At 45.8% G+C, this 283,925-nt stretch overlaps 7 protein-coding genes across 17 annotated transcripts; 2 read left to right on the top strand and 5 right to left on the bottom strand.

Moving 5' to 3' along the window:
* Positions 1 to 23,799: 23,799 nt before the first annotated feature.
* On the top strand, positions 23,800 to 26,651 carry AVP (arginine vasopressin). The gene is made up of 3 exons (XM_003277950.3): positions 23,800 to 24,651; positions 26,031 to 26,232; positions 26,404 to 26,651. Exons 1-3 carry the CDS (start codon positions 24,532 to 24,534, stop codon positions 26,574 to 26,576), a joined length of 495 nt encoding a protein of 164 aa, XP_003277998.2. The 5' UTR covers positions 23,800 to 24,531; the 3' UTR covers positions 26,577 to 26,651.
* An 11,006-nt stretch (positions 26,652 to 37,657) lies between these two features.
* Positions 37,658 to 38,825, bottom strand: OXT (oxytocin/neurophysin I prepropeptide). Its single transcript, XM_003277949.3, has 3 exons — positions 38,401 to 38,825; positions 37,897 to 38,098; positions 37,658 to 37,812 (listed from the first exon to the last, which is right to left on the bottom strand). The coding sequence occupies exons 1-3, from the start codon at positions 38,518 to 38,520 to the stop codon at positions 37,757 to 37,759; spliced, it is 378 nt and encodes a 125-aa protein (XP_003277997.2). The 5' UTR covers positions 38,521 to 38,825; the 3' UTR covers positions 37,658 to 37,756.
* Positions 38,826 to 60,891: 22,066 nt separating this feature from the next.
* Positions 60,892 to 63,128, bottom strand: MRPS26 (mitochondrial ribosomal protein S26). The gene is made up of 4 exons (XM_003277948.4): positions 62,862 to 63,128; positions 62,623 to 62,769; positions 62,410 to 62,533; positions 60,892 to 61,408 (listed from the first exon to the last, which is right to left on the bottom strand). The coding sequence occupies exons 1-4, from the start codon at positions 63,071 to 63,073 to the stop codon at positions 61,274 to 61,276; spliced, it is 618 nt and encodes a 205-aa protein (XP_003277996.1). The 5' UTR covers positions 63,074 to 63,128; the 3' UTR covers positions 60,892 to 61,273.
* A 216-nt stretch (positions 63,129 to 63,344) lies between these two features.
* LOC100594202 (progonadoliberin-2) lies at positions 63,345 to 65,765 on the bottom strand. Its single transcript, XM_030826763.1, is given in 3 exon segments — positions 63,345 to 63,461; positions 64,315 to 64,484; positions 64,577 to 65,765. Coding segments are annotated over 3 exon segments (513 nt in total). The 5' UTR covers positions 64,803 to 65,765.
* Positions 65,766 to 70,498: 4,733 nt separating this feature from the next.
* PTPRA (protein tyrosine phosphatase receptor type A) lies at positions 70,499 to 243,688 on the bottom strand. 7 transcript variants are annotated; one of them, XM_030826509.1, is made up of 24 exons: positions 243,354 to 243,688; positions 196,463 to 196,541; positions 151,092 to 151,181; positions 142,385 to 142,463; positions 141,528 to 141,869; positions 131,628 to 131,654; positions 120,051 to 120,135; positions 118,803 to 118,876; positions 118,432 to 118,568; positions 101,763 to 101,853; positions 99,481 to 99,557; positions 91,322 to 91,358; positions 89,323 to 89,420; positions 87,708 to 87,827; positions 86,907 to 87,073; positions 86,281 to 86,416; positions 84,451 to 84,600; positions 82,313 to 82,406; positions 81,891 to 81,967; positions 81,245 to 81,379; positions 73,545 to 73,670; positions 73,314 to 73,465; positions 71,902 to 72,037; positions 70,499 to 71,114 (listed from the first exon to the last, which is right to left on the bottom strand). In XM_030826509.1, exons 2-24 carry the CDS (start codon positions 196,487 to 196,489, stop codon positions 71,040 to 71,042), a joined length of 2,532 nt encoding a protein of 843 aa, XP_030682369.1. In that variant the 5' UTR covers positions 196,490 to 196,541; positions 243,354 to 243,688; the 3' UTR covers positions 70,499 to 71,039. The 7 variants fall into 7 exon arrangements, with proteins under 7 accessions (XP_030682369.1, XP_030682370.1, XP_030682373.1 ...); XM_030826510.1 differs by lacking the exon at positions 243,354 to 243,688 and adding an exon at positions 214,228 to 214,332; XM_030826513.1 differs by lacking the exons at positions 196,463 to 196,541; positions 243,354 to 243,688 and adding exons at positions 150,625 to 150,696; positions 158,970 to 159,030.
* A 6,132-nt stretch (positions 243,689 to 249,820) lies between these two features.
* Positions 249,821 to 276,113, bottom strand: VPS16 (VPS16 core subunit of CORVET and HOPS complexes). Of its 4 annotated transcripts, XM_030826502.1 has the most exons (24): positions 275,988 to 276,113; positions 257,009 to 257,097; positions 256,664 to 256,761; positions 256,448 to 256,576; positions 256,222 to 256,366; positions 255,952 to 256,067; positions 255,723 to 255,845; positions 255,534 to 255,589; positions 255,114 to 255,203; positions 254,919 to 255,013; positions 254,688 to 254,764; positions 254,114 to 254,245; positions 253,890 to 254,017; positions 253,724 to 253,759; positions 253,426 to 253,534; positions 252,756 to 252,890; positions 252,552 to 252,660; positions 252,377 to 252,474; positions 252,185 to 252,292; positions 251,793 to 251,870; positions 251,531 to 251,700; positions 251,353 to 251,449; positions 250,537 to 250,640; positions 250,119 to 250,422 (listed from the first exon to the last, which is right to left on the bottom strand). In XM_030826502.1, the coding sequence occupies exons 1-24, from the start codon at positions 276,038 to 276,040 to the stop codon at positions 250,278 to 250,280; spliced, it is 2,520 nt and encodes an 839-aa protein (XP_030682362.1). In that variant the 5' UTR covers positions 276,041 to 276,113; the 3' UTR covers positions 250,119 to 250,277. The 4 variants fall into 4 exon arrangements, with proteins under 4 accessions (XP_030682363.1, XP_030682364.1, XP_030682362.1 ...); XM_030826501.1 differs by having other exon boundaries at positions 253,890 to 254,245; XM_030826503.1 differs by lacking the exon at positions 256,664 to 256,761 and having other exon boundaries at positions 249,821 to 250,422; positions 253,890 to 254,245; positions 275,988 to 276,074.
* Positions 276,114 to 276,117: 4 nt separating this feature from the next.
* PCED1A (PC-esterase domain containing 1A) lies at positions 276,118 to 281,529 on the top strand. 2 transcript variants are annotated; one of them, XM_030826505.1, is made up of 8 exons: positions 276,118 to 276,611; positions 276,888 to 277,032; positions 277,551 to 277,630; positions 277,893 to 277,978; positions 278,076 to 278,226; positions 278,344 to 278,590; positions 280,529 to 280,804; positions 281,134 to 281,529. In XM_030826505.1, the coding sequence occupies exons 2-8, from the start codon at positions 276,909 to 276,911 to the stop codon at positions 281,379 to 281,381; spliced, it is 1,212 nt and encodes a 403-aa protein (XP_030682365.1). In that variant the 5' UTR covers positions 276,118 to 276,611; positions 276,888 to 276,908; the 3' UTR covers positions 281,382 to 281,529. The 2 variants fall into 2 exon arrangements, with proteins under 2 accessions (XP_030682365.1, XP_030682366.1); XM_030826506.1 differs by having other exon boundaries at positions 276,477 to 276,611; positions 277,740 to 277,978.
* Positions 281,530 to 283,925: the final 2,396 nt, after the last annotated feature.

Genomic DNA, 283,925 nt, shown 5'->3' with positions numbered 1-283,925 from the left:
GGATTGCAGGCGTGAGCCCCTTCGCCTAGCCAAGCCTGCATTTTTTTGAGTTCCTACGTCATTTGTCCACAAAGATGGCTTCAGAGAGGTGGTCACATGCTTCGCTCTGCTTCCCATTGGCACTGACTTTGATGCAGCCCTCACATGAGATTTGAGGGTCCGCATGGATGGCCTGTGCCGCCCTCGCTGGCGAGGCTCCAGTGTGCCCCTGGCTTTCTGGGTCTGTGCCTCTCCAGAATCTTGCCTTACCCTCCGGTGTGCTTGTGTTTTTAGAAAAGCCCCAGCATGGCTGGGCATGGTGGCTTATGCCTATAATCCCAGCACTCTGGGAGGCCAAGGTGGGTGGATCACTTGAGGTCAGGAGTTCGAGACCAGCCTGGCCAACATGGCAAAACCCCATCTCTACTAAAAATACAAAAATTAGCTGGGCATGGTGGTGTGTGCCTGTAATCCCAGCTACTCAGGAGGCTGAGGCACGAGAATCGCTTGAACCGGGGAGGCAGAGGTTGCAGTGAGCTGAGATCGCACCACTGTACTCCAGCCTGGGTGACGGAGCGAGACTCCCTCTCAAAAAGAGAAAAGAAAAAAGCCCCAGCATGCAGCAAAAGCATTTCTTGGTGAGTGTGGGGGCTGGTGATTCCCACCTTCAACCTGTCATGGTCTCGGGGAACAGCCTACTTCCCACCAGCAGCTTGACACCCACAGTGTGCTCTGGCTGCTGGGAGCACATCTCTCTGGGAGAAATCCTGTCCACCCAACCCCAAAAGCCCTAGCGTGCGGTCAGCGTCAGCACAGCACTCCCAGATGAGGGCTGGGCTGCCTCCCCTTAAGCAGCTGTGTTAGAGGTGCTGCCCAGACCGCCTGCAGGTCCCTGGGGATCTGCATTTCTAACAGGCTCCTGCCCCCAAGACTGCTCTGGCGGAAAATCCAGCCTGGGAGCCCCTGGAGTGGCAGGCCCTGTCCTAGGTACAGGTGGAGCCATGCCCAGGAGTTGCGTTCATTTTTCTTAATTGAAAGACTTCCCGCAGAAGGAAGTGGTCTTTTCACTACCCTTGCCAGAAACATGCCAAGCACCAGTGGGCTCTGTTTCTGTCCCCTAGAAAATGGGAATAAAATTTCTTTTGCTGTCACCTGGCTCTGAAGGCACTTTATTTCTCACTAGAGCCTGGACCCAGGCACAGAACAGCTGTAAACACGCAGAGTTTAAGTCCATGGACGGAGAAGACTCAGGACTTCAGAGCCTTGCTGTGGCTCTGCTGCCCTCCAGAGACCTTCCGCCCCCTCCATGACCACAGGGTCTGCGGGCACATGTCTCTTCCCCTTCCTGTGACATTGACTCGGCCCTCTGAACGCAGGTCAGGGCCGTGGTACCCCTGCGGTTTGGTGGGGGCAAAGGGGCCCAGACAGCACCATTCTCCAAATCTCTCCTCCCAAGGTGCGAAGGTCTACCCTGTGGCTCTGCCTTTGGCCATTCTCTGTCCTCACCTGCAGGGGCTCGTAGGTGGAAGAGAGGTTGGCATCAGAAAAGAAGTAGATGAACCAAATGGCCAGGAAGAAGAACAGCTGCTCACAATGTTCCATTTCCCTGCAGCTGGGCTGCGAGGCCCCGGAGCACCTGGGGCGTGGGGCTTAGTAGCTTCTCCCAGCCCCACACCTGCCCGGCTTCCCCCGTAGCTGTCCAGCTTGGGGCCTCCCAGTGGCTGGGTACTTTTCCATTCCCCAGGAGATGGGCCTTCTGACGCTCGGTGGCTGTAAGTAGGTCTGCAGACAAAGAGTCCTGCCCTGGAGGAAACCGCTTTGCCTGCCCGGCCTCCTGCCTGTGGTATTGTGACATTGTGAGGCTGGGCTGGCTGCCATTGTGATGGCCACTGGGGTGGGAAGCTGCTTCAGGCTGGTTTCTCCCCCAGGGCTCCTGTGGGCCTTCATTGAGCAGGTCCTGGCTTCAGAGCTGGCCCCGCGGGCTAGGCCTGCTGTCACCTCACCTGGCTGCTCAGCGTGCTTGCCAGTGCAGGCTCTTTCCTTCCAGTTCTGGATTGGAAGGGGCATGGCTGGGTTGGGAATTAGTGAAAACGGCACTGTCCAGTAGAGTAGCCACTAGCCACAGTGGCTATTTAATTAAAAGTAAATGAATTTTTAAACTCGGTTCATTACACCACCCACATTTAAAGTGCTTGATAGTCACATGGGGTTAGTGGCTACTGGGTTTCGGCCATAATCCCAAAAGACACAGTCCCAAAGGCCATAACCCCGAATGTTGAAATCCCTAAAGATCAAAATCCCTAAAGTCTAAAATCCCTGATGTCTAATTGAATCCCCAAACCATAAATGACAGATTCAAAATTAGGTACAATCAAGTCTTCTTAAATTTGGACTTTTGAGATTGTGATTTTTAGGATTTCAGACTTCAGGGATTTTGATATTTCGGGATTTCAACATTTAGGATTATGGCGATTGGGATCCTATTTTGGGAGTTATGATCAGCACAGGTGGGTCCTATATTGGACAGCACAGATAGAGACCATTTCCACCATCACCGAAAGTTCTCCTGGACAGTGCTGGGCCAAAATAAGAGCTTGTTGCCCTTCCCTCTTATGAACGGTCACCTGGGAGAAGAGGAAAGCCCCCCCCCGCCGCCCATGGGGGCAGGAGAGCAGAACAATGGTGTACAAAATCAGACAGGCTTAAACCCCACCTGCCTTCCTCCCCCACTGGGCAGAAGCGGTACACCCAGGCTCCACCCGGCTGTAATGCACTTCCTCCCTTGCAGAGAGGTGCCTGAAATGGCTCTGTCTGTGCCAAGGGGAGTGACAAGATCTCCAGAGTGGCACAGGACTAAGGTGAGGACAAAGGAGGAAGACTTGGGATGGTCAAGTTTATTCCCTCAGGGTTTTCACCAATAATAGGATAATGCTACCCTTAACCTGGCTATCAAGTGACCACCACACAAACATCTTGATGTTTTCCCTTTCAATGTTTTTCTGTAAAGAAAAAAGTATTTATAGGTATATAGTGTGTGGGTCTGTTGCCTGCTATTTCTAACACTATCTCATGGACATTTGCCTTTGTCCTTAGATACTCTTCTTGCAAAGCTCATTTGTAGGCCAGGCGCGGTGGCTTATGCCTGTAATCCCAGCACTTTGGGAGGCCAAGGTAGGCGGATCACCTGAGGTCAAGAGTTTGAGACCTGGCCAACATGGTGAAACCCTGTCTCTACTAAAAAGACAAAAAATTAGCCGGGTGTGGTGGCACACGTCTGTAATCCCAACTACTCAGGAGGCTGAGGCAGGAGAATCCCTTGAACCCAGGGGGCGGAGGTTCAAGCGATCTCAGTAGCCAAGACCGCGCCACAGTACTCCAGCCTGGGCAACAAGAGCAAAACTCCATCTCAAAAAAAATAAAAATAAAAATAAAGCTCATTTGTAAGAACAAGTCAAAGTAGCCAGGAAAACTCTGAAAAAGAACAGTTTGGGTTGTGGGTGGGGAGAACTAACCCACGAATACACAGGCAGATGAACAAAACAGAATGAAAAACCCATAGGCAGGCCCAGCTACACATGGAAATTTTGTGTACTGCAAGGCAGGAATGGGGGAAAACTGACCTTTCCACAGGGGGCGCTGCAGTCACTGGGCGAATGAAACCGTGGAAGAACTAGAGATAAATGGAAAACGAGAGAACTCCTTCGCAACCTGGGAGTGAGGAAAACTGTCCTAATTCAAAATCCAGGCCAGATGTGGTGGCTCATGCCTGTAATCCCAGCACTTTGGGTGGCTGAGGTGGGCAGATCACCTGAGGTCAGGAGTTCGAGACCAGCTTGGCCAACATGATGAAACCCCGTCTCTACTAAAAATACAAAAATTAGGTGGCGTGGTGGCGGGCGCCTGTAATCCCAGCTACTCAGGAGCTGACATGGGAGAATCACTTGAACCCAGGAGGCAGAGGTTGCAGTGCGCCGAGATGGCACCACTGTACTCCAGCCTGGGCGACAGAGCAAAACTCCATCTAAAACAAACAAACAAACAAAATTCAGATTCAGTAAGGAAAAAGACTGATAGATTTGACTGCCTTAATAAACAAAATTAAACCAAAAAAAAAAACAGCTGGGCGTGGTGGCTCATGCCTGTACTTCCAGCTCTTTGGGAGGCCAAGGAGGGAGGATCATTTGAGCCCAGGAGTTTGAGACCAGCCTGGGCAACACAGGGAGACCCTGTCTCTACAAAAAATACAAAAATTAGCCGGGCATGGTGGTGCGTGCCTGTAGTCCCAGCTACTCAGGAGGCCAAGGCAGGAGAATCACTTGAGCTCAGGAAGCAGAGGTTGCAGTGAGCCGAGATCGAGCCACTGTAATCCCAGCATTTTGGGTGGCCAAGGTGGGTGGATCACCTGAGGTCAGGAGTTTGAGACCAGCCTGGCTAACATGATGACACCCCATCTCTACCTGTGCGACAGAGGGAGACCCTGTCTCAAAACAAACCAAAAAACCTCTTATATGGCAAAATTCATTAGCAAGTAAAAATGAAAATTACAAGCTGGGAAAATATATTTGCAACCTGTACTAAATGGTTAATATCCATAACATATAGCTTCTAAAAATAACAGATTCACAAAGAAATACAAATGGCTTTTAAACATGTAAACAGTGTTCAGCCTCACTCATAATATGATGAAATAAAGAGGACCATGAAAAACCCCTTCTTGCTTAGCAGATTGGCAAAAATCTCCATGTTTGGTCACAATCTGTAGGTGAGACTTCGGGTTAACAGGAGCTGTCATATACTAATGCTGAGAATACAAAGGGTACAATCTTTGGCGGGGAATGTGGCAATATCTGGCTAAGTCACGTATGCATATACCCTTCTACCCAGCCATCCTACATCTAGGATTCTAGTCCAAAGATCCCCTGAAAAAATATGAAAAGAATTCCAGCCCCACCAGCAGGCAGCCTGGGCACCCAGAGACGATCTTTGCAGGGCTGAGGAGCCATGTCACCCTCTGTGGAGGGGTCAGCTGTGTCCAGCCTATGGGCCCAGAAGCAAGTGCTTTACACATGCATGATTTTGTCAAGGAGATTATGGAGAACTTGGAGGCCATCCATGCATGTTAAAAACCTTTGCATTCAAAAGTTTTAATAAAAGTTTATATATTGAATAAACAATGTCCTAGGCATTGCACCAAATGCCTACGTATTATCTTATTTAATCCCCACTTGGAGTTAGGATGAAACAGAGGCTCAGACCACAAAGAGCCCCTCTGATTGCCTACATGACCTACAGAAGTGTCTTCACTTGGTTCCAAATCCACTGTGCAATCCAGAACCAGAGGCACAACGGAGTCTAATTATGGAATAACAACCTCATGATCAGGCTCCAGCACAGCCTTTGAAATTCAGTATTACACCTCTAGGCACAAAAATAAAAGATGCACCCCCCATAAAGGCTCAGCAGAGTTAGTCTCTTGGAAATAGATGAATCTCCTGGTTGAAATGTGAATGGAAAAGTACTCGTCGTGTGCAGTTCCTGGGAGAGGAGGGTGTGGGGAGGAGGACGCACAGATGGGCTCAAGAATGGCCCTATCTGCAACCCAGGGCTCTGGGTACTAGGATCCTACCGAGGTGCGCTGCCTCTCTCCAGAGACCCCAGTGTGGGATACATGTGGCCAAAGAAGATCCAATTTGAAAGAGAAACTAAACTGGGTGTTGGGAAACCTTGTGAGAGTCGGTAACCAAAGGAGGCCTGCGTGGTCCTGGTGGAGTGGGAAGGTGTGAAGGGCAGACAGTGGAACAGGCCCAAGAAGGTCAGTAAGCAGAGGCAGGAGTCGGGAGCAAAGCTGGGCCGAGGCCTACAATGTCCTCTAAACTGCTGGAGAGAACTAGGCTTGAAAAGGGAGGGGACAGGGAATCAGCATGGGGAGACAGAGGCACAGGCTGGCCTCCCCCTCCCATGATTCTTGATACCCTTCCCTTGGGCGCAGGGCCCAGACACCAGCTCTGACTCAGCGGATGAAATGCAACCCCATGGCTCATTAATTAGGAAGCCTGTAATTAGCCTGTCTCAGAAACCAGGAGCCTCCAGAGAGAGCCCCTCTCACCTGCCTTCCTCCCTCCCACCCAAAGGATGACATCAAGCTGGGGAGGTCTGGCTCCTGGGACTGAGGAGGGGAAAGCAGAGTGTGAGCAATAGGGGGAATGAGATACCAGGCACGCGTTGTCTGCATGCGACAGCCTCGGCGAATTGACCTTCAATCATGAGATGATGGAAATGATGCTAAGTGGCCTAAACCCTAAATGTTTCCTCTACTGAAGAAACCCTGGGGCAGGCTTGGGCGTGGCCCAGGTGGGTCTACAACACCTGCAAAGCTGCGAGCCCCTGCAACTCAGTCTGAGAGTGAAACCGCTTCCGTGGCCAGAATGTGGTTGGCACTGGGTGTGTGGTTGGCACTGTGGAGTGACTCGGCAGTGCTGCTTAGACGGCTGCTTTTAGCTGCCTCCTTCACGGCTTCCCTGCAGCTGCTTTTCCACCTTTCTCTTCAACCTTGGATTTTTCCACCTTGAAAAAATCTGTTCCAAAGCTTAGTCTCCTTTCCTCCTGGCTTCATTCCACTGTGATTATTTTAAATTATTGGCTGCCAATTATTTGGCCCACTTTCCCAGCCAAAAGTGGGCTCTGTTCCTTCTCTTGACCTTGGACAGGCTTGTGGCTGCTTCAACCCATAAAGCATGGCAACACTGACCTTCTGTGATTTCTGAGGCTATCATAAAATGCCACGTCACTCTGCCCTTGTTTTCTGGAGATTCACTCTTCATCAAAGCCCTGAGCCACCATTCAATGGCTTCAAGAGTGAATCCAAGCTGGGCGCAGTGGCTCACGCCTGTAATCCCAACACTTTGGGAGGCCAAGACGGGTGGATCACCTGAGGTCAGGAGTTTGAGACCAGCCTATCCAACATAGGGAAACCCCATCTCTACTAAAAATACAAAAATTAGCTGGGTGAGGTGGCGGGTGCCTAATCCCAGCTACTTAGTAGGCCGAGGCAGGAGAATTGCTTGAACCTGGGAGGTGGAGGTTGCAGTGAGCTGAGATCTTGCCACTGCACTCCAGCAAGACCCTGTCTCAAAAAAAAAAAAAAAAAAAAAAGTTGAATCCAACTCACAGGAAAGCAGGCAGTCCAGGCAACAGCGCCCCAACTGAGCTGAGCCTTCGGGCAACTCCCGCCCAAGTGCCCAGGCATGTGAGTGAAGAAGGCCCAGGTGATTTCAGCTTGTAGCCCGCCCCTCCTTCCTGTGGAGGCCCCAGACATTGTGGAACAGATAAAAGGTGTTCACTGTGACCTTCAGAACCGGTGAGCATAATAAAATGGCGGTGGGTTGATACCACTGCATTTTGAGTGGTTTGTTACACAGCAACAGTAACAGAAACCACCACAGAATCCTAGATGATTGCTACAGCGGGGCTAGGAAAGGACGGAGAAACCAGGAGGCAAAGCCGGGATCCCCCTTAGCTGAGAGGGACTGCAAATGCCCCTGTGCTGATAATTCGTGCCCTTCACTGCTGCTGGGCCTGGGCAGGCAGAGGACACACCAACTCGACTGGTCATTTACCCAAGACCCAGGGTTGGGTTGGGTCCATGGCAGGTCCGGGGGACGTAGTGACCAAAAGGACCACTCTCTAGTAGTGCAGAAAGACAGGGAAACACGTGAATAAAGCATGTCTAGAGCTCCACGTTGACCTGAAGGAGGAGGAGGAGGTTGGTTTAGCTAAGGTTAGGCGTGGGGGCAGGAAAGATGAGACTCAGGTTCCAATATCAGAAAATATCTCAGTGGGCTGGGTGTGGTAGCTCACGCCTGTAATCCCAGCACTTTGGGAGGCCAAAGTGAGAGGATCGTTTGAGCCCAGGAGTTCAAGACCAGCCTGGGTAACGTAATTAGCTGGGCATGGTGGCACACGTCTGTAGTCCCAGCTACTCAGGACGCTGAGATGGGAGGATCGCTTGAGCCCAGGAGGTAAAGGCTGCAGTGAGCTGTGTTTGTGCCACTGCCCTCCAGCCTGGGCAACAGAGTGAGACCCTCTCTAAAAGAAAAGAAAAGATCTCAGTGGATTTGTGGGGGTGAGGAGTACTTAGCTTTACAACATTTATTTCCCTTCCTACTGTCATCCTGAGTTCCTCTCAAGGCACTACCCTTTCTCCATTGCATTCACTCTGAGGGAGCTTTATTCAGACACTTGAGGATGGGCATCATCCAACCTAATCCAAAAAGCCAGCCCCTCCCTGGAGTAGGCACCTGAGCAGAGGGATCAGGAGGAAGCCTACAGCAGACCCTGTGGATGCCACTCCCAGGCTCCGTTCTCTTGACTCCTGGGCGTGTCTGTCCCTCAGATGCCGCACGTTGGGGTCAGTGGTTTGCAGCTGGCCTTCCGCTGGACACGTGCCCTCCGCCAGTGGTAGCCACTTCACCAAGAGAGACTCCCTCCCTGCAGCCCCCTTAGTCAATGACTAATACACAAATATTAAAAACTTGACCCTCAGGCCAGGCACCATGGCTGTAATCCCAGCATTTTGGGAGGCTGAGGTGGGCGGATCACCTGAGGTTGAGAGTTTGAGACCAGCTTGACCAACATGGAGAAACCCCGTCTGTACTAAAAGTACAAAAATATTACCCGGGCATGGTGGTGCATCCCTGTTATCCCAGCTACTCGGGAAGCTGAGGCAGGAGAATCACTTGAACCTGGGAGGCGGAGGTTGCAGTGATCCAAGATCATGCCATTGCACTCCAGCCTGGGCAACAAGAGTGAAACTCCATCTCAAAAAAAAAAAAAAATTAGCTTGTGTTGTGGCACACACCTATGGTCCCAGCTACTTGGGAGGCTGAGGCAGGAGGATCACTTGAGCCCAGGAAAGAGGTCGAGGCTGCAGTGAGCTGTGATTGCCCCACTGTGCTCCAGCCCAGGTGACAAAGCAAGATCTCGTCTCAGAAAAAAGAAAAGACCTGGCTCAGTGGCTCACACCTGTAATCCCAGCACTTTGGGAGCCTGAGGTGGGCAGATCACCTGAGGTCAGGAGTTTGAGACCAGCCTGGCCAACTTGGTAAAACCCCATCTCTACTGAAAATACAAAAATTAGCCTGGCGTGGCGGCACGTGCCTGCAATCCCAGCTACTTGGGAGGCTGAGGCAGGAGAATCACTTGAACCCAGAGCAGAGGTTGCAGTGAGCCAAGACCGTGCCATTGCACTCCAGCCTGGGCAACAGATCGAAACTCTGTCTCAAGAAAGAAAAGAAAAAAACCCATCAAAAACACTAAACATATTTTGTGATATATTTGTTTTTGAGGCAGAGTTTCACTCCCGTTGCCCAGGCTGGAGTGCAGTGGTGTGATCTTGGCTCACTGCAACCTCCGTTTCCTGGGCTCAAGCAATTCTCCTCTCTCAGCCTCCCAAATACCTGGGACTACAGGGATCTGGCTAATTTTTTTATTTATTCGTTTTTTTTGAGATGGAGTCTCGCTCTGTCACCTGGGCTGGAGTACAGTGGCACGATCTCAGCTCACTGGAACCTCCACCTCTGGGTTCAAGCGATTCTCCTGCTTCAGCCTCCCGAGTAGCTGAGACTACAGGTGCATGCCACCATGCCCGGCTAATTTTTTGTACTTTCAGTAGAGACGGGGTTTCACCATGTTAGCCAGGATAGTCTCGATCTCCTGACCTCATGATCTGCCTGCCTTGGCCTCCCAAAGTGCTGGGATTACAGACGTGAGTCCCCGTGCCTGGCCTAATTTTTATATTTTTAGTAGAGATGGGGTTTCGCCATGTTGGCCAGGCTGGTCTCGAACTCCTGAACCCAAGTGATCTGCCCATGTCAGCCTCCCTAAGTGCTGGGATTACAAGTGTGAGCCCATGCCTTCATGATATTGTTATGTGGCTTATAATGTACATGCCAAGAACACATTATCAGCATACAATAAACATTAGCTATTCTACATTATCCCTATTTATACACTTTTCCTCTTTAGTGCAGGGAAATGAATAGAGCTTGGAAAATGAGAGAGGATTTTTCTAAATTTAGCCTGGGGGTATCTAATGGAGGCCAGTTCCAAATATAGTCTTCCCCCTGCAGTAAATCTGCACAGCCCTTGGGTTTTGTATGCAGTTATTGATCTGGGGAATTTTTTTTTTATTTTTCTATCAGGAGGTACAGACTATCTAGATGTCAAAGGAAGGGTGAGTGGAGTTTTAATCAATATTAATAATAACAGCAATGAGTACTGAGAAGTCTTAAAAACAAGGTGAAACTAAAACATTAACTACAATAAAATAAATGATTAAAGGAATTCCTTTTCATTTTTTATTTTATTTTATTATTTTTGGAGTCAGAATCCTGCTCTGTCACCCAGATTAGAGTACAGTAGTGCGATCTTGGCTCACTGCAACCTCCAACTCCTAGGTTCAAGCGATTCTCCTGCCTCAGCCTCCTCAGTAGCTGGGACTATAGGTGTGCACGACTACACCCGGCTAGTTTTTGTATTTTTAGTAGAGACAGGGTTTTGTCATGTTGGCCAGGCTGGTCTCGAACTCCTGGCCTCAAGTGATCCGCCTGCCTCGGCCTCCCAAAGTGTTAGGATTACAGGTGTGAGCCACCGCACTGGGAAGGAAATTCTTTTTGAAACATTCTAAGGAACCCAGCTTATTTGGAGGAGAATAAAGATATGGATTAATCTTAAATATTGCTTAAACTACTGAAATAATAGAAATAAGATTTAAAAATAATCCATTGTAAGACAAGAAAGCAGGAAAAAGAAGTGAAAGGGTGTCATGGTAAATGGAAAACAGAAGCAATGAAACCAGAAGTTTGAGACCAGCCTGGGCAACATATGAGACTGTGTCTCTACAAAAAATTTTTTTTTAAAATTAGCTGGTGGCGGCCGGGCGTGGTGGCTCACGCTTGTAATCCCAGCACTTTGGGAGGCCGAGGCGGGCGGATCATGAGGTCAGGAGATCAAGACCACGGTGAAACCCCGTCTCTACTAAAAATACAAAAAATTAGCCGGGCGTGGTGGCGGGCGCCTGTAGTCCCAGCTACTCGGAGAGGCTGAGGGAGGAGAATGGCGTGAACCCGGGAGGCGGAGCTTGCAGTGAGCCGAGATTGCGCCACTGCACTCCAGCCTGGGCGACAGAGCGAGACTCCGTCTCAAAAAAAAAAAAAAAAATTAGCTGGTGGCAGGCTGGGCGCGGTGGCTCACCCCTATAATCCCAGCACTTTGGGAGGCCAAGGCAGGCAGATCACGAGGTCAGAAGATTGAGACCATCCTGGCTAACACAATGAAACCCCGTCTCTAATAAAAATACAAAAAATTAGCTGGGCATGGTGGCTGGCGCCTGTAGTCCCAGCTACTCGGGAGGCTGAGGCAGGAGAATGGCGTGAACCCGGGAGGCAGAGCTTGCAGTGAGCTGAGATCGCACCACTGCACTCCAGCCTGGGCGATAGAGTGAGACTCTATCTCAAAAAAAGAAAAAAAAAAAAATTAGCTGGTGGCCGGAGGCGGTGGCTCATGTACTTTGGGAAGCTGAGGTGGGCAGATCATGAGGTCAGGAGTTCAAGACCAGCTTGGCCAATATGGAGAAACCCCATCTCTACTAAAACTACAAAAATTAGCCAGGCGTGGTGGTAGGCACCTGCAGTCCCAGCTACTCGGGAGGCTGAGGCACGAGAATTGCTTTAGCCCGGGAGGCGGAGGTTGCAGTGAGCCAAGATTGCACCACTGCACTCCAGCCTGGGCAACAGGGCAAGACTCTGTCTCAAAAAAAAAAAAAAAAAAAAGCTGGCATGGGCCAGGCGTGGTGGCTCATGCCTGTAATCCCAGCACTTAGGGAGGCTGAGGCGGGTAGATCACCTGATGTCAGTTCGGCCTGACCAATATGGAGAAACCCTGTCTCTACTAAAAATACAAAATTAGCCAGGTGTGGTGGCACATGCCTGTAATCCCGCTACTTGGGAGGCTGAGGCAGGAGAATCGCTTGAACCCGGGAGGCGGAGGTTGCGGTGAGCCGAGATCGTGCCATTACACTCCAGCCTGGGCAACAAGAGAAAAGTCTGTCTCAAAAAAAAAAAAAAAAAATTGGCTGGCATGGTGGGTTGGGCTTGTAGTCCCAGCTACTTGGGAATCTGAGGTAGGAGGATAGTTTGATGACCGCACCACTGCACTCCAGCCTGAGTGACAGAGCTAGACCCTGTCTCAACAATAGCAAAAAGAAAACAGAAGCTAAATGTTTGCAAATGAATCCAAGTAGATGGGCAACCACCATCAATGTTAACAGATTAAATTTGCCTTGTTAAAACAGAAGCTCTCAGGTTGAATAAAAAATAAAATCTTTGCCGGGCATGGTGGCTTACATGTGTAATTCCAGCACTTGGAGAGGCCAACACTGGAGAATTCCTTGAGGCTAGGAATTCGAGACTAGCCTGAGCAACATAATAAGATCCCATCTCTACAAAAGCATAAAAAATAAAAATTAGCTGGTCGTGGTGGTCGGTACCTATAGTCCCAGCTACTTGGGAGGCCGAGGCAAGAGGATCAATTGAACCCAGAAGTTTGAGGCTGCAGTGAGCTATGATTGCACCACTGCACTCCAGCCTGGGCAACAGAGCAAGACCCTATCTCTAAAAAAACACACACTTACGCCTGTAATCCCAGCACTTTAGGAGCCGAGGTGGGTGGATCACTTGAGGTCAGGAGTTCAAGACCAGCCTGGCCAACATGGTGAACATGGCCATCTCTACTAAAAATACAAACATTAGCTGGGTGCATTGGCAGGTGCCTGTAATCCCAGCTACTTGAGAGGCTGAGACAGGAGAATTGCTTGAACCTGGGAGGCAGAGGCTGCAGTGAGCTGAAAAACGCACTACTGCCCTCCATCCTTGGCAATAGAGCGAGAGTTGTCTCAAAAAAAAAAAAAAAAAAAAAAAAGAAAGAAAGAAGATAAAATGTAATAAAGGTATAAATCAATGAAACAAACACTATGGAGATTCAACACAACCAGAGGTTGGTTCTATAAAACAATCACATAAAAGGAGTCGGGTGAAGTGGCTCATGCCTGTAATCCTAGCACTTTGGGAGACTGAGACAGGTGGATCATTTGAGGTCGGGAGTTCGATACCAGCCTAGCGGACATGGTGAAACCCCATCTCTACTAAAAATAAAAAAATTAACCGGGCAGTAGTGGCACATGCCTGCAATGCCAGCTATTCCGGAGGCTGAGGCAGGAGAATCACTTCAACCCAGGAGGCAGAAGTTGCGTGAGCTGAGATCACACCACTGTACTCCAGTCTGAGCAACGGAGTGAGACCCTGTCTCAAAAGAAAAAAAAAAATCACATAAAAGGCACCAACAGAGAAGACCCGGCAGCACTGCCTGGAATTGGCTTACCCTTGGGGGCTGGGGACAACAGTGTGGCACTCGGGGGAGTGGACAAAGGTGAGAGTTAGCAGGGCCAGACCTGCAGGCCTGTTGGACATGTCTGGGCATTGTCCAGAGGGCAGTGGGGAGCCATGGACAGGTTTTGAGCGGGAAGTGGCATGGTCAGTCAGGGAGGCAGGGTGGGATGGCTCTGAAGATAACCTGGGGCCGAGCCCAGGCATGTGAGGCAGGCCAAGGCGCTGGGAGGCCAGGGGCAGGCTGGGGCAGGGAGCTTAGGAACCGGGGCTGATAGGCTCCTTGCTCAGTAGCTCTGCCCGGCTTAGCTGTGTGGTCCCGGACAAGCCACGGGGTCTCTCTGTGCCATAGGGTCCTCACAAGTGAAGTGATCTGTACAAGTCTACAAATGCCTTCCAGCCTGGGGCTGGGGACAAATACCCCAGTTACTGACTCAGCAGCCAGTCCCGTCCCTCCCCTTCCTCACCAACAGGACCCCATTTTGTCAGGGGCCTGTGAGCACACCTACTCTTACGGGTGAGCTTTGGCTGGCCTAACCCAAAGAAGGCAGCAGGCTGGTGGTGCTTGCCCAGCCTGGAGGGATTTAGGGGTGGGGACTCTGGGCAGGTTTCTCCTCCCTAAGAGCGCAGAGGCTCAGAAGAAGGAACCCATTTTGTGGCTGTCCCCTTGCCACGAGGAGGGACACTCAGACATGTGGAGGGTACCAGACAGGAGTGAGGAAGCCCTAGATGCCATCCCTGAACTTTCAGCCAGGCCTGGGACCACCCACTTCCCAACTTGAATTATAGTAAATTACAAATGTCCTTGGGGTTTAGTCACTGCTATTTTATTTTATTTATTTTATATTTTATGATTATTATTTTTTATAAGACAGGGTCTGACTGTGTCACCAGGCTGAAGTGCAGTGGTACGATCATAGCTCATTTCAGCCTCCGGTTCCTGGGCTCAAGCGATCATCCTGCCTCTGCCTTGCTAGTAATTGGGACCACCGGCATGCAACCCCATGCTCAATCTTTTTTTTTTTCCCCCTTCAAAGATGGGTTCTGGCTATGTCACCCAGCCTGGAGTGCAGTGGCTATTCACAGGCGGGATCCCACTACTGATTAGCACAGGATTTCCACCTGCTCCATTTCTGATCTGATTTGGTTCACCCCTCCTTAGGCAACCTGGTAGTCCCCTTGCACCTGGGAGGTCACCATGCTGATGCTGAACTTAGTGCAGACTCCAGCTAGACATAGCCCACGACAGCCCAGGCAGGAGTGCAGTGGCGTGATCATGGCTCACTGCAGCCTCTACCTCCTGGGCTCAAGCATCCTCCTGCCTCAGCCTCAGGAGTAGCTGGGACTCCAGGCGCGTGCCCCAGCACCCGGCTCTGCTAGGGTCTTGAAGCAGTAGCGTGGTGAAGGGCACAGACGCTGGAGCCTGAGTTTGAATCCCAGGTCTGCTGTTTATTATTTGTTCGTCCTTGGGCAAGTTATTCAACCTCTCTGTTCCTCAGTTTCCTGTCTGCAAATAGAGATAAAAATACTTCCTCCTTCACAGGGTTTATGTGATTCAAGGAGGAAAATATACGTAAAAGGCTTAAAACAGTGCTGGCACACACTCCTTTTTTCTTTTTCTTTTTTTTTTTTTTTTGAGACAAGAGTTTCACTCTTGTTGCCCAGGCTGGAGTGCAGTGGCGCAATCTCGGCTCACTGCAACCGCCGCCTCCCCGGCTCAAGCGATTCTCCTGCCTCAGCCTCCCGAGTAGCTGGGATTACAGGCGCCCGCCACCACGGCCAGCTAATTTTTGTATTTTTAGTGGAGATGGGGTTTCACCATATTGGCCAGGCTGGTCTTGAACTCCTGATCTGAGGTGATCCACCCGCCTTGGCCTCCCAAAGTGCTGGGATCACAGGCGTGAGCCACCGCTCCTGGCCCCACACTCTGTGTTTTTATTGCCTGTGGTTTAGCATGTTCATAGGCCGCGAACACAGCTGGGTTCTCTCTTTCACATCCCTGCACTAGCTGTTTAGCCCGCCAGGTGTGTCCTCCCCGTCTCCTTTTCCGGGGAATTTCAATCCCCAGCCACAGGCAACGAGTACACCCCGGAGAAGCCTTCCCTGCGCGGCGGCCTATCCTTTCCACTCGCCCCAGGACCCCTCCGCCGGCCCGCGTGCCCCAGGTTGGAGGGGTGAGGTGGGGTGTCTCTGGGCGGAGGTGGAACTCTCAATTGGCAGCCTAGGGCGAGGCTCACACGTGGCCCCCCGGACCGCCACGCGCCTGGCAGCGGGGCCTTTCTACGTTAGTTTCCTTCACCCGCGAGCGGCGCCGCTGGGCCTGGGGCTCGGGTCCTGGGGCTCGGGGCCTGGGGCTCGGGGCCTGGGGCTCGAGGCCTGGGGCACAGACTGGGCCCTGCCGGGCAGGCGGAAGAGCTAGCGCGCAAGCCGGGGCCGCCTCCGCTGCAGCCCCCTCCGCTGCAGCCCCCTCCGCTGCCGCCTGGATCGGCCGCTTCCTCCGCCCAGCCGCCCGGCTGATGGCGCTAAGTGATTCCGGGCACCGCGCTCCGGGGTGGCGCCGACCCGCAGGGCCCTGGGGGCCGCCGGAGCCGCGCTCATGCTGCTCTTAGCAGTCTGCGCACAGCGCGCCTCATTAGGGGCTGCCGGGCCGACAGGGGCGTGCGCCCAGCGCTGCGCCTCCCAATTTGTGCTCGACCCCGGCCCCCGAGCTTCCGCGCCCTCGGGTCCCCGAGGCCCGCGCTGTTTCCTGTCTCTCCTGGTGACTTCACTCTTCATCTCAGCACCCGCGGGTGTCTGGCTGCGTGGGGGCTGGGAGTGCGGACAGGCCTAGCTCTTCCCTAAGTCTAGCAACGGGAATGTCTGTGGGACCCCAGGGCCGCAGTCATTGTCCCCAGCGGGTGCGACAGGCCACGTCACTTGGAACACGGAGCTAGGGTTGAGCGTCTCTAGATGCGAATCTACAGGTCTTGCTGCCGTACGGGTTTTCCATATAGAAACGAGTTTGTCAAAAGTATTTTTCTTCGTTTATTTTGCCTTTTACTTAGGTTATTTTTGCAAGTAAGAATTTTTATTGTCTTTTCATTTCTGATTTCTTTTAAGCTTAATGTAACCCCCCTCTAGAGATATGATAAATATTCAGATCTGGCTTCCAGCATCCCCTCCCCGCAGCTCCCCGGCCCTTGTCAGCTGATTTTTTTTTTGAGACGGAGTCTCACTCTGTCGCCCAGGCTGGAGTGCAGTGGCGCGATCTTGGCTCACTGCAACCTCTGCCTCCCGGGTTCAAGTGATTCTCCTGCCTCAGCCTCCCAAGCAGCTAAGACTACAGGCGCGCGCCACCATGCCCAGCTCATTTTTTTGTATTTTTGGTGGAGACGGGGTTTCACCATGTTGGCCAGGATGGTCTTGAACTCCTGACCTCGTGATCTGCCCGCCTTGGCCTCCCAAAGTGCTGGGATTACAGGCGCGAGCCACCGCGCCTGGCTTGTCAGCTGATTTTATTCTGTTTAGCTCTTCAATCCAGCTGAGATGTGCCTTGGTCTGGAAAGAGCAGAAGGTGTGCCCCGCCCTCCTTTTTCACTTGGTCCTGCAGTGGATCCATTTCAGTTCCATACCTGTCCGCCTCAGGCCCAGCATTTTTCTCAGAGGTTTCTCATCCCTGCTCAATGTATCCTCTTTGATTCAATTCAGTAAGCAGGTCTTGGGCTCCTACAACATCTTTTGTTTGCTCTTGTTTCCCTCTTCATAGTTTACAGAGCATTTGTGTGGGTCCTCAAAAATACTACTGGAGGCTGGGCACAGTGGCTCACACCTGTAATCCCAGCACTTTGGGAGGCGGAGGTAGGCGGATCACTTGAGGTCAGGAGTTCGAGACCAGCCTGGCCAACATGGTGAAACTCCATTTCTACTAAAAATACAAAAATTAGCCGGGCATGGTGGTGAGCATCTGTAATCCCAGCTACTAAGGAGGCCGAGGCACGAGAATTGCTTGAACCCAGGAGGCAGCGGCTGCAGTGAGCCAACAGGTGAAAAGAGAGAAAGCTGGACTTACTGCTACCAGCAGTGTTCTTTTGAAAATGAGGCCAGCTAGGCATGGTGGCTCATGCCTGTAATCCTGGCACTTTGGGAGGTCAAGGTGGGCACATCACTTGGGCTTGGGAGTTTGAGACCAGCCTGGGGAAAATGGTGAAATCCTGTCTCCAGAAAAACAAAAATTAGCTGGGCATGGTGCTGTGGTCCCAGCTACTCGGGAGGCTGAGGTGGGAGGATCACTCTTAAGCCCAGGAGGTAGAGGTTGCAGTGAGCCATGATTGCACCACTGCACTCCAACCTGGGCGACAGAGTGAGACACTGTCTCAAAAAAAAAGAAAAGAAAAAGAACATGAAGCCAATGGCCAGGCACAGTGGCTCACGCCTGTAATCCCAGCACTTTGGGAGGCCAAGGTGGGAGGATTACTTGGGACCAGGAGTTTGAGACTAGCTTGGGCAACACAGTGAGACCCTCATCTCTACAAAAAAAAAATTAAAAAAGAAAAAAGATAGAAAGAAAATGAGGCTGTGCCCTCTCTGGCAGTAGTAGAGACGTTCTACGGTATATACAGCAGGGGAATAAGAAACAGAAGGTGTGGGCAGGGCAGATGCTCTGCTAAGATTAGTTAACTGTTACTTCTTCTCAGAAAAGGTGGTCTAAGGGTAAGGAAGTACTTTATAGAACATTCTGACATCTGGGGTTTAATCTGGAGGCTTGCAACGTTTTATTATGTAAGGATTGCAGAAATCTTAACCCTTTATAGCACCCTTATCTGATTCCCTTAAGACCTCAGTGGGGCAGGAAATGGGGTTAGTACTTCAAGTAAATAACCTTGGGAACAGGTGTGACTTGCCCTGGGTCACACAGGTCTCCTTGGAGAGCTGAAGCTGGTACCCAGAGCTTCCCTTCCTTCTTTCCATAATTTATTGAATATCCTCTACCTGGAGTGGGGTTATCGTACTGAGCATGAAAGGTAGAGTCCTTCCTTTCTGCCCTGGTGTTTCATTTTAAAGGGGTTACAGGTATACACACACAAAAAGATAGACACACAAAAAATGAATTGTGAATTGCAGTAGGTGCTATGAAATTCATCAACATAGTCCCAGACAGAAGATAATAGAGATGGGGGATGCTCTAGATAGGGCAGTCAGGGAAGCCTCCTCTTAAAAGATGCCATTTAAGCCAATCAAATGAATCCTGAGGAGGGTGCGGGTAGAGGAATCTTCCAGGACATGGAAACAGCAGGATCTCAGATCCCAAAGCAGCAGTTGGAGTCGAGACTGATTTTAGAGGTAGAACTAAGAAGAGTGAGGGAAAGAGAAGACCCAGGGTGAGTCTCAGGTTCTGGGAGGAGCAGCTGGTTAGATGGTGGTGCGATCACAGAGGTGGGAACCCTGGAAGATCAGGGAAACAGCTGAGAATCTGGAGTTGCGTGTTGACCTTGTTAAGTTGGAGAAGCCTATTGGATATCCAAGGGGAGGTGTCACTGGGCAGTTGAAACTATAAGTCTGGCTCTTTGGGGAGAGGCCCAGGATGGAAATACCAATTTGGGAATTATTAGCTTGTAGTAAGTATATAAAATTGTGGGATCACCCAGGAAGAGAAGGGACACAGGACTGATTCCTGGGATGCTCCAACGTTTAGAAGTCAAGGTCAAAGAGGAGGAGCCAGAAAAGGAGACTGAGAGAGAACATCCAGTATAACAGAACGAAAACCAAGAGAGTGTAGCATCAGTGGAACCAAACAAAGTGTATTTCAGAAAAGGTTAAGTGTGGCCGGGCATGGTGGCTCATGCCTGTAATTCCAGCACTTTGGGAGTCCGAGGCAGGCGGATCACAAGGTGAGGAGATTGAGACCATTCTGGCTAACACGGTGAAACCCCGTCTCTACTAAAAATACAAAAAATTAGCTGGGCGCGGTGGTGGGCACCTGTAGTCCCAGCTACTCGGAAGGCTGAGGCAGGAGAATGGCGTGAACCCGGGAGGTGGAGCTTGCAGTGAGCAGAGATCACGCCACTGCACTCCAGCCTGGGCGACAGAGCAAGACTCTGTCTCAGAAAAAAAAAAAAAAAAGAAAAGGATAAGTGTTCACCCATGTCAAATGCTGCTAGATCATGTGAAATAAGGACATAGACATGACCACCACATTTTTCGTTTTTTTTTTTTTTTGAGACGGAGTCTTGCTCTGTTGCCCAGGCTGGAGTGCAGTGGTGTGATCTTGGCTCACTGCAACCTACGCCTCCTGGGTTCAGGTGATTCTCCTGTCTCAGCCTCCTGAGTAGCTGGGATTACAGGCAGGCGCCACCATGCCTGACTAATTTTTCTATTTTTAGTAGAGACAAGGTTTTACCAGCTGGCTAGGCTGGTCTCGAACACCTGACCTCGTGATCCATCGGCCTCGGCCTCCCAAAGTGCTGGGATTACAGGCGTGAGCCACCGTGCCCGGCCCACCACCACATTTTTCAATATGGAGGTAGTTTAAGACCTTGACAACAGGAGTTTCAATGGGCTGGTTTGGGCAGAAGCCCAGGTGGAGGGAGTTGAAGAATAAATGTTGACTTCTGGATAAATGGCAGGTGGAGTGAGACCCCATCTCTAAAAACAAAAACAAAAACAAAAAAAGGGCAGATGGACTACAAATGAAAAACCAAGACAACCACTAACTCCAAGGAATACAAAAAGTTGTTCACAGATAGAAAGATCATCATAATATACTATGTGGCTTAGCTCAGAGGGCATAATTGCAATCTAACTTGTAATACTGATCTATCATGACGTCATCATATCTAGAAAATAGTGCATGAAGGGTATACATCAAGGGAGCGGGGAGGAACTGGTGAAGGAGCTGACTCCTTTCTTTCAAAAGGATGAATGAATCAGGATCATGAGCTGAGATGTAGGAGATAAAAGGACCGAGAAGATGTAAAAAGTAGATTGGGAAAGGAAACCTGTAAGGGATGTGTAGAAGGTGTGCAGTGTCTGGGGGGGTCCATGTGACATATGGGGTGATGTGTTGGAAATGCAGCCAGTCAGCACAGTATAGAGACTTTTCCCAGTCAGTCAAGATTCTGAGAAGGTAGGTCCTGGGAGAAAGGGGCCTTGATGTGGGAGGCCGGTCTTAGAATGAAGATCCTGGTAGACAGATCTGGTCAGCACAGAGGTCCTGGCTGTCCCATGGCTTGGGCCCTTCAGTCAGTCTGGCCTCATCCGTTTTCAGTTGTTGACTCAACCCCCTGCGGTGAAGAAGGGGTAAGGTGCTGGGCCAAGGCACCTTAGCCAGGCCTCCAGCCTCCCTCCTCAGCTAGCCTCACAACCCACGGAGTCTCAATGGCGCAACGGCCTCAGACCAAGCTTGTTTCCAGGCCATGAGTAGAATGAAAATGTCCCTCCTAGACTAATCCAGGAAGCTGCTCTCTCTGGAAAAATCTCCTAGCTCTTAACAAGAATAATGGCATTGGCCAGGCATGGTGGTTCATGCCTGTAATCCCAGCACTTTGGGAGGCTGAGTGGGGTGGATTACCTGAGGCCAGGAGTTTGAGATCAGCCTGGCCAACATGGTGAAACCCCATCTCTACTAAAAATACAAAAATTAGCTGGACGTGGAGATGGGCGCCTGTAATCTCAGCTTCTCAGGAGGCTGAGGCAGGAGAATCGCTTGAACCCAGGAGGCAGAGGTTGCAGTGAGCTAAGATCGCATCACTGCACTCCAGCCTGGGCAACAAGAGCAAAACTCCATCTCAAACAAAACAAAACAAAACAAAACAAAACAAAAGAGTAATGGCATTACTAATGCAATACTACTGTTCATCAACTTTACAATGGTGCAGCCACTTTTTTTTTTTTTTTGAGATGGAGTCTCACTCTGTTGCCCAGGCTGGAGTGCAGTGGTGCGAACTCGGCTCACTGCAAGCTCTGCCTCCTGGGTCCACGCCATTCTCCTGCCTCAGCCTCCTGAGTAGCTGGGACTACAGGCGCCCGCCACCATGCCCAGCTAATTTTTTTTTTTTTTGTATTTTTAGAAGAGACGGGGTTTCACCATGTTAGCCAGGATGGTCTCGATCTCCTGACCTCGTGATCCACCTGCCTCGGACTCCCAAAGTGCTGGGATTACAGGCATGAGCCACCGCGCCCGGCCACGTGCAGGCACTTTTCTAAAGCTACTTTTTCTTTTGAAACAGGGTCTCACTCTCACCCAAGCTGGAGTGCAGCGGCTCAGGTATGGCTCACTGCAGCCTGGGCTCAAGCGATTCTCCCACCTCAGCCTCCCGAGTAGCTGGGACCACAGGCATGCGCTACCACACCTGGCCAATTTTTAAATTATCTGTAGTGATAAGGTCTCTCTATGTTGCCCAGGCTGGTCTCGAACTCCTGGCCTCAAGTGATCCTTCTGCCTTTGCCGCTCAAAGTGTTGGGATTACAGGCGTGAGCCACCGTGCCCAGTCTTAAAGCTATTTTTTTAATTAAAAATGTATTTATAGGCCGGGCATGGCGGCTCACACCTGTAATCCCAGCACTTTGGGAGGCCAAGGCAGGAGGATCACAAGGTCAGGTTCGAGACCAGCCTGGCCAACATGGCAAAACCCCATCTTTAGTAAAAATACAAAAAATTAGCAAGGCGTGGTGGTGGGCGCCTGTAATCCCAGCTATTTGGGAGGCCGAGGCAAGAGAATCACTTCAACCCGGGAGTCAGAAGTTGCAGTGAGCTGAGATCATGCCACTGCACTCCAGTCTGGGCAACAGAACGGGACTCTGTCTCAAAAAAAAAAAAAAAAAAAAAAAAAGTATTTATTTATTTATTTATTTTTTGAGACGGAGTCTCGCTCTGTCACCCAGGCTGGAGTGCAGTGGCGCGATCTCGGCTCACTGCAAGCTCCGCCTCCCGGGTTCACGCCACTCTCCTGCCTCAGCCTCTCCAAGTAGCTGGGACTACAGGCGCCCGCCACCACGCCCAGCTAATTTTTTTGTATTTTTAGTAGAGACGGGGTTTCACCGTGGTCTCGATCTCCTGACCTCGTGATCCGCCCACCTTGGCCTCCCAAAGTGCTGGGATTACAAGCGTGAGCCACCGTGCCCGGCCTATTTATTTATTTAAAATTAGAGATGGGGCCGAGCACAGTGGCTCATGCCTATAATCCCAGCACTTTGGGAGGCCGAGGCGGATGGATCACTTGAAGCCAGGAGTTCAAGACCAGACTGGCAAATATGGTGAAACCCCGTTTCTACTAAAAATACAAAAATTAACCTGGCTTGATGATGCGTGCCTGTAATCCCAGCTACTTGGGAGGCTAAGGCAGGAGGATCGCTTGAACCCGGGAGGTGGAGGTTGTACTGAGCTGAGATTGTGCCACTGCACACCAGCCTGGGTTGACAGAGTGAGACTCTGCCTCAAAAAAAAAAAAAAAAAAAAATTAGAGATGGGGTCTTGCTGTGTTGCCGAGACTGGTCTCTACCTCCTGTCTGGGTCTCCCAAGTAGCTGGGATTACAGGCATAAGCTGCCATGCCTGGCTCTAAAGCTTTTGTATAATAAATTATTTATTTCAGTCCTCACATTGACCCTAGGAGGTGGGTACCATGATTTTCCTTACTTCACACTGGCAGAAAGTAAGGCGCGGAGAAGTCCAGTGAGCTGCCCAAGCCATGAAGTTTCAAGCAACAGAGGCCAGACCCTGAGCCAGGCTACTGGGAGCCAGTGTTCCTGCAATAACAACTGCCCAGTGTTGCCTCTCAAAGGATCCTTGCAGTCCCTGAGGGGTCATTCCTGAAAAGGCCGATGCCATGGCCTGAGTGTAGGAGGCCACTCCTGGGTTGCTGGCCCCTCACTGCCCTTGATGGAGACAGGGCTGCTGTGTCCCCTGGAATTTCCTCGCAGCACCCGTGTGCACCCTGGAGAGGAGGCCAAGAGCCTGTGGGAACTGCGAGAGCTGGAGACTGCACACAGCTTGAGAAGCAGGGGGTACCCGGCCTGAACCCCAGACCAGCAGGGCACTCTGGTGGCCCAGGGAGAGAGGCCATGTCCTCTTTAGACCTGCCACCTTGGGATTAGGGACCAAAAGTGGCTTTCTCGGGCTGGGTCCATTTAGGTATGGCTCCTTCTGCACCTTCCCCCAGGCCCAGACACCCCCCCGCTCTCCCACCCCAGGCCTGAGATATACCTGCCCTGGTTGCCACATACTAAGGTCCTGGTGGGCGTAGGAATTGGGACAAACAGTTGTCAGGTTTCCTGGGGCTCCCCCCACCTTTGAACCTTACTTGGCATGGAGTTCTTGTTCCCCATAGTAACTCCCCACACTCATGTTTCTACCTGGGAGGGGGTGATGGGTTATGTGCCAAATGTGTCCCCAAGGCCCCCAGTTTCAGGGCCTGAGTCCCCATTCCCTGCTCTATGGGGGTACGGGGGTGTCATGTCTTGCACTTTCCCCAGCAGCCTGCCACCCCCCTACCCTATGAGAACAAGCCCCTCTCATTCTGTGTCCCTTGACTCCACGACCGCGGCTGCCTTGTCCACGAGGCAGGGATTCCCGTCTCTGGTGCAGCCCCTGTCCTCACCACTCTGGGCTTGTGCTGTTCTTGGTCCCTTATCTTGTTGTCACAGGTCTGACCCTCCCCACACACCTGGCTGTCCCCTGCCCCACAGCTCCTAGGCCAGGGCCTGTCCCTGCCCCTAACACCCAGCCCCTCGGTTCCTCTTACCCTCTTCTTGGACCCTAAGCCATTTCTGGGTAATCAGAAAGCTCAGAGACGGTCTCCAGGTGACCCCGCAGTCTGTCCCTCTCCCTGAATCCAGAACGCTGCAGTCACAGTAGAGGCAATTGCTGTCATTCCGCGGCCCACGACAGCCTGGTGGCCCGTACCCCTCCCCCATGATCCCCTGTACAGACAGGCCCACGTGTGTCCCCAGATGCCTGAATCACTGCTGACGGCTGGGGACCTGGGGGCCGTGGGCTCCTGGGGAGCCACTGGGGAGGGGGTGGCGGCCGTGTCTTGCCTCCAAGGGAACACCTGCGGACATAAATAGGCAGCCAGCAGAGGCAGCAGCACAGAACCAGCAAGCAGCGCTGCATACGGGGTCCACCTGTGTGCACCAGGATGCCCGACACCATGCTGCCCGCCTGCTTCCTCGGCCTACTGGCCTTCTCCTCTGCGTGCTACTTCCAGAACTGCCCGAGGGGCGGCAAGAGGGCCATGTCCGACCTGGAGCTGAGACAGGTACTTCCCACTGTGGGCCATCTCAGGGCTGCCATAGTGGGCAGTGCTGACACCCTGGGTCAGGGGCTAGGAAAGAGGGAAGTCATGGGTGGTGGTAGCCTTTAGGGGAGGTGCGGCGGAGGAAGAGGGAGGCACAGCATGGCTGGGCAGAGGAGCCAATGGGGTGGGCCAGAGGGGACCAGGCTTTGGAGGAGGCTGGGAGAGGCTGAAGGGGCTCCTGGTCACTGTTGCCATCCAGGCAGGGATGCAGGGAAATGAGGGATGCTTCCCCGGTGACTGGGCTTGGGGCTAGATAGGGAGAACGGGGCATCATGGCCTCCCCTGTGCCCATGGCGTTCTTGCATCTGGACTGGCTGGGGCAGCAGAGGCTCCATCCTACCTAGCATTGGAGGCTTTCCTCATCCATCCCCAGCCTCCCAGCCACAGGCACCCAGGCCCCCACACAGAAGATGGCCGCTGGTCTGAGCGCACTTGAGTGGGGCATCCTGTGGGGAAGTTCTGCTGGGAACCTGGCCTAATTCTGTAGTGCTGGACGTTTCCTCCATTTCCAGCAGAGCTGAAGGAAATCCAGTCACGATGTGCATGCAATTCTGTCCAGGCTCAATGATGAGCCGTTGAGCAAATTACACCACACCAGGCTCAGCTAGAAGTCTAATGCGCTATCCATTGCGCCAGAGAACCGGCTGTTGAGCAGATGAGAGTGGCCGGGTCGGCAACCCCCGCAGCCTTTCTTCCTCCTGCTGGGCTCCTTTAGGGTCCTGAGGCACCTGGGTGTCCGTGCTCTCCTCTAGGGCTCAGGCCCCTGCCACCCACCTGATAGGTCATAGGTGGCTGAGCAGGGGTCAGGGCTCCAGCTGAGGCCGACAAGCTTGGCGGGGGCCAGGGGCAAGGCAAGAGAGGAGACAGGAAATGGGAGGAAGGGCCGGGGTTCTGGATGGGCAGGGCCTCTCTGCATGGTGTAATGGGGAAGGGGGTGGGCCCGGGCTCAAGCCGCAGCAGTGCGAGGAGGGAGGAAGGGTCTGGAATGGGGGAGGGTGGGGCAGCTGCAAGAGTGGCGCCCACCAGCGATGGCCCCGAGGCTCGAGGAAGGGCTCCCCATGCTGTAGTCCACGGGAGACCCGTCCCTAGCTGAGGGTGAGGACGCTGAGGGCTATCACTGAGAGGTCATCCAAGAAACCAAGGTGCTGAGCAGATTCGGACGCCCCGCCCGTGACCGCGGTCGAGGCCCAGATGGCGCCCGAGCGCGCCTGCAGCTGCAGCCCCCAGTGTCCCGCCCGCACTCCGAGCCCCGGACCCCAGCATCCCTGCATCGCGGGGTTCCCCTCTAACCCCTCGACTCCCACCTCCCCTCCTCCCGCTCATCCCGCCCGTCCCCGCAGTGCCTCCCCTGCGGCCCCGGGGACAAAGGCCGCTGCTTCGGGCCCAGCATCTGCTGCGCGGACGAGCTGGGCTGCTTTGTGGGCACGGCTGAGGCGCTGCGCTGCCAGGAGGAGAACTACCTGCCGTCGCCCTGCCAGTCCGGCCAGAAGGCGTGCGGGAGCGGGGGCCGCTGCGCCGCCTTCGGCGTCTGCTGCAACGACGGTGCGCGGCAGGGGCGGGCCTGGGGCTGGGGCGGGGGCAGACCGTTTGAGTCGGGGGACGCGGGCCTGCGGCGGGGTGGGGGCGGGTCGGGCCCGGCAGGGAGGCTGTGGGCCCCTGCATCCCGACCTGCGCCCACCCCAGGGCGCCCGTGCTCACACGTCCTCCCCGCAGAGAGCTGCATGACCGAGCCCGAGTGCCGCGAGGGCTTTCACCGCCGCGCCCGCGCCAGCGACCGGAGCAACGCCACGCAGCTGGACGGGCCGGCTGGGGCCTTGCTGCTGCGGCTGGTGCAGCTGGCCGGGGCGCCCGAGCCCTTCGAGCCCGCCCAGCCCGACGTCTACTGAGCCCCCCGCTAGCCCCACCGGCGCGCTCTTTGCGCCCGCCCCTGCAGCACGGACAATAAACCTCTGCCAATGCACGGCCTCGCGTCTGTCTCAGTCTCTGGCGGGAAGAGGGAAGGGGAGAGAGGTGGGGGCGCGGACCCCCGCCACCACGCCGACCGGCCAGTCGCCGGACCTGAGGTCAGGGGCAGATCCACCCCAGAGAAGCGACAGGTCCCGTAGAGGAAGCGATCTGGGACCCGCAGAGGTGTCGCTAGACCGAGGGACAGGGCGAATTGGGAGGCAGGGGAGGGGGAGACCAGAGGCCGATAGTGGCCTTGGAGGGGGTGGGTTGGGGATCCTCCGGCAGAGGGAAAGAAGTAAAGGCAGAGAGGGGAAAGGCCTGGAGGACAAGACAGCAAGAGACCCAGAGACAAGAGACAGCAGAATATTGGAGAGAGATGCAGAGACATTGACAGAGACGGAGAGAAGAGTGAGAGAGGCAGAGGGGACAGGCCAAGGGGTGACCATTCTGTTCCCATTTTCATCCCAGGAGACACTGAAACACACACAGCTCAGGGACCCACCCTGGTCCCGGGATTCCCAGTGCAATGTCTGTTTCACCCAAGGCAGTGCTCGTGTGTAGTGGCGGTGGGGACATCACTGTCTGTCCAGTGCACCCACCATTAGGGCCCCTCAGCCAGAGTGGGGGACCCCTAACAGATACAGCCCCACACAACCCCAAACACACTTGGACAGAAACACAGACAAGAAAATAACTGCTAAGAACGTGTCCGCAACCCTTGACCACAACCACAGAGACCCTGAGCCCCACATTCAGAGCCACAGACACACCCAGAGAAACACAGACACACCCGACACGAGGATGGGCAGGAGCATGTACATACAGGCTCACGCAAGCAGGAGTGCACTCACATTAGCTCCCGGACACAAAGACCTTCCGCCCTTTGACATGAGCCCCTTTGGCGAAAAGACATCCAGCAGCGCTCCACCTCTTCCTCTACATCCCTTGGGTTCTCTCACCCCCTTCTTGAACCCGAGGCCTTTTTGATCCCATTTGCCCCTTTCTCTCCTTTGTCTCTCACTCTGCTCTCGCCTCCCTGTTCTGCCAGCTCCCGGGCCCCCTCTTGCCTCTCTCCTTGGCCCCTCCACCCCTCTCCTTCTGTCCCCTCATCCCCTCCGCCACCTCCCATCCTTCTCTCTCTTGGCCTCCTCTTTACTCTGCATCCTCTCCTCGGGCTTCCTTGCTCCAGGTCTTGGAGCCACAAGAGGCTGCATCTGCTTCGGGATCCTCCGCAAACTCTGAGGCCAGAAGGGAGTGCAGGAGAAGGGAAGTCCGCCTGGGCCTGACCCCAACGCCCAGGCTTATGGCCAAGCCTGGTGACTCAAGCAGCCCAGCCTCAGCAGCCCTGGGCAGAGTCCAGGCACATGCCAAGGTCAGGCTCTTTTCCACACTCCCAGGGCTCCCCTTGGCTCTCACCCCTGACCTGGTTCTGGACTCCTCTGCCAGGCAGTGCCCGGCACAACTGGGTCTAGCCAGCGGGGACAGGGACCATGCAGGCTTGGGTCACTACCATGACCCCCTGCTCCTGTTTCATGTGGTCCACTCAGGGCCAGCCCCCATCTGGCTGGGGCTAGAGCAGGACCTAACCTAATAGGAATTTATTAACTCTTCCAGACTGGGAAGTAGGAAGAGGCAGGTGGCTTGGCTGCACTGAATTCAATCCAAAGTGTTAGTGTCTGGACTTGGAGACAGTTTCAGAATGAGGTCCAGGAACTTCCTCTTCCCAAATACAGATTCAGAGACTCCTTTCCCTCCACTTGTCTTCAAAACAATCGGGCTACTACTTCTGGGAAGGGGTGAGGAATGTCTGCCCACCCACAATTTGCCCAAATGTCCACCTCCCTGAATAGTCTTTCACTCTTTCTCCCTCTCCTTGAGTCCCCTGACCCAGCTACAGAGCCATTTAGGTGGGAGAGGTCTGCCCTTGTCTGCTCAGTCTCTACAGGGCAAACTGGCTGCGGGAAACCCACCACAAGGGTCAAAGCAGTGTCCAAGCCTCCACATCTGCTGTTTCATAAAAATGGTAACATCGGCAGTGCCTCTTTTTATTTTTATTTTTATTTATTTATTTTTCAGCATCTACATTAAGGACACAGCAGTGTCTCTTGTTAAAGAACTGCTTGGCCGGGCGCTGTGGCTCACGCCTGTAATCCCAGCTCTTTGGGAGGCTGAGGCGGGCGGATCACGAGGTCAGATCGAGACCATCCTGGCTAACATGGTGAAATCCCATCTCTACTAAAAATACAAAAAACTAGCCGGGCGCGGTGGCAGGCACCTGTAGTCCCAGCTACTCGGAAGGCTGAGGCAGGAGAATGGCGTGAACCCGGGAGGCGGAGCTTGCAGTGAGCTGAGATTGCGCCACTGCACTCCAGCCAGGGCGACAGAGCAAGACTCCGTCTCAAAAAAAAAAAAAAAAAAAAAAAAAGAACTTCTTGGCCAGGTGTGGTTCACACCTGTAATTCCAGCACTTTGGGAGGCCGAGGCAGGTAGATCGACTGAGTTCAGGAGTTCAAAACCCCGTCTCTACTAAAAATACAAAAATTAGCTGGGCATGGTGGCATGTGCTTGTAGTCCCAGCTACTCGGGAGGCTGAGACAGGAGAATTGCTTGAACCCGGGAGGCTGAGGTTGCAGTGAGCTGAGATAGTGCCATATATATGTGAGTCTATTTCTGGACTCTCCAATCTGTTCCACTGATCTTTTTTTTTTTTTTTAGACAGAGTCTCACTCTGTTGCACAGTCTGGAGTGCAGTGGCGTGATCTCAACAGCTGTGTTGTCCAGGCTGGTTTCGAACTCCTGATCTCAGGTGATCTGCCTGCTTTGGCCTCCCAAAGTGCTGGGATTACAGGCATGAGCCACCGCACCCGGCCTAGATCTATCCTTTCTATAATATTACACTGTTTTGAATATGATAACTTTATCAGGTTGTGTGGCTTTTCCAACTTTGTTCTTTTTCAAAATTGTTTTGGCTATTCTAGTTCCTTTGGCATTCTGTATAAATTTTAGGGTTGATTAACTTAATGATTTCTACAAAAAAATCCTATTGGGAGTTTAATTAGAATTGTGTTGGATCTTTCAATCAATTTGGGGAGAACTGACATCTTTACTCTGATGAGTCTTCCAAATCAATAAACAAAATACATCTCTCCAGTTATTCAGGTCTTCTATTTCTTCCATCAGCATTTTATCGTTCAGCATATGGAATTTGTATATATATATTGTAAGATTTCTATCCAAAAGATTTCATATTTTTCACACTATTTTAAATAGTACTGTGTTTCAAAATTTAATTTCCAAGTAGTTATTGTTAGTATATAGAATTATGAATTACTGTTGACTTTGTATCCTGTGATCTTGCTAAATGTGCTTATTAGATCTAATAACTTTTTTGAAGATTCTTTGGGATTTTCTACATAGACAGTAATTTCTTTCTTTTTTTTTCACTGAGGAGTTTTGCAAATTCTTTCCATGCCTCCCCAGTCAGTGTGATAGCCATGCTCTGCTCAGACTCCGTCTTGTTGCATCATGGTCAGGACATTGTTCCCAGCAGAATCCTGGGGTAATCATGGGGTTCACCTTCTGAATTTCCTACTGTCTATTGTGCCAGAAAATAGTTGCTTTCTATATTTCATCCAGTTTCGCAGCTGCTTATGGTGGGAGGCCTAGTCAGTTACCAGTTACCCTGTGGACAGAAGCAAAAGTCCTACCTTAATATTAAAGGAGAAATGATTGACCCTTCTGCTTTCATCTTGCCTGGGTCAGACATAATGCTCAAAGAACAAGTAATAGGAGGCTGGGCGCCGTGGCTCACGCCTGTAATCCCAGCACTTTGGGAGGCCGAGGCGGGTGGATCATGAGGTGAGGAGATCAAGACCATCCTGGCTAACACGGTGAAACCCCGTCTCTACTAAAAGTACAAAAAAATTAGCCGGGCGTGGTGGCGGGCACCTGTAGTCCCAGCTACTCGGGAGGCTGAGGCAGGAGAATGGCGTGAACCCAGGAGGTGGAGCTTGCAGTGAGCCAAGATGGCGCCACTGCCCTCCAACCTGGGTGACAGAGAGAGACTCTGCCTCAAAAAAAAAAAAAAAAAAAAAGAAGAACAAGTAATAGTTTTGTGACATGAGGACAAAAGGTATACACTAAGGCTGACACAGCAGGAAGGCAGAACGGGTTGGGTTGTGAAGGCACTGTGGAATGGTTATACTACTAGTCCTAAAATGCTGCTCTCTAGCCTGCAAGTTGCATGAACAAACTGTTCATTCAAGGTGCTGTCTGCTGGGTTTTCTCTTACTTACTGTAGGTAGGTGCAAAAGTAATGGCAACAACCTATTATGTTGCACCAAGCTAATAATAAATTCAGTCCTAACTGATATAAAATTATAGCCCAGAGAAAAGGTTTATAACAGTCTAATTTATGGCTTAGATTCAAACATCCAAAAAATAATATTAGTAAATCAACTGCAGAAGACTAAATTGAAGAGTACATCATAAGCAAATAGGATTTCTCAATGAATGGAAAGATGGCTCAACAATGGGAAATTTGTTCATATAATTCTCAAAAGAAGATAAACACTGTCATTGCTAGGAGTTCAGAGTATCCAGTTACCTAATACTCTGGCTGAGAATGCTAGCTGTTCATCAAAATCTCTTCTCCCTCCATATCATGTATCTATTGCCACAGTTACGCTGGGTAACAAACTGCTCCCAAAATGAGGTGGCTTAAACACACCAATTATTATTTCCCATCACTCTGTGGGTTGTCTGAATGGTTCTGGGGAAGCTGGCTGGATTTGGCTGGTCTTGACTGAACTTAGTCATACATCTATTAGCAGCTGATAGCTCAGCTGAGGACTGACTCTGCTCCACGTGGTCTCTCATCCTCCTGTAGAGTAGCTAGCCTGAGCTTGTTCTTGTGGTGAGACAGAGGAGCAAAAGAACAAACAAGGTGTACAAGACTTCTTGGGGTCTAGGCTCAGCTTAGATCTGCCATTCGTTACTTCTGCCATATTCCTTTGGCCACAATGTGACAAACCACCATGGAGACATTTCAAAGTAGGTGGATGAGAACTGATTCAAGGAGTAGAGAAATAGACTTCTCTTGATTGGAGAAATTGCAAAGTCATATTGTGGATGTGGCTACAGGGAGAGGTGGAGAATTGCGGCAATTTTTTTGCTATCTACCACAGCTTCTTTCATAGTCATGAAATTGTTGCTGGGCGCAGTGGCTCACGCCTGTAATCCCAGCATTTTGGGAGGCCAAGGTGGGCGGATCACCTGAAGTCAGAAATTCAAGACCAGCCTGGCCAACATGGCGAAACCCTGTGTCTACTAAAAATACAAAAAAATTATCCGGGCATGGTGTCGCGTGCCTGTAGTCCCAGCTATGTGCCTGTAGTTCCAGCTACGTGCCTGTAGTCCCAGCTACTCGGGAGGCTGAGGCACCAGAATCGCTTGAACCCCGGAGGCAGAGGTTGCAGTGAGCCAAGATCGCGCCACTGCACTCCAGCCTGGGTGACAGAGTGAGACTCCGTGTCAAAAAAAAAAAAAAAAAAAAAAAAAAAAGGAAATCGTAGCTATATTTCCCCGCCTCCTTTGCAGTAAAGTAGGCCGCATGACCATGCTTTTGTTACTAAAACCTGAGTAAAAGGAAAAGTGGCACTTGAAATCTTTTTTTTTCTTAGAGACAGAGTCTCACTCTTGTCGCCCAGGCTGGAGTGTAATGGCACGATCTAGGCTCACTGCAACCTCCGCCTCCGGGGTTCCAGTGATTCTCCTGCCTCAGCCTTCCAAGTATCTGAGATCACAGGTGTAAGCCACTGCGCCTGGCTGGCACTTGAAATCTTAAGACAGTGGGTGCACCTCTTCCCTTCCACACTCTTTCTCTTTCCACCAGGTGGCATCCACAGCCCTCCAGCCTGAAGCATGCAGGCAGTGACAAGGCCTAGGGGATGACGTAACTATACGATGGAAGAAAACTGGGTCCTAAATGGCAGGGTGGAACAGAACCAGGAATGTTCGTGTCAGGCTGATAGAAAAGAGAGGGAAATAAACATCTATCTTCCTTAAGCCCACAATGTCTCTTTACCATTTGAGTGTTTTTATTACAGCAGCCTAACCTTACCTTAACTATAACCCTCAAATTCTGAAACAATTGAAAAATAAAACAAAAGAATATGGCTTACGGAGGCCAGAATACTACCTTTATTATTATTATTTTAGAGATGGGGTCTTCTTCTGTTGCCCGGACTGGAATGCAGTGGTGTGATCTTGGCTCATTGCAACCTCCGCCTCCTGGGTTCAAGCAATTCAAGCAATAATCCTCCTGAGTAGCTGGGGCTACAGGTGCACACCACCATGCCCGGCTAATTTTTGTATTTTTTTTTAGTAGAGACAGGGTTTCGCCATGATGGCCAGGCTGGTCTTGAACTCCTGACCTTATGTGATCCATCCCCGCCTCAGCCTCCCAAAGTGCTGGGATTATAGGCATGAGCCACCTTGCCCAGCCAGCCCTCTGTGTTTTAAGGCTGCAGAAGAAAACACTGCAGGTGTTGGATCCCAGGGAAAGAATGGCCCAGTGGGTGGTTGCCTAAGGGGGTGAGGGGGCCCTGAAGTCTCTCCCAAGGTGGGGAAAGCTGGGCTGACACCCCTCTGCTCTGTGTCAGAGCCACTGGGGTGGGAGGGAATGCGAGGCACTCAGAGGAAGGAGTGGGGTCCCAGTGGGAGGCCCAGACGTCCCGCAAATGTGGCAGGTGGACAGGCAGCTTGGAAAGCACAAATCCGTAGGCTCGTGCCCATAGGAGTGGAGGTCGGGGGTCCCTCAGGTGCTTCATGGGCAGATGCTCCCCTCTCCCTCTGGGTGGTTTCTGAGGGGCCACAGAACTTTGACCACTTTCCTCAAATACCCCTTTCTGTGTATTAAATTGTTCTGAACAATTTGAAAAGAAGTCCACGTTCTCCGCTTTGAGTCAATCTCTTGTTCCTTTGCATGACAAATCCCCCCCTCCTCACCCCCAGATGTAAGGTCAAAAGAGGGGCGTCCCCTCACAGCCCCAGCAAAAACCATTCCACTGTGCCGTAGGCCACTGGGGCTTTCAAAAGCCTCACTGCGGCTGGGTGCAGTGGCTCACGTCTGTAATCCCAGCACTTTGAAAGGCTGAGGTGCCGGACCATCCACTCTAGTTGGGAGTTCGAGACCAGCCTGACCAAAATGGTGAAACCCCATCTTTACCAAAAATACAAAAAAATTAGCCAGTTGTGGTGGGGGGCACCTGTAATCCCAGCTACTTGGGAGGCTGAGGCAGGAGAATTGCTTGAACCTAGGAGGCAGAGATTGCAGCGAGCTGAGATTGGGCCACTGCACTCCAGCAGGGACGACAGAATGAGACTCCATCTCAAAAACAAACAAACAAAATTAATACAATGTAAATGCCATGTCAATTGTTGTTATACTGTATTGTTGAGGGAATAATGAGAAGACAAAAATGTCTGGACATGCTCAGTACAGAGACTATTTTTTTTCATAAATTTACAATCCCAGATTGGTTGATTCCACTGGTGTACATCTCACAGACAGGAAGGGCCAACTGTTCAATTACAAACAAAAGTGAACCAATCCCATGTATACAGTTTAATGCATTTTCATAGACTGAGCACACCTGTTTCACCAGCTCCCAGGCCAAGAAACAGAATCTGGGTAGCACCCAGGAAGCCCCTGACACCCTTTCCAGCCACTGCCCACCCAAACCTCGAGGCCTATATAGCTTTTTGGCCTGTTTTGTACCACCTGTAAAGGAAATCTTACGGTGCTCTTCAGTAAATTTTTTCAGTCTTGCACCTGTGGGTTCATTCTCCCTGCCCTGCCCTGTTGCTCCCGAGTGTGGGGAAGCCACAGGAATGGCCTGTTCCTGTTTTCTTTGGAGTGAGAGAGTGAGCGTGGGCCTTCTGAAGTGCACTGCCCAGTGACATGGGCAGGGGGATGGGGGCGTGTTCTGGGGACTAGGCTTTCATCTGATTCCCAGGGTCTAGATGCAGGGATAGATGTGGGAAAGGAAAATTAATAAATTTCAAATTGCAAGACTCCAAAATCACTAAGTCAAAGGGAAAAGTCAAACTGGGAACTGAGTCAGGCAAAGCTGCCTCCTATTTTATTCCTTTATTAAGAAACTACAAAGAGCTACATACTTCCTTCACAATTTACCCACAGGGAAATTGCTTGTGAGCCTCATTTCACCCTGGCAATGTAAATTGATAGCTTATCTTCACAGGTGCGGGACAAAGGCCAGAACTCAAAGTCATTCCTCTGCTCACCTGAGACAAGTGCATACCTGATTTCTCCTTCTGCCGTATTGTTTATGTAAAAATGCAGATTCAATGAGCCAGACTAAGGCATAAGTGACTATTCCTCTACCCCACTCTCAGATGTAAATTGCGTATTCAGTGAAAGGCTGAACAAAGATTCAAAAGAAGACAACCTTTTGTCTCTTATCTACCTAAGACCTGGGACCCCCACAACCCCCTTTCGAGTCGTCCTGCCTTTCCAGAGCAAACCAATGTTCATCTCACATGTATTAATCAATGTCTCATGTCTCCCTAAAATGTATGAAACCAGGCTGGGCATGGTGGCTCATGCCTGTAATCCCAGCACTTTGGTTGGCTGAAGCGGGCGGATCATGAAGTCAGGAGTTCGAGACCAGCCTGACCAACATGGTGAAACCCTGTCTCTACTAAAAATACAAAAATTAGCCGAGCGTGGTGGTGCGCACCTGTAATCCCAGCTACTCAGGAGGCTAAGGCAGGAGAATTGCTTGAACCCGGGAGGCAGAGGTTGCAGTGAGCCAAGATCATGCTATTGCACTCCAGCCTGGGCAACAGAGCCAGAGAGTGAGACTCCATCTCAAAAACAAAACAAAACAAAACAGAACAACAACAGGCCGGGCGCGGTGGCTCACGCTTGTAATCCCAGCACTTTGGGAGGCCGAGGCGGGTGGATCACGAGGTCAGGAGATCGAGACCACAGTGAAACCCCGTCTCTACTAAAAATACAAAAAATTGGCCGGGCGTGGTGGCGGGCGCCTGTAGTCCCAGCTACTCAGAGAGGCTGAGACAGGAGAATGGCGTGAACCTGGGAGGTGGAGCTTGCAGTGAGCCGAGATTGTGCCACTGCACTCCAGCCTGGGCGACAGAGCCAGACTCCGTCTCAAAAAAAAAAAAAAAAAAAAAAAAAAAAACAGAACAACAACAAAAAACCAGGCTTGGACACATGTCCTCAGGGGACCTCCTGAGGTGTGTCCTTAATCAGCTTTCTTTTTTTTTTTTTTTTTTTTTTGAGATGGAGTCTTGCTCTTTTGCCCAGGACAGAGTGAAGTGGCATGATATCGGTTCACTGCAATCTCTGCCCCTGCCAGGTTCAAATGATTTTTCTGCCTCAGCCTCCCAAGTAGCTGGGATTGTAGGCACCTGCCACCACCCCCGGCTAATTTTTGTATTTTCAGTAGAGTCGGGGTTTCGCCATGTTGGCCAGGCTGGTCTTGAACTCCTGACCTCAGGTCATCAACCTGCCTAGGCCTCCCAAAGTGCTAGGATTACAGGCATGAGCCACTGTGCCTGGCCCTTAATCAGCTTTCTAAATTGATTGAAACCTTGAGCCGGGCGCGGTGGCTCACGCTTGTAATCCCAGCACTTTGGGAGGCCGAGGCGGGCGGATCACGAGGTCAGGAGATCGAGACCACGGTGAAACCCCGTCTCTACTAAAAATACAAAAAATTAGCCGGGCATGGTGGCGGGCGCCTGTAGTCCCAGCTACTCGGAGAGGCTGAGGCAGGAGAATGGCGTGAACCCGGGAGGCGGAGCTTGCAGTGAGCCGAGATTGTGCCACTACACTCCAGCCTGGGTGACAGAGCGAGACTCCGTCTCAAAAAAAAAAAAAAAAAAAAAAGAAACCTTGGCTGGGCACGGTGGCTCACACCTATCATCCCAGCACTTTGGGAGGCCGAGGTGAGTGGATGACCTGACGTCAGGAGTTTGAGACCAGCCTGGTCTACATGGTGAAACCCCATCTCTACTGAAAATACAAAAATTAGCAAGATGTGGTGTTGGGTGCCTGTAGTCCCAGCCACTCAGGTGGCTGAGGCAGGTGAATCGCTTGAACCCAGGAGGCAGAGGTTGCAGTGAGGTGAGATTGCATCATTGTACTCCAGCCTGGGCAACAAGAGCGAAACTTGGTCTCAAAAAAAAAAAAAAAAAAAAAAAATTAAGTTGATTGAGACCTGTCTCAGATACTTTTGCTTCACTGATAGGAGATAGAGGTTAAGAGATTCTCTTTGTTCATGTCATTTCTGTGGCCCTGGACTCTCAAGATCCCCTGTCTGCTTGTGGGGTCCCCAGCCCTGACGTGTTTTATTGCACAGGCAGGAGTAGGGCTGCCGGGTCAGACCTAGCCCTGGGGACACCAGGGACAGTCATGCTGGCATTCAAGCCCAGTCCCCACAGCTTGGGCTCCTCTTCTGAGCGTGCCAGTGGCCTCCTGGGGGCCAGCTCCTTGGAAACATGGTGGCCCTTCAGCTGCTCCCCACGGCCCCCTCCCCCCAGGCCCGCTTTGCTCCCTCAACTTCTAAGTGTGGCTCAAACCTCCTTTCAGGGGTCAGGAAGCCATTCAGTGTGCACTGACCGCTTCCTGTGTTCATCCCGCTCAGACCCTTGTCTGTATTTGCTCCCTCATCCTCGTCGTTTTCGATTTTGGAAGATCCCTTGAGGTGCAGCCTGCTGTAGGCCTCAGCCCAGGCTGGTAGCGGGAAGCTGGGGCTGTTTCCCCGTCCTCAGAGCCTTTGTGCCCCTCCCTCTTCCAGCCCCTCCAGGATGGTGGCAGCCAGAACGGCACCCACTCTGTCCCCTCGGGCAGCCAGGACACGTCTTCCTGGGCCAGCTTTGAGCGCAACAAGCCACAGGTCCAAAGGGGGCGATCTTCCAGTCCCGCAATGCCCCCCTCCCCATTCCATTTCTGGCACTTAGACACGAGTCGAGGTAGAGGAGAAAAATCTGCTTTATTTTATTTTCACCATTTCTGGGGTGGCTATGGGGGAAGTGAGTGGCGCGCTTCGAAGGTGTTCGGAGCCATCAGGTTTCAGTGCTGGGAGAAGGTAGCTTCCATGTCGCAGGCAGGGTCGGTGTGGCAGCCGTCTGGAGGAAGAGGTGGGGTCAGGGGAATCCCGGCCGCGCCCCCGCCCGCCTCCCCCTGGCCCCGGCGCGCCTCGCCCTGCTCACCCGGGCTGCAGCAGAGGCCGAAGACTGCGCAGCGGCCCCCGCTCCCGCACGCCTTCTGGCCGGACTGGCAGGGCGACGGCAGGTAGTTCTCCTCCTGGCAGCGCAGCGCCTCGGCGGTGCCCACGAAGCAGCCCAGCTCTTCCGCGCAGCAGATATTGGGCCCGAAGCAGCGGCCTTTGCCCCCGGGGCCGCAGGGGAGGCACTGCGGGGACGGGCGGGGTGAGCGGGAGCCGGGGTGGTGCGGGGGACTCACTCGGAGGACCCTGCGAGGCCGGGCGGGGTGCGCCGGGCTAGGATGCTGGGGTCCGGGGTTCGGAGTTCGGGCGGGACAGCGGGGCTGCAGGCGCGCTGGGGCGCCGTCTGGGCCTCGACCACGGTCAAGGGCGGGGCGTGAAAATCCGCTCAGCTCCTGGGGTTCTCAGGCGAGGCCGGAGCGGGGCGCGCTCCTGTGGCTGCGGGTCCCTCCCGCCCCGGAGCGCCGTGGGACCAGGGCTGGGGACTCACCTTGCGCACGTCGAGGTCCGGCGCGGCCCTCTTGCCTCCCAGGGGGCAGTTCTGGATGTAGCAGGCTGAGGTCAGCGCCAGGAGGCCGAGCAGACAGCAGGCGAGGCTGGGGCCGGCCATGGTGCGGGTGCTCTGGGTCCAGGGTCCGTGACTGGTGGCGGTCTCTCCGGCCTGGCCTTTTTATGCTTGGGCATTGCGTCAGTGGAGCTCTGTTTAAGAGGTTGGTAGTATGATTGGTCACAGAAGGTCGCCGTGGGTCAGGCCGAGTGCGTACGGGCTTTCCTTTTCATTAGCAGGGCCTGGGCCGGGGTCAGGGTCACTGCGTTGGGTAATGGTCTGGGCACAGAAGGTGAGGTGCCTTGCGGAAGGGAGCAGGCCAGGGTGGCCTGGGCCACTAGGGTGGGACAGGGAGAATTTGGGGTGGGGTGTGGCCCAGCCGAGGACTTTATCCAGCCTCCCAGTACCTCGAGGAGGTGGGCTGGGGCAGGAAGGTGGACACTGGGACCCCTCCAGGTGGGAGGAGGCTCCGGCAGGATCCGCCCACCCTCTTGGCCCACCACGCATGTGGATCCTTGTCCCCTCTTTTAGGAACATTTCCTCTTCCTAAACCCAAATTTCCTGAAAACCTCTTCACTCTCACCACACAGCAACACCCACTTCCCTGCACCTGGAACTTAGATAGGAAGAGATCACATCTGTCTCTAATCTGTAACTGATATTCCACCTTTCCTTCCACTATAAATTAGGCAACAAACCACAGCAGAATTAGCAATACCTGTGGCTTTGTCACAAATCAAAATAACACATAACTTCCTATCACAGCTGTCACAAATGCCTCTATATACTGTTTAGATTCATTATATCTTCAAAATTATCACAGTTATTGGGCCACCACCAGATCTTGCTATCTAATGGTTAAATAAAGAAGCACATTTGCTGGGCGCGGTGGCTCACGCTTGTAATCCCAGCACTTTGGGAGGCCGAGGCGGGCGGATCACGAGGTCAGGAGATCGAGACCACGGTGAAACCCTGTCTCTACTAAAAATACAAAAAATTAGCCAGGCGTGGTGGCGGGCGCCTGTAGTCCCAGCTACTCGGAGAGGCTGAGGCAGGAGAATGGCGTGAACCCGGGAGGCGGAGCTTGCAGTGAGCCGAGATTGTGCCACTGCACTCCAGCCTGGGCGACAGAGCCAGACTCCGTCTCAAAAAAAAAAAAAAAAAAAGCACGTTTACGACACCACCAAAATGTGTTTTGGCTGGGCGCCGTGGCTCACACCTGCAATCCCAATACTTTGGGAGTCTGAGGTGGGCAGATCACTTGAGACCAGAAGTTCAAGACCAGCCTAGGCAACATAGTGAGAACCCCCAACTCTACAAAAAATACAAAAATTAGCTGGGTGTGTTGGTGTGCTGCTGTAGTCGCAGCTACTTGGGAGGCTGAGGCAGGAGTACCGCTTAAGCCTGGGAATTCAAGACTGCAGTGAGCTGTGATCATACCACTGCACTCCAGCCGGAGTGACAGAGCAAGAGCGAGACCCTGTCTCAAAAAAAAAGTGTTTTAACATTTTGATATCTGAATATAAATATAATTTTTTTTTCTTGAGACAGAGTCTTGCTCTGTCGCCCAGGCTGGAGTGCAATGGTGGGTGCCATCTTGGCTCACTGCAACATCCGCCTCCTGGTTTCAAGCGATTCTCCTGCCTCAGCCTCCCAAGTAGCTGGGATTACAGACATGCATCACCATGCCTGGCTAATTTGTGTATTTTTAGTAGAGACGGGGGTTTCACCATGTTGACCAGGCTGGTCTCGAACTCCTGACCTCAGGTGATCCACCCGCCTCAGCCTCCCAAAGTGCTAGGATTACAGGCGTGAGCTGCTGCGCCTGGCCCTATAATTGGTTTCTTTTGTAATTCTATTTCTCTCGTTTTCTACATTAAAATTTTTTTTTAATGGGCGTGGTGGTTGACCAACCTGGCCAACATGGTGAAATCCCATCTCTACTAAAAATACAAAAATACAAAATACAAAAATACAAAAATTAGCTGGGCATGAAGCAGCCACCTGTAGGAGAATCAATTGAACCCAGGAGGCGGAGGTTGCAGTGAGCCAATATCATGCCACTGCACTCCAGCCTAGACGACAGAGTGAGACTCCGTCTTAAAAAAATAAATTTTTTTTGCATTTTTAATATATCTCAAAAGGAAAATAATTAAAAGAAGAGATGGATTACCCCAGTGGGAGAAGTATTGGTAGATATTATGAACAAGAAAGGAAAGGAGCTGCTCAACTCTCCCTTTGTGAAAGCACCTGCCACCCAGCTGCTGGGAGTGCCCTCTGCAGGTGGCCCTCAGGGGTAGCTCCTCTAGGGCCTGCTTCAGCTGCAGAGCGCTGCCTGGCCCAGGGTCACACCCTTCCCAGGTGGCCCACATCCAATGACTGGTCCATTTTGGCCCAAATGCAGGATAAATCTAAAGGAGCATTTTGGCTCCAGAGCTCCCTATGGGGTCAGCTATGGTCTGCATAGCAGTTCTCCCTCTGCCCACTCCTATTTTTGATCCCTCCCTCCCTCCCTCCCTCCCTCCCTCCCAAAGGTGTGGGTCCCCAGGGCCTTCTGTAATAAAAACCCTCTTTGTGAAACCATCTCCGTCTGCTCCCTAGGGAACCCAACCTGTAGGGAACCCAACCTGAGGCAGAGTGGAAGAAATGAGAAGCACTGTGAGAGACCAGCCTCAGTGGTGGGCCAGTCCCCGACCCCTGGGAGAGGAGAAAGGGACAGCTCCAGACTCTCCTGCCATCTTCTTGAGGAAGGTGAAGAGGCCAATGGGGCCAAGCAGGTCACAGAGCCCATCTGACCCTAGTCACTGGCATGAGTTGTCCAGCACCCAGGAGCTGGTCAGGCTGACTTGCATTACAAATCAGCAGCCAGTGCTCTCTCACCCAGATTAGCTTATTGGCATTCCGGGCCTAGAAGTCCAAGGGCCTGACCCAGCAGTGGCCCAGAGAGGTCTCTCACCTGCTCTGTGGGCACGATGACCTCACTTAAGCTAACACATGTGCATAAATTACCATAGTATTATGTCCCCCTGATGGCTGCATCCCTTCACCTGTTCAACAACCTCTCTTCTGAAGATGCTCCGGGTCCCATTACAAATGCCTGGAAACAGCAGCGACAAAACACAAAAACCTCTGCCCTCATGGGGCTTATATTCTAGTGGAGGAAGAGAGATGTTAAACAATAAACACATTTCAGTAGATTAGTAAGTGCTACAGAGATAAAAGGGAGGCCTGCTGCGATTTCACCGAGGGTAGTCAGTGTAGACTTCTTTGTGAATAAGAGAAAATAAGCCATGCAGATATCCGAGGGGACATTAGTTTTCTGTTGCTGTGTAACAAATTACCACAGGCCAGGCATGGTGGCTTATGCCTGTAATCCCAGCACTTTGGGAGTCTGAAGCAAGAGAATCACTTAAGCCCAGGAATTAGAGACCAGCCGGGGCAACTTAGGGAGACCCAGACTCTATAAAATGTTTTTAAAAAATTAGCTGGGTTTGTTGGCATGCACCTGCAGTCCCAGCTACTTGGGAGGCTGAGACAGGAAGATCACTTGAGCCCAGGATTTCGAGCTGCAGTGAACTAGGATGATGCCACTGCACTCCAGCCTGGGCGACGGAGTGTGACTCTGTCTCAAAATGAAAACAAAAACACAAAAGCTGTCACAAATTTGACAGTTTAAAACAACATTTGCTTATTACATTGGGCCAGGCATGGCTTAGCTGGGTCTTTTGCCCTGGGACTACGATCAGGGTGTCAGCCAGGCTGCATTCCTTTCCAGAGCCCAGGTGATTGTTAGCAGAATTCATTTCCTTGCAGCTGTCAAACTCATGCTGGCCTGCTTCTTCAAGGTCAGGAACAGAGAGAGTCTCTGCTGCTTCAAGTCTAAGCACACAGGGAGTCCTTTTCTAAGGGGCACCTGACCTGATTAGGTCAGACCCACCTGGATCACCACCCTTTTAACTCAAATTGATTAGGTGTCTTCATTACATCTGCAAAATCCCCTCACCTTTGTCATATTTTTTTAATGTTTAGAAGAAAGTTGGCTGGGCACAGTGGCTCACGCCTGTTTTTGTTTTTGTTTTGAGACTGAATCACGCTCCGTTGTCCAGGCTGGAGTGCGGTTGGCTGGGCGCGGTGGCTCCCAGCACTTTGGGAGGCCAAGGTGGGTGGATCACTTGAGGTCAGGAGTTTGAGACCAGTCTGGCCAAAAGGGTGAAACCCTGTATCTATTTAAAAAAATAGAAACAAATTTAGCCGGGTGCAGTGGTGGAAGCCTTTAGTCCCGTCTACTCGGGAGGTGGAGGAACCCAGGAGGTGGAGGTTGCAGTGAGCCGAGATCACGCCACTGCACTTCAGCCTGGGTGACAGAGTGAGACTGTCCATCTCAAAAAAAAAAAAAAAAAAAAGTTATGGGTTCTACCCACATGAAGCCAGAAAAGATTACACAAAGGTAATCATTGTGTAATCCACAGAAAGATAGCAGGGGGTGAGAATTTCAGTGATCCACTTTAGCATTCTGCCTACAATGGAGGGGTGGAAATGACAAGTGCCGAGGTCCTGAGGCAGGAATGTGCCTGGCATGTTCAAGGAGCAAGAAGGCCAGTAGTCCTGGAGCAGAGTGACTGAACTCCTGAGATCAGAAAGGTAACGTGGGACTGCACCTCACAGGGCCTGGGCTTTTCCTCCAAATGAAATGGGGGAATGAGAGGGAGTTCTGAGCCAGCTTACGATAACTTTGGATATAGTGCTGTGAAAAGACTGGGGAGCCAGGCACGGTGGCTCACGCCTTTATCCCCGTACTTTGGGAGGCCGAGGTGGGCGGATCATGAGGTCAGGAGATCAAGACCATCCTGGCTAACATGGTGAAACTCCATCTCTACTGAAAATACAAAAAAAATTATCTGGGTGTGGTGGTGGGTGCCTGTAGTCCCAGCTATTCAGGAGGCTGAGGCAGGAGAATTGCTTGAACCCGGGAGGTGGAGGTTGCAGTGAGCCAAGATCGTGCCACTGCACTCCAGCCTGGGTGACAGAGCGAGACTCCTTCTAAAAAAAAATAAAAAAAAAAGATTGTGGGGAAACTAGGGAGGAGGCTATGCAGCAATCCCTGTGAGTAATGGGAGTGCATTGTGCGTGTCGAGAAGTGACCTGATTCTTGGTGCATTTTAAAGGAGATACCAACTGCAGTTTGCTGATGGATTGGATGTGAGTGGGAGAAAAAAAGAGGAGTTGAAGATGACTTCAATATTTCTGGTCCGGGCCGAGTGGGATGGCTCATGCCTGTATTCCCAGCTACTTGGGAGGCTGAGACAGGAGAATCACTTGAACCCGGGACGTGGAGGTTGCAGTGAACTGAGATAGCACCATTGCATTCCAGCCTGGGTGACACAGTGACTCTGTCTCAAAAAGAAAAAAAAGATTTCTGGGCCGGGAGCTGTGGCTCATGCCTGTAATCCCAGTACTTTGGGAGGCCAAGGTTGGGGGATCACCTGAGGTCAGGAGTTTGAGACCAGCCTGGGCAACATGGCGAAACCTTGTCTCCACTAAAAAATACAAAAATTAGCCAGGCATGATGGCGTGTGCGTGTAGTCCCAGCTACTAAGGAGGCTGAGGCAGGAGAATCACTTGAACCCAGGAGGCAGAGCTTGCAGTGAGCCGAGATGGTGCCACTGTACTCCAGCCTGGGTGACAGAGCGAGCCTCTGTCTCATAAACAAAAACAAAAAACAAGATTTCTGGCTTGAGCAATGGGAAGGATGAAGGTGCCATCAGCTGGCATGGGAACATGAGGGTGGCACTGATTTGAGTTGGGAAGAGCAGGGACTCAGTGCTGACCTGTCATGTTTGGGGTGCCCGCTAAACATCCAAGAAGAACCTGAGCAGGCATTTGGAGGTGTGTCTGGAGTTCAGGAGAGAGGTCTAGGCTGAAGCAATGGTCAGCACCAATATTTATTTATTTTATTTATTTATTGAGACAGAGTTTTGCTCTTGTTGCCCAGGCTGGAGTGCAATGGCACAATCTCGGCTCACTGCAGCCTCTGCCTCCTGGGTTCAAGCGATTCTCCTGCCTCCCTCCCAAGTAGCTGGGGTTACAGGCATGCGCCACCATGCCCAGCTAATTTTGTATTTATAGTAGAGACAGGGTTTCTCCATGTTGGTCAGGCTGGTCTCGAACTCCCGACCTCAGGTGGTCTGCCTGCTTTGGCCTCCCAAACTGCTGGGGTTACAGGCGTGAGCCACCGTGCCCGGCCAGTACCAATATTTAAAGGCCCCACCAGAGTGACATCACCCTGGGGCAGGACAGATGGAGAAGAGGACCAAGGATCCCACTCTAAGCAAGGTAGGAGGTAACAAGCAAGAGTCTGAGGACAGGGTTTCACAGAGGAAGAAGTGTGCCAGATGCCAAAGGACATGTAAGGGAGGGACTGAAACTTGAACTTCTTTATTTAAAAAACTCCAGTGAAGTGCAATTTACAGATTGTAATTTGTACCCACTCTAAGCATACTGTTGGGTGATTTCTGGTAAATTCAAACAGTTGTCCAGCCACTCCCACAATCCAGTTTTAGAATACTCTATCCCCATGTAAAGTTCCCCCATGCCCATTTGCCTGACTGCTGGCGCCCACCCCAGCCCCAGGAAACCACTGACAGAGATTTGCCTTTTCTGGAAATGTCACCTAAATGGAACAATACAGTACTTGATCATTTATGTCTGGCGTTCTGAGGTTCATCCAAGTTATTTTGTGTATCAGTAGTGAAACTACCAATGCAAAATTGTAACTGAGACAGTGAAAGAGATCTGACCTAGCCAATTCCATCTTACTTTAACCTCCAAGCTGCCCTTGTTCATTCCTGGGCGTAGACCGAACTTACTTTGGGATGAACTTAGTATACAGTTTATATTTTAAAACAAAGGCAATAACAGCCCTTTCCCAAACCAAACCTCCTTCTTGCCTGGGGACTAGACTGCCTTGGTAGAATTAACATATTAGCCACAAGATTAGAAATTATGGTTTAGGGGTCATGCGGCTGGAGGCTACAAGATTCTGACCCTCTCCAAATTGCTCCTGGGGATAGCATCACTATTGTAAAACCTAAGATCATTGCTTGAGATATTTTGCAGACCCTGCACTCTATGGATCAGTTAGCACCACCCAGATCAATAAACTGGCTCATCTGATATTGTGGCCTCCACCCAGGAACTCACTCAACGCAAGAGGACAGCTTCTTCTCCACCCCAGCCAATAAACACTCCTGACTCAATGGCTGCCCTGCCACCCAGCACATTATTCTTAAAAACTGATTCCTGAATGCTCAGGGAGACTGCTTTGGGTAATAATGAAACTTCTGTCTCCTGCCCAGCTGGCTCTGTGTGAATTACTCTTTATTGCAATTCCCCTGTCCTGATAAATTGGCTGTCTAGGCAGTGGGTAAGGTGAACCTGTTGGGCGGTTACAGTAGTTCATTCCTGTTTATTGTTTTTCTTTTTTTTTCTTTTCACTTTGTTGCCCAGGCTGGAGTACAGTGGTGCAATCTCAGCTCACTGCAGCCTTGACCACCCAGGCTCAAGCGATCCTCACCTTTCAGCCTCCAGAGTAGCTGGGACTACATGTGCACACCACCGTGCCTGGCTTATTTTTGTATTTTTTGTAGAGGGTTGCACTTTGTCACCCAGGCTGGAGTGCAGTGGCATGATCTCAGCTCACTGCAACCTCTGCCTCCCGGGTTCAAGTGATTCTCGTGCCTCAGCCCCCAAAGTAGCTGTGATTACAGGTGTGAGCCACCATGCCTGGCTAATTTTTGCATTTTTTGTAGAGATGGGGGTTTCACTGTGTTGCCCAGGCTGGTCTTGAACTCCTGAGCTCAAGCAATCCACTTGCCTTGGCCTCCCAAAGTGCTAGGATTACAGGCATGAGCCACTGTGCCTGGCCTCATTGTCATTTTGATTTGCATTTTTCTGATGATTAATAATGTTGAGCAATTTTTTCATATACCTGTTGGCCATTTGTATGTCTTTTTTTTTTCTTTTTTCTTTTATTTTTTAGAGACAGAGTCTCACTTTGTTGCCCAGGCTGGAGTACAGTGGTGCGATCATAGCTCACTATAACCTCCAACTTGTAGGCTCAAGCATGCATGTCTTCTTTTGAGATATCTATTCAGATCCTTTGCCCACTTTTTTTTTTTTTTTGAGACAGAGTTTCACTCTGTCACCCAGGCTGGAGTGCAATGGTGTGATCTTGGCTCACTGCAACCTGTGCCTCCCAGGTTCAAGCAATTCTCCTGCCTCAGCCTCCCGAGTAGCTGGGATTACAAGCGCACACCCACCACGCCCGGCTACTTTTTTGTATTTTTAGTAGAGACCGGGTTTCACCCTATTGGCCAGGCTGGTCTGAAACTCTTGACCTTATGATCTGCCCACCTCGGTCTCCCAAAGTGCGGGGATTACAGGCGTGAGCCACCGCGCCTAGCCCTTTGCCCACTTTTCACTAGGATTATTTTTTTTGCTGCTGAGTTGTTTGAATTCCTTGTATATTCTGAATATTAGCCCCTTGTCAGATGAATGGTTTGTAAAGATTTTCTCCCATTCTACAGGTTGTTTCTGTTGATTGCTTCCTTTGCTGTGCAGAGGCTTTTTAGTTTACTGTATTCCCATTTGTCTATTTTGTTGTTGTTGTTGACTGTGCTTTTGAAGTCTTAGCCATAAAATCTTTACCTGAACCAATGTCCTAAAGTGTTTTCCCTATGTTTTCTTCTAGTAGATTTATAGTTTCCGGTCTTATGTTTGTCTTTAAGCCATTTTGAGTTGAGTTTTGTACATTGTGAGAGATAGGGGTCTAGTTTTATTCTTCTACCTATGGATATCCTGTTTTCCCAGCATCATTTATTACAGAGGATGTTCTTTCCCCAATGTTTGTTCATGATGCCTTTGTCAAAAATCAGTTGACTGTAAACACATGGATTTATTTCTGGATTCTCCAGTCTGTTCTATTGGTCTGTGTCTATTTTTTGTACCAATAACCTGCTGTTTTGATTACTATACCTTTGTAGTAAATTTTGAAGTCAGGTGGTGTGATGCCTCTAAGCTTTGTTCTCTTTGCTCATTATTGCTTTGGCTGTTAGGTATCTTTTGTGGTTCCATACAAATTTTCGGATTGTTTTTTCTATTTCTGTGAAGAATGTTATTGGTATTTTGATAGGGATTGCACCGAATCTGTGGATTGCTTTGAGTAGTACAGTCATTTTAACAATATTAATTCTTCCAATCCATGAGCATGGGATGCCTTTCCATTTGTTTGTATCCTTTTCAATTTTTTTATCAGTGTCTTATAGTTTTCATTGTAAAGGCCTTTCACTTAACTATTGGTAATTAAGTTTTGGGGGAGTCAAAAGTTATATGTGAATTTTCTAGTGTGCAGGGTTTTGGCATCCATAACCTCCACATTCTTCAAGGATCAACTGTATTTTGTTGAGGATTTTTGCATCTATGTTTATCAGGTATATTGGCCTGTAGTTTTCTTTTTTTGTTGTGTGTGTCCTAGTCTGGTTTTGGTATCTATATAATGCTGGCCTCATAGAATGGGTTAGAAAAAAATTCTCTTCAATTGTTGGGAATAGTTTGAGAAGAATGGGTGTTAGTACTTTATAAATTGGTAGAATCCCGCAGTAAAGCCATCTGGTCCTGAGCTTTTCTCTGTTGAGAGACTTTTAATTATTGATTCAATATGGTTACTCATCATTGATCTCTTCAGGTTTTCTATTTTTTTCCTGGTTCAATCTTGGTAGGTTGTTTGTGTCCAGGAATTCATAGATATCCTCTAGGGTTTCCAGTTTGTTAGTGTATAGTTGTTCATAATAGTTTCTAATGATCCCTTGTATTTCTGTGATATCAGTTGTATGTCTCCTTTCTCATTTCTAATTTTATTTGGGTCTTCTCTCTTTTTTTCTTTGTTAGTCCTGGTAGTGGCTTATGGATTTTTTTTTCTCACACACCAAGCACAGGTTTATGGATTTTGTTTATCTTTTTTAAAAAACAACTTTTTATTTCATTGACCCTTTGTGTCCCTTTTTTAGTCTCTATTCTATTTAGTTCTGCTCTGATCTTTATATTTCTTTGGGTTTGGTTTATTCTTGCTTTTCCAGCTCCTTGAGGAGCATCATGAGGTTGTTTACTTGAAGTCTTCCCACCTTTTTGATGTAGGCATTTGTTGTTATATAGTAGGCTATAAATGACTGTTCCAATAATTTTGGCTTCCAAATGATTGGAAACTGAAAACATGCAAGGCCAGTGTGGTGGCTCACACCTGTAATCCCAGCACTTTGAGAGGCAGAAGCAGGAGGATCACCTGAGGTCAGGAGTTCAAGTACAGCCTGGCCAACGTGGTGAAGCCCTGTCTCTACTAAAAATACAAAAATTAGCTGGGCGTGGTGGTGGGTGCCTGTAATCCCGGGAGGCAGAGGTTGCAGTAAGCCAAGATCGCACCATTGCACTCCAGCTTGGGCAACAAGAACGAAACTCCGTCTCAAAAAATAACTAACTAACTAAGTAACTAAATAAATAAAAGCATGCAGGAGTATCAGTCACTTACAACAGTCATTTTTTCCCCCAATTTTATGGAATTGCATAGAATATTTTTTTCCATCTGTTCACTTTTAGTCTATGTGTGTCTTTACAGGTGAAGTGAATTTCTGATAGGCAGCATACAATTGGGTCTTTTTTTTTTTGGACAGGGTGGTGGTGACAGCAATCTGTTTGGGCCGGTCCCCAGGCCCCTGGGTGGCGTGCTGGTACTGGCAGCAGCAGGTTGGGTGGGCCAGTGCCTGGGCCTCTGGGAGATGCACACAGGAAGCAGTGGTAGGCAGGGTGGACTTGTCCTTGGGCTCCTGGACAGTGTGCATGTGTGGCATGCATACCAGTGGCAGTGAAGCGGGTGGATCAATCCCTAGGTCTCTGGACAGTGCACATGGACAGCAGCAGTAGGTGGGGTGAGCCCGTCCTCGGTCCCTGGAAGGAGTACATGTGTGCTGACAGTGCAGGTCAACCCCCAGACCCCCCGATGACATGCATGGGTGCTAGCATTGACATCAGTAGGTAGGGTGGGACCCTTAGGCCCCTGGATGGTGCACATGGGTGGTGATGGTGGTGTGCTGGGCAGATTGAATCTCAGGCCCCTGGATGCTGTGCACAGGTGCTGGCAGCAATGGTGGTGGTGAAGGGCAGGGCAGGCCTGTTTTCAGCCCCCCAGATGGTGTGCATGGGCAATGGCAGTGGCAGGCAGGATGGATTGATCCTCAGGCCCCGGAAGGCATGCTCGGGCACCAGTGGCAATGGTGGTGGGCAGGGCGAGCCTGTCCTCAGATGTCCTCTGCACCTGCAATCAATGTGTGGGCTATCTCCACACAGCCAGTGGAGTGGGAGAGAATGGTAGCCCCAACAAAGAAAAATAATTCATGAATAGTATTTTTTCAGTTTTTTTCCCCAGCTTTATTGAGGTATAATTGACAAATAAAAATAGAGTATACTCAGCCAGGCACGGTGGCCCACGCCTGTAATCCCAGCACTTTGGGAGGCCAAGGTGGGCGGATCACTTGAGGTCAGGAGTTCAAGGCTAGCCTGGCCAACATGTTGAAACCCTGTCTCCACTAAAAATACAAAAATTAGCTGGGCGTGGTGGTGGGCGCCTGTAATCCCAGCTACTTGGGAGGCTGAGGCAGGAGAATTGCTTGAACCTAGGAGATGGAGGTTGCAGTGAGCCAAGATCATGTCACTGCACTCCAGCCTGGGTGACAAGAGCAAAACTCTGTCTCAAACAAACAAAAAAAGTATATGTTTTCTCACACTTGTAATCCCAGCACTTTGGGAGGCCGAGGTGGGAGGATCACCTGAGGTCAGGAGTTCGAGACTAGCCTGGCCAACATGGTGAAACCCCATCTCTACTAAAAATACAAAAATTAGCCAGGTGTGGTTGTGCACACCTGTAGTCCCAGCTACTCAGGAGGCTGAGGCAGGAGAATCGCTTGAGCCTGGGAGGTGGAGGTTGCAGTGAGCGGAGATCACCCCACTGCACTCCAGCCTTGGTGACAGAATGAGACTCTGTCTCAACATAAAAAAGGAAAACAAACAACAACAACAACAACAACAACAACAAAACAAAAAACAAACCCAAGGGACTTCTGATGTGAGTATCCACTGAAGCTTACCACAGGTCCACATAGCATTCTGGTTAACTGTGGACATCTTGAGTACCAGTTCTACTGGATCTACTGGATCATAAGGCCCAAAGTACAGAGTTGCCTGCCTTGCAACTGGACTCCTAAGCTGTCCTCTCTTGCCCTAAATGCCCCTCAAAGCTGGCAGCACTTCTAGTCCTGATGAGCAGAACATTCAAATGTGGCCAATGTTGACTCCAAAATTCAGAGGTTCACCGTGCAACATGTCTCCTTTTTAGAGATAAAGAATGCAAGGTACAGCAACTTGTCCATCATTTTTTTTGGTGAAAAGACAATCTGCCTGGCTCAGTGGCTCATGCCTATAATCCCAGCACTTTGGGAGGCCAACGTGGGCAGATCACTTGAGCCCAGGAGTTTGAGACCTGCCTGGGCAACATGGTGAAACCCTGTCTCTACAAAAAAATATAAAATTAGCCAGGAGTGGTGGCATGCGCCTGTGGTCCCAGCTACACAGGAGGCTGAGGTGGGAGGATTGCTTGAGCCTGGGAGGTCTACGCTGCAGTGAGCTGAGATTGCACCACTGTACTCCAGTCTGGGTGACAGAGCAAGACTCAGTCTCAAAAAAAAAAAAGAAAAAAAAAAAAGACAAACTGTTTTGGTATTACTATAAGAACAACACACATATTTACTTAAGACCAGGCATTCGTATGATGCCCTTTCTACCATCGTGGCCAACAAATTTATGCAGTCACACTTCACTGTGTCATCTTCTCCTTGGGAAATATTTCTCCTTCACTTTTCTTGAGTAAAATTTTCGTAAAGTGTACAAATCTTTTTTTTTTCTTTCCCTGAGACAGAATCTTGCTTGTTGCCCGGGCTGGAGCGCAGTGGCACAATTTTGGCTCACTGCAACCGCCGCCTCCTGGGTTCCAGCGATTCTGCTGCTTCAGCCTCCCAAGTAGCTGGGATTACAGGCATGCACCACCACACCCAGCTTTTTTTTTTTTTTTTTTTTTTTTTTTGTATTTTATTGGTTTTTTTTTTAGAAGAAGTCTCACTCTGTCACCAGGCTGGAGTGCAGTGGCTCAATCTTGGCTCACTGCAACCTCTGCCTCCAGGGTTCAAGCGATTCTCCTGCCTCAGCCACCCCAGTAACTGGGATTACAGCTGTGTGCCACCATGCTTGGCTTATTTTATTTTTTATTTTTTATTTTTTATTTTTGAGACAGAGTTTCGCTGTTGTTGCCCAGGCTGGAGTGCAATGGTGTGATCTTAGCTCACTGCAACCGCCGCCTCCTGGGTTCCAGTGATTCTCCTGCTTCAGCGTCTGGAGTAGCTGGAATTATAGGCGCCTGCCACCACGCCCAGCTAATTTTTGTAGTAGAGATGGGGTTTCCCCATGTTGGCCAGGCTGGTCTTGAACTCCTGACCTCAGGTGATCTGCCTGCCTCAGCCTCCCAAAGTGCTAAGATTACATGTGTGAGCCACTGACTGTGCCTGGCCAATTTTTTTGTATTTTTAGTAGAGATGGGGTTTTGCCATGTTGGCCAGGCTGGTCTTGAACTCTTGAGCTCTAGCATTCCGCCTGCCTTGGCCTCTCAAAGTGCAGGGATTATAGGCGTGATCCTCCACAACGGGCCATGAAGATAGTCTATTTGAAAATACATAATGAGCGGAGAAAAAGGAATGAAAAAGAATGAGGATCACCTACAAGATGTAGAAAACTACCTCAATAGACCAAATCTAAGAATTATTGGGGTTCAAGAGGGAGCTGAGCAAGAGCAAGGGGTAGCAGAAAGCTTATTCAAAGAAGTAATAACAGGCTGGTATGGTAGCTCATGCCAGTAGTTCCAATGCTTTGGGAGGCCGAGGCAGGAGGATTGCTTGAGGCCAGGAATTCACGACCAGCCTGGGCAACATAGTGAGACCTTGTCTCTACAAAAAATAAGATAAAAAATTAGGCAGGCATTGCAGGTGGTGCACACCTGTAATCCCAGCTACTTGGGGGCTGAGGCAGGGAGGATCACTTGAGTTCAAGAGTTTACAGCTACAGTGAGCTGTTATTGTGCTACTGCACTACGGCGTGGGCAACAGAGTGAGACCGTTTCTCCAAAAAAAGAATAATAATAACAGAAGACTTTCCCAAACTTGAGAAAGATATAAATATCCAGTTACAGGAAGGCCAAAGAACAGATTTGACCCTCTCCTCTTCCCAAAAAACACTTGAAAGTATAAAACCTATTGGTAAAATTAAGTACACAAACCTATTTAATATCCTAATATTGTAGCTGTGGAATGCAGTCCACTCATAACTCTAGTATGAAGCCCAAAAGACAAATCTATCAAAACAATAATAGCCATAGCAATTTGTTAAGAGATACATAATAAAAAAATATGTAAATTGGCCGGGCACAGTGGCTCACGCCTGTAATCCCAACACTTTGGGAGGCCGAGGCAGGTGGATCAACTGAGATCAGGAGTTTGAGACCAGCCTGGCCAACACGGTGAAACCCCATCTCTACTAAAAATACAAAAATTACCCAGGCGTGGTGGCAGGTGCCTGTAACCCCAGCTGCTTGGGAGGCTGAGGCAGGGGAATCGCTTGAACCCAGGAGGCAGAGGCTGCAGTGAGCCGAGATCGTGCCACTGCACTCCAGCCTGGGCAACAAGGCAAAACTCTGTCTCAAAAAAACAAAAACAAAAAAACACACATTCTTTTCAAAAGCACATGGAAGAGAAAAAAGCACATGGAACACATTCACTAAGATACTATATTGTGGGTCGTAAAACAACATCTAATTGATAAAACAATTTCACATTCTTAAAATTCCAGCAGAAATTTTTATAAACAAACTGATTCTAAAATTTATATGGAAAGATGGCTGGGCCCGGTGGCTCACACCTGTAATCCCAGCACTTTGGGAGGCTGAAGTGGGTGGATCACTTGAGGTCTTGAGTTTGAGACCAGATCAGCCCGGCTAACATGGTGAAACCCCGTCTCTACTAAAAAAAATACAAAAACTAGTCGGGTGTGGTGGTGAGTGCCCATAATCCCAGCTACTCCAGAGGTTGAGGCAGGAGAATTGCTTGAACCCAGGAGACAGAGGTCGCAAGTGAGTCGAGATCGTGCCACTGCACTCCAGCCTGGGTGACAGAGCAAGAATCTGTAAAAAACAAAAACAAAAACAAAAAACCCAGAAAATAACAAGTGTTGACAAGGATGTGAAGATATTGAAACCCCCCTGTGCACTGTTGGTGAGAATTTAAAATGTTGCAGCTACCATGGAAAAACAGTATGGTTGTTCCTTAAAAATTTAAAATAAAATTATATGATCCAGAAATTCCATTTCTGTGTATATATCCAAAAGAATTGAAAGCAGGGGCTTGAGGAGGTATTTGCACACCCTTGTTTGTAGTAGCACTATTCACAATAAGCAACAGGCGGAAGCAACAGGTGGAAGAAACCAAACGTTCATGAATGGATGAATGGATAAATGTGGCATGTACATACTATGAAATATTACTCAGCCTTAAAAAGGAAGGAGGCTGGGCGTGGTGGCTCATGCCTGTAATCTCAACACTTTGGGAGGCCACAGTGGTAGGATCATTTGAGCCTAGGAGTTTGAGACCAGCCTGGGCAACAGAGCAAGACCCAATCTCTATTTCTAAAAAAAAAAAAAAAAAAGTAAAGTGGTAGCTCCTAAGGGCTGGGGAAGGGGGAGCAATGGAGAGTTTTTGTTTGATTTCTTGGGTAGATAATAGCACTATGCTTATGTTGAAAATGACTTTGTTCTGAAGAAATATATGCTTAAGTATTTAGAGATGAAGTGTCTTGATGTCTGCAACTTCCTTTTTTTTTTTTTTTTGAGACGGAATCTCACTCTGTTGCCCAGGCTGGAGTGCAATGGCGCCATCTCGGCTCACCACAACCTCCGCCTCCCAGGTTCAAGCAATTCTCCTGCTTCAGCCTTCCAAGTGGCTGGGATTACAGGTGCATGCCACCACACCCGGCTAATTTTTTTGTATTTTTAGTAGAGACGTGGTTTCGCCATGTTGGCCAGGCTGGTCTCCAACTCCTGACCTCAGTTGATCCGCCCACCTCGGCCTCCCAAAATGCTGGGATTACAGGCATGAGCCATTGCACCCGGCCTGTTTAGTTTATTTCTTAAATAATGTAATTGGGCTGGGCGCGGTGGCTCATGCCTGTAATCCTAGCACTTTGGGAGGCCGAGGCGGGTGGATCACCTGAGGTCGGGAGTTTGAGACCAGCCTGACCAAAATGGAGAAACCCCATCTCTACTAAAAATACAAAATTAGCCAGGCGTGGTGGCGCATGCCTGTAATCCCAGCTGCTGGGGAGGCTGAGGCAGAAGAATTGCTTGAACCTGGGAGGCGGGGGTTGGGGTGAGCCGAGATCGAGCCATTGCACTCCAGCCTGGGCAACAATAGCGAGACTCTGTCTCAAAAGGAAAAAAAAAAGTCAAGTCACCAATCTTATCCTTTCCATTTTTGAGGGCCCTGTCACTATCTTGATGCGTCTGCCCTCTGCTGGAGATAAGGGGAGCTGCAGGGCAGGTCTTGGTCTCCTCCAGCAATTTATTCCCTGCGTGACTGTGTTATTTGGCAGTTAATTCTTCTCAGTCTATGATGTGAGTTTAAGACTATTCTCTGGTTTCCCTAAAATAATAGTAATAATAATAATAACATGTGGATGGGCGCGGTGTCTCACGCCTGTAATCCCAGCACTTTGGGAAGCCAAGGTGGGCGGATCACCTGAGGTTAGGAGTTCGAGATCAGCTTGACCAACATGGTGAAACCCTGTCTCTACTAAAAATACAAAAATATTAGCTGGCGCATGCCTGTAATCCTAGCTACTTGGGAGGCTGAGGCTGGAGAATTGCTTGAACCCGGGAGGCGGAGGTTGCAGTGAGCCAAGATTGAGCCGTTGCACTCCAGCCTGGGCAACAAGAGCAAAACTCCATCTCAAAATAAATAAAATAATAATAATAACATGTAACATCTATTAAGCACAAACTGTGTTGCAGTCAGTGAGCTTAGCTTTACATCAGTTTCTCATTTAATTGCCACAATACCTTATAGGTAGATACTAGTATTGTTTAATCCCTATTTTACTTTTGAGGAAACTGAGGCACAGAGGGACTAAGGAATGTTCTCAAAGATATGCAAATAGTAAGAGGGAGAAGTTGGGATTCAAATTCAAACCCAAGCAGGTTGCACCAGGCTTATTACCATAAATCTATTTTTTTGATTTATTTATATGGATTTCTGGGTAGAAGCAGTAAATGGGGCAACTATTTAAATACTCTCCCATCTCTCTTGGGGATTTTTTTTATAAAGTCTTATTTTATTTCTATTATAAACTCACAAAAGGGCCCAGAGAGCCCAGAAGTGTGACTCAATCAGCTCAAGTTGCCGAAGCAGCTTTCCCCTTAACAGTAGTTAATATATTTGCAAAGATCATCCAAAAACAAACACACCCTTAAATATCACCAGGTCAGGAAGTAACTGAAATACTGAACATTTGTTAACTTTTTTTCTTTTCCTCTTTTTTTTGAAGATAGGGTCTTGCTGTGTTGCCTAGGCTGGAGTCCAGTGGTGTGATCATGGCTCACTGCAGTCTCAACCTACCAGGCACAAGCCATCCTCCCACCTCAGCCTCCCAAGTAGCTAGGACCACAGGTGTACACCACCATGCCCAGCTAATTTTTAATTTTTTTTTAAAATAGAGATGGGTTTCCCTATGTTTCCCAGACTGGTCTCAAACTTCTGGGCTCAAGTGATCCTCCCACCTCAGCCTCCCAAAGTGTTGGGATTACAGGTGTGAGCCACTGCACCTGGCCTAACATTTTTTTCTAAGGGCTAAATGTCACAGTAGTAACATATTCAGAGGGAAAAAACCCAAATGTCTCACACAAGAAAATGACAGTCCTGATAAACAATGCTAAGAGGGATGTAGAATATCTGTTTATAAACTGCTGTTTTCTTTCTTTCTTTTTTTTTTTTGGCGGGGGGATAGAGTCTCTCTCCGTTGCCCAGGCTGGAGTGCACCTCCGCCTCCCGGGTTCAAGCGATTCTCCTGCCTCAGCCTCCCGAGTAGCTGGGACTATGGGCACCCACCACCACACCCAGCTAATTTTTGTATTTTTAGTAGAGACAGTTTCACTATGTTGGCCAGGCTGGTCTCGAACTCCTGACTTCAAGTGATCCACCTGCTTCAGCCTCCCAAATTGCTAGGATTACAGGCATGAGCCACTGCGCCTGGCCTGGGGAAAGATTTTTTTTGAGATGGAGTTTTGCTCTGTCGCCCGGGCTGGCATGCAATGGCATGATCTTGGCTCACTGCAACCTCCGCCTCTTGGGTTCAAGCGATTCTCCTGCCTCAGCCTCCTGAGTAGCTGGGATTACAGGCACCGGCTATCATGCCTGGCTAATTCTTGTATTTTTGTAGAGACAGGGTTTCACCATGTTGGCCAGGCTGATCTTGAACTCTTGACCTCAGGTGCTCCACCCACCTCAGCCTCCCTAAATGCTGAGATTACAGGCATGAGCCACTGTGCCTGGCCTGGGGAAAGATTTTTAAGGCCAGAGGAAGGGCAAATTCACTTTTCTCGCTTCTGGGGCATTTCTGGCAGCTGTAGTGGGCACCTGCATTCCTGCAGTTCCCACAGCAGCAGCAGCAGCAGCAGGGGTGCCAGCAGTAGCACCTGGGGGCACTGACTGGTAGTGACAGAAGGCTGTGTAGTAGGCATGGTTGAAGTTTGTATCTGTTTCAGATTTCCCAGCCACACAGCCTCACTCCCAGACCATTTCTCTCCCTCAGTAGCCAGCATTTAAAAAACAAACAAACAAAGACCTGTAACACAACTTCCCAGAGAACTTCAACCTCACACCTGTGTTTTTACTCTCAGTGAGGGGAAATTCATTTGGGGAGGATTATTGTGACCCACAGAGCCACTGTGGAGTACTGTGTAAGACTGGGGCTTATGCAGCTCTGACTTTTTTTTTTTTTTTACTGTCGCCTGGCCTGGTGTGCAGTGGTGCGATCTGGGCTCACTGCAATCTCCACCTCCCAGGTTCAAGTGATTCTCCTGCCTCAGCCTCCCAGCTGGGATTCCAGGCGTCCGCCACCATGCCCAGCTAATTTTTTATATTTTTAGTAGAGGCAGTTTTACCATGTTGGCCAGGCTGGTCTCGAACTCCTGACATGATTCACCCGCCTCTGCCTCCCAAAGTGTTGGGATTACAGGCATGAGCCACCGCGCCTGGCCACAGCTCTGACCTTTTAATGTCACTTTCCTGGGCCCTTTTGTGGCACTATGGTGGGATTCTTCAAGTTCTTGACTTTGAGGTCCTGTAACCATGAGGCTGACTCTGGCAGTGTTCCCTTTATAAAAACATCACGTATGTTGTTTATGCACCTACCTGCGCTAAGGAAATATTCACTAAAGCACCCGATGGGAAATGACAGCATCATGGCTAGGCCTGCCTGTCTCAGGTTTTTGGGATTGCAATATTACTCTTGACTTCCTATTTGGGAAGGAAAAATAATTCCAAACTTAACCCTTTCTGCCAAAGTTGCTCTTATTTCAGCAGTCAACTGGCCTTCCTTCCTAGTTGTCCATTTCAACCCTGTACTTGTCAGATTTGAGGAAATAACCACAGGGTAAGTGCAGGAGGTAACATTTCCCAAAGATTTCAGGGAATACTGGATAACTGTGATTGTTCCATGCGGAAAATTTGGAGTATGCTGGAAAAACATGAGGAATGACTTTAGGTGTAATGACGTCTAGGGTGGACTCCTTCATGGAACAGATTAATTGGGCAAATGTATTATTCATTATTATTTTATTTTTGAGACGGAGTCTCGCTCTGTCACCCAGGCTGGAGTGCAGTGGCGCGATCTCGGCTCACTGCAAGCTCCGCCTCCCGGGTTCACGCCATTCTCCTGCCTCAGCCTCTCCGAGTAGCTGGGACTACAGGCGCCCGCCACCACGCCTGGCTAATTTTTTGTATTTTTAGTAGAGACGGGGTTTCACCGTGGTCTCGATCTCCTGACCTCGTGATCCACCCGCCTCGGCCTCCCAAAGTGCTGGGATTACAAGATTATTCATTATTCTCTTGTCCTACCCACCTGGATCACTATAAGCAGCTTGCCTTCACCTGGTAGCAGCACACCTTCACAATTCAGCCTGAGAGATGAACAACTCTACAGTTTTGCATAACCAGATCCTCAAGACCTACACCATCCATCCCCAGGACAGCATGCGGGGGCCACTCATTGACATCATGCTTATTCTAGACAACTGGAAGGGGCAAGAATCCCGTTTCGTGGTAAAGCATCTATACTTGATTGGGTCCTTCGGGAAAAACTTGCCACTCACAAATTGCTGGTCCATCCTGTCTATCCCACAAAGCCTGGTGGGCCTCCTCCCATCTTAGTGAAAGCACTTACATTTGGGTGTTCTGCTCCAAATGCATTTACCAGGTAGACCCCAAATCTACCACCCACAAGTGGAGCCTTGAGCAAGACATTCTCTTGGTGGTCCAGGCTGCAGCATGATTCTGGCAACTCTGCCCCTTAAAACCCTGCAGAGCTCATTGTCTGTAGCAGATCCAAGCCCTACTAGGAACTTGAGGTAAGGATCTGAAGAGATCCTGGTGTTTTGAGCAAGGTCATGCCCAACAGATTAACTATCCAGGGTTCTGTGGAGATCAGGCATTCTACTCTGAGGCATCACATGACTCTGCAACCTGGACTGGATTGGATCTGAGAGGCTACCTGTGCATCTGGCTGCACTCTATGTTCCATTAGAAGCAGGTACAGATGGCACTGGGTTTCAGTTAACCCTGAAGGTACCAGTAAGCTGCCTAGTGGTGCCTACATCAGCAAGGTGGCTGTAGGTAGAAAATAAAAACGTGACACTTGGTTTCCAGGTGGTTCTGCCTGACATAACAGCATCAGCAGTGAATGCTGAGTTCCAGCCCCATGCTGGACAGCAGAGCTTCAAGGTCAGTGTGTCCTCTCTCTGAACAGACAGATGGCTTACGTCTGGATCCCGGTACAGAGGCCTTGGAAAGAATAAAACTGGAAGATGGAGACAAGGAGGTCCAGGGAGGAGTATGTTACATAAAACTGGACTTCCTAACACAGGCCTATGTGCCACATCACCAAAGGCTTCCAATGCAGGGGGCCAGATGGCCCACTCTTCACCATGACGAAGCCCGAGGCCATGGAAGACATCATCAAACCACTGCCCATGTGTGCCCATCAGGTCTCACTCCAGATGCCTCACACCTAAAAGCAGGGATGCCACTGTGCTCTGGCCAGAGTTGGTGCCAGGGGAGAAGAGCTATTACTGGCCTGAGGGAGGCCAAGGTTCTCAGGAGTGCAGTGCTCTGAGGAGGGCTGGGTGCCAGGCACCACCTCTGCTTGCACCTTATTACCTGCTTTCTCACCTGCAATAAGAGTGGCCCATACACCCTAAAAGATTTTCATTTCTTGGGGGTCCCTAGGCCTTCCCTGCAAGGTGGGAGTCATGGAGAGAAGCTGGAGTTCATGTGCACGGCAGCAAACGGAAGCTGCTCTGGTTGAGAAACATTCCTCTAGCTCATCCCAGACACTGCTTGAGGGCCTGCATCTGAACAGGGACTATGGATCTATATACCCTCTTCATCATCACAGGTAGTCCCAGTACCCACAGAGTTTGGTCCAAGTGCTTGCTAAGCCACAATAACCTCATAAAATCTTGGTCAACCAGGTCTCCCCTGCCAGCAGCCATCTGCTGGGTGGCCCAAGGGCGCTGGCAATGCCAGGGCAAATGTAGGTCACTGAGGCCATGGGTGGAGAGACCCACTCCCAATGGTCTCCCTGCTTTTAAGTCGCACACCTGCTAATCCTAGCCTGGAATATTTAATTCTTCATGGCTTCATTACCTGTAAGGCAAAATACAACCTCTTTGTGGAACCCAGAAGAAATGGGGTCTCCTCTTTGCCTTCTGGGTCTTGGATACACCAGACTCTGGCCAGCAAAGCACAGTATAGAGCAGAGGCAGGCCCCTGGCCAATGGTTAGCTTGTGGCTCAGGTCCTGGGTGACATCTGCTCCAGGCTAGAGTCCTAAAGCTCCAGATGAAAGATCACTACACTTTTCCTGTAAAAAGTTAAATATTTTAGGCTTTGCAATTCATATGGTCTCTGTTGCAACTACTCATCTTTGCCACTGTAGTAAAAAGAAGTCAGTGAATGGGTGGGGCTGTGTTCCAACAAAACTTTATTTACAAAAACAGGAAGCAGGCATGTTTGGCCCTCAGACTGTAATTTTCCCATCACTACTCTTAATGATACTCAGATGACTTGGCTGCCTGAGGGGGCTGTGGCCCTGTCTGATTCTCTGTGAGATGGAAACCACTCTAGGGTCTCCTGGTGTGCTGAGGCTGTACACACAGGCAGAACAGAGCACCGTGTTTGGAAGTTTCTGACCAAGTGGTGACAGCAGAGGGCAAAACGTGAAGGCTGTGCTGGATAAGGCTGAACCTTCCTTATAAGCAGCACCAACTGCTTTATTCCAGGTCAGGGCCAACTCTTCCGCCACGATACATACATGGTCCCTGGGCGGGCACTGTCCTTACTGGGCTCCTAGGAGTCCCTGCGTTGTGACCTGACCACCAGCCCCTCTCTGGTGATGGCCCAGTTGTAGTTCTTCGGGGAGTCCAATGCTGCTTCCACCCGTGCCTCCAGATTCTCTCGGGTGATGAAGTTTTTCACCTCTTCCTATCGGGAGAGAAAAGCCCACCTGAACAGGAGCCCTGGGCACATGCCAGCCCGTCCACCCAGCCTGCTGGCCTCTCACCCCACTGAGAAAGCAGCTCCTGCTCTCCCTGGGGAAGCATGCCTGGAGCCCAGGTCCTATTTGAGAGCCCCTCTGGCCTCCCAGTGGAGTGATATCACGTTGCTTTGCCTCGTTCCTCTTTTCTCAGACACTTCAGCCATAGCCCCGAGTGCCAGCTATGAAAATCTCACGTCCTGGTAGGTGAAATCTGTCCCTCAGTCGTCCCCTCTGAAGCACTCTAACTCATCCTTCCCCCCATTACTTTATTTTATTTAATTTTTTTGAGACGGAGTCTCACTGTCGCCCAGGATGGAGTGCAGTGGTGCCCTCTCGGCTCACTGCAACCTCTGCCTCCTGGGTTCAAGCGATTCTCATGCCTAAGCCTCCCGAGTAGCTGGGATTACTGGCGCACACCACGCCCAGCTAATTTTTGTATTTTTAGGAGAGACGGGGCTTCACCATGTTGGCCAGGCTGGACTCGAACTCCTGACCTCAAGTGATACGTCCGCTTCGGCCTCCCACAGTACTGGGATTACAGGCGTGAACCACCGCTCCCTGCCACCTTTCTGTTACTTTAAATCAAGCCTCATCCATTCTCACTGCATTACTCCTAAGTGGTCTCCCTGCTTTTAAGTCGCACACCTGCTAATCCTAGCCTGAAATATTTAACCCTTCATGGCTTCATCACCTGTTATGCAAAATACAACCTCTTTGTGGAACGCAGGGTCCCTCCCACAGACCTGCTAGGTACCTGAACACTGTCCAATTACTCCGCTGACCTCCAGGTCTTTGCGCCTGACTGGCACTCCCCTCTCCCAAATCCGGACCTGCCAACGCTAAGTCTCTGCACATAGCCAGCGCCCGCGTCGCGGTGCCCAGAATTCCCAGTGCCCCGCAAGCCGCGTCCCCGACTGGAGGCCCACCCTCCGGAGACGTTGCCCACCTGCAGCTGCAGCACTTCCCGCTCCTTGCGCTGCGCCCAGGCCTGCACCTCTTCGGCCTTGCGGGCTTGCTCCAACGCCTGCCGCTGCTCCTGCTCCCGCTCCTCCTGCCGCAGCCTCGCTATCCTGTGAGGGTCAAGGGGCTGAGGCTGAGCGTGGCCCGGGCTTCTCCCAGGCCAGCCAGGCCGCCCCGCCCCGCCTCCCGCCCCACGCACCGCAGCTCGTGCAGCCGCCGGTTTTCCGCCTGGTTCCAGGCCATCAGCTCGCGGTGCTCGGCGGCGTCCTTCCGGGCCTTGCGCTCCGCCAGAACCCCGGCTCGGGCCTCGTGCACCTTCTTCCGCACCTCGGACACGAACTCCATCCTGGGTGCAGACGCGCCAGGAATCAGCACCCTCTCCGCCCGCTCCCACCGTCACCAGCGCGCGCGGACGGCCACCTCCCCCCGGCCGCACACCTGAGGGCGCGCACGGTCTGGCGGTAGTGCTGGTAACGCTCCATCAGCACGAAAAACTCCGCAGGGTCCACCGCGGGCGGCATGTTCACACGCTCGATCTTGGATTTGGCCAGCGGGTCGTGGCGGGTCTTGCGGCCGCGCGCTGGCAGCACCACAGGGGCCCGGGGCCTGCACGGGGTTCCCGCGCCCAAGCGGCTCAGCGCGCGTAGCATGGCCGAGTCTCCTCACTGCGGCCGCGGTGCCGAGTCGCCACCGTGCCCCGGAAGCGGCGCGGGGAACCTTGGGACCTGTAGTCCTCGGGCTGTCCCTCACGCCCCGCCCGGCTTTGTGGCCTCTGGAACCCAAGCGGCGACCATGCGGACGTCCGCACCCCGTCCCCAGGCTTTGGCCCGGCCCTCCCGCCAGGGCTCGGGGCCATCCCTTCGTTCCTCCCGCCCGCGGGGCCGGACCCGCGTCCCTCCAGCCCCCGCGCAGGGAAGGGTCTCAGCGGGGAAGACAGGGAGGAGACGAAGGACAGAACTCGAGGCAACAGCTTCGGAGAACCTCACACTTTATTGGAGGACGGCGGGGCGGGGCGGGGCGGGGCTCTCGGGCTGCGGTCTGCGGAGGGAGAGGTGGCGGTCATGCCTCAGGACACTGGTCTCGTGACCGCCGAGCCGCCACCTTCCCCGTCCTCTCCCCTCTCGTCCCCTCCAGTCCCCACCTGGCCTCCCACAGCAGGACGCAACCCCGCCTCCCCTAGAAGCCTGAGGATCCAGCAAGTGTGGGGATCTCCAGCTCCCTTGGGCATGCCCTCTTGTCCACCCTAAACAAGCCTGACGCGTAGAAACCTGAGGACATAACACACAACTCAGGCGGTAAGACTTTGCCTCGTAGGAACTAACCACTTTCTTCTTTAGTTACCGTGCTCTCCTGATGCACTTTAAATGTGTTTGATTTGCAAAAGAGTAACAAACCATTTCCCTACGCCTGTCTTCTGCTATGGTCTTAGGGAGCTCTACAGTCCCTGAGATGTTCTTAGTGCACATGTCAGTCACCACCTGGTCCTCTTGGCTCTGTTGGCTGTTTGCGTGAGGTTGCATCCCTCACCTCTTTCCACTGGCCCGGGGTCTGTCCACCTCAAGACAGTCATTGGCTTGTCAGGATGCCTGTGGGACCCCATGGCCACCACTGTCTTATAGAATAATTATCTCCTTCTACTCTACTAGTGACTTTGGTTTTTAACCTAAGTGTTTTATAAATTGTCTAGAATCCTCCTGGGAAATAGGAAGGATAGCAGACAGCACCCTGCTGTGTGCAGTAGGGGCACTGAGAAATGGCTGGGGGTGCTGTGGCAGGGGGCATCTCAGTGGTGTTTCATTCTCCCCACCCTCCCAGCACCCAACCCTAACCCACAATGGCCACTGATGACCAGTGGCTGGTCTTGATGCTGGAGACCTCTCACCCCACTCACCAGCAGTGTTCCTGCCAGGTGTCGCTTCCTGCGAAGGGACCACCAGGCTGCGGTCCTGCCCTCCCAGGGCATGCTGTCTTCCAGGGGAGCCAGGGCATCACTTGGGAGGCCATGGGCAGTCTGGGCTGGGCTGCCTGCTGCAGTGTGCAGGGCCTTTCCTTAGAAGGGAACTGATGCTGTCTTCCCTACCCCGACCTCAGGCTCCAGGTGGGTGCGGGAGCCCCTGGCCATCACTTTCTTCCTTCCAATCAGGCTGGGAGACACCCAACTGGGGGACTAAAGGCATTCTGGGGATCCTGGGCTGAGCTGAGGGCTCGCTTTCCTCCAGGGTACCAGCCATGGGACCAGTGCTGAGCCTCTGAGGGTCCAGGGTGGGCAGTCAGCAGCAGCAGGAGCAGGAGGAGGCCTCGCCTGGAGCTGGCCATGGCTGCTCTAATGGACAGGGTACAGCATTCAAGGAGACTTACCTCACCCCCACATCCCCCCATTTCCTCCAGGGCCACCTTGGAAAACTGGCATCTCAGGGGCAGCTTTGGTATCTCCTTATGCCCTTCCCTCTCTGCCACCGCTTCTCATCCCAAGCATACAGGGGTTCAGATCCTGGGGGATCCTGGCCCAATAGGGGACGATGCCCCTGGGTATGAGCCTTCTCCCTGAGCCCGGGGCACAGAGGCTACCCGCCTTGCCAGCTCTGAGGGCCCTTCCACTTGTCCAAGCCCATCCATCTTTCCTTCAAGGAGTTTCCAGAAGTGGAAGAAAGCTGGAGGGGAACAGAGACCTGAATTCAGGCCAATGGATGGGCGGGTAGATGGATGGTCAGGGGAGTTCTAAATGTACGGGCGTTTGGAGCACCAGTGCTAGGGAACCAGAGTGGCAGGCCTTCCGCCCTTTTCTCTGTGGCCTGCTGTATCTCTTCCATAGTAGCTGGGGATGTGGAATGGATGTGTGGTGTTGATGGGGGCAAGTGCTTCTACCCCTTATCCCTCCCATGCCAAGGGCCGCAAGCACAAGAATAGATGGTAGAGCTGTTGGGGAGAGGAGAGGAAAAGGGGACTTCTCTGGCATGGTTCAGGGGTGGAGGCGCTTGGGAATGGGGAAGAGGAGCAGCACACCATACACCCAGTATGAAACTTGATCCAGGTGTCCTAGCCCTTAGGGAAGGCTCCCCACTCACTGAGGAAGAGCTGTGGATGAGATGGCTCCTTCAGGCAGCTGCAGGACCCTAGCCTGATGGCCCCAGGATTTACAGACCAGGCAGCTCCACCCCCAGATTCGAGGGGAGAAACTCACCACCCAACCCCCTTCCCAGAGCATCCACTCCATGAACATTCACCAGGCAGCTGCTGCCCTGAGGCCACTGACACATACTCCCTCCCCATCACCTTCCCAGGAGCCTCCAGGCCCAGGACTCTTGCTTTAGGCTGGCCTATGTCCTGGTCTCACCTTCCCACTTCCCAGGCTGCATCTTCAAGCTCCTGATCTTGAGACCTAGAAAGCCCTCACAGCCCTCCCTCCCTGACCCCAAAAGAGAATTGTGTCCTGGGCAGGGGCAATGCCTGGGGGTTCCCCAACTCCCAGCTCAGGGCTTTCCCTGGTGGACAGTGGAGGCCTAAGAGTAGGGAGCCTGGCAGGCTGTTCAGAGGTACAGGGGAGGCTGTGACCACTCTCCCAGAGGCTTCTGTTTGCTCACTGTAGAGTGGGTTGGGTGGGACAATTCACTTCCACACACCTGGGAACCAGGGCTGGGTCACTCCAGATGGCTGGGTTTGGGTGGGGCAGTACCTACCCAGGAGTGGCTTCTCTCCTGGCGAAGCAGGCCCAGGACGGGGCCCAGCTGTTGGGCCAGTGCAGCCTCCCTAGGGCCATCAGCAGCCGGTAGAATAATTTAGTCCCTCAAGGCTCTAACCCCTCCCCAGTCATGGATTTGGACACAGCTAGCCTGGGCTGCTGGAAGTGGGCTCTTGCTTCCCAGTCTGCATTAGCAGCTCAGCTTTCCTTGGCGAGCCATCAGCCACTGGGGGTCAGAGGCCTGTTTGCAGGGTTAATAGCCAATCTCCACACTTGGGCTGAACAGCAAATGGGAGGGCCAGGGTCAGGCTTGGCATTGTGGTGGCCAGAGTCATTTGGAGAGTTGGTGCGTCAAATCCTGTGACAAAGATGGGCGAGGGGAGGCATAATGGGCATCAGTCAGCCCTAGACACCTGGACTTCAGCAGCCAAGGCAGGATGGGCACACCTGTGTATTTCCAGACTGACTTATTAGCAGGGACCTGAAATGAATGTGTGGCCCGTATGTTCAGTTACATTGTTTTGGCTTAAATACACAGACTTTGTTAACCAGGTGATTTTTAGGAAAACATTTGCTTTGTGGTTTAGTGAAAATGAATCTAAGTTCAATGTACTAGTTTAGTTCTGGCTGGGGTTTACAGAATGCTTTATTCACAGCTGCACCACAGCTGGTGTTCATTTAAAAGGGGGATGGGTGCCTTTATTTATTCTGTAATTTGATTCTGTTTTTTCCTGAAAAATCTAAACCAGAGCTAAGCTTCCTGGGGAAAGCTCTGCTCCCTTTTTTCCCAGCAACATACTTAGCTTTTTAGAAATGTCTGGTCCTTTCCAGACTAGAACTCTGGAACTCTTGTATCCCTCTCGTTAGAACATAGAAAGCCATCTGTTCACCACGGAGCTCCAGTCCTCAGGATATGAAGTCACTGCAGCCAGGAGCTACGCGTACTCAGGTGGGAAAGCAGAGGTTCAGAGGTGAATAAACACTCAGGTGCTGCAGGAGCACAGAGGGGCACAAACCTTGAGCAGGCAGCCTGGGTGAAGGATAGAGACGAGTGAGCTGGAGTCATGGATGCAGGGAGTGGCAGCAGAGGGGTGCAGCCTAAGGAACAAAATGGAGAAGGGCCAGCAGGAACTGCTGCGGATCCATGGAGCCAGAGAATATGGGAGGGTTACTGGAAAGGAGGGTGGGCCCCTGGGTGTGGGCAGTGGGAGGCAGGCATCTCTGGACCACCCTGACATGCGACCAGGATGTGGGGGACTTGGGATTGGAGGAGAGCTGAGGGTCCACAGAGACAGACCCAGAATCCTGACCTCTGAGAGAGGAGACAGTGGAGGAGCAGCTAAAGGGTGAGGATAAGAGGCAGAGGACAGCCTGTGACACAAAGGGGAAGAGACCATGGATCCCCGGCTTTTAGCACCAAGGTGACCTTAGTGCGCAGGGATGAAAAAGAAATGTGTGGGAATGAAGTGAGGAAGAGGGAAGAGTGAGAGTACAGGCTTTTTCAAGTAGTCTCTCATAAAGAGGGAAGAACTTAGGCCTGGGGTGGGAGACATGCTCTTTAATTAATTAATTAATTAATTAATTTTCTTTTTCCTTTTTTTTTTTTTTGAGATGGAGTCTCGCTCTGTCATCCAGGCTGGAGTGCAGTGGCGTGATCTCGGTTCACTGCAGTTTCTGCCTCCCAGGTTCCAGCGATTCTCTTGCCTCAGCCTCCCCGGTAGCTGGGGTTACAGGCACGTACCACCACGCCCGACTAATTTTTGTATTTTTAGTAGAGATGGTTTCACCATGTTGGCCAGGCCAGTGTCGAACTCCTAACCTCAGATGATCTATCCGCCTTGGCCTCCCAAAGTGCTAGGATTATAGGCATTAGCCACTGTGCCCAGCCTATTTATTTTCTTGAGACAGGGTCTCACTCTTTGACCCAGGCTGGACTGCAGTGGCATGATCACACCTCACTGTAGACTCCACCTCATGGGCTCAGGTGATCCTTCCACCTCAGCCTCCCAAGTAGCTGGGACTACAGGCATGTGCCACCATGCCCGGCTGATTTTTGTTATTTTTTGTAGAGACAGGGTCTTGTCATGTTGCCCAGGTTGGTCTCGAATCCTGGGCTCAAGTGATCCACCCGCCTTGGCCTCCCAAAGTGTGGTATTACAGGTGTGAGCCACTGCACCTGGCCTGCTCTTTATTTTTAATGAAAGAGATTTGAGTATTTGGGACAGGTGAGCAATGAAGGAAACTGCAACCCAGGAGGGACCTGCCCAAATGAAGTGAGGTCTGAGTGTGGCAGGATGTAGGGCTTTGGGTGTGTGGTGGGTGCAGGCTGTTACTCTTCCCCTATGGAGAAACACTCCTACCCTAAGCCCCTTGGGTCACAACTGACTGGCTGTGGGAAGGGCACTGGATGAAGCAGTCACCCCTGCCTTTTCCACACGACTGTGCTGTGTGAGCCTCAGCACATTTTCCTTTTGGCCTATACTAGTTTCTGTTGGGTTCACCTCTCTTGTAAACATGCAAGCCCTGAGTAGAAAGTAAAAGAGGAGTGAAGAGGGAGGCATGAAGGGATGAGGGACACATCTACAGGCTGAGCAGGACAGGGAGCAAACAGCTGAGGTCATTCCTACCTGGAGACACTGGTTTTGCACCCAGATGATGCCTATCCACTGGCCAAATCAGCATGGACTTCAGCAGAAAACCACTCAGGCCACGGTGGCACACCCTGCTGAAGGCCAGCCTTGGCAATGGCAGGCAGCCTGCTGGGAGGCACACAAGCGCCTGTAAACGGCCTCACCTGCACATTCACTGAGCGGCTTGCTGACCCAGTGCCTGCCCTCCTGCATCGACTTGGACTTGGTCACACAGAGCACTGAAGGGTAGCTTGCAAGGAGCCAGGGGCTGCTCCCCAAACTTGGCACCCCTCACTAGAAATTCCTCAGAATCTGTCTTTGCCTAATTTATCCATACTTATCGAGACTACTGAGTTTTAAGTTTACTGCCTCTTGGGAGTTCCTCAGTTCCTACAGAACTGAATGTCTCTAATGACTTACACTCACCTCCTGTAAACTTCCAGAGGGGGTCTGTTGCAGCCCTTGCCTCCTGCAGGCCTCCTGGGTCCCTTCTGCGCATCTCCTTCCTTCCCACAAACATCCTGGATATGTGGTGCACAGACAGGCTTCCCTCCTGGAGCCACTACATGTTAACTGCTTTATCTGGACTCTGAGGCCCTCTGTAATGTGGCTCCACTTCGCCTTTCCTCCTTTTCACTCATCTAAATTTCCAGCATCCCGTGGGTCCAGTTCAAGTCCCACCTCCTCCAAGAAGCACAGTAGTGCTGACCCCTGAACATGCCTCCATGGACCAGGCTGAGGTGCCATCTCTCACTCCAGAAGCCTCTGAGGAGCCCAGGCCTGCACTGGCTCTTCAAGAAAGGCCCTGCCTGACAGCCACAGCCACCAGTTCACTTTCCTGCTCCTGTGGTGAGCTGCTCATGAGGCTGGGAGGCAGTGGACAGACCCACTCCCAGTGTGCCTCCAACAAAAGATCACACTTCCCCAGCACCCCCTGTAGTTAGGCATAGCTATGACCAGGTGAAAACCTACTTGTGAAGCTGATGAGTGAAATATGGGGTGGGGTATGAGTGGAAATGAAAAGTGCAGATTTGGCTTCCTGTCCTTGGAAATGAAGCTGCTGGCTCTCCATGCTCTTTCCTCAGGGTGGAATATGGACATGGCAGTGACCCAGCTTAAACCATGAGGATGAGAACAATATCTTAAGGATACTGGGTCTCTGGACAGGACAGACTGTTACGGGAGACATAAATGAACATCCAGCTTCTTTAAGAAACAAAAGTTTAACACTTTTGTCTAACATGTCACTCAAAACCAAGTTGGGATCTAAGACTCCCACCATCCTGACTTCTAGATCTGAGAAACATTCACACTGTCCCAGAAATGAGGACACGTATGAAAGAAAATGGAAGCAATTCAACAGAATACATGTGGACATAAAGACTTATCCTGGACAGGGTGACACAATCCAGACAGCTTTGTAGCAAAGCACCACAGACTGGAGAGGTCAGACTGGCCTCAGCCCAAAGCTGAGCCAGCTCGTCTCCCCCGTGCCCCTGTCCTTAAGGAGACTCAGTGAGGACCTGGCCACCTTCCATAGGGAGGGAGGCTGGCCAGGACCACTAAACCAAAGATGTGCTGGGAATGAAAGGAGGGTCCTGGAGATCACCTAAGAACTGGAAGGGCTGTGTTTGGTGGATAGGAGGAGCTGGGGGACTGTGGCCTCTCTCAGATAGCTCAGAGAGAACAGCAACAGGAGGGCCATGAACAGCCGAGGAGAGCCCCAGCCTGTATGGCTGCCCCACCCCCAGACAAAGGGAGAGACATTTCCTCAGGGAGTCAAAGCTTTTATTACCTGATAGTCCCTAGTGTGGTGCCAGAGATACTGCTCTGGTCCTATTACTCCCCATGATATAGGTGGTGGGGATGGGGGAGGGGACCAGGGAGAGAGGGGAGGGATATTTACAGTGCATGGTGGTATGGGGACAACCACTTTCCTCGAGAGCTCTGAGAACTTTGTGCTTTTTTTCTTAGTTGGTGCCGAGCTACCTGGAATGGATTTTGTGTTTATCTTCTTTAGGGAAACATGTATTAACCAAAGCACAATCCAGCCCAATTTCCCGGCTGAGGATTTCACGATATCAATCCAAACATCACACTATTTAATTCCCCAATAAAACATTGGAAAAAGGACTATCAGTGCTAACACATTTACATATAAAATTTCCACCTAATAGGTAATAGAAGCCTATGTACCAATTTCTAAAACAGTTATAAGATATATACACAATTTGGGGTATATTAACAAAACAGAATATTACAAAATATTAAAGGCAATCCTCCTGGTCCACGGACCCTTGTTGCCGCTTACTTGAAGTTGGCATAATCTGAGAATGCATCAATATATTCCTGCACCACCTTGTAGCAGAACTCATACTGTTCCTGGAGAGTGAAAGGTAGGGAAAAAGCCAGGGTTACTGAAGAACACTCAGTACCTGTAATTCCTAACAGACTCATTTTTTTTTTGAAGATGGAAAATCAAGAGGAACTGAATGTTTTTGAACTTTCACCTGAGCTCTGATCTGCCTGCCAGAGTTCTGACAGCATTCCCCTTCTGGGCTGAATGCAGCAGACCTTCTACAAGCAGAGCTGACCAGAGCTGACCCAGGCCCCACAGAAGTCAGACAGGCATGTGCTGGGCTGGGAGACAGTGCAGCTGAGCATGGCCCACGCTTACCATGGCTGCCAGGCTAGCATGCACCCTGGCTCTCAGAACCTCATCTCCCAAACCTCCTAATGTTCACTTTTCTTTACGCCACAAACATTTCTAGCTCCATGGGATTCAGGAAAACCTCTGTGGATGTGCAGCTTATTAAAAGTCAGACCTCTTAACAGGGAGCCCAAGCCCAAAGGCAGGTACTCCTCATGGATCTTCCTTACCCAAGACCCACAGAGAAGTGCAGATGAGCCCTGTGGGGCACCCAGACACCCCCTTCTAACCTGGCCCATCCTCTGGCAACATGGGCTATGCTCCCATTGCTGCCATCCTGCTGCCTCCCAATGCTTCCTGTGTATTTGGGGCACCTTGGGAGGGGAAGGGCAGGTCTGTGTTTAGACAGTCTTCTGACTACTGGGTGGGCCCCTCTGAAGAGCCTCCTCCCTGAGCTGGCCCTGACAGAGAAGGGCTGTAGGTGGTGTGGTGGCAGGGACAAATATGTGGGCAGCATACCAGTGTCTGGACCATGTGTGGCCTCTGTAGCCGCAGGCTCTTGACAGTCTGGAAGACATCCAAAATCCCCTCTGCCTTCACACGCTCCAGGACGGTGCTCAGGGCACAGAAGGTCCCCGTCCTTCCTGCCCCAGCGCTGCAACAGAGCAGACACATTTACCACACCTGTGATGGCCCTCTGTGTAAGGGGGTGAGTGACAGTGGTGAGTGGCAGACAAAGAGGTGGGGGCAGGCAGCCAGTGTTTGCCTTTGCCCTGTGGACCACCCCCAGCCTGGAGGGGTTCTGGGTTGGGAGGCAGTGTACCCTGTGCCCTTCCTGCATGGCCCCATGTGCTGTGGAGGGACTCACCTGTTGGACCATGGAGGATGACTTTCACTCATACCCCACCAGCATGGAGCCATTGCTGTCCACCTGCACATGCTGGCCTAGGCTGTTCTGACCTGCTGTTCGCTCAGTTAGAACTAGCTCTAGTCCTGTCTTTCCCTTTTTCTGACAAACCCCACTCCCTACACTGGTGTGTATCTGCTGATTCCTTTCCATGTCTCTCACTTTCTTCCTAAATCCAAGGAATCCAGACTCTGACCTTGACAATATCCCCCTATTCAATGTCATCAGCTGATTCACTCACCAGACACTGAGTGCCTACTCTGAGGCAGGGACTGTGGGGTTTAGCAATGTCCCCAGACAAGAAGATGTGTGGTAAGGGAAGGAAAAAGAGGAGTGGGAGTTCTAGGCAGGGTACTCAGGGAAGGCTTGGGCAAAGCCCTGTGGCTGCCTGGGAAACTGGCATCTCAGGCCCACAGCAGGAGTGTGCCCAGGGTGCTGAAGGCCATGCAGTTCATGAAGGAAGAAAGGAGAGTGGTGGGGGTGGGGCCAGAGCCAGCCCGTGGTGCACACCATCCTCTCCCGGCCCTGGCCAGGGAGCCCTCAGAACATATTGGGCCTTGTAAGCTGTTGTTAGGATTCTAAGTGAAGGAGTGCATTTTTTCTAAAATGCAATCTCCAGCAACATGCCCCATACAAAATTCAACTTTTCCTCTCAAACAAGCCTCTTTCCTGTCTTTCTTCTGCTGGTCATACCAACCTAGGCTCAAACCTGGGAGACACCCTTGACTCCTCTTCTTTCACCCTCTGTTCCATAGCACAATCGGGGTCTCCACTGCCAGTCTCCCCTGCTGCTCTCCTGCCCACTATCTGAACATTAGTCCTCTAGCACTTATTGTGCCAAGTTCAAGCTCCAAGGTCCTCTCTCTTAGCATCCAATCCTGTCTTGGCATCAATCTCAACTACCGTGTGCTCACCAATATCTTGCTCTTGTATGGCTTTCTTCAGTCTGACCCATGGTCATCAGCTTCCCCTGTTTGCCCCTCTTCGCTTTCTTTCTCCCGCTGAGGGCAAGGGTGAGCCATACCTGCAGTGCACGGTGATGGGGTGGTTCCCTGACTGCTGCTGCTGCTTCTGCACGGCGGCGATGATGCTGATCATGCCCTTTCCGTCACTGGGGATGCCCACTTCAGGCCAGCCATGGAAGTGGAACTGCCGGATCTGCCGGCTCTTATTCTCCTTTGGAAAAAAGGGGATCAGGGAGGCAGGGGTAACCCTGCTTTTCCCGTGGGCAGAGTCCACCCACCACCCATCTTACCCTGGTGTTGGTGACCAGGAGGTCTCGGACGGTGTAGCTCTCACATTCCTCCTCCTTCTTCAGTTCCACTGTAATATCTCCATAGGACACCAGTCCATCAGATGGCCAGTACTGGGCACACTTCTCCTGGAGGGACAAGTTGGAGAGGTGAGGAGCTCAGAGTACCACATGTGTAGAAGCAGCACTGCCCACGAGCAGCCTGACCCTTCTCAGTACAGCCACCTCTTACGCTGATACACTTCATCCTCAAGGTATTGAAAACTTGCAGGATCATTATATCACATCATTCCAATTAACCTCTGATCCTCACCAGAGACCATCTGAAACACTGACGGGGTCTGTAAAGAACTCTGACTACAGGCTCACAGGGTATCCAATACTTGGTGGCTGGAGGGAGAGGAGGAGGAGTGAAAATCTCTGTTCCAATTCCTTTCTTTTTCTCCCATGGGGTGTTTTCATAGTTAATGCTGCTTACATCCGCCAGACTGCTAATTCAGAAAATCAGAACCAATTCACATTCCCACACAGCCATGGGCTTCACCACCGCCCAGGCCACAGTATCCTTTCTCCCTTTTACCTATATCTCTTTGATCTGCAAGGTACCTTCAAGTTGCTAGCACTCGCCTTTCTGTCCTTGCTAGTGAGCAGGAGGTGGTCTACTGTCTGTCTTTGCTTGCACCTGGCTTACTTCCCTCTACAGCTCCTTGTGGGAGTGGCTGCGTCTCTTTTCATCTCTGTATTCCCCACACCTTGCACAATGCCTGGCACATGGTAGGCTCTCAGTATCTGGTAAATGAATTTGTTCAATGTCTGCAGAACAAGCCAAGGCATAAATACATAAATATAACATCACACAGTTATGCTGCCCATTTCTTCAGAGAATTTGGGGATAAGATCTGAGATTCTTCACTACTGGCAATTGAAAAATTCTCAACCATACATATAATGTCATTGAAAGATTTGGAAAAAAATTAAGTAGAAAAAGAAATTGTGAATAGTCTCACAGTCCAAATAAAATCATGATTATTAAAGTGGTGAATCAAGGACATGCCCTGGACTAGTGCTTTTCCACCCATGTTCTCTAGGAGCCCTGGGGATGCCTCAGGGATCGGTGCTCTGGGCCTCTCTTCAACCAGAACAGCCAAAAAAAAAAAAAAAAAAAAAAAAAATTCTCATTAAGGCTCACCTCAATCAGGCATTATATTAGTTTTTATGGCACTGGTGGGTGGAATGGATTTTGCTACTACAGTGCCTTCTCAACACTGCTTTACACAGTGTGTCAGCTGGGATGAAGCCTGGGCCTTTAAAACCATCAGAACCATGAGGTCCCCTTGGGTGTGAGAGCCACAGTGTGTGTGTGCTGGAGGAATTGAGCATGATCTCTAAGATAGAAATACATATCAAGTCTAGGGACTAGGTGTCAACACTAAAAGTCTCATTTTTTTTTTTTATTTTTTGAGAGAGTCTTGCTCTGTCGCCCAGGAGGGAGTGCAGTGGCATGATCTTGACTTACTGCAATCTCAGCCTCCCAGTTTCAAGTGATCCTCCCACCCCAGACTCCCAAGTAGCTGGGACTACAAGTGTGCGCCCACCATGCCTAGCTAATTTTTGTATTTTTAGTAGAGACAGGGTTTCACCATGTTGGCCAGGCTGGTCTCAAACTCTTGACCTCAGGTGATCCACCTGCCTCAGCCTCCCAAAGTGGTAGGATTACAGGTGTGAGCCACCACATCTGATCAAAAGCCTCTAAATTTTGTATACATGGGTGGATTTTCTCTCAAGATCTCTAGAAGACCAAAGAGGATTTAGTAGAGACGGGTTTCTCCATGTTGGTCAGGCTGGTCTCGAACTCCCCATCTCAGGTGATCCACCCACCTCGCCCTCCCAAAGTGCTGGGATTACAGGCGTGAGCTGCCGCACTCAGCTTCAAAGAGGATTTTTAAGACAAGGAGTGACAATGATTTACATTTTCAAAATGACCAGCAGCTGCCATTTGAAAAACTAAAAGTGGGTTAGGATAAGAGCAGGAGGACCAGTCGCCAGACCACTGCAGACGAGGCTGAGCATATGAGTCATGCCCACAGTCCCACGGGCAAGCAGTGAGAGACGAGGGCTTGTTCAGATGATAGCAGTTACGCTGGAGAAAAGTGGGGAGGCTCTGCCTGTATCAGGACTCAGTGGCAGACTGGATGTGAGGGGTGAGGAGAGGGGAGTAAGGAAGGTAACTCCCGAATTTTAGACATGAGCAACTGGGCAGAAGGTGGTACTATTTATTTAGATGGCTAAGAGTGGGGTGGACTGGTGTCAGGGGAAGGAGGAAACCAGGAGCCCACATTGGGAAGGGGGACAGGTGACTGGGTTAGAGAAGCAGATTGAGGATCCCTGGCATGTGGGTTGTACTTAAAGCCATAGGACTGGCTGAGATCCTGAAGGGCTACTGTGTCAAAAGAAAACAGAGTGGGCTAGTGCCTGAGTCTAGTATACTCCAATGTTTTAGAGGAGGAGGTCACAAAGAAATAACAAAGGAGCTGCCAGGTTAGTGAGTGGGGTGATGCTATGGAAGTAAGTGTTCTGAGGAAGAGGAGGGAGGCACTGACTCTTTCAAATGCTGCTGTAAGGACAAAAAAAAAAAAAATCAGAAAAGAGAAATGACCTTTGGATTTGGCAAGAGGACAGTCACTGGTGATCTTGCCTAAAGCAGTCCCAGTGGGGCCAAGCCTGGAAGGAACAGAGCGAAGAGAGAACTTGCAGGGAGAAAGCCAACTCTTTTTTTTTTTTTTTTTTTGAGATGGAGTCTCACTCCTTCACCAGGCTGGAATGCAGTGGCGCGATCTCGGCTCACTGCAACCTCCAACTCCCTGGTTCAAGCGATTCTCCTGCCTCAGCCTCCCGAGTAGCTGGGATCACAGGCATGTGCCATCACGCCCAGCTAATTTTTGTATTTTTAGTAGAGATGGGGTTCTGCTATGTTGGCCAGCATAGTCTCGATCTCCTGACCTTGTGATCTGCCTACCTTGGCCTCCCAAAGTGCTGGGATTACAGGTGTGAGCCACCACACCTGGCCGAAAGCCAACTCTTTAAAGGAGTTTTGCTGGGAAGGGGTGCAGAGAAATAGGATAGTAAGTGGAAGGGAAAGTGGGATTAACAGATTTTTTGTTTTTAAAAGATAGGAAATGTAACATGTATAGGCTGATGAGAGTAGTGGTTAGAGAGGGGAACTGCTGATGGAGGTGGGAGAGAAGATGGTTATAGCAGCAACATCCCTGAGCAGGCAGGAGGGAATGGGGCCAAGAGCACAGTGGACAGCCGGATTGAGAGATGCAGAAACCCTTTTCCACTGTAACAAGAGAGAAGAGAGTTGGTACAGATTTGAAGAGGCTGGCTGTCTGGGGGTGGGAGGATGACAGTGTTCTTGTCTGATTTCTTGGAGGAGAATGAGGCCAGGTTACAAGCTAAGGTGTGAGTATGATGGGACAGGCAAGAGCAGATGCTGGAGGTTTCAGGAAGAAAAGAAAGAGCAATAGCATTGCTAGGTGGCACCAATTACCTCTATGAGATTTGTGGTCATGAGTTCAATGTGAGAGCATTTGGCACTGTTTTGTGTTTTTGCCCTGTGATGTTTGCTATATCAGATAGAGGCATATAACTGGGTTTTACTAGACAGCTTGCCAGGAAAGTAAGAAAGCATGAGGGAATAAGGAAAGGTAATAATGACATACCACAAAAACTCAAATCAGAAAACTCAAACGCTCAAAAACAAAACTCAAAACACAAAAACAGAGTTAAGGAGGAAGGTGAGGACATGTTCGAGGTGACTGATGTTGAGAAAGTGGAGGCATCAATGGCTCTAAGGACTTGATGAAGACAAAAATGACTGGAATAAAAGAGAATACCGAGGTGGGAGGAAGGAGGCAGTAAACAGGGCGGATGCCTTGTTGACATTCCAAGGGCGGTGCAGATACAGGGCAGATCGTGACTTGACCACAGGATGAGGTGGCTCAGGAAGGTGAGAAATAGAAAGACTGAGGATAGATGGATCATCCACATGGTGACTGATGCCTCCAGATGCAGAGTCAGGAACAGGGGCTCAAAAGGAGCAGTAAGCCAGGTGTTACCAAGTCATCAGTGGGTGAGGGACAGAAGATGGGGAATGGGGGTTCAAGACCAGTAGAAGAAAAGCTGGGGACTGGAGTTTCATCTCAGATTCGTGTGTTCAGGTTACCGCCTCTAGATAATAGCATCTCAAAGAAGTGAAACAGGGAAGGTTTTCTGTCTTTTCTCCTACTTTGTCTTTCCACCAGACAGCATGAAGTCTCTTATGTCTTATGTCTCTTATGAGGTCTAAGGCTGACATAGTGATGGGGACACACAGCTTTGTGGAGACTAATGCTATCATGTTTCACTATGCTTTAGAGAAGCAGGATGAAGCCTAGGGTTGGGCTGACCCAGCATGGGAGTTCCTGGCACTGCTCTATCTGCCCAGGCTGATGATGGTCCAAGCTGCAGCTGCTGCGGGAACCCAGGCATCCTGGTGGACCTTTTTGATTAAAATAGAGCAGAAGGAGGCCAGGCGCAATGGCTCATGCCTGTAATCTTAGCACTCTGGGAGGCTAAGGCGGGCGGATCACTTGGGGTCAGGAGTTTGACACCAGCATGGCCAACGTGATGAAACCCTGTTTCTACAATGAAAATTAGCTGGGCACGGTAGTGCATGCCTGTAATCCCAGCTACTCGGGAGGATGAGGTGGGAGAATCACTTGAACCCTGGAGGCGGAGGTTGCAGCGAGCTGAGATTGTGCCACTGCACTCCAGTCTGGCGGACAGAGTGAGACTCCATCTCAAAAAAAAAAAAAAGCAGAAGGAGATAATATTAATTTTTAATTCCTTCGAGATTTTAATTTGTAAGTACAGAATTTATATTTTGGGATTGGATTTTTTTCTCTGGGAACTTAATATTGTAGGTGAGGATGGTAGTGTCACTGTATAAATGTAGGCACCTTTCATTGCATCATTTAGGCTTATTGCATTAATTATCTCTGGGAGCTACACTTGACAACATGAATGGAACAGAAAGCGAACTTGGGGGCCAGTGAGGCCTTGTAAAGAACATCACTAATATCCTGTTCCAGTCCACTCAGAAGCTTCTGAGGGCAAGCACTACTGTCTGCTTCACTGGCCCTAGGAAGACAGAGCACAAGGTACAGCGGAAGGTAGAGGGAGAGGCCTCACTCAACAGGTAGGAGAATTTGTGTGCGCACGACTCTTCTCCCCACTGCCACACACATGAAATGCTTCCTGCCCCCCTGCCCTTTATTCTCACTAGGTCCTTTCCAAGGATGGAAGAGCCTGCATCTGACTGGACAGAGGCGGAGATGTTCAGTGGGCCACATTTTATCACAGGGCAGTGGGCCGAGATGGTCCTTGTGCTCGTGGTTCCAGCTCTTCGGCCTGCTCTTTGGTCCTGCCCATCACAGATCTGGAGGGCAGGGGTGCAGAAGGAACCACAGGTAGGGCCCTGGTCTGATCTGCAGGTTCCATCACAACTGATCAGAGAGGGCAGGGAACAGGCACCTAGCTCCTGAGAACACACTGGCTCATTTCCTAAACGGCTTTTGTTACTCAGGTGTGTGCTTCCTTGAGTGCAAAGCCAAGCACCTTAACCAAACCTCCCACCTCATCAGTATTGTTATTAATGATGATGAAGACGCTGGGCGTGGTGGCTCACGCCTGTAATCCCAGCACTTTGGGAGGCTGAGTCAGGCAGATAACCTGAGATCAGGAGTTTGAGACAAGCCTGGCCAACATGGTGAAACCCCGTGCCTACAAAAATTAGCCGGGCATGATGGTGGGTGTCTTTAATCCCAGCTACTAGGGAGGCTGTGGCAGGAGAATTGCCAGAACCTGGGAGGCAGAAGTTGCAATGAGCCCGTATTGTGCCACTGCACTCCAGCCTGTGTGACAGAGTGAGAATCCGTCTCAAAAAAAAAAAAAAAAAAAAAAAAATGATGATGAAGACCTACAAAGTATGTATGTCTGTTGATTAGGTACATGATACAAGTCTAGGAAGAATAGCTAATGAGTTAAATGACTGATTAAAATTGAAAAAAATGTCAGGCACGGTGGCTCAAACCTGTAATCCTAGCACTTTGGGTCAACTAGGTGGGTGGATCAGTTGAGCCCAGGAGTTCAAGACCAACCTGGGCAACATGGTGAAACCCTGTCTCTACAAAAAAATACAAAAACTAGCCGGGCGTGGTGGCACGTGCCTTTAGTCCTAGCTACTTGGAGGGCTATGTTGGAGGATCACTTGAACCTGGGAGGTTGAGGCTGCAGTGAGCCAAGATCGTGCCACTGCACTCCAGCCTGGGTGACAAAGTGAGACCCTCTCTCAAACAAACAAACAAACAAACAAACCAAACCAAGAAAAAACCCTGATGTAATGAAACATCAGGGTGAGCAAATATGTGTAAAGCCTTGTACCAAAGTTAACTCAAGTACAGATGGGGAACAACTAGTGACTTGGGACAACTAATGTAAAACATACTTCGTATTTTAAATGTTTGACTATAAATTCAATGAGTCATGAGTGGGTGCCATCCTTAATTCCTCCTCACTTCACCCTCTCTGGGACAGCACCCTCTCACGACCCGAGTCCAGGCCACCAGCATTACTGCCACAGCTTCTGCATTTCTAGTGAGTCCTTCTCACTGCTGCCAGAGGGATTTTTTAAAAAACACAAATGGGATGTTGTCAAGGGCTCTTCAATTGCTTTAGGAAGACCAAACTCTTCACTGTGGCTTAGAAGGAATTTTCTCACCAGGCCTTGCTAGCTTCTCTCCAGGCCCATTCTCTAGATTCTCATCCCTGCTAAGTGACACTCCAGACATAATGAACCGCTCATTTGCTGCAATGTGCAATCTCAACAGAAATAATTTTTAAAAGAATAAGCATTGTCAGAACACAGACTGGGTCCCCCCGTAATGTGGGGGGTGAGGGACATATCCCTGAGATTGAATGTGCTTAGTAGAGGCCGTATGATTCTGACTCAGGAACAGTATTAGGAGGTTTCCTGTACTGAGAGGAAGTTGACCTAGGCGGCTGCTAGGGTCCCTTTTTAGTATGAGTTTCTGGACAACTCTGCTTTTTAATAGACCCGAGGGCTTTTTTCTTTAAAAGATTTCCTTATTACTAAATATTAGACTATAAGTTTCTTGTTTGTGTAATTTCTCAAATTCTACTGCTTTATTTTATGTAGTCAGCAATGAGGCAATCCCTTCTTAGGGACACTCATATTGGGTCCACCTCAGAACCCTGACTTAGCTGCCCTGCCTGGGGCACTGGGAAGGAGAGGGTGCCCCACCTGGGGCACTGTGCAAAGGCTAGGCTAGGGGGACTGTATTCAGGAGAAAGTGAAAGGGTGTGAGCTGTCTGGGAATAACATGGAGGCTCAGATCACATTGCTTTTCTAGTCTTGGGAGAAGCTAATGACTGCTTAGACACCAACTGGCTGGGCAATCCTGGAAATGCATATGTATTTATATACCTTTAAGTATTTACTTACACTATGCAAATGTACTCTTTGGACCGTATAAATCAAAGACAAGGTCCAAACACCTTCTTGCCTTCCCAATGTCCCCATTTACACACACACCTTTTCATGCTGTCTCTGTCTCTCACTGCCCAGGACCTTTTGAGCTCACCTGGCCTCTCTCCTCCAGTTCTGTTAGCATCACGATAGAGCAGGATTTCCACTCCCAGATCATTCGCCAGAAGTCCTCAATTGTGTGGAGAAGAGGGCCCTGGCTGGCGATATAGGAGTCCTTCTGCCGGTAGCCCTGCACAGGCCAGGTTAATTGCAAGGGTGAGATGGTTTAATCAGAGAGGGACTAGTGGAGAAGGTAGGCCACTAGGAAGGGAATGGGGACTGCTTGGAGGCAAACTCAGCCCATACAGAGCTCCCCTGTAACCAAGGATGAAACCCTATCTGACAAGCTGGTTGCTTTCTATAAGAGACAGGGAAGTGGAACAGGGATTAGAGCTAGGATGAAGAGGGCAGGAATGGGAAAGATCAGAGGGCAGCCAGGTTCCTCTTGGCTGTGGTCTGCTCTGTGAACTTTTTCTTCCAGGTTATTACACTGCTGCATGCCATATGTTTTCCCCCTCCTTCTGCTCTATGGAGCTGGACAGACCTAATGCACAGGGTGAGTGGGTGGGTGAGTATCAATTCACTATTTGTTGACTGATTCAAACATGATCCTCCCCAACAGGTATGGGAGGGAGGCACTGCAAGTGCTGGCTGAATCTCCATGGGGTGTTGGGGGCTCAGGGGTCACACCCACCACTTACATCAATAAAGGATGCGTTCACATAGTCTGTATTCTCTTCGCCCCGCTTAACTGGAATGATCACTCTGTTGAATTCATCTGTAAGAAAGACAGCGGCTCATGGCTAGCCAATATCATTTGTCCTCTCCCTCTCCTTGCACTGCTCCCACCTCAGGCCCTGGGCAGACAGAATCCCAGCTGGGCAAGGACATGTCTATTCCTAGCTCATTAGGGAGAAAGCCTTTGGCTTTTATGTTCTTTTATTTCCAGAAGCCACTAAGGTGCAACAAGAGGCAACGCCATGTTGTTAACTGGGTGCAACAAGAGGCAACGCCATGGTTCTTGTCTACACGCCAATCGTTAACTAGTATCTCAGAAGTGGAAGGGGTGGAGGGAATTGAGGGATGGGGCAATAAGGCTTTGGAGTGGAGGGAGGGCTCTTACATGGAATGATCTGTAAAACACGGTTCTTCTTCATGTTGGCTGGAAGGTTTCCAGTCCGCATCTTGTCATTCTGGATTTTGATTGATGTTAACTTCTGAATTGGGAAGGGGAGGAGAAACACTACTGATCCCAGTAACTGAACTTGACAAGATTATGCCTGTCACTTGGCCTGCACCTCCAGGCCACTCTGGCTCCCTACTGCTCTTCTTACCAGGGCCCTGTTCCCACATGTTCTTGTTGGAACCCTGAAGCCAAGAGACTGTTTGGGAAATGCTACCTTCCAGGCTCCTGTGGACTCTCTTGAGATTCTCCTGGCCTGGAATTTTGTGATCCCGGAGCAAGGGATTCCAGCATCGTAGGAGGGAGTGTATCCACTCTGCAGTTCCACCCCCAGAGGCTGCCTAAGGCTCTTCAAAAAAACTTATTCAGAATTGCATCCTCCCTTCCCGATTGAGGCTCCTTCTTGACATTTGCTTCTCAAAGTGTAGCCCATACACCAGCAGCATTGGCTTCATCTTATTAGAAATGCAGAATCTCCAGCCGGGCATGGTGGCTCATGCCTGTAATCAGCACTTTGGGAGGCCAAGGTGGGTGATCAACTGAGTTTAGGAGTTTGAGACCCGCATGGCCAACGTGGTGAAACCCTGCCTCTACTAAAAATTAGCCGGGGGTAGTGGCACGTGCCTGTAGACCCAGCTACTTAGGAGGCTGAGACAGAAGAATCCCTTGAACCTGGGAGGCAGAGGTCGCAGTGAGCCGAGATCGCGCCATTGCACCTCAGCCCGCGTGACAAGAGTGAAACTCCATCTCCAAAAAAAAAAGAAAAAAAGAAATGCAGAATCTCAAGTTCTAACTTGTACCTGCTGAATCAGAACCTATATATATATATATATTTTTTTTTTTTGAGACAGAGTCTTGCTCTGTCACCCAGGCTGGAGTGCAGTGGCGCAATCTCAGCTCACTGCAATCTCTGCCTCCTGGGTTCAAGTGATTCTGCTGCCTCAGCCTCCCAAGTAGCTGGGATTACAGGCATGTGCCACCATGCCTGGCTAATTTTTGTACTTTTAGTAGTGATGGGGTTTCACTATGTTGGCCAGGCTGGTCTTGAACTCCTGACCTCAGGTGATCTGCCTGACTTGGCTTCCCAAAGTGCTGGGATTACAGGCATGAGCCACCGTGCCTGGCAGAACTCATATCTTGACAGGATCCCAAAGAAATCTGTGCACATGCTATATTTGAGAAGAACTTCTCTAAGTGGTCCTCCCCACCCCAACCCAGAATCTCCTGCTTCTGAGAAAGCACTTTTTTTTCTTTGAGATGGAGTCTCACTCTGTTGCCCAGCCTGGAGTGCAGTGGCATGATTTTAGCTCACTGCAACGTCTGCCTTCCGGGTTCAAGCAATTCTCTCGCCTCAGCCTCCTGAGTAGCTGAGACTACAGGCATGTGCCATCATGCCTGGCTACTTTTTGTATTTTTAGTAGAGACAGGGTTTCAACATATTGGCCAGGCTGGTCTCGAACTCCTGACCTCATGATCCACCTGTCTCAGCCTCCCAAAGTGCTGGGATTACAGGCGTGAGCCACTGTGCCCAGCCTGGGAGAGCACTTTTACTGATGACAGTGTGACATATGCCTTAGATGTTTTGAGAACCATTGTCTAGTGGCATATAGGAGCTATCAATGATCTAAGGTCCAGAGGCCAAATCTGGCCTGCTGCCTGCAAATAAAGTTTTATAAAACAGCCAAACTCATTATGTTTACCTATTGGTTATGGCTGCCTTTGTGTTACAAAGACAGCACTAAGTAGCTGGATAGAAACCATGTGGCTTGCAAAGCCTAAAATATTTATTATCTGGCTCTTACGGAAAAAACTGCTCTTGCTGTATATCATAATCACCTCGGAGGGCTGGGGGCCTTAAAATACTGTTGCCTGTTTCTCCCTACTCAAACACAACCGAAGTGATTCCAACGTGCAGGATGAGTTGAGAATTACTAGAGTACGTGGAAAGGACCACCTCCTTAACCACTGGCATGCCTCACAAGGGGATTCACTGTTGGCAAATGCACAGTCAGGCGTCCCATGTTCCCCAGATTACAAGGATCCTTTAATCTGAAGGAGGTTATCCAGCTCCAACTCACCTTAAACTCCTCCTCTAATCCATTGTTGCTGGTCCCTGGGATTTTGTTGTAAATTTTCTGCAGGTGGGTTTCTAGAGAGGTCACTTCCAGTTCTGTATCTCCATAGAGATAATGCTCCAGAAGGGCTTGGTATATGAAGACATACTGCATCTGAAACATGAATGACACACAAGTCCTTGGTTACATACAACATAGTTTTCATGCCAGATCACCCACTCCCACCCCCACTTCACTCCAGTCCATTTCTCCTTTGATCCTAGCAGGAATAAAAGGACTCTCTCTTATTATCCCAATTTAGTGAAGTAGGACTTCAAATGCAGAAGTCCCTGTGGGGGTGCTTTACTTGGGAAGAAGGGTCTAGGTCTACCTTGGGGGTGGTGGACGCTTGCAGAGAAGGACAAACTCAATTCCCGCTCATTCTGAGAGTGCAGATTTAATAGTCTGAAGGGGCTGTCAGAAACTGGAGACACCCAAAGCCCGTGATAGTCTGGTCCCTGCCTCCCTCCTGGTGCTATGCCCCAACTACAGAGCAAATCTCACTGCTGCTCCCAGATGTGGCCAAGCTTCATCATGTCTCTGGGCACTGGCTCTTTGAGCTGCCTGTTCCCTAATCCTTGAAGTCCAGTAACCTGTCATCTGCCTTCCTGACTCTCCCAGGCATGAAACCACAACCTCCTCTGTGCTCAATTTCTTTGAATACATAATTTATAAGAGCCCTTCATCACATGAAAGGGGCTAGCCCCTCCACACCTGTGGGTGTTTCTCGTCAGGTGGGATGAGAGACTGAGGAAAGAAAGACACAGAGACAAAGTATAGAGAAAGAACAGTGGGCCAGGGGACCGGTGCTCAGCATACGGAGGACCTGCACTAGCACTGGTCTCTGAGTTCCCTCAGTATTTATTGATCACTATCTCTATCATCTTGGCGAAGGGTGTGTGGCAGGACTATAGAGTAATGGTGGGCAGAGGGTCAGCAGAAAAACATGTGAGCAAAGGACTGTGTCATAAATAAGTTTAAGGAAAGCTGCTGTGCCTTGATGTGCACGTAGGCCAGATTTATGTCTGACTTTACACAAACATCTCAGTGCAGTAAAGAGCAGTATTGCCGCCAGCATGTTTCACCTCCAGCCATAAGGCGGTTTTCTCCTATCTCATCTCAGTAAATAGAATGTACGATTGGGTTTTACACCAAGACATTCCATTCCCAGGGATGAGCAGGAGACAGATGCCTTCCTCTTATCTTAACTGCAAAGAGGCCTTCCTCTTTCACTAATCCTCCTCAGTACAGACCCTTTATGGGTGTCGGGCTGGGGGACGGTCAGGTCTTTCCCTTCCCATGAGGCCATATCTCAGGCTGTCTCAGTGGGGAGAAACCGTGGACAACACACAGGCTTTCTTGGGCAGAGGTCCCTGCTGCCTTCCGCAGTGCATTGTGTCCCTGGGTGCTCGAGACTGGAGAATGGCGATGACTTTTACCAAGCATACTGCCTGCAAACACATTTTTAACAAAGCACGTCCTGCACAGCCCTAAATCCATTAAACCTTGAGTCAATACAGCACGTTTCTACGAGCACAGAGTTGGGGCTAGGGTTACAGATTAACAGCATCTCAAGGCAGAAGAATTTTTCTTAGTACAGAACAAAATAGAGTTTCTTGTGTCTTCCTTTTTCTACATAGACACAGTTAACAGTGTGATCTATCTTTCTTTCCCCCACAATCACACTCTATAGTAATCATTTACAATAACCTGCGAGACTGAGTGAATCCTCAATGTGGGCAGATGTTTTAGTCCTGAAACCCCCCACCCTCACCTGACCCACAGATCACTCACATCCGTTTGCACCATCTGGCAGCGCTGTGCCCGGATCCGGCTCACAAAGCCATACACGTCCACCTTCCGTTCTGTATGCATCATGTCCAGCATGGCATCAATGACGACAAAGGTACCTGTACGCCCTACACCTGCACTGTAGCCAGAGAGCAGGGGGTTATAGGGATGGCCGGCCTGCCTTGTGGGAGCAGACAGGGAGGGGCAACACAGGTGGGGGCTCTTCCTTCAGGGTCTAAATCCTAATTCTCAATGGGGTAGAAGTGGGACTCTCCAGGAGCCAACAACTCCAGTATGTCCTGAATCCTGACCTCCAGCTATTAGGACCAAGCATTCTGATACTTAGAAGGGTCCAAAGGCTGCAAATATACATGGCCAGCACTTGACCCAGTCTTTTGGCTTCATAGCAGGGTCTCCCAACTCCTAATCTTGGAGGACTGCCCTACCCTCCTTCAAGTCATATTCTCCACCCTGCACTAGAACTTGGAGTCTCTGGCTGTTGTGCTGTTGCTCCAGTAGGTCATCTACTCTGCGCCAGCCTCCTCAGCAAGGGCCCTTGTGCTGTTCCCCTGCTCTGGCCATGGGGGCAAAATGTGGGGGTGGGGGGACAAGGGTCAGGCCACACTGACCTGCAGTGGACCACGATGGCCCCTGCATACTGAGGGTTACAGGCCTTCACCTTCTTGAGGAACTTGAGCATGCCGATCGGGGTAAAAGGCACCCCAAAGTCTGGCCAGCTGGTAAAGTGGAACTGAGTGATGAGGCGCTGTGGCTTTCTGTTGGTCATGTCGCCCACCTGTGAAGTGAGGAGATCCTGTGTGTTGGCCCTGATACCCAAGGGTGGGCAGTACCAGGGGAGGGAAGGTGACAGCTGTGGTTGTCAGTGACAATGGAAAAGTGAGTGTACCCAGGGGAGTTAGTTAACCACAGACACAATGTCCCACAACTAGTCAGTGGCAGGGTCAGAACTAAAATGCAGTGCTCCCAGCTAAGTCCTCTTTTTGCAGTACCACACTGCCCCTTGGCTGAAGGTGACCTTTGCTCAGGTATCCAGGGTCGCCTGGAGGGCCAGGGGCAGGCGCATCACATCCTTGACGTCAGGAGTCTTTGGAGTAGGAAAGGAGGAGAAAGGTGAGTCAAGCACCTAGGAGACTGCACTGCCTCCTCATGCTCCCTTTCCACAGTGCTTGGTCATATCTAAATGATCAGACTTCATCTCAACAGGTAATTTTTCACCAGTCATGAAAATACTGCTCCTTTAGCTTTGACAGACAAGTTCCCCTGAGCCCAGATCTCTGGTTTCAGAATTCACTGAATACTGCATACTCAACTCCTGACCACCCTGAGTACAGGGGGATGATCCAGCCTGTTCCCTCTTAGTGGTCAGCAGATCCAACATAAGAACAGAGAAAGGACAGAGGAGACAGTACCTGCTGGATGCAGAACTTCCGTACTGTGTAGTCCACCAGGACAGTCACATCCTCTACAGACACCCGAATATTCCCATAGGTCCAGCAGCCTTGGTCTGGCCAGTACTGGGCACACTTGCACTGGAAAGAAAAAGACATACATTCCCTGACTTTAGACCTCCTGCCCATGGCAGATGCAAAGGGCCTGGAAGGAAGAGCCCACAAAGCCCAGATTAAAGTCCCCCAGAAGGCCCTTTGACCTATTCTCTATCTCAGTCAGCTGCACACTTACTTATTCAAATTTGCCCTTTTCTTAAATTCCTTAGCTGCCATCCTATTGAGCACAGTCTCCTAACTTACACACAGCCCTAGCCCCATACTTCTCAATGTTTCCCACTCACACTCCCTTGGTTCAGGGCGAATCTGAAGCCATCTTACCTACAAAATCTGCACTTTCACAACATTTCAGGTCATGCTCTAGGAGAAAGCCTGTTTGAACCCCTCGAACCAGCAGCCTGCTATGAGGGGGCCACCAGGGTGGACTGATGCAGACTGTAAACCTGCCATGGGAGGCGTAGAGCTTTTTCTGTTGCCTGAGCTTTGGATAGCTTCCAAGAGCAAGAGGTTTGGTCGGAGGAAACTAACCTAAAGCCCAGCCCTAGCACTGTCTTCCCATGCCACTGTGGAGCTGTTGATCATGACACCCGATATCCTAGGATCAAGGTGACTCAAGGGCCATCCTTGAGAAAGACGGTAACAAATAGGTATTCCTCTCTAGGGCTCGACCCCAGGACTCAGGATTGGCTCTGGCTGTGGCCCAGTGATGGAGCTGATTAGGCCAGGCATGCACTTGGTAGCCACAAAAGGAAAAGGACCAGTTAGGAGGCTGCCTCCAGGATCAGGCCAAGGCCTCAAATTCCCTTTGGCTTGCAGGGTCTCAGTTCATAAAGCTCCCCCTGCTGATCCAGGATACACCAAAGGCCTCAGCAGGTGGGGCAGAAAACCACGGAAATAAGGGACTAGAGAAGCCAGGGGAAAAAAGCCCTTCCGAGGGCCGGGCGCGGTGGCTCATGCCTATAATCCCAGCATTCTGGGAGGCCGAGGTGGGTGGGTCACGAGGTCAGGAGATCGAAACCACCCTGCCTAACACAGTGAAACCCCGTCTCTACTAAAAAAATACAAAAAATTAGCTGGGCGTGGTGGCGGGCGGTACTCGGGAGGCTGAGGCAGGAGAATGGCGTGAACCCGGGAGGCGGAGCTTGCAGTGAGCCGAGACAGCACCACCACCCTTCAGCCTGGGCGACAGAGAGAGACTCCATCTCAAAAAACAAAACAACAACAACAAAAAAACCCCTCTGTGGCTTTTCCTTAGCTGATGGCCCAAGTCAGTCTCTTTCAGGCTGTTCTGGAACCAGGGTGAGTTGTTTGACTACTAAATACAGGGAATGTGCTTTAGGCACACACCTGAGGTTCATCTGGGGCTTCCAGGCCATAGCAAAGTCTGGTAGACTTCAGCCTGTGTCTTTCTGGATGAACTACTGGTAGAGCACCCACAAAGGGTAGACAGCCAGGCTTAAACTCAGAGCTTATATGCAGAGTGATCCCTCTGCTGTTCACACCCAATTTCTCCACTTACCTCCTTTCTCTCCTTCAGGTTGGTAACCATGACGATGGTGGCTGTGTTTTGTTCCCAGATCATCCGCCAGAAATCATTCACCGTTTCTTCTTTTGGTCCTAAAGTAGCCAACAGCAAAAATGATGAGAATATACACCAAGAAGAAAGATTCTGGGAGGCTGGGAACATCCATTCCTCACTTTTGGAAGCTTGTGCCCAAATGTCCCCAGCTAAATATCTAACCCATGTATCCATCCACCCCGTTACTAATTGAGTATTTTCCATGTTTCTACCATGTATGTGCCAGGCACTTCACTAGGATGGGGCTGGGTGGAAGGCAGTCAAAATATAAACAGAACACGAATGATGTCTCCTAAGGATATTACAGTTGGGAATTAGAAATCATGACTGCTCACAGAATACCTACATTATGGACCTGACAGTGAGCTAAGTGCTTCATATGGCATTTACTCCTTCCTATTATGCTCTGAGGTGGGTGTCATCAGTCCCAGAAAGGTTGGATGACTCGTTCAGGCTACCTCCCATATAACCTTTTTCAGAAAGTCACTAGAAAATTCTAAACAAAATGAGAGGCAAACAGAGGAAAACAAATGAGATCCAACACAGCAGAGAGGCTAATGGAATCCCCAGGGTACTGGTCTTAGAATGATAACTCTGCCAGAGGATAGAGTGCAACCAATCCACAGTGCAACTGAAGAAAGAAGATTCTAGAAGGATCCCAAGATACAAAAATTAAACCTCATGTATCTAAAGGTACTGAGAGAAGATATATACTTCTGGTAAAGAGTTTGGGAGGAAAATCAGTGGTAGGTATATAAAAAACACAATGACTAAAAAAAAGGGGAAAAAACTATACAAAACATAATACTGTGTGTTTCGGCTGTGAATATTTGTAAACTCATAATAAATATTACCTGAACCCCAAATTGTGATTTGACTCTTCTGGGAGAATGGGGAGGATATGTGGGTAAATGTCTGTCTGACTGAGGGGGAGGTGCTCTGTAAGGGGATCAGATGATGTCATCTACCATAAGAAGCCAATAGATAAAAATGGTTGCCCCAGGGGCATTAGACGAAAAAAGTGAAAAGAAAAGGGAGAACTTTGTTTTTGTAAATCTTGTAGTCCCTAATGACTCTTTTTCTTGAGACAAAGTCTCACTCTGTCACCCAGGCTGGAGTATAGTAGTGCGATCTCGGCTCACTGAAACCTCTGGCTCCTGGGTTCCAGTGATTCTTGTGCCTCAGCCTCCCAAGCAGTTGTGATCACAGGTGCGAGCCACCATGCCTGGATAATTTTTAGTAGAGATGGGGTTTCACTATGTTGCCCAGGCTGATCTTGGAACTCCTGGGCTCAAACGATCCTCCTGTCTTGGCCTCCCAAAGTGTTAGGATTACAGGCATGAGCCACCCTGCCCGGCCTCAATTACTTTTTAATGCTGCAAACATCCAGATATTTTTGCTAGGGTTCAAAGAGTGAAGACACTTGTTAGAACAGCAGGCCTGGAGATGTGTGTAGAACATATAAAGGACACGGTGCTGGGTCCCTGATCTGAGGGTTCCTAGAACACCTATCTGTGAATAATGGTGAGGTTCAGGCCCATGAGCTGGGGGAGAACCAGCCTGGACCCCGTGAGGTGGCTGATCCTCTCTGGAAACTGATTCCTAATTCAAACTCTGAGCAGCCTGGCTGGAACCTAAGGTTAACTAGCCCCAAGGACAGAGGGCCTCATTAGACTATGTTTTGTGTACATAGCCTTTTCCAGTCTTTTTAATATACATATACAAAAAGACTTCTTTTAATGGATCCTTGGATACTGTCATCAAGATGAAGGCTGTTAGCTGTAAACCTGTATGATGGATTACAATTCTTTCAGGTGGTAAAAATTACAGAAAAGCTATACAGCATTCTGGTTAATCCACTCAGCATTTGGGAGAAAAAACCCAAACCCATTATGGGATCATGGTTAAATCTAAGAGTAAAAAGTTGTCATTACTTTACCTTGTGCAGCAATGAATTTGTTCTTTTCTTGGTAGCCCTGGGGTGTGGGGAAGGAAAGAAAAAGAAAGAGAAAACCAAAAATGAATAGAAATGAAATTCTCCAGTCTGATTCTAACCAGTTAACAAAACCTGAAAAGGTGCAGGTACTTAACGAGGATTTCCAGTCTAGATATTCACAAGGGATTAGCTTTAGAGCTAGGAATTAGAGATCACAAAACTCAAATAGTCTAGGTAGTCTTCTCAAATTGAATTATTAATAAATACTAGAATAAGAAATCCAGGCCAGGCATGGTAGCTCACACCTGTAATCCCAGAACTTTGGGAAGCCGAGGTGGGCGGATCATCTGAGGTCAGGAGTTCGAAAGCAGCCTGGCCAACATGGTGAAACCCTGTCTCTACTAAAATACAAAAATTAGCCGGGTGTGGTGGTGCACTCCTGTAATTCCAGCTACTAGGGTGGCTGAGGCAAGAGAATTGCTTGAACCTGGGAGGCGGAGGTTGCACTGAGCCAAGATTGCGCCACTGCACTCCAGCTTTGGTGACAGAGCAAGACTCCATCTCAAAAAAAAAAAAAAGTAAGAAAAAAGAAATCCAAATACTGACTCCTAGATTAGACTATGTTTCTGATGCTTTATCAGCAGCTAACAATGTAGATTTCAGTGTTAACAGGTTAAGGACCCACCAGGGGAAAAGCATATGTGGTGGTTCCAGGGATGAAGCTGGGTTCACTCTGGGAAAGACAACAGGTTATTTTCTCAAGGATGCTTTACCCAGGTGCGAAATCTTTCTGGGAATAGCCTGTGAGTGTGGTGAAGTAGCTCCCAGTGTTTAACAAGAGGCTTGTCCATCACAGGCAGTGGGAGACAAAAGCAAGGGAGCCTGGGGAGCCGCTCAACAGATAAGGAGCCTCGGAAAAACTAACAACTGGCCGCAGCTTTCTTTTTCAGTCTTTATTGCTCTAGTTATACATCTTTTCAACGTCATTGTTTAAATGTATGTTCAATTCAGAAGTTCTAGGTAACAGAAAGCCACATGATTTAAGGATTGTGAATCACCCATTTCCTTTCTCAGACAGCAATAAGGTGAGTAACAAGGGAGGCAGCTTCAGGGATGGGACACCATGTCACACCAACACCAGCGTGGCAATGTGAAGTACAAGGCTGCAAGGCAGTGGCCAAATATAAGAAGGGGCCTAAATCTGAGGAGCCACTTTCTTTTTTTTTTTTGAGACGGAGTCTTGCTCTGTCACCCAGGCTGGAGTGCAGTGGTGCGATCTTGGCTCACGGCAACTTCCCGCTCCCGGGTTCAAGTGATTCTCCTGCCTCAGCTTCCCAAGGAGCTGGGATCACAAGCATGAGCCATCACGGCCGGCTAATTTTTGTATTTTTACACAAATTAGAGACGGTGTTTCACCATGTTGGCCAGGCTGATCTTGAATTCCTGACCTCAGATGATCCGCCCACCTTGGCTTCCCAAAGTGCTGGGATTACAGGTGTTGGCTACCATGCCTGGCCTGAGGAGCCACTTTCAATTTCAGTTCAAACAAGGGCAGGGCAGGGTTGCTGCCCAACACAGAAGGAGAAAGCTTTAGGCCTCAGAGATGGATATGTTTAGTCAGCAACAAAAGACTTGTTAAAGTTTTCCTTGAGAAGAGCAATTTAAGTTTCAACAAATGTTTTTATTTATTAGAGAATGGAAATGGAAATAGCCTTAATTCTGGATGTTAAATTCTGCTTATAGTACTAAACTAAACTAAACTTATAATTAAAACCGAGAAGTCCTTAAGAATATGTTAAGTGCATCATATTCCTGCTCCACGAGGAGTCACTGCTAAATTCTCATTGCAGCATGTGGGCCCTGAACAGCCCGAACACCTGGTCGGAAGGCCCAGCCCCAAAGTGCTTCCTGCCCCGTCTTACCAGGAGTGCGCCATATGCCTTCCTGAAAACATGTCTGTACAGTGATGTGGCAGCACTGCTTAACTAACACAGAGTAATGAGAACGAGGCAAAGCCACTGATCTTGTGTTCTGTTCAAGGGAAAGATGAAATGTGGCTCCCTGGCTCCTGAGATGTCTCTAGATTCTGAAAGCTGAATCTCAGTGGGCTCTAGGTGGTAGCTACATTCCTACCAGTAAAAAGAAACACGTCTAAAGATCCTATATATTCTAGGCTGGGCGCGGTGGCTCAATGCCTCTAATCCCAACACTTTGGGAGGTCGACGTGGGCAGATCACCTGAGGTAGGGAGTTTGAGGCCAGCATGACCAACATGGAGAAACCCCATCTCTACTAAAAATACAAAATTAGCAGGGTGCGGTGGTGCATGCCTGTAATCTCAGCTACTCGGGAGGCTGAGGCAGGAGAATTGCTTGAACCCCAGATGCAGAGGTTGCAGTGAGATCGTGCCATTGCACTCCAGCCTGGGCAACAAGAGTGAAATTCCTCTCAAAAAAAAAAAAATCCTATATATTCTTAGACATCTAAAAATGAGTAAGGAAACTGGTTTCTCCTAAGGCTCTAGGCTGGAATCCCAACTGCCAACTGTGCCATTGCCTCTGTTTCACCTCCTCCTGTGAACAGTGTTAGGTTAGCTGACCTATGTGTTTCCCAAACTACAGACCCCACTTTCCTATGCCTTTCACCACTACTCCATGGTGCCTAGTTCCCTTCAAGATCCATGTGTGTAGTCTTAGTTCTCTATGCAAAAAGTTAAGTGATGGCCAGGGGGGTGAGAATGGAGATTAATTGTATTTAGACACTGAAGTTCTTTTTGGGGTGAGCAATGTGTTCTAAAACTAAGGGGGCAACAGCTAGAGTGTAAGGTTCTTCTTTTGAGGGGATGACAATGTTCTAAAATTGGTGATGGGCTGCATTTATCTGTGAATATACAAAAAAAACACTGAATTGTAAACTCTGAGTGAAATACATGGTATTTGAATTACATCTCAATAAAGTTGTTAGAAAATGTTCTAAGACATTTATGGTGATGGCTGCATAACTTGGTAAATTTACCAAAAAATCACTGAATTCTCACTTAAAATGCGTGAATTTTATGTTATATATATTATACATCAATAAAGTTAGGGAAAAAAAGGGTTTGATAAGTGTTAACTAACAGCCCACAAAAAGGATGCAACAAATGGCCTCTGAATTTGCTTCAGCAAAGGATGCTGCCCTATACACTAAGTCCAAAGAAAATCTGTTCCTCTTTCTCACTGATCTCTAATCTGCACATAACTCTCTTCACTGCCAAACCCTTCCTGAGCCATGCTTTACTCTTTGCCTTCTCAGATGCTCTCTTCTCTTGGTCTCCTTCCATCTCACCCATGGGCACCTGTTCAATGTGCCTGGCAGGGGCTGTGGGTCCAAGGGCTCTGTTCTTGGCCCACTCCTTTCTTTATTACTTCCAAGTCCACAGCTCTAGATATGACCAACTGTATGCTGGATACATCTACATGGATATATCACCCTCCACTCTCTCATATATAAATCAACCACCAATTCCTGCTAAATTCTACCTCTACGTAGTTTTCACTTTGTTGCCGCTTCCTCATCAACCCTCATCATTTGTGACCTACCTGCTACTGCAAAAGCCCCCAATTGGCCCCTCCTAAATCCATGGTGTACATGATAGCCCCAGTGATCAATATGTAAATGTGGCCACACTACTCCTTGCCTTGAACACTTTTCAATGGTACCCCACGGCCTAGATAAATTCATCAAAACCCCTCAGCTGTACTGAAAACTGGCAGACACTATAAGGTGGTTCACTTAGTACCCACTCCTGCTCCCTTCTAGCTTGACTATCTTACAGCTAAATTTCCCAGACTCCCTAGCAGCTCAGCAATCCACGGGACCTAGCTTCTTCTTAGCAGATGCTCCCACACAAGACTTGGGGTAGAAATGAGCAACATGAGATAACGACTGTGCTAGAAATCTGGTCTTTGGGCAAGCATGGTAGTAGAAGCATCCAGTTCTTCTGCAGCACTGTGCAGAGGTTTCACTACGACAGTCACATGCTGCATACATCTATAGCTGCTCTGCTCTTTGCTGAGCAGCATCTGAGTTTGGCTCACTGGCCCTTCCACAGGTTTTGTTAAGGTACCCAGTATCTTATAATAAACTCTTTTCTGCTTAAAAGAGTGGATGAAAAGTACACTCTGTAGTCTGCAAGTAAGAACCCCAATGGACACACTTGACATCCACTACCTTTCAAGATCAAGTTTCATCTCCCACCACTTCCCATCTTATACCTTATAACCTAAGACTGCTGTTTCTAGTCTCTGTGACTTTGCTCATGTTTCTCCTTTGCTTTGAAGTTTCTGCCCAACTTTCTTCTCCTGAACTTTGACTCACTCTTTAATAATGAGCTCTACTGGGTTACCAGGCTGGGCTGAATGTTTTTTCTTTTTTCTCTGAACTCCACAGAACCTGGCAATACCTCTTTTGCACACGTAGCACATTACAGGAAACAACCTAACTACCTGTGTAGTATATGAGGGATTACATCTTACCTCTGTAACCTTTAAGCCTATCCACAGTGCTTGGCACACAGCAGGTGCTCAAAAAATGTTGACTGAGTTTAATAAACTGTGAAAGCCAAATCTTTAATCCCTGCTTCCCACTTATGGTTAACCACAGGTTTTTCCCTGCTTTTGTTTCTTCACTGAGTTCATAAGGTCCCCCATTTAACCCTCTTCATCTAAACTCTGCCTACTAATAACTGTCTAATAACCATCAAGGCATTATGGAATGCCCTAGTGTAAGCTCTAAATCAACATGGTCAAGGGATAAGGCTGTTTCTTTCTACTGTGCCATTACCATGAAGAGATCCCCATCTCAGCTGCTTAACAGCCTTAACATACAATTAGTTTTTGTCAGTTTTCACCTTCAATGTGGGAAGGGACCAAACTGGTTATGGTGGCAGATGCTGCTGGTTACTAACTCAAAGCCATTCCTCCCTTTCTTCTCTGCAATTAGAGCCACAATTCTGTTTGGACATTAATCTTTCACTGGCTTGGAAGGTGCCCATTCCCCAGGCTCAGATGGGTAAATCATGATCATTCTCAATGTCCTAGCCAGTGATTAGAGAGGGATGTGAACATGTGATCCAATCCTGGCCTGCTGGTCCTGAGGACAGGGTGATGGGGAGGATTCTGTGAAAAGCCTTCCTCCCTAACAGAGAGAAAAGCATAGGCAGACATGTTCCTTTTCTGTGCTGGATGCTGTGTTTATAAGGAATGCTTGGGACTGCTGCAGCCATCTTGTGACCATGAGACTGCTGACAGGGCTAAGGATAACTGAGTAGAAAGATGGAAGCACCTGGGTTTGTAAGGATGTCACTGACCCATGGAATCAGCCAACTCAAGAACTGGTCTCCATTTGCTTTCATATTATATGAGACAAATAAATGTTCCCAGCGGGGCACGGTGGCTCACGCCTGTAATCCCAGCAATTTGGGAGGCAGAGGCAGGTGGATCACTTGAGGCTCAGAGTTCAAGACCAGCCTGGCCAACATAGCGAAACACCATCTCTACTAAAAATACAAAAAATTAGCTGGGCACATGTCTGTAATCCTGGCTACTCGGGAGGCTAAGGCATGAGAATCGCTTGAGCCCGGGTGGCAGAGGTCATAGTAAGCCAAGATCGTACCAGTGCAATCCAGCCTGGGTGTCGGGGTGAGACTGTCTCCAGAAAAAAAAAAAATGTTCCCATCTAGACAACTTTTAGTTGAGTATTCTCTTACCTGCAGCTGGACACACTAACTGATCTTGCTCTACTCTTCTGCATAACATTAAAGTCAACGTATTCCACCTAATCTCTTCATCATGATCTTTGATGTAAGTTCTAGGAATTCCTGCTGATTACTAGCCTTTCTCCATTTTCCTTATCGACTGCAACAATTATTTGTCTAGTCAGGGTCCCTTTCCTTAAAACTACAAACATGTAACCATTAACGTTAAACATACATACAGGAACTTCAGCAAATTCACTCCAGTGAGAATGCCCGGACTGCCCCATTTTTGAAGTCCATCTAATAGCCTATTTTTTGGATACAACCTCCTGTTCTTTCATCTTTTTCCTTTTCTTATGCTGTTCTTTCACTTTCTCAAGATCTCCAGTTCCTCAATCCTACCACCTTAGGAATAGTTGTTTATTCCTAACAACTTCCTAACGCTTTTCTTTTCTACTGAAACTGGAGCCCTTGGCTGACTACTTGAACCAGCCACTGACCTTCCCTTTTGTCTGAGTACCACATGTTCTCTACATTTACCACCAATCCCAGGGTGCAGATGAAGAAAAAAAAAGAAAAAAAAAAATCACACAACTCAGCACCCCCCACCCCCATCAATGACATCCCACTAGACATGCCCTTCGCTTTCTCTCTTTGATACCCTTTTCTCAGGGACCTCAGAAGCTGTTCTAAACTTTCACAGCTCTCATGTCACAGTCCCATCCCATTTGTTCAGTAGACAACCATAACACAGGTGAGTTGCCCCAACTTGCTTTACCCACACCTACGAGTCGTCTCTATCCATTCTGTCCTCTCCTTTATCTTCCCTCTCAGAGGAAGAAACAGCCCTTCTTACATTCACACTAATCTCTCCATCAGTGTTCTTTTTTTTTCTTGTGGTAAAATACAACATAAAATTTACGATTTTAGCCATTTTGACTCTTTTCTTTTTTTTGAGACAGTCTCGCCCTGTCGCCCAGGCTGGAGTGCAGTGGCGCCATCTCGGCTCACTGCAATCTCTGCCTCCCAAGTTCAAGCAATTCTCTGCCTCAGTCTCCTGAGTAGCTGGGATTACAGGTGCCTGCCACAATGCCCAGCTAATTTTTGTATTTTTTTTTTTTTTTTTTAGTAGAGACGGGGTTTCACCATCTTGGCCAGGCTGGTCTCAAACTTCTGACCTCAAGTGATCCATCCACATCGGCCTCCCAAAGTGCTGAGATTACAGGTGTGAGCCACTGTGCCCGGCTGATTTTAGCCATTTTAAGTGTACAGTTCTGTAGCATTAAGCATATTCACACTGTCGTGCACCCATCATCACCATCCATCTACAGAACTTTTTCATCTTCCCCAGTTGAAACTCTGTACCCACTCCTCATTCCTCCCTCCCCCAGCAACCACTATTCTACTTTCTGTCCTTATGAATTTGACTACTCTACATATGTATATATAGTTCTATATTCTATACATAGAATCATATAATATTTGTCCTTTTGTGACTGGCTTATTTCACTTAGCATGATGTCTTCCAGGTTCATCCATGTATGTAGCATGTATTAGAATTTCCTTCCTTTTATCTTAAAGGCTGAATAACATTCCACTGTATGCATGTACCACATTTAATTTATTCACTCATCCGTCAATGGACACTTGGGAGTGCTTCCACCTGGCTTTTATGGCTAATGCTGCTATAAACATGCAAGTGGAAATTTTATCCGGTCTTCTCATGCATCTTGCATCAGGAGTCAGACTTGCTTTTGCCAGCTTTCCCTCTCTCTTCTTTCTGTTCAAATTCACCCTCTCTACAGGATGCTTCCCCCAAATCTATAAAACATATTCTTAACTCTTTATGTGTTTTTTCAGGCTACTGGCAAAGAAAAAACCAACCAAACAAAAACCTCAAATCTCTCATACAGACTGTTCTATAAACATTCTCTAAATCATCTTTAAAAACCTCCTCTTAGTATCAGCTCTTCCCTCAGGCCTTGGTTCATATATGGCTAACCAGATAGTCATACACACACACACACACACCACACACACACACACACACACACACACAATATAGCTGGCGTCATGTCAGGTATTCTTGTCCTGTTCTCCCTTATTTTTACTGTTGAGAGCAAGGCCTGCTTTTGTTTGTAATTAGAATCAGCTCAATAAAGGATTCACTGACTCTTACCATAAAATACATATTTAGACACAGATTTCTACATGGGAAACCTTAGGGAATGACGACAGGGTAAATATAGAAAATGATTAAAACTATTTGACTGACCTTAAAAAAAATTCAGTCACTTAAAAAAAACAGACTTGTCAGGGAAAACATGAAATGACAAATATTTCTCCTAACACACAGCTGGTGAGGAGCCAAGAGATAGTGGCAATGGTCAGGCAGGGAAGTGATGGGGAAAGCACCCGATCCTTACATTGATGAATGAAGCATTGATGTAATCAGAATCTGGAACCCCTTCAACTGGTGTCAGGTGGACTCTAGAGTGGTCATCTAGGAAACAAACCAACAATATTTCAGTAAAATCAAAATTTATTTCTCACAGAACCTGATGCAACCAGGACAGTTGAGACATCTGTGCCTATGGGCACAGACTCACGCTTGTATAAAGATGCCACTCCAACAATGTAACTCCAACAGTATAACAGCAAAAAATTGGGAATGCCTTAAGTATCATTAGGGGACTAGTTAAATAAATTAAGATACATCTACAATGTGGAATACTAAGTAGTTGAGAAAAAAGAAAGTTTCTTGACAGATGAACTGACAATATATACTATTAAAAGAGAGAAATGTGTACAGTATACCAATCATATTAAAAAATGTTATGTATTATATATACACATACCCACACCCACACACATACACACATCCCCCTCCTCCAACAAATGCACATAAATAAGAAGACAAGGCCGAGCACGGTGGGTCACGCCTATAATCCCAGCACTTCAGGAGGCAGAGGCGGTGCATCACTTGAGGTCAGGAGTTCCAGACCAGCCTGGCCAACATGGTGAAACTCCGTCTCTACTAAAAATACAAAATTAGCTGGGTGTGGTGGCATGTGCCTGTAGGGAGTCCCAGCTACTTGGGAGGCTGAGGCAGGAAAATGGCTTAAACCCAGGAGGGTTTAAGCCTGCAGTGAGCCAAGATTGTGCCACTGCACTCCAGCCTGGGTGACAGAGCGAGAAAGAAAAAAGAAAAAGACAAAAGTATCTGTAAATGCATAGTGTAGTGGTCCTAATTTTTTGGTTCCATACTTCACTTATAAAAATATGAGCAGGCATCTCTAATATATGCTCATTTATTGATAAATTATGCACATTTGCTAATGTATGATGTACCCTGAAATATAAAATTTTCAGGGTCTGGGTGTGGTGGCCCATGCACCTAATCCCAATTCTTTGGGAGGTCAAAGTGGGAGGATTGCTTGAGGCCAAGAGTTTGAGACCAGGCTGGGCAATACAGCAAGACCCTGTGTCTAAAAAAAATTTAGCCAGGCATGGTAGATGAACCTGTAGTTCTAGTTACTCAGCAGGCTGTGGCAGGAGGATTACTTGAGCCCAGGAATTCGAGGATACATATCTATGATCACATCATTGCACCCCAGCTTGGGTGGCCCTGTCTCTAAAAAAATAAATGAAATAAAAAATTTAAAAGGATGAATTTTTAAAAAGCAAATACACTGGCTGGGCTCACTGGCTCATGCTTGTAATCCCAACACTTTGGGAGACCAAGGCAGGACTGTTTGAGGCCAGGAGTTTGAGACCAGCCAAGGCAACACAGCAAGACCATCTCTACAAAAAATAAAAAAAATAAAACATACACAGGTTCTGAGGATTAGGAATTTTTTTTTTTAAAAGCAAATATAAAAATCAAGTGAGGTTCAAACATCTTCCTCTCATATCTCATTAAATTATGCATATCCCATTCTGGATACCAATGGACTAGAAAAATGTCTGTTAGCTTATGGATCAACTGATTAGCAATGGCTAACTCTGGGAAGGGTTTATACAGAGAACTCTGCATTCGAATTTTTTTGAATGAATACCAGAAAAAACCATCTCTACCACTACCATCATCCCCTGCTTCTCGCCTGATCCTAGTGAAGCTGTTCTCCAGGACCTCCTAAAAACTTGAGGCCTGACACAAAAATCCTCCTGAGTTATCCTAATTGACTCTGAGTATGTGGGATCCATAAAGGCTCTTTCAGCCCAAAGTCTTCAATCTACTCTTACTTATTTATTTTTTATTTTATTAATTATTCTTTATTTCATTTATTTTACTTTATTTTTTTGAGTCAGGGTCTTGCCCTGTCACCCAGGCTAGAATGCACTGACACGATCTTGGGTCACTGCAACCTCTGCCCCCCTGGGCTCAAGGGATCCTCCTACCTCAGCCTCCTGAGTAGCTGGGACCACAGACACACAACACCATGCCTGGCTAATTTTTTAAGGTTTTTGTAGAGATGAGGTCTCACTATATTGCCCAGGCTAGTTTCAAATTCGTGGGTTCAAGTGATTCTCCCACCTTGGCCTTCCAAAGTTCTGGGATTACAGGTATGAGCAACTGAGTCCTGCCATGAACACACTCTCGTTATCCACCCTGCTGTGCCCAATTGCAAGATTCTTTCCATCTTCGGAAAATCCCTCTAGAGATGTAATTTCAGGTTACATCCCAAGAAACACTAAAGACACTCACAAGGCAAGATGTTTACATATCGATTTTTTTCCTTGTTTTCCTCCTTGGAAGCAGCCTCACAGGTGGCCTGGATAGGACATGCAGGGAGAGCCTGAAAGGTTAAGAGAAATTAGAGGAATTATTAGCAGGGATAAACATCAAACATGCAAACTGCTGCAGCAAACCCTGACCTGGTAGCACGTTCTACCTTTTCCTGGGGGGAAAAACATGGGCCCAAGTGAATACCTGCAGCCTACCACAGAGAATGCCCCTCTCCCCCTAAACAGCCACAAGCTCCTTAGAGTTCAACACAAGAATCCTCAGGGGGCAGAATGCCCTTTCTGTTATGTAAGTATAGCATGCTCTTTACATGATTACTACGTGGTTAGGAGCCTGTTGTTAGGATGCTGGGCCAAAATGGCCTACTCTTGTAAATTGGAATGGGGACATACCTGAAGGAATGGGCCATTTATCCTCTTGCTAATTACCACCACACAAAGATGACATGCATCTCAGAGTGAACCACACAGGAGGGTTCTGGATGGCCAGCTGATTTAATCTCTTTCTAGGGATCTAAGGGGACATGACACCCCAGCCTCTAGCATCATGTGGCAAGGAAGCAAGGACTGGTGGGTGGGTGGGAGGGCATTCATATAGATGCAGCAGTTAAGAAGCAGAAGATTTGGGTGAGGTGACATTAAATTTGCAGCAGTTTTGGAGCAAATGTAAATTAGTTAGTGCAGGGAGGTTATCACACAATGATTTGACATGAGATAGTCTGTGTTTGTATGAACTTGAGCACATCTGTTAAACTTTCTAGGTCCAGTCTTCTCATCTGTAAAATTGGGGCTGGGTGGCTCACGCCTGTAATCCCAGCACTTTGGGAGGCTGAGGCGGGTGGATCACGTGAGGTCAGGAGTTCGAGACCAGCCTGGCTAACAAGGTGAAACCCTGTCTCTACTAAAAAGACAACAATTAGCTGGGCATGGTGGTGCACACCTGTAACCCCAGCTACTCAGGAGGCTGAGGCAGGAGAATCACTTGAACCCGGGAGGCGGAGGTTGCAGTGAGCCGAGATCACGCCACTGTACTCCAGCCTAGGCAATAGAGCGAGACTTGGTCTCAAAAATAAATAATAAATAAATACATAAAATTGGAACAACAACATCTGCCACATAAGGAAATAATCTCATGTGTGGCAAAGAGTAAGTATTCAAATAAATGAGTTTTATGAGAGTGGGAAACTAAATTTTATTATTTGCTCTGTTCTCCTCTTTTATGTTTCATATATTCAAAATTAAGGATGAAAAAAGGAGCTGGGTGTGGTGGTTCATGCCTGTAATCCCAACACTTTGGGAGATAGAGGTGGGAGGACTACTTGAGGCCAGAAGTTTGAGACCAGCCTGGGCAACACAGCGAGATCTCGTCTCTACATTTAAAAAAAAAAAAAAAAATTAGCCAGGTATGGTGGTGCATGCCTGTAGTCCCAGCTACTCAGAAGGCTGAGGTGGGAGGAACACTTCAGCCCAGGAGTTCAAGGCCATGATCACACCACTGCACTCCAGCCTGGGTGACACAGTGAGACTCTGACACTATAAAAACAAACAAGAAAGCAAAAAGGGAGGCAGTTTAAAATTCCAACACTAATTCTGAGTAAGTGACTTGGAAATACATTTTATGAGCCTTAAAAAAACTTTCCGAAAATATTTTTTGGCCTAGCAACTTCAATTTTGAGAATATACCCTAAGGAAATAAAAATCTTTATGTTCTAATTATTTACTTCATCATTATTTAGAATGACCCAAAACTGAGAACAACCGTAGTATTCAGCAGTAGAGGAACAATTCATGCATTACTTTTCATTCATTCTTTCAACAAATATATATTTTGTATCTACCAGGCACTGGGCTAGGTACAGAGCAAAGAGTGGGAAATCAAATATAAGTGCAGTTCTCGCTCTCAAGGACAATATAAACTTGTGGGTGAAAAGCAGACATTAAACAAATAAAACAAATACATATATAATTATATACCATGATGAATGCAATCAAAGAACAGAATGCTACTAGAGATGAAGTATCAGAAAGCACCAAATTTGGATTACAGGTGGGTCTCTCTGAGGAAGGATAAGTATAGAAAATAGTATTCCAGACACAGAGAACAGCATCTGTGGTAACCCAGAGGTGGGAGAAGGCTTGGTTGTGTGAGGAACCGAAAATCAGTGCAGGTATCACGCAGAAGGTGAGTTTGATGGGGATGGCAGGAGGAAGAAGGAAGAGATGAGCCTGGCAAAGTCAGATCATCCATTGCCAGGTAGGTCCTTGAATAGGGAGTTCAAATTTTATGTTAAGTGCATGAGGAAATCATTGAAGGTTTTTAAAGTGTAATCCATTTTCCATGTTAAAGAATTACTTGTTATTATATGAAAAATGGACTAGAAAGGGGCAAGAACAGAAGCATGGAAAAACGATGATACAAGGAAATGGATGCATTTGAGACATATTCTGGAATTAGAATTACTACATTTGGGCCAGGCGCAGTGGCTCACGCCTGTAATCCCAGCACTTTGGGACGCCGAGGCGGGTGGATCACTTGAGGTCTGGTGTTCGAGACCAGCTGACCAACATGGTGAAACCCCATCTTTACTAAAAATACAAAAAATTAGCCGGGTATGGTTGCACATGCCTGTAACCCCAGCTACTTGGGAGGTTGAGGTAGGAGAATTGCTTGAACCCGGGAGGTGGAGGTTGCAGTGAGCCAAGACTATGCCATTGCACTCCAGCCTGGGCAGAAAGAGCAAAACTCCGTCTAAAAAAAAAAAAAAAAAAAATTACTACATTTGGAGATGGAATGAAGGCAAAGTGGACTGGGAAGAGCAAGAGGCAGAAATGAAGAATGAAGGTTTCTATCTTTGATAATAATTAAAAAAAAAGATTGAATAAAGGAAATGCCAGCCCAAAGGGAACCAATTTTTGTCAGATGGAAGCAAGAGTTTTTTGTTTTTGTTTTTTTGGAGACAGGGTCTCGCTCTGTCACCCAGGCTGGAGTGCAGTGGCGCCATCATAGCTCATTGCAGCCTTGAACTCCTGGGCTGGAGGTATCTTACTGCCTCAGCCTCCTGAGTAACTGGGACTACAGGCACAGCACCACCATGCCTGGCTAATTTTTTAATTTTAATTTTTGTAGAGGTGGATCTTGCTATGTTGCCCAGGCTGGGAAGCAAGAGCTTTAAGAAAGGAGCAAATATATTTACCGGAAACCAGCATGACAGTGATAGGACAAATTAAAGTGAAAGACCCAAAGATAGGGAAATTAGGACCTCAAAATCCATCTGCCCTCACCTACTCAAGAGATTCCTTTCAGATTAAAACCCTGGAGGTTCTGCATGTTATTTTACTAACAGAGGCAATTACCCCGACCCTATGCTGTGAATACATAAAAGGAAGAAAAGAGTTTCCTGGGCTGGACTCTTACACACGCAGTAGAGACCATTATTTTAGATCAGAATTTCTCAGTTCACCCACAGTTTGCATTCTCTTTCTTCACATAGATTTCCACAGGTTTCCACCCAAGTGCAGGGCAGGATGAGATGTCAGTTTTTTAAGCCCTGATGGCTAATCCAGAAGCACTACTTTTCCTGCACATCTCTTCTCTAAAATGTAGAACAGACGTAGGGACAGCAAGACTCTTGAAAACAGTCTTCAATACAAAAATGTCAGGAATAACAAAGACTACATCTCACAGCCCTATCAGCATCCCTAGCTCCCTCAGTCATGATAAAGAAAAACTAGGTCTCCTGGTGGACTAAGGCTCCTAGAAAGAGTCAGGAAGAAACAGGAGCCATTGTTTAACAAGAGAGAAGAAAGGGCTTGCCCTGGAGAACACAGCGCTAGATGCAAAGGTTCAGAATGAAGAGCCTACGTCAGGGATGAGAACAAGGTGAATTCTACTCCTTTTGGTTTCTACTCTGAAAAACCTAGCTCACAGAGCTAGGAAGCAGCAGCTAGAGCAGAAGTCTATAAAACGTTAAACTCTCTAGAAACACTAGGTGGCATCGAAGACCGTTTCACCTCTTGCTTAAGCCTTAACTGGAACCAAGGCTAAGTACTCATTCATTTTTTAAAGACATGTCAGTTAAAAAAATTTTTTTTTTCGAATTTGTTGACATTTATTTTTTAAAAAGTATCCATCACATAATTTAACTTAGAAGCTCTCTTTGGGCTCCTCTCCTTATATCCTCTTCCTTCCCCTCTCACTGGTAAACCTGAAGTTTTATATTTATCATTACATTGCTTTATTTGTATCTCATATTTTTTGCTCCAAAACAATGTATTATTATTGCTAGTCTAGTTTTTGAGGAAAATGGAATCATGATTAAGTGGTGAGTTGCTTTTTTCTTTGGCTCAACATTACGTTCCTAAGATTCATCCTGGATGTTTACTTACTTCAGCTACTTCGTAGTGCTCCATTTGAGACCCTGTTAAAATTTACTTATCCATTCTACTACTGATGAATATTTGGGTTGTTTACAGTTAAAGGTCCTGCTTTGAGACAAATTTTTATATCTTTCTTGTGCGTGTGTGCAAGAATTTCAGGTATAGGTATCTTTAACCTTACCAGATAAGGCCAAATTGTTTTTCAAAGTAGCTGTACTAATTTATACTCCCACCAGCAATGTACAGTGTTCCAGTTCTGTATCCTTATCAACATTTGCTACTGTCAGACTTTGTATTAACTGATTTAAATTTCTCTGATTATTAATGAGGTTCATCATCTTTCCATAGCATACTGGTCAAAAGAGCTTCCTCTTCCGTGAAGTACCTAGTCAAGTGTTTTCCCCGTTGTCTTACTGGATTATTATTATTTTCAAAATGGAGTCTTGTTCTGTCACCCAGACTGGAGTGCAGTGGCACGATCTTGGCTCACTGCAGCCTCCAACTCCTGTGTTCAAGCAATTCTCCTTCCTCAGCCTCCCCCGTAGCTGGGATTACAGGCGCCCGCCACCACAATTGGCTAATTTTTTTTGTATTTTTTGTAGAGACGGGGTTTCACCATGTTGGCCAGGCTGGTCTCGAACTCCTGACCTTGTGATCTGCCTACCTCAGCCTCCCAAAGTGCTGGGATTACAGGCATGAACCACTGCACCCAGCCTACTTATTTTCTCAATAGTTTGTAGAAGTTCTTTATATATTCTGGATACTCTTCCTTTATCAGTTACCTGTGTTATCTTTTACCAAGGTTGTGGCCTTCCCTTTCATCTTCTTTATGGTATCATTTATGAAGAGGTTTTGCATTTTCATGTAAATTCATCAATCTTCCCTTTCATCAACATTTTAAGTCTTAAGAAATCCTTTCCTACTGTGAGATCAGAAGTATATTTTACTACATTATGATCTCTACATTTTATCATTTTTGTCCTTTAAATTTCAGTGTTTACAGGAACTGGAATTGGTTTTTGTGTTTGGTATGTGACAAGCATTCAATTTCATTTATTCCCACAGGGTTACCCATGGTCCCAGGCACTATTTATTGTGAAGACCATCTTTTCCCCACCCAAACTGCAAGAGCATTTCTGTCATAAACAGGTTTCCACTTACACATGGATCTGCTTCTGGGCTCTTTATTTCATTCCATTGGTCGATCTGTCTATCCCAGTGCCAATACAGAACTGTCTTAATTACTAAAATTTTATAATCTCTTTGTATCTGGTAAGGCAGGTCTCCTCACCTTGTTCTTCTTCTTCAGGAATGTCTTGGCTATTCTTGAATCTTTTCTCCTCCATATAAATTTTAGAATCAGCTTGTCAAGTTCCACAAAAAAACCTGTGGGGATTTTTATTGGAATTGCATTGAATCTATATATCTTGGGGGAGAATTGACATCTTTACAAAATTGAGCCTCCTAATCCATTGATCCTATCTCTTCACTAATTTAAGCTATTTTCCTTTAATGTCTTCAAACATTTTAATAATTTTCTCTAAATTGTTAAATCCATTCCTAGGTACTTTACATTTGGATGCTATTGTAATTGGCACCTTTTAAAAGGTATTATTAGGTTTTCTGTTTGTGGCCCATGTATAGAAATGCATTAAATTTTTATGCTGCTTCTGTATCTAGCAACCTTGCTAAAATAACTTATTAATTCTATAATATGTCTGATGAATCTGTGGGTTTTTCTGAAGACAATATTTGGTCTGTGAAAAATTTATATTTTGTCCCTTCCTTTGCAATCCTTATACCTTTCTTTTCTTGCCTAAATCTCCAGTACAGGTCTGAATCTCATTCACTTTTAAGTTTGAATCTCCTTTCAATATTCTCACCCAATAGTCACCAGTGCCTGAACACTAGAGTGATGGGAAATTTACTACCTTCCAAGGTAGGTCTTGGAACAGTTCTGTTTAAAACGACCCAACACCCAGACACACAATTTCTTTTGCATTTCCCTTATACTAAGCAATGTAAAACCCAGATGTCAGCGGGCATCTTCTCTGCCCCTTGCAAAGCCCAAACTCCCAACTCTCTGGACAGTGGAATTCTAAAGCACTTGTCACAGTTCCTGCTAATTCCCATAGGACTTTGACTCTGATTCACTTATTTTGGGACAACTCATCAATGTAGAGGCAATTTCACCCATCTCAACTCAGATGTCACACTCAGTCCCATCACTAGATGATACACACATGCCTTCTTCACCTGGTAATCTAAGAGATGTGAGGTCCTGAGGAAGGTCACATCTCACATTGCACAGATTCTGACTATTTCACTGGTTTCACCTCTTTCCCTCTTTCTTTCTCTCCTATCCCATTCCTCTCAGCAGCTAAGCCTTTTTTTTTTTTTTTTTTTTTTTTGAGACAGAGACTCACTCTGGTAGCCAGGAGGCTGGAGGGCAGTGCGGTGATCACTGTAGCTCACTGTAGCTCCTGTAGCTCTATAAAGTTAGCACTATAGCTCACACTGTAGCCTCCAAGTGTTGGGCTCAAATGATTCTCCCACCTCAGCTCCCTAAGTAGCTAGAACTACAGGCATGTGCCATCACGCCTGGCTACTTAAAAAAATTTTTTTTGTAGAGATAAGGTCTTGCTACATTGCCTTGGCTGGTCTTAAACTCCTGGCCTCAATCTTCCCGCATTGGCTTCCCAAAGTGCTGGGAGATTACAGGCATGAACAACTGCACCCAGCCAGGAGCTAACCCAATTTTATCTTTTTGTTTCTTTTTAAACCTTGATAATGCCTTAAAGACCTCAATTTTCCCTGAAAATGGGAGCTTCTGAGTGGTTTTTCAAAGTATTTCTTTTGAATAAATTCAATGATTCCTAGAAAGACAAATGCTGGTGAACAAAAAAGCTCCAGCTTGTAATTAGGATGAAAGCCACCGCCTAGAATTTCTCATCAGGTGGGCATTCACAGAAATGCTACAGTCTCCTTTTAGCCTGTCACATATCTGAAAACAGTTGTCATGTCCTATGCGTGTTGTTCCTTTAGTTATTCACCCCCATGGTCCAGTTTCTCTCCAGAACAACATCCAATTTGGTGATATTCCTTTTTATAGAGACCTGACCACAAGACTCCTGACACAGTTCAAACTAGGCACAGCAACTTCTTTATTCTAGATGTTATATATCCATCGAAGCAAACTAAGTCCATTAGATTTATTTCCCATATTTAAAAAATTCTGCTTTAAAAATATTACAAAAAGAATATGCTTGTTTTAAGTCAAATAATTTAGTAGAAAACAAAGTTCCCTATTATGTCTCTCCTCTTTACCAGCCCCCTTGTAGGCAGCCACTGTTGACAATTTGTAGTCTTTCAGACTTAAAAAAAAAAAAGCATCAACATACCCAGACACAGATATACATATTTTTGAAAACAAAAATGAAATTATCCCACGTTTTCTCACATAACAATATGACTTAGAGATCTACGTAAACACATTTATTTTAATGATAGTATAGAATATCATAATGGATATAAGAAATCATCTGGCCATTCTATTTGAGAGATATTTGCTTTTTTATCTTCTTTGCTATTATAAATAATGCTGTCATAAACATCCTTGTACAAATATGTATTTGTATAATGAGGGTTTTTCTGTTAAGAATCTCAGAAGCTTGGTCAGAAAACTCAAATATTTAAATACTGATTGGTACTGCCAAAATCATCCCTCCAATGCAATACCAATTTAAACTCCCCCACCTGTAAGTCTCTGCAGCCCCATATTTTTGTCCACATTTGATATATATCTTTTTAAATTTTCAAATCTGATAGGTCCAAAATAATGGTTAGCTTTTATCTGTATTTCCCTGATTACTAGATATAGTTGATCTTCTTTTCATATCTTTATAGACCATTTGTATTTCTTCTGTAAATTGCCAATTTCTTGACTGGATTGTTTACCTTTTACTCACAGGTTTGTATATTCTGGAACATTCTTTATCTACCTATGGCAAATAGATTCTCCCAGTTGGCCACTTTTTTATGACATCATTTGTCACAAAGATGTTTCACATTTTAATACACTTACTATCTTTCAAACTTTTCCATTCTGGCATCTAAATCTTGTAAGTAGCTTAGAAAGGCCTTCCCCATCTGATGGTTATTAAAAATATTATTCTATGACAGCAGACACAAATTGGTTTGTTTGCACTATGTGCTATTTCTCCTCTTCCCTCCCCGGGCTGACTGATCCAAGCACAGTCATACCTGACTCATACTGAGCCAATCATCTTCTCTCCCAGGATTTTGAAAACTAGGAACAAGCAGGGGCTTTCCTAGAAGGGCCCCAAAGCCACCAAGATCGGCTCTACCTGAGACTTGGTACTCCAACTTACCTTCTGATTCTGCCCGCTCCTCCAGCGTCTTCCCAAATCAATAGTTCTGTTTGTTTTTGCTTAATTTAGTTGAGTTGATTTCTCTTGCTTTTAACTAGAGGACCTTAACTGATTTAGCAATTACTATCAGAGTGGGTTGTAGTTGAGAGACTGCTAGGGGAAACGTGGGTGATGTTACTGGGTTCAGATGGAAGGAAAGAAACTGACAACCAATTGCCAGGATGGGAAAGAGCAAGCTGCTCACAGTTCATAGCTGCACAACTACTATTTTAGTTATTGCTTGCAATTACCTGTGATGTGTTCAAGCTGGTGGTAAAAGAGTAGGGGTGTCCCAATTAAAAGGAGAGAGGAAATGTTGAAACCAAGGAGTAGGATTACTTCTGACAATATTAGAGAACAAAACAAGAAATATCCCAGCTCCAATATCAAATGCTCACCTTGAAATGAAAACCCAAGACTTGGGGCCTTTACATTACTATGTATGTATTTTGCTAAACGAAATGTTAAGATTTCCAAATTTTGCTAGTTGCTGAATTTTAATGCCACAGAATTCACATCTTTCCTGGGTTGCTCATGAGAAAGATAAGGCTTTAAGTGAGACAACAGAAATGATGATAAAAGAGAGGACCTGAAGAAAGCTAATTTCCAAAAATCTCTATTATGCTCTCTACTGCATCTTGCTGTCATGATGAAAACTGCCCCACAACCCAGGCTGCATTGCTCACACATTACCAGAATGCAAGCATAACATGACCTGAGGGTAAAATACATAAATAAGGTAGAAAAGTAAAATGCTGGACAGGCACAGTAGCTCATGCCTGTAATCCCAGCACTCTGGGAGACCAAGGTGGGAGGACTGCTTGAGATCAGGAGTTCAAGACTAGCCTGGGCAACACAGCAAGACCCCCGTCTCTACAGGGGGAAAAAAAAGTAAAGAGCTAATAAATAATCAGAAGAAACTACAGGAATTCACTAAGCTGAATCATTACAAATGACAGGAACAATTGTTGATATAGATTTTGGAGATGTTATAACAAAGAAGGGAGAGTATGACTTTTGGTTAAAGCCGAATTTCTTTTCTTTTTTGAGATGGAGTCTCGTTCTGTCCCCCAGGCTGGAGAGCAGTGGTGCAATCTTGGCTCACTGCAACCTCCGCCTCCCGGGTTCAAGCGATTCTCCTGCCTCAGCCTCCCGAGTAGCTGGGATTACAGGCACTCCTCACCACGCCTGGCTAATTTTTGTATTTTTAGTAGAGACAGGGTTTTAGCATGTTGGTCAGGCTGGTCTCAAACTCCTGACCTCAAGTGATCTGCCTGCCTCAGCCTCCCAAAGTTCTGGGATTACGGGCATGAGCCATTGTGCCCAGCCTGGATAAAGCCAAATTTCTAATTAGGTATGGTCAAAAGAACTTCTGCAGGTAGTGTAACAGCTCAGGTAACTGGCCATGGTTTTAATGTTGAGCTAGGCTCGCCAGTGGAAACCTGGACTGAATGCTGGATTTAGTGAGGTGATAATGAAAAGCCAGAAAAACCTGGGCACAAAGTAGAGGAGACCAGAGTGGCATATGGACTCTAAAGGCTCAGCCTTCTACTGACACCTTCAGTATGCCCTTGATGGGATCCACAACACATGCCTTGCTGAGGCTATACACTGGTGAGGAAAGCACTGGAATCTTTCAGAAGTGCTTTCCTGGCTGTCCTCAGCAGAGTGAGATGCTAGTGGAAGGGACTGCTTCAAAATGGGATTCTTGATCTAAGTGGGCTAGAAAGACTGTTGGAGACCATGATCAGATGTTTATGGCTGTGAATAATTCACTGTGAAGCTCCCAGTAATGGAAATGGAAAGTAGCTTTCCATGTCAGTTTAGGCAGCCTACTAGACTACCATGCTAGAGAGAGGGCCCCCTCATCCAACTCGTAGGCCTGGGTCATTTCAGACCCAGAACCCTTCAATAACCGGGAGGTCAGGCATCTGTAAGGAGGAACCCTGCCACAGCACATTAACACACATAAATTATAAACTTCCCTCCTCATCTTTTCTTAATAACCTGCAGATATTTACCATGGAAACTGTACTAGGTAAAGGGAAATGCATCTTTTGGGGTCTGCTAGGTTCTGGCCTTGAGGTAACTAATTGCTAGGAACTCAGAATGTCGCTAAGATATGCTAGTTAGAACGGAGCCTTTGCAGGCCAGCTGATGGACGGAATTTTGGCCTGAGGTGGCTTCACATTAGGACCTATTAATCTATCTAATCTATCTTATCTGTCTATCTGTCTGTCTGCCTGTCTGTCCGTCTGTCAGGGCCTCCAAAAGGGCGGGAAAGAAACTAGATGCTCCCGGCTCTGTGAAGTTGGCTAGACCTCCCTCTGTGCCACCTTGATTTTCAATAACATTGGCCATTAGGTGATGCCCAAAGACACACAGATTCCCTAGCCCACTGGATAAGAACCATCACAGAAAGAGCAAATGTAAGCTCCCAGAGCAGTGATCTCTTTAGCAAAAGGCAAAGTCTCCATGTGAACCGCAGGATCTTAAGTGCTACAGAAGACTTTGCAGATTTGCGGTTACTTTTCCAGACATACTCTACTTCCTGCAGATTAACATATAACTCCTGGTACCCAGACTACTGCTAGGGGTAAGCGTGTGTTCTTTTTGTGTGGACTACTTGAAGCAGTTTTTCTTGCTCATGGCAAGAGCAGCCTCAGTGATAGATCATCTTGACTTTTCTGTGTCGTGATCTGGTTCATCAAGATTTTGTCTGTTTCACAGGACATTACCTTGACAACTACGCTAATGACATCAATGTGAGACATGAAGAGCAGGAAGTTATGTATCTTAGATGTACATGTTAGACATAAAAATACAGTGGCCTGCCACCTCAGCCAAATTTTCTGAAAGTCAAAGGCCTGCAGCACGTCAGGGTATCTCCTCCAGCATAAAGGACAACTTGTTGCCCCTTGCCCCACCACCCTTCTCCTGCTAATAAAGAGGAGCAATGCTTGCGGGGCCATTTTGAGTTTTGGAGACAGCAAATACCTTATCCTTGCATCCAACTCTGATCTCTCAATTTAATCCATCTAATCCATCTAATCAATCTACCTACCTACCTACCTACCTAGAGACAAGATCTCGCTCTGTCACACAGGCTGCAGTGCAGTGGTGCAATCACAGCTCACTGCAGCCTCAAACTCCTAGGCTCAAGCAATACCCCACCTCAGCCTCCCCAGTAGCTGGAATTACGGGTGCACACCACCATGGCCAGCTAATTTTTTGAAGAGGCAGGCTTTCGCCATGTTGCCCAGGCTGGTCTTGAGCTCCTGGACTCAAAGCAATCTGCCTGCCTCATCTCCCAAAGTGCTAGGATTAAAGGCATGAGCCACTGTGCCCAGCCTCTGACCAATTTATTGAGTGATCTGAAAAGAGAAGGTGCTCCTGCTGGTCCAGGCCACAGAGAAATAAGCTCTGGTAGATTGTATGGAGCTCTAAAGTGTTTGTAATAAGGTAAACAGAAGAATCGTAATGAAAAACCCTAAAATATGGATATAAGACCATGATCCTATTGGCAAGACCATGCTCCTAGCCTAGTACTGGGCTCTAGGGTAGAGACTGTAAGCCTGATCACAGACAGGTATCCAAATGACTTCAACTCCCCGTCGTAAACTAGGGTTTTTGTTGTGCGTATGTTTTTTTTTTGAGACAGAGTTTCGCTCTTGTCGCCCAGGCTAGAGTGCAATGGTGTGGTCTCGGCTCAATGCAACCTCTGCCTCCTGGGTTCAAGCGATTCTCCTGCCTCAACCTCCCGAGTAGCTGGGATTACAGGCATTTGCCACCACGCCAAGCTAATTTTTGTATTTTTAGTAGAGACGGGGTTTCACCATGTTGGCCAGGCTGGTCTTGAACTTCTGACCTCAGGTGATCCACCCAACTCAGCCTCTCAAAGTGCAGGGATTACAGGCATGAGCCACCGGGCTTGTCTCGTAAGCTAGGTATTATGTGATCCAATTAGCCATAGATTTGGACATGCCCAGCAGAATCCCATTATCAGCTAGAAGTGATCTCTATAAAATGCTTACCACACAACCCACTGCCTCAATAGATACTTCTGAGTTCCTACTGACATCAACAGTTAACAGAAGAAAAAGTCCAGCCTGGTATATAAACTGCTTGGTGAGACATGCTGGCCCATGCTGGGCTGGAAGTAGACTGCTATGGGGTATACTACTTAAGTGATGGCTTTGAATGTGTATAAAAGAGAAATTCTCCTAGTGAAGAGAAACTTTAAGCAAATTATCACACCACTTATCTCACTGGAGGTCAGGATCTAAACCAATCGCTGGGTAGTGGATAACTAGAACAAGAAAAGAAATATTTATGTTCCATGTGAATGCTCACAAGATGGCACTCATTGCTAGAAACCCAGGTGATGATGGTCAGCCCTTTCCCTCACTACCCTAGTGCTGGCCCAATGAGCTTGTGAACACGGTTGCCATGGTAGCACAGCAAATGGCTCTCACCACAATCTCTATCTGAATTTACCTATCATGCCTCCAGGAATACCATCAACATCCAGGGATTTACTGAAATACCTTATCATGGAGTCTCAGGGAATATTGTCTCCAAACAAATAATTCGCTTCATGCTTATGTAAATTTAATGTTATGGAAAAAGAAAAGAACTAATTTGACAGAAAAAAAGTATAGTAATGGGATCACATACCCGATCACACAGAAGCAGTTGGTATTATAGATTACAAAACAGTATAATGCCTAGCACAGATCCAGCTATGGTACTGAGGCTGGAGTGCTGTCTTGTGAGATGTGGTAAATTTTTTTTTTTTTTTTTGAGACGGAGTTTCACTCTTGTCGCCCAGGCTGGAGTGCAATGGCACAATCTTGGCTCACTGCAACCTCCGCCTCCCGGGTTCAAGCAATTCTCCTGCCTCAGTCTCAGCCTTCCAAGTAGCTGGGATTACAGGCACGTGCCACCACGCCTGGCTAATTTTTGTATTTTTAGTAGAGATGGGATTGCGCCATGTTAGCCAGGCTGGTCTTGAACTCCTGGCTTCAGATGATCTGCCCGCCTTGGCCTCCCAAAGTGCTGGGATTACAGGTGTGAGCCACTGTGCCCGGCAGGATGTGGTAAATCTTATCAATCAATAATGAACATTAAATGGTGCTATTTTTCCAATAGCCCCCAAAAAGGGTCCAAGCTACTCTGTTAACTCTTGCCTGGTAAATGGTCTCCCACTTCAACTCTTACCTCTCCCTTTTATCTATTCTCTATATTGTAGTTAGTTATTTTCTCAAAATGCAAATCTGACATCACTCACCACTCCCCCTAAGCCCTTCTGTCATGGAGCAGATATGAATGGTGACCCACTGACCCAATAACCATTCTTCCTTTACCAGACCTCCTATTCTGTGAGGTTATCCATCCATATCCCACATGAATATCTAAAAAAAATTTTTTCTTGAGACACGGTCTGGCTCTGTTGTCCAGGCTGGGGTGCAGTCAGTGGAGTGAATCTGACTCACTGCAACCTCCACCTCCTGGGCTCAAGCGATACTCCCACCTCATCTCCCAAGTAGCTGAGACTGCAGGCATATACCACTATGCTCAGTTAATTTTTGTATTTTGTTGTTGTTGTAGAGATGGGGTTTCACCATGTTGCCCAGGCTGGTTTCGAACTCCTGTGCTCAAGGCAATCTGCCTGCCTCAGCCTCTCAACGTGTTGGGATTATAGGTGTGAGCCAGCATGCCTGGCCTTGACCCAGGAGTAATCTGGATTAGTCTCAGCCAACCACAGTAACCTTATTTTCTCCCTTGCTCACGACTGGTTTAAGAAGGAGCATGTGACGAGAGAAGTCTCCATAAGCTTTTGGGAAAATTTTTCCCACTGATAAAAAAGGAGCCAGCCTATAAGGCAAAGCTGACACATGGCTTAGTGGAAAGTTGTGAAGGAAACTGATGGTTTAGCAATGCCCCAGCTGATTTATTTACCAACTCTGGAACTGCTCCTCTGTGTCCTTAAATCCATCCCCCATTTCCTAGTCATGACCACATTAGGTCAATCTACTAGCACTTCTGATATTAAACCTGTAACCCCTAACTGTATTCCCCGCAACTACTCTGGTCTGTCCATGGGCTGTTCTCCTTACAGAAGCCAGAATCATTTTTTCTTTTTTTTGAGATGGAGTCCCCCTCTGTTGCCCAGGCTGCAGTGCAGTGGCGCAATCTCGGCTCACTGCAACCGCCGCCTCCTGGGTTCTGGCCATTCTCCTGCCTCAGCCTCCTGAGTAGCTGGGACTACAGGTGCCCACCATCACGCCCAGCTAATTTTTTGTATTTTTTTTTTTTTTTTTTGAGACAGAGTCTCGCTGTCTCCCAGGCTGGAGTGCAGTGGCGCGGTCTCGGCTCACTGCAGGCTCCGCCCCCCGGGGGTTCCCGCCATTCTCCTGCCTCAGCCTCCGAATTTTTTGTATTTTTAGTAGAGACAGGGTTTCACCATGTTAGCCAGGATGGTCTCGATCTCCTGACCTTGTGATCCGCCCGCCTTGGCCTCCCAAAGTGCTGGGATTACAGGCGTGAGCCACCGTGCCCAGCCGAGTCATTTTTTCAAGATGTAAATCTGGCTGCTCTATGGCTTGCCACTTCTCTCATGACTATCTGCAAGGTCTGTGGTCTGGCCAGACTAGTTTCACCTCTTATCCTCCTTTGAAGTTCTGCTCTTCAGCTGCACAAAGCCCTGTCATGTTCTGGATGTGCCCTCCTTCAGCACACTCACTCCTGACAATTCTCCTGCTATTTCCAGTGCCTGGAAGGCTCCCCACTCCCCTTTCCCCACCACCCTTGCCTATGATTAGGTATCAATTAAAATATCATTTATTCGAGGAAGCTCTTCTTTTGTTTTTTTTGTCTCGCTCTGTCGCCAGGCCAGAGTGCAGTGGCGTGACCTTGGCTCACTGCAACCTCCGCCTCCTGGGTTCAAGCAATTCTCCTGCCTCGGCCTCCTGAGTAGCTGGGACTACAGGCACATGCCACCACACCCAGCTAATTTTTTTATTTTTAGTAGAGACAGGGTTTCACCAAGTCGGCCAGGATGGTCTCGATCTCTTGACCTCGTGATCTGCCCGCCTCAGCCTCCCAAAGTGCTGGGATTACAGGCGTGAGTCACCATGCTGGCCAGAAGCTCTTCTGATCTGGGATCAGAACTGGTAGGCTAGGATCACCAACTGGTGGTTTACAAACATATTCTGCTTCCTTGTGGGAATTATAAAAAATATGAATCTAAATACTCAAGATAAGACCTGTGCTCTGCAGTCTCCCATGGACGTCATTTCCCACACTGATCTATCCCACTGTCTACTTTAAACACTGACACCCCTGCTCTAGACTCAAAAAGGCAACCTCTTAATATGGATGCCTACAAATATGCACCAGTCCTTCACTTGCTGTACTGCTGTTTGAACTTACACAGTTATATTTGTTCTTGTTTGTGGGGTTTCCCTCCTGGACAGTGAGTTCCTTGAGAATAGGGATTGGATCTGTTTCTGCTCCTCATCATATCACTGGCAACTAGAATACTACCTGACAAATATTAGATGCTTGCTAAGTATTTATTAAACAAAAGAAGTAAGAGATGGGATGATGACTGAATGGATGGGTAGATTAGGGAGGTGAGGCAAATCTCACTTCATTTCCTATCCATGATCATACAGGGAGTCAGATAAACTTGGTAAAACATTTCTCACCTCTTAAACATTAAAAGCCCATTTTTTACTTCATGACTCCAAAGGTCTGAAAGGTCTGACTTTACGTCTGCCTTCTTCCCTGCTGATACACCAGCCTCAGCAAAGTACTCACGTTGAATTCCTCCCTGAAGAGCTTATTGTCGTCTGCCATTCTCCGGTTAATTTCCTCTTCCAGCTTGTCCACGGGCAGGGGTGGGTACTTCCTGTTGGTGCTTGGGGATCTGGCCAGAAGTGGCACACTCTGGGGCTCTGCAGTACATAAGGGAGAAGGTCAGTCAGGTGCCCTGAGGACCTAGCCCCTTTTCTGGAGGCTAAACTGGGGGTTCTACCTCATGGACCAAGCCTGTAAGAACTAGGACTGTTTTCTTCAAAAATCTTTTTTCCTCTTTTTATTGTCTTATTCTTTTAAAAGGATGGAGACACTCCTAATTTCTTGATTTCCTTCCTTGTGAAGGTTCCCTATGACATTAAGGAATGCCTTACCCACATCCTCAGTGCGGCCGTTGGATAAGCGGAAAGAATTGGAATGGCTCCCAGCTTGCTTGTATTTCTTAAACCTAATAAGAAAATGATCACAGTGAAGAATGAAACACAGAGGTGGGAGAGGCAAATCACAACTCTGTATTCCTGCTCATCAATTCAGCCTTTCTAAATCTCCTTTAAAAATAATCGGGCTTTTTTAGAGACAGGTCATGCACACCCTGAGGCAGCAGCATGCTGGGGTGACCGAGTACCTCGGGATACTCCTGTTTACCCTCAGTACACTGGAATCCAACCAGGGAACCCCAACAGTATATTCAGGTGCATGTGGCTCACTGGAGAGCACAGCCACACCAGGTGGAGAGAGGGTGAGTGGGTGGAATACAGTTGGGGGAGACAGACAATATATATCAAACAAAAATCTTGGTATTTCCTCAGTGTAGCCTGGGAGACCCAGGGAGAAGCCCAGAGCTTTGGATTGGGTGGACACAGTTCTGGCCACAAGTCTCCTGCAGAATGATGGAGACACATGACAAATTATAGGGGGCACACGATTCCCCTCTCTTTATCCCTGCAGAAGAACAGAGGGAGCACAGAACAGGTTAGGCCAAAGATAAGGTGGGGCTAAGCCCAATTAGTCAGGGCAGTAGCTTTAGCAGGAAGAGAATAAATGCACCACCCTCTTCTCTCCCTTGAGTTCCCGTTCCTTGCTTCTGCTTGAGTGGTAATGTCTAGAGGACCCAGAAAGAAGGTTAGAAAGAGGGATTCTGTAACTCACAACTCACATGGCTCAGCTCAGCATGCCAGGGCCAGGGGTCCCAAAAGGGTTTGGGGACAAAGCCCCAATCAGAAATAAAGTAGGCTTTTGTTGAGCATGTAATCTTACTGGGGCCCTTTCAGGGGTTGCTTCAACAGGGCTAGACCTAAAGATCCTGTAACACCTGTCACTAATAACAAACTGTGGTTTCTTACCTCAACCTCCAACCACCATTCTGGGCTTTAGCTTGCATTGGAGTTGGGAGACTGGGCTTGGACAGATGGAAGAAAGAGGGAGGGCTTAGGACTTAAGGAAGACTATGTAGAGCTTTTAAATTATTTCTAAGTAGAACTTCAATTAGCACCATTATGGGTCATTCCCCCTCTATCCTATTCATTGTGTATATCCTACTGTCTACTGGACTGTGTGGGTTCATTGGGACACTGGGATACTGAAACAGAGTCTAAGAGAACGTGAAGTGTTAGTAGGCTCACCTTAACATGTACAAAACTATGATAATAAACACGATCACTAGCAGAGAGGACAGGGCCACCATCACCGCAATAATCGGTGTCTCATCTGAAATCAAGAGAACAGAACAAGTCATTAATGTGTTGTGCAATGGAGGGCTTAAGTCAGCCATTCAGGGGAACAACCTGAAGAGGAAGAGCTCATTCAGTCCTTCTGCAGATGCCAGGAAATGGAAACAGAGAAGAAAGTATGAGTGTGCACCTCTCACTGCCATGCCAGGGCTATTGAGGTGAAGTGGGGAGAGAGCATGGGGCCCAGGATGACATGTTCACCCCATCTCTGACTATCATACATTTATTTACTCTGTCTCCCTGCATTAGAATAAAAGCTGTTTAAAGGCAGACACTTTGTTTTACTCACTGCTATACCCTTTGAGCCTAAAAAGTACTGGAATAGCACATAAAAAGTACTGGAATATTTGGAGGCATGAACACATCCAATTCTGATGGCAAGCTAGGTATGCAGGGCCAACACTGTATACTCTCTCAGCCTCAGTGGGCTCCATCTAGAGGAAGATGGGAGAGGAAGGGAAAAAGACAGTTTTCCTATTATAAACCCAAATGGTTTCTGGGCACAGAGAATACTGTTCCTAATTAAAACAAGGAGACAAGTAGGGCACAATGGCTCACGCCTGTAATCCTAGCATTTTAGGAGGACAAAGCGGGTGGATTGCTTGAGCCAAGGTATTCGAGACCAGCCTGGGCAACAGGGTAAAACTCCATCTCTACTGAAAATTAAAAAAATAGCCGATGTGGTGATGTGCGCCTATAGTCCTAGCTACTGAGGAGGCTGAGGTAGGAGGATCACTTGAGCCCAGGAGATGGAGGTTACAGTGAGCTGGGACTGTGACACCACACTCCAGCCTGGGCAACAGAGCAAGACCCTGTCTCAAAACAAACAAACAAACAAACAAACAAACAAACAAACAAACAAGGAGACAGCTGGGTGTGGTGGCTCATGCCTATCCCAGCACTTTGGGAGGCTGAGGTGGAAGGATTGCTTGAGGCCAGGAATTCGAGACCAGCCAAATAAAAATAAAATAAAACAAGGAGACATTATTAGATCCTCAGCCACCATATAACAAAACTGCCGGGTGCTTCTTTTTTCCTCTTTCCACACCCTGCTCCCTTAAGTCACCTTTTGCCAGGACCCCAACCATGGCAACATCTAGTTTGAAGACATGGCAATCCCACCTCATTCCACAGTGCCTGGCTCCCTTTCACCCAATACCTAGCCTTGTTTCTCACGCAGCTGGCCAGGCGCTGACTCATGCACCTCCACTCTCACCCCCCACCCCACTCCATGAACTACACCATCAGAGTGGCTTGGTAACTATCTTCACCATTTTCCTACCTGCTAAAGGGGAAGACAAGTCCCTCCCACCCTGTCATGTGTGTTCCGGATTACATCCACTGCTGTCAACTCAAAGACTTGTCTTCTTGACCTCATTTACCCTCCCCCAGCCACCACCAGCCTCACGTCTCTCTTCTCGACTGACTTTCTGAAACACAGTTGTCTAATTTGTCTTGTCTAATTCCTTACCTCCAGGTTCTCCTTAATCTATTTGCTCTGACTCCCACCCTCAGTGCTCTGTTTAAACTGCTCAGCCAGAACACCAACAAATGGCATATTGCCAAATCCAATAGGAACATTCCCATCCTCATCTGATTCAACCTTTTAGCAGCATTCATTCAAATATTTGTGGACCAGCAATTGCATGCCATTGTTTGAGACACTAGGAACAGAGAAGTGTTCAAGGAGACAAGTGATAGAAAGCTTACATTCTGTGGGGAGGAAGGAGGACACTGTTTATAAACAAGTCAATACTTAATTTCAGACAGGGACAAGTGCTATGAGGAATAAAAAGCAGGGTGGGGAGAGAGAAAGTGACAGGTTGGGGAGCAGTGATAGAGTGGTCTGAGAAGGTCTCTCTGAGGAAGTAATATACAAGCAGAGCTCTAAATAACGTGAAGAGAACCATGCAAAGATCTGGGTGAAGAGCTTTCTAGACGCAGCGAACAGCAAGCATGGTAGCTCTCAAGAGCTTGGCAGGTTCAAGAAACAGCACAAAGGCCAGTTCAATATAAGATGCCAGAGAGATGGGCAAAAGCCAGCAGACTTAGGACTTGGCAGTCCATTGTAATGATTGTGGATTTAATTCTGAGTGTGATGAGAAACACTATGTCATCGGAGAGCTTTGAACAGAGGAGATATATAACTGGCTTTACATTCTCTTAAAAGCTAAACTGACCCATAAGCAGTAGCCATGAGGTGAGAGGTTAATCTAAGAATGTAGTGTCATAGAAGCCAAGAGTAGAGTTTTTCAAGGAGGGAGCAATCAATCCAATCAAATACTGCCTACAGACTTAAGAAGGATGACACAGAGAAGTGAAACCAGATTTGACAAGACGGTGGCTACTGGTGACCTTTCCAAGAGTATTTTCAGTTGAATATGGGTGAGAAAGCCTAAATGGAGTGAAATAAAGATAGAAAAAGGACAGTGAGACACTGGGTCCCTTCGTGGGGACTTTTAACATTAAGGGATGCAGAGGAAAGGAGTGACAGATGGAGGGAGATGTGAGGTGGACAGATAGGTTTTGTTTGTTTTTAGAGAGATGTTTGTTTTTAGAGAGACAGAAGACATTACACGACGCTTCTTTGTTAATGGTAAGTTTCAAACATACTGTGGTACGTGGCTCTCATCTTAAAATGAGTGTTCAGACTGGCTGATCACTCCTTCCTCTCTGAAGCACTTTCCTCTCTTAGCTTTCCACAACGAAGCACTCCTCTGATTTTCCTTCTATCTCTTGTCTGCTCCATCTCAGTTTCCCTCACTATCTGTTCCTCTTCCAACACCAGATCTCTAAATGTGGGAATTCCTCAGGGCTCTGTCCTTGGCACTCTTCTCTATATCTAGTTAATCTGATCAGAGAGATGACTGTAAATATAAATGCCATGCTAGCAATTCCTACAGTTGCTTTGCTTGGTCAGACCTCTTTTCTGAGTTCCAGATTCTCAACTGCCTATTTGCCACCTCCACTTTAAATTTCATAGGCAACACAAGCTTTCTGTGTTTAAAACCCTTCCCTCACCATTCAGTAGCTAGTACTCTAACCCACCCTGTTGCTCAAGTAAGAAATGTGAAAACCCCTTGATGTCTTTCTCACACTTATCTTGTATATCTAGCACAGCTGCAAGTAATATATTTTAGAGATGTATATAAAACTTCAAATCTGTCTGCCTTTTTTTTTTTTTTTTTTTTTTTTTTGCATTTTTTTATTGCCACCAGTGTAGTCCCAACCTCCATCCTCTCTCACCTGGATCACAGTAAGCCTCTGCCCCTGCCAATCCATTCTCCACAAAGCAGAGTGATCTCTAGGAAAGCAACTCAGGTTGTGTCCCACTCTTAGGTAAAACCCTCCAACAGTTTCTCATGCCTCAGAATGAAATCTAATCTCCTTATCCTGGACTCTTAACAACTCCCTCGATTTAGCCCCTACCTGCCCTATCTCTTGCACTCTTTCCTTGCTCACTCAATTTCAGCCATTGGTGTCCTTCCATGCTTTCATTCATTCATCCTCAGGCCTTTGAACATGTTATTCCTTCTGCTTTACACAGCCTCTCTCTGTTCTTTGCCTGGTTATCTCCTACTTGTCTGGTTCTCTGTGTGTCACTTTTCCCACACAGGTCTTCTCTGACTTCCTAATACCAAATTAGGATCATAAGTCTCAGTTTCCTTATTTCTGAAATAAGTTATTCTGCATATTAAATGAGATCTTTCATGTGAAGTTATTGGCACAGTAACTAGCACACAGTATGTACTTAATTTTAGCTGTTATGGCTGGGCACAGTGGCTCACACCTGCAATCCCAGCACTTTGGGAGGTGGGCAGATCATGGGGTCAAGAATTGGAGACCAGCTTGGCCAACATGGTGAAACTCCATCTCTACTAAAAATACAAAAAAAAATTAGCCAGGAGTGGTGGCACGTGCCTGTAATCTCAGCTACTTAGGAGGCTGAGGCAGGAGAATCGCTTGAACCTGGGGGGCGGAGGTTGTAGTGAGCCGAGATTGTGCCACTGCCCTCCAGCCTGAGCGAAAGAGCGAGACTCCATCTCAAAAAAAAAATTAGCTGTTATTTCCTATACTATTTTTGTAAGGCAAGGACCTTATTATTTTCCTTGATAATACCTCTCACACTTTGTAATTACATATTTAACTGTTGTTGATTAATGAATATCCCTCCTTTATAGCATAAATTCCACAAGAGCAAGGATTACATGTCTGCTTCATTCTCACTGTACACCTAAAACCTAGCACAGGGTCTCACACATAACAGGCACAAAATAAACAATGGATTACGTTGAGCCAAAGAACAAAAAAAAAATTTATCACTAAATGTCTTTGTTAAATTCCAGCTACAGGGGGTAGTATATCAGGTATTATAGGAAAGTAATCAGGCACATCCCAGCACTTTGGGAGGCCAAGGCGGGTGGATCACAAGGTCAGGAGTTCAAGCCCAGCCTGGCCAATATGGTGAAACCCCGTCTCTACTAAGAATACAAAATTAGCCGGGTGTGGTGGCACACCCCTGTGGTCCCAGCTACTCAGGAGGCTGAGGCAGGAGAATCGCTTGTACCCGGGAGGCGGAGGTTGCAGTGAGCCGAGATCATGCCACTGCACTCCAGCCTGGGTGACCGAGCGAGATTCTGCCTCAAAAAAAAAAAAAAAAAAAAGAAAGTAATTAGGCACATTTGGCTTAAGACACTGGGCTAAATCCATAAATTTACTTCTTCATCTTCCCCCAAAGCACATTGACATGGTAGAAGAAACATAAAAATACTAACGAATCAACAGCATATCTGAAAGGCAGCAAACGGTGGCATATGTAGATCAGAAACTTTGAGAGATTTCTGGAAGACAAAACAGACGAGACTCGACTGTCCAAGAGATCAAACAGAGCCAAAGAGCCTCCAGCTGAAAACTAAGTACTAGTTCTACCAGTTTGGGCCTGGAAACACCTCAAGCTCAGAGGGAATTGGGACTGGGGTTGAAAGGGACCTTGAGGTACCAGGATGGTACTCAAGCAAAGGCCTGCCAACCCAGCGCCAGTACACTCACAGGCCAAATGACAAGCGGGGCTTCCCATCTAGACTCAGCTGGAAAAACAGTGCTCTACACAGAGTAGAGAGTTTGTCACAGAGACTGGTAAGGGCTTCTTTTTTACAAAATATATGCTGCATATATATTTTCTCAACGTCACACTAATGACATTTTGGGCTATACAATTCTCTGTTATGTGGGTCTGTCATGTGCACTGTAGGACATTTAACAATATCCCTAGCCTCTAATTATTAGATGTTAGTAGCAGACTCCCAATTTTGATGACAAAAGTATCTCCAAGCATTGCTAAATGCCTTTGTGGGGGAAATAGCCCCCAGTAAGGAACCACTGGTCTATACCCACTCCATTCTAACTGAATTCTTTAAAGGCAAATCTGAGACCTATCATTTCAAATGCAATTACTTAGGTATGTATCACCAAGAGATAAAGATTCTTAACATAAACATAATACTATTATCCAATTTAAAAAGTAACACTAATTCCTTGGTATCATCTAATATTATTCAGTTACTGCTTGAATTTCCCTGAGTGTCTCATAAATGCTTTTTTTTGGTTTGGTTAGAATTGGCACCAGAGCAGGTCTACACTGCATATGATTGTTAAGTATACTGGGTCCACAGAAGGTTTCCTGGGGCCTGCAGACAGAAAAAAACCATAGTAGTGCCCAAGCTAATTCTAGGCAACCACAAGAGAGGAAAGGAAAAAGAAAACGGCAGCTCGCCTAGAGGATAACTGCACCCTGTCCCGATTTTCCTGAGCCATCACTGAACCCTTCCCTGGTTTAGGACATATGTCCATGTTCGTCTTCTGAAGGGATGAAGGGACACCTATTGTGAGCACAGTCTAGGCCACTCAGTGGTCCAGGACATAGCTCAAACAGAGCAATAGTAGCCCTGGGAAATGCAGGTGACAAAAGAAAAACAGAATAAATCTTTTAAAATATACTGCAATTTGTGCAACAGGATGCTGTATTGATTTAAAAAATTTTTTTTTCTTAAATTTTTTGTAGAGATGGGAGGGGGGGGGTCTTGTTGCCCAGGCTAGTCTTGAAGTCTTGGTCTCAAGTGATCTTCCTGCCTTGGCCTCCCAAAATGCTACGATTACAGGCGTGAGCCACTGCTGCATTGCCTTTTTTTTTTCTTTTCTTGAGACGGAGTCTCACTCCGTCACCCAGGCTGAAGTGCAGTGGCGTGATCTCGGTTCACTGCAACAGCCTCCCGGTTCGAGCGATCCTCCCACCACGCCTGGCTAAGTTTTGTATTTTTAGTAGAGACAGGGTTTCACTATGTTGGCCAGCCTGGTCTTGAACTCCTGACCTCAGGTGATCAGCCTGCCTCAGCCTCCCAAAGTGCTGGGATTATAGGTGTGAGCCACTGTGCCCAGCCTACATTGATATTTTTTAAAAGCCACTATTTAAAAAGGAGTAATCTGAGTAGTAAGAAAGAGTTCTTTAAAAACTGGCCGGGCATGGTGGCTCACGCCTGTAATCCCAGCACTTTGGGAGGCCGAGGCAGGCAGATCACCTGAGGTTGGGAGTTTGAGACCAGCCTGACCAACATAGAGAAACTCTATCTCTACTAAAAATACAAAATTAGCCAGGCGTGGTGGCACATGCCTGTAATCCCAGCTACTCGGGGGGCTGAGGCAGGAGAATCGCTTGAACCTGGGAGGCAGAGGTTGCAGTGAACCGAGATCGTGTCATTGCACACCAGCTTGGGCAACAAGAGTGAAACTCCGTCTCAAAACAAAACAAAACAAAAACGAAAACAAACAAACAAAAAAACACCAACATGATTAGGAGGAAAAAAATCTACATAGAAAGACTGAACAGGGCCGGGCACGGTGGCTCATGCCTGTAAGCCCAACACTTTGGGAGGCCAGGGTGGGAGGACTGCTTGAGGCCAGGAGTTTGAGACCAGCCTGGGCAACTTAGCGAGACTCTGGTAGTCTGTCTCTGCCAAACAAACAAACACCCGATTAGCTGGGCATGGTGGCGTATGCCTATAGTCCCAGCTACCTGGGAGGCTGAGGCTGGAGGATCCCTTGAGTCCCAGAAGTCAAGGCTGCAGTGAGCTGTGATCAGGCCACTGCACTCCAGCCTGGGCGACAGAGCATGAGTGCCCCAGCCCTGCCTCCAAAAAAAGAAAGGCTAAATAGCAGAACTGATATAACTGAAAACCAAATTAGTTGTGTGAAAGAGCAACTGTCCTGGAAGCTCCCAGAACATAGAGCAGTAACAGATGAAAAATATGAGAGCATAGAAAAGAAAGGAGCTGGATAGGTCCAGGAGATCCAACACCTGTGCAACAGCAAAGTCCAAAGAAGAAACCAGTAAGAAGGGAGAGAAATAATACAAGAAAGTTCCTGAGTTATCAGGCCAAAAGAAATAATCTAGTTTGTGGAGTAATATTGACAAAAAAACTTTACACCTAGATGTATTCTGAAAAAATTCTTAAATTCTAGTTGAAATCAACCAACGAACCACAGGACAGCCTTAGAAAACCATTTCCAGGGCATGGGGTTTTAGGGTCCGACAGACCTGAAGTTCAAATTCCTACTATCCTAACTTACTAGTAGTGTGATAATCTCTTAGAACAATATATGAAATGGAAGCATAATAGCACCCTCCACCTTTTAGAGTTAATGGGAGATCTAAAAGAGGTAACATTTGCAAAGTGTCTGACATGAAGGGAAGAGATTGGCTTTGGCATCCACAAGTTCACACACTAGCAAAGAACCTCAGCCCAGCTTCCTAGGCTCAGGCAGTTCTTTGCCTAGAACAGGGGTCAGCAAACTACAGCCCAAATTTAGCCCACTGCCTGTTTTTGTAAATAAAATGCTATCAGAACATGGCCATGTTCATTCATTTACATACCATCTATGGCTGCTTTTACATTACAAAGGCACAGCTGAGTAGATGAGACAGAGACAGTATGGTTACAAACCGAAATTGTTTCAACCCCAACTTCATTCTAGCAAAGTTTTACTTTCTGGAGTCAGGCCAGGGAACAAGCATGAAAATGAAAACCACTAAAATGGTGTTCCGGGACAACAGATACCTACTTGCTATAACTTCTTTCCTTGAAAACAAAGGGCCGTATTAATTGAAGGGCTCACCTGTAAACAGGTGAGTGACTTAAGGACTTCAGACACACACTGGTCAACTACAAACTAGTCAGTAAAGGAACAGCCATAGTCCTATAGCCCCAGTTCCTATGGCCCATTTACCTACTACCACACTTTTTGGTACAAGTATTTATCAGCTCTCAAAGGCAAGGTTGTAATGTTGTTTTAAATGTTTCCTATTGGCTCTAAAAACAGCAATATTCATTGGATTGCCTCTAGAATCTAATCACTGGGCTGAGCCCAATCACCATTGTTTTGAGCCAAATTATTCAGAAACCTAAATTTCTATTGTCTATCTATCTCCCCTAAGTCCTCTGGAATATCTTTCTAAAACCAAAATCTGACTATGTTACTTCCTTACTCACCATCATCTTCAGGAGATGCTCCAACTCCTGAACTCAGTGGACCACCACACCCACTCTGTTGAGGCCACCTCCGACCACTCCCCGCACCTCATACATGTCAACTGCGCACAGATCCTCAAACATATGACTTACTCTTTCATGTCTCTTTGCTTGTGCCCTGTCTGGTGTGTCTTCATTTTCCCCATTTGCTATTTTAATTTAAACTTCCCAAAGCACATCTCTGTGCCTCCTTCCCACTCCCCAGATATAATGAGTCTTCTGAGTTCCCTCAGCACTTTGTGTGATATATCCAATGGCATGTAACTGAGTAGACTTCGGTTCCTGATGTTCACGTATTTCCTTCCTGAGACAGGGAAGCATATGCATATATATATATATATATTTATATATAAAATATTTTTTTTCTGGACTCCTTGATGCTTAATAGGCACTGAATCAATGCTGAATGTAAAAGGTGCTTAGAGAAAGCCATCATAAACTCATAATAATAATGGCACTATGATAATCCCCACCCTTTTTTTTTTTTTGAGACAGAGTCTCACTCTGTTGCCCAGGCTAGAGTACAGTCATGCAATCTTAGCTCGCTGTGACCTCCATTTGCTGGGCTCAGGTGATCCTCCCACCTCAGCGTCCCAAGTGGCTGGGACTACAGGTACGTACCACATGCCTGGCTAACTTTTGTATTTTTAGTAGAGACAAGGTTTCCCCATATTGCTCAGGCTGGTCTGGAACTCCTGGGCTCAAGTGATCCACCTGCCTCAGCCTCCCAAAGTGCCCTAACACTCTTAAAACAAGAATGTCAACTCTTTCTAGACTTAAGTAGTAGCTCAAGGGACTATTTCTTTACAAATATTAAGATGCTGATTTTTTTTTTTTTTTTTGAGAGAGTCTTGCTCTGTCACCCAGGCTGGAGTGCAGTCTGGATCGCAGCCAAGAGTGCGATCTTGGCTTACTACAACCTCTGTCTCCCAGGTTCAACCAATTCTCCTGCCTCAGCTTCCTGAGTAGTTGGGATTACAGGCGCACACCACCACACCCGGCTAATTTTTGTATTTTTAGTAGAGACGGGGTTTCACCATATTGGTCAGGCTGGTCTTAAACTCCTGACCTTGTGATCCACCCGCCTCGGCCTCCCAAAGTGCTGGGATTACAGGCGTGAGCCACTGCACCTGGCTGGAATATATTTTAAAATAATATGCATGAGAAAATAACCAGTTTCCTGGACTTCAGAAGAGGAAGAAAAGTTGCCCTCCCTCTCATTTCTTTTTGCTTTGACAATTAAAACATCAGACACTACTGTTCAAAAGCACCCCAAAGACCAGTGCATAAAAACGTGTAGCCCCTAATTCATCTGCATAAGACATAACTGCTTATCAAACCCATTATAATACAAACATTTCCAAACAGCTGGCTTATTTCTCAAAAAGCATTTGGCTTAAAATTAGAATGTGATATCCAAATTTATAGCAATACTTCTAAAGATCTGCTCTGGTAAAATTGTCATTAGATTTTGGGACTTTAGAGACTGCTGAGAATACCTATGCCTTTTCAGTTTCCTGTTTGGAATTACACAAAATTATTTTTTGACTTAAGAAAGGAGATTTATTACATTAATAGACTTTACATATGTCACAATTAGCAATAATCTAGGTAATTAAGGTAATTTTGTTTTTTTAATCACAACATGGAAACTACTTAAATATTGGATAGGTAAAATAGGTATGATGTCTGGGGCAAGAAAAGGCTGAATATTATGAAAATATATACTAAATAGAGGAAGGAGTCAACAGATCTTATGTTTCATCTTGAAGCCTACCACTGACTTTTGACTTTATTGTAAGGCTGGTTAAAAGAGCAGTTTTAGGGAGCAAATAAATATCCATCACAATAAAACCTATTTAAGTCTACATTTGATAAAATCTGGCAAGTGAATCTGAAGAGCAAAGACACTGTATTAATCCAACGTTTAGTTCCCAAGTTTAGGAAAGTGAGAGCTGGAAAAGTGAGGGAAATCTGTACACAGTATGGTAACACCTCACTATTCCTTACCAAATACAATGGCAGACGGACATCACATAAAGGATCAGAGTATCCACTTTTCTGACTCAAATGCTCCCTACTTAGTGGGACTTCATATGCCTCCAAGTGTTCCACTACTTAATTACACAGGGAAAATTGTGTATGGTTAAATAACAGAATCAGAAAAAAACTCAAGTCTGATTTGATAGAATAGAAAATTATGATAAAAACACTGCTTCAAATAGCAACATTTTAAAAACTCAAATGCAATAGTCACTTCTTAGAATGTTAGATGATCTCTTTCTCTTTCTCTCATGCTCTTTGATAGCAGCCTTACTGTCATTCTAGGCAAAATGTGCCACACTTCTGCAGACAAATACCCATGTCCCCCTACTCTCTAGTGACCAGGGACTCAGAAGTCCAGCTTAAACCACAGACACAACATCTCAGGCCATAGAGACTTTACATTTAAGGGCTGAAAATCCATAAAATCCATATAAAGCCACAAAGGGTTGACATTTTATAGACTAGGGGAAAAACAACACAAAGAATATTTAAAGGGAACTGTGGCCTAGAAATCAGAAGTAACTCACGGTATAGAAATTATGACCTAATATCACTAAAAAGTAATGTTAACAAGGTGACATGTCAAAGTAAGATATATTTTGTTACTTGTTAAAATACATCATAGCTGTTAGAATCCATAGTCTATATTAAAAAACATACTGAATACAGTACTTGTTTCTATTGCTCTTCTCCATGAGATTAACATGGAAATAACTTAAGGGAAAGTAAACAAACAACACAGCCACAGATGCACATGGTTACCACAGACTGTGAGCAGAGGAAATAGATGAATACTGTACACTGTGTAAAAGGAACAACAGATATAAGGTGAGCAGCTCACCTCTTCTGTCCTTCGAGTCAGAATTACCTGTGTAATAAGTAAAAAATAGAAACATTCATTCAGGTTAAAGAAACACATTACAATTCAATTTAGAGTACAACAAAACAAGCTCCAGGATTAGGAATGCTTTCCTCCATGAGGCATCCTCCAACAACTGGGAAACAAGACTGCCCAGATTCACTAAACTTTGGACAGTGGTCTGACCTTCTCCCTGGGTACACAAATAGTGCAGCATCAATATTCACAAAAAGTACAAGAATGCAAAGAGAACACATGTTATTAGAGGCTTTTATGTCTTTTGCTCCATTAAAATTCAAGAGGGCAAAATTAAGTAAGGATACAAAAGACCAAAATGATAAGTAATAAAATCTAATTGGTACATACCAAACTGTACACACTAACAGAGAAAACCTTCTTTTCAAAGGCGAGTGGAAATATCCACAGCCCTTATAAATCCCTACAGTAGAAACAGTATATTATTTTGTCCCAATGCAATAAAATTAGAAATTGACGAAGTAAGAAAACATTTGAAAATAAAAATCAAAACCAAAATGAGGCCGGGTGCAGTGGATCACCGGAGGTCAGGAGTTCAAGACCAGCCTGGCCAACATGGTAAAACCCCGTCTTTACTAAAAATACAAAACAAATTAGCTGGGCGTGGTGGCGGGTGCCTATAATCCCAGGTACTTGGGAGGCTGAGGCACGAGAATCACTTGAACCCAGGAGGGGGAGGTTGCAGTGAGCCAAGATCATGCCACTGCACTCCAGCCTAGGTGACAGAGCGAGACTCTATTTCAAAGAAAAAAAAAAAAAAAATCAAAACCAAAATGGGCCAGGCACAGTGGCTCACGTCTTTAATCCCAGCACTTTGGGAGGCTGAGGCATGAGAATTGCTTAAACCTGGGAGGTAGAGGTTGCAGTGACCCGAGATCACACCACTGTACTCCAGAAGGGGGGCAGAGTGAGACTCCATATCAAAAATCAAACAGACGGCCGGGCGCGGTGGCTCACGCCTGTAATCCCAGCACTTTGGGAGGCCGAAGCGGGCAGATCACAAGGTCAGGAGAATGAGACCATCCTGGGTAACACAGTGAAACCCTGTCTCTAACAAAAATACAAAAAAAATTAGCCGAGCGTGGTGGTGTGCGCCTGTAGTCCCAGCTACTTGGGAGGCTGAGGCAGGAGAATGGCGTGAACCCAGGAGGCAGAGCTTGCAGTGAGCAGAGATCGCGCCACTGCACTCCAGCCTGGGCAACAGAGCGCGACTCCATCTCAAAAAAAAAAAAAAAAAAAATCAGACAAAAAACCCAAAATGGAAAAATACCTTAAAAATAACAATGATGAGAAGTTTTGTGACAGAACCTGCCAACTCTCTTCCCCTCAGATCAGTTTCTTTGTCTTGTTGCCTTGACACAGAACCTTTGTTTTTTAGCTGAGCACCAAGCTCTCCTGCCAGACTATATTTCAGACTCCTTTGTGCTAGGTGTAGTCATGTGATGAATTCTAGCCAATGGGATGTGAGCTAAAGCAATGTGAGTAACTTCCAGGTCACATCTTTTGGAAGAGAAATGGCCCCTATTCCCTTTGTTCTTCCTTTCCAGTGGTTGGAACTAGAACCCAATGGTGAGAACTATCTCTAACCAAACAGATAAGGGCAATATTGTTAGGATGGCAGGGCCACAAAAGGAAAGGAATTTGGTCCCTACTGAGACGAAGCCTCTGCCTACCTTTGGAATGTAACTGGGGAGAGAAAGACACTTCAGTCTTATTTAAATGTCACTGAATTTTAGTATCTTTGTCAGAGCAGCTTATAGCGCATCCTAATACAACTACCTATAGAAACACCTATGGGATGTGGCTAAAGCTGTGCTTGCGCAAAATTCACAGCACTAAATATGTTAATTAACTGGAAAGAATGAAATTAAAGCACACTCAATTCAAGGAGATAGAAAAAGCACAAAATAAATCTAAAGAAGGTAGAAAGAAAGTAAAAATCAATGAAATAGAAAACGTAAACATAAAAGGACTATAAATGCACAATAGCAAGTTCTTTGGAAGATAAAAGGCAACAAACCTATGAAATAAATGGTTATTCAGCCTAAACAAAAAAAAAAAGGAGACATAAAATAAAATTTAAAAATTAATAGCTCTGTAGGCTATTATAATAAATAATCACAAAGGAGAACTTTTCCTCATTCAAATACATTTGAAAACAGGAATGAAATGGCCAGATGTGGTGGCTCACACCTGTAATCCTAGCACTTTGGGAGGCTAAGACAGGAGGATCGCGTAAGCCCAGGAGTTCGAGACCAGCCTGGGCAACATGGCGAAACTCCATCTCTACAAAAAAATACAAAAAATTAGCTGGGCGTGGTGGAACACGCCTGTAATCCCAGCTACTCGGGAGGCTGAGGTGAAAGGATCACCTGAGCCCAGGGTGCAGGCCGCAATGAGCCGAGATCATGCCACTGCACTCCAGCACTGGGCAACAGTGAGAGCCTGTCTTAAAAAAAAAAAGCATATTTTTTAGTGTAAACTTTCAAATCCTTTCCATCTAGCAAAACAAAACACTAAAAACTAAAACTTATCAAAAAGAATACAAACACAAAGGAAAAACATAGATCAATCTCATTTAGAGATAATTTGAGAATATCTAGACAGAGAAAATTCTAAATGAAAAAAAAAAAAGAAATAATATCAAACAGACTGCAACAGGTTGTTACAGGAATGATAAAATATGTTTGGGCGGCCTTGGCTCACGCCTATAATCCCAGTGCTTTGGGAGGCTAAGGCTGAGGATTGCTTGATGCCAGGAGTTCATCACCAGTCTGGGCAACACAGTGAGTCCCTGTTTCTGAGAAAATTTAAAAATTAGCTGGGCGTGGTGACATGCACCTATAGTCCTTAGCTACTCAGAAGTCTGAGGTGGGGTTTGCTTAAGTCCGGGAGTTCGAGGTTACAGTGAGCCATGATCGTGCCACTGTACTTCAGCCTGGATGACTCAAAGGAAAAGACTTAAAGCAAAGCAAAGCAAAGGTCAACAGAAAAGAAAAATTAAGAAGATTAAAGAATTAATTCAGAGCAAGACCCTGTCTCTAAAAAATGAATAAATAAAAACGGGCAGGGCGCAGTGGGTCGCACCTATAATCCCAGCACTTTGGGAGGCCGAGGCAGGATCACGGGGTCAGGAGTTTGAGACCAGGTTGGCCAACATGGTGAAACCCCGTCTCTACTAAAATACAAAAAATTAGCTGGGCATGGTGGCACGTGCCTGTAGTCCCAGCTACTCAGGAGGCTGAGGCAGGGGAATCACTTGAACCCGTGAGGTGGAGGTTGCAGTGAGCTGAGATGGCGCCACTGCACTCCAGCCTGGCAACAGACTCCATCTCAAAATAAATAAACAAACAAACAAACCTAGGAATAGAATCCACCATAGAAACAGACCAAAAGAGAAAAAAATCATTCAGATCTTTCTCATTGATCCTGAACAGGCAACTGGCAAAATTTAACACCCATTCCTAACATAAACATTCATTAAATCCTGAACACAGTAAAATATGTTTATCTCAACTCAAGTCAGTACTATGTATAATGAAAAACCACTGCAAGTGTCCTCCTTAGTGTCAGATACAAGAGAATGCTGTCTGCATTTACCAGCTGCTTAACTTTGTTCTGGAGGTATTCATCAATGCAATTAAACAGAAGAAAAAGTTCTAAAAATTTGGAAGATATATGCAGATGAGAAGACTTGAAGCTGTAATAATTAATGAAGAAAATTACTTCCAACACTAAGAGAGTTTAAGGTGGCCAGTACAAAATGTCTCTACAAAAATCAGTAGCCTTCATATCCCCAACAGCAGCCAGTTAGAAGATCTGATGGAAGAAAATACTCCATTTATAATAACAAAATCAGAAGATTTAAAAAAAACAAAGACTTCAGAAAATGGAATATATTGCATTCTTGGATAGTTAGACTCAACATCTTTAAGATGCCATTTTCTCTGTTAATCTACACATTTAACATGATCAATACAAACTTTTTTTCCTGCTAGACAAGTTGATTCTAATGTTTATAATAAGAATTGCTAACAAAATTCTGAAAAATAAAATTAACAAGGAATGACTCATTTTACCAGATATTAAATACTTTACAAAGTTACAATTATTGAGACAGTGGGGCTTTGCACATGGACAGAGAAAAAGATTAATAGGAAATAAAATGAATGTTCCTAAATACTCAAATACATATGAAGAGGTAAATAAGTATCTGAATTCAATATATAAGATAGGTGGCATTTCAAATCAATGAGGAAAAATAAATTATTAAGGGGTATTGGGACAAGTTAGATAGGGAAAAACAGATCCACAGCTCACTCTGCATCAGAATAAATTCGAGATAGACCTAAGTGTGTGTACACACACACACACACACACACACACTCACACACGAAACCACAGAAGTCCAGAAGAAAATTATTTTTATAATCTTGGAGTAAGGAAAGCCTTCCTAGATATGACCCAATTCCTAGAAAACTTAAAATAAACTGAGAAATATTTAAATTAAAAAAATTAAAAACAGCTAATGATATCTTCTGCAATGCAGAAAATCTAGATGACCACCTAGGGAACAATATTTGCAGTTTTACCATAGGCAAAGGACTCATTTACCAAATGTACAAAAAGCATCTACAAACGAGTCAGGAAAACCCTGACACCCTAATAAAAATGGGTAAAGAGAATGCTCAAAAAATAAATGATCTTTTAAATTACACAAAATTGCTCAATCTCAGCAAAATGCAAATTAAAGTTACACTGAGATATTATTTTTCACCTGTCAGATTGGCAGAGATCCCCAAGTTTAATAATTCACCACACTGAAGAGAGTTTAGAAAAACAGGCACTTCGACATATTGTTAATAGGAATAGACTTCCTAGCAGAAGGAAGTGTGGCAATATCCATAAATTTATAAATGCACACTTAAAATAATTCATCCTACTAATATTCTCATATGTGTCTGAAACGACAAACTATTGTTTATGAGTACTCTGAAAACAATCTTAACGTCCACTGATAGGGGAAACTGGATAAATATATTAAGGTATATCCTTCAATACAGCAGCTCTTTACTAAAACAAAGAACAAGTATGATAGGGTAACTGAAAAAGCAATATGCAGAAATCAACTCGGCATATTTATTATTTGTATTATAAATGGAAAAAATGAATATATATGCTTTTTAAAAAGGAGTTTATTATTTATTTATTTGTTTGTTTGTTTGTTTGTTTGTTTTGAGGCAGAGTCTTGCTCTGTCGCCCAGGCTGGAGTGCAGTGGCGCAATCTCGGCTCACTGCAAGCTCCACCTCCCAGGTTCATGCCATTCTCCTGCCTCAGCCTCCCAAGTAACTGGAACTACAGGTACCCGCCACCACGCCCAGCTAATTGTTTTTGTATTTTTTAGTAGAGACAGGGTTTCACTGTGTTAGCCAGGATGGTCTCGATCTCCTGACCTGGTGATCTGCCCACCTCGGCCTCCCAAAGTGCTGGGATTACAGGCGTGAGCCACCGCGCCCGGCCTATTTATTTATTTTTAAAAGGTATTCTAGGCTGGGCACAGTGGCTCTTGCCTGTAATACCAGCACTTTGGGAGGCCGAGGCGGGCGGATCATGAGGTCAGGAGTTCAAGACCAGCGTGGCCAACATGGTGAAACCTGTCTCTACTAAAAATACAAAAAATAGCTGGGTGTGGTGGTGGGCATCTGTAATCCCAGCTACTCAGGAGGCTGAGGCAGGAGAATTGTTTGAACCCTGCAGGCAGAGTTTGCAGTGTGCCAAGACTGCGCCATTGCACTCCAGCCTGGGCGACAGGGTGAGACTGTCTCAAAGAAAAAAAAAAAAAAGGTATTCTATCTTTTTACTTGTCACTGATTTTTTTTTTTTTTTTTTTTTTTTTGAGATAGAGTCTCAAGTCTCACTCTGTTCTCCAGGCTATAGTAAAGGGACTTGACTCACTGCAACCTCCACCTCCCAGGTTCAAGCAATTCTCATGTCTCAGCCTCCCAAGCAGCTGGGATTACAAGTATATGCCAACACATCTGACTAATTTTTTTTATTTTTAGTAGGTAGACAGAGGGTTTTGCCAGGTTGGCTAGGCTGGTCTTGAGCTCCTGGCTTCATGTGATCCACCCGCCTTGGCCTCCCAAAGTGCTGGGATTACAGGAGTGAGCCACCACACCCGGCCTATTTATTTTTGAGATGAGGTCTCCCTCTGTTGCCCAGACTGGAGTACGGTGGTGCGATCACGGCTCACTGCAGCCTCAACTGCCAGGCCTCAAGTAATCCTCCTGCCTCAGCCCTGAGTAGCTGGGACCACAGGCATGAGTCATTAGGCCCTGCTAATTTCTAAATCATTTGTAGAGATGAGGTTTTGCTATGATGCTTAGGCTGGTCTCAAACTCCTGGGCTTAAGCGATCCTCCTGCTTCAGCCTCCCAAAGTGCTGGAATTACAGGTGTAAGCCACTGTGCCTAGCTGGCCTTTGTTTATTTTTAAAAGGAGAAAAAGATTCAAAGCAAAGATCAACAGGAAGGAAAAATTTTAAAGATTAAAGAATTAATTCAGGATACATCCAATATCCAAATAATAAGAATTTGAGAACAAAAAAAAAAAAAAAAAAAAAAGGAAGTGGGGGAGAAGGTTTCAAAGAAATGGGAGAAAATTTTCAGAAATGCAAGATCAAGGCTCTAAAGGGCCTATTAAGTATCCATAATAATGAACCAAAAAGACCCACATCAAGATACATCTCTGTGAAATTTCAGGACACCAATGATAAAGAGAAGATCCTAGAAAGCATACAAATAATTAGGAATTAAGATAGCAGTAAAATCCTCCAAACCTGGTAAGCAGGTGTCAGGGCAATACTTTAAAAATTCTGGGGGAAAAATATTCCTCAAATTCTACGCACAGCCCTAAAGATATTTTTAGACAGGTGAGGTCTCATGCAATTTGCCTCCCATGGACCCCTTTTCTCAGGAATCTACCGAATGATGAGAGAAGACAAAAAGGAAGACAATACGGAAGTCAGGAAGCAGCAGCAAGGGGAATTCCCAGAATGACATAGAAGGGAAATCTCAGGCTGATATATCTGTGTAGTAGCCCTAGAGATCAACAAGCCTAGACTGGAATAAGACAATGGAGGGCTCAGGAGGAATTTCTAGAGGTAAAAAACAAACAGATTATCTAACAGATCTCACTTTGTAGACAGCTGTTTTGAGAGGCTCTGGAGAGCATGGTAAGAATTGAGTAGCGATAACTTTTTTGAGACATGGTCTCGCTTTGTCACCCAGGCTGGAGTGCAGTGGTATGAACACAGCTCACTGCAGCCTCAACCTCCTGGGCTTAAGCAATCCTCCCACCTCAGCCTCCTGAGTAGCTGGGACTACAAGCACATGCACCCATGCCCAGCTAATTTTTGTATTTTTTGTAGAGATGGGGTTTCACCATGTTCCCCAGGCTGGTCTCAAACTCTTGAGCTCAAGTGATCTGTCCACCTTGGCCTCCCAAAGTGCTGGAATTACAGGTGTTAGCCAGTGTGCCTGGCCTGACTAAATAGAAAACTAAATAAACAAAAAATAAGGCAAGTATTAAATCCAGAAAAAAAATGTACAAGAAAGAAAAACAATCCATTTATACTTATAGCTCAGCAATGAATATTTCATAATTACAATAATATACATCAAATACTGATTTAATAAAAAATTGTAACTGTTACAGGAGGACTGGTAAATGGTGGTGATAAGTGGGATGTGGGGTTTAAGACTATGAAATTCCCATGTGCAACAATGGTTTTCTTGTGTTTTACTCATCTTGAATAAATGCCACTAGAGAAACATAGTCTCAGTCTCCTATGACATGAAATGTGTAAAATGTACAATAACTAGATTTTTAGCTGTGGCACAATTTGGACCTAAGTCAGTTTATGGAAAACTAAGTTCCCTACAAGCAGAGTGGAAAGACCGCAAAAGTGAGAAATAGGCCTAACTTGTCAGCCTTGAGATCTAAAGCAAATCATTTAACCTCTATATACAGTCTGAAATTAAGCATCTATTAAAAGGAGATGATTATCCATGGTCATGTCACAGAACTGTTAAATGAAAGACAGTACACGATAGAACATGGGCTGTTCAGTCAGTCAGGCCTGTGTTACAGTCTCCACCTTTTCCATTCACTCATTCAGTTTGTACAAGTTATTCTGCCTTTCTCCCTAACCAATGGCCACAACCCAACATTTTATGTTGTTACTAAAATTTCAAAAAATTGTATGTAACATTAAAAGAATAAACATGGAACTTGATCATCCATTAAAATAAAACAAAACAAACAACTAGTGGTGGCCTGCTAAAGTGATTTCATGAATTGTGTCATGACCTGTACATTGAAAAACATTCCACAAATTACGGTTTCATCATTGTAAAATACTTTCACCTACAAAACATAAAATAGAACTTACCTCATAGGATTATTCTAGAAAACTTTAGTATGATGCCTAGCACACAATAATAACTATGACAAAACTACATTAACTCTAAAGCACAAAGCAAGTATCAGACATTATTTGTCTGCAGTCCCCTATCTCATCAAGAATAGTGGGATGCCATCTGCATTAAAGGTACCTTCATCTATTTTACTGGTAACTATCAGAGCAATAATCACAGCAATACTAACAGCTCACACTTAAAAACAGTGCTTACCATATGTAGGCATCTTTATAAGTGCTCTACCCATATTAACTTGTTTAATCCTAATACCTCCTCTATGAGGTAAGAACTATTACTATCACTCATTCTTGTTTCACAGACGAACAAACTGAGGTAGAGAGATAAAGTAAGCTAGCTACGCCATAAACATGGCTGGTTTATGGAAGAGCTGGGATTCAAACTCAGTGTGGCACTGAAGACTGTGCTCTTAACTGAAAATGCTGTCTTGTCTTTATGGTAGAAAATATGGGGAAAAGCTGGCAGGTGAAGGGTCTGAGTTATAAGGCACAGTAAAAGATATCATCTGTAGTAACAAATGAGAATCAACTGAGCAAACAGTTCCTGAATGTTCCGCATGAGCGAGATGTGATTCTGCTTAGGGGCACTCACCATCTAACTGGGAAGAAATCAGAGCCAAAGGGCTGGGGAACACTGAAGAGGAAAGAGTGATTTTTGCTACAAAAAGGATGACAGTTACATAGCAATCAGGTAATGATTATTTCCTTTACTCCTCACTGAAGCCCTTTGAGGGTATCTCTAATCCTCTTTTACAGACAAGGTACCTAAGGTTCAAAGAGGTCAGAAACTTGTCTTACCTGTCCTGGTCTCAGATCCATGTCTCTGATTTTACCCTTGGGACTACTCCTTCAACCTGAGGCCCTGGACAACTGGCACTGCAATGTAACCATTTCCCAGAGCCTAATGCCACCCCTGGCCACTGGCCTCTCACTCCATATCTAACTGTCATGGACATCAATATCCATTCTCCTTTCCATGGTCTCCATGGATCACTCCCTTTCCAAACCTAATCTTATTACTTATTCTCTGTATCTTTTCATCTTCAGTCTCTTGCATTGTCAATGAGCTCCTCTATTTCTCGTCCTTTTAAGCCTTCTTCTCTACCTTTAAACACATTTAAGTCCTCTCAATCTAACCAGGATCCCACCTAGCAGAATGATATTCTCCAGAATCTTTCTTCTTTCCTCTTCACTCATGCTAACCCAAAAATTCCACATATAGGTTTCATTACTTCACTTGAGCAATTTTACTTATTTGAAGAAATTTTAAGGCTAGAAAACACAAACAAGATAATAAAAGGATGACTAAACTCAAAGAGCAAAAGAACAAACAGAATAATCTCTAGTACCTGAAGGAGGGAAAGTTTCTGGAGTGGTTGCTGCGGTGCTGGAATTCCCCTCCCAGGGTTCTGTTCTGGCATCCGTGAACTGGTTATCTGGAAGCCACGTTCCATTTGGTGAAATTGTAATGCCTATAGAATTGGTGCTTGCTGTTCTTGTGGTCCCATTGTCAGAGTCTGAAGAATTGACAGTGGTTAAATAGGTGGGTCCCAGAGTTGTATTTGGGCTGAATGTTGGTGCCACAGAAAGAGAAGTTAGTGAAGAAGTTGGATTTGAAGTTTTGGCCTCTTCTTTAACTGGTTCTGCCGTTGATGAGTTAATCAATCTCGTAATTCCTACAGAAGGTGCAACTACAAACACCAAAAAACAAGGAAATATCACATGAAGAATGTGAGGCTAAAAAGTTGTGAGACACAAAGCAGCAAGCCTTAATAAACTCTCAAACATATGGAGACCAAGCAAAGACCAACCCCCCGCAACACCCACCCATCCCCTATGTTTTTATCTAATGCTGGACCTTTCCTACCTCCTCCAAAGGACTACAGTTTAAGGGAGAAAGAACACAAGATTCTTCACTTAGTTCCTCAGAAACCATATATAGAGTTGTAAATGTCAACAGTTTATTTTACTTTTCAGGAAAGAACACATAATCTCTTTGATTTATTTAAAGCAGTTATATTTATGAAAAACAATGCTGAGCATTCAATACAATTCCAAGATTTCTGAAGACACCTATTTTACCATCACTTTGAATAAAATTTTTATATTCCTTTCTTCAAATACCATCTTGGTTTTCAAATTTGGCTCATTAAACGTGAAAGCAAAATTTCGTTTCAAATAGCAGCCTTATCAAATGACAATTTACCTGTGGTAGCATTGCTGGCACTGACACGTACCAGACCACTGCCAAGCAGAACAAGAATGAACCAGGAATCCATGCTTATCTGGAAAATAGGGAGTCATGTTAGATGAGGTCCTATATTATCATGACTATGTCTGAGCTGGTCACCAGAAGAGTATTCTGGATTTCCAAGCTATTAAAATGTGTGCCTAAACCAATGATCTTTTGGGAGCCTGATATGCATGCTTCCTCAGATATCTAATAACTAACTGAGTCTTTATAAAGACTGACTATCCCTTATCTAAAACGGTTGAGGACTAGCAGTGTTTCAAATTTTTTTTTTTAAGAGATAGGGTCTTGCTCTGTTGTCCAGGATGGAGACAGTGGTATGATCATAGCCCAGTGCAGCCTCTACCTCCTGGACTCAAGTGATTCTTCTGTCTCAGCCTTCTGAGTAGCTGGGACTATAGGCATGTACTACCATGCCTGGCTAATTTTTAGAATCTTCTGTAGAGATGGCATCTCACTATGTTGTCTAGGCTGCTCTCAAACTCTGGGGTTCAAATGATCCTCTTGCCTCAACCTCCCAAAGTGCTATGATTACAGGTGTGGGCCCCCACACCTAGTCCCTAATCCAAATTTTGAAATCCAAAATGTCCCAGTGAGCATTTTTTTTGAGCATCATGTCTGCCCTCAAAAAGTTTCAAATTTTGGAGCATTTCAGATTTTGGGATTAGAGATATCCAACCTGTAAAAATAAAAATAAGTCTTAATAGGACTCCTTCTTTATTTTTTTTTTTTTTGAGACAGAGTCTTGCACTGTCGCCCAGGCTGGAGTGCAATGGTGTGATCTTGGCTCACCACAACCTCCGCCTCCCGGGTTCAAGCAATTCTTCTGCCTCAGCCTCCCGAGTAGCTGAGATTAGAGGCATGTGCCACCATGCCTGGCAAATTTTTTTGTATTTTTAGTAGAGATGGGGTTTCTCCATGTTGGTCACGCTGGTCTCAAACTCCTGACCTCAGGTGACCTCCCTGCCTCAGCCTCCCAAAGTGCTGGGATTACAGGCGTGAGTCATCATATCTGGACCAAAAAACTTTTTAAAAAAAGTCACCTGTGCTAGACTACAGCTTTGTGGATGAGAGCTAGGAAGCAGTCCCTTTTAACGCTCCCAAGTTGATTGCCAGGTGCAGCTTTACAGTTTTCAGAGTGAGAAGTATGGAGAAGGTAGGCTGATTGCACTGATGTACTGCTGCCCTTCAAGGAACACATTATATAGCTGTTCTCAACCTTTATTCCACCTCAAACCATGTAAGATAATAGCAAGTTCCCACCAGTAATAGTGGTTTGTTCATCCATTCAGATTTTTATGCCCTATACTGAGCTAGTGCTAGAGAAACAACTGGGGAGCAATACACTCACGAGCCCCATCTTCACAGGACTCACAGTCTAAAGTGTTCAGTGTGGTAGTGACTCTCCAAGGGAAGTAGGACACACATCCTTAAGGGACACATGAAAATCTCAGGGGTAGAGGGGAAGAGAGGGAGATGTAGGTGGTTCATATATACTCCAGGAATTTGCCCCTGGTACCAGCAGCCGTGCCTAGCAGGGAAATGGGTGCAGCAGTGGTCTTCTGGTGCATCCACATAAGATTTTGACAATTTCCCCATTCTTCCTAGGCTGTGATCATTAAACCAGTGATATACTGTTAGATTTCATAAAACTTACATCTTATAACTCTGTCTGGATAGTGAATTAACATGGATCTCTGGCAGAACCCAGCTCAATTACTACCTGAGCCTAATCCAAAATTGGAAACTCACACAATTTCCCTCACAAGGGTCAAAAAAACAAGTGGAAGGCTATTATATATGTATATGTATACATGTCTATTCTTGCTAAATCAATAGAAAATGGTTTTGGGAAAAATAACTACATATTTGAGGAGAGGGAGTTAGACTACCACCTCATTCCATATACCAAAATAAATTCCACATAGGTTTAAAAATTCAATGCTTGAAAAACACATTTTAAAAGAAAATAAATGAATATGTGAGCTCAGGATGAGGAAAAACTTCCTAAGCATAAAAGGCAGTGTAAGAAATCATAAAGGTAGAAGTGGAATATCTGACAGAAAAAACAAAAGCTCCTAAACATAAAGAAGCCCATCATAAACAATCTTTATGGACAGGAAGACTCAATATTGTCAAGATGTCAGTTTTTCCCAAATAAGCCTACAGATTCAATGCAATCTCAATCATAATCTCAGCAAGTTATTTCGTGAATATAAAAATGCTGATTCTAAAGTTTACATGGAGAGACATTAAGATTCTAAAGGGGCAACTCAATATTAAAGAAGAGTCAAAGATTAATGCTATTGGACTTCAAGACTTACTGTTAGATTTCATAAAACTTACATCTTATAACTCTGTCTGGATAGTGAATTAACATGGATGGTAATTAAGACAGTGTGGTATTAGCAAAAGAAAAGGCAAATAGATCAATGGAACAGAACAGAGATCATAAACAGACCCACATAAATATAGTCAACTGACAACGGAGCAAAGGCAATAAAATGTAGCAAGATAGTCTTTTCAACAAATGACACTGGAATGAGACAGCTACATATAGAAAAATTAATCCATATCAGACCTTATATCTTTCACAAAAATTTGACTAAAAATGAATCATAGACCTAAATATCAATCATAAAACTATAAAATGCCAAGAAGATAACAGGAGAAAATCTAGATGACTTTGGGTATGGCGAGAACTTTTTAGATATAACAGCAAAGGCATGATCCATGAGAACATAATTGATAGTCTGGACTTCATTAAAATATAAAATGTCTACTCTGTGAAAGACAACGCCAAGAGAATGAGAGGATAAGCCACAGACTAGGAGAAAATATTTGCAAAAGATACATCTGACAAAGGATAGAGAATTCTTAACTCAACAAGAAAACTAACAACTAGATTAAAAATGGGCAAAAGACCTGAACAGACACCTCACCAAAGAAGATAAACAGTACGGCAAATAAGCATCTGAAAACACACAGAACATCAAGTCATTAGGTAATTGCAAATTAAAACGGGATACCACTACACATCTATTAAAATGGATTTTGGTTTTAAAATCCAAAACATTTGACAATACATGTTTGTAAGAATATGGAGCAGTAGGAACTCTCATTCACTGCTGGTGGGAATGCAAAATGGTACATCCACTTTGGAAGGCAGCTTGGTAGTCTCTCAAAAAAATAAATATGCTCTTACCATATGATCCAGCAATTGTGCTCCTTGGTATTTAACCAAATGAGATGAAAACTTATGCCACTAAAAAAACCCTGCACATGGATGTTTACAGCAACTTTATTTATAATTGCCACAACTGGGAGCAATCAAGATATCCTTCAGTAGGCGAATGGATAAATAAGTGATGGCACATCCAGACAATGAAATATTACTCACTGCTAAAAAGAAATAAGCTAAAAACATGAAAATAGATAGAAGAAACTTAAACATAGATTACTAAGCGACAGAAGCCAATGTGAAAAACCATGGAGACAGTAAAAGATCACTGGTTTAAAAAAAAAAGAAAAAAAAAGGTCAGGTGTGGTGACTCATGCCTGTAATCCCAACACCTTGAGAGGCCAAGGCAGGCAAATTGCTTGAGCTCAGGAGTTCAAGATCAGCCTGGGCAACGCAGCAAGACCAAATTTCTATAAAAAATACAAAAAGTAGCTGGGCATGGTGGTGTGTGTGTGTAGTCTCAGCTACTTAGGAGGCTGAGGTGGGAGGATCACGTGAGCCTGGGAGGTCGACGCTTCAATGAGGAGTGATCATCACTGCACTCAGGCCTGGGTGACAGAGCAAGACCTTGTTTTAAAAAAAAAAAGGTCAGGCACGGTGGCTCATGCCTGTAATCCCAGCACTTTGGGAGGCCAAGGTGGGCGGATCACGAGGTCAGAAGATCGAGACCATCCTTGCTAACATGGTGAAACCCCGTCTCTACTAAAAATACAAAAAATTAGCCGGGCATGGTGGCGGGCGCCTGTAGTCCCAGCTACTCTGGAGGCTGAGACAGGAGAATGGTGTGAACCCGGGAGGTGGAGCTTGCAGTGACCCAAGATGGCACCACTGCACTCCGGCCTGGGGGACAGAGCAAGACTCCATCTGAAAAAAAAAAGAAAAAAATCAGTGGTTGTGCGGTTAGGAAAAGGGAGAGAGGAGTAAGCAGGTGGAGCAGAGGACTGTCAGGGCAGTCAAACTCTTCTGTATGATACTACAATGGTAGACACACGTCATTATACATTTGTCCAAATCTACAGCATGTACAACACCAAAGCTTGGGTGATAATGAGGAGTCAATGTTGGTCCATCAATTGCAACAAAGGTACCACAGTGGTGTAGGACGTGGATAAGGAGGAGGCTGTGCAGGTTTTGGGGGCAGGGAGTATTTAGGAATGCTCTATATTTTCCTTCTTTCTTTTTTTAGGACGGAGTCTCACTCTGTTGCCCAGGCTGGAGTGCAGGGGCATGATTGTGGCTCACTGCAACCTTCACCTCCCAGGTTCAAGCGATTGTTCTGCCTCAGCCTCCTGAGTAGGTACAGTTACAGGTGTGCACCACCACACCCAGCTGATTTGTGTACTGTTAGTAGACATGGGGTTTCATCATATTGGCCAGGCTGGTCTTAAACTCCTGACCTCAAGTGATCCGCCCGCCTGGCCTCCCAAAGTGCTGGGATTACAGGCGTGAGCCACCGCACCTGGCCGGAACTCTCTACTTTTTGATAAATTTTGCTGTGAACCTGAAACTCTAAAACATAAAGTCTATTTTAATTTTTTCTTATTTCTCTAAGAAAAAAAGTCTATTTTAAAAAGGAAAATGAACTCTCATAAATAATTGAAACAAGAACTCATAACAATACTGAAAACGTAAGAGTCCAATTTTGAAAAATCTGAAGGACCTAAACAGATTATTTACAGACGAGAAAAACAAACAGCTAAGAAAATACACAAAACAGTGTTGACTGTCCCCACTAATCAAATGAATATAATGAGGTTACATTTTTATTTTCCAAATCAGAAGAGACCAATCATATGAAATATCCAGTGGTCAAATATTGGTGGGAATAACAATTAGCCTACAATAAAAATTCCTTTCCAGAAAGGTAATACAAGAACAAGAGAAAAGAACAAATGCATGGTGATGGAAGCTGTGGAGAGAATTGGTATGCATACACTAGGGAGGAAAAGACACATCAGAATTTAAGAAGATCCATGTCACTAATAGGTACTATAACCACAGACCACGACCAGGAAAATCACAGTGAAAACCTCATCCTTCCCCGAGAAAGGCTTTGAGGCAAAATCCTGTGACCTTCCGACTCCCCATATACAATACATTTGCAACAACACTATCCTTACTTCTCTCTCTGGTTTCCAAATTTCTACTCCAAGCATCTCAGAGCTCCATTTCTGGAAGCTGGGTTGAGGTCCTCACTCCTCAAGAATGCCATATGCAAAGCATTTCTTCTGGAGCCTGCTCTAACAGTCCCTGTTCTTTTTTTTTTTTTTGACAGAGTCTCGCTCTGTTGCCCAGGCTGGAATGCAGTGGTGTGATCTAGGCTCACTGCCACCTCCGCCTCCTGGATTCAAGCAATTCTCCTGCCTCAGCCTCCTAAGTAGCTGGGATTACAGGCGTGTGCCACCATGCCTGGATAATTTTTGTATTTTTTTTTTTTTTTTAAGTAGAGATGGGGTTTCACCATGTTGGCCAGGCTAGTCTTGAACTCCTGACCGCAAGTGATCCATCCGCCTTGGCCTCCCAAAATGCTAGGATTATAGGTGTGAGCCACTGTACCGGCTTAACAGTCCTTGTTCTTGAAAGCTTTTTGCCTTGTGCTTTCCTATCACTGAAGACACTGTAAGTGGCTCAGTTTCCTTCCTGTCCCCCAGGCCTGCTATTCTCCTGGATGACTTCAATATCCTCATGGATGACAACGAAAATCCACATCTAGACCAGCCTCTCAGTTCCTTAACTTCCTTAACTCCAACAACCCTGTATCTCTACTACACTTGGGCCACTCACAACAATGGCTGTACTCCAGATTCTGTCATCACCCAGAAAAGCCCCCATACTGAATAAATCTTTCCTTCCCACTCTCCAACCACACTTTCTATCCTTGTAGTTCTCTGTTATGTCTATTACACCTGCTCTCTGACCTCACCCAGGCCTTCAGTCTCTTGAACCCCTCTCTAACTCTTTTCAGTGTCTCTGCTCTATCTTTATTTCCTTCTCTACCAAATCAAGAAAACTTGGTGTCAGTTCAATCATTCTTTTGTCCTAAATTCCTTTGCTACACTGTTCTTCTTTTATGCCAACATGGAAAGAAAAATCCCTAACTGTCAGCCCTATACTTGGACTGCCAGATGCTGCTTAAAAAAAAAAAAAAAAAAAAAAAAAAAAAATCAAACAACTCATAAGGGTTGTATCACTACAAATCACTATTTCCGCTTCAGTGGAACCCTAAGTACTTTCTGCAGTCTTTCTGTCTTTCCTTAGCTCTCTCCAATTCTCCATAGAGGTGACTTCAAACCTCCTCTCCCCTCTAACCATCTCCTCCCACACATTTGGCTGTTGGCCTTGCCTACACTTCCAAGAAAATAAAAGCCATTGTACTGGACACCCTTAACTCCCCAGTCACTATATCCAGAAATTTTCCCCTTCCCTGAAATTCCATCCAGGAATCTCAGTCCTTTAGGAACCCTGCATTTTTTTCTACCACCATCTTTAGCTTTAACCCCTCCTTTTCATACCAGTTTTTAACACAATTAAGTTTTCAAAGAAGATGAAAAATTTCTTTGCATCTACATCAATCCTTCAGCTATCATTGTCTCTACTCTGCTTCATAGTCAAATCTCTAGAAAGGGTTGTCTCCATGGCAATCTGGCTTCTTGTTCCACCATTCCACTAAAACAGCTGCTTCCAGTCTAAAAGAAAAATGGGTAAACGATATGAAACATAACTCACAAAAAACCATACAGTTATCTTAAATATATGAAAAGATGCTCAACCTCACTGATGATCAGAGAAGGCAATGCTGAGATACCATCTTTTTTTTTTTTTTTTTTTTTTTTTTTTTTTGAGATGGAGTCTCGCTCTGTCGCCCAGGCTCTAGTGTTGAGTGTTGAGTGTTGTGGCGCGATCTCGGCTCACTGCAAGCTCCACCTCCCGGGTTCACGCCATTCTCCTGCCTCAGCCTTCCGAGTAGCTGGGACTACAGGCACCCGCTACCATACCCAGATAATTTTTTTTGTATTTTTAGTAGAGACGGGGTTTCACTGTATTAGCCAGGATGTTCTTGATCTCCTGACCCTTTGATCCACCCGCCTTGGCCTCCCAAAGTGCTGGGATTACAGGCGTGAGCCACTATGTCCGGCTGAGATACCATTTTTTATCTACCACACTGGCAAACATAAAACACTCTGACAATGCTGCATTGGCAAGAGTTTGAGTAAACAGGTATTCTCATATAATCTATAAATATTCATCAGAATTACAAATGCACAACCCCTCTGACACAATTCCACTTCTGGAAACTTATTCCACAGATACATATCCATACTTTCAAAGTGACCCATGTACAAGGTTATTCAATATAGCATTGTTTTCAAGAGAAGAAAACTGGAAATACCCTTAACGTTTATCAATGGGGGAGAGAGACATGATTAAATAAATTATGGCTGATTTATTTATTTATTTATTTATTTTTATTTACTGAGACAGGGTCTTGCTCTCTCACTCTGGTTGGAATGCAGTGGGACAATCATTGAACTTGGAAGGATAAAGAGTAATTGGCCAAGACAAGGGTCAGACATAGTCTTTCAAACTGAGATGACTTGGAAGCTTGAAAAAGCCTGTCTGGTCCTGGGAACAAGACCTAGGTAACGACATCATGCAGGACTTCAATAAATATCTGTTAAATGAATGTAAAAATGGCAGGCATGAAAGACTAGGGTGGGTGAGGAAAGGGTGGGGCAGGGAAATGCATACAATGAGGCTGGAGGAGGCAGTGATCATATCCTGAAGGGGTCTGTGCATCACAGTGAAAGTTTTAGCTTACCGCTGAACACACTGAAGAACTACCAAAGGTTTTATCACAGCAAGGTTACATGGAACAATTTAGATTTTAGAAATAATGACTGATGGCGGAGTGAAAGATCAACTGGTGGGGTTTGAAGTAAGGAGGGTCACTTACTGAAGCTTTCAGAAGTAATCTAGCCAATAAACCAGACGGATCTCACAGCAGGGCAGGAATATCTAAAGGAGACTGAGAAGAGGATTTATAGGGGTAGAATCGAAGGCTAATGAGATGTTGGAGGTAAGCAAGGCCCAGACGTCTAACTTCAGTGAACTGCAATGCTATAAGCTGGAGGATGACCAGTTTTGGGGAATGTGGTGGGGAAAGTGATGAGGTTAGTTTGAACATGGAGAATGTGTGGTATTAGAGCACATGTTGTATCTGTGGGGGGTGGTGGGAAAAAGGACAGAATGGCAGACAGGCAATGACAGAGCAGCTGCCCTGGAAGTCAGGCAGAAAGCCAAAAAAGGGAAGACAGCTCTAAGAGTGACAAAAGCAGCAATGAGCTAGCCAGGCAGCAGACATCTGAGAAACACAGTAGGCAGGAGTAGGTGGGTGCTGATGAGTAGAAAACTGATACATACCACCAGGGGAGGGTGGAGTAGGAACAGCACTCTGAAGAGCTGCCAGTGAGAGAAATCAGCTTGAAAAACTGGCAAGCTTCTGAAGAAGTCCTAGAAAACCAGATATCAACTTTCATTATAGGTCTTCTCTTGAGAAAGGCAATGTGATAGAGAAGTCCAAAACAAAGAGACCTTCCCCAATATTAGTGAAACTAAGGCACTAGAGAGCAGCTCACTTGCACAGACAACATTATATAGAGAATGAAACTAGACTACTAAGGCTGTGAAACAGATTCTTAAGTTCTACTGCTTCTAAGTTCCACCTAAAACAAGATTCAGTTGGGGACCTTGAAAGAGATGAGTCTGGAGGCAAGAAAGTCAGTCAGATTACTACAACAAACAAACACGCAAAATAGAATTTGGTACAGGTTTATATTGCAGATTAACACAAAGAACAATATGAAAATTTATTTGTTCTGCTTAAAGCACAAATTGAAACAAACTACTTGATACACGAAACCAAAGTATAGTACAGATTATCTGCATAAAGTAAAAAATAAAAACAAACCAGTGACAATTTTGAAAAAGAACCAAAAAATGGGAGAAATCTATATACTCAGTGTTAAGGCTTACTATATAGCTACCATATTTAAGACAGTATTAGCAGAGGAATAGACACATAGATCAATAGAGTAAAATATAGAACCAGTAACAGACTCACATAAATATGCCCAAATGAAAGTTGCAAAAGCAATTCAACGGACAGCCTTTTCATCAAATGGTACTCAGAAAACTGTACATCTACATGTGAAACAATAACGCTGGAGCCTTCCCTTATACCACATGCAAAAATTAAAAATGGGTCGAAAACCTAAATTTAAGTCCTAAAACTATAAAACTCAGAAGGAAACAGAGGGCAAAGCTTCATGACACTGGATTTGGCAACAATTTCTTGGATATAACACCAAAAGCACAAGCAACAAAACAAAACACAGATTAAGTAGGACCTCATCGATATTAAAAACTTCTGTGAATCAAGGATACTATAACAGAATGAAAAAGCAATCCACGGATGGAAAAAAATGTGTGCTAATCACATATCCAATAAGGAACCGAAATGCAGAATATACAAAGAGCTCCTACAACTCAACAACAACAAAAACAACCTAATTTTTAAAATGGGCAAAGGGGCCAGGTGTGGTGGCTCATGACTGTAATCCCAGCACTTTGGGAGGCCGAGGTGGGAGAATGACTTGAGCTCAGAAGTTCAAGACCAGCCTGGCCAACACAGTGAGACCTCATCTCTACAAAATACATTTAAAAGTTAGCTAGGGGCCAGGTGTGGTGGCGCACGCCTGTAATCCCAGCACTTTGGGAGGTCGAGGTGGGTGCATCACCTGAGGTCAGGAGTTCGAGCCCAGCTTGGCCAACATGGTGAAACCCCATCTCTACTAAAAATACAAAAAAATAGCCAGGCGTGGTGGCAGGCGCCTGTAATCGCAGGTACTCAGGAGGCCGAGGCAGGAGAATCACCTGAACCCAGGAAGAGGAGGTTGCAGTGAGCCAAGATCATGCCATTGCACTCCAGCCTGGGCAACAAGAGCAAAACACTGTCTGAAAAAAAAAAAAAAAAAGTTAGCTGGGTATGGTGGCATGTGCCGGTAGACCTAGCTACATGGAAGGCTGAGGCAGGAGGATTGCTTGGGTCCAGGAGTTTGAGGTTACAGTGAGATATGACTGGTGCCACTGCACTACAGCTTGGGAGACAGCTTGTCTCTAAAAAAGAAAAAAAAAAAGTAAAAAAAAAAAAAAAAACAATCCTGGCAGTGCATGCTGGCTCACCCCTGTAATCCCAACACTTTGGGAGGTCGAGGTGGATGGATCATGGACCAGCCTGGCCAACACAGTGAAACCCTATCTCTACTAAAAATACAAAAACCAGCTGGGTGTGGTGGTGGGCACCTGTAGTCCCAGCTACTTGGGAGTCTGAGGCAGGAGAAGTGCTTGAACCCAGGAGGCGGAGGTTGCAGTGAGCCGAGATCACGCCACTACACCCCAGCCAGTGCGACACCGCAAGATTCTGTCTCAAAAAAAAAAACAAAAAAACACACCAAAAATCCTATTTCATACCCACTAGGATGGCTATTGTTTAAAAATAAAAAATGGCCGGGCATAGTGGCTCATGCCTGTAATCCCAGCACTTTGGGAGGCTGAGGCGGGTGAATCACAAGGTCTGGAGATCGAGACCATCCTGATTAACACAGTGAAATCCCACCTCTACCAAAAATACAAAAAATTAGCCAGGCGTGGTAACGCACGCCTGTAGTCCCAGCTACTCGGGAGGCTGAGGCAGGAGAATCGCTTGAACCCGGGAGGCAGAGGTTGCAGTGAGCTGAGATCGCGCCACTACACTTCAGCCTGGGTGACAGAGTGAGACTCTGCCTCAAAAAAATAAATAAATAAAATAAAAAACCCCAAAATAAAAAAAAATCCAGAAAACAATAAGGGTTGGTGACAATGTTAACAAACTGGAACCCTGAACACTGCTGGTTGGAATGTAAATGGTACCACTACTATAGAAATCAGTATGGCAGTTCCTCAAAAAACTAAATATAGTATTAACATATGACCCAGCAATTCTACCTTTGGGAACATACCCAAAAGAATTGAAAGCAGGAACTTGAACAGATATTTATACACCAACATTCATAGCAGCATTATTCACAACAGCCAAAAGGCGGAAGTAACTTAAGTGTCCATCAACAGATGAATGGAAAAATAAAATGTGGTATATACATACGATGGAATGTTAGCCTTAAAAAGGAAGGAAATTCTGACACATGTTACCACATGGATGAAACTTGAAGACATTATACTAATAAGCCAGTCACAAAATGAAAATATTGTATGACTCCACTTATATGAAGTACTTAGAGCAGTCAAACTCATAGAGAAGGAAAACAGAATGATGGTTGCCAGGGGCTGGGGTAAGGGGGAATGAGAAGTTAGTGTTTAAATGGGTACAGAATTTCAGTTAGGGAGGATGAAAAAGTTCCAGAGATGGATGGCGGTGATGGTTGCACAACAATATGACTATGCTTAATACCACAAAACTGTATACTTAAAAAGAGTTAAAATGTTAAATTTTGTATTATGTGTATATTTAACTACAATTTTTTTTTAAAAGACAGGAGAATAAAAAGGCAAATCACAGGCTGGGAGAAAATTTTGCAAAAAATATATCTGACAAAGGATTTGTATCCAGATATATAAATAACTCTCAAAGCTCAACAGTAAGAAAATAAGTATTCCAACAAAATAATGGGCAAAATATTTGAACAGATATTTTTATCAAAGAAGATATATGGAAGGGAAATAAGCACATGAAAGATGCTGCAAACTATTAATCATTAGGGAAATAAAAAGTAAAACATAAAATACCAGTATATGCCCACTAAAGTGACTAAAATTAAAAGATCAGCTATACCAAGTGCTGTCAAGGATATGGAGCAATCAGTACCCTCAGACATTGCTGTTGCAAATATAAAATGGTACATCCACTTTGGAATATCATTTGATAGTTTTTTTTTTCTTTTTTTTGAGATGGAGTCTTGCTCTGTCACCAGGCTGGAGTGCCGTGGTGCGATCTCGGCTCACCGCAACCTCTGCCTCCTGGGTTCAAGAGACTCCCTGCCTCAGTCTCCTGAGTACCTGGGATTATACGCACGCACCACCATGCCCAGCTAATTTTTGTACTTTTAGTAGAGAGGGGGTTTCACCATGATGGCCAGGATGGTCTCGATCTCTTGACCTCATGATCCGCCTGCCTTGGCCTCCCAAAGTGCTAGGATTACAGGCGTGAGCCACCGTGCCCGGCCTTAAAACATAGATTTTATTGTTATTCAAGTATGATGAAGCCAACAGATCAGGAGATGACTGCCGCTGACAAGATAGCTACTCGCAGTTCGGAAGAGGAAGGTGCACACCATGCCATGCAGGGGCCACATGAGGAAGCACTAGGGTCAGTAAGGAGGTCAATGGAACGGGATGAAAACATGGGCAAGAGCCTTTATGTGGTTTCAGCAGAAGGAACGGGCAAGGCAGGGTAAGCATGTTTAGGACTGGCTAGTTTGAGTAATTTCAGTGAGTTTTGCAGCATAGGGATGTCCCGAGTTTCCTGGTACCTGATCTTGAAATGAACAGGGCAGGTGGATTGTAGCAGAGAGGTGTCAAAGTCCTATGAGAGCCACATAAAGGAGGCAGCTAGATTATGAGTGAGTTATTCACTGTCTCTAGGAATTGGCTAGCCCTGACAAAGGATCAGAAACACATAGTTGCTGGGCGCAGTGGCTCATGCCTGTAATCCCGCATTTTGGGAGGCTGAGGTGGGCGGATCACGAGGTCAGGAGATCGAGACCATCCTGGCTAACATGGTGAAACCGCGTCTCTACTAAAAATACAAAAATTAGCTGGGCGTGGTGGCGGGTGTGCCTGGAGTCCCGGCTACTTGGGAGGCAGAGGTAGGATAATGGTGTGAACCCGGGAGGCGGAGCTGGCAGTAAGCAGAGATCGCCCCACTGCACTTTAGCCTGGGCAACAGAGCGAGACTCCATCAGAAAGAAAGAAAGAAAAGAAAAAGAAGAAAGAAAGAAAGAAAGAAAGAAAGAAAGAAAGAAAGAAAGAAAGAAAGAAAGAAAGAAAGAAGGAGGGAGGGAGGGAGGGAGGGAGGGAGGGAGGGAAGGAAGGAAGGAAGGAAGGAAGGAAAGAAAGAAAAGAAAGAAGGAAAGAAAGAAAGAAAGAAAAAGAAAGAAAGAAAGAAAGACATGGTTAATCCTATACTATATGATTTCACTTGTATAAAACTCTAGAAAATACAATCTAATCTATAGTGGCAGAAAACAGACCAATGGTTGCTTGGGGATGAAGGAGTGGGCAGGGGCAAGAGGCAGTGATTATAAAAGACACAAGAAAACTTTGGGGAGAGATTATATGTTCACACTCTTGTTGTGGTGATATTTCCCTGCTGTATACATGGATCAACATGTAATAAATTTTACACTTTAAATGTGTACAGGTTATTGTCACATCAATTATAAAGTTGTTTAAGAATTATAGGAATAATCAATGAAAAGAAATACAGTGAAAAGAATTTCATGTTTATTGTATAATAAAAATGAAACAAAGCCAAAAGTAGTTATTTGATAAATTAACAAACAGGTAAAAAGAGAAGACACAAGTTAATTTTTTTTTTTGAGACAGAGTCTCGCTCTGTCGCCCAGGCTGGAGTGCAGTGGTGCGATCTCGGCTCACTGCAACCTCCACCTCCTGGGTTCACGCCATTCTCCTGCCTCAGCCTTCTGAGTAGTTGGGACTACAGGTGCCTGCCACCATGCCCGGCTGATTTTTGTGTGTGTGTGTGTGTGTGTGTGTGTGTGTGTGTGTGTGTGTGTGTGTGTGTGTTTTTAGTAGAGACGGGGTTTCACCATGATGGCCAGGATGGTCTCGATCTCTTGACCTCGTGATCCGCCCGCCTCGGCCTCCCAAAGTGCTGGGATTGCAGGTGTGAGCCACGACATCCAGCCCACAAATTAGTATTATAAATAAAAAGTGGAAATAATTACAGAAGTAGCAGATAAAAAACAGATTATCTACAATTATAGGCAAATAAAACTAAGAGAAATGAACGAATCTCTAGAAAAAGAATAAAAAACTAGCCCAGGAAGAACAAAAGACCTGAACATTCCTACAATTAAAGAGGTTGACCACAAGTTCAAATTTGTCCCACATAAAAAACACTGGATCCAGATGGTATGAGAAAACAAGAGTGACTAGTTCCCAGCTCATTCTAAGGAGAGAGCAAAACCAGGCACCAAAACTGGACAAAAACATTACAAGAAAGAAAATCACAGGCTCACTTTTACACAATAATATATATTCAAAAATCATCACAAAGTATCAACAAATTGAATCTAGCATATAAAAAAGATAAATCATGATCCAGTTGAGTTTATCCAAGATATACAAGGACATTTTAACATAAAATCTATAAACATAATTCACCCATATTAAAAAAGTTCATACAACCATTTCAATTGATGTAGAAAATGCACTAGATAAAAACATATGAATTCAAGATTTTTAAAAATCCTTAAATAGAAATAGAAGAAACCTTCCTTAACCTGATAAAAGTTACTATTTTTAAAAAAAATGCAATTATCTTCAACAGAGAGAAACAGAAAGCATTCCTTTGAAAATCAGAAATAAAGTAATCTACTATCACTTCTATTCAATATTGTATGAAAAGTCTGCCTTTGCAACAAGAAAAGAAATTTGGCCAGGCACAGTGGCTCATGCCACTGTAATGGCACTTTGAGAGGCTGAGATGGGAGGATTGCTTGAGCCCAGGAGTTCAAGACCAGGCTGGACAACATAGCAAAACCTTGTCTCTACAAAAAATTTTAAAAAGAAAAAGAAATTAAAATTATAACAATTAGAAAGGAGACTAATACTTGCAGAAAATATGATTGTTTACATAGAAAAAGTACGAGAATTTAGGCCAGGCATGGTGACAAAGCGAGAAAACATCTGAAAATAAAAAAAAAAAAAAAAAGAAAATCTATAAGAATCCATAGGAGGTAAGTTATTGGAAATAACAGGGTAACTTTGTCAAGGTGACTAGATAGTTAATTTTTATACCCTAGCAAAAACAGCCACTAATTTGCACTCAAGAAAGGGTCTATTAGGTTAGGCAAGAATTAATCATGTGTAAATGCTGATCAGGAATCAGATGGGAAGGAAGGGAAGGTACATAAGAAAGGCAAAAGTGGGAGAAGTTGTAGAAAAGTGAGGGAACTGAAATCTGATATCTTAAAAGATTTCCCCATGAAGTATGAGCAAGATCAAAGGCTAAGAGAGAAGGGGGAGACCATGGGATATAGTTTTTTATTTTATTTTTATTTATTTATTTTTTTGAGACGGAGTCTCGCTCTGTCACCCAGGCTGGAGTGCAGTGGTGCGATCTCGGCTCACTGCAAGCTTTGCCTCCCGGGTTCACGCCATTCTCCCGCCTCAGCCTCCCCAGCAGCTGGGACTACAGGTGCACGCCACCACACCCAGCTAATTTTTTTTGTATTTTTAGTAAAGACAGGGTTTCACCGTGTTAGCCAGGATGGTCTTGATCTTCTGACCTTGTGATCCGCCCACCTTGGCCTCCCAAAGTGCTGGGATTACAGGCGTGAGCCACCGCGCCTGGAGGTTTTTTAAATTATTAAGACTAATACTGGTGCTATAGAAAATGGCGGGAAGTGCTGACACCAGGCAGCCCAGCAGTCCTGAGGGCCCAGGTGAGATAAGATCCATTTTTCCAGGATTCTTTTCTGAAAAAATGCTCTAAGCACTAATGGTATGGCAAACATACAGAATTAAGGTTTTGCTAGATGAATGTAATGAAACTATAAGCAAGGAGGTTGAGTACTGGGAAGAGAATGGATGAACTGCTGAACCACAGACTCTAGCATTGACAGGAAAGTAAGGCAGATACTAGAGACATTAGAGAAAATAAAAAACTTAAGTGGCTAAAACCCCAAAAGTTGAGAATATTTTATAGTGGGAATAACATAGTAGGTAAACTGGAAGGCTCCAAGAAGCTAATTTCACCAGAATTTTTTGGAGCCTATTGTAGTTGATGGGCTATAGTCCTTGAAAAACCAACACATACGACTAATTTTAAATACAGTTCCCTTGACGTGTATGGATCTCAGTAAAATGCAAATCCCTTACTATGCACCCCCACCCCAGATTATGCCATAAGCAGCTTGCTAAGTAGCCCTTCAGAATTCCATGTTTCCTTTCTTCCTCTATTCCTGCAGAAAAAACTTAAAAAACTATTTCAGTACTTACTAGCTTCTTTTAAAAAGTTAATTATGCTCTTTGAACATGTGTCCTAGAAAAAAAGAAATAAAAAAGTTAATTAGGAGTATCTAGGTTATGTGAAGCATTCATCAACCTCCTATTGACAGAAATTATCTATAGGCAAATTTTATATATAAGTAACTTTAATATGAACACTTCTTAAACTTTGGCCTAATAATTTCACAAAAATTAGGCTGCAAGTCACCATATTTATCAGATACTGGCAGACACTAACTTCTGCGGCTATGACACTAAGCAATACTGAAATCTCTTATCTTTCCAGGGGGATTGTTCATGTATTCAGTGTTTGTAAAGAGTTCCTGCTGAGCTAAACACAGTCCACTGTGCACTCTACGAAAGAGTCCATGAGACAAGCATGGGGGAGGGTAGGAAGTTTAATCTTTCACAATGCCTGTGGAGAGGCTGGCAGTGATGAAAGCCTAGAAAACTCATGAAAGGACCTTTTATGAGCAGGGTGAATGTAGAGCACAAAAGCAAAGTCAGATGACCCACTTAAAGCTTTGCCTTTACTGATGAGAACTCATTCTCATTCCAGATTAGTCCCTCTCTAGAAAAAGCAAACCTTATATAAGAGTTGGAAAATTAAGATACAGGAAGTATAATTCTACTAAGTTCCAGTTTTTCCTTCTCAAATATCAGCCTAAGTTCTAAGGTCTGTGGCCAAAGACAGAAAATACAAAGCTCTGAGAAATATGCTATTTATCTTGGTGTAACAATCTCTGACTGTTGGGCTTTGAGGAAATTTAAGCTCTACAATCCATAGATCAGACCAGAAGTTTAGGGTAGTAATATTATGAGAGGAAATAGTTTCTTAATCTGTTTCTGGAACTTATATAAAGCAAATAAATGGTAAACCTGATTTGTAAGGTAATGACAGTCCAAGTTCCTTCAAAGCAGAGAACCACTTATTTGCTCATTCATTCAACTAAGTTCCTTGTCTTGTGCCAGGATGGAGAGAGAAAGCAGCTCCTGTCCTCAAGGAGCTCACATTTCAGGCATCTTCTCACCCCCCTTTCTCATGTTAACCAAAACATTTCAGGTTCATCAATGAAACTCTTCATCCAGAAGGCAGATAAAATGGCTTCTCTTCATTCTGATTCATTTACTCTTTCATTTATTTTATTACTATTATTATTATTATTTTTTACGAAGGAGTCTCGCTCTGTTGCCCAGGCTAGAGTGCAGTGGCGTGATCTCGGCTCACTGCAACCTCTGCCTCCCGGGTTCAAGCGATTCTCCTGCCTCAGCCTCCCAAGTAGTTGGGATTACAGGTGTGCGCCACCACGCCCGGCTAACTTTTGTAATTTTAGTACAGATGGGGTTTCACCATGTTGGTCAGGCTGGTGTTGAACTCCTGACCTTGTGATCCGCCTGCCTCAGCCTCCCAAAGTGCTGGGATTACAGGTGTGAGCCACCACGCCCAGCCTACTCTTTCTTTTAAACAGAGAAATAAGATGGAATATTCTTATCCCATCTTTTCTTCTGTAAATAAAAAAGGAATACGAAGAAACTTGACATAGTCTCTCTCCTCATGTGCTCTCTTCCTCACTTCCCATCCCAATTCCATGTCTGCTCTCTTTTTCCTCTCTCCTTCTGTTTTGTTGTGAATGAAGAATTAGGTAACTAGTCCAAAACTACAGAGCTAGACCTGGAGCCTAGATTCACTGGTAGCCAAATCACTAATTTTTCTGAAGGTAAATGGGAGAAAAATGGGGGTTGGGGGGAAAGCTCATTAATACAGTTCTAAATCAATCTCAACTCCCCACTGCACAACCTCCCCTCCCTCCTCCCACATACTTTTTTGGTTGTCATCTAGTCTTTGCACTGGTAATTGCTTCTGCCTGGCAGTTTCTGTTCTAAGCCCTTTTAGTTTTCAGCTTAAACAAAACCTGTCCCTGCTAATTATGGTAGACCCATTCTTATCCCCTGTGTAGTCCAAATATTCACAACCATAGCAGCCTACTCATTGCTTTCATAGAACTTAATACATTAATTTATTACTTAGCTATATAAATATCTATATCTATCTTAAAGATATATATATATATCTTTAAGCTATAGAGATAAAGATAAAGATATATATATATATATATATATATATATATATATACACATACATATATATATATATATTTTGAGATGGAGTCTCATTCTGTCATCCAGGCTGGATTACAGTGGCACAATCTCAGCTCACTGCAACCTCTACCTCCCGGGCTCGAGTGACTGTCATGCCTCAGCCTCTCGAGTAGCTGAGATTACAGGCACCTGCCACCACGTCTGGCTAATTTTTGTATTTTCAGAAAAGACAGGGTTTCACCATGTTGGCCAGGCTGGCCTCAAACTCCTGACCTCAAGTGATCCACCTGCCTTGGCTTCATAAAGTGCTGGGACTACAGGTGTGAGCCACTGTACCCGACCTATAATAAATAAATAAATATATATATATATATTTACACACACACACACACACACACACACACACACACACTTACCTGTCAATTATAATCAAGCTCCGTGCTCCATACAGACCAAAGAGAGGTCTGCTCTGCTCACAAGACCTACCCACCATCTAGCAAAATACTCCACACATAATAGGTGTATTAGGTAGTGAACTGAAGTTGACCACCCCTGTAGGGACTACAGCCCTGCTTAAAAGCAAATCAATCCCTGAAACTGAATTAAAATGATTGAAGACTCCTAGCAAAGCTAGAAACAAACGTAAATCCTCTCTTGAAAAATATATCATAGGTCTCAGGTCATTTCTATAAATAATTTTAAAACTACAGTGTCTAGTCCATAAAAAGGCAACATGAGAATCAGTAAAAAACAGACAATAAGAACAGTCCTGTAGCATTAAGAATTTTAGTCAAGAATGGTATAAAAATGTAATAGATCTGAAAAAAGATCATAATGGATAAATTTAAGAACAGGTAAAATATGGCTGAAGAGAGAATTAGTGAGCTGGAAAATAGGTCAAAAGGAAGTATCTAGAATGAAGCAGAGAGAAGCAAAAAGACTTATAAAAAAATACCAAAGAGAAGGTAAGAGGTATAAAGGATACAATGAAATGATCTAACCTGCATGTAATTTCAGTTTCAGAAAAGCGGAAACGGAGAAATGGAACAGAAGAAATATTTGAAGAACAGACAAAGGCTGAAAATTCTCCAAAACTGAGGAAAAACATCAAACCACAGATCCAAGAAGCCCTAAAACCCCCCCAAACAGATAAATAAAAAAGAAATCTGTGTCTAGATACACAATAGTGAAATTTCTGAAAACCAAATAATTATTTAAAAACAATTTTTTTAAGCACTCGAAAGGAAAAAAGACACTGTGGTAGTTTGCAAAGATGGCTACATAAAATCTCATCCTTGTACACATGCCTTTTACAGTGAGACACTGCCACTCCTATCAACAGGTGAAGTTTATTTCTCCATTTCTTTAATTTGAGCTGGCCCTGTGACTTGCTTAAACCAATAAAATGCAGAAGTAATGGTGTGTCTTCCAAGTTGATACCTCAAGAGAACTTGCAGCTGTCATTTGGCTCTATGGGAACACTGCTGTCATAATGTGAGAAGCTTTGGCTCACTTCCTTACATTAAGAGAGAGGCCTAATCAACAAGTGACACCAACTGCCAGACATGTGCTTGAGACAATCTCAGTCCCAGATGAACCATTAGATGATTACAGTTGCATGAATGACTTCAATCAAGACCAGCAGAGGGGCTGGGCGTGGTGGCTCACGCCTGTAATCCCAGCACTTTGGGACGCAGAGGCAGGTGGATCATTTGAGGTGAGGAGTTCGAGACCAGCCTGGCCAACATGGTGAAACCCTACATCTACTAAAAATAAAAAAAATTAGCCAGGCGGTAGTGGTGTGCATCTGTAATCCCAGCTACTCAGAAGGTTGAGACAGGACAATTGCTTGATCCTGGGAGGCGGAGGTTACAGTGAGCTGAAATCGTGCCACTGCACTCCAGCCTGGATGGCAGAGTCAGACACTGTCTCAAAACAAAACAAAAAAAAGACCAGTAGAGGAACCAAACAGCTACCCAGCACTGATTGATATTCACAGAATTATGAGCCAATTTTAGGTGGTTGTTGCTTTAAAATATTAAATTTGGGGATGTTTTGCTAGGCAGCAAGAGAAAATGGATACAAAAATATTTTCATCAAAGAAAACAATTAGATTAACAGCTGATCATAATACTTACGTATTAACTTTTTCTTAAACTTCAGAATTTAAGTTGCAGGATATCAAGAAGAGTAAACATCAACCAAATAATCTGCACCCTCTTCTAGAGAAAAGAATAGTGTGTTTTCGGCTACATGCAAGATAGTTCTTTCATGCTAAGCAGAAGTATGACTTTGTTACTGTCTTTATTTGGAGATTAATAATGGTTTAAGGAGATGTGTATGGGTGCCAAGTTGACAAAGGGTAGACTTGTGATTGTTAATTTGGTTGGGCCACATCACAGTGTCCAGATATTTGGTTAAAGGTTATTCTGGATATTTCTGTGAGGGGTTTTTTTTGGATGAGATTTACATTTAAATAAATGGACTCTGAGTACAGAAGGTTGCCCTCCATAATGTAGGTGGGCTTCATCCATACAACTGAAGGTCTGAATAGCACAAAAGGCTGACCTCCCCCACGCAAGAGGGAATTCTCCAGCAGACTACCCTTGAACTTGAACTGCAGTTCCTTCCTGGGTCTCCAGCCTGCTAGCCTTCCCCACTGTGAATCAATCCCTTAAAATAAATCTATATAATATGTATGTAATATATGACTAATATTTAATGTAATAAGCATATATTTAATATAATTTCAGGACTACCCTCTTATCTGGTGGGAGGAGGGGATATGTTCCAAGACTCCCAGTAGATGCCTGAAACCAGATGGTACTGAACCCTGTGTAAACTGTATTTCATTCCTATACATACATACCTATGGTAAAATTTAATTTAGAAATTAGGCACAGTAAGAGATTAACAGCAACAACTAATAATAAAATAGAACAACTGTAACAATATGCCACCACTACTCTTGCACTTCGGGCCATTATTAAGTAAAATAAGCGTTACTTGAACACAAGCACTGCAGTGTTGCTACAGTTGATCTTATAACCCAGATGGCTAAGTGACTAACGGGTGGATAGTGCCTAGAGCATGGATACATCAGACAAAGGGATGATTCACATCCTGGGCTGGATGCAGCAGGATAGGTGCAAGGTTTCATCATGCTACTTAGAATGGTACACGAAAGTTATGAATTGTTTATCACTGAATTTTCCGTTTAATATTTTCAGACTGTAGTTAGCCACGGGTAATTGAAACTGCAGATAAGAATGAAACTACAGATAAGAATATGTATATAATATAAAATATATTTTTTAAATAATATAAAATATTATATAAATATAAAAGCATATATATATCTAAAATAAGCCAGGTGCGGTGGTGCATGCCTGCAGTCTCAGCGACTTGGAAGGCTGAGACGGGAGTATTGCTTAAGCCGAAGTGATCGAGGCTGCAATGGGCTATGATCACACCACTATATTCCAGCGTGAATGATAAGGCAAGACCCCGTCTTGAAAAAATGAATAAAAATTTAAAAAAACCACAAAAAACAAAATAAAGCACACCTACAACCTATTGAATCTGTTTCTTGGAGAACCCCAACTAATATAGACAGAAGCCAGCAGACAAAAAATGAATATTTTCAAAGGGCGAAAAAATTTTGCCACTAAAAATATTATGATATTAAAATATTTATATATATTATAAAATTAACTTTTAAGAACCTAAAGGTAAAAAAAAAAAAAATTTTTTTTTTTTTTTTTTTTTTTTTTTGAGATGAGTCTCACTCTGTTGCCCAGGCTGGAGTGCAGTGGCACGACCTCGGCTCACTGCAACCTCTTTCTCCCGGGTTCAAGCAATTCTCCTGTCTCAGCCTCCTGGGTAGCTGGGATTACAGGTGCCCACCACCATGCCTGGCTAATTTTTGTATATTTAGTAGAGATAGTGTTTCGCTATGCTGGCCAGGCTGCTCTTGAACTCCTGACCTCAAGTGACCCACCGACCTCGGCCTCCCAAAGTGTTGGGATTATAAGTGTGAGCCACCGTGCCTGGCCCTTAAAGGCAAAATTTAAAAACCTTCAGACCAAGAAAATTCAAGACAATTCATTAGCAGCAAAACAATACTAAGAACTTATTAAAGTATGTTCTTCATGCAGGAAGTAAATAATCTCAATAAGGTTAAAAAAGCAGTGACGAAAAATGGAAATGGTAATATGTAGATAGATCTAAATGAATGGTGACCATATAAAACAATAATAATGTCTTATGGGTTTTAAAACACATATGATTAGAGTACACAAATTATATATATATGGAACTGATAAAAGAAGTTAAAAGTGTTCCAAGATCTTTGTATTGTCTAAGAGCAAATGTGCTAATATATCAATTACATTAATGTGATATATGTAGGCTATGTGTTGTAATCTGTAGGGTAACCACTAAAAGAACAGGGTCTATAACTTGGCAAGAGAGAAAAAAGCTACGATAGTAAAAAAGTCTATCAATCCAAAAAGCAAGAAAAAAGAGAAAAAGGAACATGCTGACATATTATTATAATTATTGTATTTTATTATTAGTTATTGTTAATTTTTTTACTGTGCCTAATTTATAAATTAAACTTTATCACAGCTATGTATATATAGGGAAATATATATCTGTGGTTTCAGGCATCCACTGGGGGTCTTGGAATATAATGCCTCCCCCAGATAAGAAGGTACTACTGTAATTATGTTATATGTCATATTAAGTATATATTAATTCTACTAGGTAGTAGCCACATTATATATTAATTATATTAAATATATATCATATAGATTTATTTTAAGGAATTGACTCATAATAGAAGAGGCTGGCAGGCTGGAGATTCAGGGAGGAGTTGCAATTCAAATGCGAAGGCAGACTGCCAGAGAATTCCCTCTTGCTTGGGGGAGGTCAGCCTTTTGTTCTATTCAAATCTTTGAGGAAAATAGAAAGCAAAGAATATATTAACTATATTAAACAAACTAAATGCTCCAACTAAAATACAAAAATTATAAAGCCTAATAATAAAAGCCTTCAATTATATGCTGTTTAAAAGAGACATTTTTAAGCTTAAGGATATAGAAAAGTTGAAAATAAAAGAATGGAATAAAATAAGCCATGAAATTACTAGTATAACACTGATGTCGAAATCTGACAAAGCACACAAAAAAGAAAACTTTAACTGCAAAATCTTAAAATCCTAGTAAAGAAAAAGCAGCATATGTTATAATTATACCACAACATGATCAAGTAAGGCTTATTTCAAAAATTTAACCATGGTCCATTATTGGGAAGCATATTAATAAAAATCCTCACAAAAATAATTCAAAATATAAAAAGCCATATGATAAGCCTGATGAATGCTGGTTTACAGAACTGGTTTTCTTTAAAAAGGCAATCATTGGGGAAATAACCCACTTACTCAGTATTTACTGTGTGCTACTAGAAATAGTGAACAAATTCTAACAGAATCCCTATCTTCATGAAGCTTACAGTCTAGTAGCAGAAAACTGACACTAAACAAATCACCTCACAGACAAATACGAGAAGTGATGGAAAAGAGAATTACAGGACTCTAAGAGCCTATAGAAGAAGAAAATTTGACCTGGTCAGGGAGCTCAGCCAAGGCCTCCCTAAGGCACTGATTCCTGAGCTGACAAGTAGAAGATGAACAGGAATCAGGGAGGCATTAAGGAGGGCAGGGAACTCCATGCCAGTCAGTAATCTCAGAAAGGGTAGGAGCAGGGTCTGAAAGAAGCCACTGTGTCTGAAGTATAAAGAGCAAGGGGGAGCAGGTGCCAGGAAGCTGGAGATGTATACAGGGTAGGGCCATACAAGGGTGATTTTTCTTTGTCCCATAAGCATTAAGAAGCCTTTGAAGAACAGAAGCATGACAGTGACCTCCCTGCCCTGCATTTTGGAATGAACAGTTCATTTAGCCGGGTGTAGACAATATAGCACTGGATGTGGACAGTCCAGTTAGAAGTTACTGGTGGAGACACAAAAGTGTTACAAGTAAGGAGATACTCAGGAAGTAAACTGCACAGGGTGTGATAATAGATTTGCTCTTGGGATGACAGGGAATGCTGAATGCTACTCCTCTTTGGTTTCTGATTTACCTAACAGATGCCATCCAGTAAGTCAGATAACAGAGGAAAAGAGGCAAGGCACAGTGGCTTGTAATCCCAGCAATTTGGGAGGCCAAGGAGGGCGGATCACCTGAGGTCAGGAGTTCAAGACCAGCCTGGCCAACATGGTGAAACCCCATCTCTACTAAAAATACAAAAATTAGCCTGGCGTGGTGGCAGGCACCTGTAATCCCAGCTACTAGGGAGGCCGAGGCAGGAGAACTGCTTGAACCCAGGAGGCAGAGGTTGCAGTGAGCCGAGATCGCACCACTGCACTCCAGCCTGGGTGACAGAGCGAGACTCTGTCTCAAAAAAACAAAAAAAGAAAAAAACAGAAGAAAAGAACCAGTTTTGTGAGCGAAATATCTCACAAATACCTAGAAACCAGAAACAAAAGAAAGTTTCACCCGAGAAAATTATGTATCTTGAAATATCAGTATCACTAAAGCAGGACAAGAAAGGGACGATGGTTTCACCTCTAGGATTTACAAATCATCTGGAAAAAGGGCTGGCAATTAAGTCTCTGCTTCAACTACTCAACTCTGCTGTCGTACCATGAAGGCGGCCATAGACAATATATAAACAAATGAACATGGCATATGCTAATAAAACGTTGAAATTTGACTTTCATATAATTTCTTTTTCTCTCTCTCTCTCTTTTTCTCTCTGAGACAGGAGGATCCCACGAGCCTGGGAGGTCGAGGCTGAAGTGAGCTGTGTTTACACCAATGCACTCCAGCCTGGGTGACAAAGTGAGACCTGTCTCCAAAAAAAAGGAAAACCTATTCTGAGCTTGTCTGCCATACCAAAATAAGCAGTGAGCTGGATATGGGAAACAGATTATAGTTTGCCAATCCCTGTTCTAAAAGTAGATAATGGGATAAGAAAACAGCTAGGTATGGAGGTATATGCCTGCAGTCCCAGATACTTGGAAGGCTGAGGGAGGAGGATTGCCTGAGCACAGGAGTTCAAGTCCAGCCTAAGCGATACAGCGAGACCCGGTCTCTTTTAAAAAAAAAAAAAAGGAAAGAAAACAAGATATAATTATTGGGGGAAAACCCCTTAACTGTTGCTTGTATTTGAAAGACTATGTACATAGGTTAAAAAAAACTACTGGAACTAAAGTTCATAATTTAAAGTTGCAGCAGGGATTTACAGTTCAGGAAAAGATGGAGTAAGCATATTCCACCCTATTCCTCCCACTGATTTTTTTTGTTTGTTTTTTTGAGACGGAGTTTTCCTCTTGTTGCCCAGGCTGGAGTGCAATGGCGCGATCTCGGCTCACTGCAACCTCCACCTCTTGGGTTCAAACGATTCTCCTATCTCAGCCTCCCAAGTAGCTGGGATTACAGGCGTCCCCCACCACGCCCGGCTATTTTTTTTGTATTTTTAGTAGAGACAGGGTTTCGCCACGTTGGTCAGGCTGGTCTCAAACTCCTCACCTCAGGTGATCTGCTCACCTTGGCCTCCCAAAGTGCTGGGATTACAGGCGTGAGCCACCACGCCCAGCCCTTCCCACCGATTATAACCGAATATTCTAGATGGAATTCATGACACAAGTGAGAAAAATTCTGAAAAGTAGAAAAAAGAAGGTAGATTGGCTAGGGACCAGGGGACATGAGGACTGACCCAACAGGAAGCTCCCTATTTTTTTGTTTGGTTTGGTTTAACTTCTAATATGTCCTAACCCAAGCTCTGAAGCCACAATCTGAAAGATCCAGTAAGCACAGACAAGAAAGTGCCAAGAAAAGCCTGCCCTCTCTAGGTAAAGAACTGGGAAAGGGGCAGCTCAGCAGACAAAAACATTTTGACCAGGCAAACTAAAAAAGGGGAGGGGGTACCCCTCCTTTTCCTCACCAGACACTGTGGCCCAGAAATTGTGAACAGCATTCCGCCTTCCAACACAACTCTGCCATAATGAGGTGGCACACCTTTTCCCTCTTCTCTATGTTACAGCTGCAGAGAATGTGGGTGAAGTCATCTTTCTCTATCCTGGAATAACCAGATGGAGTCCTAATCCCAGCAAAACTACAGAACTGGGAAAGGATTATGGTGAGGAGAGAGCTAGAGAAATGAATTCTCTGAATCTGTGTATGAAATCCTAAAAGTGCCTCTGAGCAACCCATGTGTAAAAATGACCAGAAACAACACAGCAAAAGGCCTAAGAACTGAACACTGCTCTGGAATAACACCTAAATTTCAGACTGGTCTCTCGGTAGCACAGACCAGAACAGTAACACAAGACTGAAAACTGAACCACAGTCAACAAAAGTGGGCCAGGATATGTGTTCTAAACCTAAACAGGTTGACTGTTAAATATAAAAATTTAAACAGGAACCAGAATCTCCTAGCACAATATTCCAAGTGCCAGGATGCAATCCAAAATTACTCATTATACCAGGAACATGAAAATCTCGACTTGAATGAAAAAAGGCAATCAACAGATGACAATACCAAGATAAAATAGATTTTGGAATTATTTGAAAAGAATTTAAAACAGCGCTCATGAAACTGCTCAAGACATTATAAACACTCAGCATATAGAAGACATAAGGAGTACCAAATGGAATTTTTAAAAATAAAATTTCTGAAATTAAAAAGACCCGCTGGATGCGCTCAACAGCAAAAGAGAAATGATAAAGGAAACAATCAGTAAACTTAAATGAATGGAAATCTTCCAGTCTGTACAAGAGAGAAAGTAGATTGAAAAGAAATGAACACAGTTTCAAAGTCCTGTGGGATAATAACAAAGATCTAACATTCATGCTCTCAGGGTCCCAAGAGTAAAAGAATGGAGAAATGAAAAAAAAAATTTTAAGAAATAATGGCTAAAAACTATCTACTGGGTGCGGTGGCTCACGCCTGTAATCCCAGCACTTTGAGAGGCCGAGGCAGAGGGATCACCTGAGGTCAGGAGCTCGAGACCAGCTTGGCCAACATGGTGAAACCACATCTCTACTAAAAGTATAAAAAATGCGTTGGGTGTGGTGGCGGGTGCCTGTAATCCCAGCTACTTGGGTGGCTGATGCAGGAGAATAGCTTGAACCCAGGAGGGGGAGGTTGCAGTGAACCGAGATCAAGCCACTGTACTCCAGCCTGGGCGACACAGCAAGACTCCGTCTCAAAAACAGAAAAAAACAAAAACAAAAACAACTATCTATCTATCTATCTATCTATCTATCTATCTATCTATCTATCTATCTATCTATCTGTTTTAGATGTGGGGTCTCACTATGTTGTCCAGGCTGGTCTCAAACTCCTGGGCTCATGAAATCCTCTTACCTTGGCCTCTCAAAGTGCTGGGATTATGGGCATGAGCCACCACACTCGGCCTCAAATTTAGATATAAACTTACAGAATCAAACTTCTAAAAACTAAAGAAAAGTCCTGAAATCAATTAGAGAGAAACAACATATCACTTATAGGAGAATAACAATTTGAAAGACAACAGATTTTTCATCAGGAACCATGGAAACCACAAGGGTGGATACAGTATTTTTCAAATGCTGAAAGAAAATAACTATCAAGCTAAAATTCTATAGACAGTGAAAATATCCTTCAGAAATAAAAATGAAATAAAAATACTGGCAGATGAACAAAACTAAAAATGTGTCACCAACAGATCAGCTTTGAAAAGAATGGCTAAAGAAACTGTCAGAAAGGAAGTAAATGATAACAGAAGAAAACCTCAAATAGAAGTAAAGAAAAAGCAATGAAAACGGTGTATGTGTGTGTGTCTATATATACATATATCCATATATGTTATGCATATATGTATGTTTATTCATATACATATACACATACATACACCAATTAAGCAATTCTTCTCTTGAGTTTTAAAGATTATGTTTGACGGTTGAAAGTAAAAATTACAGCAGTCCCTGATGTGGTTCTCCTTGTATGCAGAGGTAATATTTAAGACAACCGTACCATAAAGAAGGAAGGTGTGCCAGGCACAATGGCTCATGCTTGTAATCCCAGCACTTTGGGAGGCCGAGGCCGGCAGATCACAAGGTCAGGAGATCGAGACCATCCTGGCCAACATGGTGAAACCTCATCTCTACTAAAAATACAAAAATTAGCTGGGTGTGGTGGCATGCACCTGTAATCCCAGCTACTCGGAGGGGCTAAGGCAGGAGAATGGCTTGAACCTGGGAGGTGGAGATTGCAATGAGCTGAGATCACGCCACTGCACTCCAACCTGGTGACAGAGCGAGACTCCGTCTCAAAAAAAAAAAAAAAAAAAAAAAAGAAGAAGAAAAAAGGCAGATGGAACTAAAAGTTTCCTTCTACTAAAACTAACTACATTCTACTTAAGGTGATAAAAAGTTGACATTAATAGACTGTAGTAAGTTATCTTCATATATATTCCTAGAGCAATCACACAAAAAACTTTATGAAGAGATATACTCAAAATGAAATACTAAAAAATCTTCAAGGAACCCATTGTAAAACAGGAAAGGGAAAACAGAAGAACAAAAATAATGAACTAAACAAAAATGGCAAATTTAAATCCAAAGTATCAATAATTACATTAAATATAAATGGTTTATACATATCAACTAAAAGAAACTAGTAGAACTGATTCTTTTAAAAAAGAACCCAATTAGACCAGGTGTAATGGTTTATGCTTATAATCCCAGCACTTTGGGAGGCCAAGGTAGGTGGATCACCTCAGCTCAGGAGTTCAGGACCAGCCTGGGCAACATGGCAAAACCCTGTCTCTGCCAAAAAAAACCCCAAACAAAACAAAAATTAGCCAGGTGTGATGGCATGCATCTGTAATCCCAGCTACTCAGGAGGCTGAGGTAGAGGACTGATTGAGCCTAGGAGGTTGAGGCTGCAGTGAGCCATGATTGCACCACGGCACTCCAGCTTGGGTGACAAAAGTGAGACTCTGTCTCAAAAAAAAGACCTAGGCCAGGCATGGTGGCTCATGCCTATAATACCAACACTTTGGGAGGCCCAGGCTGGCCTATTGCTTGAGCCCACGAGTTCAAGACCAGCCTGGGCAACATAGCGAGACCCTGTCTCTATTGAAAAAAAAAAAAAGAAAAGAAAAAAGAAGACCCAACTGTATGCTATCTATAAGAAACTTACTTCAAATATAGTTATGTGTCACTCAGTAAGGATACATTCTGAGATATGCACCATTATACAATAAGATGAGAAGGTAAATAAGTACAGCCATTATGGAAAACATGTATGGAGGTTCCTCAAAAAATTAAAAATAAGGCTGGGTGCAGGGGCTCATGGCTGTAATGTCAGCACTTTGGGAGGCCAAGACAGGAAGACTGCTTGAAGCCAGGAGTTTGAGACCAGCCTGGTCAATATTGTGAGACCCTGCCTCTACAAACGATTTTTTTTTTTTTTTTTTTGAGATGGATTTTCACTCCTGTTGCCCAGGCTGGAGTGCAATGGCGAGATCTTGGCTCACTGCAACCTCTGCCTCCCGGGTTCAAGTGATTCTCCTGCCTCAGCCTCCCAAGTAGCTGGGATCATAGGCATGCGCAGCCACGCCTGGCTAATTTTTTTGTATTTTTAATAGAGACGGGGTTTCACCATGGCAGTCAGGCTAGTGTCGAACTCCTGACTTCAGGTGATTCACCCGCCTAGGCCTCCCAAATTGCTGGGATTACAGGCGTGAGCCACCACACCTGGCCTCTACAAACAATTTTTAAAAATTAGCTGACTACAGTGGCATGTGCCTGTAGTAGCGAAGCTGAAGTAGATCACTTGAACCTATAGTGAGCTATGATCGCAGTACTGTGCTACAGCCTTGATGACAGAGCAGGACCCTGTCTCTAAACAAACAAAATTAAAAAACAAAAAAAATTTAAATAGAACTACTATATGACTCAGTAATTCCCCCTATTGAATATATATCTAAAGGATATAACTAATATGGGTATGTTGAAGAGATATCTGTACTACTATGTTCACTGCAGCATTATTCACAATAGCTAAGATATGAAATCAACCTAAGTGTTTTCATTCATTGATGGATGATGGATGAATGGAGAAAGAAAATGTGGCATACATACACAATGGAACAGTATTCAGCCTTAAAAAAAGAATAAATTCTGTCGTTTGTGATAACGTGGATAAACCTGGAGGACATTATGTTAAACGAAATAAGCCAGACATAGAAAGACAAATATCACATGATCTCACTTACATGTGGAATGTAAAAAGTTGAATTCATAGAAATAGAGAGTAAAACGGTGGTTACTAGAGGTTGGTGGGTAGGGGAATTGGGGAAATACTGAACAAAGGACACAAAATTCAGTTAGGAGGAATAAGTTCAAGAGATCTATTGTACATCATGGTGACTACAGTTAATAACAATATATTGTATGTATTTTTAAAAAGGATATTAATATGTTATTTTTATTGAACAAAGTAGCATTACAGAAAAGGTGATTTCAGGGGCCAGGTGCAGTGGCTCACCACTCTAATCCCAGCACTTTGGGAGGCTGAGGCAAGCAGATCACCTGAGGTCAGGAGTTTGAGATCAGCCTGACCAACATGGCGAAACACCGTCTCAACTAAAAATACAAAAATTAGCTGGGTGTGGTGGTGGGCACCTGAAATCCCAACAACTCAGGAGGCTGAGGCAGGAGAATTGCTTGAACCTGGGAGGCGGAGGTTGTAGTGAGCCGAGATCGCGCCGTTGGGTTCTAGCCTGGGCGAAAAAGTGAGACTCCATTTCAAGAAAAAAAAGGTGATTTCAAAGGCACATAGCTCTTTCATCACAGCCTTAAGGGGTGACATCTGATCACTAAAAACAGGCTGCTGTGTTCCAGTTTTCTCTAATATTTGGCATTGACCTGAATACATATGCTCTGATTTGTAAACAATCAGTCTGTAAAGATTTAATAGATTTGAGGTTTGCATATTTTAAATGTATTTCTTGTGACTAAAATGAAATGAAACCTTTTAATTGATTTTTTTTTTGTTTGTTTTTTTTGAGATGGAGTCTTACTCAGCTGCCCAGGCTGGAGTGCAGTGGCGCGATCTCGGCTCATGGCAACCACCATCTCCCAGGTTCAAGCGATTCTCCTGTCTCAGCCTCCTGAGTAGTTAGGATTACAGGCACCCACCATCATGCCCGGCTCATTTTTGTATTTTAGTAGAGACAGCGTTTCACCATGTTGGCCAGGCTGGTCTTGAACTCCTAACCTCACGTGATCCACCTGCCTCGGCCTCCCAAACTGCTAGGATTACAGGTGTGAGCCCCCGCGCCCGGCCTATTTATTTATTTGAGACAGGGTCTCACTCTGTCACCCACACTGCAGTGCAGTGGAGCAATCTGGGCTCACCGTAACCTCCGCCTCCTGGGATCAAGCGATCTTTCCACCTCAGCCTCCCCAGTAACTGGGACTATAGGCTGGAGTGCAGTGGTGTGATTTCAGCTCACTGCAACCTCCGCCTCCTAGGTTCAAGTGATTCTCCTGCTTCAGCCTCCTGAGTAGCTGGGACTACAGGCGCCCGCCACCATGCTCAGCTAATTTTTGTATTTTTAGTAGATGAGGGGGTTTCAGCATGTTGGCCAGGCTGGTCTCAAACTCCTGACCTCAAGTGATCCACTCACCTCGGCCTCCCAAAGTGCTGGGATTACAAGCGTGAGTCACCGCATCCAGCCTCTATAACACTCTTGAAATAACAAAATTACAGTGATGGAGAATAGATCAGTGGTTGCCAAGGTTTAGGGTTGGGGAGAGGTCTAACTGTTTTAAAGGAATAGCATGAGGGATTTTTCCTTATGGTGATGGAACAGTTCTATATCCTGATTGTGGTTATGGTTACACAAATTTACACATCTGATAAGACTTTATAGTAGTATACATATACATATATACATAAATGTAAAAACTGGTAAAAATCCAAACAAGGTCTATTGTTAGCTAACAGTATTATACCAATATCAACTTCCTGGTTTTAAAAATGTATTATGGTTATATAAAAGGTTATAACAGACCAGGCACAGCGGCTCATGCCTGTAACCCCAGCACTCTGGGAGGCCAAGGTGGGCACATCACCCGAAGTCAGGAGTTTGAGACCAGCCTGGCCAACATGCTGAAACCCCATCTCCACTAAAAATGCAAAAATTAGCCGGGCATGGTGGTGGACGCCTGTAATCCCAGCTACTCAGGAGGCTGAGGAAGGAGAATCGCTTGAACCCTGGAGGCAGAGGTTGCAGTGAGCCGACATCATGCCACTGCACTTCAGCCTGGTGACAGAGCAAGACTTCGTCTGGGGGTGGGGGTTGGGGGAGTAAAAGGTTATAATTCAGCCAGGCACAGTGGCTCACACCTGTAATCCCAGCACTTTGGGAGGTCAAGGCAGGCAGATCACAAGGTCAGGAGATCAAGACCATCCTGGCCAACATGGTGAAACCCTGTCTCTACTAAAAATACAAAAATTAGCTGGGTGTGGTGGCACATGCCTGTAATTCCAGCTACTCAGGAGGCTGAGACGGGAGAATCACTTGAATCAGGGAGTCAGAGGTTGCAATGTGCCGAGATGGTGCCACTGCACTCCAGCCTGGTGACAGAGCGAGACTCCATCTCAAAAAAAAAAAAAAGGTTATAACTGAAAGCCCTTGGGTGAAGTGTACACGGGAACCTGTACTACTGCAGCTTTTTGAGTCTTAAATTATTAAAAAATAAAATGTTTTTTAAAAAGTTCACATACACAAATAGGTGAGTGTAGTCTAGGCATTATTTAAAACAAATAATGAACAAGTATTTGCACTGTTAGGTGGCGCAGACACATAAGGTACCACAAGATGGCGACAGTTCCGGGTTCTTCCTCCCTCTCCACACCTGACGCAATGTTAAACCCGCCAAGAAAGACCCAATAAGAAAATAACACCTCCCGCTCCCCCCGGCCCCCCGCTCATCCCCAGGCCCGCCCCCAAGACCCAATCATCGATACCCACGTAGCCCTAAGGGATATAAATACCCCATCCCAACAGCACTCTCTCTCTCTGAGCGACCTGACCTGACTCTGCTAATAAAGATCTCTTGACTGCGTTTGGTGTGCTCTGGGTCTGCCTTTACTCTTTCATTGGTGCCGTGACTCGGATCGGGACTCCCCACCCTTCAGTGGGACCCCGATCCTTTTCCAGGCCCGACCCAGACCCCAAACCAGTCTTCACTCATCTTCCTGTTCGCCAACCTCTCCGCACAACACCGGCCTCATTTCGGTAAGTCTTCCCCTCCGGGGCCTACCTTTCAGGCAGACCGTTAACATAGCCCTTCGATCCCCACCCTAGCTGCTCTCAAAACAGACATAGCTCGCTGAGGGCCCTTAAGGCCACGGTGGACCCCAAGTTACCCAACCCAGTCTCGGTCTCCAGGGAACTGAGTTTTCCCCTCCCTCTTACTCGCCTGGCCTGGGACCCTCCTCCTCGCTCACTAAAATCCTGGTACCAGGTGGCCCACGGCCCTCGGCCTTCCAAAGGCCCATCAGTCCTTCTGTTTCGGTGACGATCGACTCGGAAGCTCTGACTCACCACACGGTCGATCAGCTAGTAGGGGACGCCCTACCTAGCCCGACACCGTATATTCTCCTCCTCTCATAATGGGAAGTTCTGCATCCCTGCCGGCCGACTCCCCTTTACGATGTCTCTTAAACAACCTATCTGCTCTAGGCTTCGCCTCAGATATCAAGCCTAGATGCTTAATTAAACTCTGCACTCAAAATTGGCTCACTTATCCCTTAGACAACCAAAACAAATGGCCCGCGTACGGGTCCCTTGATCCCAATCTCCTTCAAGATTTCTACAACTATTGTGAGCGAACAGGAAAATGGGTAGAGATCCCATATATTCATGGCTTCTTCCTCCTACGGGACAGCCCTAACCTCTGCCTCCCTTGCGAACCCCAACAGCTCCTTGCCGCTCTTAAACTGTCAACCCCTCCCTCTGCCCCCGACTTCGACCCAGCTGACGAGCCCCCCCCATACCACCACCCTCCGCCTCGCCTTCTGGCCGCCACTCTTCCAGCTGCCACCCTCCCAGCTGCCACCCTCCCCAACTCGCCCCCCACCTTCCTCCACTTCCTCCTCGTCACTTCCGCCGGCCTCTTTCCCCCCCGTCGTTTAGCCCTCCCAACACCCACTCGAGATCTCACCATCCCATTCTTGCCCCCCTTAGAGAAGTAGCTGGAGCAAAAGGTATCGTTTGAGTCCACGTTCCCTTCTCCATAGCAGCTGACTTATCCCAAGTCGAAAAACGCTTAGGTTCCTACACCTCCAATTCCGCTTCCTACATTAAGGAGTTTCAGTACCTTCTCCAAGCTTACAGCCTCACCTTCCATGACATCTACACAGTCCTCTCCAACATCCTTCTCCCTGAGGAGCGTAGACGAGTCTGGGAACAGGCTCGCACTTACGCAGACGAGGTTCACCAAACGACCCCAGCCTTGCCACTGGGGGCGCAGGCAGTGCCTGAGCGAGAGCCTAACTGGGACTGTAACACCCAAAATGGAGTAGCAGCCAGAGACCATTTTGCTACCTGCCTAATGGCTGGACTACGTAAAGCAGCCCAAAAGGCAGTTAATTTTGAAAAACTCCATGAAATAATACAAGACAAACATGAAAACCCATCCGCCTTTCTAGACCGCCTTACAAAGGCACTCCAACAATACACCAACATAGACCCAGAAACCCCCGATGGTAGACAACTCCTCATGTCCCATTTCTTTGCACAAAGTTTTCCCAACATCAGACAAAAACTAAAGAAGTTAGACAGAGGCCCCTTCACCCCTCAATCCGAGATACTGGCAACGGCGTTCAAGGTTTATCATAACCGGGACGAGAAAGCAAAGAGGCAAAAATACCAATTATTAGCACAAGCCCTCCAGGCCTCTCCTCGGCCCGCGTCACAGTCGCATGGCCATAAATCCTCCAGTCATCCACCTCACTGTCAGCCCCCTGGGCCCTGTTTTAAATGTGGAAAGGAAGGTCATTGGGTCCGAGAGTGCCCAAATCCCAGGCTCCCCCCTTGGCCGTGTCCTAAATGCCACCAGCCTGGCCACTGGGCCGTAGACTGCCCTGGCTCCCGAAGGGAAGCCGGGCCAGCCCCCAGCCCCACTCCTGACCTCTTAGGACTGGCCATCGAAGACTGACGGGGCCTTGGGACTCCTTTCCCGACACAACTTATCACCACACAGGAGCCCAGGGTCTCTCTAATGGTGGATGGACGCCTCATCACATTCCTCCTTGACATCGGAGCTACCTTCTCGGTTTTGAGGGAATTCTGGGGTGTCACTTCCCTTTTTGGATCTCCTACAGTCGGGGTTGGAGGCCAAACCATACGTCTGAGAGTCACCCCTCCTCTCTCCTGCACCTTCTCCAGCCACATATTTTCTCACCGGTTCCTAGTCATGCCCCAATGCCCCCTTCCCCTACTAGGAAGGGATACCCTCTCTAAATTCAAAACCTCCATCACGTTTAACCCAACCGCCCTCCCCAGATCCACCCCACTCGTTGCTTTAGTAGCTGACTCCACACACCAGACTCCTGCCCCCGCTCTGCCTTCGCTCCCAACAGGCGTCAATCCCATGGTTTGGGACACCACCACTCCCTCATTGGCTTCATGCACCCCAGTACAAATATTCCTCAAAGATCCACATCACTTTCCCAGTCAACCCCAATACCCTCTCCCCACCTCCAGCCTGAGGGGATTACAACCAGTTATCTCACACCTCTTGAGAAAAGGGTTCCTTAGACCAACTCATTCACCATATAACACTCCTATCCTAGCAGTCAAAAAATCCAATGGTAAGTTCCGCCTCGTCCAAGACCTCAGACTTATCAACGAGGCCGTTAAACCCATTCACCCACTAGTTCCCAACCCCTATACCCTCTTATCCTCCATTCCCCCCAACGCCACACATTTTTCAGTAGTAGATCTTAAAGACGCCTTCTTCACAATCCCCCTCTCTCCTCAATTGCAAGACCTTTTCGCCTTCACCTGGACCGACCCAGACACCCAACAATCACAACAACTCACATGGACAGTCCTCCCTCAAGGGTTCAGAGATAGCCCCCATATCTTTGGTCAAACTCTTGCCTCAGACTTAAAACAACTAAATCTTCCCCAGTCAAACCTCCTCCAATGTGTAGATGATCTCCTCTTATGCAGTCCATCCCTAGTCGCCTCCCAAACCGACACCACTTCCCTACTCAACTTCCTTGCAGACAAAGGCTACCGGGTGTCCCCCCAAAAGGTCCAACTCTCACTAACACAAGTAACTTATTTGGGAGTCCTTCTTTCTCACGACTCAAAGGCCATCACCCTAGACCGCAAGTGCTTCATCATAGGCCTCCCCATCCCTAAGACAAAACAAGAAATACTCTCTTTCCTAGGATTAGCTGGTTACTTTAGAACCTGGATTCCTAACTACTCTTCACTAGCAAAACCACTTTACGACCTCTCCCGGGGACCCCCGTCCGAGCCTGTAGAGGCCACAGTCAAACAGCCCTTTCAGTTACTCCAACAGGCACTAATAAAGGCTCCAGCCTTACATCTTCCAAACCTACAGAGGCCTTTCGTTTTATATGTACACGAACACCATGGCCTGGCCTTAAGAGTCTTAGGACAATTACAGGGACCCACTTTTGCTGCAGTCGCATACCTGTCCAAACAACTCGACCCCACTGTACGAGGGTGTGCCCCTTGCCTCCGCGCCCTGGCAGTAGCCTATTTACTACTTCTAGAATCAAAAAAGCTCACAATCGGGGTGGCAGTCATCATTACATCCCCCCACCAACTCAAAGATCTCCTCACATACAAGAGCCTACAAATCCTTCCCCCTTGCCGCATACTGTCACTCCTAGTTTCCTTCTTATATGATCCCACTGTGTCCTTCCAAACATGTGCACCCCTCAACCCCGCCACCCTCCTGCCTACCTCTCAACACCCCCCTCAACACAACTGCATTGAAATTCTAGAATCCCTTCTACCCTGTCCAGCCCACATCACTGAAGGCCCCTTAGACCATCCCGACCACACGTGGTTCACAGACAGCAGTTCTTTTACACATAATGGACAGCGCCTTGCAGGGTATGCCGTAGTGTCCCTAACAAAAACCATCGAAGCAAAATCCCTGCCACCTAATACCACAAATCAGCAAGCTGAACTCATCGCAGCCACTCCAGCGTTTGAATTCGCAGCAGACACCTCATTTACACTATATACTGACTCCAAATATGTTTTCCACATTCTTCTCTCTCATTCAGCCATTTGGAAGGAAAGAGGACTCCTGACAACCAAAGGAACATCTATTACTAATGCCACCCTCATCATTCGCCTCCTCCAACCTTCCTTACTTCCTACTAAAATAGGCATCATTCACTGCAAGTCCCACCAAATTGACTCGTCCCCAGTGACACAAGGTAACAACAAAGCAGATCAGGAGGCCAGACAGGCAGCTTTATCAACTCTACCCCCCACTCTCATGTTAACCATAGACGAGCCATCAAGCCCTTTACAACTCACACAGCCACCGCCAACACAGTCGCCTAACCTCTCAAAACACGCCCTCTTCTCGTACCTTCACTCTATTTTCCACACAAATCCTCAAACACTGAAAACCTTCCTCAACTCCTTCTTCACCCTAGATTCCTCTGACCTACAATTCCTTAAACAGCTCACATCTGCCTGCCCCATCTGTCAACGAACAAACCCACAAACTCCCTTAAGGCCAGGACCCTTCCCGACCCATCAGGCCAGAGGACACATTCCAGGCAGCGATTGGCAACTTGATTTTACTCACATGCCCTCCATAAAAAAATCAAGTACCGTCACCTCAATCCTCCTATCACCTTCTCCGGATGGGTTGAGGCTTTCCCAACCACCAATAAAAAGGAAAGTTACTCCCTACAGCCTTATTCAAACTCCAGGTCCTCCCAAAGCCGCCCAGCACTTCCACCCAGCATTAATCCCACCTCCCCAACAGCCCCACAACACATAACTTCTCCCCTCCTATCATTCATCTGCTGTGAACTATGGAAAAGACAGGAGTGTCTCCTGCTGGATGCCAGTAACACAGAAACCACCTTTCCCCTCACACCAGGTGAATGGGTGTTTTACTTACCGCCCAGTCACACTCAGCCAATATCTTTGACCCCAAAATGGAAAGGGCCCCTCCAAATTGTGCTCTGCACTCCCGCTGTTGCCAGACTCCAAGAATCTCCAGGACAACTAACCCCCTGGCTTCACATTTCCAGGTTGAAGCCAGCCACCAACCCGGATCAAACGAGGAGCCTACCTGCCTCACACCGTCCTACAAACTATACCTGCACACCCATACCAAACAACCCCCTCAAGATCTGCATCTCCAAAACACCTCCTCTTCCCCCTATTCCAGAAATATAAACTTCATACTCCAGGCCCTCTCTTCTGGCTCTCTGCCTCTTATATCCTCCTCCATGGACTTTCCTCTCCTAGCAGTCTCTCATCACAACCTTATTACCTATTCACTGTAAAAGAAACCTACAACGCTCACAGAAGGTCACACACAAATGTCATCAGCTACACTCGGTGCCCCATTAACGCGTCCTCAGTTGATACCCAAGCAATGCCTGGTCCTACCCAGCACAAACCCTAACCATCACCCGCACACTCAAAACTAATTCTCAACAAGTCTTGTCCCAAGACAACGAGCACATCTCGCTAGGTGAGACCGAATTACAGTCACAACTACAATCACAATTACACTCACCAGTCAACACCATCCCCATACACTCCTCTTGGCAACTATTCCTCAATCAAGGACTACTTCTATTTAATGCCTCTCAAGTTCCCACTTCCGACTGCTTCACATCCATCAATTCTTCCCTCCCCGGCCCCTGTATACCTACCACTCTAGTCTCTCAACTCACATTACTCTCAAGGCCTCCAGGCCTACCAGTTTGATCACCCTGAGTCCAATTCTCTCACAGGCCCTCGACAAAAACGAGCAATCTTTTTACCCATCATGCTCGGAATCTCCCTAACAACTTCTCTCCTAGGCACAGGGTTAGGAGCCACTTCACTAGGATACGGTGTGTCCCAACTTTCAGACTTACAGCCCGATCCCTAGACATTTAACCAGCTTCTCCTTAGAAATTATCATCTTTTAGCTACCTGCGAAGACGAAGCAGGCTCCATAGACGGTCTCACAGCCTGCTAACGGCCCTTCAGTCAAACATCAGTCTTCGAAATGACAACAACACACCGATTCCAGCAGTTCCTCAACGATCTCTGCACTGACAGCTGGCTCATCGCTGATCCATCGTTACCGCTCGGATGGCTTACGGCATTAGAAGATCTATATCTTCAAGCAGCCTTCACAGACTACACCCCCCAAGAGGTGTTCACATATAGTGCCCCCCTCCTCGGACTTGTTCTCCTATTATACCCATCATACCCCATGTCAAACCTCCCTAACAGCCCTCCCTAAAACTCTCTTTCCCTCTTACAACGCCCCCACTCAGCAGGAAGTAGCCAGACGAATCACGACGCCCCTCAACCCCCTCTTAAAGAAAACAAAAGGGAGGACTGTTGGGTGGTGCAGACACGTAAGGTACCACAAGATGGCGACAGTTCCGGGTTCTTCCTCCCTCTCCACACCTGACGCAATGTTAAACCCGCCAAGAAAGACCCAATAAGAAAATAACACCTCCCGCTCCCCCTGCTCATCCCCAGGCCCGCCCCCTAGACCCAATCATCGATACCCACGTAGCCCTAAGGGATATAAATATCCCATCCCAACAGCACTCTCTCTCTCTGTGCGACCTGACCTGACTCTGCTAATAAAGATCTCTTGACTGCGTTTGGCGTGCTCTGGGTCTGCCTTTACTTTTTCATGCACTATAAGATTATATTAATACAATAATATGTGGCAATGGTACAGATACAGATTTATAAACAAGGAAGTCTGTATACATAAGTATTGGGAATATGATAAAAAATACCCGGTGGCTCATGCCTTGTAATCCTAGCACTTTGGGAGGCTGAGGTGGGCAGGTCGCTTGAGCCCAGGAGTTCGAGACCAGGCTCAGCAACATGGTGAAATATAGTCTCTACAAAAAAATGCAAAAATTAGCTGGATGTAGTGGCACGTCTGTAGTCCCAGTTACTTGAGAGGCTGAGGTGGGACAATCACCTGAGCCTAGGGAGGTAGATGCCGCAGTGAGCCATGATTGTGCCACTGTACTCCAGCCTGGACAAACTCATTTAAGAATCCATAGAAAATTTTAATAGATTATTTAGTAAACAGTACTAGAAACTGCTGAACTATTCAGCAAGAATTAAATTAGGTCTCTATTTCATGCAATATTCTAAAAGCGAATTCCAAATGGTTTAAAGTTTTAAGTATATAAATAACAATAAATAATACAATGGAATGTAAATAAGTACCAATAAACTATAAAACAATTTGAAGAAAACATTTGAAAATATTTGTCTCTTCTCAGGGTAAGGTAGCCTTCCTAAATATTAAAAAGAAATATTTAATAGTTTCTAATACATAAGATATTTAAACTCTTGTGTGTCAACAAAATATCATAAACCAAAAATAAATCAAAATAAGAAACCTCAAAGAAAATGTTTAAATTAAAAAAAACTAGAAAAGGCTGGCCATGGTGGCTGCATCTGTAATCCCAGCACTTTGGGAGGCTGAGGGAGGCAAATCACTTGAGGTCAGGAGTTTTGAGACCACCGTAGCCAACATGGTGAAACCCCATCTCTACTAAAATTATAAAAATTAGCTGGGCGTGGTGGCATGCGCCTGTAATCCCAGCTACTTGGGAGGCTGACACAAGAATCATTTGACCCCAGGAGGCGGAGGTTGCAGTGAGCAGAGATGGCGCCACTGCATTCCAGCCTGGGTAACAGAGTGATGCTCTGTCACAAAAAAAAAAAAAAAAAAACCCAACCAACCAACAAACAAAAAACCCCCCCCCAAAAAAACAAACTAGAAAAAACATTTGCAAAATGTTACAGGCAAAAGGTTAAATAACCTTATTAAATGAGGTATTTACAAATTAGTAAGTACAAACACAACCATGGAAGAATGGATAAAAGCTATGAATAAGCATTTCATAAAAAGTAAAATAATGATAAACAAATGAAAAAATTCATCTTTGTTAACAAAGAAAAGCAAATTAAAGCAACATGGTACTTTTCTTACCTCTCAAATACGCATATATTTATAAAAGTGACAAAATTTAAATGTTCATAAGCTACGGGGAAAAGAACCTCAAAGTGTACTGCTATAATTGTAATCTCTCTGACATTTATCTAATCTACTGATTTGGGACTTAGTCTATAACGCCATGTGCCATTTGCTAAACTTGCTTTTTACATATATGCTGTATCTCCCCAATAAAACCAGAAACCTTGGGATAGTAGTTTTTACCTTTTTTTTTCCAACATTAAAATATAAACCAACATGTAGTAGGCATCCAATATTGTTTTTAATGGTTAGTGAAAATTATAAAACCTCTGAATCAGAGAAGAGTGAATAAAAGTACACCCCCAGCCTACAACTCCCTAATCTACAGAAAGTGCCATCCTGATTCCTGGATTATCCTTACCATCTGGTTCCACCATTCCTATCTCAGGCTGCCAATTACTGCTTAGGAGTATCACACTCCTCAGTGCTGTGCAGAAAACATATCCTTCCTTTGTCAGTTTCCTGTGTCAGTTTCTAGCACAGTAGCCCAAGCTCCCTCTGAGCAGATGGCTGACAAGAGGACATGACCTCTCTCTCCTCTATAGAGCCTCTATTCTCCCTTTTTAGACTAGAGGAAGATATTCCCTCATCCTTTTTAAGGCTACTGCCCATGTTCTTGACCCCATTTGAAATCTTTCCCCTAAAATTATGCATTTCCTTCTGGTACTTTCCATTTTTCCATCCCTAGCCCTCATACCCCTTTGTTTACAAATAGACATGGATGTTCTAAACAGATTTTTAGAGCTTTAACTCTATGAGCTTCTCTTTTCCTCATTACTACTAAACCTGTGTAAGATGTACTTGGCTTTCACTTCCTCACTTTCCACCTCTCCTTAACGACCTCATTATGATCTTAATTCCTTCATTCTCCCTTAACAACCTCATTATGTTCTTAATTCCTTCGTTCTCAAATCTACATATAACCTCCTGATTAAATCTAATTCCTGCCCTCAGTTTTCATTCTCCTTGACTTGCATTTGACATGTTACGGTTAACTTATTTCTCAAAAGCTTCTCTGTTTCTTGGTTCTCTTGACACAATGACTACTCAATTTTAGCTTTTCTTCTTCTACCATTCACACATCAAAATTTTATTTGGGTCCTGTTAAGGACCAGGCATTGGATTAAATGTTAGGGGATGCAAGGAAGAAAAAGACAAAGTTCTTATTCTCAAGTTGATGTGTTCATTTTCCAAGTCGGTCGGTCAGTCAGTCATTCAACAAACTTCCACTGAAAAGCCAGGCACTGTGCTAGATGATGGCCTTTAAAAAGCCACGGCCATTGGTGCATGCCTGTAGTCCTAGCAACTCAGGAGGCCTGAGGGAGGAGGTTCGTTTGAGGCTGCAGTGAGCTATGATTATGCCATGGCACTCATGCCTGGGTAACAGAGTGAGACCCAGTCTCACACCACACACACACACACACACACACACACACACACACACACACGCATGCCAAGACCCGTCCCTGCCTTCATTGAGTTCATGGCAAAGGAAGTAAGTAAGCAATGCCCCATTTGTTCCAGGTGTCATGACAGAGCAGTCAAATCCATTTGTTTCAGGGGCTAGGGAAGGAGTGTCTACAGTATTGGCTTCCTGATCTTCTGTTCTTCTCTCCATATCTTTTCTCCCACACAAAAGCTCAAATCAAAACAAAGGGTTTTGATTATCACCTCCATTATCTCACTTCTGAACATACATCACCATTCTCCAAGTGCCTGCCTATCACCTTACACTGTAAACTAAATTAATTACCTTCCCTTTAAACCCAATTTATTCTCTAGACATCCTTATTTCTGTTAAGGATTCCACCACTGTCTCAGACTCTCCGGTGCCAGTTTACATACTACTTTTTCGAAATGTCTCTTTTCCCAGGTTCTCTCTAGTCTTTCTACTTGCATAACCACCAACCCATTTCATGCCTCTATCACCTCACACCCAGTGTTATATCCAAGCTAGGCTAAATCATCTGACTCACAGGGAGAGAGAGGGAGCTTTTAAAAAACAGTCCTGGGTCTCCAATCTGAAGATTTGGGTTGGGGATATATTGAGTGGGAGCCCCAGAATCCTGGTTTTCCATAACACTGATCTGGTCCAGGCCTTCTACTGACTCCCAGTGCAGCTAACATCTCTCCAACCCCATCCCCCAGGAAACTTCCTAAAGTGTTAGATTCACCCTGCTCAAAGTTTTCAATGGTTTCCCACTGAATAAACAATAGATTCCTTCCTTCCTCCCCTCCCCTCCCCCCCTCCCTCCTTTTTCTTTTCCTTTTTCTTTTTCTTTTTCCCTTTTCCCTCTTCCCTTTTCCTTTTTCTTTTTCTTCCCTCTGTGGCCCAGCCTGGAATCCAGTCGGCTCGCTGCAGACTCCCTGCCTCCGGCTCCCGTGATTCTCCTGCCCCGGCTTGCGGGCTGCCTGGGATTGCCGGCGCGCGCCACCACCGCTGCCTGCTTTTTCTCCTTTGGCTGGAGGCGCGGTTTCGCCATGTTGGCCGGGCTGGTCTCCAGCTCCTGACCCCGAGTGCTCTGTCCGCCTCGGCCTCCCGAGGTGCTGGGACTGCAGATGGAGTCTCGCTCACTCGGTGCTCGGTGTTGCCCGGGCTGGAGTGCGGTGGCATGGTCTTGGCTCGCTGCAGCCTCCGCCTCCCAGCCGCCTGCCTTGGCCTCCCAGGGTGCCAGGATTGCAGCCCCTGCCCAGCTGCCGCCCCGTCTGGGAGGTGGTGAGCGTCTCTGCCCGGCCACCCATCGTCTGGGAAGTGAGGAGTGCCTCTGCCCGGCCATCCATCGTCTGGGAAGTGAGGAGCGCCTCTGCCCAGCCACTCCATCTGGGAAGTGAGGAGCGCCTCTGCCCGGCCGCCCCGTCTGGGAAGAGGTGAGGAGCGCCTCTGCCCGGCCGCCCCGTCTGGGAAGAGGTGAGGAGCGCCTCTGCCCGGCCGCCCCGTCTGGGAAGTGAGGAGCGCCTCTGCCCGGCCACCCATTGTCTGGGAAGTGAGGAGCGCCTCTGCCCGGCCGCCCCGTCTGGGAAGTGAGGAGCGCCTCTGCCCGGCCACCCATCGTCTGGGAAGTGAGGAGCGCCTCTGCCCGGCCACCCATCGTCTGGGAAGTGAGGAGCGCCTCTGCCCGGCCACCCATCGTCTGGGAAGTGAGGAGGGCCTCTGCCCGGCCACCCATCGTCTGGGAAGTGAGGAGCGCCTCTGCCCGGCCACCCATCGTCTCGGAAGTGAGGAGCGCCTCTGCCTGGCCACCCATTGTCTGGGAAGTGAGGAGCACCTCTGCCCGGCCGCCCCGTCTGGGAAGAAGTGAGGAGCGCCTCTGCCCGGCCGCCCCGTCTGGGAAGAAGTGAGGAGCGCCTCTGCCCGGCCGCCCCGTCTGGGAAGAAGTGAGGAGCGCCTCTGCCCGGCCGCCCCTTCTGGGAAGAAGTGAGGAGCGCCTCTGCCCGGCCGCCCCGTCTGGGAAGAAGTGCGGAGCACCTCTGCCCGGCCGCCCCGTCTAGGAAGTGAGGAGCGCCTCTGCCCGGCCGCCCCGTCTGGGATGTGGGGAGTGCCTCTGCCCGACCGCCCTGTCTGGGAGGTCTACCACGGAGGCCAGAAGCAATGTGGGGGCTGGACATGGTGGCTCACGCCTGTAGTCCCAGCACTCTGGGAGGCTGAGGTGGGTTGATCACTTCAGGCTAGGAGTTCGAGACCAGCCTGGCCAACATGGCGAAACATATGAAAAATACAACAGACAAACCAACCAACCAATCCAGTGACAACAAAACAGGTCTACCCTGGAGTCATACTCTAATTTTTTCTATTTTCCTCCCTTTCTGATCCTTTATCCCACTTTCTTTTTCTTCCTCTTCCTTCTCCTTCTTCTTTGTTAAATAGAGGATTGAGTTATTATCATTGATCCATATAAAGTCTCTCTCTCATTTATTTTCTTTAATTCCCACTCCCCATTTCTATTCCCCGTCTTCCCATGTGCAACCTTCCTAATATGTTTGATATGCATCTTTTTGTTTGTATGTATTTTTAGAAAATGTTTGTTTTGTATGCAAAAAAAATTAATAAAAAAAGAGAGAATAAAAAAAACAATAGATTTGAAAATATCTGGATTGATATATAGGAAATGCTTCACAATTTGGCCCCTGTTATGGGTTGAACTATGCCTCCCAAAAAAGATATGAAGTCCTAATCCCCAGTACCACAGGATGTGACCTTATTTGGAAATAGGGTCGTTGAAGATGTAATTAGTTAAATTAAGATGAGGTCATTCTGGAGTACTGGGGGCCCCTAATCCAATATGACTGGTGTCCTTATAAGAAGATGATCATGTGAAAACAGACACAGGGAAAATGCCATTTGAAGGCAGAGGATTTGAGTGATCATTTACAATCCAAATAACACATGGGGCTCTTGGAAGCTAAGGAGAGATGCATGGAACAGATTCCCCCCCAGAAGGAACCAACACTGCCAACACCTTGACTTTGGACCTCCAGAACTGCCAGACAATATATTTCTGCTGTCTTTAGCCACCGAGTTTATGGTACTTTGTTAGGGCAGCACCAGGAAATTAATATGGGTCCCCAAACTACATTTGCAACCTCATCTTTCACTGTTGAACTCACTCTCTGTTAAAGTCAAACTGGTGTAAAATTCTTACACTATTGAGCTTTTCTTTCATAAGCACTCTACTTTTGGAATTCTTTCTTCACCTACCACAAAATCATACCATATGTTAGTGGCCAGCTCGTATTTTACTTTGTCTCGATGCTTCCCATCCATCCTGCTCTTCTCAGTAATGGCACCACATGCACAATACAACTAAATGCACAATAATTTACCAAATGCTGCAATGCACCAAGCCTTCTTAAATGTCTATATTCATTTGGTAGGACTGCCATAAAAGTATCACAGACTCGGTGGGTTCAACAACAGAAATTTATTTTCTCACAGCTCTACAGGCTAGAAGTCCAAGATGAAAGTGTCAACAAGTTTGGTTTCCTATGAGACCTCTCTCCTTGGCTTGCAGATGGCCACCATCTTACTGTATCCTCACCTGGTCATTCCTCTGTGTATTTGTTTCTGATGTCTGCATGTACAAATTTCCATTTCTTACAAGGACACCAGTCACATCAAATTAGAGCCCACCCTAAAGATCTCTTTCAATCAACTACTTAAAATTTTTTTTTCCTTTCTTTGAGATAGGGTCTTGTTCTGTTACTCAGGCTGGAGTGCAGTGGTGCAAACATGGCTCACCGCAGCCTCGAGCTCCTGGGCTCAAGCAATCCTCCCACTTCAGGCTCTGGAATAGCTGGGACCACAGGCATGTACTACCATGCCTGGGTAATCTGTACATTTTTTGTAGAGATGGGATCTCCCCATGTTTCCCAGGCTGTCTCGAACTCCTGAGCTCAAGCAATCCTCCTGCCTCAGCCACCCAAAGTACTAAGATTACAAATATGAGCTACCATGCCCGGTCTTTAAAGACCATCTCCAAGAACATTTTATGGTCATTTTATTAAATATCAGTACATAAAATCCTACCACACTGTCATTAATGACCACACAGTGTTCAAAAGAAGGGATGGGACATACATTAAGCAAATAAAAAGGAATGCGTGAACATACAACAGAGGCTAAATAAAACTGAAGAAATGCGAAGAACAAAAGAGTATTACAGGGCCAATGTTGTGGTCAACTATTAACGTTCATACAAGAAAAGAAAGTGAGGAGAAGACTAGTTTAAGAAATAGTAAAAGAAAAAACAGCAGGCCAGGTGTGGTGGCTCACACCTGTAATCCCAGCACTTTGGGGGGCTGAGGCAGGTGGATCGCTTGAGCCTAGGAGGTCAAGACCAGCCTGGCAACATGGTGAAACCCTGACTCTACTAAAAAATACAAAAATTAGCCAGGCGTGGTGGCATACTCCTGTAGTCCCCAGAGACAGGAGGATCACTTGAGCTCAGGAGTTTGAGACCAGCCAGGGCAACATAGTGAGACCCTGTCACTACTAAAAATAAAAAAAATTAGCTGGGTGTAGTAGCGCATGCCTATAGTTCCAGCTACTTGGGAAGCTGAGGTGGGAGGATTGCTTGAACCCGGGAGCTTGAGGCTACAGTGAGCTGTGATGGCACCACTGAAGTCCAGTCTGGGCCACAGGGTGAGACCCTGTCTCAAAAAAAAAAAAGAGAAAAAAGATTAGGAGATAAAGTTATGACAATCTCAAGGAAAACAACCAGAAGCAAAGAGTTTTTAAAAAGGACAGAATAGATAAGAACATTATATGAGCAACCCAGGAAGCTCAATATCAGAAAGCTGCTGACAAAAGAACCAAAAAACGGAGAGCTATGAGTCTGCAGATCTAATAAGGGGCCCACCAAGTATACCTCTATGGAATTCCAGACTATATGGAACACAAAAGCTTCCAGAAAAGAAGAAAAATTAATTTCCTATATGAAACTTTCTATTTCTCATGAACAACAAGGGATGTCAGAAGAAATGGAGCAATGACTTCAACGTTTTGAGGAAAAATAGGCAACCTAGAATTCTATAGTCAACCAAACCATCAGTCGAACATGAGGGTCTTAAAAACAGACACCAGAGGCTGGGTGCAGTGGCTCACGCCTGTAATCCCAGCACTTTGGAAGGCCAAGGAGGGCGGATCAGCTAACACAGTGAAACTCCATTTCTACCAAAAATACAAAAAATTAGCCAGGCACGGTGACAGGCACCTGTAGTCCCAGCTACTCAGGAGGCTGAGGCAGGAGAATGGCGTGAACCTGGGAGGCGAAGCTTGCAGTGAGCCGAGATCGCACCACTGCACTCCAGCCTGGGCAACAGAGCGAGACTCCGTCTCCAAAACAAACAAACAACAAAAAAAAAACCAGATACCAGAAAGAGTCAAAATTTATCTGCCAGGTACCCTTCCTCTCAGTAAGTGACTTGAGAATGAACTCTAGTAAGACAGATAGATAGATAGATTGATTGACTGAGACGGAGTCTCACTCTGTTGCCTAGGCTGGAGTGCAATGGTATGATCTCGGCTCACTGCAACCTTCACCACCCGGGTTCAAGCAATTCTCCTGCCTCAGCCTCCCAACTAGCTGGGATTACAGGCACCCACCACCACGCCTGGCTAATTTTTGTATTTTTAGTAGAGACAGCGTTTTGCCGTGTTGGCCAGGCTGGTCTTGAACTCCTGGCCTCAAGTGATCCACCTGCCTCAGCCTCCCAAAGTGCTGGGGTTACAGGCATGAGCCACCATGTCCCCTAGCCTCTAGTAAGATTTAAAAAACAAATACAAAGAAAGACTGATATCCAAGATCAGTGGACCCAACCTCCCCCGCACCCCCCTCAAAGAAAAACCAGTAAGGAAAATACCAATATGACTGTGTAGATAGCCTAAAAAACAGTGCAAACTGGTCTTGGACTGGAGTGTATGACTAGCCTAAATTTGGGCCACAGTGTATGGTTTGAACTAGCCTTGACAGGCTAGAGTGTATGACTGAGATCTTGGGGAAAAGTGAAACTATAATAACAGGCAAATAGACAAGAAAATTAGAAACTCCAGGGAGAAAATTTCATGAGAAAGTTATGGTTCAAATATAAAATATAAAGACATGATTGGAAGCAACTGATAGTTTCAGAAAGAGAATTCACTTTTTCTTCATTCTCTCATTTGAATAGCCCAGGGTCTATGACATTGAACCTAATGAGAAAGAAATAAAAACCCAGAAAATGCTGCTTGGCCTGACAGTGAACAATATTTATTTAGCTATAATAACATAAATATTAAGTGGGTGCGGTGGCTCACAACTGTAATCCCAGCACTTTGGGAGGCCGAGGAGGGCGATCACGAGGTCAGGAGATCAAGACCATCCTGGCCAACATGGTGAAACCCTGTCTCTACTAAAAATACAAAAATTAGCCAGGCATAGTGGTGTATGCCTGTAATCCCAGCACTTTGGGAGGCCGAGGTGGGCGGATCACTTGAGGCCAGAAGTTTGAGACCAGCTTGGCCAACAAGGCAAAAACCCGGCTCTACTAAAAATACAAAAATTTGCCAGGTGTGGTGGCGGGTGCCTGTAATCCCAGCTACTTGGGAGGCTGAGGCAGGAAAATCACTTAAGCCTGGGAGGCAGAGGTTGCAGTGAGCCAAGATCACACCACTGTACTCTAGCCTGAGCGACAGACCAAGACTCTGTCTCAAAAACATAAAAATTAAAAAAAAAAAAAAAAAAAAAGGAAAAGGAAAAAGGAAAGGAAGAAAAAGGAAAGAGTGCTGAAAATTAACCTAAAAAAAGGAGGTTCAAGAGTACTTCTGGAAGTTAGAAATGTAATCACTTTATGGGTTTTTTTTTTTTTTTTTTTTTTTGAGACAGAGACTTGCTCTGCCACCCAGGCTGAATTGTGTCCCCTAAAAGATGTTAAAATCGTAACCCCCTACTCAGTTCCTGTGAATGTGAACTTACTCAGAAAGAGGATCTTTGCAGATGATCAAGTTGAGATGAGCTCATTAGGGTGGTCCCTAATCCAATGACTAGCGCACTTATTTTGAAAAAGAGACAGATATGCATAGAGGGAAGACAATCTGAAGACACAGAGAGAATGCCATCTACAATGTAAGGGATGCCTGAGGCTACCAGAAGCTAGAAGAAAACCATAGAACAGATTCTCCCTCACAGCCCGCAAGACTTCTAGCCTCCAAAACTCTGAGACAATAAATTTCTATTGTTTAAGCCACCCAGTTTGTGGAGTTGTGTTACAGAAGTCTGAGGAAACTAATAAACGGCAGCAGAACAGGAAATAATACAAATATTAAATGGGGGGATAGTGTAAGGTAAATTCCCATTTTTCACACTGGAGAGGCAAAAAATTATGTTGTCTTTTTTATTAATAAAAGAATTGGCTGGGCGCGGTGGCTCACGCCTGTAATCCCAGCACTTTGGGAGGCCGAGGCAGGTGGATCACAAGGTCAGGAGTTCAAGACCAGCCTGGCCAAGATGGTGAAACCCCGTCTCTACTAAAAATACAAAAAAAAAAAAAAAAAAAAATTAGCCGGGCGTGGTGGTGGGCGCCTGTAATCCCAGTCACTCAGGAGGCTGAGGCAGAGAATTGCTTGAACCCGGGAGGCGGAGGTTGCAGTGAGCTGAGATCACGCCACTACACTCTAGCCTGGGTGACAGAGCGAGACTCGTCTCGAAAAAAAAAAAAAGAATTAAGAAGAAACAGCATATACATATAATTTAGAATTATGGAGGTCACCAAAAAGCAGAATGTAAAGAAATTGAAGACCTTGTGCATTGCTGGTGGGGATATAAAATGATGCAGTACTGTGAAAAACAGCACGTTGATTCCTCAAAAAATTAAACATGGAGTTACCGTATGATCCAGTAATTTTACTTCTAAGAATATACACAAAAGAACTAAAAGCAGGGACTCAAACAGATGTTTGTACATCCACGTGATTTTTTTGTTTTTGTTTTTATTTTTTCAATTGAGACAGCCTCACTCTGTCACCCAGGCTGGAGTGCAGTAGCACCATCTGGGCTCACTGCAACCTCCACCTCCTAGGTTCAAGCGATTCTCCTGCCTCAGCCTCCCGAGTAGCTGGGAATTACTGGCACACAGCACCATGCCTGGCTAATTTTTGTATTTTTGGTAGAAATGGGGTTTCGCCATGTTGTCCAAGCTGGTCTTGAACTCCTGACCTCAGGTGATCCACCTGTCTTGGCCTCCCAAAGTGCTGGGATTACAGGCGTGAGCCACCACACTCAGCCTACACCCATGTTCATAGCACCATTAGTCACAACAGCCAAAAGGTGGAAGCAGCCCAAGTGTCCATCAATGAATGAATGGATACACATAAAGTGGTATAAACATACAACAGAATATTATTCAACCATAAAATGGAAATTCTGATATATGCTACAACATGGATGACTTGAAAACAAGGTCATCCTATGTGAAATAAACAAGATACCTTTGTGAAATAAACCTATGTTAAATAAACCAGATGTCAAATGACAAATATGATTCCACTTATACAAGGTAACTATTATAGTCAAATTCATAGAGACAGAAGGTAGAATGGTTGCCAGCAGCTGGGGGAGGAGGAAATGGGGAGTTAGTGTTTAATGGATATGGAGTTTCAGTTTGGGGAGATGAAAAAGTTCTGGAGATGGATGGTAGTGATGGCTGCACAACAGGAATGTACTTAATGCCAATGAATTTTATACTTTAAAAGTAGTTAAAATGATAAATTTAATGTTATATATATTTTACCATGAGAAAAGTATGTATATGAACACATTAAGATGTAAAACCTTTTCAGGTAGGGTACGGTGGCTCATGCCTGTAATCCCAGCACTTTGGGAGGCAGAGGCAGGCGGATCATGAGGTTGGGCGATCGAGACCACCCCGGCCAACGTGGTGAAATCCCATCTCTACTAAAAATACAAAAATTAGCTGGGTGTGGTGGCGCATGCCTGTAATCCCAGCTACTTGAGAAGCTGAGGCAGAATTGCTTGAACCCAGGAAGCGGAGGTTGCAGTGAGCCGAGATCGCGCCACTGCACTCCAGCCTGGTGACATAGCAAGACTCAGCCTCAAAAAAACAAAACAAAACACCTTTTCGGTGCTGCAGAGGCTCTCTCATACCTCTTTCCAGTCACAACCTCCCACCTCCTGTCAGAGGAAGTAGGGATCTGATCTTTATCATTGCAGTTTAGTTTTACTCGGTAATTCTGCTACATCTACTTTTTCTTGTCCATCTGGTTTCTTTCACTCAACCTTTTATCTACGAGATTCATCCATGTTGTTGTGTCTACTGGCGTTATTTTCCCAGTAGTTTGTTCCTTTCTATTACTGAATAAAATTCCATGTTATCAATAGTGTATATCGATTTTTTTTTTTTTTTTTGCGACATAGTCTCATCCTGTTGCCCAGACTGGATGGAGTGCAGGGGCGTGATCTCACCTCACCGCAACTTCTGCCTCCTGGCTTCAAGCCATTCTCCTGTCTTAGCCTCCTGAGTAGCTGGGATTACAGGCGTGAACCACCACACTCGGCTAATTTTTGTAATTTTAGTAGAGATGGGGTTTCACCATGTTGACCAGGCTAGTCAACTGATCTGCCCGCCTTAGCCTCCCAAGTGCTTAGATTACAGGTGTAAGCCACAACACCTGACCATATATAACTGTTCTCCTGTTTCTGGACACCTGATTAGGTTCCAGTTTTTCTGGCTATAATACACAGAGCTGCAGTGAACATTTGTATGTGCACTTTTGTGTAGACATGTATTTTTCATTTCTCAAAGGTGAATACCTAGAATTGAAATTCCTGGGTTATTAGATACATGTATGTTTTGCAGATATTGCCAAAGAGTTTTCTAAAACTATAGAGTTGGTTTACATTCCCACTTAAAAAATTTGGAGATCATCTGTGCTCTACTCAAGAAGCTTTAATTCAATGCTGGCAGGGCATTAACTTTGGTCTTTTTTTTTTTTTTCTGAGACGGAGTTTCATTCTTTGGTGCCCAGAATGGAATGCAGTGTGCGATCTCAGCTCACTGCAACCTCTGTCTCCTGGGTTCAAGGGATCCTCGTGCTTCAGCCTCTCGAGTAGCTGGGATTACAGGCACATGCCACCACATCTGGCTAATTTTTGTATTTTTGGTAGAGATGGGGTTTTATCATGTTGGCCAGGCTGGTCTTGAACTCTTGACCTCAAGTGATCTGCCCACCTCAGCCTCCCAAAGTGCTGGGATTACAGGCGTGTCCACCATGCCCAGCCTGACTTTGATCTTTTAAAAAAAAAAAAAAAAAGCTCTTTAAGTGATTCTGATTCATAATCAGGTTAAGAAGTATCTTAAAGGATAATTACAATGTTTCTAATCATAAAGAAATAAGCTACTCTTACAGCTTAGAAACAAAAATGAAGCAGGAAAGAATGTGATGTTAGCTTTATTTAAGGACACTACTTGACTGGCAAAAGCCTCCTCACAGTTCTGGTTTTATTTCTCTTACCTTAGTTATTTGAACTGCATCATCCATTACCACTCAGTGGAATTCCATAAATACCTTTGTTTTTTTTTAGTTGTGTCACCTGCAACAAAAGGAAAAATACCTTTAGAAATATACAACATCCCTGAGCAGATTGTTCTAGCTTAGGAATTCAAGCCCAGCCTAGGCAACATGCAAAATCCCATCTCCACAAAAAGTAGCCAGGCAGGGTGGCACATGCCTATAATCCCAGCTACTTGAGGTGGGAGGACTGCTTGAGCCCAGGAGGCGGAGTTTCCAGTGAGCTGAGATTGTGCTACTGCACTCCAGCCTGGGAACAGAGATCCAGTCTCAAAAGAAAATAACCAGGCGCGGTGGCTCACGCCTGTAATCCCAGCACTTTGGGAGGCTGAGGTGGGTGGATCACTTGAGATCAGGAGTTTGAGACCAGCCTAGCCAACATGCTGAAACCCTGCATCTAGTAAAAATAGAAAAATTAGCTGGGCATGGTGGCACGTGTCTGTAATCTCAGCTGTTCCGGAGGCTCAGGCAGAAGAATTGCTCGAACCCAGGAGGCGGAGGCTGCAGTGAGCCCAGATCGCACCACTGCACTCCAGCTCAGGCGACAAAGTCAGACTCCATCTCAAGAAGAAGAATAAGGCCAGGTGCGGTGGCTCATGCCTACAATCCCAGCACTTTGGGAGGCTGGGGCAGGCGGATCACCTGAGAAGTCAGGAGTTCGAGACCAGCCTGGCCAACATGGTGAAACCCCGTCTCTACTAAAAATACAAAAATTAGCCAGGCACGGTGGTGGGTGTCTGTAATCCCAGTTATTTGGGAGGCTGAGGCAGAAGAATCGCTTGAACCCAGGAGGGGGAGGTTGCAGTGAGCCGAGATCGTGCCAGTGTACTCCGGCCTGGGCAACAGAGTGAGACTCCATCTCAATCAATCAATCAATAAAACAGCCCTATTTAAACATTATGGATTGTTTTGGAGAGTGAAGTATATCCTAACAAGATGTTTCACAGAGGTGTGCTTAAAATTCCAGGAGCCACAGAACAAAGCTCCATCTTAAATAGTTCAGATTTCTGAATAGCTCATAGGTCTTTCCAGTAAGGGTAGTATGGAACACTCCTCCCTGTCCCACAACTTGGACTATGCCACCACAGGGTTGTTTATATACCATTAGGCCCTTCCCTAGGGAACATATGGCAGTGTCTAAAGATAGTTTTGACTGTCACAACTAATAGCAGGGAGGCTGGGCTACTGGCACCTAGGGGATAGAGACCTAGGATGCTGCTAAGCATCTTACAAATCACAGGACAACCCCCTTTAACAAAGTATCCAGTCCCAAATGTCAACAATGCCAAGGCTGAAAACCTCTACATTGATCAAAGATCTCTAGTCAATGACTGTGCAAAGTGGTAGTACAAGAGCCTAGCCATTTCTACCTCTTGTGGTATTCCTCCATCAGGCAATCTGGGTGGGCAGAGACTTTGTCAGGTGTGCACTGCAGTCTGATGGCTCCCCATACCCAAACATGTTCTCTTCCCCTTTTCTTCACAGGCATTACTCCTCTAATAAGCCCTTTGCCCCTCCAACCCCATCTGTGTCTGCTTCCTGTAGAATCCAGCTGGCACATAAATTAACATTCACATTCACAATGAATGGAGTACGCATTCACATTGATGGAGAAACAAGAACCACTGGGGGGAAAAAAGAGTCCCAATAAATAAACCAAAATGTTAAAAATTCTAAACTTCTGTACTATCCAAGTATTCCATAACAACCATCTATTATTTATACATAATAAATAAAATATTAAAGTAAGACTTTATACTAGATTTTGCTCATGAAGACATGTTCTAATGGTAGGCTAAATTGGTATACTTTGTATATACAGTGTACCCAAATTCAAGGAAGGGTGAACAACTATTGGTGTTCTTCAAAAAAAAAAGCACATTCCCAGGTACTAAGGAAATAAAAGATCAGACAGTGGGCTTCACAGACATCTCATAAGCTCAGCTTCCTCATTTGTTAAATCAAAGTTGTACTATTAATAGTTTAAACTAAAAACTTTTAGAAGAGACTACAGAGCCCATTCAGTTTGCCCTCCTGCTTTCAGAGACGAGACCAATGTTCCAGACAGAATGACAGTAACTGGGCAAGCAAAGCACAGTTGTTGGCCTTGCTTCTCAATGCCTGGGTCCATTTCTTTTTCCAGGTGCAAGGTAATGCACCTAAATGAAGAAAGCACATTAAGAAAACAGTTCCAAAAAGGTTACAATACTAAGATTATTCCAAGAACTATTCAAAATCTAGCCCTTCACTCCATCATGAAAACTGAATGGTGTCATCTGATAATGCCATTCCAGGTTTTCTTTCTGAGTACTCACTCCCTCAGCACATAAATAGGCTCCAGGCTTTAACATCTTAAAAAAACCTCTCTAGAACTACATTCCCAATGGCGCCCCCCGCCATCCCAGCCATCGCTTTCCCCCCTTTCCTCCCTGTCAATATGCTCAATAGTTCATACTCTCCCACCTCAAACCAGGGGCCTTTGACATACACCCTCACCTGGCCTCTATAGAAACTGCTCTTGATTCATCAGTCAACGATGATCTCAAAATACAGGATCTGACTACCCTAAAATTCCCATCGTCACTCCCTCAGAATTTCCTCTCCTCAGCAGAAGTACCTAGAACTATCCCTTAAATGTTGGTGTTCCTGGTGTCCCATCTTCCCATCTTCTCACTCTGTACCAGTGGCTGCACAGTAGAGTTGCTGGGGGAGCTTTCAAAAAATCCTGGTGCCCAAGTCCAGCTCAGGTGCATCATAAACTTGGGAAAGACGGAGTTGGGGTTGGGTTCCTGGAAATGTCTGTCTGGTTTTGTTTGGTTTTAAGCACTACAGGTGATTCCAATGTGCAGACAGGGATAAAAATCGCATTCCTCCATCCAGTCTTCTTAATCTCCTCCTTTCTTCCCATATCCATTTCCAGCCTCAAGCTCTTTCTAAACTCCAAACCTATAAATTCCCTTGCCTTCTAGACCTGCATATTCACAAGCACCTCTGATTCAAATAATCAACACTCACAGAAATGTTATCTTCTCCTATATCTGTTCTTCCTTAATTGCTTGTTTCAATGGATAAAAATTACCACCTACTCATTCAGTTAGCAAACTTTTTCTGTAAAGAGCCACACAGTAAATGTTTGGCTCTGCAGGCCAAACAGCCTTTGTCACAATTACTCATCTCTGCTATTGTGACAAAAAAGCAGTCACAGGTATGTAGTTTCAGCATAGCTATATTCTAATAAAACCTTATTTATGAACATGTAAATATTAATTTTATATAATTTCCACATGTTACAAAATAGTATTCTTCTTTTGATTTTTTTCCAACCAATCAAAGATGTAAGAAACATTCGTAGTTTGTGGGCTATGCAAAAACTGGCATTGAGTTGTAGTTTGCCAACCCAGGTCTACCCCCTTGCCAAGTTAGAAATCCTAGTTGTCCCAATTACTTTCTTTCCCTTAGCTCTAGAGTCAATCATTAACTCTGTTGCAAACTACTTTAACTGTTTATGGCCTCCCCCAACTGACAGTAAGATCCTTGAGAGTGAGTGGAGGTTGCAGTGAACTATGATTTTGCTACTGCACTCCAGCCTGGGTGGCAGGGCGAGATCCCGTCTCTAAAAGACAAAAATAAAAAGATCCTTGAGGGTGAGGACTGTGTCTTAATAATATCCACAGAGCCTAGCAGAGTGTCTAGAACACTGTATGCAATCTTCCTTTAAGTCTTTCCCTTAGTTCAAAACACACAGAAATTCCAACACCATGAAAGGCCATTATATATCCTATTAATTTGAATCTTTCTTTATTCTAAGGCATCAGTTTCTTTTTAGTTTAACTTATTACTGAACTTGATAGTAAGGTTTAAAGGGAGGAAAAAACCCAGCAAATTTTAAAATGCATTAAATAAAGGCTCAGGCAGACATGGCCCATATTTCTTATTAAGCACAAGTAGTAATGATCATTGCTATTCAATTCTTTAATAACTGCTTAATTTCTGTTTTCTGGGTACTTTTTCTGCTTGGAAATTTGAGACAATCAACTTGGTCAAATCTTGGAAGATGTCAGTAAAATGGATGATTACCAATTATAGATAATCAACACATCAAAAAGCAGCAGCTCAACAAGGATCAGAATAAAAACAGGTATTATATATTAAAGTACTTACTATGTGTCAGACACTGTATCAGACTGTACAATGTACATTATTTAAGGTTACCTTCAAAACAGCACAGGAAATAGATACTTCATTTTGAAGATACTATCAATGAAGAAACTATGGTACAGAGTAGTTATTAATAACTTGTCCACAAACAACTGGTACATGGCAAGACTGAGACTCAAACCCAGGTGTATATGACTCCAAAATCTGCTCTTACCCACTAGCTAAACAAAGCCTATAATTCATGTATGTCAACAACCACATGAGGAAAAGAGCTTTATCCAAAAGGAGCTGGATGGAAAGTTTTAAAGCACTGTTTGAAATATGTAACTGTTATATACTCCTAAGTATGATGCAATGTACACAGCCAGTGTGGCTTTCCAATCATGGTCTAACTAAATGAATAAAAGAAATGGGAAGAGCCCATTTGTGGATATGGCAGACCCTCGTACCCCAAAGATGGAAATAAAACCTTGTCCACAAGTTCAAACTGAGTCCACAAATCAAACAATATTACCATCCCCTACTGTTAACAGAGCCATTCATAGGAAGTCCCATGCTTACTACGGCAACCACTGGTCTTGCTACTCACCATGTTTCTGCCTTTTTGCTCCCTCAGGAAGCAGACAGGAAAATCGCTCTCCTGACCTGTTTTGTAAAGAGGAGCTGTCATTTAAAAATAGAGTTTTATAAGTGAATATGTAGCTGGGCACAGTGGCATGTGCCTGTAGTCCCCAGCTACTCCAGAGGCTAAGGCAGGATCACTTGAGCCCAACAGTCAGAGTTTAGCCTGGTCACCCTGTCTCGTTGTAAAAAAAAGAAGGAAAAGAGAACACTTACAAAGTAATTAATACTTTGCCTGACACCCAGTATTTCTGTATACTAAACTCCATCTTTAAAAAACAGTCTTTTTTTTTTTTTTTTTTTTTTGAGACGGAGTCTCACTCTATCGCCCAGGCTGGAGTGCAGTGGTGCAATCTCGGCTCACTGTAACCTCTGCCACCTGGGTTCAAGTGATTCTCCTCTTCAGCCTCCAGAGTAGCTGGGATTACAGGTGCCTGCCACTCTGCCCAGCTAATTTTTGTATTTTTAATAGAGACGGGGTTTCACAATCTTGGCCAGGCTTGTCTTGAACTCCTGACCTCGAGATCCACCCGCCTCGGTCTCCCAAAGTGCTGGGATTACACGGCGCCCTAAAGTCTTACTTTTTTTTTTGAGATAGGTCTCACTATGTTGCCCAGGTTGGTCTAACTCCCAGGCTCAAGCAATCCTCCCACTTCATCCTCCGGAGTAGTTAGGATTACAGGCATGTGCCACTACACCCAGCTCTATCTTTTTCTAATCTAATAATACAGCAATCTAGAAAATCATTAAAACTCTCCAGCTACCCAAATCTAGAAATGTTGGATAAATGCAAACATCCTTTGAAAAGCTTAGCTAAGTTCTCAAGAGAGCAGAGAAAACTACCAGTGGCAAGAAAGCAAAAAGTGAACCAAAGCTAAGGCTGGAAGTGTGAGCTGACCTCTGTATTGGGCCCAGGAGCATTTGTTAAAGACTTTTGAATAGCAAGGGAGGTAAGGAGACAGGAAATAGGAGACGGGTAGGAAGGGCTCCAGAGAAATAATCTCTCATGAAATTGTGGCTCTCTTAAGGCCCAAGGTCTCAATGAAAATAGATAGAGAAAATCTACCTGCAAGAACAAGGAGACCCTAAATAAATGGAAAGACATCTTATGTCTTTTTTTTTTTTCCAGAAATAAAAAAGCTTTCATGTCTGTAATCCCAGCACTTTGGGAGGCCAAGGCCGGCGGTCACTTGGGGGTCAGGAGTTTGAGACCAGCCTGGCCAACATGCTGAAACCCCATCTCTACTAAAAATACAAAATTTAGTTGGGCGTGATGGTGTGTGCCTGTAATCCCAGCTACTCGGGAGGCTGAGGCAGGAGAATTGCTTGAACCTGGGAGATGGAGGTTGCAGTGAGCCAAGATCGCACCACTGCACTCCAGCCTGGGCAACAGAGCGAGACTCTGTCTCAAAAAAAAAAAAAAAAAAGAAATTAAAAAACTGATCCTAAAATTTATATGGAATTACAAGGGACTCCGAATGGCCAAAACAATCTTGAAAAGGAAGAACAAAGTTGGAGAACTCATACTTCCTGATTTCAAAACTTATTGCAAAGCACTGGTAACCAAAGCTGTGTGGTAATGGTATAAGGAGTGATATATATATCAATGGAATAGTTTTAAATGAGTCCAGAAATAAATCCACAAATCTATAGTCAACTGATTTTTATTATTCTATTTTTTAGAGACAGTGTCTCACTCTGTCACCGAGGCTGGAGTGCAGTGGCACAATCAGAGCTCACTGCAGCCTTCAACTCCTAAGCTCAAGCAATCTTCCTGCCTCACGCTCCCAGAAGCACACACCACCATGGCCGGCTGGTGATGAAATACTGGCCTCAAGTAATCTTTTCATCTGGGCCTTCCAAAGCTCTTGGATTATAAGCATGAGCCACCATGCCCTATGGTCAACTAATTTTTGGGAAGAGTGCTAAGACAACATTCAATGGGGAAAGAACAGGCTCTTCAACAAATGGCACTGGGACAACTAGATATCCACATGCAAAAGAATGAATCCTTACCTCATACCATATATAAAAATTAACTTGGGACTGAAAGTGGTGGCTCACGCCTGTAATCCCAGCACTTTCGGAGGCCAAGATGGGCATGGATTACTTGAGCCCAGGAGTTTAAGACCAGCCTAGGCAATAATAGTGAAACCTCGGCTCTAGAAAAAATACAAAAATTAGCCAGGCATGGTGGCACAAGCCTGTGATCCCAGCTACTTGGAAGGCTGAAGTGGGAGGACAGCTTGAGCCCAGGAGGTCAAGGCTGCAGTGAGCCAAGACTGTTCTACTGCACTCCAGCCTGCAGCACAGAGCAAGACGCTGTCTCAAAAAACAAAAAAAAAATCAAAGTGGATTAAAAACTTAAAAAGCTACAACTATAAAATTATTATTATTCTTTTTTTTGGAAACATAGTTTCACTCTGTGGCCCAGGCTGGAGTGCAGTGATGCAATCTCGGCTCACTGCAACCTCTGCCTCCATGGTTCAAGTAATTTTCCTGCCTCAACTTCCCGAGTAGCTGAACAGGCACATGCCATAGGCTAATTTTTTGTATTTGAGTAGAGATGGGCACCATCTTGCCCAGGCTGATCTTGAAATCCTGAGCTCAGGCAATCCGCCTGTCTCAACCCCTCAAAGTGCTAGGATTACAGGCATGAGCCACCGCGCTTGGTCTAAAACTATAAAATTCTTAGAAGAAAACATAGGTAAATCTTCATGACACTGAATTTGAAAATGGATTCTTAGATATGACACTAAAAATCATAAGCAACAACAAAACTGACAAATTGGAATTCGTCAAAATTTTGAAAGACAACCTATGGGATGCAAGAAACTATGTGTTAATCAGATATCATATATCTGATAAGGGTCTAGTTATCACAATAGATAAAGAACTCTTACAATTCAGTAACAAAAAAGACACCTCCCCTCAATTTAAAAATAGGCAAAGAATTTGAAGAGACATTTCTCCAAAGAATATATACTAATGGCCAACAAGCACATGAAAAGATTTTCAAAAGATAGCCAAATGGTGGAAATAACCTAAATGCCCATTATTGGATGAACAGATAAACCAAATGTGGTATTATACATACAATGAACTATTATTCAGCCTTAGGAAGGAACCTGGTACAGTGGCCCACAACTCTAATCTCAGCTACTTGGGAGGCTGAGGTAGGAGGATTACTTGAGCCCAGTGAAAGTTTGAGGCTACAGCGTGTATGATGGCCTATGTGAATAGCCACTGCATTCCAGCCTGCAACACAGTGAGACCCCCAACTCTTTAAAAAAAAAAAGAAAAAGAAGAATGAAGTACTGATACATGCTATAAACATGGATGGAACTTGAAAACATATGCTAAGTAAAAGAAGTCAAAATGCAAAATATGTGGCACTAAGTAAACTGCAAAAGGGACAACTGTTTATAGTATGAGAACTCAAAGAAGAAGGCAGTAGACTGCCTTGCTTGGCCTCACCTAGGAATACACGTTACCCAATAGTGACTCAAATGTTTCACCCTTCTGTACATGTTCATGAATGACCATAAAAGTGCTATGAGTACAGATTTTGGGGTTACACATAAATTTTAGCAAGTAGGTGAATTTGCAAATAAAAAAATCTGTGAATAATGAGCATCAACTGTACTTTTTTCATCTCCAAATAATTCAGTCTAAAAACTATTAGGTGGGGCTGAGCAAGGTTAGCATGCACATGATCTGATAAGGAAAGGAAAGACTGGGCACATTCAAGGGGATTGATCAATTAAGTAAATATTAATATATTAAGAATAACTTGGGCCCAGTTTCTCTGTTAGAGAAGGGAGTTACAAATACAAAAAGGAAGAAAAATAAAATGAACTCTGAGGTGTTGAGGTACTAGGTACCAGTGTGAACTCACAGTACACACACACACACAGAGCAAGAAATAAAAAAATGAGTGTATGTGTGTGGATGTATGTTTGTGGATGTATATACATGCATATATGCTCTAGCTCTGTCTGCTGAGAAAGTCTAGGAGCTGTGACACCTCAGTGGAACAATGACATCTACTGTCCAGACCTGACCTCTAAATACATTCTCCAATAAAGGGAACCAGGGTACCTTGGTGAAATGATTCCAGAGGTAGGGCAGAAAAAGTATAAGAAGGGCTTTGATCATATCTGGTCCCAGAAAGAGGAAAGTGATCAAAGAATGACAGGACAATGTCAAAAGGATACAGAAGCCAGCTTGACAGGGTTTCCACTGACCAAATCTGGGACAAACTCAGCATCAAAGTACCAAAGTACACTAACAGATAACTTATTGAATAAAATATGAATCCGTAAGTCCATATTGATGTAAGTTAAATAAATGGGAAGAAAACAGTTTTTCCTTTCAATGAAATGTCAATGAATGGATGTAGAAAGGATGATGAAATTAGAAAATCATCATTTGGCAGCCATCATACCAATAACCCAGCAAAAAAATTTCAATGGGTGCTAAAACTAGAAGGTGAAAGTTTGATGAGGAATGGGATACTTACATTGTCTCAAAGTACCTCCTCCTCCTCCTCATAAAATACTGATTATAAAGGAAAAAATAGTTAAACGTATGGTAGAGAAAACTGGCAGACACAATCTTAATCAAGTGATCAAGGTTAACATCATGAGAAATGGGACACATGGAAATTATGTAGTACCTGGATGGATAAAATAAGAACACAGCACAATTTATATGGCAATTCTGATAAAATGCATAATCTGAATCCAAAGATGAAGAAACATCAGGTCCATGTTAATGACTTCCTCAAAATAATTAGCCTGTAATCTTCAAAAGTGTCAAGGCGATCAAGTCAAAGACAGACATGACAACTAAATGCAATGTGTGATTTTAAACTGGATCCTTCACCTTTTGGGGACAACTAGAATAACTCAAATGGGGCCTGAAGATAAGCTGGTAGTACTGTACTGGTATTAAACTCCAGATTTATTTTATTTCATTTTTGGAGACAGGGTCTCACTCTGTCACCCAGGCTGGAGTGCAGTGACACAATCTCAGCTCACTGTAACCTCTGCCTCCTAGGTTCAAGTGATTCTCGTGCCTCAGCCTCCTGAGTAGCTGGGATTACAGGTGCGCACCACCAAGCTGGGCTCATTTTTTTGTATTTTTAGTGGAGACAGGTTTTCATCATGTTGGCCAAGCTGGTCTCAAACTCCTGACCTCAAATGATCTGCCCACCTCGGCATCCTAAAGTGCTGGGATTACAGGCGTGAGCCACCGCGCCTGGCCAAACTCCAGATTTAATGCTCATTAAAGTATTTGGGGCTGATGGGGCTCACTCTCTAATGGTTCAGGGAGTGAAAAGACTCTGTAACTATTCTTGCAATTTTTCTGTATATGTGTTTATTTCAAAATAAAGAACAAAATGCAAATACAACAAAAAAGCGCACACTAATGTCCTAGTATTATAAAAATCTAATTCTTCCTTAGTAAAATTTCTGGATAGTCAAACTACCCCATTACCCCTACTTATTTTTACTAGCTTTTCTAATGAAATTGTATTTCATTTTCACAGCATTCTGCAATAGAACTTTTGTGATGCTGGAAATGTTCTAAATATGTGCTGTCCAACACAGTAGCACACATGGCTAATGGCTATCATTTTGGATACTGTAGGTCTAGAGAATAGCAGTTTGGCCATGAAAAATTAGAGATTGTTCATAAAACATTAGGACTTTTTGTTGTTGTCTGTTTTTGAGAGAGGGTCTCACTCTGTCACCCAGGCTGGAGTGCAGTGGTGCGATCTCGGCTCACTTCAACCTCCACCTCCTGGGCTTAAGTGATCCTCCCACCTCAGCCTGCAAAGGAGCTGGGACTATGGGCATGAGCCACCACACCCAGCTAATTTTTGTATTTTGTGTAGAGATGGAGTTTTGCCATGTTGCCCAGGCTGGTCTTGAAGTCCTGAGCTCAAGCAATCCACTTGTCTTGGCCTCCCAAAGTGCTAGGATAATTAATAGGTGTGAGCCACCGTGCCCGGCCAAACATTAGTTTTAATACCAAATAGATTTTAACACAAATAAAGTTACTTCAGTTTTTCTACACTTCTGTATATTTTCAAAATTTGTTTTTTGAGATAGGGTCTTACTCTGTCACCCAGGCTGGAGTGCAATGGTGTGATCTCGGCTCACCGTAGCCTCAACCTCCCAGGCTCAAGTGATTCTCTCACTTCAGCCTCCTGAGTAGCTGGGAATACAGACATGTGCCTCTACATCCTGCTAATTAATTTTGGTATTTTTTGTGGAGATGGGGTTTCATCAGGTTGCCCAGGCTGGTCTCGAACTCCTGGGCTCAAGTGATCTGCCCAACATGACCTCCCAAAGTGCTGGGATTAAAGGCCTGAGTCCGCATGCCCGGCCTTCTAATTTCTTAATCAAATCTGAATACCTACCTATTAGAAGCAACCATCTATCTTTAGTTTGAGAGCAGTCTTTTTTTTTTTTTCACTGACTTCCGTTTTAGTATACAATTTCCACTGATTGCTATCCATGTCTTCTCTACTTCTTGAAATATGCCTTCCTAAAATCTAGGGGGCATGTACATATCTACCCATACTCCCACCCTGCTCTTACATAGTTAGATCCCATAGTCACTTTCTCTCATATTTACTGTTTATATTTTACTTTTATTCCCTCTCAGAGCTGCTACAGTGTATTTAATTGGTGCTTCAAATTTATTTCCAGCCATGCTCAGCATAATATCCTCCTGATCAGATCAGACTATTTCAGGGCAAACATATTCCTTTTCCACATGAAATAAACCTATTTATTACATAATCATTCCAATATTTTAAGCCAAGAACTGAAAGTCAAAGACTAGTTTAATGACATCATCTACATAGACTAGCAGAGAAGAATGACAGCATGCTTCACGTATATCATCAAAACAGGAATTTCAAATTCTACAACTCTTGATTTGAATACAAATGCAAAGGATTCTCATCTCTTATCATTCACCTTAGTAACTTCAGTGAATGCAGTTATCAGTGTGACTCACCTACCAGGTTCTGTTACTGTTCACTCAGAACAAGAAAAAAATTGGTTTGTATACAACAGGCCCATGAAGTTAACACCTATGCCAAACATCATTAGAAACACTTAACTAGGAAAATCTGGAATCCTACCAAAAGCAGAACTGTTTTAAGGAAGAGTTTGATTTAGAAGATTTATCCACCCCTTGCTTCTATTAATAAATATTTAAAACAACAAAAATAAAAATAAAAGCAACTAAAAATTCCTAACATCAGAATTATTTATAAGACAGCCAGGCGAAGTGGCTCATGCCTGTAATACCAACATTTTGGGAAGCTGAGGCAGGCAGATTGTTTGACCCCAGGAGATTGATACCAGCCTGGGCAACACAGTGAGACGACATCTCTACAAAAAAAAAAAAAAAAAAGTTAAAATAAAAAATAGGCCGGGTGCGGTGGCTCACACCTGTAATCCCAGCACTTTGGGAGGCCGAGGCAGGCGGATCACGAGGTCAGGATATCGAGACCATCCTGGCTAACACAGTGAAACCCCGTCTCTACTAAAAATACAAAAAAATTAGCCAGGCGTGGTGGTGGGTGCCTGTAGTCCCAGCTACTTGGGAGGCTGAGGCAGGAGAATGGAGTGAACCTGGGAGGCAGAGCTTGCAGTGAGCTGAGATCGTGCCACTGCACTCCAGCCTGGGTGACAGAGCGAGACTCCATCTCAAAAAAAATAAATTAATTAATTTAAAAAAATAAAAATAAAAATTAGCTGGGCATGATAGCACACACCTGTAGTCCCAGCCACTCTATTCCAGCCTGGGTGACAGAGCCAGAGCCAGTCTAAAAAAAAAAAAAATTTATATATATAAATTATATATAATATACATTTTACTTATATCTTGTATATTATATATTATATATAATATACATTATATATAATATATAATATATTATATTATATATTTTATATAATATATAAAATATATATAACAAATATATATAATAATGCATACCCTCCACTGTGCCTTATATATTTCATATTATATATTATATATTACATACATTTCATATTATATAATATATAATATATATTTCATATAACATATAATATATATTTCATATAATATATATTATATAATATATATGTATAATACAATATATATTATATATTTATTTATATATAAAATATATGAATATATACTTATAATATATAATTACACATATATTATATATAATATACAATTACACATATATTATATATAATATAGAATTACACATATATTATATATAATATATAACATATTTTATATAATTTAATATATTTAATATAACTTATACATAAGTGAAATGGAAAAATTATATGAAATTCAAACTTCTGCATCCATAAATAATAAAGAATGTAGCGGCACTCATTCATTTATTATTGTCTGTGGCTGGCTTCAGATAACCTTTTGTAGTTTTTGTTTTGTTTTGGTTTTTTTTGAGATGGAGTCTCACTCTCATCCAGGCTGGAGTGCAGTGGCATGACCTTGGCTCACTGCAACCTCTGCCTCCCAGGTTCAAGCAATTCTCCTGCCTCGGCCTCCCGAGTAGCTGGGATTATAGGTGTGAGCCACCACGCCAGCTAATTTTTGTATTTTTAGTAGAGACGTGGTTTCGCCATGTTGGCCCGGCTGGTCTCAAACTCCTGACCTCAGCCTCAGCCTCCCAAAGTGCTGGGATTTACAGGCGTGAGCCACCGCACCAGGCCTGTTTTGTTTTGTTTTGTTTTTTGAGACAGGATTTCACTCCATCACTCAGGCTAGAGTGCAGTGGTGCAATCACAGCTAACTGCAACCTCAACCTCCTAGACTCAAGGGATCTTCCCTCTCAATCTTTTGAAGGTTAAATAATGTACATTATACAGTCTGACACAGTGCCTTACACATAACTACTTAATAAATGGTACTTATATATTATTATTCTGATCCCTGTTGAACTGCTTTTTGATGTGTTCTGGTTATCCATAATTGGTAATCAGCCACTGTACTGACTGGCAGAGTGGAGTGGCTTATATAGCTTTCCACTGCTGCTCAGTATACCACAAATCACAGTGACAAAGTTATAACTCAACGGCATGTTTGGTGCCACACATGCATATTGTCATACTGTGACATTTTATTTTTTATTAATGCATAACTGTTAGTTATCAGTAACTAAAAGTCATTATTATTTTGACATGTTATTAGTACATAACTATCATTAGTTATTAGTGCATAACCATCATGTCAAAACAAAAACAAACGCACTTTGAATGTCATGTTTTTTTTTTAATTTTATATTTTTTAAAAACTAGAGATGGACTCTCACTATGTTGCCAAGGCTGGTCTTGAACTCCTGGGCTCAAGCAATCCTTCCACCCTGGCCTCCAAAAGTGCTGGGATTACAAGTGTGAGCCACCACACCCAGCCTGAATGTCATGCTTTTAAGGCACAGTGGAGGGTATGCATTATTTTATCAAGACAAGATAGGAAAGCATTTTGTTTATTATGCAATAACTCTACAGTCATCCCTTGGTATCTGTGGACCAACTGTGGATACCAAAATCTATGCATACTCAAGTCCCACAGTGGCCCAGAGGATAAAAAATTTCACTGTTCTGTATCTGGGGGTTTCCTCAAACAACATATTTTTGATCCACGTTTGGTTGCATATGTATAAACTGCTGACTGTATTTATTGAAAAAAAATTCTCATATAATTGGACCTGTGCAGTTTGAAACTGTGTTATTCAAGGAGTCAACTGTCTATCTGTGCTAAAAGAATTCAAAATACATCAATGTTACCAAACTAAGGACTGATCACAGTATTTCCGATTCACAGGAAAGCAATGGCCAGAAAAACTTGAAAATTTAAAGTGGAATATTTCATTACAGCAAGGAGGGAAGGTAAGGAATAGAAAGAAAGTTTCTAAAGGAGGGAAGTTTCTAAGTAGCTCATTTGTTAGCAAAGCAAGAAAAGTAATATTCTAGTGATAAGTTAATTAAATTATGAAAAAGCTGAAGAAATGTATCCAGAGAAAATAAACTTGTTTTTTTTTTTTTTTTTGAGACGGAGTCTCGCTCTTTCACCCAGGCTGGAGTGCAGTGGCGCCATCTCGGCTCACTGCAAGCTCCGCCTCCCGGGTTCACGCCATTCTCCTGCCTCAGCCTCCCCAGTAGCTGGGACTACAGGCGCCCGCCAACACGCCCGGCTAATTTTTTGTATTTTTAGTAGAGACGGGGTTTCACCGTGTTAGCCAGGATGGTCTCGATCTCCTGACCTTGTGATCCGCCCGCCTCGGCCTCCCAAAGTGCTGGGATTACAGGCTTGAGCCACCGCGCCCGGCCTGAAAATAAACTTGTTTAAGAATATTAATTAGCCCTTCTCTAGGCTTCTCCAGACAGGTAACAAAAAAAATTTTTTTTTAATTTATATAAGATAATTTAAAAAGAAAAAAGACTATTAGCCTTTCAACAAAACCATTTGCTCTAAAAGTTGAAAATATTAGGAGCAAGATCAATAATCTCTTTAAAAAAAAAAAACCCAAGGCAATTGAGGTTAAGTAGATTTCCATCTCTTTTGATGAGTTTGATAGATGTTACAACACTGTTCAGATGTTTATTCAAGGAGTCAATGCCAAGTTCAAAACTGAAGAATTAGCTTCTATGAATAGTCTGTGTTGAACAACTACAAACAAGAAGTTGAAAAAGTACTAATTCCATATAACCTAAAGTAAAATCTGATATGTTATCATTGATAATGGTAAAAATATGTGTGAAGCAGAAAAAGTCTTAGTTGGGTAATTTATAAAACTTGTGAAGATGTAAGGTGGTTATTCATGTTTTTTATCAATAGGTATTCTATGAAAAATATCTGAATTTATCATGAATTATTAAACCAACCATGTTAATGGTGAATTTCATTCACTGTCATGGGCTTAACCATTGTCAGAAACAGAAGCTGAATAATCTGACTTGCCCAGGCACACAGCAGTTTGATGGCTGAGCTGTACTAAAGTTTTATCGTGCTTTTTTTTCTTCTTTTCAGCTTGGAGCTGAGATTGAAATTTTTCACAACAATAAGACTGCTTTCAGACACTATGATCAAACAATAAATGGCTTTGAGAATTAGCTTTTGCTAATTTTATAATAGTAAATTCAACTTAAAATTACAGGACAGAACAGCACTTATATATGAAACTTAAACTGTTGTTATTTAGACAACTAACTTTTGAATCATTAGCAACGTTGAGCTGCTTTATACACTTTACACGATATCAAAAGTTAAAATAACAAGTGAAATCTCCATTCCTAAACAAATTTGCAGTGGATATAGTTTCTCAGCTCAAACTACATTTCCAGAATAATTTTTAGGACCTTAATGTACAAGGAAATTTCTATATTTCAATATCTATTTAACAGTGCAATTGTGGAGCTTCTGTCTAACCTTCCATTGGAAGTAATTAAGCAGCAATTAATAATATACTAAAAGGTAAATGTTATAAGAAAAACCTAATTCTATAAATGCTTCCTGAGTTATTAATATGCTCAATTAAAATCATATGTTTATGGGCTGGTATCAATTATTTGACATGTATGTGTGAAGACGTGTCAAAGATGAAATATGTAAAACCTCATTACAGATCTGCATTATTAGATGAATACTTGCAATCAATTTTGATTATTATTTATTGAATAGGAAGCACTAAATCTCAACTCCAATTAAGCAAAATGTTATCACTCCAAAAAGAACTCCATTCTTCTCATTAGTATACCTGTATTTCAAAAAATTGTGTTTATTATTTTGAATTTAATCAATAAGAAATTTCTCAAAATTTGTTTTCTCTCTTGTTATATCAGAACTTACATATTACCCTTGATTCTACTTCAGCCTGCAAAATCTAAAATATTTACTACCTGGCCCTTTATAGGAGGATCAGATAATTACTTCTTTGGAGAAAGGTTTTCTTCAGCCGAAGCATATAAAAGCTTGTCCTCTATCTCCTTCTGGGATTGGTAAAAACTTACCTAACACAAATAGGACTCAGGGCTGACTGGTTACATGAAAAAGTACAGTATATCAGGTAATTTTAAAAATGTAACTGAAATATTTGATTTTTCATCAAAACAAATACATGTCACCTGACAATATTATAGTTAAAAAAACAAGGCCTCTTCTTTAAGTACATTTCTACTAATTAATGTTTCAATTGTTCTCTCTTGCATATTCATGACAAATATATCATATCCATAACCCATCATATCCATAATCCACATCTGTGATTTCAAATTTCAGTTTCTTTAAATGGAACAAGAATCTAGGCAACTGTAAGACAACTGAGTATAGAAAGTTTAAGAATTTTACGAGGTCAGGTGTGGTGGCTCACACCTGTAATACCAGCACTTTGGGAGGCCAAGGCAGGTGGATCACCTGAGGTTGGGAGTTCGAGACCATCCTGACCAACATGGAGAAACTCTGTCTCTACTAAAACTACAAAAAATTAGCCAGGTGTGGTGGCGCATGCCTGTAATCCCAGCTATTCAGCAGGCTGAGACAGGAGAATCACTTGAACCCAGGGGGCAGAGGTTGCAGTGAGCTAAGACCATGCCATTGCACTCCAGCCTGGGAAACAAGAGAAAAAAAAAAAAGAATTTTATGATTTCCACCCCCAATCTTTCAAAATATTCACACCCACAATTAATAAGACAGTAATTTGGTGAAAACAGGAAAAGGGGACTTGTATTTATCCAATTTGTTCAAGATCTACAACTTAATTTTCCTAAAAACAATTACTTTTTGCAGTCATATTTCATTAGTTTATATAATGTTTAATTAAATTATAAAATTACAGTAATAAATGTAACTGGCATAAGCAGATTTGGAACAAACATACTGACCCCAGGAAGTGTAAAATTCAACTAGTGACAGCTGAAAGCAAGATGTGCTAGAGAGCAGCCAACCAGCCATGTGTGTTCAACTTTTCTTAGGAAACATTCAGTATATTCTAGAGGAAGAATAGAGTGTGGTTATTTCTGTAATTTGATTATATATACTCTATATCAGCAGTCCCCAATCTTTCTGGCACCCAGGGACCAGTTTTGTGGAAGACAATTTTTCCATGAAATGGAGGGGTAGAGGATATAGTTTCAGATTTTGGGATGAAGCTGCAACACCTCAGATCATCAGGCATTAGATTCTCATAAGGAGCGCACAACCTAGATCCCTGGAGTGCACAGTTCGCAGCAGGGTTTGTGCTCCTATGAAAATCTAATGCTGCCGCTGATCTGACAGGAGGCAGAGCTCAGGTGTCATGTTCCCCGGCCTAAAGCTCACATCCTGCTGTGTGGCCCAGTTCCTAACAGGATGGTCTGTGGCCTGGAGGTTGGGGATCCCTGCTCTATATAATTTGGTGATTATTTGAATATAGTCTAAATTAGAAATCTTTGTGAATTTTTCCCCAAACAGCCTACTGTTACAGGATCATTCTTAGTAATTGATCATTTTCTCCCTGATTTTTGAATGCCACTTTCAATATATTCCTTTTTTCTTTCTTTCTTTTTTCATTTCACTCCTTCCTACACACTGACACTTTCATATTCTAAATTCCTATATATATTCAGGTCTGTTTCTGGACTTTCTATTTTTCTCTAATTACTTTATTCTTTTTTTTTTCTTTTTTATTTTTTTTTTTTTTTTTGAGATGGAGTCTCGCTCTCTAGCCAGGCTAGAATGCAGTGGTGTCATCTCGGCTCACTGCAACTCTGCCTCCTGGGTTCAAGTGATTCCCCCACCTCAGCCTCCCGAGTAGCTGGGACCACAGGTGTGCGCCACCATGCCCGGCTAATTTTTTGTATTTTAGTAGAGACAGGATTTCACCATGTTGGCCAGGATGGTCTCGATCTCCTGACCTCGTGATCTGCCCACCTCGGCCTCCCAAAGTGCTGGGATTACAGGCATGAGCCACCGCGCCTGGCCAGTATTTTATATCTTTAAAAAAATCCTTCAGTAAAGCTTCATAGTTTTCTTCAAATTAGTCTTGCCTATTTCTCGTTAATTTGCACTCTCCCTTCTCTACTTCTGTATCATTTAAAAATTTTAAAAATTCTGCCAGTGTAGCACTTAACATGAATTTAATTTTGTAAGAATACATAGACTGGGCGCCATGGCTCACAACTGTAATCCCAGCACTTTATAAGGCCAAAGCAAGAAGATCACTTGAGCCCAGGAGGTCAAGACCAGCTGGGGCATCATAGAGAGACCCTATCTCCACAAAAAAATAAAAATAAAAATTAGCTGGCCATGGTGGCACGCGTCTGTGGTCCTAGCTACTCAAGAGAGGCTGAGGCGGGAGGACTGCTGGAGCCCACAAGATTGAAGTTGCAGTGAGCCATGATTGCGCCACTGCTCGCCAGCCTGGGCGGGTAAAAGATCCAGTCTCAAAAAAAAACAGTTACGGAAACCCACCAAGCAAATCCTTAAAAGGGATAGAAAAACATATGGCTTATTTACCTGGAGTAGGGAGGAGCTTCCTAAATCTGCCATCTCTTATAAACCTAAAACAAACATGACTTACTTCCTTTAAAAGTATTTCACAAATAAGTTCCATACAAACCTTCTCTGAATTTATTTATTTTTCAGCCTTTACAATCCCATCAATAATTCTTTCTTTTTTTTAAGTTAGGGTCTCACTCTATTGCCCAAGCTGGAGTGTAGTGGCGTTATCATGGCTCACTGCAGCCTCAAATTCCTGGGCTCAAGCGATCCTCCTGCTTCAGCCTCCTGAGTAGCGAGGGCTACACGCATGTAACCACCGTGCCCAACTAATTCGTTAATTTTTTTGCAGAGTCAGAGTCTTGCTATGTTGCCCAGGCTGGTCTTGAATTCCTAGCCTTAAGCAATCTCCCACCTTAGCCTCCCAAAGCACTATGATTACAGGCATCAGCCACTACACCCAGCCAATAATTCTATTTCTTATATATAAATGGAATAGCCAACATTTGCTAAGTGTTCCCTATAACCTAGGCACATCACACAACTTTGTTCATTTACTCCACATCACAACCCCATGAAGTAGACATTATTTACAGGTTGAGTATCCCTTATCCAAAATGCTTGGAACCAGAAGTGGTTTGGATTTCAGGTTTTTTAAGATGTTGGAATATTTGCATTATACTCACTTACCAATTGAGCATTCTTAACCCAAAAATCTGCAATCCAAATGCTCCATGGAATAAGCATTTCCTTTGAGCAGTCATGCAAGGCATTCAAAAAGTTTCAGATTTTGGAGCACTTCAGATTTCAGATTAGGAACACTCAAACTGCACTATCTCCCATTTTGCAGATGAAGAAACTGAGGCACAGAGAGGTTAAGTAACTGGCATAAGGTTACGTACCCAAAAAGTAGCAGAGATGGGATTTGAACCCAGGCAGCCCAGCTTCAAAATCCACAAAATATTATGAGTCATAATATTTCATATTTTCATTTCATTAGTGGGTTGGCTTTAATGGGCCAGTTGAAAACCTTCATTGTGCTCATTATAAAGCTCAGCACATCTACAATTCAACATTTTGAACTCTTAAAAACAAAAAATAAAACCCTCAAATTAGTAAAATTCTCAAATGAAAATCTAATCTTCAATATCCTAAAAAAGAAACAAACCAATTGTTCTATATTTTACAGGTCCTTCTGTTTAAATTAGACACAAACCTTGGGTTAAATCACTGCAGTTTTGTTTAGTAACCTGTTAATACTTAACCGAATCATTTAAATCTATTCAACAATGTTCCCAAGCCTCCTCTAGGATGACCTGGAATCATTTGGCATCAATCTTCCCAATATGTATTATTAAAGAATCTCATGCTTTTAAAAGAAAGAATCAGACCAGTGCTGGCAGCTGCCAAGAATGAGTTTACTGCCTGGTTTCCATGACTGCATCAATCTGGGACCAGCATAAGAGAGAAGACATATCCCTGGAAACCAACTCTTTGCTCCCCTCAATTAAGAAAGGGAGTAGGAAAAAAAGAAAGAAAGCAAGCTTCAGAATAATTTGATTTGTGTTGAATGTGCCCATTGCACATGATAACCACGGGTGAAACTTGTGCAATCAAAATTGTGGTAAAGTTATGAGGTGCTTAGTGTTTACCAAGAATATCTTATGATCTGTATAAAATATTTTGGTTTCAATCTTTAAAAAAATCACAATTGGCCAGGCGCAGCGGCTCACACCTGTAATCCCTGCACTTTGGGAGGCCAAGGAAAGTGGATCACCCGAGGTCAGGAGCTCGAGACCAGCCTGACCAACATGGTGAAACCCCATCTCTACTAGAAATACAAAAATTAGCCGGTGTGGTAATGCTCACCTGTAGTCCCAGGTTCTCAGGAGGCTGAGGCAGGAGAATCACTTGAACCTGGGAGGCAGAGGTTGCAGTGAGCTGAGATTGCGCCACTGCACTCTAGCCTGGGTGACAGAGCGAGACTCTGTATCCAAAAAAAAAAAAAAAAAAATCACAATAAAAGCTACACCAACAAGAACTTTATGAATAAAATATCTAAATGGGAACAATATTTACTGCTACTCAATATCTTTACTGTTCAATTGCATGCTAACACCTGAATTCTCCACATACATCCTGTATGCTCTAGAGGTACTCTTTGTTTTAGGTATTGTATATTGTAAAATTTCAAAACGGAAGATTTTTCCAAATTAGGGAGCAGAGTCAATTTACTTACAATAATACATATACTTTATAACATAAGTAACAGGTTCATTCATCTCAACTACATTTCTAAGGCAAGAACTTACAATGAAGTACAAATGAGTTTTAACAACATATATTAAATACAATCTCCCAGGTTTTCTTAAACCAGGAGTCATACTACCCCTCCTTCCCTGGAGCTATAAATATACTTCCTGCCATCAATAGCAATGGCTGAAGCAACCTCTCTGTTCAAAGGAACTAAAAATACATTATTGTACATATCCTCCCTTCAGCTACCCACCCACCATTACAAGAGGAACTGACAGAGGGAAATGTAAAAGCTGTGTAAAGTTCAGCTGAGAGCAGTGCAGACTGTAATTTTCCTCAAGAAAAAAAAAAATGGCTGGGCACGGTGGCTCATGCCTGTAATCCCAATTTGGGAGGCCGAAGCAGGTGGATCACAAGGTCAGGAGTTCGAGGCCAGTCTGACCAAGATGGTGAAACCCTGTCTCTACTAAAAATACAAAAATTAGCGGGGCACGGTGTTGCGCGCCTGTAATCCCAGCTACTCTGGAGACTGAGGCAGGAGAATCACTTGAACCAGGAGGCAGAAGTTGCAGTGAGCTGAGATCGCACCACTGCACTCTAGCCTGGGCAACAGAGCAAGACTCCACCTCAAAACAAAACAAAACAAAAAAACAAAATTAGGCTAGCTCCAACTGAATGATGTCTAGGGAGGTAACAACTATTTCAGGGTCAGGGTAAATTTTTAAAATTTTGGAGAAGCTGTTTTTATTATTTTTTTTTTGAGAGACAGGGGTCCTCACTCAGGCTGGTCTCAGATTCCCGGGCTCAAGTGATCTTACTGCCTCAGTCTCCCAAGTAGGAGGAGCTTTTTTTTTTTTTTTGGGATGGAGTTTTGCTCTTGTTGCTCAGGCTGGAGTGCAATGGCTCGATCTCGGGTCACTGCAACCTACGCCTCCTGAGTTCAAGCAATTCTCCTGCCTCAGCCTCCAAAGTAGCTGGGATTACAGGCACCTGCCACCACGCCCAGCTAATTTTTTGTATTTTTAGTAGAGATGGGGTTTCACCATGTTGGTCAGGCTGGTCTCGAACTCCTGACTTCAGGTGATCCTCCCGTCCTGGCCTCCCAAAGTGCTGGCATTAGAGGCATGAGCCACCGTGCCCGCCTGAGAAGCTTTTCTTGATCACAGGTTATATTTTGTATTTCATTAACTGCTATTTGAGAACTGGCATTATTTAATTAAACCACAGTAATGGAAATTCATGAATATCAAAACCATGCAAACTGAGTACTACCTGTATGTAACAATGGCTCATGGAACTTGAAGGAGTGATCAGCCAGCTCATTCAGTGGGGCTGGGGGCAAGAAAACAGCCTACATAGTCAGGAGATTGTTACCAACAGGAAGGTGAGTAAAAAGGACAATGAGAGAGCCGAGCACAGTGGCATGTGCCTGTACGGTCCCAGATACTCAGGAGTCTGAGGCGAGAGGATGGCTTGAGGCAACAGTGAGCTATAATCGTGTCACTGCACTACCGCCTGGGTGACAGGGCAAGACCCCATCTAAAGAATTAATGAATGAATGAAAAAAAAAAAAAGGAGAGGCAGATTTTTCGTTTTGTTTTGTTTTTTTTTGAAATGGATTCTCACTCTGTTGCCCAGGCTAGAGTGCAGTGGCGCTATCTCAGCTCACTGCAGCCCCCACCTCCCGGGTTCAAACGATTCTCCTGCCTCAGCCTCCCGAGTAGCTGAGATTACAGGCGACCACCACTACAACACCTGGCTAACTTTTGTACTTTTAGTAGAGATGGGGTTTCATCATGTTGGCCAGGCTGGTCTCGAGCAACTGACCTTAAGTGATCTACCTGCCTTGGCCTCCCAAAGTGCTGGGATTACAGGCAAGAGCCACTGTGCCTGACCTCAGATTTTTCAATGTCAGAAAAGGGAAACACTAGAAGAAACCCTATTGTGTTGGATTAGAATTAAGAGTATTGGAATGAAATCATGGCTTTAATTATTTATAGGAAGATACAGATGTATATATGTATGTACAGACATGCATACATATCTATATAAACATTCTTGATATTCTGTAATTGATGATTTGGCATCTTGAAAGGATGGGCCAAATTAATGACCAAAGTTGTTTACATTCATACCATCTCTGTGTTTTTGAGGCTGCACAAAAATCATATTACAAACCCTCCAACCACAAATCTCAAAATTTGTTTCTCTTTCTGCTCAATAGGGGATGTCTCACTTAACAACTTTCTAGCACTTTAACAAAAAAAAAAAACTCACCCATCCTTTCCTCTGGTTCCTTCTGCCTCCTGACCCACCCTGGTGCTTCCCCATGTGGTCCTGCATAGTATGGTGTGCCTGCTGTTTCAGAAGAACTGTGAATAATAAATTTTCAATAATATTGGCCTCTCTGTGTCATTCATACGTATAAATTAAATTCCAGTATATTTTATTTATTTGTTTACTTGTTTAAGTCAGGGTTTCTATCTCACTCTAGCTAGGACTGTAAGTGCGTGCCACCACGCTCGCTACTTTTTGTATTTTTTGGTAGAGACGGGGTTTCACCATGTTGGCCAAGCTGGTCTCGAACTCCTGATCTCAAGTGATCTGCCAGCCTCGCCTGCCTCAGCCTACCAAAGTGCTGGGATTACCCAGTACATTTTAAAACAATATCCTAGTTCTGTCCTCACATAGAGCCTAAAAGGAAGAACACCTCAGTAGAAACAACATACCTAGTAGTGCACACGTTTTATTTTCTAAGTACATTCACTAATAAAAGGAACCAGGGTTCCCTGATAAAATTATTGATTCCATGACTGAGATAACGAAAGTAAAGATGAACCCAGAACTTTTTTTTTTTTTTTTTTTTGAGACGGAGTCTCGCCCTGTCATCCAGGCTGGAGTGCAGTGGCGCAATCTCAGCTCACTGCGGCCTCTGCCTCCCGGGTTCAAGCAGTTCTCCTGACTCAGCCTCCCTAGTAGCTGGGACTACAGGTGTGTGCCACTACGCCCGGCTAATTTTTGTATTTTTAGTAGAGACAAGGTTTCACTATGTTGGTCTCGAACTCCAGACCTCAGGTGACCCACCAGCCTTGGCCTCCCAAAGTGCTAGGATTACAGGCGTTAGCCACCTCGCCCAGCCCACAGAAAATCTTATTGTTCCAAAAAGTAAAAAAAAAAAGTGATCAAAGAATGATAGGGACATAGCCAGGCGTGGTGGCTCATGCCTGTAATCTCAGCAGTTTGGGAGGCCAAGGCGGGTGGATGGATCACCTGAGGTCAGGAGTACGAGACCAGCCTGACCAACATGGTGAAATACTGTCTCTACTAAAAACAGAAAAATTGCCAGGCACGGTGGCTCACACCTGTAATCCCAGCACTTTGGGAGGCCGAGGTGGGCGGATCATAAGGTCAGGAGATCAAGACCATCCTGGCTAACACAGTGAAACCCCGCCTCTACTAAAAATACAAAAAAATTAGCCGGGCATGGTGGCGCATGCCTGGAGGCTGAGACAGGAGAATGGCGTAAACCCGAGAGGTGGAGCTTGCAGTGAGCCGAGATTGCGCCCCTGCACTCCAGCCTGGGCGATGGAGCGAGACTCCGTCTCAAAAAATGAAAAAAAAAAAAAAGAAAAACTAGCCAGGTGTGGTGGCAGGCGCCTATAATCCCAGCTACTTGGGTGGCTGAGGCAGGAGGATCGCTTGAACCCGGGAGGTGGAGGTTGCAGTGAACAAAGACCACACCATTGCACTCCAGTCTGGACAACAAGAGCAAAACTCCGTCTCAAAAAAAAAAAAAAAAGAATGATGAGGACATGGAAAAAGGACACAGGAGCCAGCTTGAACGGGTTCCCACTGGCCAAATTTGGGACAATCTGAACATCAAAAAATACATGAAAAAGGAACAAAATAGGAATCAAAGAGGCTGTGCTCATATGCTTAAAAGATTTTAAACAAACAAACAGAAACAAAAACAAAAAACAGAAAGTTTTTCCTTAGAGTGAAATGGCAAGTGACTGGCCGGGCACGGTGGCTCAAGCCTGTGATCCCAGCACCTTGGGAGGCCGAGGTGGGCAGATCAGCTGAGGTCAGGAGTCCAAGACCAGCCTAGCCAACATGGTGAAACCCCATCTCAACTAAAAATACAAAAATTAGCTGGGTGTGGTGGCGCATGCCTGTAGTCCCAACTACTCAGGAGGCTGAGGCACGAGAATCACTTGAACCTGGGAGGCAGAGGTTGCAGTGAGCCAAGATTGCACCACTGCACTCCAGCCTGCTGACAGATCGACTCTTTCTAAAATAAATAAATAAATAAATAAATAAATAAATAAATAAATAAATAAAAAGTAATAGTATAGTTATTTAGGCTTTTGTTTAATTCAGTTTCAAAGAGAAAGACAAACTAAATCTTTTTTTTTTTTTTGGGTGACGGTGTCTCGCTCTGTCGCCCAGGCTGGAGTGCAGTGACGCGATCTCTGCTCACTGCAAGCTCCGCCTCCTGGGTTCACCCCATTCTCCTGCCTCAGCCTCCCGAGTAGCTGGGACTACAGGTGCCCGTCACCACGCCCGGCCAATTTATTTGTATTTTTAGTAGAGACGGGGTTTCACTGTGTTAGCCAGGATGGTCTCGATCTCCCGACCTCGTGATCCGCCCGCCTCGGCCTCCCAAAGTGCTGGGATTACAGGCGTGAGCCACTAGGCCTGGCCCTCAAACTAAATCTTATACGTACAACCTTTGACAGTCCTTTCACAGTTAAAGTGAAGATCACAAACTGGTAGCACAGTGGACTAAAAAAAAAAAAAAAAATTGGCCAGCACAGTGGCTCATGCCTATAATCCTAGCACCTTGGGAGGCCAAGGCTGGAAGATCACTTGAGCCCGGGAGTCCAAGACCAGCTCAAGCAACAGCAAGACTCCATCTCTAAAAAAAACACAAAAAACCTGAAGTTGAACTCATTTAGACAGGCCTTGGAAACTCCAGTGTGGCACAGGACCCAACAGATCTACTTGTCTCTTTCACACTGACTACATAGCCTTGAAAAACCTATTTGAGTTTGGAACCCCTGACTCACTTAATGCCAAAAATAAGCAGGATTATGGGGAGGAGAAGAGAAGGAAGAGGCATTTTCAAAACATGCTGAGTTTTGAGGGCATTATAGAGGCTGAAAGTTTCTGCTTTTAGTGTATTCTCTAGTTTTAAAATCAGAATACAAAACTGGAAGACAAACACTGAACCAAACATTTCTGTATCAATAAACCTCATATAAAATTATTCTGCTGTTTGATTATATAACTATTATGTTCTATGGCAACCTACTGATGAAATACGGGAATACCAAAAATAACTACTTTTCTCCATGTCATTATCTCCACCATATTAAAAAAAACTTTCTTGAAAAAGATGCTATTGTTATTTTAATTACTCACATGAGACTATTTCAAATTCTTAATTTTAGTTCTAGTAGAATACTTATATATTTAATATATGGTATAAATATTAATTATATGGTATAGTCTACTCTATATATATCAAAATCTTTTTTAGGCAATATAGCAAGAAATAAGACACATCTAGAATGGACACAAGTAATCTTCAAAAGCAGTGTGCACCATGCTTTCACATACTCTTTGGTCATTGGGTTAGAAGATCATGTGCCAAGAAGGAAATGGTTCTGGGCTGTGCTTCAAAAGGCAGAGTGAAAGATTTCCCAAGTAACATGAAGATTTTCATGAGCCATGGATAAGCAACAATAAACAACCACCTGACAATAAAAACAGATCCATATACCATTTTGGGGATGAAAATATAGCTAAGGATTAAATGTGATTAAATATATGATATATATGATATACCATATATACATGATGTATCATATAGATACATAATACATTAAGTACAGCTAAGATTAAATATTTCTAATCCAAACTGTCATCTAAATGTAAGAAATCTCCAGCTCTCTTAAATGTCCAGTTGATGTGCATAACTCCACCTGCCAGCCATGCTATCTGGCTGCTCTGAGGGACACATGGTATTCTTGCTGGAGTCATGTAGTTGATTATACTTTATACTCAGGTCATGTCATCTCATTTAAAGGGAATACCAGTTCACTCTACAAAGCTATCAACTGTAATCCGTAAGTGTAAGATCTTTAGTATGGTTCTACTGGAGTAAATCTCGCATTCCTACTACAAACCAGGCACTGTATTAGCAGCCGGAGATATAAAACTGCAAAACAAGTCCCATAAATCCCTGCCTTCAAAGAGCACCCAGTTTAATTGAGAAACAAACTAATACAACTTTGACATTCAAAGAAATGTTCACGAAAACCAAACTTTTCAAGTACTGTTGGATACCATTATGATTTATTACACAGAATACAATTAAGACAGAATTGACAATGAGATTCCTTCAAACCTTGATAAATGTATAAAAACAGAATTAATGCTAGCTTCCTTCTGAATACCATTTTTCACACAGAAAGTCTTAATCCCTTCAGCAGATCTGTGGCCTACCTAAAGCAGAAAATAAACAGAATTAGATGCTAAGTGAGGCTTGGCTCACTGAACAGCTAAACTGAACTTAGTCCTGCTGCCACTAAACTCAACTGGGTAAATACAGATGCTCCTTGCCCTACAATGGGGCTATATTCCAATATACCTACCATAAATTGAAAATATCATATAAATAGGAAATGCATTTAATACACTTTACCTACCGAATGCCACAGTTAGCCTAGCCCACCTTAAATGTGTTCAGAACACTTACATTAGCATACAGTTGGGCAGAATCACCTGGCAACACAGTACACCATGGAGTACAGTCATTTACCCTCCTGATCATGTGGCTGACTGGGAGGTGTGGGTCAATGCTTCTGCCCAGCACCGTGAGAAATTGTCACACTGCCTATCACTAGCCTGGGAAAAGATCAAATTTCAAAATTGGAAGTACAATTTCTACTGAATACGTATATCACACCAGCTTTCCCACCATCATAGTATAAAAATCATAAGTTGAACCATCATAAATCAGGGACCATCTATAATGTGAATCCATGCTTCAGTAAATTACATACAGTTGGCCTTTTTTTTTTTTTTTTTTTTTTTTGAGACAGAGTCTCATTCTGTTGCCAAGGCTGGAGTGCTGTGGCAGGATCTTGGCTCACTGCAACCTTCACCTCCCGGGTTCAAGCAATTGTCCTGCCTCAGCCTCCAGAGTAGCTAGGATTACAGGCACCTGCCACCACGCCCAGCTAATTTTTCTATTTTTAGTAGAGACAGGGTTTCACCATATTGGCCAGGCTGGTCTCAAGCTCCTGACCTCAGGCAATCTGCCCACCCCAGACTCCCAAAGTGCTGGGATTACGGGTGTGAGCCACCGCGCCCGGCCCAGTTGACCCTCTCTATCTGTGGGTTGCACATCCACAATCAAAAAAATAAATAAATAAACCCATAAAATAAGAAACAAATTTAAAAATACAGTATAACAGCTATTTACATAGTATTTGCATTGTTTTAGCCATATAGGTAATCTGGAGATTATTTAGGGCCTATAAAGTACACAGGATGATGTGCATAGGTTACATGCAAATATGCCATTTTATATAAGGCACCCGAGTATCCCTGGATTTTGATCTCCATGGGGGATCCTGGAATCAATCACCCGAACATACTAAGAGACAACTGCATTACTATACCTTTTGGACTATCAGGATCCTTCTGAGACTATAAATGTTTAATCTACACATGCCAATGTGTGAATTATCATATGATGTAAGTGTACGAATTATCATACAATAAGTGACTTGACAGATATAAGCACAGAATCTATACTGGGTCAGACTTGGAGTAGTCAGTAAGGAAACGCTGACTGGAGGAGCTGATCTCTATCTGATAAATTATAATGTCAAGTAAGAAGGAGGGAGATGGGCAGTCCAACCAAAGACAGAGAGCAAGAAAGAACACAGCACCACCAAGGATCAAGGGGCAGTGGGCTCAGGGAAAAGATAAGGCTACCAACATTAAGAGGAGTTGGATCATGAGGGCTTGCTCTGTTAAGGAGTTTGGATTTTATTCATAGAATCTTAAGTTGGGAAGTTAAAGAGATCACTTTTGGCAGTCATCTAATCAATGACTTGGAATAAGAAACTAATAATGAGTAGACAACAAGGGAACCTGCAGCAGTCATCTAGGTGAGAAGCAGCCTGAATTAAGGGATAGGAGAAATGGTAGAAAATAGGCAAATTTGAGAAATGTTACAGATGTAAAACAGATAGGAACAGATCACCAACCAGATGAACAACATCCAAGTTTCCAGTTTGGGTCACTGTGTTGTGCCATTCATCAAGATAGAGATTACAAAAATAACACACTGAAAAGGAAGATGAGTCAGTTCTGAGACTGTTGCAGGTACCTGGGAGATAGCCCAGTGGAGACCAGCAGGCTGTTGGCTGTCATCCAGATGGGTTCTGAGGACAAAGTTTCTCCTAATTAGCAAGGAAGCTGAAACCACGGACATGTGCTTCCAGGAAGAATGTGTAGAATCAACACAAGAGGGCCAGAGATGGAATCTTTGGTAACTCAAACAAGGAGTGGTCAAAGAAGAGGGGCCTAGGGAACTGAGGAGTGGCCACAAAGATAGAAAGAGGAAAACCAGGAGAATGTGTCACATAACGCAGGGAAAGATAGTTCAGGGAATAAAGACTGTAAAGTTGATCACATTTACTCAGTTTTTTCCTCTCTTCCCTCTCCCATCCTTTTCACACTCTCCCCTGTTAAAATCAGAAAGGTAAAAAGTTATTCTGTGATAATTCAAATAATGCTACACTGTGCCCCAAATCAACTACTAGCAAGGGAAGACAGAGAATCAAGATCATTATATTTTTTAACATTTATTAAAGATTTACTATGTGCTAAGAACTGAGCTAAGCATTTACCACGCACTATCTAATGCTTAAAACAAACAAATACATAGAGTACTACAGCTGAACCCATTTACTAGGTGACAAAAGTGAGTCTCAGAAGAGCTAAGTATTTTGCCCAAGTTCACAAAAAGCATGGCAGGCATGGAATATGAACCCTCGTCTATCCAACACCCAAAATTAAAATAACTGTAGGGCCTGATAAGGAATATATAAAAGAAACACAAAATCCAATTTGACCAGGAAAAAAAACTGATTGAAGGGTTATTTTTGAAGAAAAAGCCAGGCATGGTGGCTTATGCCTATAATCCCAGCACTTGGGCAGGCTGAGGTGGGAGGACTGTTTGAGGCCAGGAATTTGAGATCATCCTAGGCTCATAGTTAGGCCTCATCTCGACAAAAAAAAAAAAAAAAAATCAAAAAATTAGCTGGGCATGATGACGTAGATCTGTGGTCCCAGCTACTTACTCAGGAGGCTGAGGCGGGAGGATTGCTTGAGCCCAGGAGGTCAAGGCTGCAGTGAGCTGTGATTGCACCACTGCACACCAGCATGGGCAACCTGCCAAGACCCTGTCTCAAAAAAAGGTATGGGGGATTGCAAAACAAACTCTGAACATGGATTCCCCCTTTGATGCCACATTCAGGACTCTTAACATAAGGAAGGGCACAGCATCTCTCGAGTAGAATTATCCTGGAAACACAGAGCCCTTAGTTCCCTTTCCCAGTCTCAAATCTCTGACCAATAATAACTTTATCGTGATTCTGTATTTTTAATTTGATAACCATGGCTTTCTGAGATAAAACTGTCCTCCTTAATTGGGTAAGTGGCATCACAACCCCAGAAAGAAAAGACATGAGCAATAAAGTGAGGTATGGCGTATCAAACTCATGGTACTACTAGTACTTTTGTATTGTTTGGGACATGTGTTTTTTAAATGTTGGTAATTCAGATTCAGCTAACGAAAAGCACTGGAAGTCTTAACCGAAACCTGCTTTACTATATTTACAAATTTAATTTCTTAGTATCACAGATTGCCCAAGAGCTTAAGAAGATTCTGTTTAAGGTGGTAACTCTGACCTGTCAAGGACTGACTGTGTAAATGTATTTTAAACATCTAAGGAAATTTAATTCACTAAGTAAGGGGCCTGGAGCAATTAAATCTGTTAAACTTATATTAACTTAATTGACAAGCAGGTGAAAATTACTGTTCTTATTTCTATACAAAATGCCTATGCTTACAAGTACAGTAACAATACTAAAAGAAAACTGGGTTTTAAATTTACCACTTTAACACATATTAACTTAAAGCCCAAGTAATTTTTAAATAGTCCTTCTGTACACAAAAGCCCCTTTCCCACATCAAAAAACTTACACATATAACTGAGCTGCTCTATTAACCACTACTTGCTCAACAAATGCCCTCTTCAAAGTAGAACCTTTGAAAACTTACCAAGTACAACTGGATAAATATGGATGATTTAAGTAATCTCTCCCACTAGCATTGGGGAAACCGAATTGAGCTCCACTTAAGATTCCACTCAAAGGTAAGAACATCTCATCTCAATCTGCTATAACATTCACCCCTTTTGATAAACATAAAACTCTCCTATCTTCCCTTATTGTTACTTGAAATGCCAAACTTAAGTAACTCACATTTTATGGGCGTGTAGTATTTCAGGATGGTTTCACAAATATTGCTCATAGTACTTGTGGATGCCTATGGAAAGGGAAAGCTGGAAGGCAGGGGGAGAGGAAACTACCTTTTACTATATATACTATATATACTATTAGACCTATATACTTTTAGAACTATTAACATGGACACATATTACTAAAGTATATACATAATTTTAAATTGAGCAAAATTTTGAGACAAACACTAACAAACCTTTTTTTTTTTTTAATGCTTTTTCTTTTTGAGACAGGGGTCTCACTCTGCTGCCCAGGCTGGAGTGCTGTGATATGTTCACTGCAGCCTTGACCTCTTGGGCTTAAGCAATCCTCCCACCTCAGTCTCCCAAGTAGCTAGGACTACAGGTGCATGCGATTACACCTGGCTAGCTTTTATTTTTCTGTCGAAGCAGGGTCTCACTATGTTGCCCAGGCTGGTCTCGAACTCCTGGGCTCAAGTGATCCTCCCATGTCGGCCTCCGAAAGTGCTAGGATTACAGGCGTGAGCCACCACGCCTAGCCTGAAAATGCATTTTCAAACTTACGTCTTCCCCACCATGTCAGTCATATTGAGAATCACTGACTTAGGGGTTCACAACTGCTGCTGATGGCACTACTGCTCACTGGGCGTGAAATACAGGAAGAAAAGGGGTTTTGTCTTCCACCAGCTGGTAGCAAGAACCTAGCCCAGATATAGTCTCCCTGAGCTGCTTCTATTTCTCATCTGTGTTTGAGGGCTTTGAAGGACCATTCTAGCTACCACCCCAAACTGGGGAGAGAGAAATACTGGCTGGAAATCACTGTGAAATCCGTCCCTGTTAACAAAGTGGGCAGGCCCAAGAGGTAAGAGGCACTGGAAGGCAGTGATCTCACAGACAGCGTGAGCAGAGGCACTGAGTCAGGGACATTCACATCACTGGGGACATGGGGACCAGGAGAGCAGAAGTATCCCTGTAAAAGCTTGGGCCTCCAGTTCCTTTTAGACAGTGAAAGTCCTGCAACTATCCCATACTGCTCTGGTAACAGTGCTGCTAACATTATCAAAGGAAGACATTCTCTTTATTGATGGTAGTATCAATGCATTTACAATATTGTAATAAACCACTTGTCAACCAATATTTGAAAACTAGTTACTTGTTAAGCTATCTGTCAATCAATATTTAAGAACTACTTGCACAATTCACAGGGGCCAGGTTTCAACTTCTTCCCACACACAAAAGCTCAGTTCATTAACTAGCAATCATCTCTTCCAAAAAGCCAGAAATCTAGAACCCTAACGCCTCTACTGCTTAAATCATACTTGTCCATGTATCTCCATCCCTATCACCACTCCTCCCACCCTAAGCCAATCCAGAACACCATCATCACTGGCAACATTTGCTCTAATAAACACCAAATAAGTCTCTGTACCCTGCCCAGTCCATTCTCCACAAACAAACCTTTTACTGCACATCCACCAATAAATAAGTGACAAACCTTTTGACTGCACATCCGCCAATAAATAAGAGTCTACATCCCCAACACATGTTCATTTATAAACAGAACAGAGGTACTAATACCTATAAATACTACAAAACATTTCAAACGAAATAAATAATGATCACAATAATAGTACTCCCATCAATTAAAACAGTAATATAAAACCCATCTTAAAAATATTTTAGTGTGCTCCATATGATTAAATATTTCTCATTATGTTTGAAAAATCTCATTTTAATATTTTACGATAGAGCAATTTAAAAGTCCTATTCCAAGTCAATCCTTGGTTTTAATGCTATCATAACCAAAAAGAAACATGAATCCAAAGGAAGAAGCACTATGGCTGTGTTTACTAAATTGTGATAATCATTTTTTCGCCCCATTATACAAATATTTCCTTTTAAATATGGCTAGCAAATATCCATCTTCTGTGATATAATTACTTTTGAAAGTTAATCAAAGTTACTACATTTTTAATTTTTTCTTTTTTTTCTTTTCTTTTTTCTCTTTTTGAGACAGAGTTTCACTCTAGTTGCCCAGGCTGGAGTACAATGGTGCGATCTCAGCTCAGGGCAACCTCCACCTCCCGGGTTAAAGCAATTCTCCTGCCTCGGCCTCCCGAGTAGCTGGGATTACAGGTATGCACCACCATGCCTGGCTAATTTTGTATTTTTTTTTTTTTTTTTTAGTAGAGACGGGGTTTCTCCATGTTTGTCAGGCTGGTCTCGAACTCCCAACCTCAGGTGATCCGCCCGCCTCGGCCTCCTAAAGTGCTGGGATTACAGGTGTGAGCCACCGTGCCCAGCCACATTTTTCTATTTCTAACAAATGGACTTGAAATCCACTAAAACTCTTCCCTTACAGTGGTTTCTCTTTTAATTTTTTACTATGGGAATTCTCAAACATATACAACAGTAGAGAAAATACTATGATAAACCCTTATATACCTATTATCCAGCTTCAATAATTATCAACGTATGGCAATTCTTGTCTCATCTGTAATCCTCCAAACACGCTGAATTATTTTAAAGCAAATTCCAGATATCAACATCATTTAATCCAAAATACTTCAGTACTTATCTGTAAGAGAAAGGAGTCTTTTATGTAACCATACTACAATAATACCTTTAAAAAATTAAAATTGTTTAAAAATCATCTAATATACAAGTGGTTTTCAAATTTAAATTACTCCCAATGGGCTCATAAATAACTTTTTACAGTTGGTTTGAATGAAACAGGATCTAAACAAGATCTATACTTATGTTCAATTAATATGTTTCAACTCTTTTTTATTTTTTCCAAGACGGAGTCTTGCTCTGTCACCCACACTGGAGTGCGGTGGCATGATCTCACTGCAACCTCCGCCTCCCGGGTTCAAGCAATTCTGCCTCAGCCTCCCAAGTAGCTGGAATTATAGGTGCGCGCCACCACGCCCGACTAATTTTTGTATTTTTAGTAGAAACGGGGTTTCGCCATGTTGGTCAGGCTGTTCTCGAACTCCTGACCTCATGATCCGCCCACCTCGGCCTCCCAAAGTGCTGGGATTACAGGCGTGGGCCACCACGCCCAGCCTCAAGTCTTTTTTAATCTGTAGCAGTTCATCTACTTTTTTTTTCTTGCCATTCATTTGAAGTAAATGGGTTCATTTGTCCTATAATATTTTTCACATTCTAAATTTGCCAATTATATCCTATAAACTGGTAATCAGATCTACACTAATCAGAGGAAGGTTTGACTCTGTTTGTTGGGGCAAGCAAGACTATTTCATGAATGATATGTTCTTCCTAGTATCACATAGAAAGAATGTAAGATTTGGTTGTCCCAATTTTAGAGATGTTATGATTGATCAGAAGATTGTCAGACTGATCCCTGTATTATAAAGTTCCCTAATGGTTTTAACAGCCACTGGTGATCAATGCCTAGATTCTTTATTTCATTAGATCATCTGGAAATGTTTTTAGAAACACATTTGGAGATTTTTATTAGGTTACAAAATTGTTTCTAAGTTTTTCATGTGTAAAATTATGAGAATTTTATAGATGCAACAAAATCACAGTGAGATCATGAGTCATTAAGGAAATGCAAATTAAAACCATAATGCAATACCACTTTACACCTACTAGGATGGCTACAGTTAAAAAAACAAACAATAACAAGTGTTGACAAGGATATGGAGAAACTGATACACTCATACACTGCTGCTGGGATTGTAAAAAGGTGCAGGCGTTCTTTTTATTCCTCAACAAAGTTAGTGGTTCCTCAAACTGGGCGCGGTGGCTCACGCCTGTAATCCCAGCACTTTGGGAGGCCGAGGCAGGCAGATCACAAGGTCGAGACCATCCTGGCTAACACTGTGAAATCCCGTCTCTACTAAAAATACAAAAAATTAGCTGAACGTGGTGGCGGGAGCCTGTAGTCCCAGCTACTCGGGAGGCTGAGGCAGAATGGCGTGAACCTGGGAGGCGGAGCTTGCAGTAAGCCGAAATCATGCCACTGCACTCCAGCCTGGGTGACAGAGCAAGACTCCATCTCAAAAAACAAACAAACAAACAAAAAAAACCCAACATAGAGTTACCATTTGACTCAGCGGTTCCACTCCTACATCTACCCAAAAGGATATGCCCACGCAAAAACCTGAACACACAACCCACAGATGGGAAAAAATATTTACAAATCGTATATGTGATATGGGACTTATATCTAAAAATATATAAGTAACTCAAAAATAAAAAGAGCAATAACTAAATTTTAAAATGAGCCAAGTATCTGAATAGACATTTCCCCAAAGAACATACACAAACGGCCAACAGCACATGAAAAGATGCACATCATAAATCATCATGGAAATGCAAATAAAAACCACAATGAGATACAACTTCACACCCACTAAGATGGCTATAATCAAAAAGAGAGTAACAAATGTTGGCAAAGATGGGAGACACTGGGACCCGAGCATTGCTGGGAGAAACTGGACCCCTATTGCATTGCTGCTGGAATCCTTGTGAGTTGCTAGGAATGGGTAGTCACTTTAGAAAACAATTTGACAGCCCCTCAAAGTTAGTCACCGTTTAATCCAGCAATCCTCCTAGGTGTGTGTGTATATATATATATATATATATACCCAAGAGAAATTAAAACCTATGACTACACAAAAATTTATACATGAATATTCATAGCAGCATTATTCATAAAGCCAAGAAGCAGAAACAAATAAATGTCCATCAATTGATGAACCAGTTAGCCAAATGTCATATATCAATATAATGGAATATTATTCAGCCATAAGAAGGAATGAAGTACTGATACATGGTACAACATGAATGAACCCCAGAAACATTATGCTAAGTAAAAGACGCCAGCTACAAAAGGTCACATATTGTATGATTTCATTTATATGAAATGTCCAGAATAGGCAAATCCAAAGAAACAGGAAGATTAGTAGTTGCCAGGGACTGGAGGGAGGAGAGAATGGGAAGTGAGGCTAATGGGTGCAGGGTCTCTTTTTGGGGTGATGAAATGTTCTTAAACTAGACAGTGGCAAAAGCTGCACAACTCTATGTATATACTAAAAACCACAGAACTATACACTTTAAAAGGGAGAATTTTATAATATGTAAGTTATAGCTCATAATGATTACGTGTAAAAAAAATTACAAAGAGGAAAATGCTCTACCATTGCACATTTGTTTCTAAGAAGTAGTTCCTTTCTCATTCACTATTTAAATAATACTTTTATTTGAAGAAACAGATTAAGATATTATTTTTTCAAATGATATTTGCTAGGTTCAGGTTGAGTATTCCTTATCTGAAATGCTTGGGACCAGAAGTATTTCAGATTTCAGGTATTTTTCAGATTTTGTAATATTTGCATTATTCCTACTGGTTGCAAAATTAGCTGGGCATGGTGGTGTATGCCTGTAGTGCCAGCTACTCAGGAGGCTGAGGTGGGAGGATCACCTGAGCCCAGGAGGTCAAGGCTGCAATGAGCCATGATCATGCCACTGCACTCCAGCCTGGGCTACAGAGTGAGAACCTGTCTCAAAAAAAAAAAAAGTGTTGGATTTGGGAGCCTTTTGGATTTCATATTAGGATTACTCAAACTGTAGCCACTTATCATAACAAAAAGTTGGCATTTTTTTAAAAAAGAAAAATGCAAAACTCATCAACAACTCTACCACAAGATAATTAACAAATAAGTGGACTCAACAGCCTGCCCATAGAGAAGTAATGAATGAATTTCATTCTTTTGTTCAGTCAAAGCAGCTGTTCCATTAATTTACATTCAGTCTATTATTCCATATAGTAATGTTCTTATGAAGGTAATCATTTACTATTAAGAATATGTCTTCTCCAGTACAACTTTCCTCCAGTAGCTCACAAAAGAAGTGGTCCTTATTCTTGGATGTAACTATTAAAAGGTAATCTAGGCCTAGCACAGTTGACACGGTGGCTCATGCCTGTAATCCCAGCACTTTGGGAAGTCTTTTGGCAGGTGGATTGCTTGAGCCAGGAGTTCGAGGCCAGCCTGGGCAGCATAGTGAGACCTCATCTCTTCTAAAAATAAAAAATCAAAAACAATAGGTATGGTGGTGCATGCCTGTGGTCCCGGCTACTTGGGAGGCTGAGGTAGGATGATTACTTGAGACTGGGAGGTCAATGCTGCAGTGAACCATGATGGTGCCACTGCACTCCAGCCTGGGTGACAGAACAAAACTGTCTCCAAAAAAAAAAAAAAAAAAAAAAGAAAGAAAAGAAAAAAGAGAATCTAGCAATACTGAGACATGCTAGAAGCTTCTGTACTTTTATAACCATATACCAAACTTCCCACACTGCAAAATTTGTTCTAATATTGTTTGTTCACATATTCAGCAATGTTTTCTATACATCTTCCAATGGTATTTTGATTTCCTGACAAAATTATTTTCCATGTAGTACATCAGTCTGTCTTTTGTTTAAGTGGGCCTTTTGGAGGTGGGGCAGGAAGAATCTGCCAAGGGTATGTGTTTTTTTGTCTTTTTTTTTCCCCCTGAAACAGTCTTGCTCTGTCTCCCACGCTGGAGTACAGTGGTGCAACCTCAGCTCACTGCAATCTCCACCTCCCAGGTTCAAGCGATTGTCCTGCCTCAGCCTCCCGAGTAGCTGGGACTACAGGCATGCCCACCATACTTGGCTAATTTCTGTGTTTTTAGTAGAGACAGGGTTTTGCCATGTTGGCCAGGCTGGTTTCAAACTCCTGACCTCAGGTGATCCGACCACCTTGACCTCCCAAAGTGCTGGGATTACATGCATGAGCCACTGCACCCCGCCCCATTTTGTCTTTTATAAGAACAATAAACTTAAAAACTGGCCAGGCATGGTGGTTCACATGTGTAGTCCCAGAGCTTTGGAAGGCCAAGATCGGGAAGATCGCTTGAGCACAGGAGTTCAACGCTGCAGTGAGCTATCATTGTGCCACTGTACTCCAGCCTGGGCAACAGAGACCCTGTCTCTTAAAAACAAAAAACCCTCAAAATACACATTTTAATCATTGAAGTCAGCAAAATTTTGTAAAGCATCTGATGGAATATCCTTTATCTTTAAACATCACTGCAAAAAAAATGTAGAGGTTCTCTTTTGTTCCAAATTTTTGGTTTTCAAATGCCTTCATACTGGTGATAGCCTCATATTTTATTATTTAATATCTCAAGGTTTTACATACTTTTTTTTTTTTGGAGACAGAGTCTTGCTCTGTCACCCAGGCTTGAGTGCAGTGGCGAGATCTCGGCTCACTGCAAATTCTGCCTCCTGGACTCAGATGATTCTCCTGCCTCAGCCTCCCAAGTAGCTGAGATTACCCAGAGGCACACACCACCACGCCCTTGTATTTTTAGTAGAGATGGAATTTCACTATGTTGGCCAGGATGGTCTCGATCTCTTGACCTTGTGATCCACCCGCCTTGGCCTCCCAAAGTGCTGGGATTACAGGTGTGAGCCACCACACCCGGTCCTTTTTTTTTTTTTAGACACAGTCTCCCTCTGTCCCCCAGGCTAGAGTACAGTGGTGCAATCACGGCTCAATGCAGCCTTGAACTCCTGGGTTCAAGCAATCTTCTGCCTCAGCCTCCCAAGTAAGTGAGACTATAGGCACGTGACACCACATGGCTAATTTTTTATTTTTGGTAGAGATGGGGTCTCGCTATGTTGCCCAGGTTTGTCTTGAGCTCCTGGCCTCCTGCACCTCAGGCTCCCAAAACAGTGGGATTATGGGTGTGAGCCACCGTGCAGCTGGGTTCTACATACGACCAAAAGGAATCTTAAAGCAAAATTCCTATTAATGACAGATCATGAAAGTCCATGTTTCTTATAAATTTCCTGATACTTTCCAATTTAGTAAGAGCTGACTTATTTGAATAGCTCACCAAGAATTCATCACAGGAGTTGGACTAGTGTCAGCTCTGACATCTTGTTTGCTTGTGCTTGCATTATTAGTATTTTCTTCGATCACTGGTTTCTCTGCATGTCCATTTTGTAAAGGCTAGTTCAATGAAAACTGGTTAATATAAACTGTTAACAACATGTTGCAATACATGGAGAACAAATGTATAAATATGTCTCTGCTCACTGCAGAATTCAGTCTCTTTCTTCAGGACACCCAAAGATCTACAGTTAACACTTTAACTGTTTGACCTATAGACCCAAGAAGATGCCAGTGACAATTCCTAAATTAAATGTTTTATCTTATCTTTTAGATAAAAACAATAAAAAGTTCTAAATTTTCTTCCAGTTCCCCTGGATCGTCTTATCTACCTCAATTTGAAAACTACTGCTCTGGACTACAGCGACAGCGAACTTTTTAACAATTGCAAATCAGATCAGTTCACCCTCCTGCTTAAAAATCCTTCAAAGATTTAGCTCTGCCTTCAAGATAAAGTCCAAAATCCTTGCATGCCATACAGGACCCTCAACTCTGCCCCTTGCCATTCTCTAGTCTCAACCCTGTCCTTAGTCTCTAGTTCTCAACTGTGGCTACACATTAGAATCACCTGGGGAGTTAAAATATATATACAGGTATGCATCACTTAACAATGGGAATACATTCTGAGGATGAGTCCTGATGTGATTTCATAATTCTGCAAACATCATAAAGGATACTTACACAAAATGAGATGGTACAGCCTGCTACGTATCTAGGCTATATTGTATAGCCTACTGCTCCTAAGCTACGAACCTGTACAGCATGTTACTGTACTGAATACTGTAAGTAACTGACACAATAAGTATTTGTGTATTTAAACATATCTAAAAATAGAAAAGGTATAGTAAAATTATGGATTATAATCTTATGGGACCACTGTTGTACATGCAGTCTCTCCTTGATGGAAACATCATTACACTGTGCATGACTGTATACACATTCTCAGGCCCCAACTGAGACCAATTAAATCAAAATGCCTGCAGGTGGGGCATTTGCAACGCTGATTTTTCTAAGTTCCCCAGGTGAATCTAAAGTGCAGCCTAGGCAGAGAATTACTCTGTCACTGCAAGCCACCTGCCCCTTCCTGCTCACCATGGTCAGCCAGTTTTAGGTGCTCACCAAGCTCTCAATTAGGCCTTGCTACGCCAAGTGTGATCCACCCACCAGCAGCATCTGCCTCACCCAGGAGCTAGTTAGTAACACAGAATCCCAAGTCCCACCCCAGACCTACTGATTCAGGACTTGGCATTTTAACAAGATTCCCAGATGGTTCATGAGCACATTCAAGTTAGCAAAGCGCTGCCCTGAGCTACCAAATCCCTTCTCAGCTGAGGGCCTTCACAAATGTTTAACTGCAAATGTTGTTTAGCTGCTGAACTTCTCTGGCACTCCCAAGACACCCTATTCTTCCCCTTTCATCACATCTATAATTACCATAGATGATTTTAATGTCTGGCTACTGCACTAACCCAAAAGTGTCATGAGGACAGACATCACGTCCATGTTACTATGGGGTGTCCCCAGCTTCCGGCATAATGCCTGGTATTTCCAACTGAACAGCATCTAGTCATGTTTTATACTGCTATGATCCTATTCTAAACTTCCACACTATTTCAAGCTCATCAACCAAATCTTTCTTCAACCACAAGCTGGCTTTAGTTACATAAATCTTGGAGATAATCTATATCACAGCACCGTACTTCTTTCAAAAAATCTAAATTAGCTACTGGTCTCTTTTTCCAAAGCAACGTAAATTAAACCTAATTCAAGGTATCATTACATCTCTTTGTAATAGCACTAGATGGATTGTCAAGAAATGGCCCCATAAATTGCTGATAGTGTTGGAAACTAGTTCAACCTTTACAGATTGCAATTAGGCACTGAAACTGTATCCTCTGACTTGGTGAGCCCAGGTTGGGAGTAAGAGTCCAAGGAAATAATCCAAAAGAAGTATTTGAATAAGGGGTATAAAAGTACCATTTATAATAGCAAAAAGGTAGAAAAAAATAAAAGAATAAAAAGGATTGCACCAACTACAGCTGTTGGCTGAGAGTGGTAGCTCACATCTGTAATGCCAGCACTTTGGGAGGCCAAGGCGGGTAGATCACTTGAGTCCAGGAGTTCAAGACCAGCCTGGGCAACATGAAAATGTCTCTACAAAAAATAAAAAAATTAGCTGGTTGTGGTGGCACAGACCTGTGCAGTCCCAGCTATTTGGGTGGCTGAGGTGGGAAGATCATTTAGCCCAGGAGGTCAAGGCTGCAGTGAGCTGTGATCATGCCACTGCACTCCAGCCAGGGTGGCAGAGTGAGACCCTGTCTCAAAAAAACAAAAACAAACAAAAAAACTACAGCTGTCGATGCATGGAATACTATACTGTGATTTTTTTTTTTTTGAGACGGAGTCTTGCTCTGTCGCCAGGCTGGAGTACAGTGGCAAGATCTTGGCTCACTGCAACCTCTGTCACCTGGGTTCAAGTGATTCTCATGCCTTAGCCTCCCGAGTAGCTGAGATTACAGGCACGTGCCACCACACCCAGCTAATTTTTGTATTTTTAGTAGAGATGGGTTTCACCACGTTGGCCAAGATGGTCTTGATCTCTTGACATTATGATCCACCCGCCTCGGCCTCCCAAAGTGCTGGGATTACAGGCGTGAGCCACTGCACCCAGCCTGTGATTTTAAATGAACAAATACTTAAATAAGTAAATATAAAATATTTTATGCTATTCAAGAATTCAAAGATCATATTCTATATGTACTGACTGCTACTATAAAAATTATGTCTTGTACACTGACACAAATGGATGTGAATTTAGAGTAAAATAAATATAGTTCTACATTTAATGGATTCTCTTTTCCATAGAGAATACATTAAAATAAATTTTAATGTTGGGCTATTTTTGGGCCTGCTGTTCAGTTTTATTAGTGTTATATTATTGCTATTTTTGGTGTACTCAGACTCAATAAAAAACCATTTCTTCACCGGGCACAGTGGCTCATGCCTGTAATCCCAGCACTTTGGGAGGCCAAGACCAGTGGATCACCTGAGGTCAGGAGTTTGAGACCAGCCTTACCAACATGGAGAAACCCCGTCTTTACTAAAAACACAAAATTAGCCAGTTATGGTGACACATGCCTGTAATCCCAGCTACTCGGGAGGCTGAGGCAGGAGAATCGCTTGAACCCGGGAGGCAGAAGTTGCGTGAGCCAAGATAGCGCCATTGCATTCCAGCCTGGGCAACAAGAGCAAAACTCCATCTCAAAAAACAAACAAACAAAATTTCTTCAGCTTTGTCATTTGGAAACATTTATTATTGCACTGGAAGTAAAATCACAAGATTCTATATTTGGCCAGTTTCCCTCTCATAACTCAAACTTCACCTGCATCTCATTTTTTTCCATGTGAAAATGGAGAAAAATAATGCAATGATGTTTACAAACTGACACTGAGCACCTCCAATGAAAGGTGCTGGCAAATACAAACATGAGGGGTGCAAAAATACAAAACAAAAAACCCACCACCACCCGCACTGATCATCTTGCACAAGTTAGTTTTATCCTTCTGGGCCTCAACCTCTCCCTCTGTAAATTCAAAGAAACTGGCTAGATTCGCATAGGGTGGGGGAGGATTTGTGGAGGAAAAGTAGGCATATAATAGCTGAAAAAGCATCATAGTTGATCCTCCTGAATTCTCTGAAGATCATCTATCCAGCTATACATTTTGGGGGAGAGGATAAATTGGTACAGCCCCCCGAAAAGGGATGGCAGTCTGGCTCCATGTCTGCAAATAAAAAATGCAGACATATCTGTTGACCCAGTAATTCCACTTCTAAAACCATACTGTTCAGATAACTCTGCAAATGAGCACATAACACAGTATGTACGAGGACATTCATTGCTGTAATAGAAGAACCTGGAAACAAATATTTAACCCAAAGATGTTACAGTACAGCCATACAACTAAGTAAGTAAAAGAACGTCAACAGAAAGAACAAATAACTCTCTATATAAGTTGATAATAGAATGATTTCCTAAATATGTTAAGTAAAAAAACCCAGTAAGGTGTGAGTGGTACGTCCCATGGTGGGAGAAGTATGGATAAGCAGGCACATATTTACAAAGGAACAGTGTCTATGGAAGGCCATATAAACTGAAAACTTCAGCCATCTCTGGGGAGGAGGTTAAGGAGACAGGAGACTTGGGGCCAGGGTAGGAGGGACATTTTTCTCTACATACTCTTTTGTATTGCTAGAACTTTTGAATTTTTCTCTCATCTGCATTAATTATCTTTTCCCAAAATTGAGCAGGATTCTCTCTACACCTTCCTCTGGGTCTAAGAGGCTGTGATTCTACCTCTGTCAGACCCAACCAGTGCCTCCTATATTGCAGGGGCATCTGCATTTGGCCCTATACTGCCCCCAAATGATCTTTCCAAAACTCTTTCAGCCCAAGTCCTTGACCTCCTTTAAATCCTCTAGTAGCTCTCCATTGTCCTTATCCGATCCAGCTGTGATTAACCTCGTCCCTCCTCCCCAAGGACAGTGGATTCCTTCCACCACCAAGTTTGCTTGTGCTGCCTCCTCTTGCCTATGTGTGCAGTCCACCACGCACAAACTCTTACGCGTCCTTCATGATCCGAAGGCCTTCCGTCCCAGGAAAGCTTTCCCAAATCACCCAGGCAGGGGATGCTCCCTGCACAGCCTGGCAGAGGCTCTGCAAATACACTGCCAAAATTCAAATCTTGACTATTCCCTCATTTGCCTACTGTTTGGCCTCAGTTTCCAACCCTGTAGAGTAAGCATAAGCCCTTTTATAACTGTTGAAAAGACTGAGGGAATTCATGGAAAACATTACATAGCTTGTCACAAGGCAAATAAAAAATAGCTATTATTATTATTACAATCTTATAGCACCTGTGATGTATTTATATCCACCTATCCTACATTAGACTCTGAGTTCCTCAAAGGTAAGGACTGACTTCTTCACTTTTGTATCCCAAGCAATTCATCTGGCAAAGGAAAGGCACATGAATGTACTTAAGTCAGAGGGTTGGTTTTCCTGGTTCTGTATTTCACCCAGATGTTAAGTGGCTAAACAGAGAACAGGCCCTGGGATCCCACCATGCCTTACAATGCACGGTATCAGCCAGGCCACTTTGAGCAGGCAGAGGTGAAAAGGGACTGAAGGGCTTTTAGTCTTTCAGAGACAGTTTTCTGGAAGCCAGTGGGATATGGGACTTACCAGTTCCCACCTGCTGGCTGCTTATGGGGGCTGGGTGGGATGGACATGAGGAAGTGGGGAATCAGAAATACTAAAAGTCCTGGGCATGTACTCCAAGCAGGCCTTCAAAACACGAAAAAATCTCTTGGCAAGTGGATGCCGGGAAATAAACAGAGCCTAGGCATAAGAGAGAAGAGATTTGAAAGAATCTACAAGACAACTTGGAGGAAGAATTCTCCCACCATGGGAGACAGAAAGGTGGGCAAGACACAGCTCCTGCCCGTAAGAAGTTTCTCAAATGAGAAGAACTTTAAAAGAAAAAGTGGAGCTTGGCAGGTAAAGGTGGGGAAGAAAGAGGATCACATAAAACAAAAACATCCCAACATGTGAGGGGGCAGTCAAGCAGCTCTGAATACTAGCCAGCAAGCGGGATGAGGGGAAGGAGAACTGAAGGATTAGATTAGGCTAAAAGTAAAGGAGAAAAATGAGGCAAGATTGTCAAGGGCTTTGTATGACCTGATAAGGCATTTTAGGCTTCATTCATCCCATGGGAAAAAGAAAAGCGAGGGAGTTTTTAAGTAAACAAGTGACAGCATCAGATCTGTGTTTCTGAAAGGAGTGGCCAGGCAGGAAGATGTTCGCCCTTTCCTAGTCAGTCCTCCTCTCGCCCACCATCTTCCGTTTCTCATGCTGCCTGCACAGCTAGCAGGTGGCAAACGAAGCCATCTCCAGGGTGATGTGACTGGTTCTAGAGCCGGAATCCCTCTGCTGAGCAAAGGCTTCTGATGGCGTTCACCCTGCAGAGGGTGGATTTGCACATTCTTCTTTTCCTGTCTTACAAATATCATCAGTGATCTCAAAAATAAAAACGAAACCCTCAAGACAGGACTCAGCTCTGTTATTTTTTTTAATCTTCAGGAGATATAATTAGGAACTAATTTTTTCAAAAATTTTTTTTTATTTACCGAAAGTAAAAAGGGAGGGGACCTGCGTTCTCAATTGGCCTATTCTGAATTCTGGGCAGCTCTCAGCCCTTATTTCCCTTCTTAAACAGCCTCAACAGTTAGGAGAGGGCAGCAAGGAGAGGGACCTAGAAGACGGGCCGGGGGACCGAGGGAGGTGGACTTGAAGGGAAAGAAAAGTTGGTCACTGCAAAAGCAAATTTTCTCATGCCAAGAGTTTTCCTCTTTCCTCCTATTAAATGGACCTGAGCAAATTCTGCTCTCGCCGTTCTAAGTTTCTTCTCTGAGAATGAACTCTGGCAGTGCCCTGGCCTGGTCCCAGGAGGACGCACGCAAAGTTCCTGGGCAGTCGCGAGGGGTCGGCGCCCGGGCCGGCACGTTTCCGGGGACCCCCTCCCCGCGACGCAAGGATGCACAATCAAACTGCAGGCGCCCGCAGGCTTCTACCCGGAAAAGAGGGCTTCGGTCTCCGGGCTCCCGGCTCCGGGCTCTGGCCCGGGACCCCTCCCACCGCCCCCGGGAGCCGCCCCCCTTCCGGAGCCCACCCGGGCGCAGCGGCCGCGAACACTCACAGAGTCGGGCGTTGGGCGGGACCGCTGGGGACGAGGACGGCGGCTCCGCCTCGGCTCCGCGGCGGCGTTTCGGGCCGCCACTCGCCCTCAGGGCCGCCGCCCGGCCCGCGGCTCCGAGCCCCGCGGCGGCGGCGGCGGCCTCGCCTCCATGGCGAGGGGAAGCGGCTCAGGGGCTACTGGGCGGGCGGCGGTGATGGCGGCAGCGGCCGGGGTCCGAGCGCGATCGCGCGCGCGCGCGTGTCTGTCAGCGCCGCACTCGCCGCAGCCTCGCTCCCGACCCGGCCTTGGCTGTAAGGCGCTTGTTCATTGGCTGTTCAGAGACAGGCGCTGGTTGGCCGACAGCGAACGGGCGTCTCCGGCCCGCGCGGGCCCCGCCCTTGCGCACCGCTGGGCGCTCACTCGCCGGCTGGGGCGCCGAACCCGGTCGCACGGTCTCCGGGTAGCTCCAGAGGGGTTCGCCCCGGGGCTGCCCAATCCTTCGGGAAGCTGGACCCCAGAAGGACCGGCTGCGAGTGCACCAGTGCCTTCCGCCACTCTACAGTCACAGGCCTCAGGACTTGGGCCTTCTTCCCAGTTTACAGATGAGGAAACCGAGGCCAGGCACAAACTACACCAATGTCTAGCCACCAGGGCGGCCTGGAACTCCACAGCCATCTTCCTAACCCTCTCCAAACGTGATACTGTGGGTCTTTTTTTCCCTCCCCTAATTGCTGCAAGGAACGACGGATCTCACTGGGGAGGGAGAGGAACCTGCCAAGTCCCTAGAACGGGTCTGGCTCCGTGGGTATCGTCTTACATCAAGTCAGCCCACGCGATCCCCACCCGAGCTCCAGGGTAATCTCCCCCGCTTTCCAGATGCGCATGCTGGGGCCCGGCTCGCCACCGAGCTGAGTAGAAGCACAACACATGGTGCTCTGCGATGGGGGTGCCTTTTGCGATAGGCCTGGCGGGGGAGGGGAGGCTCAAAACGCAGAGAGGAGCCAGAGTGCGCCCTCCCCCGGCCGGGGTTGGGGCGCGTACCCCCTTCCCGGCGCTCCCGGCACAGCGTCTGGTGCGTGACACCCGCGAAGCAATCTCTCAGTGCATCCAGTGGCAGCAGGTTCGTACGCGGATCCCCGGGGGCGCTGCAGGACCTGAGCGTCTGCGGCTGAAAGCCGATTACGCAGTCGTGATAGGTGGTGGCAAATGCGACATTTCGCCGGGTTGTGATCCCCAGTAGGGACCCCCGGACATTCCGAGACCCGCGCAGGGCGAGCGGCTGGGCGTCTGCAGGCAAAAGACAGATTGCACAGTAGCGCACAAACCGAGCTTGCGGGTAGAGGACGCTTTATCCCAGACCCAGAGTCTGCGGTTCCCGGGGTAGGTGGCGGCGAGTCTCTCCTCCAGACTGGGCAACCCCTGAGTCCCCCTCACGCACCCCAGGCCGGAAGGAGTCCCACATTCGGGGCGCCCCCGGGGAAGGGTTTGTGGCCGGCGGCAACTCTTCATGGCAGGGAACATTTCGGCGCAAAAGGGGCTCACATCAGCAGCCCCTACCATCGCCAGTCCTAAAATCTCCGGTCCCCACCACTGCCTTCTGTTGGGGCGCCAGTTTAGGACTCTGTGCCCCACTCCTCCGTATTGTAGAATAAGTTAGTCCATGCTAACCAGAGCCATGGCCTGGGAATATGGGTGGGGCGGGCCTCAGGCCGTCCCCTCCCAGGCAAGGAAGTCACTCCTTGAGTGGGAGTTGTGACTCTCTCTCCCTCTCAGCAGGGCCAGCTTAGAGGTGTGGGTGAAATGGCCGAACCCGACGCCTCTGACCAATAGACACTCCAGCCCAAAGGCCCAGAGTCCACACGCCTACTCTCCTAACGGTCAGACCCCAGTGAGGGTGGATCCTTCCCCACGCCCAACATTCACATACCCCCTTAAGTCTAAACTCAATCTATCCCACGACACCGAATGGAAAAGTGAAAAGCGGGAAGTCAAAGTGTGAAAACCCCTAACAAGTAATGACTGCAAGCGCAGGAGGTACCTCAGTAGCTAGGATGGCAGCCCTATGCTCTAGAACCAAACCCCACCAGCTTACTTTTGCCTTATATCTAATTTACACATTATTTCCTAATATGTTTCTTTTAGTTGATTAGTTTTTTTTACTTGTAGTTTATTTGTATTACCCTAGAAGGGATTGACATGCTACTTATATTTTTAATATAATTGAAATAGTGATTGCAGTAAGTGTTCATCTTTGAGATTATCTGAAGGACCCCTTTTGGATATGACCACACTTGGAAAAACTGTTGTTGGGCGTGGTAGTCAGAGAGCCCGGGGTTTCCAGCCCCACCATGTGCTGGGTGACCTGAGCCTCCCTCTGCAACTCTTCCTGGAACTTCCCAGGGCTGTATTGAGAATTAGGCATGTTCAGCTTGGCAAGTAACCCACTCGCAGGAAATGAAAGTTCTTTCTCTCCCCATGAGACAGCTGCACTACGGTCAAAGCATTTGTGGGGTGTGCACAGGGGTGACAGAACTACAGACCAAGAATTACAGACCCTGGAGACCCTGGGAAGGAGGGTTCAGCTCAGCAACCACACAGATGCTGTTTCCGTTGGAAGAAGACAGAGCCCCCTCCTCAGCTGCCTGCCTGTAGAGACCTGCCCAGCCCTCCATCCTACTTGGCTCACCAGAGTGTCCTGAGCTCCCTTGCCCATCATCATCACAGAGTAAAGGGTTATCCTGGGAGAGAAGAGAACTGAGGAAGGGAGGGGAGGCAGTCTCCTGTGCCCAAGCCTACCCAAATGGGGGAATGCAGAGCCCTCCTACTCCTAGTCCTGCATTAGTCTCAACCCACAGGAGCACATACCTACAGGCAGGTATTTCTCAGCCACCCCACAGGTGCCCCAACAGTCACAGGGTTTATGAGCAAAGGAGAGGACCAGGAGAGCTGGAGGATGGGGGGAAAGGACTCCTGTTTCTTTAGGCAAGTCATTTCCCCTCTCGGGGCCTCCTTTCCCCTTCTAGTAATGGAACAATGAGTCATTCTCGCAACAAATACTTATTGAGTGCAGACCATGTGCTGGACACAGCAGGGAATAAGACAGAAGAGGACAGAAGAGGCCTCTGCTCTCAGGAGCTTACATTCTGGATAGGAACACAGAAAATAAACAAAGGAACAAGAAAATTTCCTAAATGCTGAAATGAAAATAAAGCAAGGCAATAAGATAGAAAGGTGAAGTAAATGACAGCCAAGTCCCTTTGCAGGCCACTGTTCAACCCCAAGATTTTTTTTTTTTTTTTTTTTTTGAGACGGAGTTTTTGCTCTTGTTGCCCAGGCTGGAGTGCAATGGCACGATCTCGGCTCACTGCAACCTCCGCCTCCCGGGTTCAAGCAATTCTCCTGCCTCAGCCTCCCGAGTAGCTGGGATTACAGGCATGCGCCCCCACGCCTGGCTAATTTTGTATTTTTAGTAGAGACAAGAGTTTCACCATGTTGGCCAGGCTGGTCTCTAACTCTAACCTTAGGTGATCCGCCCGCCTCAGCCTCCCAAAGTGCTGGGATTACAGGGGTGAGCCACCGCGCCTGGCCAACCCCAAGAGTCACTGGAACTTTGTATCTAAAAGAGACTGGACATACAGCCCCTTACCCTGAGAAGGTGAGTTGTAGGAGCCTTTGCTCTGATGTTTGGTTGTTTTTTTTTTTTTTTTTTTAAGACGGAATTTCGCTCTTGTTGCCCAGGCTGGAGTGCAATGGTGCCATCTCAGCTCACTGCAACCTCCACCTCCTGGGTTCAAGCAATCAAGCGATTCTCCTGCCTCAGCCTCCCAAGTAGCTGGGATTACAGGACCCGCCACCATCCCCAGCTAATTTTTTTGTATTTTTACCAGAGACAGGGTTTCACCATGTTGGCCAGGCTGGTCTCAAACTCCTGACCCCAGGTGATCCACCCACCTGAGCCTCCCAAAGTGCTGGAATTACAGGCATGAGCCATTGCGCCCAGCCTTTGCCCTGATTCTCCCTGCACTGGCTACCACTGATACAAGGAGAAGAAATGTTTCCAGATTCTTTGCCTCCAGCTACACAGTCCTAGTCCTAGCCCCAGTCCTAGCCCCATACATTGGACGAAACTTGGCCCTGCCCACCCCTGTAGGCATAGGCCTGCTGTACAAGCTGCTCAGGGCAGAAGGCATCTCACACTAATTTCAATTGAGTAAGCAAGGATTTGAAAAAAGAAAATCCCAGTTCTGGTTTTTAAATGTCACAATTTATAGGCTTATACATCTGTCAAAACTCAGAAAGTTACATTTAAGATCTGTGGATTGCACTGTATGTAGATTTTACCTGAAAAAAAAATTGCAAACCAAAAATGAACTCTAGTTATTGAAACGCATTCTGAAGTATTTAGGGGGAGGCGTACTGATGTCTGCAACTTACTTTGAAATATATGAAAAATACTATGGATTGACATAGAGGAATGGATAGATGAACAGATGTGTGATATAGTAAGATGCTAATGGTAGAATCCAGGTGGTAGTTATACAAATGTTCACTGTAAAATTATTTCTACCTGGCTGTATGTTTGAAAGTTTTTAAAATAAAATGTGGAGGTGGGGGGCAAATCAGTGATTAACTTTACAAAAAAGTATACAAAACTGGCTTTTTTAAGCAACTCTCCCCATAGACAATTCCAATGCTTCTCTACATGCACATACCTTTTATAAAGTTGAAATCACTGTTGATGTACATTTGTCATCACTGTTAAAAGTTATTTCTCACATATTTCTAAAACTTCATGTGTACAGTGTTTGTTTACATAGCCTATGAGTAAATATACTGTATGTTACTTCAGAGATGTGGGTTTTGTATTGTGTACATTCTAAAAGCACTGGCCAAGCCTCCCTTTCCAGAGAGGAAAACTGGGTTGTTTGGTAGCAATCCTTTTTCATTGAGAACTCGAAAAGCTGGGAAAATATTTTTTAAAGGCATCAAAGGCTACCAGGGCAGTGAGGAATTGTGGGGCCAAGACTGGGGACAAAAAAAAAAAAAAAAAGCCCAGAATGATGAGCCCAGCATTGGGGATTATTTCCTTTCCTCTTGTCTGCCGATTCCAAAAGGGAAAGCTGATGGGCTGTGCCAGATTGTGATTCCAAAACCTAGCCACAGTATTTCCAGAACCTTGCTACTCCCTATCAGGAGGTGGAGTCCAGGCCAGGTTCAGTGGCTCACGCTGTAACCCCAGCACTTTGAGAGGCTGAGGGAGGACTGCTTGAGCTCAGGAGTTTAAAACCAGCCTGGGCAACATAAGGAGACCCCCGAGACCCCGTCTCTACCATGCAAAAAAAAAAAAGAGGTGGACTCTATTTCCCCTTGAAATTGGTGGGGTGGGCCTGTATTACTGCTGTGACAAACACTCTAGCAGATGTGACACCATGTAACTTCCAAATCTAGGTTAGGAAGGCAGTCCAGATTCTACCTGGCTCCCTCTTGGGATGCTTACTCTTGGGACCCAGCCACCATGGTGCAGGTGTTCTGGCAGACCATCCCAGCTAAGGTCCCAGTTAAGAACCAGCATCACTCACCAAGCATGTGAGTTAGCGAACTTTCACATGATTTCAGCCCCTAGCTGTCAACCTTTCAGTCTTCCAGCTGATGCCTCAGACACTATGAAACAGACACAAACCATCCCTGTTATAACCTGTCCAAATTCTTGACCCACATAATAAATGGTGAACACCATAGTTATTTTACCATTTGACTTATATCTCCTTGAAGGACTGTCACGAACTTTCATTTACAAGTCAGGTAGGAAAAGGAAAAAAAGAAATACCTTCTCAGGCCCTGAGTCTCTCACTCTCTTTCTAAAAGCATGGTTGGCCCTAGGGGTGTTAAATAGGGAGAGGCCTGAAGCTCCAGTGAGGCCTGCGCTCCCTCTGGCTGTGGTTTCCTCCTTGTAGACAAAGTGGGGGCAACAAAGGAAAAGGCAATGCCCTCAGTGTTGGGTGGGGCCCTGGGCATGAAGCCAACGTGCACTGGAGTGCAAATGGAAGACTAGATAGGGAAAGCAGAGGGCCCCGTGGGTACACCTACTGATTGTGGGTCTGGCGTTCATAGTTCTTTTTTGACAGAATTGAAATCTTCCATCCTCCTTTTCTATTTGGCCCAGAGACAACTTGGAATTGCTCACCACAGTTCAGTGGGCAAGAGTTCCAAAGGCCACCACCCCCTGACCCCTATGGCCTGCAGGCCACACACCTCTCATTAGTCCTCCAATCGCCACTGCAGTGCAAATTGGGGCCTTGCCTCAGGCTCCCTTCTTACAGAGGGCCCAATTCCAGTTCCAGCTTGCACTTGGCCCCGGGGTTTCAAATCCCTGTTTTGCCACATATTTGTTATTATCAAACTCCCTGGTCCTCAATCTCCTTTCTATAAAGTGGGGTGATGTTACCTCACAGGGCTGTCATGAATAAATGAAGTACAAGCGGCAAAAGTGTTTAGCATGGTTCTTGCGTGTTTACACGCACACACACAGAATGCTTTACAGTGTGTTCTTGGTGAGCTGGTGCTTAAGTTTTGTGCCATCTCTCCCTATAATCTTCCTAGGAGCTGTGAGCTAGAGAAAGCTTTCCTTGTTAACTGTGGAGAGGACACGTTTCTTGCAAGTATGGCTGGAGAAGCCCCCACCTCCAGTCCCAACGCAATGGAACACATGGAGTTTTGCTGTGGTGTCGGGAGGATCCTGTCTTGAGCTTGCCTTTGCTTAGGCTGGACTGTGTAAGACAAGCACTCTAAAGTGTTCCAACTTTATTTAAAACCAGACAGCCCTGCTACCAAGCGCCCCCCTCCTCAGCATTGCTCTAGGGGAGGAGCTAGATGAACTATGGCCCTTCTGCCAAGCCCAGGTGCTAGGGGAGGAACCCCTTGCTCAAGATGTACAGGATGGACTCCTCACTTCTTCTGGGCTTGTGCCCTGGCCCGTTGAATCTTGTCAGCTGTGGCCCCATCTGTGGCTCCCATGCAGTGGGACAATACGAGGCTCAGCTCAGCCTCATTCCGGTGTTCGATGGCCACATCTGCAGCCTGGGCCACATCGCTGTGGTTTGAGCAAGAGAGGAGGTGGTGTTGGGGCTGCTCAAGGGCACAAACCCTGCCTCCCACCAGCCCACAGCTCAGCCACTCAGCACCCACAGGCCCTCAGTTGACGCACCCAACAAGAAGCAAAGCCTTGACCTTCTGCTCGGGACCCACGCGGGAAGCATACTTCTTGGCTTCGTATTTGTTGTGTTGTTTCATGCAGATCTCCACAAAAGGCTTGGAGGAGAGGAAGCGGATGGAGGGAGAAGGTAACACACAGCCCTCCTGTCCTCTCTCTTATGAGCAGAGGTGCAATGGATACATCATCCATATATATTCTATATGTATACGCCCATCAGTACATATAAACTCCCAGCCCCCATGCACAGACAGTTGTGATCTCAACATTCTTACGGCAGAAACCACCTAAACCAAAGCTCTGTCAGAGCCTTGAGACCAAGTATTTCCACGCTTCTGCTCTACCACCCACCGTTACCCCTTGCAACAGGCGTTCCTGCCACCAGCCCTCACATTTCTTGTGTTCTCTTGTGACTGACATTCTCAAACCTGCTCTATACACCTCTGAACTACCCACCACAGAAAACAGCCCTCAGTATCTCCACTGCCTCCCATATGCACCCTCCCTGTCCCCCCTCCACCCTCCTCAAACAAGACTTTCCCTCCAGCACATGGTACTCCCTGTAGCCCTCCCTGGGGAAAGCAGCTCATTCTCCTTCCCTGTAATATCTGCCGGCAAACTTGGACCCATCCTCCAGTGCACCCAACACAGGGGATGGTGCCTGCCCACAAATGTGAATACAGGAAGCACTCGCTAATTATGCGGGCAGCTGAACAGGAGCATGAATGGGCCATCCTATCTGTCTCCATGCCTAGCCCTCTCTCCCGAAGACCACCCTCACTGGAAGTGGGCTGGAGGACCCTGCCTCACCAGGTAGCCAATGGGTGATTTCTTGCTCTTGGAAAACTTCTCTAGCTCTTCCCAGTCTTCCAAATCTGCCAGGGCAGTCAGCTTCAGCCACCAGAGCCTGCAGGAAAGCTGGGCTTGGAGGTGTTGCAGGAGAGGCAGGTGGTTTTGGGACGCACATGCAGCCTGGGCCCTCACCTACCTCTTGTCAGGGATGCGGAAGTCACGTGCCAGCTGCTCTGCACGCTTGTTGTGACCACCAAGAATGAGGGTGGTAACTGTGTCATGTAGAGACAGGTCTAGGAACTGGCCCCCCAGCTCATCTTCTAGGCGCCGCTGCAGCCGTAGGAGCCGCATTTGATCCTCTGTAGCCTGGGGACCCGGATAATGAGGCATGATGGGGATGAGGGACCAGGAGGGAAGACCAGGAGAGGAGGAAGCTCTTAGAAAAAGGTGGGCCAAACCTTGGCTGCAAATTCATTCTTGGCCTTGTAGAAGGCATCGGCGGCTGTCTGCAGAGCTGCTACTCGCCCCTCAATACGCTACAAAGACAAGAACGAAGGCCTGAACTCACAGCATGCAGGACCCTGGCCCTCCTCACCCAGGCTACGGTCTTCTCCCCCATCCCTGTGCCCAGGGTCACCAGGGTCAGCCTTGCCTGCTAGGTGCACTACTCTGATGTCCTAGAGGGATGGCTAGCTCCTCTGACACTAACCCCCATCCTGGCCTCACGTCAGAGTCTCCCTCACAGTGAGGACCAGATGGAGTATGCACCCAACATGAAGGCCTAGATTCCTGAAGGAACTGGACCAACAGCCCTAGCCCACATGCCCCACACGCCCCATGGATCTCAGACCTCTTCTGCAGCATAGCTGGCTCGGATGTGGAAGCTGCCCAATTCCTGGTGATTGTCATCCTGATTGTAAAGGTCCTTCAGCGTCTCTAGCTCCTGATGCTTACAGAACTGGGGCCACAGGCAGGCAATCAGTCAGCAAGACCAACTCAAGTGCTCAGAAGGCTCCACCACAACCCTGCCCACTACACACACCTGTCGGTACAAACTCAGGGCCGTGGGCTGATTCCGAAGGGTCATGAAAAAATCTCCTCGGTTCAGCTCGTTCTTCAGGTGCAGCAACACCGTGAACACTGCAGGAGAATAAGGTGGAGTGGGAACTCCAGCCAGGCTCCCACTTAGCCCAGGGGACCCCCAGCCTTGCCCTCACCCAGGTCAGTGTCCCCACTCTCAATGGCCTTGCTTAGTGCCAGTTTGCTCCTCTTCATCTTTAGGAGAAGGGGTACCTGCTCCCCTGAGCGTGGCTCATACTCCAGCAGCTGTGAGGTGAGAAGGAAGGCACAGAGAGAAGGAGCTAGCATGGGGGCCCTGAACAACCACATCAGAGTGTCTGTGGAGGGCTGGGCACCCACACCTTGATGGCTAGCTCCGTGCGGCCACAACCATAGGCTCGTGCAGCAATGTCGGAATAAGAGACACCAGGCGTGTCCCCCAGCTTCTGGTTAATGGCTCGAGCCACATCCTCATCTGAGACATCCTTCTGTTGCACCTGCAAGGGATGCGGGGTGTCACAAACATCTGAATGCCACTCCTCACTCTCCACTCCTGCAAGCCCTTAGGACCCACCCCTTCAGTTCCCTTCCTCCCTCCCTCCCTTCCTTCTTCTTTCTTTCTCTCTCTCTTTCCCTCCTCCTCCCCCGCCCCCTTTCTTTCTTTCTTTTTTTGAGACAGAGTCTTGCTCTGTCACCCAGGCTGGAGTGCAGCAGTGCAATCTCAGCTCACTGCAACCTCTGCCTCCCAGGTGAAGGCGATTCTCCTGCCTCAGCCTCCCAGGTAGCTGAGATTACAGGCATGCGCCACCATGCCCGGCTAATTTTGTATTTTTAGTAGAGACGGGGTTTCACCATGTTAACCAGGCTTGTCTCGAACACCTGACCTCAGGTGATTCGCCCGCCTCTGCCTCCCAGTGTTGGGATTACAGGCATGAGCCACCGTGCCCAGCCCAGTTCTACACTTTCTATTTCCTCCACCTCACCATGGCCTGGAATCCCCTAAATGCCCTTGTACCCCATCCACATCCTTGCCTTGTAGCAGGCCCAGTGGGCCAGGATCCTGCTGACGCCCTGTACTTCAGGAAGGCGCAGGTACTCGCATATCTGGATGGCCAGGGGGTAAAGTCTCCGCAACACAAGCCTAGTAGACCCGGTGGATAAAGGATACAAGAAGTGAGGTGGAGGAGAAAGGGAGCAGAGTGGCCTCAGCCTGCACATCAGGCCTCCCACATCCTAGATAGGTCAGGAGCAATGACCGTAAGACCCCACCCAAGGCTGTAATGCCCACCCCCCTGACAGCCCCCTCACTGCACCCTTGGGCTTATCCTACCTGTCCAGCAGCACCTGGATGGTGAGTTGCTTGTATCTTTATTTTCCTCGGTTAAGGATCCAGTTGGAGAATAAGCCCTGCTTGCCAAGTACCTGCAGACTGCATCTCTAGCCCCTTCCCCTGCCACCCCTGGCTGTAAGTACCCTTCTGGCGTGCACAGGGATACTGGCTATAGGTGAGCGGGATCCCGATGTGATAGTCCCGAACAGCATTGAGCACACGCAGGTCCTGACACATGTGCACAAAGCTGTCGGGTGGAAATCTGTCCAGGAAACACTTACCGAAGGAGGCGGCCTGAGAAGAGCCAGAGGGCGATAGGAGAGAGCTTCCCTGCTGTCCATCCCACCCCCTCCCAGCCCCGCCCTCCCCAGCCCGGCCATCCAGGCCAACCCTGAGCAGACTCTTCTGCATGTCTGGCTGGTGCTCATGTCCTGCAGCCTCAATGCACTGCTGCACGGCCTGGGTCAGCTGGCCCAGCTCCTGGATCTCCCGCAGGTACTCATCCGCCTTCTGGCTCTCTTTCTGGTGGGGAGCAGTCCAGAGCCAGGGCATCATGACAGAGAACACTCCCACATCTGGCCCCTAACCATTCTGGGTTGTGGTTCAAATAAGCTGGGTTGGAGGAGCTGCACAGGCTGGAGCCCCAACTCCCTCAGCCCACTCAATCCACCTGAGGTGCCCACAGACATCATCCCGTATCAGTCCACAGCTGCCACTGGAGGGCCTTGAGAACTCCTCCCAATAGGAGGTGGGGATAGTGGGGATGTCCTGCCCGTCCCTATCACACCACATGGAGGACATAGTGTCTCTTCAGTCTACCTAAGCCAGCCCTCCCAGCCCAGACCAGTGTCCTGCCTGAACTCTTCTCTTGACAGGTGGCACCTGGCTATGCTCACACATGCCCACGCAAAGGCAGGGGCAGGAGGAACCATCCTGGGACTGGGAGAGAAGCCCAGGGCTTTACCTCATACTCCTTCTGAGCCTCCAGGAGCAGCGCCCCGGGGGCCATTGAGGCAATTTTGAAGATCTCCTCGCTGGCCGCTGGGGAAGGGAGTTGGTGAGTGAGGGAGAAAGGCAGGGAAACCCTCAGCCCTGCCTCAACACCCTATTCCTGCTCTGTGGCACTGGCCCAGGGCAGCTGGGGTGCCGAGGAGTCCCCGCCTTGGGTTACATGGTGCCCTTGCGAAGGCCTCACCTGGAACCTCATGCAGGAACTCGTGGGTGCTGCGGGAGAAGATGCGGACCCCATCGAGCTCAGGCACCAGGTAGGAGTCCTCATCCAGCACAAACCTGAGCTTGGTTAAGGCTCCTAAGAGCACCTACAGATGGGACGGGGCAGGTGAACCCTCCCCTCCCCTCCCTCCGCACACAGGCAGCCCTCCAAGGATATTGGATGCTCTCAGGTGCATCGCCCACCACCATCAGCCGCCTTTCCCAGGCCACCACCACGGCCCTCTCCTTGCTACGAGGACGGCTGCACCTGTGAGCAGCATATACACACCGGCTAGACACTGTCTGATGGCCATGTCTCCCACAGGGCTGCTCACAACCCTTTGTCTCGGGACAGCCTGTATACACTTGCATCACTGACTGTACACCGACCCCTCCACTTCCCTCGTATCCTTGAGCCCTCAGCTCGAGGCAGCTGTGGCCCACAGAGGACAATGTTTTCCTTCAAGCTGTGGCAGAGAAGGTAAGATCCAAACTCCACTAGGCTTGGCCAGCAGACATGACGAATCAAGGAACCGATCGTCCCAGGAAGCAAGCTATGTCTCACCCACACCCCCAGCAATAACACCCCCATCCTCACCAGACCATCTGCTTTGGAGGTGCCCGGATGTTGCAGTTGAACTCACATAGCTTCTCCTGAAATGGTGTGTGCAATGTCATGGCCCTGTCCCAGCAGTCACCATTCTAGTCGAAAAGCCCCCCCTGCATCTCCAAAAGATCTTGTACCCTGGCCAAGGCACAGTACCCCTGTGTTGCCCCAGGATCACACCTTGAGTGATGCTGTCCCCATCCAGATGTAGCCTGTGTCTGTGAAGAGTGCCAGGTGTCGGTAGGTGAAGGAGACAGCCATCTGTAGGAAGCTGCTTACTCCTGGGGCCAGGCCAGGGGGCGTCTGAGGCAGAGCCAGGGTAGGGGTGGGACAGATACATATTGACTTTTCAGAGCCTTCCTATTGCCTAACTCAGCCCCTCCACTTCATTCCCACTCAGGGCCCTTACCACTGCAGAGCAGGCTGCATGGTCCAAGAGGTAAAGGTCGGGCCCCACAGCCAGAAGAATGTGTGCCACTCGGTCCTGGCACAGCGCAGTCCAGCAGGAGGGTGCACTTTGCAGAACTATGGCCAGGGAAAAGGACAGTGTTAGGATGACCAAGGCTCACAGTTTCTGCTTCTATGGGTCTCTAGCCACAGCTTCTGTTTTTATGGGTCTCACAGACTAGAGGCACATCTGTGGGTACTGCTTGGCTATCTCAGCAGTGTCAGGGCTTACCTGGCACCTCTGGCATCCGGCGGAGTTTGAGGTCACCCACATTGGCACTGAGGGTGAAGCGGTGGGCCCCTGTGAGGATGGCCACTCCAGAACCAAACTCAGTGTGAAAGATCCGGGCATCCAGAACCCGGTTCTGGAGCACTTCCTGGGGAAAGGGGGCCATGGGTTAAGGGAGCCACAGGGTCATAAACTCTACCCCGCTTCCCCAGCCCTCTGTGACCCCTACATTGCCCATGCTGAAGTGTCTCCGGAAGTCACCATGAAGCCCATAAACCAGTACAGCACCATCTTCCTGCACACAGAGCAGCTCCTCCTCAGCTGACCAGCCCAGGGACACCACGGGTCCACTCTTCCACTGCAGGGGCGAGAGGTTCCTGAGGCTGTCCTCAGGTGAGGAAACCCTGTCCAGCCCTGAGCCCCAGGGACCGTCAGAAGTGCTCACCAGCAGGCTGGCCAGAGGCATGCCGGAAGCAGAGTATATATCGAGCACTGGCCTCACACTGGCAGCTTTCTCCTTCCGCCAGGGGTTCCTCAGCAGTGCTGCAGTTTGAGAATAGACCTTCTGTCCTAGCTCCCTAGGCCCACCCCATGTGAAGCTGGCCTCACATCCTGGCTCCCCAGGCCCCACCCCATGTGAAGCAGGCCTATAAAAACCAGAAGTAAAAGCATCTCAGCAGGGTGAGTGGGGGGTGGCAACAAGAACAACCTGACAGCAAGGCCCCAGGAGTCAAGGACCTTGAGTTCATCCCAGGGTCCCAGAGCAGGTGGTGGTGGAGGGGCAACATACCAATGGGGCCCCCATAGGGTGCAGCAGCCACCAGGCAATCCCTGAGTTCCTCCTTCAGGTCCCAGTCCATGCTGTACAGCTCATATTTCCTGCCCACAAAGAGATGAGCAGAAATTAGCCTCATTACCCTGCATCCGGATGGAGTGAACCCCAGAGGAATTCCTAAAGCCTCCATTTGTCTTCCACAAGGCCGTAGAGGAGGCCTCCACCCCCTACCCCCAGAGGCAGGGAGGAGGGTGATGACCAGAAAGTTGGGTGAACTGACCACATGCATGCCTAGGGACAGCAGGCGAGGGAGCAGAGGGTGTTGGCAGGGAAGGATGTGGTTCTTGGGGCAAATGTCCAAGGATGGCAGGAGCTCTTGAGCCAGGCAGGCTGTGTGGCCAACATCCAAGGCACAAACTGAGATGAACTACAGTGAAGTGGCTGGCTCAGGCCAGCTTTAGCAGGAAATGAGACTCTCAGAAAAGGTCTCTCAGAGAAGAAAGCCTTTCTTCTATTTCTAGTTCTTCTTTTTTGAGAGGGTCTCACTGTGTTGCCCAGGCTGAGGTGCAGTGTCACAATCATGGCTCTTTGCAGCTTCAACCTCCCAAGCTCAAGTGATCTTCCCATTTCAGCCTCTTGGGCAGTTGGAACTCCAGGGTGCACTACCACACCTGGCTAATTTTTGTATTTTTTGTAGAGATGGAGTCTCCCCATGTTGCCCAGGCTGGTCTCAAACTCCTGGGCTCAAGCAATCCTCCTACCTTGGCCTCCAAAGTGCTGGTATTACAGATGTGAGCTGCAGTGCCTGGCCTATTTCTGGTTCTTAATGAATCAGGGTGTGGGCTTTATACCCAGGGGTTCAGCTCTATGCTTTTTGATGATGAACTTAGTTTTAGAGGTACTGAGTTAGCAGTGCCTGAAAGAAATCCAAGAGGAGCTTTTCAGTGAGATGGTGCTGGGAGGAGTCCTGGATTGGAGATGTTAATCTGCCAATGCTTGGCTTATGGCAGGCAACCAAATCACAAATCACAACCAGGCATGAGACAATTGCAATATGAAATGCTCATGGATCACCGAGTGTGTGCTGCATGGGAAGTCGGAGTAGGGAACTTGAGGTATGTCATCATACCTCAAGAGCGGGGGGAAAGGGGTAGCAAAAGGGACTAAGGAGTGGGTACTATTCCAGGACGCCAAGAGAAGACAGTGTTTAAGAAGGGCATTTCAGCCAGTATGATTTCAGGGACCTTCTCATTAATGATCAGGCATATGCCCATCATTACCTACTATTTGACATCTTTGTTGTGGTTCTAGCCAACATAAGTTAAGAAAAAAAAATAAAGAGATGTTTATATTTTGATGAAGGACCAGAGTTGTTTCTATTTGCAAATAATGTGATTGTCTACTTAGAAAATCCAAAGTAAGGGGTGAGGTGGCTCATGCCTGTAATCCGAGCACTTTAGGGGGCCGAAGAGGGCAGACTGCTTGAGCTCAGTGGACCGAGACCGGCCTGGGCAACATGGAGAAACCCTGTCTTTACAAAAAATACAAAAATTAGCTGCATGCGATGGCACATGCCTGTAGTTACAAGTAGCATGCCAGCTACTTGGGGGGCTGAGGCAGGAGGATCGCTTGAACCTGGGAGGTTGAGGCTGCAGTGAGCCAAGACAGCATCACTGCACTCCAGCCTGGGTGACAAAGTGAGACCCTGTCTCAAAAAAAACAAACAGACAAACAAAAAAAACCCAAAAAAACCCCAAAGTAGTCTAGGGAACAATGAATATGAGACTCTCACAAAGGGCATAGGGTCATCAACAAAAATCAATCTATTTTCTATACCAAGAAATTTTCATACCATAGCAAGAATCAATTGGAAATACAATCTTTTTTCCAAGGTGAGGTGGACAGATCTTTTTCTTTTCAAGGTGAGGTGGGCAGATCACTTGAGGTCAGGAGTATGAGACCAGCCTAGCCAACACGGTGAAACCCTGTCTCTACTAAAAATACAAAAATTAGCCAGGCATGGTGGCGGGCACCTGTAATCCCAGCTACTCGGGAGGCTGAGGCAGGAGAATTGCTTGAGCCCAGGAGGCAGAAGTTGCAGTGAGCCAGGATCATGCCACTGCACTCCAGCCTGGGGAGCAAGAGCAAAACTCTATCTCAACAAATAAATAAATAAATAAACAAATAAATAAAATAAAAATAAAAATGCAAAAATTAGCCAGGCATGGTTGTGGGTGCCTGTAATCCTAGCTACTCAGAAGGCTAAGGCAGGAGAATCACTTGAACCCAGGAGGCAGAGGTTGCAGTGAGCCGAGATTGTACCACTGCACTCCAGCTGCCTGGGCGACAGAGAGAGACTCCATCTCAAAAAAAAAAAAAAAAAAAAAAAAAAAGAAAAGAAATACAACTTTTAAGAGATCCTAATAACATGGTGGCGATAAACTATAAGATATCAAATAATACATCTAATGAAAATTTTACAAAATCAAGTATTTTCCAAGGATATAGAAAACATGGAGCAATATCCAAAATGATCTATAAATATACAGGAATTCCAATAAACACCTTCTGCCAATTATCTGGCCCGTGGAGGGGTAATGCACAAACTGATTCTGAAGTTCAAATGGGGGGCTGGGCGCAGTGGCTCACGCCTATAATCCCAGCACTTTCGGAGGCCGAGGTGGGAAGATCACCTGAGGTCAGGAGTTCGAGACCAGTATGGCCAACATGGTGAAACCCCATCTCTACTAAAAATACAAAATTAGCTGGGCATGGTGGCACATGCCTGTAATCCCAGCTAGTCAGGAGGCTGAGGCATGAGAATTGCTTGAACCTGGGAGACAGGGGTTGCAGTGAGCCAAAATTGTGCCACTGCACTCCAGCTTGGGCGACTGAGGGAGACTCTGTCTCAAAAAAAAAAAAAGAAAAAGAAAAAAAAAAGTTCATATGGGGGAAAAGATCATCTGAAAGAGGAAATATTACAAAATATTTAAGAACATTTTGAAAATATGAGAACAGATGTATACCAGATATCACACACTATATAAAATTAATTAAAACTACTATTTTGGCACAGGAGTGTGCAAATAGATCAATGGAAGAGGATGGAGTCTAGGAAAAGATCTCAGAATTGAGCAAATAATAAAGATAGCATTTCCAATTGGTGCAGATTGATACTTGAAACGAGACCATGGGCCATATAGGAAGAACCACAATAAATGCGATTTCATTATTTTACTTCAGTGTTAATATACAGAAAAATACTCAAGAGACTTCCATACTAAACCAGACACAGTGATTACCTTTGGGGAGGGTGGTAGATGGGGTAGACACCTGCGGAGCTGTCCATTTTTATAATACAAGCATACATTATTTTGTTGCACTTTGCTCTATTGCATTTTGCAGTTACTGCATTTTTACAAATTGAAGGTTTTTTTTTTTTTGAGACGGAGTCTTGCTCTGTCCCCCAGGCTGGAGTGCAGTGGTGCGATCTCGGCTCACTGCAAGCTCCGCCTCTCGGGTTCACGCCATTCTCCTGCTTCAGCCTCACGAGTAGCTGGGACTACAGGCGCCCGCCACCATGCCCGGCTAATTTTTTTTTTGTATTTTTAGTAGAAACGGGGTTTCACCATGGTCTCGATCTCCTGACCTAGTGATGCGCCCACCTTGGCCTCCCAAAGTGCTGGGATTACAGGCGTGAGCCACCGCGCCCGGCCACAAGGTTTGTGGCAACACTGAGTCAAGCAAATCTATCAGCATCATTTTTCCAACTGCATGTGCTCACTTCATGTCTCTGTGTCACAATTTGGTAATTCTTGCAATATTCCAAACTTTTTCATTATTATTATATCTGATATGGTGATCTGTGATCAGTGATGTTACTACTATAATTGTTTTGGGGTGCCACAAACTGCACCCATACGTGATGGTGAGCTTAACGGATAAATGTTGTATGTATTCTGACTGCTCCACCAATGAGCCATTCCCCAATCGTTTCTCTCTCTCTCTTCAGGCCTTCCTATTCCCTGAGACACACAGTGTGGAAATTAGGCTAATTAAAAACCCTCTAACTCTTCAAGTGAAAGAAGAGTGGCAAATCTCTTACTTTAAATCAAAAGCTAGAAACGAATAACCTTAGTGAGGAAGGCATGTTGAAAGCCAAGACAGGCCAAAAGCTAGGCCTCGTGTGCCAGTTAGCCAAGTTGTGAATGCAAAGGAAAAGTTCTTGAAGGAAATTAAAAGTGCTACTCCAGTGAACACAGGAATGATAAGAAAGCAAAGTAGCCTTATTGCTGGTAAGGAGAAAGTTTAAGTGAACTATGTATAAGATCACAACATTCCCTTAAGCCAAAGCCTAATCCAGAGCAAGGCCCTAACTCTCAAATTCTATAAAGGCTGAGACAGGTGAGGAAGCTGCAGAAGTTTGAAATTAGCAGAGGTTTGTTCATGAGGTTTAAGGGAAGAAACCATCTCTGTAATATAAAAGCACAAGGTAAAGCAGCAAGTGCTAACAAAGAAGCTGCAGCAAGTTATCCAGAAGATCTAGCGAAGATCATTGACAAAGGTGGCTGGCTAAACAACAGATTTTCAATGTACATAAAACAGTCTTATATTGGAAGAAGATGCCATCTAGACCTTTCATAGCTAGAAAGAAGTCAACACCTGGCTTCAAAGTGTGTAAGGACAGGGCTGACACTCTTGTTGGGGCCTAATGCAGCTAGTGACTTTAAGTTCAGACCAATGCTCATTTACCATTCTGAAAAGCCTAGGACCCTTAAGAATTATGCTAAATCTACTCTATCTGTGCTCTAGAAATGGGATAACAAAGCCTAGATGACAGCACATTGTTCACAGCATGGTTTGCTAAATGTTTTAAGCCCACTGTTGAGACCCACTGCTCAAAAAAAAAAAAAAAAAAAGATTCCTTTAAAAACATTACTGCTCATTGGCCAGGCGCAGTGGCTCATGCCTGTAATCCCAGCACTTTGGAAGGCCGAGGCAGGCAGTTCACAAGGTCAGGAGTTGAGACCAGCCTGGCCAATATGGTGAAACCCCATCCCTACTAAAAATACAAAAATCAGCTGGGCATGGTGGCATGTGCCTGTGGTCCCAGCTACTCGGGAGGCTGAGGCAGAGGAGTCACTTGAACCCAGGAGGCGGAGGTTGTGGTGAGCCGAGATTGCACCACTGCACTCCAGCCTGGGTGACAGAGCGAGATTCCATCTCAAAAAAAAAAAAAAAAAAAAAATTACTGCTCATTGACAATGTATCTAGTCCCCCAAAAACTCTGATGGAGATGTACAAGGAGATTAATGTTGTCTTTATGCCTTCTAACACAACATCCATTCTGCAGCTCATGGATCAAGGAAAGAGTGATTTCAATTTTCCCTTTCTTTCTTTTTTTTTTTTGAGATGGAGTCTCACTCTGTTGCCCAGGCTGGAGTGCAATGGTGCGATCTCTGCTCAACGCAACCTCCACCTCCCGCATTCAAGCAATTATCCTGCCTCGGCCTCCTGAGTAGCTGGTACTACAGGCATGCACCACCATGCCCAGCTAATTTTTCTATTTCTTTAGTAGAGACAGGGTTTCACCATGTTGACCAGGCTGGTCTCGAACTCCTGACCTCAAGTGATTCGCCTGCCTCGGCCTCCCAAAGTGTTGGGATTACAGATGTCAGCCATCACGCCTGGCCTCAATTTTCAAGTCTTATATAAGAAATACATTTTTTTCTTTCTCTCTCTCATTTTTTTTGTTTTCTTTTGTTTTGTTTTTAGAAAGACATTGTCTTGCTCTGTTGCCCAGGATGGAGTGCAGTGATGTGATCATGGCTCACTGTAACCTTGAAGCCTCAAACTCCTGGACTCAAGGGATCCTCCAGCCTCAGCCTCCTGAGTAGCTAGGACTACTGGCGCATGCTAGTGCATCTAGCTAAAAGATTGATTGTGTGTGTGTGTGTGTGTGTGTGTGTGTGTGTGTGTGTGTGTTAGACGGGGACTCACTCTGTTGCCAGGCTGGTCTTGAAATCCTGGCCTCAAGTGATTCTTATACCTTGGCCTCCCAAAGTGCTGGGATTACAGGTGTGCACGACCGTGCTCAGCCTAGAAATACATTTTATAAGGCTACGGCTGCCATAGCTAGTAATTCCTCTGATGGATCTGGACAAAGTAAATTGAAAGCCTGGAAAGATTTTCAGTGGTGCAATCTCAGCTGGAAAGGAGTCACCATTCTAGATGCCATTAAGAACACTTATGATTCATGGCTGGGCACGGTGGCTCGCACCTGTAATCCCAGCATTTTGGGAGGGTGAGGCAGGCAGATCGCTTGAGGTCAGGAGTTCAAGACCAGCCTGGCCAACATGGTGAAACCCTGTCTACTAAAAATATAAAACTTAGCCAGGTGTGGTGGCGGGTGCCTGTAATCCCAGCTAATCAGGAAGCTGAGGCAGAAGAATCGCTTGAACCTGGGAGACGGAGGTTGCAGTGAGCCGAGATCATGCCACTGCACTCCAGCCTGGGCAAAAGAATGAGACTTCGTCCCAAAAAATAAAGAAATAAAAATAAAATACACTTATGACTCATGAGAGGAGGTCAAAATATCAACATTAACAGGAGTTTGGAAGAAGTTGATTCCAATCCTCATGGATGACTTTGAGGGGTTCAAGACTTCAGTAGAAGAAGTCTCTGCAGATGTAGTGGAAATAGCAAGAGAATCAGAATTAGAAGTGGAGCCTGAAGATGCGACTGAATTGCTTCAATCTCAGTACTTGAACAAATAAGGATTTGCTTCTTATGGTTGAGCAAAGAAAGTGGGTTTTTTGTTGTTGTTGTTGTTTGTTTGTTTTGAGACAGAGTCTTGCTCTGTCACCCAGGCTGGAATGCAGTGGCATGATCTCGGTTCACTGCAATGTCTGCCTCCCAGGTTCAAGCAATTCTCCTGCCTAGGCCTCCTGTAGCTGGGATTACAGGCACCCAGCACCACACCCAGCTAGTTTTTGTATTTTTAGTAGAGACAGGGTTTCACTATGTTGGCCAGGCTGGTTTTGAACTCCTGGCCTCAAGTGCTCCACTCACCTTGGCCTCCCAAAGTGCTGGGCCTATAGGTGTGAGCCACCATGCCCGGCTGAAAGTGGTTTCTTGAGATGGCATCTACTATTGTGAACACTGTTGAAATGACAACAAAGGATTCAGAGTATTACATATACTTAGTTAATAAAGCAGCGGTGTGGTTTGAAAGGATTAACTCCAATTTTGAAAGTTCTACTGTGGATAAAATGCTATCAGACAGCATTGCATGCTACTGAGAAATCTTTCATGAAAGCAAGAGCCCACTGATGTAGCAACTTCATTGTTGTTTTAAGAAATTATGATAGCCACCCTAACCTTCAGCAACCACAACTCAGATTAGTTAGTAGTCATCACTATTGAGGCAAGACCCTCCACCACCAAAAATACTACACATTGCTTAAGACTCTGATAATCACTAGCATATTTTAGCAATAAAGTATTTTTAAGTTACGTACATTTGTTTAGACATAATGCTATTGCACACCTAATATACTACAGGATACTGTAAACATAAAACTTTTATATGGACTGGGAAACCAAAAAAATTCATGTGACGTGTTTTGCAATATTCATTTTATTGTTGTGGTCTGGAACTGAACCCGTAATATCTCCAAAGTATGTCTGTATATACTTTGGCATTATTTGAATTTACAACCCATATGCATTTCTTTTGACATTCTATAACTAAAATCATTGGGTGAAAAAACATCTGATAGGAAAATAGATATTCATACAAATCTAGCATGCCAGTTATCAACGCATTGCCTCTCAGCTCCAAATTCACCCTTTAACCCATGTTCTGTGGTAATGGTCAGCATCCCTTTAAACATTTCTCCTTTATAGTGAGCATGTTAAGCTTTCTCAGCAGAGGGCGCTGGAAGGACACTGCACTAGGAGGGGGCCCTCCTGTGCTTCCAGTGTTGGTGGTCAGCCAGCAGTCAGGGTGTGAGAATATCTAGTACTGCTCCACCCCAGCCACGCACCCATAAAGCATGGTCCCTCAGCAACATCGCAGCACTTTCCAGATCACCTCAAACTGTCTCGACAGACGCTGCACTCCAGGCTTCCTGCCCACACCAGGTCCCCACTTCCTCTCTATACCAAGATGCCTGGCCACTGGCTGCATCCTGCCTGTGCACTAGTGTTTCCACCAACATCCTCTGCACACCTGTACGTCCAGCCACAGGTTTTTTGAGACAGAGTCTTGCTCCATCGCCCAGGCTGGAGTACAGTGGCACAATCTCGGCTCCTGCAAGCTCCGCCTCTCGGGTTCACGCCATTCTCCTACCTCAGCCTCCCGAGTAGCTGAGACTACAGGCGCCTGCCATCACACCCAGCTAATTTTTTTTGTATTTTTAGTAGAGACAAGGTTTCACCATGTTAGCCAGGATGGTCTCGATCTCCTGACCTTGTGATCCACCCGCTTCAGCTTCCCAAAGTGTTGGGATTACAGGCGTGAGCCACAGTGCCCAACCTGTTTTTTTGTTTTGTTTTGTTTTGTTTTTTTGAGATGGAGTTTTGCTCTTGTTGCCCAGGCTGGAGTGCAATGGTGCAATACCAGCTCACCGCAACCTCTGCCTCCCAGGTTCAAGCAATTCTCCTGCCTCAGCCTCCCAAGTAGCTGGGATTACAGGCATGTGCCACCATGCCCAGCTAATTTTGTAGTTTTAGTAGAGATGGGGTTTCACCACGCTGGCCAGGCTGGTCTCAAACTGGTATTGTTAGTAGAGATGGGGTTTCTCCATGTTGGTCAGACTGATCTTGAACCCCCAACCTCAGGTGATCCGCCCACCTGTGCCTCCCAAAGTGCTAGGATTACAGGCGTGAGCCACCATGCCTGGCCTAGCTTGCCATATTGACACTGTGTGTTGCAGGCCTCCTGCCTGCACCAGCACTCCCATTCACACTGTACACCCAACACCCCAGGCTAAGAGTTGCAGCTTGCCTACGTCTTCATATCCCTTGTGGCCCCAGAGGGTTGCTTCTTGCTTGTCTGGTATTATAGACTAGCTCTAACCTAGGCAAACCAACTTCTCTGCCATCCAGTGGGCTGCAACTGTATTTTTCCAATGAGGTCTGAACCCTAGCCTGAAGACAGGCTCCCTCTTCCAAGTTTGTCATTCCTTGGGTACTCTTCCTTGGCCCCAGGCTATCATAAAATGTTCTTATATCTCATACTTTTTTTTTTTTTTTTGAGACAGTCTTACTCTATCGTGCGGCTACAGTGCAGTGGTGTGATTGGCTCACTGTAGCCATGACTCCCAGGGCTCAGGTGACTCTCCCATCTCAGCCTCCTGAGTAGCTGGGACTACAGGTGTGCACCACCATGCCCAGCTAATTTTTTTTTTTTTTTTTTTTTTTGTAGAGATGGGGTTTCACCATGTTGCCCAGGCTGGTCTCAAACTCCTGGGCTTGTGTGATCTGCCTGCCATGGCCTCCCAAAGTATTGGGATTACAGGCGTGAGCCACCATGTCCAGCCATATCATATACTCCTTTATCACAGTTAAATAATTTTTTTCTTTTTCTTTTCTTTGGAGATGGCGTCTTGCTCTGTTGCCAGGCTGGAGTGCAGTGGCACAATCTTGGCTCACTGCAACCTCCACCTCCCAGGTTCAAGCGATTCTCCTGCCTCAGCCTCCCAAGTAGCTGAGACTACAGGTGCACACCACCACACCTAGATAATTTTTGTATTTTTAGCAGAGATGGGGTTTCACCACGTTGGCCAGATGGTCTCAATTTCTTGACCTCATGATCCACTCACCTCGGCCTCTCAAAGTGCTGGGATTACAGGCATGAGCTACTGCATCTGGCCTTTTTGTTTTGTTTTTTGAGACAGAGTTTCGCTCTTGTTGCCCAGGCTGGAGTGCAGTGGCGCAATCTGGGCTCACTGCAACCTCTGCCTCCGAGGTTCAAGGAATTCTCCTGCCTCATCCTCCCAAGTAGCTGGGGATTACAGGCGCCCGCGACCACGCCTGGCTAATTTTTTGTATTTTTATTAGAGGTGGGGTTTCGCCATGTTGGCCAGGCTGGTCTGGAACTCCTGACCCCAGTTGACCCACCAGCATTGGCATCCCCAAGTGTTGGGATTACAGGCATGGGCCACTGCACCAGGCCAATAATTCTTTATGTTAAACTTTCCATGTTAAGTCTTCTGACTGGACCCAGACTGGTAGAGACTTGGTATAGAAGGAACAGTCCCAGAAGATAGACCCCCTAAAGATGGGATTTGGGAACTGGCTTGGTGTTGAGCTCTTTGTCAATGGACAACTGATGCTATAACCCATTGTATGCACTTGCATCACAATTCATCAAGCCTGCAGTTTACTGTGGTGAAATGGTAACTGAAACATGTGCTGTAGGAGCGACTTCTATATTTGCCAGTGTGGCAGTAATGATGACTTTATAGATGGTGGCATGGGATGGATTGTTGTAAGTGCACTTGAACATTTACAAAGAGAAAGTGATCTCTGGTCTGTTAACATTCAGCTTGAGTCACGTTCTGAGAAGCAGAAGGCTTCTCTAACAGCGCCCCCCACCAAAAAAAATCTTATTTCAGCCGGGTGCAGTAGCTCACATCTGTAATCTCAGCGTTTTGGGAGGCAGAGGCGGGCAGATCACCTGAGGTCAGGAGTTCAAGACCAGCCTGGCCAACATGGAAAAACCCTGTCTCTACTAAAAATACAAAATTAGCTGGGCGTGGTGGTGCATGCCTGTAATCCCAGCTACTCAGGAGGCTGACACAAAAGAATCACTTGAACCCAGGAGGCAGAGGTTGCAGTGAGCCAAAATCATGCCATTGCACTCCAGTCTGGGCAACAAGAGCAAAACTCCGCCTCAAAAAAAAAAAAAAAAAAAAAAAGAATCTTATTCCCTGTAGCCACATAGCTGCTATTGCTGAAAATCAAACACAAATTTGGGTGAGTTGTTGAATTATAACAGTTGAATTCCCCCAATCGCACCATTTCTCATGTGAAAATTAGGGTACTGATAGGAAACAATGAGATCCTGAAACTTGGAAGAGGGATATCTGGTTAGATCCACATGAAACTGACGATTTTGAACTCCCAGGTCATTCTGAGCTTCCCTTACCAGAGGGAAGCCTTCCTGTTTCCAAGACTAGCTTTTCCTTGAAAGCCCTGCTAACCTAACTTGGGGTAGCTGTCTTAGAAGCCTCCCAATCCACGTAACGCTGCCAATAGCAAAGACAATATGTGACACCAATATGGCACCATTCCCAGAGGAACCAGCCTACAAGTTGATTATATTGGGTCTCTTCCATTTCAGAGAGGGCAATGACTTATCCCCACTGGAACAGATACATATTCTGAATGTGGATTTGCCTTTCCTGTCTGCAATGTGTTTTCCAGCACCCACCATCTGTGGATTTACAGAATGCTCTATCCAGCATTGTGGCATTCTGCAAAGCACTGCAGCTAATCAAGGACCTCATTTCATAGCAAAGAAAGGTAGCAGTGGGCTCACAGCCATGGGATCAATTGGCCTTACCCTATACCCCATCACTCACAAGTGGCTGACCTAAATTTACTGACAACTTGGTTATAGCACCAATTGCAAGACAATGTCCTTAAAAGGGTGGGGTTCTTTCTTATAGGCTACAGCCTATGCTTTTAATCAGAGATGATTATATGGTGTTATCTCCTCCATTTGGGGCCTAGATTCAAGAGGTGGAAGTGGGAGTGGCTCTGCTCACTATTACACCTGATAACAACCTTACAAAAATGTTGCTTCAGACAGGCACGGTGGCTCACACTTGTAATCCCAGCACTTTGAGAGGCTGAGGTGGGTGGATCACCTGAGCCCAAGAGGTCGAGGCTGCAGTGAACCAAGACTGCACCACTGCACTCCAGCCTGAGTGATAAAGTGAGACTTTGTCTCTAAAAAATTAAAAGTAAAATAAAAAATAAATAGAAGTAGAGCCCTTGTGGTGAGTGAATGCAGGCTGACTCCATATAATAGGATTGTGGGACCCCAGTTGGGTTTGGTGCCTGTGGATGTGTAGCAGTCCCAATCTGCCTGCTGTGTGAACCTCATGGCAGTGCTCATCAGCCTGGGTACATGTACAGAGGTGGTGAGAGGCTGGTGCACTGGAAGGCGGTTCTGCACCGTGCAGGGGTAACCAAAGGACAAAGGATCAAGGTTGCTAGGGAAAGGGCAAGAAAAAAACTGAAGCAACTGACTGTGGCTGTACTCTAAGGTGGACAGAGAGGGAAACATCTACAAAAGGGGGTTCTGCATGTAGACACCAAGAGAACAGAGGGCTCCATGAATGAGGATCCTGAGGAGGCTGAAGGATGGGTATATCATGGGGAGGTATTAGAGTATCGGTGCAGACAGGAGCTTATGGTAAGAGAGGGAGCGGGGTCGGGCGCGGTGTCTCACGCCTGTAATCCCAGCACTTTGGGAGGCCAAGACAGGCGGATCACGAGGTCAGGAGATCGAGACCATCCTCACCAACATGGTGAAACCTCGTCTCTACTAAAAATACAAAAATTAGCTGGGTGTGGTGGCGCATGCCTGTAATCCCAGCTACTCGGGAGGCTGAGGCAGGAGATTTGCTTGAACCCGGGAGGCGGAGGTTGCAGTGAGCCGAGATCATGCCATTGCACTCCAGCCTGGCGACAGAGCAAGAGTCCATCTTAAAAAAAAGGGCAGTTTGAATTTAGCATTTCAGAGGTAGAGCAGTTCTGGATGAGCACAAGGGTGGGGTGGGATCCAGGGAGGAGGTGGGTGAGATGGATAAAATCACTTGAGTAGAGGTCATAGAACCATGAAGCCAGGTGGCCACTTAAGTCTCCCTGGAAGGTGGCAAGAGCTGGGATGCCTAGGAGGCTGTGGGCTAAAACAGCAATCAGGGAGCAATGCAGTTGGTCAAGGAGGTCGGCAGCGACACAGACCAGGTGGGAAGGAGACACAATGGACCCCCTAAAGGGGTACAAAAGTAAAGGTCAGGGAGTGAAGAGCAATAACGTATAAACCACATCCTGAAGCCTTAGAGGTAAAGTGGGCTTCTAGAGGACAGTGAAGTGACTCAAACTGTGCCTGGAGGGTAGCACAGGGTATGGATGGGCAGAGTGAAGGGCAGCTTCTCAGAAAAGCCTAAGGGTGAGGACTCTGTGAAGAGAGGCCACACTCTTAGTGAGGAAGGCCAGCCCCATCTTTCTGCTCCACTCCTAGGTCCCAGAAGTGGGTATCTCAGCAGCAGTAAATGGACCTTGGAATCGAATACCAGGAAATCGTTAAACCTAAGGATGTAGTTAGGTACTGGTAGCCTCAATTCCAGTCCCCTGCTGGAAATAGTGAGGAAATTCCTGTGGCAGGGCAGCTGAACTGCTGGAGAAGCATGGTCTACTGGGGTGTGAGAAGACCCTTGAGTGAAAATAGATGATCTCCAGCCTGTCCAAGCTAAGATATCAGACCATTAGGGAGGAAGATGCATGTTAATTCCCAAATCCCAGGCCCTAAAGAGAGTTCACTGTCACTCCTGCAATCCCTTGTTTCCAGCCTGTCTCAAAAACATATATTACTAAAGAACTCCTGGGCATTGTTGCTGGGAATGTAAAATGGTACATCAGCTGCTATGGAAAAAAGTAAACATAGAATTACCATATGATCCAGCAATTCCACTTCTGGATATATACCCAAAATAATTAAAAGTGGAGTACAGAGGCCAGGTGCAGTGGCTTATGCCTGTAATCCCAGCACTTTGGGAGGCCAACGCAGGCAGATCACCTGAGGTCAGGAGTTCAAAACCAGCCTGGCCAACATGGTGAAACCCCATTTCTACTAAAAATACAAAAATTAGCCAGGCGCAGTGGTGGGCGCCTGTAATCCCAGCTACTCAGGAGGCTGAGGCAGGAGAATCACTTGAACCCAGGAGGCAGACGTTGCAGTGAGCTGAGATTGCGCCACTGCACTCCAGCCTGGGCAACAGAGCGAGACTCCATCTCAAAAAAAAAAAAAAAAAAAAAAAGCGGAGTACAGAAAATATTGAAGAGATATTTGTAGACCCACATTCATAGCAGATTATTCACAATAATAGCCAAGGGCTACCGGCAACCCAAGTGTCCATGGAAAGATGAAATGGATAAGCAAAATGTGGTATATGCATACAATGGAATATTATTCAGCCTCGAAAAGGAAGAAAATTCTGACACATGCTATAACATGGATAAACCTTGAAGATATTTGCTAAGTGAAATAAGCCAGTCACAGGAAGATAAGTGCTGTATGACTCCATTTACATAAGGAGTCTAGAGTAGTCAAATTCTGAGACAGAAAATAGAATGGTGGTTGCCATAGGCTGGAGGAAGGAAGAAATGAGGAGTTGTTTGAAGGTATAGAATTTCAGTTTCGCAAGATGAAAAAGTTCTGGAGACTGGTTGCACAACAACGTGAATATACTTAACACTACTAAAGGGTACACTCAAAAATGGTTAAGAGAGTAAATTTTATATCATGTATATTTAACCACAATGTTTTAAAATGTTCATTTTTTTTTCAGCCTCCCAAGTAGCTGGGATTACATGCGCGTGCCACTACACACAGCTGATTTTTTTTTTTTTTAAAGTTCATGTTTATATATAAAAAAACAAAATGAAACAAAAATATAACTACTTAAATAGTTGCCCTCCCTTCCAAAAATAATTTCAGGAGTTTATAATGTATCTTAACTCTCCTTTCTTTTACCACAAGATGCTTCTTAGTACCTGAAACTCAATGTGTTTAGAACCAAGCTCACCTCCTTCCCTGCCAAACTCACTCGTCCTTTCTCATGATTTTATTTAAGCCCCAAATCCAAGTCATGCTTGATTCCTTGCTCTCCTTCCTCCCCACTAAGTGCAACCATTACGAATTTCTTCCACTTTACCTCTAAATCTCTGAGACTGGCCCCTTCTCTCCACCTCCACCATCACCACCCCTAGTACTGGCCATCCTCAACTTTTTCCTGGTCTGTTCCATCAGGCTCCTAACCATCTCCCTTGCTTCTATTTTGCTTGTTCCTTCCAACTTTTCCCCAGCATTGCCTACAAAAGGAACATAAAACACACACACACACACACCCCTTGCAAATCCAATTACATCACCCTTTTGTTAAGATCCTTTAATTGAGGCTTCCCATCGTTCTTCAGATAACGGTGGTCTACACGTCTCTGCAGGGTGTGACCCCTACACAAAGGGCATCAACTTCATCCACCACACTGGTTCTCTTTAGGTCACTGTGCATGCCTCAGTCCTTCCTGCCTCAAGACTTTTGTGTATATGCTCTTCTCCACCTCCATCCCACTTCCTGCACCTAAATCTACTCATCCCCTGGATAGGGTATTATTACTTCTTTCAGAGTGTCTTCTCTACCTTTGACTCCCGGAGTCTGTAACATGTTCTCTTAGGTTATTTGCTCCTATACCTCTTTATAGTGATTATGATCAAACAAATACTGAGTGATTATCAACTGTCTCACCTGCTGGCTGTAAGCTCTATGACGGCAGGCAGAACCCTTCCACATCTGTTTTATCATACTGGCTCAGCCTGCCAAAGGGATGGGACAAATTAATTAATTAGATTAGCCCAAGTTGCATTTTTAGGATTAAAAAAATGGCTTAACTTCTGGCGTCCCATAAGAACTGGTCACCGTTTCTCCTCCTTGCCTTCCCAAATTGAGTGGGTTCTCCAGAATACTACTCCCAATGCAAAAGAATCCTGTCAGGCAGATAGGACTTGAAATGCAATGTCTGCCACCTGTTTTATCACTCATTCACTGACTCAGACATGTATCAAGTCCTGCCTATGCATAAAGCTAGGCACATGTATGAACAAAACTAAGTACTTGCTCTTAAAGCATTTCTATTCTGGTGGAAAAGGTGAAACATGTTCTTATATTTTCCTGTTAACCTGCCCACCCCCAAAACCCTATTTTTTAACAGAGGTCTAGAACCCGTTTGGGTTCAAAGCCTGACTCCACTACTCAATAGCTGTATAACCTGGTCACTAGTTCTATAACCTGGCCTCTCTGTGCCTCAGCTTCCTCATCAGTAAGATGGTACCTACCTCCTAGGATTGTAAGGCTTAAGCAAGTTAAAACACATAAAGTACTTAGCATGTGTAGTACATAAGAAAAGCTTAATAGCTGTTAGCAACTTAAAACATAAATATCCTCCCCAGCAAGCCTTAGACCCCTAATCCTTTCTGGCAGTACACCACAGGTAAGAGTAGGTTAATCATTCAGGTTGTGTCTGTGGCATGCACCCAACACATACATTCTTTTAAAACCTTATTAACATGTTAACAAAGCAAAGACTACATCTGATAAATAAGAGCTCTGTGGTAATGAGGTCAATGTCTGCAGTACTCTTTGATTTAATAAGCCTGGGTAAGCAACAGGTATCTTCAAAATAATACAAGTAAAGTTGATATTTTAAGAGTGAATGTCGTATCAACTAGCTGGTGTGTAAATACTAAATGACATGGCTACCTTTGTCAGCTGATATCCCTTCTGAGCAGAAACAAGTTGAAATCATTTCCTACTGATTTTATGGATTTTTAACGAAGTTTTTGCAATTTTTTCATATTGCACAGGCATATTTCTTTTCTTTTTTTTTTTCCCCGGAGACGGAGTCTTGCTCTGTTGCCCAGGCTGGAGTACAGTGGTGCGATCTTGGCTCACTGCAACCTCCACCTCCCAGGTTCAAGCAATTCTCCTGCCTCAGCTTCCCGAGTAGCTGGAATTACAGGTGCGTGCCACCACGCCCAGCAAATTTTTGTATTTCTAGTAGAGACGGGGTTTCATCATGTTGGCCAGGCTGATCTCGAACTCTTGACCTCGTGATCTGCCTGCCTCAGCCTCCCAAAGTGCTGGGATTACAGGCGTGAGCCACCGCACTAGGCCAATTGCACAGGCATATTTCTAAGAGAGAATTATAAATAAACAACAAATGCAACAGGTCTCTAAAAACTGCCACAGGGCACTTGTCCATCTAGGAAGTATATCACATTAGGTACCAAAAATTACATCTAAAACTTTTAGTATGTCAATGAGAATGGTATAGTTTCGTTAGCACAAACGTCTTCTATTTAAGTAAGACCCCCATGCAATGTCTTTGTGATCTTTACTTGCAATAACATATATATATATGTTTGTTGAGACGGAGTCTCACTCTGTTGCCTGGACTAGAATGCAATGTCGCTATCTCAGCTCACTGCAACCTCCACCTCCCGGGTTCAAGCGATTCTCCTGCCTCAGCCTCCCAAGTAGCTGGGATTACAAGCACCTGCCATCATGCCTGGCTAATTTTTGTAGAGACAGGGTTTGACCATGTTGGTTAGGCTAGTCTCAAACTCCTGGCCTCAAGTGATTTGCCCACCTCGGCCTCCCAAAGTGCTGGGATTACAGGCATGAGCCACTGTGCCCGGCCTAAAATAATATTTTTAATTTTTCAGAGGGAATATGCTATGTTGCCCAGGCTGGAGTGCAGTGGCTATTCACAGGTTCTATCACCAGTCCCTACACCCTCAAACTTTTAGGCTCCAGTGATCCTCCTGCCTCAGCCTCTCCAGTAGCTGGGACTATAGGCACATGCCACAAAGCTTGGCCCAGTAAAATATTTTTAAAAAACTTTAACAGGTAATTATTACATAGCAAGCACTATTCTAAATATGCACTGGTGATAAAGAGAAGCAAGAAACATGCTTTTGGCCGGGATCCGTGGTTCACGCCTGCAATCCCAGTACTTTGGGAGGCCAAGGTGGATAGATTGCTTAAGGTCAGAAGTTCAAGACCAGCCTGGCCACCATGGTGAAACCCCACCTCTACCAAAAAATACAAAAATTAGCCGGGCGTGGTGACGGGGGCCTGCAGTCTCAGCCACTCGGGAGGCTGAGGCAGGAGAATCCCTTGAACCCGGGAGGCGGAGGTTGCAGTGAGCCGAGTGCCCTTGCACTCCAGCCTGGGCGACAGAGGAAGACTGTCAAAAAAAAAATGCTTTCAGCCCTGAAGGAGCCTGGTTTAGCAGAAGAAACCTATACAAATGTCGCCTAAATATACAAATAGGCCATATCTAACAGACCTTAGCACTGGGCCCAGTGAGGCCCACAAGATTCTATTGGGGGAGAATCAGGCACAGTTTCAGAAAGAACCCTTGAACTAAGTCCTGAAGGATGCGCAAAATTCTTCAGTGAGATAAAGAGAGAAATGGCAGTATCCACAAAAACTGCAGACTGGTTAGGGCCTTGTAATTCTGCGCAGCTGGAACGCAAGATTTGGGTAGGAGAGCGGTAGATGAGGTTGGAGAGACAAACGGGCTGCCTTATAGACAGATGTTCCACGAGAAGTTCGTAGTTTTTCCTAATTAGGGAAGCTATGGGAAAATCCTAATCTGGGTAACGATGTAACCGGTTTACACTTTAGAAAGATCCGTGGTTTAGGACTCTACAACTCCCATGGGAGGGCTGCCCTAACCCAGGGGTTCCCACTTCCGCTGTTCCGGGATTCACGGACGACTCGCCCCCTTTTCCCAGCCTTGGTCAGCACTGTTACGCCGCCCGCCGTGCGATCCCGCCCCCCTCGGAGCGCCCCTGTGGTCTGACTTCAGCAGCACTTTCCGGCAGGAGACTGGGCACTCGCTGTCACCCGCGAGCTGCCTGCCTCAGCGAGATCTGAGCATCTTTCCGGACGCTAATAGACCTGGGCTTCGGGGTTACCACTGTGCTTGCCTCAGTTTCCTTTTCTGGAGCAGGGGAAGGCCCGACTCCCTGCCCAAAGGCGGCTGTGCGCTAAGTGGCAGACGCCCGGGGAGAGCCGGCGCGGGGCGGACCCCAGCGCCAGTAGTGACGGGGGCGAGCGCCGCCGGGAGACTCCAGCCGGCGGGCGAACAGGGTAAGCCAGGCCGTGGGCGGGAGGGCGGGGCAGCTCACCGGTAAAAGGCGGAGTCCCCGAGTGGGTTCCAGTTCGCCGTGTAGCAGTCCATGGCTGGTGCAGACCGCAGCTGGGAAGCACCGAGGGGACACCCACCTAGAGCGGGCTCCAGGCCGGCACTTCCGCTTCCGCCCGTCCGGGTCACGTGGCGAGGCCGCCGCCGCGGCCATCACCACTGTGGGCAGCCTCACTTGGCCGCTGCCGCCGCCGCCGCGACCCCGGCCCGTACCTGGGCTTCGCGCCCGCCAAGTGGGCCCAGCCCTGGCTCCTGCGCCCTGTGGCGGCCACCTCCATCGCCTTGCTTTCCCTTCGGGCACTGGGGGTCGCTAAGGGCGGGATATGGGTGAACGGAAGTGAAAGCTGTGAGCGTCGCAGCCCGAGGCGCCGAGGCCTGAGGCGCCGTCGGGGCCACCGCGACGCTCGCATGGAGAGCGCTGGGCGCTGGGCTGTGCACCGACAGCTAACCGGGACCCACGGTCTCTGCGGGGCGAGAGCTTTGCAGAACCGACTGGCCGACCGGGGCGCGGGAACATGAGGCTTGGCCAGGAGCCCGCTGCGGGCCAGGCGCGCGGTGCGCAGGCATACCCGGGTCGCGGGTGAACACCGCGGAGCCCCGGGACTTGGTAATTGCCGCGAGCGGGCGCGCGCATGCGCGGGACGGCGGCGGGCACGTGGCGAGGCGCAGGGCGGCGCCGCGCGGGAAGCTCCCAGTGTCCTGGAGGCCTGCTGGCTGGACGACCTCCTGCCTCTGGTACCAAGTGTGACCAAGGCTGGCGCCACCATGGCTCTGCCGCCGTCACCTCCTACCTTTAGCATTGAGCAGCCCCGGAGGGGCTAGCCCTGAGGCTGACCTACCCTGAGTCCCCACCTTCGCGCTGCTTAGTGGCCTCTCCCTGCAGCCTGTCGTTGCTGGTGGCGGCATGGTCTTCTGTCTGTCGAGCGAGGAGCCGCACCGCCCGCTGCGAAGCGACATGGTCCACTTCCAGGCCTCGGAAGTCCAGCAGCTGCTACACAACAAGTTCGTGGTCATCTTGGGGGACTCCAGTGAGTGCCTCTTCTAGGGTGACGCTTCCAGTCCCACACCTTGCAGCCCGTTCAGTGTGTCTTGACCATTTATTTCCATCTCACATCTCTTGTCTGTCCTCTGGTCTGTTCTCATCCAGTAGGTTTTCTCTTTTTATGTCCCACACATCTTCCACAGGTGTCCTGACAGGTGTAATAACCTGTGCACTTTTTAGCCCATCCTTGCTCAGCATTTCTAGCCCTGACAGCTCCCCACAATTTCCATCACGAAAACGTTGCATTGTGTAGTGTGTCTCCTGGGTGACTTGGCCGACTTAGTTTCTGCCAGGTGACCTTGGGTCACTGTATACTGCTGGCCGGGAGGCACACAGAACAGAGGCAATGCCAGGACTTTTTAACCTCATCTTTTCTCCTGCGTCTAAGTCAACCACAGAGCTGGTGTCGGGCACCTCAGCCCTGGGAAAATGGGGTCCTGGACTTGGAAGGAGCTGGGGCAGGCCGAGGTCTACCTCAGCCTTGGGATCTCTGTCTCCTCCCAGTTCAGCGGGCTGTGTACAAGGACCTGGTGCTCTTGCTCCAGAAAGACTCACTGCTCACAGCTGCCCAGCTGAAAGCCAAGGTGAGGGAAGCTTGGTGGCCTTGTCAGTGGTGGGTGGGCACAGACCCTGGCCTGGCAGGGTTCTCCTCCCTGGCATGGGTCTGACCAGTAGGGTGGGGGGGGTGGGTAGGGGGAGCTGAGCTTTGAACAGGACCAGCTAGTGGCTGGGGGCCAGCTGGGCGAGCTGCACAACGGGACACAGTACCGTGAGGTCCGCCAGTTCTGCTCGGGCTCTGGCCACCACCTTGTGCGCTTCTACTTCCTCACTCGTGTTTACTCCGAGTACCTTGAGGATGTTCTGGAAGAGCTGACCTATGGACCTGCCCCGGACCTGGTGATCATCAACTCCTGCCTCTGGGATCTCTCCAGGTTGGGGCGAGGGAAAGGGAAATACTGGTTGGGGCTGGAAGTATGGCTGAGGCAGTCCACCCCTGTGCTCTTGCCCACCCTGTGTGTTACCCAACAGATATGGTCGCTGCTCAATGGAGAGCTACCGGGAGAACCTGGAGCGGGTGTTTGTGCGCATGGACCAAGTATTGCCAGACTCCTGCCTGCTGGTGTGGAACATGGCGATGCCTCTCGGGGAGCGTATCACTGGGGGTTTCCTCCTGCCAGAGGCAAGTGACTGAGGCCCATCAGGACAAGAGATGGGACAGCAGGCTGGTAGATAGGACACCCTGCTTTCCGACCCTGCTTCATTCTGTGGCTCTTAGAGGCTGCACTTTCTCACTCAGCTCCAGCCCCTGGCAGGCTCCCTGCGGCGGGATGTGGTTGAAGGGAACTTCTACAGTGCTACGCTGGCCGGGGACCACTGCTTCGATGTCCTAGACCTCCACTTTCACTTCCGGCATGCAGTACAGCACCGTCATCGGGATGGTGTCCACTGGGACCAGCATGCGCACCGCCACCTCTCACACCTTCTTCTGACCCACGTGGCTGATGCCTGGGGTGTGGAGCTGCCCAAGCATGACTATCCCCCTGGTGAGCCCTACCATAAGTGGGGAGGTAGTGATGCACTGGGGCCCTCAGAGGACAGGGCTCAGAAACAGAATGGGACACAGCCACTCAAGGGAAGTAGAGGTCCCTTGAAGGACTCCTGTGGCTTCTGCATGCACCTTCCTCAACCCCTGAGGAGGGTTAGATCATCGGAGCAATATTCTTGTCCAAGTTCCAGTTTTCTACAGTCTGGCTGTGTAGTCATTTCTGTGTGCTTGAAGGAGCTTGTACAAGTATTGACCACATAAGGCAGCATGTTGCAAGAGTCCTACCCAACAGATTAACAGGAAAGAAATGGGGCACAGGTGTGAGGAGTGGAAAGACAGGGAGGAAGGGCCATCCAGGCAGTGTGGCAGAAGCAAAGAAGCCCACAGCTGGGGGCAGGGGTGCAGTCAACTGGCAGGGTGTGGAATAGGGATGTTGCATTGGGAAGTCCAGCGTTATTAACTTAGGCTCAATGGACAGTGTTCCATAGACTTCTTAGTTCAGCCTCAGAGTCCCACTGTGACTGGTGCAGCTTGGTGTAGCTCTCCTCTGGCCCCATCTCTGGGCCATTGGTGGAGGCTTCTGAGAGCCCTGCTCCCCCTTGTTTTGAGGCACCACCCCATCACATCTCAACTGTAACACTCTGCTGCAGAATCTCTGTTTCCATGTCAACGCCCTAGTCGCTGCATGCACAGAAAGAGGGCACCGTGGCTGATTGTCTCCATGGCTGCTTCTCCCCTGCATCATGTCCTTAAAGGGCAAGTTTCCTGCTGCAATTGTTGACGACTCACCCCTTTCAGCCCCAGTGTCTAGCACAATTTCCCTGTACACAGTATCAACAGAATTGTATTTGTTGAATGGGAGGCACGAGTCATGTTAGAAGGCCGATTAAGGCAGCAAAAGAGGATGTGGGGGCACATAGAGTCCAGGAATATCGTAGAGACAGACCTGTAACACTTGGTAGCCAGGAGTTGGAGCATCAGGGAGGTGAATTCAGATTTTGGTTAAACATCCCAATTTTCTTGTTTAGATGTAATAATTGATCCCCAGTAAATGATGGGATGCTCTGAAGGTTGTAAGGCTAGTTTTGATGGCTTAGGCCTTTGAAATCCAATTTGGAGCTACAGAAGTTAGGGCCATGAAAAGGGAAAGTTGATTTGGGGTGGAAGGATGAGTTGGTGAGTTTGGTCACAGCAGATTTATTTGAGGTACTTTGGAAATACAGAGTAGATTGCGGTCATTGGTACCCAGCAGAGAGATTAAAACTGAGGGCACGTGGGAACTGTGAGGGAGACAGAACGATGCTCACGCTTTAGATTGGCAGGAAAGAGGGGCTATGGCAGAAACAAAAGGAGATGAGGGCGGGGCACTTTTAGGAAGGACTGAGGCTACTGCCTTGTCACATGACTGTTGAGAAGAAGGGAATTTGTTAGCAAGTGGTTGCATTTAGTAGGAAAAGTGTTGAGGGTGTGGGTTTGGATTAAAAGAGGGAGTGAACAATTGAGGAGGAAATGGAAATTGGGCAAAACATTCCTTTTGGAAGTTTGGATGGTGAAAGGAAGTTGTTGGGGAAGGGAATAACAGGATCTTTATGTTTGGCTTGTTTACTGGTCTGTAGGGGAGGAGGTGGGGAGGAGGTCTGTGGGGAGGAGGTGGGAGAGGAAAAAGCTAGATACAAGACCTGGGCAAACAAAGAAGGCACTGGAGGGAAATGTGAGGTTAGAACAAAGGTAGGTCTGAGAGGTAAGAGAGAAGGAACACACCTTGGGCTTGACCTGAAATGAGAGGGAATGAGGAAAACTGGGTAGAGGGCAAGGGTGCTCCAGCCTGGTGGCTCTGCTCTCCAAGAGGAAGGAATAGAGCTTTAGAAGTGTGGATGGCCAGAGTTCAGAGCAGCCTGGCTCCCAAGCCTACCTAAAACAACCATCCCATTCCTAGACCCGTGGATTGAGGACTGGGCAGAGATGAATCATCCATTCCAGGGAAGCCATAGGCAGACCCCAGACTTCGGGGAGCACCTGGCCTTGCTCCCACCCCCACCTTCTCCTTTGCCTCCTCCCATGCCTTTTCCCTACCCACTTCCTCAGCCCTCGCCACCTCCCCTCTTCCCACCCCTGCCCCAGGATACCCCTTTTTTCCCAGGCCAGCCCTTCCCACCCCATGAATTCTTCAACTATAATCCAGTGGAGGACTTCTCGATGCCACCCCACTTAGGTAGGTGCTTCTGCAGCTCCCCTACCCTCTTGTACCTCCCCCTACCCAGCCTCCTATGCCTAGGTGAGCTGAGAGGAGTTGGGTAGTTCCTTGTGCCCCTAGCACTGGGTTTGGTCACGGCAGTCCCTGAGTCTGAAACATCATCTGTAGGTTCACTAATCAGCTCACTGGTTGTCACTGTTTCACCGTCTGAAGGTAGGGGAAGGGCTATCCCTTTTTTGTAGATAGGGAAGCAGAGAAGCTCACCTGGAGGACAAGAGTTGCTTGAAGGCAGAGCTGTACTCACTCTGGCCAGAAGCCTGCTCTTAAAATGACTGGTTCTTTTGTAGGATGTGGCCCTGGAGTGAACTTTGTGCCTGGCCCTCTGCCACCTCCAATCCCTGGCCCTAATCCCCATGGTCAGCACTGGGGCCCAGTGGTCCACCGGGGGATGCCACGCTATGTTCCTAACAGCCCCTACCACGTGCGGAGAATGGGGGGGCCCTGCAGGCAGCGGCTCAGACACTCAGAGAGACTGATCCACACATACAAACTGGACAGACGGCCTCCTGCCCATTCGGGGACATGGCCTGGGTAGACTGGATCTTGGGCTGGGACTGGATGTGCCAATGGCCCTGCAGGGCCTGCCTGGCACGTCAGGTACTGGGCTAGGGTGTCTGCTATGCCTGGTATTGTTCTTGTTCATTGCTGTCACCAATAAAGGCGTGGAGGAACAGAGTGACAAATTCCTGTGTGAAGTGGGTGTCCCAAACCATGATCTTAAGAGTGGGGGAGGTTGCCTCTGGGCTTTGTCCAACATGGGGCCTTTGACACCACACTATTTAGAAATCATTGAATGTGCCCTCCTGTCTCATACTTATTTCTACCCTCACCAGAACATGTGTATTTAACAGAGATCCTGGAGGGGTCCCCTATTGTCAGCATCTCTTTGGGATTGGGGAAAAATCAAGGGCTATGTGGAAATTGTTAATATTTTGTATGGAATTTTGGATCTGGCTAGTTCTTACCCATACCTCCCGGTCTCATGCATTCATGTGTATATTCGTTATTCATCTACCTCTACAGATACGAAGACGCATAACCTTATCTTGCATAATTTTTGGCACATAGTGGACACACAGTAAGTGGTTGGAATGAAACTGGAAGCTCCCAAACCCAAGTGGGAGACGTATTCGAAACTTCTTTTTTTTTTTTTTTTTTTTTGAGATGGAGTTTCACTCAGGCTGGAGTTCACTCACTGCAACCTCTGTCTCCTGGGTTCAAGCAATTCTCCTGCCTCAGCCTCCCAGGTAGCTGTGACTACAGGCGCACACCACCATGCCTAGCTAGTTTTTGTATTTTTAGTAGACACGAGATTTCACCATATTGGCCAGGATGAGCTCGATCTCTTGACCTCGTGATCCGCCCACCTCGGCCTCCCAAAGCGCTGGGATTACAGGTGTGAGCCACCGTGCCTGGCCTCTATCCGAAACTTCTAACTTGATTGATGAGATGTGCAATGGAAGGAAAGAGAACACAGACCACCCTCTTTGGTACTGGTGGTGAGGCAAAAAAGGAGCTGAGGGAGACAAAATCCAAGGTGGGTGCCAGGATAGGGGTGGTGGTAGAGACACTGTTTTAAGCTCCATGCAGAAGTTAAAAGCAGGGAGGTACAGGATTTCAGCTTTAACAGGTAGTCTTGATCCCAGGTTCATGACTCTACAAAGAACGTCAGTAGTGGAGTGTGAGCTAAAATGTGGGGTGGTGTGAGGGATGGAGCATGGCAGTGGACTGGTAAGTGATGTGAGGGCAGAAATATAAGGTAACATGAAGACCCCGTAAATAATGTTGAAGTAGAATGGATAGAAGAGAAGGATGCAGAATTCTTGTATTAACTTTCCATACTTATTAATGAAATTCTACCTTGTTAAAGGACATAACATCTCACACAAAAGGAGATGGAAATAGCAGACCAGAAAAGTGTTGATCCTTGCTAGCCACCTACTAGACTAAATGCAAATGAAGGGAACCTAATGAATCAACACACTGGTGCTGGAAACTGACGCAGACAATGTGACTTAATAAAACCCTTTAGAGGAACCAAATGAGACAGTGTATAAAAGCATCAGCACAGTTCCTGAAACTTTTAAGTTCAGCTTTCTCTGGTATAAACAAAAAGGGGAAGGGACATACAAAAATGAAAGAAAGCTTCTTGTTAGGTAAGATGTTTAATCATTATTTGCAACATTTGATTTTTAAAATTTATTCTTTCACTTTTTTTAAAATGTAAAAACAAGGTCTTTATATGTTTCCCAGACTGGCCTTGAACTCCTAACCTCAAGCAATCCTCCCACCTTGACTTCCCAAAGTGCTGGGACAACAGATGTGAGCCACTGTGCTCAGCCCCCAAATTGATTTTTTTCTTTTGTTTAACAAAAACCCATCCTTGGAGCAGCTGTCTTCAGCTGTATCCAGTTTGGCCAATCCCTTGTCACTCTGCCTTTCCTTCTCAAAACGCTTTTCTCTCTTCAGACACCTTTGTACCTCTGATTCTGGGGCTTCTTGGTATTGCTGGAGAAAACTGTACACCTGGATTGATTTGCAGGAAAAAGTAATTTGAGTGACGCAGCCTCAGTGAGATCTCTGTTGTTTGCCATCCTGTTCTCCAGGAATCCTGTCACCTTCCCTACCCAAGGCTTTTTCACCTGCTTCAAACCCATCCCAGTTCTGGAGCTTTCACGCTAAGAAACCTGGAGACTCCTCAAATGTGCTCAATATCCCCTTCATTCTATTGCCATACATACATATTTATATATATACATATAAATATATATAATGTATATGTATATACAAAATATATAAATATAATTTATATATATTATAGAAATATATACATTATATTTATATAAATATAATGTATAAATATATACACACACACACACACACACACACGCATAGAGAGACAAAGTATCTGTTGTCCAGGCTGGAATGCAGTGGTGCCATCACAGCTCACTGCAACTTCCGCCCCCCAGGCTCAAGTGATCCTCCCACCTCAGCCTCCCAAATAGTTGGGACTACAGGCACACACCACCATGCCCAGCTTTTTGATTGAATGATTGATTGGTAGAGATGGGGTTTCACC

The sequence above is a fragment of the Nomascus leucogenys genome, chromosome 13 (genome assembly GCF_006542625.1).
Source record: "Nomascus leucogenys isolate Asia chromosome 13, Asia_NLE_v1, whole genome shotgun sequence".
NCBI classification, from domain to species: Eukaryota; Metazoa; Chordata; class Mammalia; order Primates; family Hylobatidae; genus Nomascus; species Nomascus leucogenys.
This window is presented reverse-complemented; position numbering and strand designations above follow the sequence as displayed.

What these genes read in the sequence shown, in the direction of transcription:
- AVP (XM_003277950.3), top strand. Translation starts at nt 24,532, where the DNA reads ATGCCCGACACCATGCTGCCCGCCTGCTTCCTCGGCCTACTGGCCTTC. An exon ending in CCGACCTGGAGCTGAGACAG is followed by an intron (nt 24,652 to 26,030) that starts GTACTTCCCACT and finishes CCGTCCCCGCAG; the next exon opens with TGCCTCCCCTGCGGCCCCGG. An exon ending in CGGCGTCTGCTGCAACGACG is followed by an intron (nt 26,233 to 26,403) that starts GTGCGCGGCAGG and finishes TCCTCCCCGCAG; the next exon opens with AGAGCTGCATGACCGAGCCC.
- OXT (XM_003277949.3), bottom strand. Translation starts at nt 38,520, where the DNA reads ATGGCCGGCCCCAGCCTCGCCTGCTGTCTGCTCGGCCTCCTGGCGCTG. An exon ending in CGGACCTCGACGTGCGCAAG is followed by an intron (nt 38,099 to 38,400) that starts GTGAGTCCCCAG and finishes CCGTCCCCGCAG; the next exon opens with TGCCTCCCCTGCGGCCCCGG. An exon ending in CGGCCTCTGCTGCAGCCCGG is followed by an intron (nt 37,813 to 37,896) that starts GTGAGCAGGGCG and finishes CTCTTCCTCCAG; the next exon opens with ACGGCTGCCACACCGACCCT.
- MRPS26 (XM_003277948.4), bottom strand. Translation starts at nt 63,073, where the DNA reads ATGCTACGCGCGCTGAGCCGCTTGGGCGCGGGAACCCCGTGCAGGCCC. An exon ending in CAGACCGTGCGCGCCCTCAG is followed by an intron (nt 62,770 to 62,861) that starts GTGTGCGGCCGG and finishes GTCTGCACCCAG; the next exon opens with GATGGAGTTCGTGTCCGAGG. An exon ending in GGGAAGTGCTGCAGCTGCAG is followed by an intron (nt 61,409 to 62,409) that starts GTGGGCAACGTC and finishes CTCTCCCGATAG; the next exon opens with GAAGAGGTGAAAAACTTCAT.
- PTPRA (XM_030826509.1), bottom strand. Translation starts at nt 196,489, where the DNA reads ATGGATGATGCAGTTCAAATAACTAAG. An exon ending in ACCTGAAGGAGAGAAAGGAG is followed by an intron (nt 87,828 to 89,322) that starts GTAAGTGGAGAA and finishes TTTTCTTTCCAG; the next exon opens with TGCAAGTGTGCCCAGTACTG. An exon ending in CACACATGGTCCAGACACTG is followed by an intron (nt 71,115 to 71,901) that starts GTATGCTGCCCA and finishes TTCACTCTCCAG; the next exon opens with GAACAGTATGAGTTCTGCTA.
- VPS16 (XM_030826501.1), bottom strand. Translation starts at nt 276,040, where the DNA reads ATGGACTGCTACACGGCGAACTGGAACCCACTCGGGGACTCCGCCTTT. An exon ending in ATCCCGCTCACCTATAGCCA is followed by an intron (nt 253,760 to 253,889) that starts GTATCCCTGTGC and finishes AGGAAAATAAAG; the next exon opens with ATACAAGCAACTCACCATCC. An exon ending in GCACGGAGCTAGCCATCAAG is followed by an intron (nt 252,661 to 252,755) that starts GTGTGGGTGCCC and finishes CTCACCTCACAG; the next exon opens with CTGCTGGAGTATGAGCCACG.
- PCED1A (XM_030826506.1), top strand. Translation starts at nt 276,909, where the DNA reads ATGGTCTTCTGTCTGTCGAGCGAGGAGCCGCACCGCCCGCTGCGAAGC. An exon ending in GGGGTTTCCTCCTGCCAGAG is followed by an intron (nt 278,227 to 278,343) that starts GCAAGTGACTGA and finishes TTTCTCACTCAG; the next exon opens with CTCCAGCCCCTGGCAGGCTC. An exon ending in CTCGATGCCACCCCACTTAG is followed by an intron (nt 280,805 to 281,133) that starts GTAGGTGCTTCT and finishes GTTCTTTTGTAG; the next exon opens with GATGTGGCCCTGGAGTGAAC.